Here is a 288,358-nt window from a genome sequence, read left to right as displayed (position 1 = left end):
GAGACCATTTTGTGTCAACTTCCACTGAGGTTCTCTTCTTTCACAACTTCTTACCATCCATTTTCTATGCAAAGCATTTCCAAATCTGGAGTTTCCCAGTGTTCATGTGGCCTCTTCTTATTAGATGTGTATGCAGATCTGCTAGGAGAATCATCAGGTGTTATACGATCTTCTGACAAATATATGCAGACGTTAGTTGGATGAATGCCTAGGTCAAGTATATGCTTAACGCAGCTGGCTGATTGACTGGGATCTACTTTGTATTTGATGTTTGCAGAATACTTAAGTGCTTTTCACCACTCTATGTTAGGACTGCTTAAATATAGAAATTCCTAGGGTTTTAGATACCCAATATAGTATACTTCAGAACAGGAAAAACAAAAGTGAGCTGTAGTTAAGATTCCACTAAAACCAGGGGATTTAGCAATTCTGACAGCCTGATTAATTTACCCATCTTCCCATTCCACATTTGTGTTCTCTTTCAGTGGATAGTACTGATTTACTTCTAGTAAACCCTAGGGAAAAACACTTTATAAATGAATTGATAGTTACATAAATAGAATATTTGTCAAGTCACTAAGTGCTAGGAGCATATGCTCTAATTTAAGTACCCTAAGTCACTGCATGAATATTGAAAAATCAAGGGGGAAGAATATTGTAGCCATGTATATATTCAGCAGAAATGTTTATGTTAATTGATCCCTTTTACTTTACTCCAACATCCAGTATTTCTCCAATATCTATTTATCTAACATCTCCAACATCATAATAGAAAATAATTGTGATTTTAATTTTTATGGCTACAGGGTTTTTATGTAGTGAGATGCATTCCCTTATCTATTTCTGTCAATGGGTACCATTGCAAGTGAATTGTTTTAAAATGTTTACGACTAAGTGCATGAATTCTGAAGCCAGGTGATTGGAGTTTGAATTCTTGTTTTCCCAAATATTGGCTGTGTGACTCTGAGCAAGTTGCTTAAACTCAATGCGCCTTTGTGTCTTTATCTATAGATGGGAATAATAATGACTTCAACTCCCTAGTGTTGTTTTGAGATAAATGATTTCAAATATATAAATCACTTAGTACGATATCTGGAACATAAAAAATGCTATATAATGGCTGGTCATTATTATAATTCAATGAGTATTTATTTGATTATTCAGCCAACTTACTTATTTCTGAATAACATCCTAATTTATAAACAATTACTTCCTGCTTATGGATATTAATTAGGTCAGTCTTTTACAAAATTACATATTCAACATTTATTCACTACAGTCGAATATTTCCTTTCCTCTCTCTTTTTATATTGAACAAGATAATTCCATTAATTTTTCTAATAAAAACTAAATGATTATATTGAGGCAACAACATACCTAAGATCATGAGAACTTACAAAGCTGGTCTAGTAATTTAATAGCTACCCAGACTTATCTGGAAGATATTTGCTTATAATTAGTTGGAATACCTGTGCATGGTCAATAATATTCTGTGACGGAACAGTAGTGCCTAAGTCTAGGTGTATCAGTTTCTATAAACAGACTATTTGATTTTAAGTTTTTATAGTCATCCATAGTAAAGGAAATCACACCAGATACCTGAGAAGATAGTTCTTTACATTTACATTTGAGAGTTATTGCGTTGTATCGTACCACTTAGAGAAGTGTTCTCTGTTAACGTCTTAGCTGAAGGAACTGCAATGCCTTGTAGAATATCGTATTAACGTACAGCAAGAGAGGAATTTAATTTTACCATTAGGAGAATAGTGCAGCTTTTCCCAGTTATCACTCTTCATTTTGCAACAGTGACTAACCTTAAGGCCACGTTTACATGGAAGTTGGTTCGCTTTGAACCTGTGTCTGCGTCACTTGCCATGATTTCTGGTCTACATCACATACAGCAATTTCAGTAAGTGCCTGCCTTACAGTGATTTACATTCACCCAGAGACCACAGGGATCCTACTTAAACATTCCATCACACAATAAGCTTTCATTAAGTTTTTCTCTGGAAAGTACGTTTAAGATATCTGCATCGGGTCATATTTTGGAATATGTTTAATTTTCTTCTCACCTCTTCCTTCTCTGGAGATTAGCAAGACAGTGTCGCCTTCCCCCACTGTATGAAGACGTTTCTATTTTTCTTTTTATGGTATTATTGAATTTGGTGGGGGATGGGGCAGGGAAAGCAAGTTTAGGAAGAATATTGAGAAATTCTGTAATAGAAAAGATAAAAAACCTTAAAGAAAGCAAATTATATTCTGAATCACATTAACTAAGTAAGAGTTGAAAACACTTTTGTTGGTTCTCCCCCCCGCCCAATATTTTATTTATTTATTTGAGGAAAAAGTGAGAGAGACAGAGAAAGCACTGGAGTGGGGGCAGGGGCTCAGAGGGAGAGGAAGAAGCAGGCTTTCCACCAAGCAGGGAGCCCGATGTCCTGAGTTGAAGGCAGATGCTTAACCCAATGAGCCACCCAGGCACCCTGAAAATAGTTTTGTTTTTAAATGAAAAAGTATGGGGCACCTGGGTGGCTCAGTGGGTTAAGCCTCTGCCTTTGGCTCCAGGTCATGATCCCAGAGTCCTGGAATCAAGCCCCCACATCGGGCTCTCTGCGGTGAGCTTGCTTCCTCCTCTCTCTCTCTGCCTGCCTCTCTGCCTACTTGTGATCTCTGCCTGTCAAATAAATAAATAAAATCTTAAAAAAAATAAAAATAGATGAAAAAGTATAACTTTGAACCTTTGAAAATAATCATTTGCAAGTCAATTATAAATGATATAATAACATATTATTAATGACTTTAAATTAAGTTATTGTTTACAAAAACAAAATCTTTATCTTGTTGGAACTCTCTTTTTTTTTTTTTATTTACTGCAATACATTTTGTGCACTAAGCGAAATTTTTTAGTTTGGTAAAGGAGAACACTTGTATAATGCTTTATTTAAAAGTAGAGGACAGGGACACCAGTTTGGCTTAGCCAGTAAGAGTCTGCCTTCAGTTCAGGTCATGATCCCAGGGTCCTGGGATTGAGTCCTGCATTGGATTCCTTGCTCAGCAGGGAGCCTGCTTCTTCCTCTGCCTGATCTGCCTGCTGCTCCCCCTGCTTATGCTCTCTTTCTGACAAATAAATAAAGAAAAATCTTTTAAAAAATAAAAGCAGAAGACAGTATGATGTTGAATTCATCTTAAGTCTGTACATGGAAAGATTGAGCGACAGACGTTCAAAAAGTGTTTTTTCTTGAAGTTTGTTTCTGTAGTGCAGAATAGAGAGGAACTCCTAGCAGGAGGCAATAAACTATTTCATTCGGAGTCGTTGTATTCAAGAAAGAAAGCCTGGGATTTTGCCAAGTTTTATGAAATATATCATTGTGTTTCTAAGACTTCATAAAGAGTCTCAGAAGCTCCCAGTTTGGAGCCTGAGAGTCTGGTGCAAGTGTGTTTATCGATCAAAGAGACCAGATGATGGCTAATTTTCCTTTCATTTTGTGATGGTTCCATGGCTTGAGAAAGATTTTTCCAGGCATGCACATGCAGACACACACATGTGCACTAACTCTTGTGTGCCTCTAACCCATTGCTCAGAGTTGTGTCTGAATGAGTCAAAGTGCCCATGCCTGTGGAGAAAGAATCCTGTGCCCATCAGGACGAGTTTTAAAATAGGAATGAAGTTACATTAGTGCGCTGTACCTACGCATAATTTGCTTATGCCTCTGATCTCTTTTGTACCAAGAAAGTCTTTTTCTTCTTATCCTCTTCTCTCAAATATTGTAAAGAAGAATGTTTTGGAATCCACTTGTTTTATTGTTTCCATCAAAATGATTTGCAGCTTGTTGGCTTTTTTAGCATTCTGACTAATATTATTTTGATCAGACCCAAAATGTCTACCTTCTTCCTCTCAAATTGCTAGTGTTTGGGGATCTTGGAAGAGGGAGAAAAGTGATCCATCATTTTTTCCAATCCTTTCAGCTTCACCTTCTTGGCTTTATGTACTCTCCTTGGCCAAGAGAAGGAGGCTTCATGTTCTGACCATTGGAAAACAGTTATAATATGTTTTAAATATGTACTGTCCTCTGAGGCTGTCTTGCTTGACAGGTTTTAATGTTTGTTTGAGTTCTACTCCTGCATTTGAGCTTAAAAAAATCACTTGGAACAGTAACTTCATTAGAGTAATGTTTTGGTTTGATTACGGGGGCACAGAGAACAGGCGTGATCTACTCTGCAGGGTCAACAAGCTATTTTCTCTGGAATGCTCATGATCATTTTGGAAATAAAAGTCTTCCACACCCTTCTCCTTTCCAAATATTAGTTGTCTGTCTTCATTCCTCTTCTTGCTCTTCCTTATTCCAAATGCATTCTAATTTTCTGTTAAATAATTAACAACTGGCTAAATCTGTTAAATAAAAATATAAGATTCTAAGGTAGTAAGTATTCATATGGGTGGCTTGTAGACATAATCTCAATTACTATCTTCTCATAATTTTAGTAGGGAGTTCTGGAACATTTTGGTCTTTGCCATGTAAATCATGGAAGACACTTGTTGATTGTTTCATGCCAGGGGTGGTAGCCTTTTTCTGCAAAGGGCCAGGGAGTAGATATAATAACTTTTGTAGAACATACAGTCTCTGTCACATCCACTCAACTGTACTGTTGTAACATGAAGGACACTTAGATTGAGCAAATGTAAAAGTGATGTGTAAATAATTGAGTGTAGCTAACGCCTGTCCTAGCTGATGGCTTCTCCCTTCATTCTTTCTTTCCGAAACCCAGTTTTGTGTGTGCCTGTGTGTGTGTGTGTGTGTGTGTGTGTGTGTGTGTGGTGTGTGTTTAACAGTATTAAGTTGGTCAGCACACGTTCTGGAAATTAGGCTCCTCTCTCAGCTTCAAATGATGTATCATAATCGATTTAATCCAGTAGAGATATTCTTTGGCCAAAGATTGGTTTATGGGTAGGCGTATATCCCACCAAAAGGGAAATCTGTTGGGGGACTTCTGCTAACTATTTTGTAGGAGAAGGCCACATAAGAAAAGCGGGTTCTGTAGTGATCCAAAGGGGCACCCGCACCCCAATGTTCATAACAGTAATGTCCACAATAGCCAAGCTATGGAAAGAGCCCAGGTGTCCACTGACAGATGAATGGATAAAGGAGATGGGGTATATATACACAATGAAATATTCTGCAACCATCAAAACCTGAAATCTTGCCATTTGCAGTGATGTGGATGGAACTAGAGGGTATTATGCTAAGCGAAATTAGTCAATCAGAGAAAGGCAGTTATCGTATGATCTCACTGATATGGAAAATTTGAGAAACAAGGCAGAGGAGCATAGGGGAAGAGAAGGGAAAAAATGAAACAAGATGAAACCAGAGAGGGAGACAAACCATAAGAGACTCCTAATCTCAGGAAACAAGCAGGGTTGTTGGAGGGGAAGGAGGTAGGGATGGGATAACTGGGTGATGGACATTGGGGAGGGTATGTGGTGTAATGAGCACTGGAATTTAATTTAAAATTAAGTAAATTAAAAAAAAAAGAAAAGGAAAGCAAGTTCCTTAGCTACATTATGAAGATCACATTTACTATCAATGGTGAGGATAGTGATGATTTGTGCTAACTTCAAGTAACTCACCATTTTGTCCCTAAATCTGTGATACACATTGGTGCTGCTTTTTTTGGTAGATTTTTGAAAAATATTTAAGAATGGATATTTTAATTTGCTTCATAACCAACCAAACTCATGGCAAAGATAAATTTTTGTCTCCAGAAACCTAATTAAAAATTGCATGAAAAGCATAAGTACCTTAAAAAGCTATCTTTTTAAAAAATGGCATTGCAAAATAATGAAATACTTCTTTCAAGATCCCTTAGAGAATGTAGCAGTGTCTCTTATTTTATACATGTAGAAGAATACTTTCCTAAGATTTAAGAGAAATGATAGAATAAAATTTAATTAAAAAGTTGGGGAATTTTGCAGAGAATTTATAGGTTTTACAGAAGTTTCTTGTATGTATGCACATGCATATGATATTCTTTAATTGGAAAATGGATACAGTACAACTCATATTGAGTCATTTATGAGGTGTGAGGCCATATAAGCTAGCTTCCAAATATTCATATTTATGTAAATTTCCTTCTCTGATGATTCCCTCTTTGTCCAAGAGGTATTACTTACATTTACAATGTACACATGTCATTTTATCTTAAAACTCCATACAGTTAAGCGGTTTAGTTGCTGACAGAAGAAAACTTTCTACAAACCCCCCCAAATCTTTGTTTTTATATTCATTATCAATGTTGAAATAGGAATTTATTTCACATGTACCCCAGGTTTAAATCTTACTTCAAAATCTTGGCTGTCAAAGGGGAAAAGGTCAGATGGAGCCCCCTTGCCCACTTGTTAACCATGGGATAAAGTCACCAATTAATTTTAAAAGAAGGCTCCTTTGCTGGGAATGAGTAGTTGTGCTCTTAATAACTGGCTTTCCTGCTTTCTAATTAGAGGATTTATTTGCTCCTTGCTGAACATTCTGTTTGAATTTGTTTCCCTGTCCTATTTAATTTCTTACTGGTTTGTAAAAGTAAAACATAACCATGAGAGTCAGATTTTGGATTCAGCTTTAATGAGATTTGAAGAGAAAAACAAGAAAAGGAAAGCTGCTTTTCAGAGGAATTGTTCTCTTGCCTTCTTTAATTGTTATTCCATCTGGCAATAAAATTGGCAGTCATGGTCAGTCTCAGGAAAAAGGGTCTTACACTGAATGGACCATCTTATACATATACTCCTGACACCAAAGTTCTGATGGAAGAAGACTGGGCTTGGGATGTATGCACAGTTACTCTTGTGCATACCATACCATACCATATGCATTAAACATTTACAGGAAATTGAAACGTTTTTTGGCTTTTTTTTCTTTAAGAGAAAGAATCTCATGGACTTCTCTACCTAAAGATTCTCCTTTAACTTACAAACCACACATAAGGTCTAGTCTTTCAACTATTCAGAGCCGTTTTAATGCTATGAAGTTCAAATAGGCAAGGGGAGTCTAAGCTTCTATGAATACATCTCCATGAAAATATCAACTCAGTTACACATTTTCAAAAATTCGAAGTTCCTTGAGTAGAACTGCACTATTTGTGAAACTTAACACTTCCAAGGATCCTACGTGACTCTTCAATAGGTTAGGCTATTCTGTGGTAGTGAGCTGGGATGACCGGCTACCTGGGATGAGATGATACGTATGTAATAGTGTCTTGAAGATGGAGTCTCTCTGTGTGCATGTAAATGTGTGTGTATAACTCATTAGTATCATAGTAAATAGTTTTACGGAGTTTGATAAAATAGATTCTAGGGTGGTTTGGAATAGATTAATAATCCATTCAGCAGATAACAGCTGTGTAAAGCATGGAAGCACAAAACCTGGCTTTTAGTTACAATGCTACAACTTAACAGTGGTTTTGCCTCTGAAGGGTGTTTACTCTCTGTATCATCATCTATAAAATGATAGCATTGGACTACATGAACAAATCCATATGAGATTTTTGCTATTGGATAACAGAGTACCACCATAAATTTCATGACTTAAAACACACCTACCTATTATCACACAGGACTGAGTTCTAGAGTGTGCGCACTGCTCGACTGAGTCCTCTCCTCAGGGTCTTACTAGACTGAAATCAATGTGTAGGCCAGGGCAAGTTTCTCATCTGGAGGTCAGGGTCTCTTCACGAGCTCATCAAGACGGTTAGCAAGATTCTGTTCCTTGCAGTTGTAGAACAGAAGTCCCTATTTAATTGTTGGCCATAGAACAGGGAAGGGTTGCTGTCAGTTCCTAGAGGTCTCCTTCAGATGCTAGCCACACTGCCTTCTCAAAACATGACAGCTTATTTCTTCAAAGCCAGCAGGAAAACCCCACTCCAGCCTGCTATGAAGAATCTTCCATAATGTAACATAATCAAGACCATCTGTCCCATCATATTCATAGTTTTCACCAACATTCCAGAGGAAGGGCATGTACATTGGCATCATTGGTGATTTCTGTATTTATTTTATTAAGTGTCCCCTTGAATATAGCAGCCTACCCATGTTATAATTGTTAGTCTGGCTAATATCCTCTGTACAAGTATTCTGTCACTGCCACAACAAATTACCACAGATTTAGGAGTTAAACAAAACAAAACAAAACAAAAAACCCATCCATTTATTATCTAACAGTTCAGTAGGCTGAAATTCCAGGTCCAGCTTGGCTTAACTGATTCTCTACTCTGAGATTCATAAGGCTAAAATCAAGGTGCTGGCGGGGCTGATTTCTTTTCTGGAGGCTGTGGGGATAAATCCACTTCTGGACTCATTTAGAATATTGGCAAAACTCTGTTCTGCATAACTTCAGGACTGAGGTCCCAGTTTCCTCGTTGGCTCTTTGCTGGGGGTCATTTTCAGTTTCTAATAATTGCCAAATTCCTTGGCGCCTGGCCACCTTCCTCCATCTTCAATTCACAATGGCGTATTGAATAATTTTCATGCTTTAATTCTCTTTGATGTCCCTTCCTGCCTCCAATCTCCTCTGTCCCTGTATGTCTGTATTATATCTCTGATCGCCTCTTCTGCTTTTGTGTGTGTGTGTGTGTATGTGTGTGTGTGTGTGTGTGTGTGTGGCTTTTAGGGACTCACATGACTATACTGGGTCCATCTAGGTAAATCCAAGATAATTTCCCTATTTTAAAGTTAGCTGATTAGTAACCTTAATTCCATCTACAAAGTTCCTTCATAACAGTAGTTAGAACAGCATTTGACTGAATAACCAGGGGACAGGGAACTTGGGGGATATCTTGAGAATTTATCCTTCATACCTAAAATTAATTAACAAATGTTTATGGTGTTCCTTTTACATTTAATATTCTGCATTAAATATAGGAGACAAAAAATGAGAATGATGTATTTACTGTCCTCTATGAGGTTGGAGTTGATGGTAGAAAAGTCAAATCTATATAAGAGATGGTGTGATGAAGATATGCAGACACTGGATTTGGGAAGGATGTGAGAAGCAGACTGGGATGATCATGGTGGGCAGGCACATGGACTTCAGTATATCAGTAGGATCTGGTTATAATCTAAAGGCCAACCTCAAATTAGTGCTGGGGAATGAGAGCATCGAGGGGAGCATCTAGCAAATCTGTACTGTGAATTATCCTGTAATAGAGAATTAGTCTGACATCTAAGGTCATCCTGTTGACCCTAGAGAGACTATTTATAACGTGCCTATTCTCCATCAGAATTTAGAACCAAATGAGAGACAGGATAAAAGTCAGGTTGAAAAGATCAAAATGTCCTTAACAGAATGATAAATCAGATACACGAGAACAAATTAATATATTGGACTTATCCAGTCACAGTCCCCCAGTTTGCAAAGTCTTCAGTCTTCCTTCGGGAGAATTTGTGCTTATAAAACCAATGATAAGGAGGAACCTAGAATTTATGTACCTTGTGGATACACTGAGCTGCTACTTCCTTTCCTGCCCAATAATGTTTCCTACATATTCCCCTCCAGAGAGAAGGGTGTATGACAGGATGAGGCAAGAAGCCAGGAGTCTTACTCCTCTATTGTGAAACATAAACCAGGGGAGAGGAGGTTCTTTCCCTCAATGGGAGGTCATCCTAACTGCTCTCAACATATTCTCCAGGAATAATTTAAATTTAAACATGATAAACACAAGGGATGCACTTTGGAGTGTTTAGAGAAACATGGTGGTGTGGTGGTATACATGGTGGTGTACATGGTGGTATACATAGAAGGCCATTGAGTTTTGCTAAATCGGGTTCCTCATGGAACCCCAGAGTCAGGAAGTTAGTTATTAAGCCATGTTCTGGAGTTGAATCTCTTCAGGTTATGGGCAATAGGAAGGCAGCCATGGAAACAGTGATCTGGACTAGAATTGCTCTTCCAAACTAGGCCTTTAGGCTTCAGTATTTCAGTGTTGGCAGGAGGCTACTGGTTCATTCTAGTCCTTCTGAAATTGCTCAAATTGCTAAAGAATGTCAGACTCAGGACACATACTAAATAGCTTTGGAGTCTCAGGGTCATCAGTCCACTAAAAGGAAATCCTGGAACTAAGTAATTTAAAGGCATTATGAACACGGGGTATTTTTACAGAGGCCAAGTGCTACTATTGATGAACTGTCTGTAGTGTTAGATACTCAGAGAGTGACTGGGAGATTCTCTGCTGAAATATGGCCTAATTTATTTCTTTTGACTTTGGACTTTGGGAGGGAAACCAAAGTGACTCACTTTACCTAGAGATCTGATGAAAACTTTGTATGGGTAAAAAGACAATCTGAAAGGCAATTTATTTTCAATTAATTTATCTTTAAGAGGAAAAACTAGCTGCAATTAAAAATTGGCATGATTTCCAAATTCAGGCTTTAAAATGTTTATCATGTATTAAAAATAATTTAAAGAAAAATAAAAATCACCACTCACATAATTGGTTAAGCAAAATTTGTAGAGATCTGATTTTAATGTTTACTTCTTGCGTCAATGTAGAATCAATGAAGTTTAGTACCACCCGTGGATTTATTGTTGTTCTTGTGAAATTTTTATGTGAGCATCATATTAAAATGTTTTCTTTTGGTTGGCCCATTTGTTCTAGTTGCTATTGCTGAAACAAACCAGCTCAAACTTGGTAATTTGGCATAAAACAAGCTTTATTGTGCTCAAGGCTTCTGTGGGTCATGAAACTCTAAAGGACGTAGTGGGGAGGACCTGTCTTTTTTTCTTTTTTTTAAGATTTTATTTATTTATCTATTTGACACAGAGAGAGAGAGAGAGAGATCACAAGCAGGCCGAGAAGCAGGCAGAGAGAGAGAGGGGGAAGCAGGCTCCCTGCTGAGCTGGGAGCCCGACGTGGGGCTCGATCCCAGAATCCTGAGATCATGACCTGAGCTGAAGGCAGAGGCTTAACCCACTGAGCCACCCAGGCGCCCCCGTGGGGAGGACCTGTCTTAATCCACAAGGTCTGGGGCCTCAGCTGGAAGACTAACGAGCTGGGAGGGAGGGTTTAAGTTGATGGTGAGGCCAGCTCTTCGATGGCTTGTTCAAGTCACCTGTTGCTCCTGAACAGGAGGACCATAAGTCTAGGTGTGCCCATCTTTGGCCTCTCTGAGTGGTTTGACTTCCTCAAACCACAGCAGCTTACATGAAAGTTCAAGGTTTCAAGTGCAACTGTTCCAAAGAACAAGATAGAAGCTGCCTTGGAAACCACATGGTGCCAGTCCCTTCACTGCCACTACTGCTGTTGGTTACAAGAGAGTCACATACCTGCTCTCATTCAAGGGGAGTGGAGATAGGCACCATAGCTCAGTTGGAAGAGTACCAAGGTCATATTGTAGAAGCAAGGGTATGTGGGTTGGAAGCTCTGTTTTTGCTATTTTTGAAAGTGCAATCTGTCACAATGTTTATGTTATGCATATTTATTATTCAATCGAGAGTATCTTTGTAGCTACAGTCTGTCTTGCTTATCTGCCACTATGCATTTGGGAACTATACAGAAAAATCTTTATTTGTGGTCATAAAATAAATGAAATTACATATTCTAATAGTTGTGATGAGAAGAACGAATGTTAAATTGAAAAATGCAATGATATTTTTATTATTCAGTTTACTAGTAACATTAGAGATATATTTCATTAAAAAATCCGTTTGTACATATATCCATGAGAACTTTAATTCTCTTTATTCAAGCAGGTTGTGTCAGCCAAAGAGCAGATGGCTTGCCCATAATGCCTTTGGGCAGATGTTCTCATTTGGGCCATAATATGTGAATAAAAAAATGTCATATCGCAAGCTATCTCATCATCTGCAGTAATTACTGGATAAAGTCCAATGTTTACACAGGTCTTTTATAACTGTGTGCTATATTGGCCAGGGGTAGTACTGGAAGCTTGGTGTATAGTAACATTATTTTGCTAAGTTTCAGAATAGATTATTTTGTACTATTCAATTTGATATTTACTAAATGGTCATAACCCTATATACTTTTATTTATATAGAATTTAGGCATTAGTTTAATAACATTATTTCATTAATTCCAACATTCTGGTATTACCATTTTGAAAACTTATATTGAAAATAAAGGCATATAATTATTGTATGATGATGATAGATTAGAAAACTGAAAATAAGTTTATTTCAGAAAAGGAGTGGAAAAAGAAAAAGAAAAGCCAATGATTATTGGGAAACACTAGAAACAAACAGTAAGATGGTTTTACCATGTGTTTTATTTGAGGATTCACTTCTTCAATCACATAAGACTCCACGAGGTTTTTTTTTTGTTTTTTTTTTTTTTTTTTTTGGTAGTTTTTTTGTTTTTGTTTTGTTTTGTTTTTAATTCAGGTGTTTGTCATTAGTGGAACTTCTGGAGATACTAGAAAGAAGTAAGCCATTTTGAGTGGTGGGAAAGAAAATGGAAGACAATTACTCCATTTCCTGAAAGAGGAAAACATGCTGAGACTGACGTACAATAGATTTTGTGTAGATCATTTTCTTTCTTTCAATCTCGAATTCTATTCAATCACTTGTACTTTCTTTATCCAACATCAGCATCTGTCTGAAACTTTAAAAGGGGAAACAGAAGGTGCTGCACATAAAAAGTCCTTATTGATGTTGCTTTGCTAGATATAAGACTGAAGTACAGCTTCTTCAAAAGACTGAATTAGAAGACAGACTAACACTACTTTGCACCTGCATCTCCATTTACATTTTTCTATTCACTTCACCTACATGCTCAGGCAATATTGTTGAGAAAAATGACATTTCACAAAAAGGAAGCATCAGAATATGTATTTACTCTTGAATTTTATTAGTGTATTCTGCATCTAGACACATGGAATGTAGCCTGTATCACAAGTAGGTTCATTTTTAATAAACGTTTTGGCAGTGTGCTCTGGCTTTTGTTTTCTGTGCTGTTTCTTAAATGGGACTCCATTAACCAGAGAGTTTATATATATCAGTTCAGAGGAATGGTTCTTAATGGCAAGCAGTTTTGAGCCCCCAGTGGACATTTGGCAGTATATGGAGATATTTTTGTTGTCACAGCTGGGGGGTGGGCACCTATTTTGTTGGAATAATGAAGGCTTCTATCCTACTCATATATACCAGTTAATTCTTGGCCAAGCACTTATCTTTGAATATTCTCCATAAGTATTCCTCCCTGTACCAGGGTTTTTCAACCTTGGCAATACTGACATTTTGTGTTGGATAATTTTTTATTGGGGATGGGGGCAGCTTTCCTGTCTCTTGTAGGATTAGCATATAAGGTTGGCAATGTGGTGATTTAATACGAGAATTGTTTTGTTTCCCTCCACCACTATTTGAAGTTGTCTGAGGCGTTGAGATTTTTTTTTCTCAAAAAAGACCTTATCAGATATCGAAAACCTTAGATTTATAGGCTAATTTCAAATATCACTTGAGTGAATTTTCCATGCCAGTGACTTGTTTGTTAACCTCAACTTGATTGTTTAAAAAAAAACAAAAACAAAAACAAAAAAAAGCTTACACAGTATTGTATGTCAGCTATATCTCCATAAAGCTGGAGAAAAAATTTAGAAAATACTTTAAAAATAAAATGAACATTTTTCAGAGTTCCTATATATGGGCATTGTTTTTAGTATTGTGGTAGGTGGAATAATACCACCACCACCATTGCCCCAACATCGATGTCCTAATTCCCAGAATCTGTTGAGTTAAATTGTAAAAGGCGTTTTGCCCATGTGATGGAGATTAAGGACCTTGAGCTGGGGGTTATTCAGGTGGGCCCACTCTAATCACATGAATACCTATAGGTGGAACATGTGTTCCCAGTTGTAGTCAGAGGGTCAGATGGATGGTGATGTGAGAGGAATTCAATTGTTGAGGCTGGCTTTGAAGATGGAGGACAGAGGCCTTGAGCCAAGCAATACAGACAGCTTCTAGAAGCTGGAAGAGGTCAGATTCTTTCCTAGAGTCTCCAGATAGGTACACAGCCCTGATAATACCCTGCCTTCAGCCCCCTGAGTCCTTTATCAGACCTTTTTATCGAGAGAAGTGCAAGATAAAAAAATTTGAGTTTAAGCCGTTAAAAAAAGTTAGAAAATATTAGATTTAACAAAGTCAGATTTTTTGTCTGTTCTTTTTAGTTTTAATTCAAGACTTTCTTTCAGAGCTTTAAAATGCTAATGTGAATTGTCTTTCTCCTAGAGAGTGACTATGAAAACCAGTATTTCTCAAATTTGTTTGACAGGGAAGCTTTTTTTTTTTTTTTTTTTCCTTTTCTTTTGTGTGTTTTGGGCAATTATAGCTAGGAAACAAAATTCCGTTAGGCTCTATAGTTACTGAACAGATACTGGATTTTATTTTATTTTTTTCAAATGTGATATGAGCTCATTTGATAAATTACTTAAACCTAAGACTCTCAGGGGGCGCCTGGGTGGCTCAGTGGGTTAAAGCCTCTGCCTTCGGCTCAGGTCATGATCCCAGGGTCCTGGGATCGAGCCCCGCATCGGGCTCTCTCCTCAGCGGGAAGCCTGCTTCTCCCTCTCTCTCTCTGCCTGCCTCTCGGCCTACTTGTGATTTCTGTCTGTCAAATAAATAAATAAAATCTTTAAAAAAAAAAAAAACACCTAAGACTCTCAGGAGGATGAAAATATGGTTTGCAACATAGTCTATCTATTAACTTAAATCCTGACGCTGAAGTTTTTGTTTTTGTTTTTGTTTTCATGTTTGAAGACTAACAGATTTCTTGAAGTAATGTTTGTATTACAAAGATAAACCATTATTTCTGTAAGGTCTTCTCTGCATACACAGTGTTTCTGTGACCAAAGAGCTGTCTCTTAAAACAGAAGCCTCAAAATTCAGCAAGAATAGTGATCGATCAGTCAGGGCTAAGCACATGCTATCGTTTTACTGATCTGGGATCGTTTTACTGATCTGGGTGTGATTAATGACTAAAAAGGAGGAACAACCCCATTTCAATTCCCTTTACAACTTTATTCTTAGCAGCACAATGGATTAAATGCTTGCAAAAGGAGTTGTTTCTATTGTACATCTTAAAAGAATTAAATTTTAATTAACAAATGCATTAAACCTGTATATTAATTAAGTGGTTTCGGGATGCAGTGCGCCTGGGGCATCAGCATTTTTCCTGATGTCTCATTTTGCTGACTGCAGTCTGAAGGGAAGCTTGTCCCAGATAGAGGCAGCAGGACCAGCACTGCCAAACAGCACTATGTCCAAACAAAAGGGCTTGCACCCCAATTAAGTTAAAAGTCTCTGAGATGCTCTTGCATTCCAGATGGCAAGTAAATTCAAATTTACAGAGGGATTTAATTAAGATACTTTGATGGCAAGCACAAAGCCAGCAATACAATCTCAAGCATACACACACACACACACACACACACACACACACACACACACACGCTGTGGGACTTAAAAATGACTGCCATATAAGTAGCATCTAGACCACAGTCATCAAAAGTAACACTTCTCATTCTGTATTTTTTGCTATTTAGACAAATTAGAAACCTCTTTGTTGTGGTCAGTGTAGTGAACAAAATTTCAGGTTTTTTTGTTGGTTAAAAACAAAGGCTTTGTTATTAGACACATCTGGTTTCAGAAGCTAGACTTGGCAATATTAACTTTATGATTTAATTTCTCCCTGAGCTGCCGTTTCTTCAACTGTTGGAAGAAAGTAACATCCACCTTGTAAGATTATGGGGATTGAATAAAGAAAAACATTCTAATGATTCTGAGGGTCGGTCATTAGTCCTGGTCTTTCTATAGCTCCCCACTTGTCCCTCCAACTGCTTAATTGCCATCTCTACTCAAATTTATAATAGGTATTTTGAGCTTACATTGGCTTAAACAAAATGGTTGGTTATCGTAAGCACAGGAATCTGTCTGTCCCCCAGTTCTCCCCTTCTCAGCTCTGGTTCCATCATCCATTTGACTACTCAAGCCAAAGAGCCAGGAGTGAATCATTGTTCCCCTAATCCCATCATCTCCTACAGGCAATTCTGTTAACTCTCCCTCTGATCTGTATCTTGGGCATGCCCATTTCTTTCCATTGCCATGACTAGTCTGGTGTTTCTCAAGCTCGTGGCTATTGATTTTTGGGGCTGGGTAGTTCCTTACTGTAGTATGTTGTCCTGTAACATTGCAAGATATCCTTAACATTGTAAGATGTTTAGCCATATTCCTGGCTCTTACCTACTAGATGCCAGTAGTATTCCCCCAGTTGTGAACACAAAATGTCTCTAGACATCGACAAATGTCCTCTGGAGTGAGAAAGTCAATCTCTGTTGAGAACGGCTGCACTTGTACAACTCATTATTACCTCTTGACACCTAAAATTAACTACCACAACCACCACTTGAAATATTCTGTGTTTAATTTTTTTAAATCTATTTAGAGTTTTGTTATATAATACTGTAATTCATCATTTCAAATAAAGATAATTTTGCCACCTTCCAATCTTTATCTTCACTTTATCCTTGTAGTTATTGCTGTATGTGTGTTTTTTTTAAGAAACCATAAAACTTAATGGCTTAAAAGGACAATAACATTTATTTTGCTTGCAAATCTGCAATTGGGCAGTAGTTGGCGAAGACAGCTCATCTCTGCTCTACTCATGGCAACAGAAGTGTCTGGAAGTTTGGACAACGTGTTTTTTTGCAACATGGTGGCTGGCTTCCAAGAATGAGTATTGCAAGAGGAAAAAACTAGGTGAAAGCCAAATTGCCTCTTAAGACCTAAGCTTAGAATTCTTATAGTGTCACTTCTGTAGTGTTTTATTCATCAAGAGAGTCCCAGAAATCTACCAAGTTTCAAGGGGAGAAACAATAATCTCTACCTCTTGATGAAGGAAAGGCAAAGTCCTAGTAGAGTGTGTGGGGATTAAAATTACTACGGTGGCACTTTTTTTTTTTTTTTTTTTGGTGTGTGTGGAGGAAGATTACTACCTGCCACACTACTTCAAGATGAATATTAAGTTGGGAGCTAAGTTAAAAGTTTTTGTTCTTTAATGAGAATGTATGTTGGTTTTCTGTTCTGTACTACAAGTTATCACAGATTTAGGGCTTAAAAACAGCAAAAACTCATTTTATGTTTCTGTAGATGAGTGATCTTGGCTCAGTTTATCTGGATTCTCTGCTCAGTTTCACAAAGCTTAAATATCAGACTGCATTTTTTCTGGAGCTTGAATTGCTCTTTTAAGCTCACATGATTGTTGCTGGAAATCAGTTCTTGGTGGGAACAGAAATCTTAAGGTCTGTCATAGAATTCTACTCACCACAGAATGTTTATAATATTTTTCCATGAAACATGATACTGATTCTGCTTTTGAGATATATGTGTATATGTCTGTTTACTGGAAATCTAGATCTATTTCTATTGCATAATAGACATTTTACTTGAATTATTATGCTAAATTATAGTAATAGATTTTCAAGCACTATCATCCTGCTCTTCCTGAAATTGATGTAGTTTTGAATGTAGGTGAGGTCCAGAGCTGACAGCCAAGAAAGAATTCTTGAAGCATCTTTGGTGCAAACAGGTGATTCTATTAAAGCACAAGGGCAGGACCTGTGGGCAAAAAGATCTGCACTGGCATTGTGAGGAGCAATTCATTACATATGTGGAGTTTGGAGAGGTAAGGGAAAAGGGAAGTTTTCAAAAGAACTTTCATATGCTAAAAAGGACCTACAAGATACCCAAGGTCTTGCCATTGTCAAGTTAAGGTTGTTTTTCCCTCTAGTAAAGCATTAATATTAAGACAGTTGGGAGCTTCCTGGAAGAATTTCATACTCTGCCTGCCTCAGGTATTGGTCAATAACTGCAGGTTATAAGGACATTTCATTTTATCTACATTTCCTTCTGGAAGTTAGGTTATTGATAAGAATGTTCTTTTCTTGTAAGTCACTAAGACATTTGTGAACTGAGGGAGACTCCTCTCTCACAGGACTGTGATCTCTATAAATTAACCATTTGTTTTTCCTTCTCTTAGCTTTGGGGCAGCCAGGAGTGTCTGAGGAATGTCACCTAGATCCCACCTGGGGGGAAGAGGGAGGTTTAGGGGGTGTGTGTGTGCCGGAGTGTTTGAGGAGTGTCAGCTTGTGCTTTGTCCTCAGCTTGCCTTCTGCTCCTTCATCACAATGAACTTCCTTGGTGTTACTGAATCTTGTTTACATTTTTATTTAGGAGGGTTTTTTTGCATCATTATTAGATTGATCTTATGGAACCTTTTTATTGTGCTGTTAGGGTCAATTTTATGCTGGTACTGTAAGGAATTTCCCATCTTACATTCTGAGTGGTTTAAATAGCAATGGAGTTTTCTCACCCATGAAGATTTGCTAATGTGTTCCTATGCAAATATTTCAGTCTAGTAATTTTTAAAATTCTTGTGTTTTGTGTGTGTGATGGTGGTGGGGAGTTGGGATAGATTTTTTTTTCCTTCAGTTTCTTCTTTAGTAAAACAACTTGCTTAGTTTTTCTGTTCTGGGGTCACTTTGGTCATATTTTTAAAAATATTTTATCAGGTTTTCAAGTGTAGCTGTATACAGGTGGGAAAAGATCAATATTAGAATTAACTTTTTTTTTTAATGGCGTTACTTTACCATTCTCATTTCTCTCCCTCTTTTTTTAAAAGATTTTTTTTTTTTTTAATTTATGTGAGGGAGAGAGAAAGTGAGAGAGCATGAGAGGGGATAAAGTCAGAGGGAGAAGCAGATTCCCCATGGAGTTTGGAGCCCAATATGGGACTCCAACCTAGGACTCCAGGGATCATGACCTGAGCCAAAGGTAGTCACTCAACCAACTGAGCCACCTAGGCGCCCACCATTCTCATTTCCGATTCCATGCTTTTATGAGTTTTTTTGGGCAGGGGTTGTTGAAGATTTTTTGTGTGTGTGAGGTATGCTAAGATTTTTAAAGAATTGGCCCTTTAAGTTCTGCCTTTAAAACTCACTACTTTTTTGGTTATCTCTGTTTATTCTTTTTGTACTTATTGTTTAAATTATTCTTAAACTAGCCTCTGAGGTAAGTACATTATTGGAACCATTTTGCCAGTGAAAAACACTGAGGCCTAGGTAAACTAACTGACTAGTCTGTGGTCTTAGTAGGATGTCAATGCTAGCACTGAATTCAAGCGTTCTGGCTCAAGAGTTTGAGTTGCCTACACTAGTAATTATCTGTCTTTTAGCTATTCCAGTGGGTGTGTGAATTTGTATTTGTGATTTCTGTTTCCCTAATGGTGATAATATTAAACATCTTTTCATGTGCTTATTGGCTGTTTGTATACCTTATTTGGAGAAACGTCTATTCAAATTATTTGCCCATTTTAAACTTTGGCTGTCTTTTGATTGTTGAATTTTAAGAGTTCTTTTTTTTTTTTTTTTAAAGATTTTATTTATTTGTTTGACAGACAGATAGAACACAAGTAGGCAGAGAGGCAGGCAGAGGGAGAGGGAGAACAGGCTCTCTGATGACCAGAGTACTGGATGTGGGACTCCATCCCAGGATGCTGGGATCATGACTGTTGGGTCAGTTATCTGTTAGGGTCCATGATCAAAGGAACGAGACTGACACAAAGCAAAAATCAAACAAAGCTTTATTTCGTGCCAAGCATCGAAAATCAAACCGACCAGTCGGGGCCATCTCTTACGAAGAGGCGACGACAATGAGGATGCCACTCCCGACAATGAAGAGACGATGATGACGAGGACGATAATGCTGCTCCAGCGAGGTCGCTCCCCGGATGAGGCCGCTCCCGAGGACAAATAGGCGATGACAGCGACGACGACAACAAGGACGACAACCCTGATGACACAGACTCTGCTCTCCATGATGCCACTCTGACAAGGCCACTCCCCAGAGGAGGCCACCACTCCGGAGGAGGCCACTGCTCCAGACGAGGCTGCTTGATGACGAGGCCTCTCCCAAGACGAGGCCACTCCCGATGAAGCGCCTCCACGATGAGGCCACTCGGTGATGAGGCCGCACGCTGAAGAGGCTGCTCCCCAGAATGACGCTGCTCCAGCGAGGCCAGTCCCAGTGGGGCCGCAGCTCGGGGCAGTGAGGCCCCTCACAGCGGGGCCGCGGTTCCAGGCAGTGAGGCTGCTGTGGCAGGGCTGCAGCTTGGGGCGTTGAGGCCGTTCGCGGTGGGGGCCGTGGCTCAGTGTTGGCGAGGCAGCTCCCTGGCTGGGGCGGCGAGGTTCCTAACAACTATCACTACCACAGCTATCCTGACGGCTATCCTAAGGGCTTTCCCAACTAACGGCTCTAACGGCTCTCCCTAACGACTCTAATGGCTCTCCCTAACAGCTCTAACCCCTCCTACTACTCCTACTACTCTCCCCGGCCCAGCCTCGCAGACTAACCTTTATAGAGGTGGTTGAGCCTGGTCCACACACAGGTGGCCAATGGGATTTCAACTCACCCCTATATCCGGGGTTTACAAGTAAGTTCCTCTGGGAGGGGCAGGCCCTTGGGATCCTGGGATCATGACTATTGGGTCTGTTATCAAAAGGACGAGACTGAGACAAAGTGAAAGTTACGCAGTCTTATTCTACGCCAAGCATTAGAAGTTAGACTGACCAGCCAGGGGAATGAGACTGAGACAAAGTGAAAGTTATGTAAAGCTTTATTCTATGCCAAGCATTAGAAGTCAGAGTGACCGGCCAGGGCCGCCTCTGAAGAGAGCGATCCCCCCCTTGGTCTTACAGGCTAGTTTTTATAGGGCACAACCTCAGACCTCTACGTATGTGGCTTTGGCTGATTGGATGTCTTTTACCTGCCTGGCCTTATTTTAGGTGTGTGTTTTAGCAACAGTACTCGGAACCGATATCACTAACTGCTGAGGTGTTAATTAAACAACAAAATGGCTACCTAGGCAACATGGCAACAACAAAATGACTACGTAGGCAACAAAATGGCTACCTAGGCAACTTGGAGTCACTCTGGCTAAGCAGGCCCAGGCAGGCCCTAGGGGTTTAAAAGGTTTTAACATGCAATCAGCCTCAACAGTGACCTGAGCTGAAGGCAGCCACTTAACCGACTGAGCCACCCAGGTGCCCTGAATTGTAAGAGTTCTTGATGTATTCTGAATGCCAGTTCCTTTTTTTTTTTTTAAGATTTTATTTATTTATTTGACAGAGAGCGAGATCACAAGTAGGCAGAGAGACAAGCAGAGAGAAAGGGGGCAGCAGGCTCCCTGCTGAACAGAGAGCCCAATGTGGGGCTCAATCCCAGGACTCTGAGATCATGACCTGAGCCAAAGTCAGAGGCTTAACCTGCTGAGCCACCCAGGCACCCCATCTGCATACTAATTCTTAGAAATTTTATTTAAATTCAACTAATTAGCATATAGTATATTATTAGTTTCACAAGTAGAGTTCAGTGATTCATCAGTTGCATGTAACACCCAGTGCTCATTACATCAAGTGTCCTCCTTACTGCCCATCAACCAGTTACCCCATCCTCCACCCAACTCCTTTCTGGCAACCCTCGGTTTGCTTCCCATAGTTAAGAGTCTCTTATAGTTTTGTCTCCTTCTCTGATTTTCTTATTTTATTTTTCCTCCCTTCCCCTACGATCCTCTGTTTTGTTTAATTTCCATTTATCAGTGAGATCATATGATAATTTCTTTCTTTGAGTGACTTATTTCGCTTAGCATAATACCCTCTAGTTCCATCCATGTCATTGTAAATGGTAAGATTTTTTTTTTTTAAATGGCCAAGTAATATTCTGTTGCATATATGAGTGAGGGACAGGCAGGACTAGGTAAGGAGAGAGAGGTAGGGGGGGGCTACAGGATCAGTTTCATAAGAATTCCAAAAATGTATGGTGAAAGGAAACCAGATATATGGAAACAAATCAGACGATCCTGTCCTAGGTGTCAGAGGTGGGTTCTTGTTATAAGAGCTACTTGTGACCAACAAAAAATTATCAGACCTTGAAAAGGAAGTAAGCCATTAAAGGCGGTATCATTAATCCTTGCTCAATGTTGCTATCAATAGAGATATTAAAAGGATTTAAGTTCCCTGGTTAGCTTTCAATAAAAGATCAACCCTCAAAGCCCCCAGTGGCAACCCTGTTGGGACCCCTCTTTCCTGAGAACTTTCTCAGTATCTTTGTCAGTGTCTCGATTACTAATTTAATCTCTTTGTTATAGGTAGATATAGATGTTTTCTTTACTCAGTTTTGGTTCTTTGTGCCTTCCTAGAAATATTTCCAGTTATGTACTTTGTTGGTATGACTGTGAATAATATTCCCTTAAACTTTATTTCTGTAAGGTAGGTGGAAGTATCCTCTCCTTTCTCTCTCATTTTAGTAATTTGAGTCTTCTCACTTTCCTCATTAGTTTAGCTAAATTTTTCCCCTTTCTTAATCTTTCTCTTACAGTGATATATATGGATATATATGGATATATATATATATATATATATATATATATATATATATACCCTTATGCTGGGACCACACTGTCTTGATTACTCTAGTTTTATAGTAACTTTTCAAGTCAGTAAGTGTGAGTCCTTGGAGCCATGTGTGTCCAAGGACAACTTTAGGTTTGTTGATTTTTTTTCCCTCTATTTTTCTTTTCTTTATTTCTGTTATTTACATACTGTTGCTTACTTTTGGTTTTATCTCTTTTTTTAAAATCTGTAGAACTCCTATTTGGTTCACTTTTTAGAATTTCTACTTATTGGTATTCTCTATTTCATGCGACATCATTCTCTACTTGTTCTGTAGACATGGTTTCCTTTAGTTCTTTTGACATATTTATAATAGCTATTTTAGGAACACCTGGGTGGCTTAGTTAGTTGTGTGTCCTACTCTTGCTTTTGTCTGGGTTCATTCTCTCTGGGTTGTGGGATCAAGCCTATCATCAGGCTCCATGCATGGACACTGCTTGGGATTCTCTGCCTCCCTCTGTCCCTCACTTGTGCTCTCTCCCTCTGTCTCTATCTCAAAATAATAATAATAAAAGCTGTTATAAAACTTTTTAGTAACTCAAATGTCTGGGTTCCTTCAGGATGATTTCTACTGATTTTTCTACCCCAGCTCCCCACCAATGGATAGCCATACACCTATTTCTTTGCATGTTTTGATTTTTTTTTTAAGAAATTGGGATTTTGAATGTGAGCTCCCTGAAAACCAGGCATGTCTCCTTGTGATCTCCCCATTGTTTTCTTGGTTTTGCTGGTGATTGTTGCTGCTGGTCTGTATTCTTTGGCATGTATGGCCATTGATTTTACCTCATAGTTAGCTTAGTGGTCAGCCAATATTAGACAGTTTTTCTTAAATTCCTTGAAAAGGATGGCTACCCCCGCCCCCCCCGTCTTTTTCTAAGTGGTACTCTGTGTGAGTATTAAGCCACACTTTCAACTGTCCCAACAGTTCACAACTCTACTTTAGCCTTCACTTCCTACTTGGGCAGATTCTTGAGATTAGCTATAGATGAGAAATTAGGGGCTTCTCAGGCCTTTACTAGGTGTGACCACATATTCGTGACCTTCTAATTCCCAAGAATGTCAGTTTTTGAAATTCCCCTATAGTCTTCTCACCCCATAACTTTTCCTTTAAAGTTTTCCTCTCATTTCGTTTTAAGATCCCCACCCCTCGTGTGCTTTTGTATTGTTATTTCTGCCTTATGCAGGTGTGTTAGACAACTGAAACTGTTTTTGTTGTTGTTTTTGACAAAAAAACGAAGACAAAAGCTTTTTGCACTGAATGAGCTCTGAATCAGGTCAAATTAAGACAAGTCCTATGAGTATAGTTTTCTAGGAAGTAACCAGATAATCAAATAACACTAGTTCTCTGGAATAGTGGGGCTTTTGGCTCAAAACTGGTGCTAAATCTGTTTTGTCCCATCTAGTGGTTGCTACACAGTTTATAGCTATCTTGCTTTTAAGGCTGTTGATTTTTGAAGGCTACTGCAAAGCTGGGGAGAAGGTGATGGGATAGGATGGGATAATGCAAGTTAACATACAACAAGGCCAGCTTTTCTTACCAAGATTCAGCTGTTTTACTTAAATAAACACTTCTCAGCCTGGCAACCGATGTCTTTGTTTTCTTCCAGAGTTCTGAAAGTTAATTTTGAGAATTTGTTAGCATTCTTACTACTTTTATGGAAGAGTGGATTTTTCGATGTCCTAACTACCCCATTACAGAAGTCCTACCTAGAAGATGGGGCTGAAATATATTAATATCCTATATGATTAGCAACTACAAATTTCATGACTTAAAAGATACCTATTTATAATGTCACTGTTTTGTAGGTCTGAGCACTATTCAACAAGGTCCTCTGCTTGGTCTCACAGGACTGAAATCCAGACATCTTTGGCCAGCTTCTCATTTACAGCTTGTGGTCCTCTCCCAAGCTCATTCAGACTATCCACAAAATTTGGCTCCTTGTACTTATAACATGGAGGTTCTGAGCTCCTATGTAGTTCACAACATGGCAATTTGCTGCTTTGACATCAGCAAGAGAGTAGATCTCTGATTACTTATGACATATAGACTTATGACATATACTATTACTTATGACATATAGACCCAATATTAAAGAATTGAATTGCTTGTGCAGTCCCATCCAGGATAACTTCCCCTTTGATAACTTAAATTGATTAGAGGCCTTAATTAATCTACCAGATCCCTTCATCTTTGCCATATAAGAAACCAAAATTTCAGGAATGATATCCCATCACATTTGCCATATTCTACTCTTTAGAGGCAAGTTACAGGTCTTGTCCACACTCACAAGGGGATATTATTCAAGGATCATCCTAAAAATCTGTTACCACATATGATGAATCCTAAAAAGTTCTCATTCTACTAATTGATTTGGTTATTTTTAGTTCATAATTTTATCTTTTTAATGTAACAATGATGTCAAGCATTAAAGTTCTTGTACTCTTCTTACAAAGCTTGTTTATGCTGGGGACTAGCTCTAACTTATAGATAGGTGCTGCCACTCTTATTCTACCCTCAACACCCTAGTCTATACTCCTCATTCTATACTGCTTATACTGGCATTCTCCCAGTGGATATGCTTTGCTTTGTAAGAGAAGATGGGAAAATGCAAGCATACCTAACATCAGGCTTCTCATGAGTGGGCAACTTTCTCTGGATGTATTATGTAGGGAATAACACTGAATTCCACAGCAGGATGGTATCCTTTTTAGACCTAGTAAAGGCTTTGATTTAAATTTATAGAGCTAAATGAAAATTGAAATGTCCATTCTTGGCCCCCCACTTTGACTTGATTATAAGGTACTTATAACATTGCTATATGTCCCAGACTAAAAATTTAAAAGGAAAAAAACAGTAACCTATAAAATTGAATACCCAAATAACTTTACCCAGAAAAATTGAAATAACCATCAGTAGTGTTCCTAGGCATCTTTTTAAAAACCCAACTGTAGGGACGCCTGGGTGGCTCAGTTGCTTAAGCAGCTGCCTTCGGCTCAGGTCATGATCCCAGTGTCCTGGGATCGAGTCCCACATCGGGCTCCTTGCTCATCAGGGAGCCTGCTTCTCCCTCTGCCTCTGCCTGCCATTCTGTCTGCCTGTGCTTGCTCTCTCTCCCTCTCTCTCTCTGACAAATAAATAAATAAAATCTTAAAAAAAAAAAAAACCCGACTGTATGTACCAAGCCTTTCAAAATAGTGATGCTTAGTTTTTTATTCACATTTATCAGGGAATCTTTTTTTTTTAATATAATGCAACACTAGATATGGAGATTATATTTGAAAATCATAGTTAACCCACAAAGGAATTATTTCTTGCAATTAAGTTTTTTTTTCTTTTAATACTAGGTAAAGTGCTATTCCAAGAATTGGATTCAATATCTACTAGTTTTCCTTGAATCTTAATGCTAAAGTTCTAATTAAGTTAAATTTTTATGGCATCAATAATTTTAAAATTCCTTAAGGACCACATTAGATTATGAAACACAGTTGCTCTTAGCCATTAACTTTCATATTTAAGACCAAGTTTATAAGCTTTTCTTAGTCTCTTTTTTTTTTTTTGAAGATACAATTTTTGCTGACAGAGCTTTTGGAGATAACTAATGGTTGCATATATGATTCCACACATAAAAAAATGTTGAAAATGATGAAATGACTTTTTCTAATTAGAAAGGATTGACCAAACAGGTTCCACTTAAGTCAGTGAGGGAAAAAGTATGCCTATATCTAGCCTGGCAGAACTTGCTACTCAGGCCTGGACAAAGATATGATCCTATTTTGTTTTATACCACAGATGTTATCCTGAGGGCTTACCTGCACGTTACACTATCTGCCCCTCGCCCACAGCTCCAAGTCAAACTACACTTAAAATACCCAAAGAGATGCCTGGATATAGAGACATTTTGGTATGATTATTGCTTTAGCATGCAGACTCTGAAGCCAGGTGGTGCTCAAATCCTGGATTTTCCCATTTTAACAGTGTTACTTTGGGTAAGACCCGAATTTACCTGTCAGTGTATTCATAAAATGACCATCATACTGCTACCCATAAGTTTGCAGAGTGGAATAAGTGGTGATATCTGTAAAGCACTTAAACCAAAGGAGTACTGTATGAAATAATTGTCATCTTTCATTAAAACAATTATTTTAGAATGTAACTTTTTATATATTGAGGTTTTCTAAATTTATAATACAGATGTAGTTGAAAAGCAGCTAGTAAGGGAATTTTCATTTACAGTGAGTGATAACTTACATAGTCATTCAGTGCTTTATTTTCTTTTGCATCTAGATATTCATTTAGCATATGTTTTCAGGATATACTCCATACCAGGTACTGTGCAAGATATTAGGTCCGTATTACTGAACAGGAAAGATGGCCCTTGTCCTCATGGAATTTATAATCAGATAAAAGAGACAGAAGGAAAAATTAAATGACATATTTAAAATGTCACAAATTCTATGAGCTAGAATACCAAGAGAGAATATCAGAAGAAGCTTTTGGTTTTAGGGAGAAATCATAAATGGCCTCTTTGAGGAGATCACATTCAAACCAAACTTGAATTTTAAAAAACTGGAGTGACTGGCAGAGCATTTCTAAACATGTGAAATATTTATTAAGGCATAGAAGGCCTCGGCTGATTAAAGAAAAAAAAAAGACTAAAGATATTATAATGGTAGTGAGGAGAACATACTTTTTGGTGGTGGAGAAGGAAAAAAAAGTATGGTTTTGGACAATTCAATTTTTGTGAAATTAAAGACCTCCATAGAGGGATGTCTAGTAGGTAGTTGAATACATATATCTGGAACTTGGAAGAGTCTAAGCATAGAGAGAATTGGGAAATAACAGTATATAGGTTATATGTAAGCCTGTACGAATGGATGAGATCACCTAAGAAGAGCTTAGGTAAGAAAAGTTTGAAGGACTGAAACAGGAGGGACAGAAACCTTTAGAGATCAGTCACAAGAGGAAGAGCTGGCAAAGGAATATAAAAAGAAGCTGGTGAAATGAAGAAAACCTGGAGGTTGTGAGGTCAGCTACTCTAGGCCCATTCTTAGGGGTAATGCTCAGACCATTGTACAGTCTATCAGTTCTGTCCTCACAAAATCAAATACTAGAGCTCTTAAGGGAGTATAGTGGAATTTCATTGTCATTGTTTGCTTGTAGATGATGGCTCAAAACTACAATAGTTACTAGCAACAGGAGAGAAAAAATATGAACATATGAACTTCCATTTTCAATTATTCTTATGAATGTCAGCATACCCTTTGCCCTTCATACGTATCCAAGGCATGCATAATAGAATGGACCATTGCCTCCTTTGCATTGGCAAATATAATTCTATCAGTGTGACTTTAGCAAGTTTGTGTTTAAGGTTTCTTTATCTGATGCTATCTGTGGTCCTTAAGATCAAGCAAAATTATTCGTTCTAAAGCTTAATAAGTATTGTAGAAAAGTGTGCTTGAAACAAATGTGTTTTTAAAGTAAGACTAAATAGATTAAACTTCATTGGCAATTAGGAGCCTGAAAGGATTTACTGAAACAGAAGAATATTATAAGAGTTGTGATGGGAGAAAATTACACTTGGGACAGGACAAAGGAGGGAAAAGAGAAGGGAGATTAGAGGCACGCAAAAGGAGGGAAATAGATGCGGCATTTGTTGCAGAAAGAAAATAAAACCTTTTTAGTTATAGGTTGTGAGGGGGTAAAGGATTAGAAGGAATCCATTATTTCCAGAGTCTTGAGCTAGGAGATGGGTAATAACCCACAAACACAGTGTGGGAAATAGGTTCCAAGAGTGGAGTTAGAAGTTCTAAGTCAGGTAAGATTTGTGTTCATTGTAGGTGCTGGCCACTATTAACAGAAGGGGCATTGAGTTCCCAGCAGAAAGCCAGACTCCGTCCTTACCACCCTAATATCTGTGAATAAGCCATGGAGTGGCACCCAGCAAGTGCATGTTGGATCACCACCTCTTCATTGTTTTTGGTTTATTCTTTTGAGCTTATTCTTTCACAATGAACAGACTGTAGAATTTTGCCATTCTTTATGGAATCTATTATGATTTCTGCTTTATCTGCCTAATTAGTTACCAGAACAATCCTTTTTCTGTTCCCAGTAATTTTGTTTTCATTTGTCACATGCTTAGTATTAGCTTTTATATAATTTCTTGGCATCCTGAGTTTCTCCACAGCACATCAATTGAACATTGGTGTCCCACACTGGGCTATAAACCCCAAAGTATAGATGTTTCCTTTGTCTGCACTGAGCCCAATACAATGTTTGGGCCACACTACCAAGCTTATATTCTAGTTAATGAGGGAAAATGACATTTTACTCATTAATAAATATGAAAGTATTTGATACTAAAATGTGCTTATGGTACTATTACTAGATACTTATGACAAAAGGATATTGTATGTAGTGTAAAAAAGGGCTTCTTTAATGCAAGCTCAGAAGAAAGAGTTGGAATTGGAAAAAGATTCACTACCTGCTTACCAGAGAGAATGAAAGATTTAGATGTTAATAACATACAATATTATTAAATTTTAGATTAAGAAAATTCAAATGACAAGTGCAACATAATTTCTGATATATCAAGAGTCCACAGCGAGGTAATAATGGTGCAAATATTAGCAAGAGGAGAAATTTCTATAGATTTCATTGTGTGCTTAAGTGACTTGCTAAGGGATTTACATAAATTATTGTCAATCCTTCTAACAACTCTGCAAAGCAGGCATTATTAAACCTATTTTTCAGTTGAATAAACTGAATTTCAGTTTATATAAAATTATGTAAATTGTTAAAATTCTGAAGCAGCAAAAATGTTGAAGAGCTGAGATTTAAATCTCTATCTTCTTACCTCTCAGTCTAGTTCTTTCTACCATAAAGATATTTATTATTTGGTACTTTTATTTTTACTTTACAAAGGGAATTTTAATTTTTTTTACTCAAAACTGAAATGCTCAGATACCTCAAAATGCCAGAAACTGTGGAACATTCATAACAAAATGATGCCAGTATAGTCAATAAGTTGACTTTCTAGTTAACTAATTACCAAAATTTTGCTGATTTTAAACATATAAAATTAAATCAATTATCTATCTTACAATATTAGTTTTAAAATTGTGTTTATTCAACTGATTTAGAGTGCTCCATCAACAGTAAATTATTTATAATAATTCATGAATAAACTTTGAATTTATTCAGTAAGTTTAGAATGTTACTTTATAAACAAATTTGCTAATCTTTGAAAAAGCTACTGACTTGGTCCAAATGAAAATATTTATTTTTCAACAAGAACACTGCAATTTTGTTTTTTTAACACTTAGGTCCTCTATTCAATTTCCAGAATACATATGAACTTTGAGAATTTGGCTAGGAGTAAATCTCAGCCATCAAGCTTATGACTGGTAGTAATTTTCTTAGAGATCTTCTAGCTAATAGTTTACTCAAAGCTACATTTTGTATAATATACTTAAAATTATACTTTGTGATATGTTTCATAATTATGTACACTGGATGTAGTTATTTTCACAAGGCTACTGGATAATATATATTTTACAGTATACCTTTAAGATTATCTGTGTGTTTTAACATGAGAAAGTGGTGATAGTAAATACAGATACTATGTTATGCTTTGCAGTGTTTTTATTTTTTTTACCTTTTTAATCTTTTTCCCCTTTCATGTCCAAAAATAACTTGCATGAGCTTTAATTTCAGATTATCACCAATTCATATCATACTCATAAAACTATAGTTTCATAAAGACATGTTGAAGAAGTATTGTAATTATCTTAATTTTGTTACTGTTGAGTTTCATCTTTAAGATACAGAGTATATTAGGGCCACCAGGGTGGCTCAGTCAGTTGAGCATCTGACTCTTGGTTTCAGCTCAGGTCATGATCCCAGAACCCTGGGATCCACCTTGTGTTGGGCTCTGCATGCAGTGGGGAGTCTGAGATTCTCTTCCTTTCCTCCTCCCTGCACTAGGACTCTCTCTCTCTTTCTCTCTCAAATAAATAAATAAACCTTTTTTCAAAAAAGTGTATTGGTTTACTGAGAAGTTATACCATTTGGGGGACAATAAAGTAATATCTTCTAAAAGTTTCTCATTTCTTGCAAATCTTCCCAAATCCTGTGTTCTGTGGATAAGAATTTGATATTGTTAAAAAGAAAGCTTATCACCACCAAACACAAAGATCCATCCTTAGAAACCTTTTATGAGTAATTGAAACCTCAAAAAACTCAAGGTCTCAAGTTGAAAATCTCCATTTGTGGAGTTTTGAGGTGATGGAAAAATCTCAGCCAGGTTTCTGCTTTGCCTTTTATTTGTTCTACTTGCCCTTTCACCCATTTCTGGCCCATTTCTACCGTTAATCCCAACTCTTGGATTTTTCCTCATTCATTGATTCCTGTCTTTGTTTGGTTTTCAAACTATGACCTTGAAATTATTGCTGCCATTATACTCACCATTCTGAATTGATTAGTTTTGCCGTTAATAATGGTTTCAGGTTTTTTTGACTCTTCAAAATTTCTCAGCAGCATACCCCAGACTTCTAGAAACTTGTCTTTGCTCCCTTAAACTTACCAGTTTAAAGTTGGGGCAATTTTATCCTTAAGTTTAACCTAGGAATAGATTTTTGGGATTAATAAGTTGATGGGCTTTCATTTTACCTTGATTCTTCTGTTCTTATTACTGTGGGAGGAATCGATTAGGTGTGATAATAGCATTTCTTTTCCCTCTAATTTCCTTTTTTAGTTCACAAAGGACTTATGAGATTCCTAAAAGCAAGCTCTTTCAGAAAATATTTAGGTATAGGGTGCCTGGGTGGCTCAGTCAGTTAAGCATCTGCCTTCAGCTCAGGTCATGATCCTGGAGTCCCAGGATTGAGCCCCACATCAGGACTCCCTGCTCTGTGGGAAGTCTGCTTGTCTTTATGTCCATTACCTTCCCCAATCCATCCCCTCTACTCATTGGCTCTTTCTCTCTCTCTTGAAAAAAATAAAACCTTTTAAAAATTTTAGATATACATTTTGCAAATGAATCAAGATATCTAAAAATTCCATTTATTTTTAGGAATGTCTGTCTCAACACTGAAATTTTTGTTTTCTTATTTATTATAGACCTTCTTATACAGGGATTTTTTATAATTTTTAATGATTTTTATTAACATTTAATGATTTTTATTAATTAACTAAAGCATTTGCAGTCACTGTAGAATAGTGTTTGAGTATGGGCTGTCAGCTAAATTGTCTGATATGTTGGCTCTGCTACTTCCCTCTGCTCCATAGTCCATATCTATAAAAAGAGGTAATAATAGTACATAGTTTATACTATCATTTGTATAGCATTTAGTGCGATAATACATGTAAAGCAAAAATTCCTAGGTTGTAGTTAACATTTTGATGAATGTTAACTTCTATTTTTATTGGCCACATTTTAAGAGTTTTAATTGAAATTCCAGTTAACATACAATTTAATGTTTCAGGTGTACAATATAAGTGATTCAGTACATCCATACAATACCCAGTGCTCATCACAGCAAGTGCCCTTCTTAATCCCCATCACCTATTTCAACCACCCCCTCATCCACCTCTCCTCTCGTAACCATCAGTGTGTTCTCTCTAGTTAAGTATCCTTTTTTTTTTTTAAGATTTTATTCATTCATTTGACAGAGAGAGAGAGATCACAAGTAGGCAGAGAGGCAGGCAGAGAGAGGGGAAGCAGACTCCCCGCTGAGGAGAGAGCCCGACACGGGGCTCAATCCCAGGACCCCGGGATCATGACCTGAGCTGAAGGCAGAGGCTTTAACCCACTGAGCCACCAGGCGCCCCTCTAGTTAAGTATCTTTCTTGGCTTGCCTCCCTCTCTCTCTCTTTCTCTCTCTCTGTCTCTCTTTTTATTCCCTTTGCTCATTTGGTTTGTTTCCTAAATACCACACAAGAGTGAAATCATATGGTATTTGTTTTTCTCTGACTTACTTTGTTTAGCATTATATTCTCTAGCACCATCCATGTTATTGCAATTGGTAAGATTTCATTCTTTTTTATGGCTGAGTTAAATTTCCTTGTGTATAAGTACCACATCTTTACCCTTTCATCAGTCAATGGACACTTGGGCTGCTTCCATAGTTTGGCTATTGAAAATAATGCTGTTATATAAACATAGGTGTACATGTAATACTTTGAATTAGTGTTTTTGTATTCTTTGGGTAAATACCCAGTAGTGTGATGTAGGGTAGTTCTATTTTTTACTTTTTGAGGAACTTCTGTACCATTGTCCACCAGTGGCTGCACCGATTCACATTTCCACCAACAGTGTAAAAGAGTGTTTCTTTTTCTCCACTTTCTCACCAACACCTCTTTCATGTGTTGATTTTTAGCCATTCTGACAGGTGTGAGGTGATAGTTAATTGTAGTTTTGATTTATATAACTCAATATTTGTATATAACTCAAAAGACATTTCAATGTGGTCTCAATTTATCTCCAGGGGACTGAAAAATCAAAAGAAATGGTATTGTTATATGATGAATTCACCTAAAATATTGGAGAAAGTTAAGATGAGATCAAGTAAAGTGTCCTAAAACCAGGTGCACACACCAGTCAAGCTAAGGCAAGGGAGACTGTATATCATTTGCGTTTGGCCTATGGAACCAGCTAGAATTCGGTTTATCTGTTCTGTAATTTATCAGATCTTATTAATTAGGGTGGTTAATCAAAGCTAGTTGAGCTCCTACTTCTTCATATGTAAAATGGATGATAGCACTTACCTCTTAGGAGTATTAGGAATATAAATGAAAACAATGTTTAGCAGGGTGCCTGGTGCAAAGTAAATGTTAAAGAAGTCATAATTAATGGCAATACAGTTATATTAGTATCACTACTAGTCACTATTAATATTTAGAATATATAAATAGCCCTTACACTATTCGTTTTATTCCTATTCCTGTTTATGTAAGGTGAAGTGATATAAGTAAAACATAAAAGGAAGGTTTATGTATAAAACTAAGCCTGCTGCAAATGAGTTATGAATTATTATATGTATGTTCATACCTTCACTTTTAAAAGAATTTTACTGGGATGCCTGGGTGGTTTAGCCTGTAAAGCGTCTGCCTTCAGCTCAGATCATGATCCCAGAGTCCTGGGATCAAGCCTCACATTAGGCTCCTTTCTCAATGGGGAGCCTGTTTCTCCCTCTGCCTGCTGCTTCCCCTGCTTGTGTGCACACTTGCTCTTGTGTGCTCTCTCTCTCTCACACACACACATAAATTTAAAAAAAATATTTAAATAAAAAGATAAAAATTTTACTGAGGGGCACCTGGGTGCCTCAGTTGGTTAAATGTCGTGTTCTTGGTTTCAGCTCCAGTCATTATGTCAGGGTCATGAGATTTAGCCCCATATCAGGTTCTACACTGGGCATGGAGTCTGCTTAAGATTCTCTCCATCCCTCTGTGTCTGCCGCATCACCTTCCCACACTTGCTCATAGTGTCTCTTGAAAAAAAATTTTTTTACTGAAATTTACATGCCATAAAACCTCATTTATTTTATTTTTTAATTTTTTAAAAGATTTTATTTATTTATTTGACAGACAGAGATCACAAGTAGGCAGAGAGGCAGGCAGAGAGAGAGAAAGGGGGGAAGCAGGCTCCCTGCTGAGCAGGGAGCCCGATGCGGGGCTCGATGCGGGGCTCAATCCCATGACTCTGAGATCATGACCTGAGCCGAAGGCAGCGGCTTAACCCACTGAGCCACCCAGGCGCCCCAAACCTCATTTAAAATATACAATTTAATGTTTTTTAGCATAGAGTTGTACAACTATCACCACAGTGTAATTTTAGGACATTTCATCCACATCAGAAAGAAATCCTGTACCTATTAACTGTCACTTCCCATTCTCCCTAAGCCCTGTGCAACCACTAATCTACATTCTGTTCCTATAGATTTTCCCATGTAGACATTTCATTTCAATACAGTCATACAGCATACGGTCTTTTGTGACTGTTTTTTTTTTCACTGAGGATAGTCTCTTCACGGCTCAGCCAAGTCTCAGTATTTCATGCCTTTTTATTGATGAATACTATTCCACTGTTTGACTATCACCTCTTGTTTATCCATTCATCAGCTGGTGGATAGGAGTTTTTACTTTCTGGCTATCATTAATAGTACTGTGATGAATATTCATGCATATGTTTTTGTGTGGAAGTGTGGAAGTATGCTTTCTGTTCTCTTGGTTATATCCCTAGGAGTGGAATTGCTTAAGTGCAATGTCAACTCTGTTTAACTCTTTTGAGGAAGTACCAGCCTATTTTTCTAAAGCAGCTATACCATTTTATGTTCCTGTTAGCAATATAAGGTATCAATATAAGTGTTCACATGAACACTACTTTGAACACTACTTCTGAAATTTCTTTTTTTTTTAATTTCATTTATTTATTTGACAGATCACAAGTAGGCAGAGAGGCAGGCAGAGAGAGAGGGGGATGAGGAAGCAGACTCTCTGCTAAGCAGAGAGCCCGACGCTGGGCTCAATCCCAAGACCCTGAAATCATGACCTGAGCCAAAGGCTTTAACCCACTGAGCCACCCAGGTACCCTACTTCTGAAATTTCTAATGAATAAAGAACGTGACACTTAGCCATGGGTGATACCCTTAAAACTGCCTATCTCAAAGGATAAAGTGAATGCAGAGGTCAGGAGCCCAGATCTAGCTGGGTCCAAGGACTGTGTTTTTCACGGCTATAGCACGTGCTCCAGGGACATTTGGAGTGGTTGAGTTTCATTACAAATTTGTTGGTCCTGAGTATTCTATTTCAAATACATCTTGTTTTTCATGATTTATATTCCACATCCTAATGGAACCTAATGAAAAATATACTTATGGGAAGACCTAAAATCTTATTTCAATTTTGCATCTAAGTGGAAAAAGAAAATTCACACCCTTCCAGTCATTTTACGTAAACTGCTTCCAAAGTAAAAGCAAGTGTATTAGTCTTTCCTAGTGCTGCATCATTTCATTTCTTTTCTTTTCCTTTTTTCTTTCTCTCCCTTCCCTTTTAAATGCAAAGCAGAATTTCCTGGTCACACTCTTGTCATTTTCTTCTAAGGACTTATATCTGAGGAAGTACTCTGGGCACTGCTCTGCTTCCTACCCACTCTCTCTGCATTTGTATTAAAAGACTTTGTTTTAGCCAAGGTATATGGAGGTAGGCCAAGAGCGTAACTTCCTGATACTGTAATTCTGAGGCCACAAAACCTCTATCATACATAGTCTCTAGTACAGAAAAGATAAAATTATGTCATATTGATTAAACACAAAAATCAGTCTCCAAAAGCTTTTGAAAAGAGCCATTAAAACGTCTCATCTTTTTAAGTACATTTAAGGTAATGGGGTAGATAAATTATGGGACCCCTTTGATTTAAGATTTATTTATTTGAGAGTGAGAGATAATGAGTGGTGAATAGGAGCAGTGTGGAGAGAGTATCCAAGCAGACTCTGCTAAGAGCAGAGACTGACATGGGGCTCAGGCTTATGGGCCATGAGATCAGGACTGAGCTGAATCCAAGACTTGGATGCTTAATTGACTGAGCCACCCAGGCACTCCTGGTGTCCCTTTCTGAAAGAATGCACTCTGCCCTTCTCCACACCTGTCCATAAGATTTTTTTGGCGGGGGGAGTGCCTCCTAAGATAAGTATTCAAATTATATCTATGTTGTCCTAATACCTTGCAGTAATAAGAGATTAGACATTGGATCAGGGGTTGGCCCAGGCTGTGCCAAATTATGCCCCTTCTCAGGAATTTAAAATTAGACCCAAGGGATCCCAGCTGTAATTTGTGATATGTTGTAACAATTAGAAATTGTGGCATAAACACCTTTGCCACATTGTCTAAGTGCAGAAAGAAAATAATAAAAAGATACATAAAAGACTGGGAAGGTAGAAGGGAGGGAGATTCAGATTCTAGTGCTTCTTGAGAAGCCAACTCTTATACCTGCCTTTGTTCATGAGACATTTCTAATTTTTCTTCATTTCCTCCCTGTTTCCACCCCATAAGCTAGTTTGAGTTTTATTACTTGCAGTCAAAAAGCAGTGATGATTCAAGGTCCTTAGAACTACAAAAAGAAGGAAGCAGTACTTTTTCCCTTCTTCCCTGCATTTGCTGATAGTAATATTTATATACTTGAGATGTCATAATTCTGTGCACACTAATGGAACCAAGAGAAAACCTTCAGTCAGGATACATCTTTGACAGCTTATTTATTCCGATGAAGGGAAGTGGTTACAGAATAAGCAAGGGACCCTGTATTCAACATTAGAAATTAAAAAAATAATAATTTGGATGTTGTGATAATTTGTCATCTGAATGTGAATTTTCTTTTGTAATGGAGTCCTAGCTTTTGAAAGTCTGTTACTTTTTTTTTCCTGACAGAAACATATTTCCTGTGTCTTAAGAAAGTCTTATTAAAAGCATAACAGTAAAGGTTTACTTTTCCAAAGCCATTTTTTTTTCTCTTTGGATTCATGAGATTTAGGTACGTGAATTATTCACATTTGGAATTTATACTTTCTACTAAGGTACTCTATATTCTACATGATTTTCTAAATTTTTTGTCAAAATTACCACGAAATGAAATCTCAGCTTTAATTTGATTTCAAGAAAATGGGTTTAGAGTTAAAAAGCAACTGGAAGAGAGATTTCTCCAGACATAATTTCAGTGATTGAAAGTTCTTTAAATAAATATATATCTGGTAACATTGAAATTTGAATGATTTGCCTCTTATTTACAAAACACAGAATATATGTAAAGACTGTTAGTATACTAAGTGAAATTCAGACTAAGATATTTAACTCAGAAAAAATCAAGCTGGAATACTTATTATTAGAAGTGCATTTTTGAAGAACAAAATGAAGATATTAGGAATAAACACATTCACCATTTTTATTACAGATTCTCAAGCAAACATTGGCTTAAAAATGTGTATTTGTTATGAAAAATTTCCTTAATACCAAGTGTATAAACTAAGAAAACTATTTAAGTTGATCTGACTCTGACTTCAAGTTTGTGCACTGCTCCATATCAAATACTATGGGAAGGGAGAAACATTTGCAAAGTTATTATTGTTTTAATTTTTATTTAAATTCCAGTTAACACACAGTGTGATATTAGTTTTGGGTGTACAACTTAGTGATTCAACACTTCCATACAACATCCAGTGCTAATCACAAGTGCATTCCCCACTCCCTATTGGCCATTTAACCTACCCCCCACTCATCTCCCCTCTGGTAATCATCAGTTTATTCTCTGTATTTAAGAGTCCATTTTTTGGTTTCTATTTTTCTTCTTGTTTTCTTTCTTAAATTCCACAGATGAGTGAAATCATATGGTATTTGTCTTTCTCTGACTTATTTCACTTTGCATAATATTCTCTAGATCTATCCCTGTTGTTGCAAATGGCAAGATTTCATTCTCCTTATGGTTGAGTAATATTCCATTGTAGATATATATCACATCTTTATCAATTCATCAGCCAATGGACATCTGGGCTCTTTCGATAATTTGGCTATTGCAGATAATGCTGCTCTAAACATCAGGGTGCATGTATCCTTTCTAATTAGTATTTTTGTATTCTTTGGGTAAATACCTAGTAGTGTAATTGCTGGATCATAGGGTGGCTCTACTTTTAACTTTTTGAGGAACCTCCCTACTGTTTCCCAGAGAGGCTGCACCAGTTTGCATTCCCACCAATAGTGCAAGAAAGTTCCTTTTTCTATGTATTCTCACCAATACCTGTTGTTTCTTGTGTTAAGTTTAGACATTCTGGCAAATATGAGGTGATGTCTCATTGTGGTTTTGATTTGTATTTCCCTAACAATGAGTAATGTTGAGTATTTTCTCATGTGTCTGTTGGTCATCTATACATTGTCTTTGGAAAAATGTCTATCCATATTTTCTGCCCATTTTCAAGTTGGATTATTTTTGGGTAAGTTTGATAAGTTCTTTATATATTTTGCATACTAACCCTTTATCTGATATGTCATTTGCAAATATCTTCTCCCATTCAGTAGGTTGCCTTTTAGTTCTATTGATTTCTTCACTGATCAGAGGTTTTTATTTTTGATGAAGTCTCTTGCGTTTGAAGGACTCTGATTTTCCATTATAATGGGGATAGGGTGAGCCACCTTCTTTCTGAGCCAACTGGGGACAAGGGCTCTTACTAAAAATTTTAGAGCCCAGTGTCTAGTATCCAGACTTCCTAGGTATACCTTTCAAGCTACTTCCTATACCTACTTCCTAGGTATACCTTCCTATCTAGAGAGCTGTGGACAAATCTTTGTTACTTATGAAAACAGTGAAACCTCCATGTGCTCCTGCCCTCCACACACACCCTGATTTGCTAATAAATACAAGAGCTCTCCTTGTCTCAGTTACTTTTTCCTTTTTCCAGAAACTGTCAGCAATTGCTTCTCTCTTTTCCCAGTGAATCCCCAACCTCCAAATATTCTTGGATGGTAGCTTGTTATCAGTCAGGCTCATTCAGTTGCAAGATATAGAAATCAAATTCATTAAGCAACTAAAAGGAGTTTATTGGCTTAAAGAAATGGGAACTCCCTAGGTACCACTGACTTCAAATGTGGCTGACCTGGAGATTAAAACTCTATCCTTTCTTCTCTGTTCTTTGCTCTGATCTTCTTGTTGGTTTTTAAAGCTTTTATCTATACTGGTAGATCACCTCTAGAAAGACTTGGGTTCTAATAACTGATAATTATTTGATTTTGCAAAAGTCTCAGAATGCTGAGTATAGGCTCAGAAATGAACTGAAATGATCATTGTGGCCAGGGAAAATAATATTTGAATTGGTCAGGCCAGGAGACAGGGAGTATGATAAATTCTATCTCAATTGTAGGAATGAGAAGGAACATGAATCCTTAGAGAGTAACAGTAGAGTGTGGGGGTGGGGAGGAACCATGTTCACTATAGGACTCTCTTTAGTAGGACCCTGATATAAGGAATCTATTTTTCCTTGCCTTGTCAAGGGCCTTAAGCTCAGAACACAAATGTTTGCCAATGTACTTAGGGTACGGAAGGGCAAAATGCCTCCATTCTTATCTCAGTAGTAAAATCAAAATACATATTTATATCTCAATTGGTTAGCCTATTTTATTTTTAAGTCAATTGCGTATTTTAAGAGTCTCAATACAAAACATTAAAAGCATTCTATTTGTTAGCATTTTCTTAGTCATATTAAATACACACAATATATTTGGTTAGATTATACCTCAAATCTCCCTGGGATTCAGGAAATCCCCTTCTAACCAATGGTTTTTCCCCTAGTCACTCTTTCAAATACTTTTAACAGATTGCTGCTAGATAAACCCTCAATGTCCAATTTTTGATTATTTATAAAGTGAAATTCATACATTTATTTTCCAGAAGGCAAACAAGGTTCTAAGGCTACAGGGATACTACACGGTGCTTTTGCTGAGCTTTCAATCTGTTGAAAAATAACAGATTTATGATCAGACAACTGACAGAGAAAGTGGCAAGTGCTGTAACCAAGGCATAAATGCAAAGTTCAGGTGAAATGGAGTGAGGATTACTGGTTTCTAATTTTCAGTGCAATAAAGTCAAAACTTTTTAAGTGACATTTGGAGACTTAGTGTTGTAGTCTTCCTTCAAGCCAGATCCTCCTTGCTAGGTGCCCAGTACTCCATCCAGATGGAGTAAATTGCTGCTGGCCTGCCATCCCTGTTGCCTGCTCCCACCTTCATTTCTTTTCATTTTGTCCTTTCAGCCTGGACCACCCTTCCCAGGTTATGCCTGCCTCTGATGGTCCTACTTCCTCTAATACTCAGCTCAAACGCTCTCTCCTCTTTCAAAGTCTTCCACTTTACTTTTTTTGGATTTGAACTTTCTCTTGGATAACACTGTAGCATTTGATGTTAGAGAAGCATTTGTCAGGTTATTTTGTGTGAGAATTGTTGTATGATTATAGTTTACCACTTCCTCTCTTCCTCTCCTACCCATTCAGATCTCCTGCAGGAATCCTTCTCTTAGCTTACAAGCTTGTCCTAATTTTTATTGAGGAAATAGAAGTCAATGGCAGTTCCCATTTATTCTCAGCACAAAATAACTATCTCTACTCTCTACCTTTTCTTCTATTACTTGATGTGAAGTTATTTCTGCTCTGTTTTAAATCTCATTCTTCCATGATTTATTAAATAACCTGATCATGAACTCCTTTCTGCTGTCTTTACACCATTGGTTTCTTATCTGTTTTGCCTAATTTCCACCAGCCTATAAACATTCCTTACTGTTCTATATCTTTGACACCTCTTTGACTTGAAATATAATTTTCTTTATTTAATATAAAACTCAAATCAGGAAATGACCCCAACACTAACAGATTTGCTCTTGTTAAGATTGCCTATCCTCCTAAGTCCCACACACCCCTCTCCTTCTCTTTCCTGATGGTTAGCAATTTTAGTTAAAATTGACCACTATCTCATTTTGGAACATAATTTTCTCTTGGATTTTAGGAAAATACCCTAATTGTCTTTCTCACTGGCCACCCCATCTAAGCCTACTTTGATTGTTTCTTGTTCTCATTTCATCCTTAAAATACCATAGTATCATGGGCTTAATTCTTGGACTTGGCCTTTTCCCTATATTTCATTTATCCTCTTGTTCATAAATACACACAGTTCTGACTTATACTGTGACTCCAGGCTTTAGTTCATTTTTAAATTGGGTTACTAGATTTTTTTTTTTTTTTTGCTATTGAATTCTAAGAGTTCCTAAGTGAAATAAATCAGTCACAACAGAACAAATACTGCATGATTCTGCTTATGAGATTTCTAAAATGGTTAAATTTACAGAATTAGGGAGTAGAATTATGGTTGGGAAGGACTGGAGGGAGAGGGAAATGGGGGAGGTGTTAATTAGCTGTCATAATATCTCAATTGTGCAAGATGAGTAAATTCTAGAGATGTGCTGTATAACACTGGCCTTATAGTTAACAATATTGTATTGCACACTTACAAATTTGTTTAAGAGAGTTAAAAAAAAGAAATTGAAACTAAAAATCATATTGCAAATGAAAATCTTATTTCCATTGCAACTTAGGTGCGAGAGGAAGGCAAAAATTGAAAAAAAGTAAGTGTCAAATGTCAGGACTTATTAAAACCATCTGGGAGAACTGATGATATTGAACTTATCACTACCTTTCAGCAGAAGTGTATGAAAGGGGAGGATCCTTTCTCTGACTCATCGGCTTAGCTTGGAAACTTGACTTTGAAAGCAGAGGAAGAACTGCAATTTGATCATACATTCAATATGAGATTTGCTGATCTGCCTCCAGACAAGTTACGTTTTTCTTTGAGAGGTATCCAGCCATTTACAGAACAGCAAGGAACATCTTGCTACAGTTTCTAACTTGTTGCGTATGTGAGCAAGAGTTTTCATATTTTATAAGTTTCATGAACAAGGAAGAAAATAATCTCACTTCAGTTAGAAAAAAATGTGTGTACTTACCTGATGTTTGCTATAAACTAATTTTGGGTCAAAAACCTCCCATAAATTTCATATTAAAAATGTAAATTTTTATTTTTGTTTTTGGTTTAAAACCTACCCCTCATGGTTTTATAGCCTAATTTTGAAAACATCAGGAAACCAGTAAATTTTGTATAATTTTGCTAGTCTTATATTTGAACCTGAAAGTACGCTTTACCAAATTGTTTTCAATTTTATATGAAAAGAGAAATTAGGTCTATTTTTGTTTGTATTACTTGAGCTTATGGTTTCAGTAGTTTTTTGCTACTTTCAAAAGTTTTCCTTTCTTTTTTTTATGTGGTAAGATTTTATATACGTAAATAAAATTATTTAAAATCCATCTGCTACCTTTATTATAGCTACCGAGCCTACATTCAGAAAAGTTAATCCTGTTTCCATTTAGACATTTATTATGTTGTCCTTATGAGTTTTAAAAATGTATGAAAAGATTAATTTCAAAAATCATAAAATGTATTCAATTATTTACTTTTTTTTTTATGATTGAAAAATTTGTTTAGAGAGAGAAAGAGAATGGGGGAAGAGGCAGAGGGAGAGAGAATCTCTAGTAGGCTCCACACTCAGTTGAGAATGATTTTGGGCTTGATCTCAAGACCCTGAGATCATGACCTGAACCAAAATCAAGAGTCAGACACTTAACCAAGTCACCCAGGCGCCCCTCAACTCTAGTTTTAATAGAGGTTAATGTTAAAGTAATTTTAATCTGAAATTGGAGAGAACATTACTCCTGTAGGAAATGCTATAGCTCAGTAACATTTTGTATAGTAGAAATTTGTAGTAAGACTTTTAGGCCTACTTGAATAAAGAATTAAAAAAAATTAAGTATGAGTTAAAGAAAAGCTGAAGAAAAATCCAAGTACTGATTTGTATTATAACTGATATCCTTGCAGAGGAGAAATCACATAAAAAATTGACCAGACCCAACACATTCAATTATTATTGGACTATTAGATCTTCTACTTACTGATTATGTTAATACATGAGATACTGACATGATAGTATTTATGCAAGCATTCCCTGAGATATGAATTTTTTTTTCAGGTTGCTCCAGGATAAGAATCTTAAGAAAGGCTGATCTAGACAGAGCAGATTTATCCTGCTCAACACATGTTGTAGTAATCAGTACCTGGCAAATTTGATAAGACTCTTATTTATCTTCCATCGAGTAAATTTGTGGTCAAAATTTACAACGGTCCTAAATTTCTTCAGTTTTATGAGAGAGGAATTTGATGTTCAGACCTACTGATGCAGCTTTCTAGAGTAACAAAGAAAAGCTTTTTCTTATATTTCCCCTTTTGGTAAATCCATCCATCCAAATTTCATCCAGGCTACCCAATTTCCAAGTGGAAATCTCTTTTCTTTCAACTCTTGGTGCTGTTCAGCAAAGCAGATCCAATCCATCTGATTCAAAAGGATATCCTGCATCCACACATCCTTCTCTTCCTCTCCACCACTACCACCCTGTGCAAACCACAGCTCTCTTCCTGCAATTATCCAAATAGCTGCTGAACTAGTCTCTGCTTTCACGGTTGCCCTCTGCCTGTCCATTCTTCTCACTAAAGAAACCAGAAAGTGTCAAAATCTCAAATCAGATTACACTTTTGGTTTCTCTAATATCTTCCCTAAATTAAGATTATTCAGTGGTTTCCCCTCATATTTAAAATAAAATAGATTTCTTATCTGCAAGTCCTGTATGATCCGTCTCCTACCCCCATCTATGATTTCATTCCCCATAGTTCCCCAGACCCTTGTCTCCAGTCTTCAGCAAACCTCCGTTTTTTTTTTTAACGATTTTATTTATTTATTTATTTATAGCATGTGCACACATGCACATGTGAGCAGAAAGAGGGACAGAGGGAGAGGCAGAGAGAGAATCAAGTCGACTCTGAGCTGAGTGCAGAGCTGGATGGGGCTTGAACCCATGATCCACAATCATGACCTGAGCCCAAACCAAGAGTCAGATGCTCAACCTACTGAGCCACCTAGGCACCCCAACCTTGGCCTTCTTTATCTTCCCTAAAAAAACTAAGTTCATCCCTAGCTTAGGATCTTTGCACCATTTTCTTGGAAATATCTCTTTCCTGATATTCTTATGGCTGGCTGCTTCTTTTCTCTCAAGAGAGGCTTTCCCTGAATCCTAATTTAAAGTAGTCACTGAGCTACTTTTTGTTATATCTATTTCAATTCTCTGCATGGCACTGACATTCATAGTTTATTATTATATTATACATTATTTAATTATATCCAACACATATAACATATAACATATATTATAGGGTTCTGATTTACATATGGATTATTTAGTTTTGGTTTCTCCCTAAGAGAACACAAACTTAATGAAGATAGAGATTTTGTCAGTTATCTGTGTTCACTACTGTACCTACAGCCAATAGTAGTGTCTTGAACAGAAATGTACTTAAAGAATAAATAAACTTTTTTATTAATGGCCACACAAAAAAAGCTGATAGCACTGATTGGCATATCCTCTCTCCTCCAAGTAGATTCTGAGGTTAGAAGTGCATGTGATCCTTTTGAGCATGGCCAATGTGATGTGACCTGTACCACTTATAAGTATATCTTTATCACCTATTTTCTTGTGTGTGATATGAATATGAGGGAGTTGGATCGGAATGATATTCAAGGCCTTTCTCAGCTCAGCAAATACACATTTTTTGGCCTTTTTTTTTTTTTTTTTTGAGGTTTTATTTGAGATACACACAGAGAGAGAGAACATTAGTGGGGTGAGGGGCAGAGGGAGAAGCAGACTTCCTGCTGAGCTGGAAGCCTGATGTGGGGTTTGATCCTGGGACTCTGGGATCATGACCTGAGCTGAAAGAAGATGCTTAACTGACTGAACCACCCTGGCATCTTTCTGCAAATATACACCTTATAATTAAATGGTTAACGCTATTTTAGGCTGCCAGTAGCTTTAATTACTAAATATCTACATCAATTTCAACTTTAAACTTGGTGTTAAAAAAATTGTATGGTAACAGCACGAGTATCCCATTACTAATATTAATCCTTGGTGTCAGAGATTTTTTAATCAGCTCCAATTATATTTCCTTATATGGTTTCTTACAAACTATATCTCAATCAGCTATTGCTATTGTGAAATTTTCAACATGAAACTTCTATTAAGATGAAGTAAAAAGAATAATGACATTTTTAAATCTTAGGAAATTTTTTCTCCTTTATTTGTGGGAGTCTTTTCAAAAGGTATTTTATCTCAACTGGAAATGTTTATTCCTACAGCATTCCTATGTTACAATGAACGAGTGGTGACTGTTGGGTATAATTGACAGGAACACATTTTTGGGAGGGGAGAAGCATTCATAAAATCAATATGAATCCATTTGGGAAAGTAGAATTGTTTAGAGAAATAAAAATATCTTCACTCAGTTTTTGTCCATTTACTGAAAGCAGTTTGAAATTGAACAAGCAATGTTCTTCTACATATCTTCACATTAAATATTTCACCACATTAAAACATGGTTTAATGTCTATTATCACAACTATTTTCTTCCTATTCGGTAATTTCCTCATTCCTTGGTGGCTAATTACATCAGGGTTAGCAAGGATTCCTTAAAGGGAATTGTCTAGAATCTTTAGATATTATTTTGATGTGTTAAATATACTGTTACCTGTTCCTTTGTATCAAAATAGATATTAAATTTTTTATCAATCAGAATATCTTTGTTTTTTTTTTTTTTTTTGTACTTTAATATCAGCCATTTTCCTTGGAATATAAACAGTATTTTCCTTGGAATAATAAACAATAATTCTTTGTAACAACTGATTTATGAAGCTAGTCAATAAAGCAAACTCTCAGGATGCCTGGTTGGCTCAGTCATTAAGCATCTGCCTTCGGCTCAGGTCATGATCCCAGAGTCTTGGGATCCAGCCCCACATTGGTCTCTCTGCTCAGCAGGGAGCTGCTTCTCCCTCTCCCTCTGCTGCTCCCCCTGCTTGTGTTCCCTCTATTTCTGTGTCTCTCTGTCAGATAAATAAATAAAATCTTAAAAAAAAAATGAAGCTCTCACCATATTAGCAGAAAGCCAAATCAAATGTCAGTTTTCTTCAAGACCGTAAATACTGATCATTGTATGCTAAGAAACACCTTCATTATTTCTTTCAAAGGTTTGTGTCCTTGTTTTTTTCTTATGTTAAGGACCCAGTTTGCTTTTGCCACTTTATCACCAACATTCATGTAGCTAAAACCTATGCCAGTAATCAAAAGTTCAATCCCATATTTTCAGAGCTCTACAAAATATTCCCTTGGAAATTCTAGTACTATTTCAATCTCAATACATTTCTGAACTGAAATAATCCTTCTCAATACCCAGGTCAGTTTCCATTGTCAGTATTATTGATTGAGATATCCTAGTCTTCATGAATATTTTTAGGAAATACAGTTTGAACACTTACAGTGTCTTAGGACCTGTACCAAACACTGGGAGTAACAGACAAAATCCCTGTAGTGATGATGATCATAGTTTAGGAGGCTTTGCACCAATGTTAGTGCATTACAGTTTAGAGTAGTAGTAGGAAAAGAAGCCTAAGAGTCAGATGTTATGGACCACATGAGAAGAAACAGTAAGCCTGGTGTTTAGATGTTAGAGAAGTCTTCGTGAAGAAAATGTATCTAAATGGAGCTGTAAAAGATTAATAGGAGTAAGCAGGTGAAGGAAGAGGTGGGGGTGCAGAAATGATATTCCAGCTTGCATATTCTTGTGCAAAGTTTAGATGCAAACACTCGCATATGTAGGAAACTAACATTTAGTATGGTTGAACAGAATGAGAGGACATGTGGTGGAAGGTGTATCTGGAAAGGTTTTTTAGGTATTGAATAATTCTAAGGGGATTGGCCTGAGTAGATTTATATTGTAGAAATATTCTCAATGAATTGTGAATAGCACATTTAAGATCAGCAAGAAATGAGGCAGGTAGGCCATTTATATGGTGGTAGTATAGAGGAAGATGATGACAACCTTCCCAAGACTAGGAATAGCAAAGAGAGGATTGAGTGGATTTTATTAATTGCTGTTATGGATCTGATGTCAATACAATTTGGTGATCTAATAGATGTGAGTTTTGATGAGATATGAGTAAAATTCTTGTTGGGTATTGTGAGGGACAACAGCACATTCTGTGAGCTAGAGAATGCTTGGAGGCTTCTTAGAAAACACTGACTTGTTGGACATACTGAACATTTAAGTGGAAACGTTCATCAGAAGTAGAATATGTAGGTTGATATCCAGAAATGATAATGGCTACAGATTCTAGATTTGGAGTAATCAGAATATTTAAGGTAGTTAAGGACCTCACGTTGGGGAGGTAACCAGGAAGGATGCATAAAATGAGAAGAAAAGTGGCTTAATGAGAATACTGAGCTTAGGGAATGAGCAGAAGGAGATTTAAGAGTGACTGATTAAAGGGTCTAGAAAAGTAGGAGGAAAACCATAAAGCATAGTAGCATCATGAAGATCAGAGAAAGCAAGTGCTTCAGAAATTCTCAAGATAGCTCATTTTCTTCACTAAAATTCCTTTGTATAAGGTATAACATATGACCCACTTTCCCAATACTTAATTTTAATTTTTAACAGTTCTTGGCATATGTATTTCTTTGTATTTTTAATATTTAAATCCTATCATAAACTTGTTAATTTCCTTTAAAATTTAGAAACAAGATAATTTTTTAAAAGATTTTATCTTAAGGAAAGTGTGAGTAGGGGGAGGAACAGAGTGTGAGAAAGAGAGAGGGAAAGAGAATCCCAAGCAGACTCTATGCTGAGTGCAGAGCTCAATGCAGAGCTGGATCTCACCACCCTAAGATCATGACCTGAGCCAAAACCAAGAGTTGGAGGCTTAACTGAGCCACCCAGGTGCCCCAAAACAGAATAAAATCTTGATATTATAGTGTATATGTTTGGTAAATGTCATTTTTCTAATGCTGAGATGAAGGTAATGGTAACACTTTTTTTTCCTAAATGGAATTTTGTAATTAAATCCCTGATAGGTTTTCCTATCATCATTAAAGTCTGCAACTTGCTTGCATCTCCTACTAATAATTCAATTTTACCAATAATTTAATTTTACCAATAATCATAAAGATTTTTTTGTTTAAATCCTATAATCTGTTCTAAAGCAATTTTATTAGAAACTGAAAGGAAGTGAGAATTTATGAATGCAAGTCAATTAGACATATATATAGGTGTTTGTGTGTGTATATACATATACATATACACACACAGATACAATGCTACCTTTCTTAAAATGAGAAATGAGTTTCTTATGTGAATATGTGTATATATATAATGTATATACAGCATATGCATATATTTTAATATTGTACAATTTGGGAAGTAGTTCCTAAAAGGTAAAGCATCTTAATTATCAATCAGCAATCTGTTTCTGAAAATCTGATGCTTTGGATGAAGATCCTAAGCGCTTATTCCTGGTTCCCATTATTTTAAATGGGCAAACCTATATCAACCCAAAAATCCAAACAAATTTCTTAGAACATAACTTTATAAAGATGGTATGGTCGCTTATGTATGCAGATGTGAAATGCTTAGAGCACCAATTCCTGTTTATCAGATACCTAATATTTTAAAAATTGCTTTGTGTGTATTAACTTATGCACAGTTTGTATATGAAGTCAAAAACACATTTATAATTAAGTAAATTAAGTATAAAGCAAACTTATTTTTCAAAGCAGACAAAAATATATCATAAAACATCTGTGAGGTTTTCTATAATGAAAGTCTACCGAGTGAAGTTGAAACTTGAAGCTTGAATGAAGTTAAGAAGCAAGTTAAGGAGGGGGCTGAGGATGTCATTGTCATTTTTATGGTAGAAGAACGTGATGATGTGGATGACTGGGGATAAAAAGGGACATGACTAAGCAAACTATCAAAAGCAGGAGAACTGATAGAAATTAACTGCTTTATAAAGCACTTTAGAGCAGGTGGTCAGTGATTCAAAATGAAAACCTTTCAGGATTGGTTCTCCCCTTTCCTGGCAATTCTGTTTCATAAAACAAGAGGCTCTTCTTTTAGGAGTAGATCTTCATCATGTCCCAGTCACTTCCAAGGATGTCTACCTCACATCCATTGGCATCAATGCCTCCTTCAGCTCCAGCGATATCTCAGACATACTTGCCCTGGGACGATAGTTGGAATTCTTTCAAAAATGTCTATATATAATTCTTAGGTCATCTTAATTATACCCAGATTGTAATTAAAGAATTTTCCCACCCACCACTTTGTTGAGATTGAGATCACTTCTATATGAACACTAGCTGATCAACACTGTATTAGGGGAAAAAAAATGTACTTCCTGTGAATTTGGATGTTAAAGTCTAAAAGACAATCATCAGGAAAACTTTACTGAGGCGGGTGATCTGTGAAGTGTGCCTCATTGCTGTGCTGTTTGATGTTGTTGGTCAGTATTAGTCCTACATTTTGTGTAAATAAATTTATGACTACAATTAAAACTATTACTAAATATGTTTCAAGATATTAGACTGGGCACAATGTTCCTTAGGGTCTTTGAGGGCACCAAACAATTTGTGTCTTTTTCTACCTCACTAGGTTCTTAAAAATTAATAAACACAACAGAAGAGTAAGGAAAACGTAAAACAGAAAAATCAGGTTTATTGTTACTAAAGTCTGAGATATATTATATAGCTTAATGTGAGAGTCAAGTGGACATGGAAAATAAAATTTAGAATTATACAGAAGCACCTGTTAAATTATGGTAAAACAGGGCCAGAAGAAGGTTCCCACCATGAAAGCCAAATCTTGTTATCTAAGAGCAGAGGAGAAAGCTTCCAGCCTACAGGTAAGGCAGCTTCTAAGAGAAAAAAGGGAGATTATCATTCTCCTTTCTAATTTACCAATTAGAAAAGTCACTGCATCTCCTTGTGGTCAGAGTAAGTAAAGGATATGGAGAGAGACTAGGAATATTAAACTCTCTGATCAACTTCTATGTGGGAGGAAACAGCAATTTTCTTTTAATAGTTTCCAAAATTTTATTCTGTTAAACTTTCCAAAAAGACAGCATCGTGTTTCTCTAAATGGCCTCCTCTTGAAGGAGATTGTATTCACAGGTGGGTTATTATCCAGAGATGGTAGAGCTGCTAGGCGAAAATTATCTTGTCCATCCTGTGTGGCTTTACCCCTCAGTAGAGGAGATTGCTGAATCTTCATCTCCAGCGGCTGCCTTCATGAAGCCATTCCCCTGCTTCCAGCCATGGCTCCTTTGGGTATCTTTCTGGGAATAAAGGACTCTGAAATGGGTCAGAATAGGACAGTAATGAGATTCACTCCATTGTCTCATGCCACTGACACTGAACACTCATCTTTTGTTTGTCATCTAAAACTTCAGTAACATCAAATGTTCTTTATTGAAATGAAATTATTGCATAAAGAGGTTTCAAGAAAAATGCTTCTCATTCGGTGATGCTAACAACTCAGAAATATAACAAATTTAAATATAAATCTATTTGTTAATTTAATGGACAAAATTAACAACCAATTAATTCCCTCTGCAAATTAAAATCCAGTGGCCAAAAGGTTGAAATCTAAAATTGAATTCTCTTTTATGAGTGAAAAGTCCAGAGTCTTCTCCAGTCTTTCTCTGTTGAGTCTCAACTAGAGATGTTGCTGATACAGAGAGAGCTGGGTTTCTTCAACAGTCATCGTGGTAGCTGTGTCTGCCTGGAATGGGTTTGGTTCCTCACCGTCTCCCACATTCCCAAAAACCAACTTTGGCATAATAAGACCCACAATTATCACAGCACTTGCTTCAATCACACTAGGTTTAGAAAGCAAATTATCATCTTAAAAAAAAAAACAAAACAAACAAACAAACAAAAAAACATCTTTTATTTAAATTCCAGTTAACATCCAGTATAGTATTAGTTTCAGGCATACAATTTAGCAGTTCCACACTTCCATACAACACCTGGTGCTCCTCACAGCAAGGGCACTCCTTATTCCCCATCACCTGTTTAACCCTTGCCTACCCAAACTCCCCTCCTCTCTGGTAACCATACAAATTACCATCTTCTTGAGCAGTTACCTCAGGCCAATTTATGCTTTCAGAACACAGTATCTTTTGCCAAGGATCATAAGAGGGACTCCTTGGTATCTGAGGGTGTCTTCTTAGTGTTATTTCAGCCAGGATGCAAATTGCTATCAACTGTCCATAATCCAGAGCTTGAAAATAAACCAGAACTTTACTGTAAGAGGTCGATTTTGACACAGTGGACCTACCACATCTGGATGATGGCCTGCCTGTGCATACCATCTCCTCTGAGAAGAACATTTGGAAACGATGGTGTCCTCTTGAGAAGTTTAAAATATGCAGTGTTGGAAACCCCTATCACAGGTCTTATTTGCAGTTTCTTTGTTTTCCATTAAGCATATTTAAAAAAAATCTTTTAACTTAAAATTCTGCTTAAACCCTTGTTTCTGGCACGCCAGGACTGAACTGAATATAGGTTGTATCTAATTAATAAAACTTTGATCATGTCTCATGAGCAGACATTTTTAGTCCTGGGACACACTAGCTGTTTCTGCTACCTGTTTCCAAGGAGTCACGTAAGGTTGGCAAAGCTACATCCTTGGGAAGCTTACTTTCTCATATCTCCTGAAAGTACTTAGAGACAAAGTGACATCTTGTGATGGAGTGATCTTTGAGCCTGTGGACAAGCAAACAGAATCCAAATTTAGCTTTCCCAAAGTTCATTCCTTGGCCTTAAGACAGATGGTTCAAGACAACATAAGGGAGTAACAGAGCCAGTAGTCAGAGGATCATCAGTAGGTGGGGAGATGGGAGTGGAGGGAGGAAAGCAAATGCAAGTGCAGGGAGGAAAGCAAATGCAAGTGCTGAAAGGGAAGCTTTGTCTCACGGTTATTCACATGAGCATATAATTTGCAAATGCAACCAAATAAATATTTCATGATAGTTTAAACTTACCTAAGCACTTTGGGTCACCATTAAGGAGAGAAACCTACAATTGAGTTGATGATCACAGGGCATTTAGGTAATGAAAAGACATTGTTATTAGTGGACTTTATTATTTATTTCAAAATAGCAAGCTGAAAGTTATCTACAGGTCAGCAAATAACACAGACAATTGAAAGCACATAGGTTTCTTTAGCATCTCCAGTTCTATTTAATTAGATTTTTCAGTTAGATGCAATGCAGTACATTATACAAAGAACTCCCATATTCCCTAGGTAGATATAATAGGTTATAGAGGTTTTATATTCTATTAATCTTAGGGTACTGGGAACTCAGTGAGATATGCTTCATTTCACAGAAGATCATGTAAATGTTGCAACAATGTTAAAATAGTACAAATAGTTGACCAAATAGCCTATTCCCTGCTTTACATCTCAAATGCTAACATAATCTCATAAACCTTTGGTGCTATAAAATGCTTAAAACAGTATTATAGTTATTTAAAAGAAATAATATAGTTTCACGTGAAACCATAATAGATTTAGGCCATATGATTTGACATTGTTTGGCAGAATATATCCTCATATAAAAGTAAATCTCCAAACTCCCAAAGAGAAGGATTTCTCAATATCTCACATTTTGAAAATTTTGTTGTTTGTGGTAGCATTGTCAAAGGGTAAAAAACAATCTTGAGGAGAGAAAACTAATTGTATTGGGGCACCTGGGTGGCTCAGTTGGTTGAGCCTTTGCCTTCAGCTCAGGTCATGATCCCAGGGTCCTGGGATTGAGTCCCACATTGGGCTCCCTGTTCAGTGGGGAGTCTACTTCTCCTTCTGCCTGTAGTTCTCCTTCCCTCTTTGTATTCCCATCCATCTCATTTCTCACATATTTTGGACATTTGATACATTTAGCAAAATCTTTACATTTCTTAGAATAGGGATTGAATCAGTCCAATTTTTTATTCTAATCACTTAAATCCCTCCCTATGTGCTCTCTCTCTCTCTCTTTCTGACAAAATCCTTTAAAAAAAAAGAAAACTAATTGTATTTACTTTTTGTGTGAATCCAAGATGTGCTCTCAATATTAATATCATGTGTTACTACACAAATATAGAAAACTTCAACAAAAAACTGTGGTAATAATGTCACTAAAAGGGAAAAGGTACATTCTATGGAATTGGACAGCTCTGTCCCCAAAAGATAGGAAACAAACAATTGAGCACATGTGAGAGTACTGATACTGTCTCTTAACATGTACAATTGTTCTTGAAGATAAAATATTATAAAACTAGTGGAATGGCATTTTTTAAAAAATTTCAGCCTCTTGTCTAATATCATTTTCAAGATATTGAGAGAGATCTCACAGGCCAAGGAATTAAATTAAGTAATTTCCTGTAGGATAGAAAACTTAAAATGTTAATAAGTTTATATTCCGAGATTTAGTTCTCAAATAACAGATTTGATTTATTTGCTGGCTTTCAGAAATCATTGTAACAGAGCTCCAGAAAATATGGAAAAGAGGAAAATGGAATGAAAGCTCATAAATCAGGCATCACGGGTCAGGAGGGTAATCCCAGATGACTCTCGAGGGCTGCATTGTTTCAGTCAAACTTGATTTAGGATAAGAAGAAGTACAGCTTTATTAATAGACTTTAATTTTAAGAACAATTTTGGATATGCATGTACAGATTTTTGTGTGAAAGTAGAGGCAAATCCTCAACTCCTTTGGATAAATATGTAGGAGTGGAATTGCTGAATCTTATGGTACAACTCTGTTTACTTTTGTAAGAAACTGCCAAACTGTCTTGCAAAGCCTCTGTATCATTTTGCATTTCCACAAGAAAGAATGAGCAATTCCTGTTGTTGTGCACCCTTGCTAGTATATAGCATTGCCAGCATTTTGAATTTTAACCATTAGAGAGTGTGGCTTTGTGTTGATTCTCAGACTATTTAAAAAAAAAAAAAAACTTTTCCATTTGCATAGTCATAATACCATTAAAACAATAAAAAATCTATTGACTCAAGTAACACAAATGGTATATATAATTATATTTAAAGAATTACACTGACAAAATGTATAAAATTAAGAATAAAAAAAGAATGTATTTGAATCCAGTAATCTCCCAAATTGAACTTCCAAGTAAGCTGTTTGCCTCAAGATCATAACCTTAGCACAGAATATTTCCACTTGTTCTTTTTGTTTCTTTCACAAAGAGTGCACTTAGATATTTTTCCTTCTCCTTATCCTATTAAAAATATAATTTCAGAAAGAATAAAATGAACATAAAAGTAATTATAAACAAAGATAACTAGTTTTCCTCTTTATATTCCCATCCATCTCATTTCTCACATATTTTGGACATTTGATACATTTAGCAAAATCTTTACATTTCTTAGAATAGGGATTGAATCAGTCCAATTTAGAGCCCGTAGTCCATTGAATTGTGTATCTCCTTCCAATCCCATATGTTCAAATCCTAACTCTCACAGTACCTGTGAACATGATCTCATTTGAAGATAGCATAGATTTGTATATTTGTATAAATTTATAGATTTAATTAGGCAAGGATTTAATTAGTTTTTATAAGAAGAGGAAAAGAGACACACAGGGAAGGGGAGAAGGTTGTGTGAAGCCAAAGACAAAGCGTGCAGTAATGAAACCAGGAGCCACCAGAAGCTTAGGAAGAAGCAAGAAAGAATTCTCTAGAGCCTTCAGAAGGAATGTGGCCCTGTCAACACTTTGATTTCAGACTTTGTTTCCAGAATAGCAAGAGAATAAATTTCTATTGTTTTAGTTACTAAGTATGTAGTAATTTGTTATTGGAACACTAAAAGCAGATACAGAGCATTTTTAATATCTGAATAATATCTGGTTAATATTTCACTCCTAATAACACAATGATGTAAAAAACCAGGCTATGAGTTCAATGAAGCTGTTATATCTTAAAATAAGGTTACTGATCTTTCTGTTATTGATAATTATTCCTTATTTCACTACTGTAAGCATGTTATTGCTTAAACATTACAACACTTGGATTTTAATAAACAGGAAAACGTTAAAATGTTCATACAAATTTTAATAAACTCTTAGGGTACAAAGTCTTTGATTTGGGAAAGGTAATAAAAATGTAGCCATATTGCATTTGAACTCAGCTTCCAGAAGGGTAATTTGCTTATTAATTTGGTGCTAATTTGATAACGGAAAAGTCTTCTAGTTTGAAGGCCAGAAGGTATACTGATTTAGTCAACTTCCTTGGCCAAGGAAATGAACAACCAAACATTTTGCTGATACTTTTTGAAAAGTATTTTCTTTCCTTGGCATATTAAATGGGGACAGGAACCATTTCTAATTTGACAGTTAACAACTGACATAAATCGACTTAACTCATATGTATTCTAAAATTCCATCCTTTAAATGTAGAGAATCATTTGAATTTTAGAGATTGTGCCCATTCCCAAATTTTTCACTTAAGGGTGTTCTTTTTTTTTTTTAACTTTCCTTAATTATATGTTGTGACTCTTTGCTTATATACCAAAAGAAGGCAGAAGCACGTTTTGACTAAGTTTACATTTTTTAAACAATTTTTATTAAAGTTCATAAAGCTGTTATGACAACTTCTTTTGTTAAAGAGTTCTATTTTTATTCTAATAATTTCTGAGAAAATGGAAGGTTAGCAAAAGTCTGAAATTATTTAATACATTTTAAGTTGATTCACTGATAATGTAGATAAAAAATAGAAAATATGCAACCACAAAATTGGTCCTTAATAGAATGTTCTATGTTTCTTAGTAGTTTTATTGAAATCTAACTTTTAACTGAATGATGCTGATAGAAAAGATACTTGGTTTTCAACAAAGCATAAGCAGATTTTCATCTTTATCCCTCCTGGTCCTTAAAAGTATCACATCCTATACAATTTAACATGGGTGGTAAATATTCTGCATGTGTCTACATCTTCCAAAACTAGGTTATCATTCAATGTCAGTGATTAACTTGAATAATTTAAAAGGAAAGTTCATCTTGAAAAATCATTGTTAGAGACTGGCATCTGATATAAATCAAAAATAATACTTTAAATGGTAAGCATTAATCCAGTCATTAAATGAAAGTCTTAGTTTTAAGTTCAGTGGGTTTTAGCTTTGTAATTGAAATTAATTTTGAAACTACCAAAATTATTCGTTTATATTATTTAGTGATCCTTTGATTTGGAAGAAGTTTGTTTTGATTAAGTCTGAGAGAATCCTGGGTCAGATGTAATTTCTGTGATCAAGAGGGGAAGCTGGGATGGAAGCAAATTCTTTGAGAGCCATTTGAATATCTAGTGGCTTTTGACACATGAGGGAAAAGTCAGCTGAGAGAGCTGAATTATCTTTCTTTTCAATCAAATTTTGGATGAAGTTCTGCAATAGTATTAAGTGATTGCCAAAAAGTGTACAAGTAAAAGTGTACACGTGCATAAAAAGTAAACATACTATTTGCTTAAAATTTCAAATACTCTTCTTAAGCTGCACTTAAATTGCCATGAAAAACATCATTATGGATTTAGAATTCATCAGTTATACTTAAAGGTCTTTAATTTGGCTCCTTAAAATGTTGTCATTCCCAAGTTTTTCATTTAAGGGCCTTTTTAAATCACTTTCTCTCATCGACCACATATTTTAGAAGGTTTTGATCACCAACTCAATAGTATTTTAGAAAATAACATATAATAAATTTTATATTAATTGAAAGCATGTATTACTTTGCTTAGCCACGTTGATGTAATTTTAGTTAAAAGGAAGGCCATCTAGTATCTTAGACATCTGGGTAGCTTGATCCATAGCAGAGGTAAGTAAATGTATGACTTTGACTGATACTGTGAAATATTTATTGTGTACTCCATTCTTCATAGAGGCTTTCATGGAAAAATAGTATTTTGAAGACGCGTGATACAAATCTTAGATTCTGTTTGCATGTCAAAAAACCTGACATCATGATGTTTTTTAACATCTCATTTTTACTCAAAAGCTGTGATGGTATTGGAGAAATGGACCCAGAAAACACATTGCAATTAAAAGTAACTAATTAAAGTCTACAATTACATGTCTTTAATACTCTTAAAAGCAATAGCTTAGGGAGCAGTCAGTGACTAAAAAAAAAAAATCTTAATATGTCAGCTCACTGAAAAAAATGAAACTTGGCATCTTTTTTGTGTGTTTTGTAAGAAATTAATTTTTAAAACTTTAAAAAATAAAAATCTCAAGGCATCTCTGTAGTTTATCAGATTCTGTATACTTCAAAAATATGTCATAACTATTGAAATGGAGAAGAAATTCATAAAATCTGGCATCTTACCAGAAATTATTGAGACATCACTATGGATGTTTGACTGGAAATCTTACCATAGTCCTATAAGATTGTTTTAAAATGAGTATTACAATTATCTGGAGAATAGCTAAATAAATGATGGTAATACTCATATATTCACAAACATGTTACAACTATATTAAATGCCATAGTCACCATTAAGATATTTAGCTTATCTATAATAGAAAACAAGGCATTTTTCCCATTACAGTTTCTTATTTCCACTAAGACACTGTACCTGGAAAAATATTCAGCACCCCTGATTGAATTTCAAAACATGAACACTGGAGTTTGAACTGCTTTATATAATAGCACAGATAGCATTCCCTTTTAATAAAATATATAGAACTATTTTTTTCCTTCCCCCTCCTTTCTTAATGGTACCAACAAAGAAAACAACTCCTGGAAACTATTTTTCTTCAGATTCAAGGAGATTAACTTCTAGAAAGAAAACAACCTGGTCACCCCTGTTTATGTTTCCACAAAAGACCGCTGGGTAAGATCTCTGTTGAGAAAATCACATTGCTTTGTTCGAGTGAGACTTATATTTTCAAGAAAAGATTTAGTTTACTTAGTGGGTGTCACTTGGACTTTTTCTTTTTAAAATAAACTTCCAAAAAAAAATAATTTCTTCAGGCTACAGATGATAGGATCAAATAGTAGATGTAGGGTCTATTACTTTTATATAATTCTGAACTTTTCAGAAGTTTAGTAAGCATATGGGGAATGGAGCATAATAAAGGACAAGGAACAAGTTTCTGTACTCTCTAAGAGTTTGTCCAGACCCAAACCCCAGTTTTATTGAGATATAACATTTTGTTAATTTGAGGTATACACACATGATTTAATTTATGCATACATAGCAAAATGATTACCATAATTATTTAGTTAATATTACTACAATAAGTTTAGTTAAAATGAGGTGTCACATAGTTACAAATTTTTTCTTGGGATCAGAACTTTTAAGATCTAGTCTTTTAGCAATTTACAAATCTATAATGCGGTATCATTCAATTATCCTATGTATTTCAGGTAAATATAGTAGTTATATCTGTTTTGGGAATAGCAAGGAATATGTCCCAGAATAGATCTTTAAAGTTACTGAAAGTTAAACTTTTCATTAATAAAACGTTTACATGCACACTTTTACAGTAAACACTTTCTAAAATGTAATTCAGAATTTTCTGTTTGATGAGCCTATATTTTGAGCATTACACAGTGTTTTTCTTCTTTGAGGAATTCAGTGTTATACTTGGGATATTGTAGGGTCATACTCTCAGGTGTCATTAAACAACAATAATTTCTTTTGTCTGACCCTAGAAACATAGCTTTTCTAGACAATACTTTTCACCTCACCTTCATCATGGGTACCTCTGCACCTGTTATGCCCATTTGTGCCCCTCTGTCTCTGGTAGTCTTCCCTAATATCTGGGTTTCATGTAGAGTTTAGATGTTGATGACTCCCAAATTCATATCTGTAGTTCCAACTTCTTTTTGAACTTTACAATTTTTATAATCAATGATAGCACACTGTTATCTAAGAAACATCTCAAATCAAACAAATTCAAAATTTAGCTAATTTTCCCTCCCAAAAGCACTGTTTTCCCTCCCAAAAGCACTATTTTCCAGTTGCCTCCATATTAGTAAATATACTCTGTTCGTTCAGTTGTTCAGATTGAAAACTTGACTTCTTTTCCTTGTATCTATTATAGAGCTATCCAGTCCATCCAGTGCCTTAATTGTTCCTTTAAAAATCATGTCTAGAAATTGATCAGTTCTCTCCACCTCCACAGATGCCACTTGGTTCAAGCTACCATCGTTTCTTACTTGGGCTACTGTAAAGTCTCATAATCCTCCTAAACTGGATCTCTTTGTTTTTTGCTTCTCGACATCATGTAATCTCAGGTCAGCATGGTAGTCTGAGTGGTAGAGTGACTATCAAAGGTTGTGTTACTTCACATTTTCCCATATGATTCAGAATAAAAGTTAGACTTTGAAATAGCCTTCAAAGTCTACACTATTTGGCCCCTATTGTGTCTCTGATGTGCTAGGAGACTCTGCTCCTGTTGCACTCTTGTTCCAACTACACAGTTTTTTTTTTTTTTGCTTTGCCTAAAAATAACGTATGCTTCTGCCTCAGAGAATTGCATCTCTCACGCCCAGCCCGATGTAGGGCTTAAACTCACCACTGTGAGTAAGACCTGAGCCAAGATCAAATCAGATGCTGAACTGACAGAGCCACCCAGGAATGCCTCCCACCCTTTTTCTAACCCCTGCCTGATATGTTCCTCCCCCACATCTTCCTATTGATGCCCTTATGATGTTCCTTTGCATTCTAAGCGTGTGCGTGTGTGCGCACGCGCACGCACGCCCTCCCCCCCCCCCCCCGCCCTATTCTTTATTTTGTTCCTTAGCACTTGACATTCACTGGCGTATGATGCATTTCAATTATGTAGGTTGTTCATTTTCTGCATTTCCCTCCCTTTAAGTTTTGGGAACAGAGATTTTGGTCTGTCTTGCTGAGACCTATATCTCAGTACATAGAACACTGAACAGCATATACATGATACTTAGTGACTATTAAATGGATTACTTAAACTAGAGGAGAGTAAGTCAAATTAAAGCAGTCAGTGGCCAAACAATGAGTCTAAATGGAAAAAGTTAGTATCAGAGTTTAAACAGGTCAGGGGGAGGTTTGGTGGCATGGTAGATGATCTTGGAGCATTGTGAGTTACGTTCTGGAAATTCATGCTGGAAACCTGCAGGGTTCAAGATTGGATGCTGATGTTAGTTATCGCTTTCTAATGGTTAGTTCTGTTGGCCATCTCTCTTTGGCATTTAATTTTCTTTTTCTGAAGGGGATCACATCTGTCTGCTTAATTTGAGTTTTGCTCTGGGGTTCAGTAATTAATTTTTGCTTCTACTTCAGGTGATTTTTGCTGTCTAGCTCAGTAATTGTGAGAGGTAATTGTGAGAGGTAAAAGCCTCAACTACAGGGTCTTTAGATATGGTTATTAAATATCTTCTCTTTATTTAGAAGTTTGGTGTTTTTTGGTCTTCATCAATAAAAACTTGATTATGACATGTGTTTCATAGCTGTAGAGTGACTTTGGTTGAAATCCCACTTTATACTTCTGACTTATAACATCTGTACTTTTGAAAGATTGCCAAAATGTACTTCTTAATCTCCAGAAATATCCTGTTCAATACAGTAGTCACTAACTAGATATAACTTTATATTTCCATTTAACTTTTTTAAAAACTAAATAAGAGTTAAAATTCAGTGGCAGTGACCACCCATCAAATGTGTAATAATCACATAAGATTAGTTGTTCCTACATTGGACAGCATTGATCTAGAACAATTCAATGTCCACAAAGTTTTATTGTACATGGCTCTCTAGACTTGTTTTTGCTGGTTAAATTTTTCCATCCTAAATTTATTCATTTGAAATTATTTGTTCCATGATGAATATTTGAGAGCTTTTCTGTTAAGTATGCCACTGGCATTTAAAGAACATAGAATATTCATGTACAAAAATAAATCATAATATTAGGTAGTAAGAGTTACATTAGAGGCATATATAGAGTATTCTTTGGACATAAATAAAGCAGTAATTAATTTTGCTTCAGATATGGGTAGGTTGTACAACACATGGTTTGAATCTCTCTTTTTGCTACTACTATAACTGTCAGAAAAGAAACAGTTGAACACTGGGTCTAGTAAGCTTCTATTTATTGTTGAAAAAGCCAATCAATATCAGCTTGAACATTAACTAATAGCATGGCTTTGCCACTGCCCAAACAATATCGTAGTTAATAGCAATTTTAACGTCTGAAACCACTGTAATTGCCCTCAGAAATCAATGGATCAATAAGAGACTCTTTTTGGTTTTAGAAATGTATTGAACCGTACATCACATTTTGAAAAGGTTACTTTTGATCATGGCAGCTCAGACAAATTCAAAATTAGTTTCAAAACTAAATAGAAATAAGAGAATTCTTATTTTTAAAGTCTGTAACTTTAGATTTAAAACAATACAAACATCCATTTACACTTTTGTTACATACTATTTAAATTTAATGAGACTTCACATGTTTTCACTAGAAATATTAAAAAAAATAATAAAGCCACAGCTAAAGAAGTTATCTAAATAAATTTAAAACTTAAATAAATTATAGTTAAAATAGTAAATTGTCAAAGTCTACCAAGATATTTTGAACTTTAGTAAGAAATTTGATCATGAAACCAATTCATAGGTTTCTTTAAATATTCTCTTGTAATGGGGATAGTTTTTATTTAATTCTTTATTCTTTACATATAAGTTATATATTGAAGATTCTTCTATGATGAAATCACATTTTAGAATATTTGTCTCTGAAGGGACATTGCTAGTGATCCTGCAGTGAAAACTGTGCAAACACCATGCTTATTTTAGCTAGATATACAAACTAAGATGAAAGCAGAAAGCCGAAGACCATCGTGTTATTTGGAAGAAGTGCTGGCATTATCATTTAAAAAGCAATTATTTATATTGATTGCATTCAGCATTCAGGAAACACTAACAGGGATGCAAAGGTTTGTTTGTTTTCTAAGTTGTTAGGCGATGTCAAGCAAATTATTTGGATCCAATCTCTAATACATGAAAATTTTTACTTTGGGCTTGTGTTACTTGAATTGTAATGTCCTCATTGAAGGTACATCTTTTGAGACACTCTCACAATTTAGCTAACCTCGCTGCTTTAGATTGCTATTTGGACATTTTCAGGCTTTGGTATCTGTAAGGCTTTTACCAGTACAGACAATTTATTGTTTACTAAATGGTTATTAGCATGATCAAAATGCCTATAGTATCAAAGGAAGCAGAAAACAATCTTTTCTGATTTAGTGTCCAAACAAAATGTCCCAAAGGGACTGATCATTTTGTTTTATTTAGTATATACTAACAAAACAACAGAATGCTATTATTGCCCAGTTCTCCTTTTAGTATGTGTTGGGACACAAAGAACGTTTCTCTGCTATGCAGCCAACAGGGATTGGCTGTCTTAGTGTGGTACCAGTCATTTGGTGGGCTGAACTTAGAGGAAAATAGTAAGAAGATAAAAGAAATAAAACTGATGGGGTACTTTGGATGGGAAGGGAGCCCAACAGAGATTAAGTATAAATTTGAAGAGGGGTGGGATAAGTAAGATCAGAGGCTATGGACCCTGGGGCATCTGATCTAATATGGATATCCATCTTAAAAGCCATCTGGCATAAGTCATGGAAATATCACTGGGATTTTTTAAAAATTATTTAATTTCTTTACAGTGTAACAGAACTCATTGTTTATGCACCACACCCAGTGCTCCATGCAATACGCCCTCCATAAAACCCACCACCTGGCTCCCCAAACCTTCCACCCCACCCCTTCAAAACCCTCAGATCATTTTTCAGAGTCCATAGTCTCTCATGGTTCATCTCCCCTTCCAATTTCCCTCAACTCCCTTCTCCTCTCCATCTCACCATGTCCTCTGTGTTATTTGTTATGCTCCACAAATAAGTGAAACCATATGATAATTGACTCTGCTTGACTTATTTCACTCAGCATAATCTCCAACAGTCCCAATCATGTTGATACAAAAGTTGGGTATTCATCCTTTCTGATGGAGGCGTCCATAGTGTATATGGACCACATCTTCTTTATCCATTCATCCATTGAAGGGCATCTTGGTTCTTTCCACAGTTTGGCAACAGTGGCCATTGCTGCTTTGAACATTGGGGTACAGATGGTCCTTTTTTTTTTTTCGCTACATCTGTATCATTGGGGTAAATACCCAGTAGTGCAATTGCAGGGTCAGAGGGAAGCTCTATTTTTAATTTCTTAAGGAATCTCCACACTGTTCTCCAAATTGTTGCACCAACTTGTATCCCCACCAACAGTGTTAGAAGGTTCTTCTTTCTCCACATCCTCTCCAACACACATTGTTTCCTGTCTTGTTAATTTTGGCCATTCTAACTGGAATAAGGTGGTATCTCAATGTGTTTTTGATTTGAATCTCCCTGATGGCTGGTGATGATGAACATTTTTTCATGTGTCTGATAGCCATTTGTATGTCTTCATTGGAGAAGTGTCTGTTCGTGTCTTCTGCCCATTTATTGACATGAGTATCTGTTTTGTGTGTGTTGAGTTTGAGAAGTTCTTTACAGATCCTGGATATCAGCCTTTGGTCTGTACTGTCATTTGCAAATATCTTAACCCATTCCATGGGTTGCCTCTTTGTATTGTTGACTGTTTCCTTTGCTGTGAGGAAGCTTTTGATCTTGATGATATCCCAAAAGTTCATTTTTCCTTTTGTTTCCTTTGTCTTTGGAGACATATCTTGAAAGAAGTTGCTGTGGCTGATATCAAAGAGGTTACTGCCCAAGTTCTCCTCTACGATTCTGATGGATTCCTGTCTCACGTTGAGGTATTTTATCCATTTTGAGTTTATCTTTGTGTACGAGTGTAAAAGAATGGTTGAGTTTCATTCTTCTACATATAGCTGTCCAATTTTCTGAGCACCATTTATTGAAGAAACTATTTTTTTTTTACCACTGTATATTTTTTCCTGCTTTGTCGAAGATTATTTGCCCATAGAGTTGAGGGTCCATATCTGGGCTCTCTACTCTGTTCCACTGGTCTATGTGTCTGTTTTTATGCCAGTACCATGCTGTCTTGGTGATCACAGCTTTGTAGTAAAGCTTGAAATCAGGTAATGCAATGCCGCCAGTTTTGTTTTTCTTTTTCAGCATTTCCTTAGCAATTCGGGGTCTCTTCTGATTCCATACAAATTTTAGGATTATTTGCTCTAGCTCTTTGAAAAATACCAGTGGAATTTTGATCGGAATGGCATTAAATGTATAGATTGCTCTAGGCAGTAGAGACACTTTAACAATGTTTATTCTTCTGATCCATGAGCATAGAATGCTCTTCCATCTTTTTGTATCTTCTTCGATTTCTTTCATGAGTGTTCTGCAGTTCCTCAAGTACAGATCCTTTACCTCTTTGGTTAGGTTTATTCCCAGGTATCTTATGGTTCTTGGTGCTATAGTAAATGGAATCGATTCTCTAATTTCCCTTTCTGTGTTTTCATTGTTAGTGTTTAAGAAAACAACTGATTTCTGTACATTGACTTTGTATCCTGCCACGTTACTGAATTGCTGTATGAGTTCTAGTAGTTTGGGGATGGAGTCTTTTGGGTTTTCCATGTAAAGTATCATGTCATCTGTGAAGAGAGAGAGTTTGACTTCTTCATTGCCAATTTGGATACCTTTTATTTCTCTTTGTTGTCTGATTGCTGTTGCTAGGACTTCTAATACTATGTTGAACAAGAGTGGTGAGAGTGGGCGTCCTTGTCATGTTCCTGATCTCAGTGGGAAGGCTGTGAGCTTTTTCCCATTGAGGTTGATATTTGCTGTGGGTCTTTCATAGATAGATTTTATGGAGTTCAGGAATGTTCCCTCTATCCCTATACTTTGAAGGCTTTTAATCAGGAACGGATGCTGGATTTTGTCAAATGCTTTTTCTGCATCAATTGAGAGGACCATGTGGTTCTTCTCTCTTTTCTTATTGATTTGTTCTATCACATTGATTGATTTGCGAATGTTGAACCATTCTTGCAACCCAGGAATGAATCCCACCTGGTCATGGTGGATAATCTTTTCAATGTGCTGTTGGATCCTATTTGCTAGGATCTTGTTGAGAATCTTAGCATCCATATTCATCAGTGATATTGGTCTGAAATTCTCCTTTATAGTGTGGTCTTGCCTGGTTTGGGGATCAGGGTAATGCTGGCTTCATAAAAAGAGTCTGGAAGTTTTCCTTCTGCTTCAATTTTTTGAAACGGCTTCAGGAGAATAGGTGTTATTTCTTCTTTGAAAGTTTGGTATAATTCTCCAGGGAATCCATCAGGTCCGGGCTCTGTTTTTTTTGGGAGGTTTTTGATCACTGCTTCAATCTTGTTACTAGATATTGGTCTATTCTGGTTGTCAGTTTCTTCCTGGTTCAATTTTGGGAGTTTAGTTTTCCAAGAATGCATCCATTTCATCTAGGTTGCTTAACTTGTTGGCAAATAACTGTTGATAATAACTTGTGATGATTGTTTCTATTTCCTTGGTGTTAGTTGTGATCTCTCCCTTTTCATTCTAATTTTAATAATTTGGGCCTTCTCTCTTTTCTTTTGGATTAGTGTGGCCAATGGTTTATGGATCTTATTGATTCTTTCAAAAAAACAGCTTCTAGTTTCATTGATGTGCTGCTCTGCTGTATCTGTAGTTTCTATCTCATTGATCTCTGCTCTAATCTTGATTATTTCCCTTCTTGTGTGTGGAGTTGGCTTAATTTGTTGTTGATTCTTGATATTTAAGGTGTAGAGACAGCTGGTGTGTTCTGGATTTTTCAGTTTTTTTTTGAGGGAGGCTTGGATGGTCAGTATTTCCCCCTTAGGACTGCCTTTGCTGTATCCCATAAGTTTTGGGCTGAAGTGTCTTCATTCTCATTGGTTTCCATGAATTGTTTTAGTTCTTCTTTCTTCTCCTGGTTGATCCAAGCATTCTTCAGCAAGTTGGTCTTTAGCTTCCAGGTGTTTGAGTTCCTTCCAAACTTTTCCTTGTGGTTGAGCTCCAGTTTCAAAGCATTGTGATCTGAGAATATGCAGGGAATAATCTCAGTCTTTTGGTATCAGTTTAGCCCTGATTTGTGACCCAGTATGTTGTCTATTCTGGAGAAGGTTCCATGTGCACTTGAGAAGAATGAGTATTCTGTTGTTTTAGGGTGGAATGTTCTGTATATACCTATGAGGTCCATCTGGTCCAATGTGTCATTCAATGCTCTTGTTTCTTTATTGATATTCTCCTTGGATGATCTGTCTATTAAAGAGAGTGGCATGTTAAGATCTCCTACTATTAAGGTATTCATATCAATATGACTCTTTATCTTGATTAACAGTTTTCTTATGTAATTGGCTGCTCCCATATTGAGGGCATAAATATTTACAATTGTTAGATCTTCTTGGTGGATAGTCCCTTTAAGAATTATGTAGTGTCCTTCTGTATCTCTGACTACAGTCTTTCATTTAAAATCTAATTTATCTGATATGAGAATCGCTACCCTGGCCTTCTTTTGAGGCCCATTGTCATGAAAGATGCTTTTCCATCCCTTCATTTTCAGTCTGGGTGTATCCTTAGGTTCTAAATGGGTCTCTTGTAGACACATATGGATGGGTCCTGTCGTTTTATCCAGTCTGCAACCCTGTGTCATTTTATGGGTGTATTTAGGCCATTCACATTGAGAGTGATTATTGAGAGATACGTTTTTATTGACATCATGTTACCTTTGAAGTCTTTCTTTCTGTAGATTGTCTCCATATATTTCTGTTCAGTGATATTCTTGGGATTTTTCCTCTTTTATAGAACCCCCCTTAATATTTCCTGCAGTGTTGGCTTGGTGGTCGCATACTCTTTTAAACCTTGCTGGTCTTGGAAACTCTTTATCTCTCCATCCATTTTGAATGTCAGTCTTGCTGGATAAAATATTCTTGGCTGCATGTTCTTCTCATTTAGTGCCCTGAATACATCTTGCCAGCCCTTTCTGGCTTGCCATGTTTCTGTGGACATGTCTGAAGTTATTCTGATGGGCTTTCTTCTGTATGTAAGGAACTTCTTTGTCCTAGCTGCTTTCAAGAGGTCTTGTATACAATTATGATTCATCATTCTCACTATCAGGTTTCTTGTGGTCTTTCTAGATTCTATAATCTTGGGGGGAGACCATTCTGCCTCTAGTACATGAATGCTGGTTACATTCGCGAGATTGGGAAAATTTTCATGGAGAATTTGTTCAACTATATCTTCTAGTCTTCTTTGTTTCTCCTCCCCCTTAAGTATTCCAATAATTCTGACATTGGAATGTTTCATGGCGTCATTTATTTCCCTAATTTTGTTTCTGTGGCTTCTAAGCTGTTTGTTCCAGGCTTCTTCCTCATCCTTTCTCTCTATCTGTTTGTCCTCCAGATCACTAATTCTCTCTTCTGTCTCAGTTACCCTAGCTTTTAGAGAATTTAGATTAGATTGGAACCCATTGAGAACCCTGTGAACATCATCCCTGGTGGCTTTCACTTTTGCCCTAATCAATTCCATTTTGTCATCCATGGCTTCTCCAATCTAGCTATTGCCTGGATAATTGTTAGCCTGAATTCCCTTTCCGACACATTGTCTATGTCCATGGCCATTAGCTCTGTTGCAGAAGGCCCAGACTCTGAATTTTTCTTCTGTTGGGCATTCCTCCTCCTAGTCATTTTGGTGAGAGATGGCCGAATGGATGCAGCTGGATGTATTGACCGTGGTGCAGTCAAGGTGCACCCTGGAATGCTTCTGGGCAACCAAGAGTCCCCTCCCAAATGAAAGAAAAAAGAAAGTAATAAATAAATAAATAAAATAAAAAGAGAGAGAGAGAGAGACAGGAATAAAAAGAAAGATAAAATAAAAGTGAAGGCACGGCCCAAATGGGCCCCAAGGTAAGATTTATTATGTATACAAAGAAAAACAGACAAACGAAAAGACTGATAAAAGTAGATGACAAGAGAAAATAAATAGATAGAAACAAAACAAAACAACAAAAAAGAACCTTGTCAAAAAGAACCCCAGATATAAGATTTATATCCTACCAGGACAAAAACAAATACACAGAAACACTGGTGGGAGAAAAAGATGGGAGAGAGGTTATAACTTCTCAGTGTGGGCAAGGAAAGTTATTTAGATTCTTCCTGGATGTATCTTGATATCTTTGTTAAAGGACTCAACTTTCCTAAGATAAAGGGGGATTAAAAACTGGTTTACCTATAGGGGTAGCATAGATCGGGGAAAGGGAATTACCTTGAAGTTTAACTCTATATGAATATTAAAAAAATAAAAATAAAAAAAGAATAAACTCAACTAAAATTAAATTAAATTAAAAAAATAGAAAAGCAAAAGAAAAGCACAGGTATATGTCTCAAAAATTTCATAATAAAATGTTATTATGGAATTTGATGTACTGGACATCTCACTGTGATGGTAAATAGGTTAAAAAATGATCTATTAAAAAAATGAACCAGAATAGTGGGAACGAATTAAAAATAAAAGTTTTATCTATGAAGTAGTGGTGGTTGTTCTCTTGTCTTTTTGTTGTTGTTGTTGTTTGTGGTGATGGTTTTCTGCGGGAAGGGCCTGCCATGTGGTTTTTCAGGCACTGTTTCCTGAGTTAAGTCCTACTGCCCCCATCAAGGGGTTGGGCTTTGAGGAAACCAGTTTTTCAGGCTTTTGTTCTCTGGAGGGTTTTTTGTTTGTTTGTTCATTTGTTTTCTCTTGCCTTGGCAGCTTTTGATGGTTTTTGGAGGTTTAGAGGAAAGCAAACTGCCCCCAGACCTCCTTCTCAGAGAGAAGCCTCAGTCTGTTCCCCTCTGGGTGTTCCAGAGCACATAAATTCCCCCTCAGCTGCTGACAGAGCATGTTCCCAGTCAGGGTTTCTGGGGACACAAGGAACTTCTGCTTGTACCCAAACCATGATAGCCCTGGCTGTCTGGGCAGCTCCAGACTGTCAGAGAGGTTCCAAGCAGTGATAGCACACTGAGATTTTCCCTCTGGCCCAGGCTGGGAGTGCTCAGACTCTCGGGTCTAAGGGAGCATGGCTGGTGCCTGAACGCATCTCTCTCAGGGAGGGATGAGGGGTGGGACTCAGACTCTGGTAACACGGCACATGTAGGGTGCAAAAGGCTGTGGTTCTGCCTGATGGCACCTGCACACACCTCTCTTAAGGGGGCGTGTGGGGCGTGACTCAGACCCTGGTTTGAGAGAGAGCAAGTGAACAAGGAGGAAGAGGGAGAGAATCCGAAGCAGACTCTATGTTGAAGGCAGAGCCCTATGCAGGGCTCCATCCCACAACTGTGAGATCATGACATGAGCCAAAACCAAGAGTTGGATCCTTACCGCACTGAGCCACCCAAGTGCTTCTCATCTGGGATCTTTTTAAAATGAAGACACTGGAACAAGAACTGAGCCCAGGCAGTGGGAAATGGGTCAGGTCAAAATGAACATATTCATCTTGGCAGGGTTCAGGCAGGGCAGTATTCCCACCCTGTAAATGGTTCACTGGACTGAGAAAGTTGGGAGGATAGAGAGACCCACCATAACTGAGTCATTCCTTCTCCACTGGGAAGGTTTCAAGCTAGAAATTCTCAATTTTATGGAGAGCTATGGCAAGTATCTCCTCAAAAAGGTCAAAGAGACTACTATTACTGAAATATTTTTTCTGTCTGTGGAATCTAATAAATTTGTGATGCCAACTTTTTCATCACTTATTTTCTCTGCATATCCAATTTCTTAAAACTTTCACTGGTTTGAATTATGAGTTGTATTATTACATTAGCCCAGCATTCTCCCTTCTTTGTCTCTGAAAGTCATATTTATCCATTAAGGGGATATTAAAAATCATCTCATTTTTAAAGGATTTTATGAGGTGTGTTTATCATAATGAATCACATCTTCTTCTGAACTTCCTGTTACTTTACCTCTGAGTAGTACTTTACTTCATACTCTGTTTCAGTTTGTTTCCACACTTTTCCAATTAGGTTGAATGCCTAGGGTGAATAGGAAAAGTGTATTATCTATCTCCATGGGTTCTAGAAGAATGGTTTGCAAATAGTAAGCTTCTATAAATGTATATTCAATCAAGTTACATGATATTAATTCAAACTCTAAGCCTGACCTAATGAATCAACTATTATTCTCCAGTAGGTTACTTAGCCTGTCATGCTCTTTGTTCTTTCATTTGTAAATGGAGGGGGACAATCTGCTCACTGAATTTGTAGATTAGTTTTATAGTGAAGGAATTCCTATAAGAATCAGGAAAGACCATCATTGACTCAATACATATTTGCTGAATATCTAAGTTTGCCTTGCACTCTTCTAGGCATCATTAATCTCTAGAGAAATCTCTGTAGGGCCAATGCAGTGCAGACAGCATTTGAACTTTGTCCTGTATCACACCTGAAACATGTACTATCTCTGATTTACAGAATAATACTCTGGTTTCTCTTCAGATCTCATAAATCTTTCGCCTTTTACAGAATAGACCAACCTCACTGTTTTGTTTCACAGATATTTTATTTATTTTTTATTTTTTATTTTACTTTATTTTTTATTTTACTTTGCTGTAAAGTGTTTTTATTTTTTTATTTTGTTATGTTAGTCACCATACAGTACATCATTAATTTTTAATGTAGTGTTCCATGATTCATTGTTTGCATATAAAAACATGGAAATAGCCAAAATGTAAAATTATCAACCTATGTAACATAAGAGGTAAAAAGTAAAATCCAAAAGGATAAAGAAGGTAAATTGAAGTTATATTAAATAGGAGTGCCAGTTTTTTTAAGCATCTGACTCTTGGTTTTAGTTCAGGTCATGATCTTAGGGCTGTGAGATCAAGCCCTGCATTGGGCTCTGTGCTGGGCGTGAGCATGTTAAAGTTTCTCTCTCTGCCCCTCTCTCTGCAACCTCCCCCCGCAGCCCCTCACACTTTCTTTTTCTCTCTCTTTCTTTCTTTCTCTCTCTCTCAAAAAAAAAAAAAAATAATAATATTTGGGCACCTGGGTGGCTCAGTTGGTTAAGCGACTGCCTTCGGCTCAGGTCATGATCCCAGAGTCCTAGGATCGAGTTCCACATCCCAGCTCCATGGGGAGTATGCTTTTCCCTCTGACCTCCCCTCTCATGCTTTCTCACTCTGTCTCTCTCTCTCAAATAAATAAATAAAATCTTTTTAAAAAATCATATTAAATAGGAACATATAAGCAAAGATAGTCATGATTAAACAACCACAATAAGCCCAAGAAAAATTAAACATAATTTTGACAAAGAAGGTGCTGTGTTCAGTCATTCTACAATAATTTTGCTCAGTTTAGGTAGGGCTAACCCTCCTACCTACCAACCTCCACCTTGGGGCAATTGGTCTTCACCAGCTTGTTTGCAGTAATAATCAGGATTTCAAGCACTTGTTGCATGTGAAGAGAAATGTCTGAGAACAAGGATGAGAAGAGAGGTATATAGAGTGGCATGGTCTTGATACACTTTGAATCCCTTCATCCAGCTGTGCTCTGAGTTAGTTCAATTCCTTGACTTGTCAGTTATATTGTCTCTTGCCTTAAGCTAGTCTGAGTTGATATATATGTGTATACAATGTATAAGTATATATGTGTATTTTATTTACAGCTGAAATAATCCAGTTTAATATATTCTTTTTAGTGTAATATTTAGGATATTTGGTTTAGCCCCAAGTCACCTGCAATTCAGAGGCCAATTTAATTCTTGAATTTGCCACCTGGTTTGGGTTTCTTCCTACAGGATTTGATTGGTTCTGGAATCTTGGAGTCCTTACTATTTTTTTTTAAGATTTTATTTATTTGAGAAAGAGAGAGTGTATGCATGTGCATACAAGTGGGGGAGGGGCAGGGGTAGAGGGAGAGGGAGAAGCAGCCTCCCCACTGTGCAAGGATATCAATCACTGAGGCTCAATCCCAGTACCCTGGGATCATGACCTGAGCCAAAGGCAGAAGCTTAGTGAATGAGCCACCCTGGTGCCCCATGGACCTCCTACTATTGTCAAACACTTGTTTATCAGGAATCCTCTGGATCAACACTGAAACAGAGCACAGTAAGGTACCCTGTGGAATGTCTGAAAGAGAAAAATCCCGAAGAAGCATACATCTAAAAAACTCACTATTTCTAGTCTACATGTATATACCCTCAAACATCTCTTGGAGTCTCAACTAAAGTAGTCTCTGCACAAGGAGGTAAGAGTAATATTCTCATCTGGGGAAATTATTATTAAATTCCACTTAAGTAACTAACAATGAGATATTTTTAGGATTATTCAGCTTTGGAAATACAGTTAAATAATGAGTTTTGAATGCAACCATGTAAGATGAAACTTTTGGGGACACAATAAATACAGGGACATAAGGAGACTCAGTGCCATTAAAATTCTGTATTAGTGGTTTGGAACTATTATAATATTTTATTTGAAGAGGAATTAAAAAGAAAAAAATATTAAAAAGGAAAAAAAAACAGTGACTAGAAGGTATATAAACCACATAAGAGGGAGAAAATGATCAGAAAAGACAGAATATTAATCAGTAATAACATGGAAATTTAGAATCAAAGTTGTTGGTTAGAAGAGCTCAATCAGCATATTTTCTGGACTGTTCTATCTCCAGCACCTATAAAGTTCTATCACTGTCACCAGAAGAAAATCATAGGAAATTTTTTTTCTTGCATTATGAATTAATTCAAATTGAAGTATGTTAATTTTTTTAGAATGTTTTTTGAAAAAATTAAAACATGGTGTTTGTTTCATTTTGTTTTGTTTTAGAACAGAGGGTTATGTCCACACTGGGATATCAACAACATTCCCCACCAGAAATACAACTTGTAAAAGGGCTTAGACACTTCCCAGGAGAAATAGCCAATGAAATTTGAGACTCAGAGTTGAACAACAGAACGTGAAGAACAATACTCCAGAACAAGGAAAGGTAACAGGAATTTCAATAATTTCTGAAAAGTAAGCTGCATCTGGTGAGCAAATATGATTCAACAAATATCCATGTGTAGCATTATAGTTCTCAGCTTCCTTTGCAATTAGGATATCAGCAGTTGAAGTTCAGCCTAAGTCAGCCTAGCTCCTAGGCTGAAGCAGTTCTCAGTAGATGTGCTTCTTCCATTTCTCTGTCAGTATTCCAGGGTAACCACCAATGTCAGATGACATAACTAAACATTAAAGTCTACCCACATTAGAGTTTATGATCATAAAATAAACTTATTGTCTAAAGCCATTGAAATATACATATTAATATATTTGTACATTATTATTAATATAGTGATACAAGAAGGCAAGGAACTCTTTTCTCAGATGGGAGACAATATATCTCCTGAGACTTGTGGGAATAATACCTCACTGGCAAGGCCAGTGGAACTAAAAGAAGCCTATCATTACCAAGAGGCCAGCGTTAGAGATTGGCTGAGAGAATACTCATTGCTGGAAGAAAATGGCCTCAAATTTGGAGATTCTCTAAACTGTCCATGTTACTATGTTAGAGGGGATCACAGTCAAGGAGCTGAGGAAAGACCAAACACTAGCATGCTAAATCTCCTTGGACTTTGAATGATGACTGGACTCCAGGTCCTGAGTGATTGTGTCTGGAGTCCTACTATAACCTGCTGCCTAATTGGCTGCAGTTCCTCATATGCTCCATTACTTCTTGACAAGCTGATTCCTAGACTCTTTCAGAGACTCATTCTGAGTCATTGTGATGCTAGACATAGACTGACTGGCTTTGACCCTGTCTCTGATACTTCCAAGCTGGATGACCCACTCTAAATTATTGTGATCACACTAGCTCCTCTCTAGTTTGCCCAACTTTAAAATGGGGACAGTTATATTTACCTCTTGAGTTGTTATGAAGATTCAGTGAGATATTCATGTAAGGTGTTTAGAATAGTTTATATCACACTGAAACACTCAGTAATGGTTATCTTTCCACATTGTTATTATCACTGCTTGGATGACTAAAAGATGCTTAAAGCTGGTATGTACTAGAAACCCTCCATTTTGGATTTAATCTTTGAAATTTCAATTTTAGACACAAATTCATATAGAGTTTATTATATTCTCTTGGGATTGGGAACTTGGACTTTTGTAACTTTTTCAGTATGAAGCACTCTTTAAACCTGCATGTTTCTGTGATTTCAAACATGAATTATTTTTATAGCATTTGGTAAGAAACGTGGGACGGTAAGAGGGTATGGACAATGATGGAGTTATTATTTTCAGAAGCTTAATAATTTTTCTTCAACTTCTTCTTCTTCTTTTTTTTCTTTCTTTCTTTTTCTTTTTTCTTTCTTTTTTCTTTAAAGAGGAAGAAGGGGCAGAGGAAGAGAGAGAACCTTAAGCAGGCTCCACATGTAGGGTGGAGCCTGACTTGGGGTTCCATCTCACGACCCTGAGTTCATGACCTGAGCTGAAACCAAGAGTCAGTCACAACCAAATGGGCCACCCAGGTGCCCTTTTCTTCAGCTTCCCATAAGAGGTATCTGTTCTTCTGTTTTCAGTCTGGATAATAAGTCTCTATGCTCTTTTCATGGATGGTGGCTTCAAGGATTCTAGTAAATATTCCATTTCTTTATTAGGATACTGGTTATTTAGGGGTGTTCACTTTGTGAAAATACATAGACTGGACATTTATGATCTGTGCATGTCTTAAATTTTACATTTAAAAATTCTTGATTAGAAGTGCAGTCTAGTGTTTTTTACATTCTGTTAGATGGAAAATTCTTACACACATGCTCATTTTATGATTTGTGGCATTGCATAAAATAGTTAATTCCATAATAATCCTAAACACAGTTATTAAGAAATGATATATTTCATTTGAGTCAAACACATATGTTCACTAAAAACATACTATTCTTTAAAAGATGGCTCTTTTGTTTACTTCTAAATGTGTATCTAATGTGTTTTATCTTGTATTGAAGGATAATTGCTTATTACCCTTTAGATGTTACCTTATAGACTCATAGTTGCCCACCAGTGGAAAAAAATCTGGTGACTAATTATGTAACTTGATTATGTATTATGATTCTCTTTAATTAAGTTACACTTAGAACCATACATTCTTATATTAGTATAAATCATATTTTAACAATTTAAAAGATGAATTTCCTGTGTAGTTGAATGAATGCAAAATTGTCAAAATACATTGTGAACTTTAAAAATAGGCAACATAAAAAGCATGTGTTTGTAATTTTACTATCTGAGTAGAAAACAATGAGGAAGAAGAGAGACTGTAATTATTTTTCTTATATATGCTTAAAATATACCTGAAAGAACACAGGAGACTAATAAAAGTGACATTTTTGGTAAGATATGGGGCAACCAGGAAAATTTGCAAAAAAAAAAAAATGGAAATGAGAAGACACTTCATAGTAAATACCTTTATGATTTTTAAGTTAATGAAAAATATAGATTGCCTACTCAAAATTAAATAAATGATATACAAGCATACAACTTTCCTAAGATGGTAATTATTTAGGTTTTAGGGCATTTATCCTCAAGACCCATATAAAACACACAGACATACACAGGCAATACACTCCATCTGGAGGGATGATACTCTTAACAAGAGATTCTAGCACATTCTGTAAAAGAGGCAGGAAGAGAGGAGAGGTAGGAAGAGTCTTGAGATATGGGACAGGAGCCAAAGGTAAAGTTTGCTGCCTTGTAAGGTAGGTCTTTTTAATGACTAGGAGGGCTGCCAACTTTCAGGGAAAATTGAAGTACATCATTTTCACAAAGATTCTTCCCCTTCATGCTTGGAAAGATAAATTGCTTGTTACTCCCAGACTTTCATTAGATGAATTCATTATTTTAAGTTGAAATGAGTAGAGATTGAAAGAAAATGTTCTGCATTTTATATACTAAATAGATGACACTGTTCCTGTCTCTTAGCAATACTCATTGAAGTGTTGCTATAATATCTTTTTTTTAATATAAGTTGATTTTTTTATTACAGTCTTCTTGAATGTCTTATGTTTCCTGCCATTTATAATGAAACACATACATGGATTCACATATTTAAAGTCATTGTTCAAAGTTTATTTTAAAGCAGTAAAACTTTTCTTGCTGGAGAGAGAGGGAGAGAAAGTAGGTGAGAGAAAAAGAAATTATGGTTACTGACTCCATGAAAAAAGTTCAAACCTTTTATACCTAAAACCTTTTAAAAATTCTTGGGTTAAAAAAAAAAATTCTTGGGTTAGTCAGTTTTGCTTATCTGCATCTTCCTGACAAACAGATTTCATGAAAAATAATTGATCTAAATAATGTGTTTTTTTAAGTATTTAAATTCAATTAGTTAACATAATGGTGTATCATTACTTTCAGATGTAGAGTTCAATTATTCATTCGTTGCATATAACACCCAGTTCTCATTATATCATGTGCCTTCCTTAATGCCCATCACCCAGTTACCCCATCTGCCACGCACCTCCCCTCCAACAACCCTTAGTTTGTTTCTTATAGTTAAGAGTTCCTTGTGGTTTGTCTCCCTCTCTAATTTTGTCTTATTTTATTTTTCCCTCCCTTCCCCTATGATCCTGTTTTGTTTCTAAATTCCTCATATGAGTGAAACCATATGATAACTGTATTTCTCTGATTGACTTATTTCCCTTAGCAAAATACCCTCCAGTTCCAACCATGTCATTACAAATAGTAAGATTTCATCTGTTTTGATGGTTGAGTAATATTCCATTTTAAATACACACACACACACATGCACACACATCATGTCTTCCTTTTTCATTCATCTGCTGATCGACAACTGAGTTCTTTCTATAGTTTGGCTATTGTGGACATTGCTGCTATAAAAACTGGGGTCCAGTGCCCCTGTGGATCACAACATTTGTATCCTTTGGGTAAATACCTAGTAGTGTAATTGTTAGGCTGTCAGGTAACTCTATTTTTAACTTCTTGAGGAACCTCCATACTGTTTTCCAGAGTTGCTGCACCAGCTTGGATTCCCACCAACAGTGTAAGAGGGTTTCCCTTTCTCTGCATCCTCACCAACATTTGTTGTTTCCTGACTTAATTTTAGCCATTCTGACCCATGTGAGGTCGTATCTCCTGGTGGTTTTGATTTGTATTTCCCTGATGCCAAGTGATCTTGAGGATTTTTTCATGTGTCTGTTAGCCATTTGTATGTTTTCTTTGGAGAAATATCTGTTCATGTCTTCTTCCCATTTCTTGACTGGATTATTTGTTCTTTGGGTGTTGAGTTTGATAAGTTCTTAATAGATCTTGAATATTAGACCTTTATTTGATAAGACATTTGCAGATATCTTCTTCCATTCTGTCATTTATATATTGGTTTTGTTGACTGTTTCCTTTGCTTTGTGAAAGCTTTTTATCTTGATGAAAGCCCAATAGTTCATTTTTGCTTTTGTTTCCCTTGAACAGTATGGTACTGTTCAAGGGAAACAAAAGTGTTTCCCTTACTAGACACACTAGATGTGTCTAGCAAGAAGTTACTACAGCTGAGGTCACAGAGGTTTCTCCTTGTGTTCTCCTCTAGGATTTTGATGGATTCTTGTCTCACATTTAGGTCTTTCATCATTTGTGAGTTATCTTTGTGTATGGCATAAGAAAATGTTCCAGTTTCGTTGTTGTACATGTGGCTGTCCAATTTTCCCAACACCATTTGTTGGAAGACATTATTTTTTTAAGATTTTATTTATTTTATTTGACAGACAGAGATCACAAGTAGGCAGAGAGGCAGGCAGATAGAGAGGGGAAGCAGGCTCCCTGCTGAGCAGAGAGCCCGATGCGGGGCTCAATGTGGTGCTTGATCCCAGGACCCTGCCGTCATGACCTGAGCTGGGATCATGACCTAAAGCTGAAGAGGCTTTAACCCACTGAGCCAACCAGGCACCCCAAATTGTCTTTTTTTCTATTGGATATTGTTTCCTGCTTTGTCAAAGATTAGTTGACCATAGAGTTGAGGGTCAGTTTCTGGGTTCACTGTTCTGTTCCACTGATCATCACTGATCTATGTGTCTGTTTTTGTGCCAGTACCATACTGTCTTGATGATTATAGTTTTGTAATAGAACTTGAAGTCTGGCATTGTGATGCCACCAGTTTGGTTTTCTTTTTCAACATTCCTCTTGCTATTCAGGGTCTTTTCTGGCATACAAATTTTAAGATTATTTGTTATAACTCTGTGGAAAATGCCAATGGTATTTTCTTTTAATTTAATTTAATTTTTCAGTGTTCCAAGTTCATTGTTTATGCACCACACCCAGTGCTCCATGCAATACATGCTCTCCTTAGTACCCACCACCAGGCTCACCCAACTCCTACCCCCTCCTCTCCAAAACCCTCAGTTTGTTTCTCAGAGACCACAGTCTCTCATGGTTCGTCTCCCCCTCTGTTCTCCCCCAACTCACTTCTCTCCCACTCCCAATGTCCTCCGTGTTATTCCTTATGCTCTACAAGTAAGTGAAACCATATGATAATTGACTCTCTCTGCTTGATTTATTTCACTCAGCATAATCTCTTACAGTCCCACCCATGTTGATACAAGAGTTGGGTATTCATCCTTTCTGATGGAGGTATAATATTTCATTGTATATATGGACCATATCTTCTTTATCCATTCATCTGCTGAAGGGCATCTTGGCTCTTTCCACAGTTTGGCAATTGTGGCCATTGCTGCTATGAACAGTGGGGTATAAAAAACGTGGCCCTTTTTTTCACTAAATCTGTACACTGTTGGTGGAAATGCAAGTTGGTGCAGCCACTTTGGGAAATAGTATGGAGATTCCTTAAGAAATTAAAAGTAGAGCTACCCTGTGACCCTGCAATTGCGCTACTGGTCATTTACCTCAATGGTGTTTTAATAGGGATTGCTCTGGGTAGCATAGACCTAAATATAAAATTTTCAAGTTGTGATAAATGTCATAATAATTTTGCTATGAAATCAAGATTCTTCAAATGAAAATTGTCAGGATTTTCAGTGTCTGATATTTACTTTTAAAAATATTGTTAAAAATTATACAAGGGCACCTAGGTGGCAGAGTTGGTTAAGTGTCCAACTCTTGATTTTGACTTAGGTCATGATCTCAGGCATTGTGAGATCAAGTCCTGCTTTGGAGTCTTCATGAGATTCTCTCTTCCTCTCCCTCTGGCCCTCCCACTTGTGCTGACTCATTCTCTCTCTCTAAAATAAATAAATCTTTAAAAAAATAAAATCATATAGCATAATTGTACTTTTGTCCTGTCAATGTGGAATGATTACACAAAGAGGGAAAACAATAATTTAACTAGTATATAAAATCACTTTTTATGGCAAAGTCAATTTGATTTGGATTGAGAAAATCTAGTTTCAAGTCTAGACTCTTCTGATTATCAGCTATGAAGGCAGGACATACTTCATTCCATGTCTTAAGTGTCTCATGGTTAAATGCAGATGGTAGTATATGATACATTGGGTGGCAAATAGAATCAAATATGAAATTGTATAAAAATATTTTCTAAATTTTGGTGACCTATAAAACATTGTTAATTCACTTATTCGAGAGAGAGCAAAAGAGAGAGAATGAGGTTGGGGAGGGTCAGAGGAAGAAGCAGACTCTCCGTTGAGCAGAGAGCCTGATGTCAGGCTCTATCCTGGAACTCCTGGAGCTGAGTGCAGACTATTAACCATCTGAACCACCCAGGTGTCTCTACACTTACAGAGTAACTGGAAAATTTATAAATGTCCACAATCCATCACTGCAGAGATAGATCTAAAAACCAAAAGATGGTAACAACACCATATGATAATATTGCCTTGTTATAAAAGCAGATATTTTATCCAAGTTCTAACTTTCTAGAACTTTTCTGTTGAAGTCATTATTATAAGTATTGCTATTATAGAAACACTCAGAATGATAAGTTGGCTGTGGCTGGTTTGCGCTATTTTTTAGTTGTGTATCTTTTCATTTGCTAGAAACAAATTTAGCCATTCTGTATGGTAGTGCCATTTGTTCATGATTTTTGAAAACTATTGCTATTAATCCTTCTTCAAGCCTTCTTACACCTCAGATCAACATTTCACACTAGTAAGTTAATTTGATAGCTTCCTGCTCCCAATAGTTTAATTTCTCAAACTGTTGGGGTCACATACAGAATGTGTGGCTGTTGCAACATAAGATAACATTATGATAGTTTCAAATTTATGGAAGTGTACTCATTAGGGTGTGTCTGCTCATCAAAAACACCCTCATGTAAATTTCTTTCTGTGCCATGTTTTTTTCTTAATGCACATCTATAGTACAAAATGGTGGATGGATAAGCCAACAGATGGTTTATCTCAATGGCTGCATCATGGGATGCATCATTAGTTTCATGTCTGTGCTACACTAGGAATGCTGGCTTTACTGTGGGCATCTGGCTGGCAGTTCCTACGGGGGTTGTCACAAACACATAACCCAAGCATCCCAGCTGTGTTTTCAGCTCCCTGGTGTTTAGTCTGGCATGAAAAGGTGTTCATGAGCCAAACTAATCCCCTTGTTAATTCTGTGAGCAGCTAAAGGAGAGCTCTTAAATCCTAAACCCCTAATAGTTATCCTGACTTCCTTCATTAAAAATGGTTGATTTGTCAAAGTTTTTTTTTTAATTTTTTCCTTTAGCTTTGATTAATGAGATCAGGATTATTGCAAAACAGGTATTTCATTTCAACAAAAAACATTGATATAATGAAATAAACGTATAGGGCAATTAAACAATGAGGCCACCACTAGATAAATTACAAAGGTCTTGTTATTTTGTGTTTAGCTCGCCAAATAAAAGTAATGGTTAATGCAGTTTTTAGCAGTGCCTTTCTAATTTACCATACAAAAACCAACCCTCTCAAATTAAATGTCTATAAAATATATTTAGGAAAATAACAAGGTTGAATTCATGAGCTCAACAGTTTATTTATGAATCTCCTGAAGCTTCTTGAATGTCCTAGAAAAGTATGGCTAAAAAACAGACATCAATGAAAAAGTGTCTTTGTAATATGATGGAGCAGAACTGTAATTAAATAATATAAATTACACATATAAAATATATAAAAATGGGAGAAAGGGAGAGGGCAAGCAGGTGAAATATCACTTTTGCTTTCTCAGGAATATAGATTGCTGGTTTGACCCACATTGTTAGGAAATTTTATATTGGGTTTTTGGTGATAATACTTCAATGGCTTCCATTAGAAAGCATTTTCTCCCTACCCACAGGTCTACAAGATAGCTGAGGGATCTCTTTTCCAGGCTCTGGGTGCATTTAAATATTTTCATTATAAGGGCACCTGTGTGGCACAGTCAGTTGGGCATCCAACTCTTGGTTTCAACTCAGATCATGATCTCAGGGTTATGATCTCAGGGTCATGAGATAGAGCCTACATCGTGCTCCATGCTGAGCATGGAGTCTGTTTGGGATTCTTTCTCCCTCTCCCTCTGCCCCTCCTGCTCATGCTCTCTCTCTCTTTCTCTCTCTAAAAATAAATAAATATTTTTGAAAAAGAAATAAATGTGTTCATTTTAGCTGTCATTCAGAGATGTAGGCTGAGGAACATTAGCTTATGAGGGCATGTTCTTCTTATGACAGAAGGGTATAGGTAAGAGGCCAAACCAAAACACAAAAGTGTGTTTAAAGCCTCTGTCTCAATAACTTGTGTGTCATACCCCATCATATTTTGTTGATCAAGGGAAAACAATTTAGGAATCCCAACATCGATAGAGTAAAAACATATTATATTTGTGGTGTAATTATACAATCTACACATAATTTATAATTTGGATCACAAATATTAAATTTCACTCACAGAATGTATCCACCATGATGCAAGTGAGGATTCCTTCCTTCCCTCAAAATTTTATGCTTTTATGGCATCAGATTTGAAGTTTAAAATCTTGCGATAATCTTTACATCATACCTGCCCCTCCCCTCAACCACCCCTCAGTGGTGGAGTTGGAGTAGAATAATCTCCAAAAATGTGTCTTGGCCACCCACATCTGGCTCCAAAGACAATGGCATGAATTTAATGTTTTTCTTCAGGCTTATTCCTGGTATCAGTTTCTGTATTACATTGCTTTTGCTGTATTGATGATGTATAACAAGGGATCCAGCACGACAGTAATTTGTAAGAACACACAATTTCCACAAATGGTCCTATAGGTTAGCTGTGGGAGCTCTGCTCCAGACTGTTGATGAAGATTGCATTGGTCCATATGTCTGTTATCTTATGAACAAGGCCAAAGAAGTATTGCCAAATGGAGGAGATCTTTCCTTGTGGAAAGAGCTAAAGTAAGAGAGACCAAAACAAGGAACTCATGAGCATTTTAAGTTTTTCCTTGGTATGTGGCTGATGTCCCATTCTCGCCCATTCTGTTGGTCAAAGTAAGTCACATGGACAAAATCATTATCCACGAAGTGGGGAATTTTACTCTTCCCCAAGAAGATGTAAAGGGAGAGTAAATATTTGTGAAAGTAGTACAATCTACCTCAAATAGTTAAGAAGGTTGTAGCCAAATAAAATGTAGTTGTGGATTTCAGGGGGAAAAAGTTTCAGAACTTATCTAAGAGGAAAGTCTTAATAACCTTTAAAATAATCCTTCTTTGTTTCCTTGAATAATTTTCTCCATGCCATTCAGGGTCCTCACAGTTCTGGTTGCACACAAAATTTGCTTTGCTAGAACATTCCTTGTAGAGAAAAGAGCTAGGAAGAAGTAGAACAATGTAAATCACTGAAATTGTAGGCCACAGGTAGTTATTCTTTTACGACTTTGAAAAGATTATTTTCAATGAGGCAATCATGCATTTTGGGATTATAAAATAAGCATTATTAGTTCCTTGGGAGATTGTGACCTTTTAAATAGCTTTATATTTCTGTGATTACTAGAAAAGGGAAAGGAAACAAAAAATAAAATCTCAAGTATTTAGGCTTATGATTTCATTGAATCCACATAATACGGCTTTATGATTTATTATGAAATATTAAAAGACAAAGCAGGGGAAATACTCAAGTCCAAAGAAACTGACAAAGTTTGTCTAATATCATTTCATATATAAAAAGCTTGGTTAAAGAGAATTGTCTGGAGTTTAAATGTGGGTTAATATGCCTCTCAATAGCATCATTATACATTAAAATACTGTTCAAGAAGGTAAAATATATGAATCATTGAATAAGCAGGGTTATAATTTTGGTGCAATTGTTGTCATTATTGACCAAACATTTTTATGAAAATAACTTTCTCAAAAGAAGATACATACAAATTGCTAGAAATACAAATGCCCTTTTATTTTATGATTTTTCTTTCAGGTATCCTAAGAAGAGTCGCATTTACTCCTACCCAGGTGTTTCAACCTTTATAATGAGTTTAATTCAATTCAGCAAACATCTATATAGTCTTACCCATGGGCAAGACATCATGGAAATATAAAGACAAAAATGACCTTTTAATTGGTGATATTAATATTCATTGGGGAGAATATGCCTATTGCAGTTTGTTTCTGAAGAAACAACTTCACCCAGCTTCTAACACTTAAAAAAGTGCTAATCAGTGTTACCATAAAGTAGCAGTGCTTCTAATAGAAATTCTGACATGGTAACTGTCAGCTGCTTTCCCTGCCTGCCTCTGAAAGTGCTCAATATTTTTGGTTCCAACATCATCAGATGATGGTGCTTGGAGAGTTCCCTGCTTATTTTATAACCTATTCAGCAGAAATTATTTCCATGGCAGCCAGCCATTGGGCGTGTACTAACTCTGCCACTTGGCACAGAGGTGCTTCCTTCCATTTGACTTAATTTAAGCATCTTTTCCAGCTATACCTTCCAGTGAATGCCCGCACCTTTCTGAAAAGGGTGCTAGAAAGTGCATCAAACTGACCATTTGAATAGCCCTGTTGTAGCCCCAGGTGCGTGACCATGTGACTCTACTTTACTGTTTAATCTATTACAATCTATAGATTTGATCTATATCTTTTCAAGGTCTCTTTCAACGTTATTTCTCCTCTGCATTTTGCTTCCCTCTTCAGTCTCTTCTGCACAGTACACAAGTCCTCCAGCTTCAGAATGAAGGAAGTCTGGCCACACACTCTGCATACTTTGGGGTTTTGGTTTTCTTCTCTATTAAAAAGAAACAATGATACTCATCTTAGTTATTAGGAAAAGTGAACAAGCTAAAACCATTGCAGTGCTTAAGATGCTGCTTCGCACAGAGCAGGGACTTTCCCTGTCTAATTCCCAAGGGGTGCAGTTTCCTGTTCCTTTCCATCTGTATGCGCATTTACCTGTTTGCTCCTGGGGTCTTTATGAAAGAACCTGGCTAGGGGTGGTGAGGATTGAAGAGACGTGAGACCCACTGGGCTCCACATGGGCTTTTGGTTGGAAAGGCCACAGCGGAACAATGGGTATGACTGCCTTGGTGCTTCTGCATTGTTGTGATGGAAGAAAAGCTGAGATTTTATATAAGAAAATGTTGGGGAAGTCTAGCTACACTGGCACGGCTCAAATAACTCTGCCTTAGTTTTGCTGAGACATTCCAGGGCTGGTCTACTGGGATATTTAGCTCTCTGAGATGAGTACTACTTAGGTTAATTTCAGCAAATTTCCATTGGTCACCTGCTGTCTTCAGTTTTTGCCCCATTTGTTTACCATCAGTCTTATAATTTTTTCACTTTAAAATGACCTAAATTTTCACTCTTTTATTCAGTCTTATTCAAGCAGTACTATCTGTTTTGTTTTTGATGTGGTAATTATGTTTAACCTTTTGATTCCCCCTTCACTCATTCCCCCACCCATGTCTGGCAACCATCAATCTGTTCTCTACATGTATGAGCATTTTCTTCCAATTTTTTTTTTTAGATTCTACATATAATTGAGATCATATGGTATTTGTCCTTCTCTCACTCATTTCACTTGGCATTATGCTCTTGATGTATATTATCTATGTTTTAGCAATGGCAAGAGTTCATTGTTTTTAGAAAAAAAATTTTTAAAAAGTTGCATTCTTTTTATGGTGAATATTCATATATATATATATGCACACACACACACACACACATATATATATACACATACATATATACATACAGATGTATGTACGCAATTTCTTCATCCATTCATCCATCAATGGACACTCAGGTTGTTTGCGTATCTTAGCTATTGTAAATAATGCTGCAGTGAAGATGGAGATGCAGATATCTTTTCAAGCTACTGTTTTCATTTTATTCTAATATATACCCAGAAGTAGAATTCCTAGATTATATGGTAGTTCTGTTTTTAATATTTTGACAAACTTCCATACTATTTCCATAGTGGCTGCACTAATTTCTGTTCCCATCAACAGTGTATAAGTGTCCCTATGTTAATTTCTTAATACACATACAAGTAAATATGTAACTATTAAAATCTATATTTCACTTAACATCCTCCCAAAGGGCCTTGGGAAACATTGGCTTAGTTTTGCATGGAGTTGGCCAATGGGTGGGAGTGATGGATAAAGAAATAGGTATGTGAAGCAGGAGGAAAAAAATCTACTTTTTTAGGAAATACTAGTTAGTGGAGGCTCTGTGTTTTCTACTTGAATAGCACAGGAGAGCATACTGAAGTGGCTTGATACTGTGTTTAAGAGTACAGAGTCTAGAGCTTGACTTCAAATTCCAGCTGTTCTCTTCTAGCCATGTGTGACCGTGGCAAGTCACTTAGCATCTCTGTGCTGTAGTTTCCTTATCTTTAAGAAAGGGGATAACAAGAGTGTCATAAGACTTTTGTGAGAATGAAAGGAGTTACGTATATAAACCTTTCAGAAGGTAGTGGTATGTAGTAATTATAAACTAATACTATTATTGTACTAGGAAAGAGAAGAGCAAATCAATCTCAGAATTTCCAATAACATCTAGTGGGAAGACCTGAGTTTACCTTCTAACAACCCAACTAATATTTTACCCAAGCACCAGACCAAATATCTTAGATCTTTTCTTTTTTCAGTAATAATTTGGTGTTAATTCATAATGGTTAGGCTGCTTCTGGTAAGATTTTATGCATTCCCTTTTCTCCTCCTTAATGTGCCAGTGTAAAGATTTCATATTCAAAATTGTGTTATTTATTATATATATTATGACTTAAAACAATCTTTCAAGGTTTAAAAGTTCAAGTCAATAAAATGCTGTCTATATTCCAACCACAACTTTTAAATAACTTGTTATGCCAAAAGCATGAAATTTTAATTCTTTGGCGATATATTGAAGAATGATATTCCAAATTATATTATTCATACAATGAACCAAAGAGCTTAATTTTTTTAAATGTTGGAATGAAGAAAGAAATTTACTATGCTCAAAGCTCTTGGTTAATTGTGCACTTTAGGGGCACCTGGGTGGCTCAGTGGGTTAAGCCGCTGCCTTCGGCTCAGGTCATGTTCTCCGAGTTCTGGGATCGAGCCCCGCATCGGGCTCTCTGCTCAGCGGGGAGCCTGCTTCCTCCTCTCTCTGCCTGCCTCTCTGCCTGCTTGTGATCTCTCTGTCAAATAAATAAATAAAATCTTAAAAAAAAAAACAACTGTGAGTGAACATCTTTTTAAAAAAAATTGTGCACTTTAATATAAGGGCAGGAGAGCAAATCACAACTTAGTTTTTTAAACTTTAAAGGCAATGAATAAGCCACTTTGTGTGAAAACTGATGTATATCCTTACTGAAATGCTCTACTTTACTTCGTGATTGTTTCAGAATTGTGAGGGGAGAGTAGATGTCGGCCAGATAAATGCAGACTCTTCTCCACAGCAGGTTACCTGCTTAGGTACTCCTGTTCCTGGAAGGATATCAGGTGATTTCCTTAGGTGTGTAGGGGGGAAACAATGGAGTGTAGAGTATTTTCTTTTCTTTGCCTGGTCATGAAACTTCAAGACAGAGTAGCTGTTGGTTAAACAGGGAAGAAACACCTGTTTCTGGTGTTGCTTCCTGATTTTTTACCCCCTTTGCACAGCTATCCTTATGTGCGCATTGTGAGCGTAGGCTAAAGTCTCCTTTGATGGGCAATTCATGAAGTAACTGGTTTTTGTAGTATTTATGCAATAACATTTATACAACATTATACAACATTGATGTGATATGCAAAATTATGCTATATGCAATTAGAGATGATAATACAATTAAAAGAAGAGGTAGGGAACAATACACTTCTTCATCCTTGATTCTCAAAAGTATTTGCATCTATGTTATATGGATATAAAATGAACGTGTCATTTGTCAACGTGTCACTGGAAGGCGGGAAGGGTCCAGAATATGACTTCTGCTCTGAAGGCTTTTTTTAATTAAATGAAATCCATAACATTAATGTTGGGTAAAAAAAGATATACCAGATGTACTGTTTATGAATGAACTTACCTTCCACCTGAGAAGGTAAAATACATGCATGTAAACAGCTAAGTAATTTGGGGAAATTGATAGTATGAGACATTTTATAAGTTAGATTTTATTCAAGGGCCAAATGAGTAAGTTTTATCCATTTGGGAAAGGAAAAAGGGTGGTTCAAGATTTTTTTTTCTTTATTTGTTTGTTTGTTTTGTTTTTGAGGAAAGGCGAGCCAATGTTCATGACAGATATAGTGAAAGAAGCATTGAAAGGTGGAGAAAATTGTGGAAGTGTATAGGAAGGTGAGAAAGCGTAGAGGCTGTCAGTCACCTGGTTGGTTGGTTGTGCTGGCTGATTGATGAAAACAGAAGTGGAAATGAAGCTAGAAAGATAAAGAGGAGCAATTTTGGAGGGTCTAGAATGCTCAACAAAGAAGTTCAAACTTTATTCTATGGTCAAAATATAATTGATAGCTTTTGAGTAGAAGAATGTGTAAAAAAAAACACAAAACTTTTGTTTTTTCTGAATAGAAGTTTTTGAGGGTGGCATGCACAAATTTTTCTTCTAATTTTTGTATTATATTTTCTAGAAGTATATTTATGTAAACAGTGGAAGCAAATTAAGAAAATAATAAACATATGAGAAAGCTATATTTTAGGCAAAACAGAGTGGTGATGGTATATGGGATAATTGGATATACTGACACCGGGGAAAGTAAAGCCTAAATCCCAGTTCTTTGGATTAACTACAGGCGTGTCTGCATATTCTTGTTATTGCCTGTGAACCTTAAGAGTTATTTCATGTTATAAAAGGGTTAAGAAGCAGTAGTCATCAGAAATAATATGATCACATAATTTTTAAAAAATTGAACAATCTGTCATACATGCAACCAACTGACTGTATTCCACTTATAATAAATTAGGTGTTCTGAACAGGTTTTCTACCAAACTTATTGAAAATGGCATTTTGTTGCTATGACAACTGAGAGCAGCAATTGAAAACTAGAACATTAAAGGTGAGACAGAAAAGACAGACAAATAGTTCATACTCAGCTAGGTGGTATTCCTTTTGAGTTTTTGTAAATCCAGAGAAGAATTTGAAATTCTCAAATGTTCAAAAATGAATAGTATTTCTCCTTAAAATCATGTAGATTTAGAATGTCCAGTTATATTTGCATCATATGTTGGTTATTAAATGAAATGAGTCAACTCTCCTTCATTTCTTCTGAATCTCAAAAGCCTTCATCTATTTGAGCTATGATTGATTACTTTTAGTAGATTCTGTATGTTTCCACCCTTTGCTAGGACATACAACTACTTATTGATTGAAATTCTGATTTTCAAAGTGTATTTTATGAATCCTAAGGGTTTCATAAAATATCTCTAGAGTTTCTTTTGGAAAGAAATATGATCGTTATGGCCACTTGATTTGGGTATTTTCTATTTCTTTAAGGTTTCACCTCAACACAGCAATGTAGAGCTCAGGAAAGGAGCAGGTAGCTTCATATTTCAGAAGGTTTGCAGCAATTTGACATAAAAATTACAAGATTTTCTTTTTAAAGTTCATTTATTTGAGAGAGAGAGAGAGAGAGAGAAAGTGCATATGAGCAGGGGAGGGGCAGAGGGAGAGAGAGAATCCTCAAGCAGACTCCACACTGTGCAGGGGGCCTGCTGAGGACTCAATCCCAGGACGCTGAGATCACGACCTGAGCTGAAATCAAAAGTTGGCTTCTTAACCATTGGAGCCACCCAGGCACTTATTCTGCAATTACTATTTGTAGACTTTTGAAAGATCTTAATTGATATCAGCATTTATTGAATTCCTAATATTAGGTCCTGGGATACGATATCATGGTAACATGGTATCTGCCCTAAAGGAGTTTAATGTGTGTATGTAAAGAGACATAAAATACCTAACTAGTGGAGGAGAAGTATAATGTAATATTTTGAAAAATTAAAAATTTTTAAAATTAAAAAAAATTTTAGCTTCATAAAAAAATAAAGCATGAAAAAAATAAAAAAAAATTCTGGTCACTAAATAAATTTCATTAAGGAGGTGATAGTTGACCATGTGGAAAACATCAAGGTGTGGATGGGCACTGTTTTGAGCAAATTGAAACTTTCCCCGGCACATCAGGAAGTGTTTGTTGTATTCACAGAAGATGCTATTGACAGAAGTATATAGCTGTGTGGAAGTAAAAAAAACAAAATTTAGAATCTCTAACATTATCATCTGTGAATGTACATCTGAATTTTGGGCTCGTGCATGTCTTCTCATAAAAAAATGAAGCTATTGTGAAGATGGTTCCATATTTCTGCAGAGTAGGAAGATACATTTAAACTAAACTAAGATTCTTAAATACAATTGACATGGATTACACTTGAAAATCTCCCGCCTTCCAAGTCTTTAGTATTAATAAAGGAAAGGGAGGTTTGGAGGGTAGGAAGCCTTCTTTTATCTCTGCCACAGGAGTAAGAAACTATGGAGGAGAGGAGGCTGTCCTTCTGTCCTTCTGTGCTGGATGAAGTTATCCAAGGTCCCTCCCCACCCGCCACCCTCATTCATGTAAGCCGGAAAAGAAAAGGGAGACGTTCCAAAACCTGGCTTCAGGTGAAGATTAAAAACTTAATTCAGAGGGCGCCTGGGTGGCTCAGTGGGTTAAGCCGCTGCCTTCGGCTCAGGTCATGATCTCGGAGTCCTGGGATCGAGCCCCGCATCGGGCTCTCTGCTCGGCGGGGAGCCTGCTTCCTCCTCTCTCTCTGCCTGCCTCTCTGCCTGCTTGTGATCTCTCTGTCAAATAAATAAATAAAATCTTAAAAAAAAAAAAAACTTAATTCAGAGATACATTCATTCTTTCATTTATTTATTTGGTAAATATTTATCAGGAACCTACTGGTGGGGAATAAAACCAGCCCAAAACTCATGATATAGTGGGAAAAGACAAACATTAAACAAGTAAACAAGTGTACAACCAGTTGCAGCATTAAGTGTGATATGTGCTCACTAAATGCTTGTTGAATGAGTAACAGATGCTATCATAAATATAAACGGGGAGTGGGATAAGCAGGGGAGGATTTGAATTATGTAGTCAGGGAAGGCCATTCTGCAGATCTAGGCAAAGGCCGAAGGATGGTGCCCTCTCTTCCATTCTGATCATCCACCTGAATTATTAACTTGAGTTAGGGAAAACAATGCAGAGTCTGGGAGAAGATTCTAGGGTCCTAGTGGCCCTCAATAGGTTAGAATAAGCCATGTGGAGTAACATGTTTAGGGAGAGGTTGATATCTATGCGTGGGGGGGGTTGATAAAGGGATTGAGATATTGAGGGTTCCATTTTATTTCTAGGATTTTTTCAAAAGTCATTAGAATTACATGCTGAGCCCCAGTGGAGATGAACCTGAATTTACAATGTTTCTCCCAACCTCGTTTGAAGAACTTGCTGTCATTTTGTAACTGTTATATTATTTGACTTCATAAATATTTGAAAATCTAATCCATTCTTCATTTTTTTTCATTTCGGATTAAATGACTCCTACCTGTTAGAGAAGATAGGAAGTACTTAGCTAATACATTCATGATTCTTTTCTCTTATCTTGAAAGCTCTTGAAAATTAAAGCTGCCTTATGAATCTTTGTGGCCATTCTCTAGAGAGCAATTGTAAAGCATCATTGTTTTATGGACCATGGTTAGTTTATTTATTGTTGGTATAAGGGATTTGATAATAGAAATGTACTTACTTTTATTTTTATTTTCCCCCCTTTCTGTTCAGATTTATTTGAAAAGAGTTTCTTTGGAATGCAGAATATGTAGCCTTTATTACAAACAAATGATAACTTTTCTATATAAAAAAAGTAAGCCCAGAGGATAAAGAGACTTTTATGGATGCGGATATCTAGCAGTTATCTGACAGTGTGTTCCTTGCTATTCCCCAAATTTATTTTGCTGTGCTGCAGTATACACATACATTTGGCATGAAAGTCATTTACCCTGAGAAACAGTGTATGAATAAATAGCATGGTAACAGATGTACCTCCAGAAGGATATTTAAATTGATTTTTGTCCTAATACCTTTGTTTTCTTCCCCAAATTCCCTCTAACTTGGTATGTCATTCCACACACCCCACTTTATTGCTATTATGGTTGCTTTGACACCACTGTTTTTCAGTCGTTTGATATTTGTGGAGAAACACTGAATATTTGTGAATGCGTAAGGACATAGTTTATGTTTTCTAGGTCTTTAGTGATTCCTCTTTCTGACACCCTTTCCTTTTTAATAAAATAAACACTTTTATGGAAAAAAAATCTTGGTTCATCAAACATTCATTCATGGTTTTATGGACTCTTAGTTGGATTTTCTTTCACTCGACACTCAGGTTTATTTTGCTTTGTTTGAATTTTCCATTTATGTGACATTTGTGATATGTTGGTCTGTTACTCAGAGGACTAAAGCAGATTTTCCAGGACTCCTAATTTCTGATCTATTTGGAAATCAAAGAAGAGAGTGTCCCCATTTGTTATAAATTGGCATAGTCTTTTTTTAAAAAAAGATTTTATTTATTTATTTTTATTTTAGAGAGAGAGAATGCAAGTGAGGGAAGGAGCAGAGAGAGAGGGAGAGAGAATCTCAAGCAGACTCCCCGTGGAGCGTGGAGCCCAACACTGGGCTCCATCCCAGGACCCTGAGATCATGATCTGAGCTGAAATCAAGAGTCTGATGCTCAACAAACTGAGCCACCCAGACACCCCTATAGTCTTTTTTATAAAAAGAAAGGAAGGAAGGGTGGGAAGGAGGGAGGTGGTAAAGGGAAAGAAGAAAGAAAAGAAGGAGGGAAAGAAGGAAGGAGGGAAGAGTAAGAGGGAAAAAGAGGTAGAAAATTGTTAGTCTTTCTCAACTTTAAAGAAATAGGACTTTATATAAAACTGAAAAGGACTTTAGAAAAAATAGTTTAGTGATTCCCAACTTCTTTGAGTATAAAGCCCTATTTTTAACATAACGTATTTTTCCAGGAATCCACATAAAAACAATTATTCTTTCAACAAAATGTTAATAAATATGTGAACAAAAGTTTTATGAATTTAGTGACATTTAAAAATTCAGTTTTCATCTATATACATTTGAAAAATAAGTGCATATATGCAGATAAGACTTATTCTGGCTGGAGATAATTTAGTACACAAGAAGATTAAGATTTGAAAAATTTGTGAAATAAGAGCATTTCTGGAGCAGAATGTCATCCGATCAGGAAGCACAAACTTCTCCAGCTCATTCTTTTTATATTTTGAAAGTGAAAACTAAAAAAATGAAGAAACTTGCTCAAAATTAGATTAACTGAAAATTTAAGTTTATGATTCTGCCAGATAAACCATTTTTCTGTATCACAATACTCAATGAGGACTTTGACTACTAAGTACCTAGATAATTCAGGCCAGACCCTTGAAGTAAAGATGACTTTAGTATATTATTTTTTTTCCTTTTGGTTTAATTATCTCTCTTTTGTTTATATATAAACAAAATAGTTTTGTTTATATATATATATATATATATATATGTTATTTATATAAGTTGTGTTAATATATATTAAGACAAGATTCAGTAATTGAGCCAAGATTAAGAAGTATCGGTTCATGCTCGAATGACAGCCGTGGTACCCAATTGCATTGCTTTAAATTAATACAGAAGCATTAAAAGGAAATTTTAACTTATGGAGTTGGTATTTAGCTAGACATTCACATAAATTCATATGATTTTTCAGATCTGTTAAGATATACTTCTAGTAACTTAATTTTACAAATATTTTAACTCCTCACCTGAATGGTCAGAGCATGTAACAGACTCAGTGGTTCTTAAATTTAAACTTCAAATGACAGGAAAGCATGTTTTTGTAGCGTTTGTAATTCTTTATTATATTTCTAAGAGCACTGTGAACATTGACACTTTCTTAGATAGCCCTGTCAAGGCTAAGACTTCTACTGGAATTATGAAGAAGAGTCGAACGGGCTCCTGAATGAGGTAGGTCATGCACTCTATAGCACAAACGTGTTTTGAAAAGAACAAATAAATCACGGGGGAGTTTGTCCAACTGCTCATTCTTGCCTTTGAGCCAATTACATGTGTGCACAGATGTCAAGGTGTCATTTCTGAAGAATAGGGAGGATAAGCCTTGGATTCAATGCTCTTTTCCTGGAAATGACAACTAACTGTTAATTTAGTGCTAAAATGGTTACATTGTAAAGGTTTCATTAGTTCATTTTCAAATATTTGTTTTATGACATCATGGCAATATTGTTGGTAGTGTGCAGGAGACTTATCAACCATCATTAAATAAAGCATAGTAGAATGAATAAATGGGTTAATATTGGACTTCAATAATATTTCAAATATATTAATTATAATAATTTTAAACATTGTAACAAATTCCCTTTGTAGACCATTGCAATGCACTGAATGTTTGTGTCTCTCCTCCCCCAAATTCATATGTTGAAATCCTAACACCCAATATGTGATGGTATTGGGAGATGGTGTCATTGGGAGGCATTACATTCTGAAAGTGGAGCGGAGCCCTAGTAAATGGGACTGTGCCCCCAGAGAGCTCTGTATTTCCCTTTTCATCATGTAAGAATCTAACCAGAAGTTGGCAGTTGCAACCCAGAAGAGGGCCCTCCCTGGAGCCCTACTGCACTGGCACCCCAATCTCTGATTTCCAGCCTCAAGAACTTTAAGAAATAAAGTACTGTTGTTGGTAAGTCACCTGGTGTATGATATTTTATTATAGGAGCCTGCACTAAGACAACCCTATTTGTCATTTTTTGCTCTGGAACTCATCTGAATGAACCCAGCTAGAGGCTAGAGCCACTGTAGAGAGCTGCCCCAGTGAGGAGTCACTGGAATTCAGACTGTCTGGTCCTTGAGGCTTATTAATGGACACAAGAAACAGGTGCTTATGGGGGACTGCAGACATTTTCAAGGGAGTAGAGACAATGAAGGAGTAAGTTGTATATTTGGGACAGACAGATTCCATAGCCCCCTATTAAGGGGGCTGATGTCACTTTTCAAAACTTTGGATTCCAAATATTGTGATGTTTCAGAGCCTCAGGAGACTCGGTGGTTGAATCATGCTTGAGATTTCTTTGGGACCACTCTGAGATTACCTTTCTATTTTGGGTAGAGAAGAGCTACATTTTGGGGTTGTTGAGTCTGTGTTGAACTTTTTAGCTTAATCAGTCTGAAGTTCTGGTTTGATTTTTTTTTTTTTTAAACTGGGAAAAGAATCTTAACTTGCAACAGCCCTCTCCTGATGGCCAGTCATGTGGTTTTATCACAACTTGGTTTCAGGGAATCTGGAGGCCAGACTCTATACATGTGCAAACATTCCTCACATAACCTCCAGTTCTCTAGGTTGCCCTTCAGGGAACTCTTATCTCCTGATTGATTTGAAAGCAGTTCTTAAAATCTGGGATGGAAATATGTTTGCTATAAGAAGGTCCCTTGTCTTTTATGATACCTTATGCATACTGACAAGGAAAAACGAAGTCATTTCTTTAAAAAAAAATGAGTATTTGTTGCTTTCCCCTAAATTCCAATAACTTCATAATATTTTTTAAAATGGAATTTTGTTAAAAACCTTTAATTTGTAACTCCCATTTTGTCATATAAAAAAAATTATTGAAGGGAGATCTACCTCCCTCCCCCAGGCTCTCCAAAGAGATTATCAAATACCACTAAAATTTTATATTTATGACTACCCAAAATGTGCTCTCTGAATTTAATGATGATCCATCCAGATGTTTTGGGGTGATGGAGAAACAAAAAAAGAAAAAAAAAAGCGGGTCTTGTTAGCCAATCCCTTTTAAAAACATCACATGTAAAAAGAACCCTTAATAATTTGTTGTGTTGGTAAGTCAGACAACTACTAGATTAACTGTTAAATTGCCTTAATTAATGGGAGCAGCCACCCTGAACTGATGTAATCCTAGCCTGAAGAGAAGAAACTATATTTTAGAAGTCTGTGCAACCATATTGATTACTGTTATTTGGATTTTCCGGAGTACTAAAACCATGGAGCTCCCCCTTGCCGATAGTGGCTTCGAGGACTGGCTGGCTTTTTAGGTATCTGAGCCATTTGGGATGTTGGGGTATACTAATACGTAGGAAATTATATCCAGTGCTTAGATTATAATCCTCTGGTATTCCTTCCCCAATAGGGAACTTGTCATGACAGCTATGGACCCATGTGTATCTGGAAATAAGATGGCCACAAAAGAGAGAGGAGCTCCCATTAAGAATCCCAGTTCTGCAGGCATCTGAGCACTTAGGTAATCAACTGTTGAGGATTATCATCCTCAAAATGGATTAAAGCTAGAGACTTCCTGCAAAAATACATAATTGCCCATTCCTCTATGCTAACCATGACACTGCATGCAGACTTACCCTGTAACATTCAGATATTTAGTATTGACACACAATAAGTATTATATTTGTTTTTTCTTTTACATTTTTTTTTTTTCTTTATAGTGGACTATGAGCCCCTGGAACAACTCTCTGACGACAGCCACACCCACTGACCCTGGACATGATTTTCAGGGCTAGCTGTAGATACCTTCATTGCTTTGAGGATTTATATTTTCCTTCCATTCAAAAGCCCAGCAGTGACTGTTTCTTTAGGATGTCGAGCTAGTGATGAAACTCACAAGATCCATACCCTCTATAAAATGTATTAATTGCTCATTGCCCTGAAATAAATTAGTAATTTAATGGTAATACAGGGAAAAAGTGATAGACATCATCATAATTATTGTGGAATTTTACTTCCCTGAGTAGGCTGGACTCTGTAATCCTTCAAGTCTAAGTACTAGAATTCTTATTCTGCAAGACTTGTTCTTACTGTAGCAGGATTTACCTTCTTTTTCCCCAAGAAAACAGCCCAATAAATGTTCAGTGCAAACTTGTGGCTTGTGAAAACCAAAGACAGGGAGGTGTTCTAGGAAAATGTACCACCCATTAAAACCAAGTCAAGTTATGGAAAAGCATCTTTGTAGGTTTTAGAATGCTTTATTTCTAATAGAAACTATAGGTCACACATAGATGATTGCAAAGAAATACATATATTTACATCCAGGAAATTCCCAAGTATTCAGAATATTTGTGTTGATGGTTTTCTCTGGAGCTGCATTCTGAGATTGAAATCAGTTGGGAAAACCGTGCCTCAAATATTCTCTTCAATTTGCTTCTGTGGCAATTTAGTCAAACAACCTGCTTGGAAGTAATCTATTTGCAGAACCTAGGTGGGGAAAAACCTGCCACATCCTATAATTCACTGAGCAGGTTTTGGCTCCCACTTTGCCAATCCATCTTGAATAGCGGCTAGCGCCCTGCATCTAGCAATACATATGATCAAGCAATTTAGCGCAAAAAGAGAAAGGCCCCACAACTTGGCATCCCCGTGGACATTAATCTTTGAGAAAACCAAATGGATCCAACTTTTGCCAGAGTTTAATAGCAAAGCTGTCACATTTTACACAAATGAGCATCAGGTCTGTTAGCGAATGGAAAGAGAGACCAGGAGAAGCGGAGGGGAGGAGGTGGGGCTGCTGACTGCAGTCTTTTCAACGCGGCTCCAGTTTTTAGGGGAGGGGCCGGGATGCGTCCCATGGCAGGAGAGAAGTAGTTAAAAATTAGTGCTAGCAAGGGGCCGGAACCTCGGGATGTGGGTATATAAGACCGCGCCTCCGGGCAGAGCTGCTGTTGCTGCTGCCGCCGCTGTGAGAGCCAGGACTAGCCACACGGGCTTAGCCCCTCACTAGCCAGAGGCCGGGGAAAGGAGCAAAGGGGTCGGGTGGGGTCCAACCCGGGTTTCCTGCTTCACCTCTGGGGCAGACACGGACCCTCTAACTTCTGTTTCCTCTCCTTAAACGCGCACCGGCGGGGTGGTGCGCTCTAGCTCAGCACACAAGCGCGCGGCAAGGGCGCGCCCGGCTCCAGGCCCTGCAGAAGGCGATGAGTGCCGGGCCCTGGCCAGCTGGGCTCCAGCGGTGGGAGTAGGGTCCGGCGGGGAGGCAGGGAGGCTAAGAGGTTAGAGCTCCCGCTGCGCGGCGGGCAGTGGTCGTCTTCGCTCCACGCACACCTGCTGCTGTCGCCGCGCCGCGATGAGCCGCGTGGTCTCACTGCTGCTGGGCGCTGCGCTGCTCTGCGGCCACGGAGTTCTCTGCCGCCGGGTGGTCAGCGGTGAGTCAGGGGGCTGCCCGCCGAGCGGACAAGCAGGGAGAGGGGACCGCGGGGTGCGGGGACAAGGGCGGTGCGTGGCCGTCTGTTCTGGGGTCAAGGCTCTCCAGGAGCTTGGAAACCTGTGAGGAGTAGGGGGTCGGGAGGAGCGGGAGAGGCGTGGCAGGGAAGGGACTAGATTGTGGTCAGCTTTCTTCCCGGCCCCGCAAAAACACACGCAGAGAAAAGTTTAAATTTGCGGGGAGTGCCTGGTTCAGTAACTGCAAAGTGAGCTACAGCGTTTTTCAAGACTAATTTTCACTCTCTTTTTAAGAGAGTAGGCCACGGGGCAGGGCTTGGCACCTGCAAAAGGGGTGGGGTACCATGGAACAGGAAGAGGAAAGAAACCCAGAGCTTCAAGAACCGCTGCAGAAATGCCAACCCCTGTTGGCTTGTCTTGACTTCGGTCTGCGCACTGTGTTCAGTCGGATGGTTTCTGAGACCAGACCTACTCTTTGTGGGTGGTTCTCAGACTCCTGGGCATACATGCGGCCTTTGTTCTCAGGGAGGGCTGACAAAGAACAGGGGACTTACTGGTCATTGTGTGTAGACGCCTTTCCTTTGCACACCTTATTCCAAGTTGGCTACTTGAAAAGGAAGTCCGGTCGAGTTGGGCTGAAGTGTACATGGTAATGGCCACAGGTTCGTGCACACAGTAGGTACCCAATTAGGTGGACCGAGTCCGTGCCAGGGAAGTGGATCAGAATTGGCAAGCTTCCAAGCATTTGCTCTGATTTTTCTTTTTCTTCGACTTTCATTGTTCTATTGTTAAGCAATTTATGTCTCATTCACCATCCCTTACTTTGGGGGAAGGTCTCTAAAAAAAAAAAAAAAAAAAAAAAAAAGATTCTCAAAAGCTTAGGATGAATGAATTGTGCCTTACATGAAAATTGAGTATAACAATCCCTACTGAAATTTCTTGCAATGTTAATTAAAGTGTTTCAATGAATATTTGTTGAATGTATGTGGGAAAGTGTTTTAAGTGTGGACTTTTTTTTTTTCTTTTAATGTAAAAAGCACAAATTCCTTTTCACATTCCGTTCATCAGTATAACAGGTGTCACTAGAGGTAAGGATAGGTGAGAGATGACATCAACTTAATCCATAGTGAAGCCAGACCTTTAGAAACTGGCATATTAAGCTTAATTGTTGCTGATCTTCCCCTCAGCAATATGTGATGTTCTACATCTTGAGACTATAATTCTTCAGTGTCTAGTTATCAATCACTCACCGCTGACTTTTTGGCCCTCTGGAGACACTGGAATTAAATACATGGTGAACTGTCATTTGGACATGCATGCTGCTTACATTTGGGGAGCAGGGAGAGAAAATCAGGCTCATTATATTGATAAATTGAAAACTTTACAGTACCAAGTTAGGATGTTACAGGAATCATATATTAGAACCCTTTCCCCTTAATATAGCTTTGAATAAAAAGTTCACTATATAGACCTGAGTGTTTGAATTACATATTTGACTGCTTTTGTGTTTATGAGAATTACTCTTACAAATGATTGAGCAGCAGAGACCAAGCTTTTAGCATATGGTGTGTTTTTAGAAACACTTCATTGACTTGAGTAGTATCCTTTTGGTATATTCTTATTTGTATGCCATAAACTTTGCAAAAGAGAAGAAAAATATGTAAAATAAAAACAGAACTTAAAAAATTGTCAATGAAAAGTTTTTTTTTCTGTATTCTATTATTGCATAAATTGTTGCAAACCTTTTGTTGTGTTTTCCTGTGAAGTATTTATAGGCATCTTGTAGATGACATCTGGAAAATTTCTAATTAACTGAACATGATCTATTTGATTTAGCATAAATGATGATGTTTACTTGATATCAAAACAATTACTTAGTTATGTTTTTCTTATGGATAATTTAATTACCCTTGGCCATAAAAATTTGCATTAAAATTTAACCATTATAAGTTTGTGATTTTATCCTTTGAAGACAATTAAAAAATATTTTAGCCACAATAGCATGAGTATAGAGAGTCTAAAACATGACATGTTGGAAGTAGTAGGTCTAATGTCTGATGCATCAATGTTAAGTTCTATGTGGTGCATCAGCTTTTTCCTGCCACTGGGGACCAAAATTCTACTCAAGTATCTGTCAAATGAAATCAGCTCTTTGAGGCTGTTATTAGGAACATACTTGTAACATATGGAACATATCAGTATAGCTATTTGTAATTTATATTTAGTGTACCAAAATAATTACTTTCTCCAGAAAAAAGACAGGAACCCACAAAATAATTCTTTATAGAAATTTTCTTTATTTTAGTACTTTAAAACATGGGATATTTCCCATACTTTTAAATACATCACTATTTTAAAAGTTGAGAAACAAAATAAAAGTATTTTCACAAGAAATAGGAACGTATTTTTATAGATTAGCAGTCATGTTTATTTTGATGCATAAATACATAGTAAAATAAATAACCATGAGAGTAATTTAATGTATTAGAGTATTTAATGAAAGAGTATTTAATGAATTTATGAGTTAATTTTGGAATTACTTTTAGGATCTCAGATTTGTATTGATTTGTTACTGACCACAGATATGTAGAGAATATTTGTGGGGAGTAAAATCATTTAATTCCATGACTTGACTGGTAGATTATGAGAGACTTAGGACAAAGATAAGAGGATTTTACTGATGGGGACATGGATACATATGAGAAAGAAGTGTTCAGGAGTGCCAGGTAGGTTTCCAACTTGGTTTAGGCTCAGGTTTCTTAGAGTCATGGCGTCCATGCTAGGCATGAAGCTGACTTGAGATTCTCTCCCTCTGTTCCCTTGACCCCTGCCCTGCCACCTCTCTCCCTCTCTCTCTTAATAAATAAATAAATCTTTAAAAAAAAAAAAAAACAAAGAAACAAAACAGAACTGTTCAAAATTTAGGTTTTTAAGGTAGAAAGATATGTCTGAAGAACATGTGGGTATATTTAAATATTTGAGGTGTTTTTAAAGTAATGTGTGTGTATGTTTTTTACTCTTGCTTTTTCTTTATAGTGGGCGCAGCAGTGATCCCCAACCTGTTACACAGTAAAGGGCACTAAGTGTTTTGCATGGTACCTCCATATTTCTGCAGAAAATGTTAATATGTATTAATTTGAACTCATTGGAATTGGCCTGCATGTTCTTTAGGATCCTGGGGGATTTAGACACATCTCTTCTGTTGTGTAGCTGCCGCAGAATTATGCAAATCTATGGGTCGTGACCAGTAGCTGTAGGTTATTGTAATAGCAAACAAGATAGAAAAAAATCTGCTGAGCATATCCCATCCTGTGGTACTATTCCATGACATCATCAAAAGCATAAAGTGATGACAGTGCAATTTTCAAAGATGCAATTACTTTAAGTATCTCTTGGGCAGGAAAGGAACAAATTAATCTTATTACTAGTCATTTAATAAATTACACATCTATCATGGCCATTACTCCTTAACTGCTATTTTTCATCATTTTATAGATTTGTTTTGAGAACTCTTCTTCCCGAGGATGGCAATAACTATTTCAATAATGTTAAAAATGAGGTGGTATTGTGTAAAGGGGTCCGAGTGGAAATCCAGCTGATGTTCACACTAACAATTTTTACTTTTTATAACAGCATTCTGTGCTGGGCACTTGGTGTACAGGTGGATGAATATACACAATTGGCAGGCGCTCTTGTAACATATTACTGGTAATAGAAAAGACCCGATGACTTGAATCCTGTTGCACTCCTTGTAATTGGGAAAAATTCATTTGGGGTTTGCTTTATGTAGAAGATGTAAGGGCTGGATGAAAAAAAAATACTTAAGACTAGATATGGTTTGAAAATCTGATATAGATGTTGCAATATTAATCCTGTGTCTAAATGTTTAGTAATAGAAAAACCAAAATCTGCTTAGAAAAACAAACTCTCAATGCGTAAGCCCTTGCACATATCAGCAATGGTAATCAATAACAGATCAATGCTAATAATTAAGATAGAAAACATGAATAAGGTATATGTTCATCAATCTCTTTATTTCATGAAATATTTTGCTTTCGAAAAAATATTACATTTGTCTACGGAGGCAGCATAGACATCTGGGTGAAGGTGTGGACTATGGGGCCAGAGAGACAGTCTGGTTCTAAATCCTGACTACTGTGTTGTGTGAATCTGCAAAATATCTAACTTTTTAAAATAGGATGGGAGCTACATGATGTGACCTACAGCACAGGACTGTTGGAGGGTGAAGGGGTTTGAACAGATTTGTGCAGACTGGGTCGTGCACAGAGAGTTTGTGCCAAGAAGCTGAGAGGGAGCTCAGCGTGCAGGTCCTGTGCCTGGAGCTAAGGCCACCTAGAAGAAAACAACTTTTTCTAGCTGAGCAGCCTATATCGCCAGGAGAACACATCTTTTCCTAATTTACCCAAAGATGTGGCTGGTGCTACAGTGAGACCCTCCATACTTAACTATTCATAAATGTCTGACTATTATTATTACAATACTTCTTTAAAACTCCTTTTTAGGTGAGAAAACTCCATTTTAGGTGAGAAAACCAGGAAAGTTTTAAGTAATGCCCCCAAGCATACCCACAATTCAAGTATAGCTCTGGAATTCTCAGCAGCTCTTTTTGATTGAATGTTTTAACTTTTGAGTCACACAGTCACTTGGTTTACCATTTGCTATTTAGATCCCAATTTTTAAATATGCAAATTTAAAAATATGAGTTCCATTCCCTTCTCAAAGCTTGTGGTATTTCTCAGTGGGAGAAGTAGGACTTGCAACTGCCACCACTGTCCACAACATGACCCAGTACTACAGTTTTGAGTTTATCAATGCAAGAAAATATATTCTAACACCCTTGTACTAGCACGTTATACATTTAATTGCACTATAAAATCTCTGTTACAAAAATTAAAACTTATAACAAAACTTTTTTATTTTTTTTAAATAAAAAATCATCCTTAAGTTGGTGTACTATTGAACACTTTAAGGAGCACACTGTTTGAAAGCATTTCATTTTAGTTTAGAAGTGCTGGCATTGTATCAGAAATCATGGCACAGTGTATAATGTTGGATCCAACCTATTTAGTTATGTGATTTGGGAGAGAGAAAGAGTGATGAAAAACCAATTATTTTGTGGGATTTTGGTAAAATATCCAAAGTTCAGTCAGTCAGGTTTGGGGAAGACTTATCATGTAGATTCTCTTTTGTACAATTTTTTTTTCCTTTTTGTAACTAAAAGTGGATCATGATTGAACCATAGAAATTCATATCTTCTATGCTTTTATTGAAAATTATGATATAAATTCAATACTCAATATTAATAATATATGCTTAGAACATAAGGTATAAGAAAAATGTTATTACTTTGCTCACAGAGGACTCAGCTGTCAGAAAGTTAATAAATATAAGCAAAATAAAACTGAATCATAGATCCTTTCTATTCGGGAAGAAAAAAGTAAACTGCCATAATACTATGAGTTCGGCCCCACTTTTATATCAATGCCAAAAGCATTTACTGCCAATATTTAGTTCTAACAGACAAAACCATCTATTCATGGGAATAGTAGAATAGCAGAATCTTAGCAGTGACAGTGATAGGAATGTTTATGCTGTATGCATGTGTGTATAATATTAATAGGTATAGAATCCTAGGTGGAAATCCTAGGTGACATTTAGTAAATTGTTAGTATGAAGTTTGCCTTAGTGTAATAAACACTGTTGCATGGTTATCTGAATATTTATCTAAATATGTTATGGTTAGTAGAGGGTGGATGGAAGTAGATATAGTAGGTGAAGTTTAGAATTCCTATCATTCAAAATAGTCAATGGAAGATTTTATCTGAATGAAACATTTAAAGATCAGAGAAAAGGGAGTTCCCCATGTGATCTCACAGAAGGAGAAGAGAGATAGTTGTAATGGTTCTCTAGGAAATTAGCCTTTACAGAAGTGGGAAAAGTGGCTTCCAGAAGATCTGTATTAATGGAACTTTTCTGGGAATTAGGGCAACATTTGTTTCCCAGCTGTTGGAGTTCCCCTGCCATGACGGCCAAATTTCCATCAGCTGAAATGGTGGGGAGCGTTCAGCAGCTCCTTTTGCTTGATTTTGCTACTGCTTGGACTACATTTGTACAATAAGGCGGTAGTTGGGAGTGAAATAGAAATGCATGTCAAGAAATCCACAGTGTCAGCTTTAACTGATTGTATATGAATGGTAATAAAACTGGGCCAGGTATCTGTAATTTTCAAACAGCCTTGCTAGATCTGAACTGCTAGTGACCTTTCAGTTCAGAATCTGAGGACACAACTGATATTCAGCAGATACTTTGGAGTTAATATCTACCTGTTCTAGTGGTAGTTGGCCCCTATTTGGATCCCTTGACTGTACCTCTGCTTTGCAGCCACTTCAGTCTCTACCCCCTCCCCCATGACCCTGGACCACTCCATCACCCACAGCCAAGGTGAGAATGCCTGTCACAGACAGTGCCATGGTCAGCTAGCATCTAGGACTCATGCACACTTTTTAACTACTTTAAATAGAATCCCTGCCATAGGTTTTCCTCTTATTAATATTATGTCTCTGTAGACTCACATAACAGTGTTAGGAATTTCCACATTGCATTAAAATTCTCTTAAACATTTCATTCAAAATGCTACCCTTAATTTTATAAATTAAACTGTAATTTCAGTGTAACTATTTCAGTGTCCTCACTGTAAAGAAATTTGTGTAGTGTTTTTTTTTTTAACTTATCAAAGAGAATGAGCAGAGACTTTTAGCATCTAAATTATATGTAGGCACCCTCTGAATGAGTGCTGGCCTTGGTATATAAATAATTTTTACTCATTCAAGTTTCTGGTTAATTTATTTTTTAAATGGGCTCCTTTTTGACATCTTGCAAAACAATCTTGTTGGACAAGTTTAATATTTCAGAAGTGTTGGAGGCAAATCCAAGTCTGAGAGTTCTTGGAGTGAAAAACTGAGCCCATTGAAGACTCAAGGGAATGCAGTTGAGATATATTTCGAGACAGAAATATGTAAAGACTGTAGAAGACAGTGGAAATAGCTTGCTTTAAAAATACAGGCACAGAACTCACTGGGCTTAATGGCATTTTTAGAATATTATCAGGAGCAGCCATTTTAAACAATGAAGTCATCACAATATCTAATAATAAATTAGGAGAAATTAAAATAAATAATTGTATTAGAATCAGCCCCTGGGACTTTCATGATTATTTCTCAAGGATGATTTATTTCAGACTGATTTGTCCTCTTGAAATCTCTTTAATCCCATTTTCCTGCAGTCATTCATACTAACGTTTTATTTTTCATTAACAATTAGTTGGGGCTGTCCATTCATTTGTTTATGTTATTCAGTGTGGTGCTCCTGGGTCCAGATCACAGTTAATGAGACAGAGAGGACAACTGGCTGGCTGGCTTGCATTGCTACATCTACTTTATTAGATGGCAGTTCTCAGCTTGGACCATGATATTGAATGCCTATCACTCAAACACTGTGGTGAGGTTAATGGCCTCCTGATTTCGGCACCCTCCAGACTCTGAGTGTCATCATAGGTCATTAATTGCTGATTCTGGGGGAGAATGGATGTGATACCGATGTTGACTCAGTGTGATGTACTGTAATTAAGAGTACAAATCTTGAATGCAGTATTTTTTAGCCAGTGTTTAAGTACAGTAACACTCCACTCTCTCCACTACTGACAAATTTTCTTGATCAACTCCAAAATTAAATACCTGCTGAGAAAACCCTTCAATCCCAACAAGAATAATGTTCATGCAGACAAAACTTAAGAAAGCTGTAGAGCTCTGCCTTAATTTCTTCGCATAAAGTAATTTGACTTTATTTTACATAAAATACTTGGTAGTCTGTTTTCCGAGGCCAAACCTAAGCTGAAATTGGAAGAAGGTGAAGAAACTAATAGAGGTTCTGGGCAGCAGATCGGGAAAAAGAAATAGTGACAGAGAGGGATGCATGATTTTTAATGTTGACAGAAGAGAACAGAAGTGAAACAAAGAAGCTAATCTGGAGATTATCTCTATAATTTGGCATACTTGCCTGGTGGTACAAGGGAGCAGAAGTAAATCAAGAGTCTATGCGTTGAACCACCCAGGTGGCCCTAAATTAGGGAAAGTTGAAAAGAAATGCAGTGTTACCACTTTCAAACTCACAAAGGAAGTAATTGCAACTAGTCTAATAGGGCATCTTTTAGGTTAAATTTGAAGAAGTCATTTTATTTAATATGTCTCCATTTAATACATAAATGGAGATTCTAATGCTGAAAAACAATTTGTTCTCACATACATCACCTAAGTTGTTTTTAATTTAACGGTCTTTGAAAGACACGTTTGGCCAAATTTCAGTTTACCCAGATCTCTATCCGAGTTATCAGAGATTGACAATAATTAGCAATAGATGAGATTTTAAAAGCACCTTTATTACGTGATGTGTTTGTTTCATATTTAAAATGCCTTTCTTTTTTGTTTATTTGTTTGTTTTTAGTATTTGAGTCTCTGAGTTCAGGGGAGCCTGAGTGGCTCAGTCTGTTGAACGTCCAACTCTTGGTTTCAGCTGGGATTGTGATCTCGGTGCTGTGAGATCCAGTGTGATCTCTGCACATGGTTTCTGGAGTCTGCTTGAGATTCTTTCCCCTCCTCCCTTCCCCTTGCCCTCTACTGCCCCCCCTCACACCCCTCATGTGCACTCGCTTTCTTCCATTCTCTCTCTCTCTCTCTCTCTCTCTGAAATAGATAAAATCTTGATTCTCTAAGTTCAAATTTGGGAAATTCTATTTGGAGTTTATAACTCATTTGAGATGTCTGTGTAGAAACAGAGAAGTCATTGGCTGAGCGATTGGAGATCACACATGGAGATCACCTATGAAACCAGAAAATATTCAGAGAATTGAGAATGAGAATTTTCTCAAAGATTACTCTATAGTACTCTAGAAATCTATCCTGTCACTTTTAATGCTGTATTTTATTAATAAATTATTACTAGAGTTACTTTAATTTTGACCTCTATTAACTTTCAATGTAATGTATTTAATGTATATACAATAAAAGCAAATATTTATGCCTCAAATTTTCCACCTTAAAGGTTTTTCATGATACCTTCTAAACATCGCTTTTTAAAATTTTATTTGTTTTTTTAAATAAAATTATTTTATGAATTGTTTTTCTTTCATAGTTTTGGCCTTTTAGCTCTCCATATACCTGAAATTTCTTTAGCTACTTTCATATGCTGTGATAATTAGTTTATATCTAAGCCAGAAGAATCATGAGTTCCCTTTACAGAAATTTTCTTTTTTTTTTTTTAAAGATTTTATTTATTTATTTGAGAGAGAGACAGTGAGAGAGAGCATGAGCGAGGAGAAGGTCAGAGAGAGAAGCAGACTCCCCATGGAGCTGGGAGCCCGATGCGGAACTCGATCCCGGGACTCCCAGGATCATGACCTGAGCTGAAGGCAGTTGTCCAACCAACTGAGCCACCCAGGCGTCACCAGAAATTTTCTTTAAGTGTTTTGAAGTTTGTGTTAGAAGTTTACCTAGGGAATCAATTTGCTTTTATAAATCGAAAGTAATAATTTAAAAAATAAACCTTATAAAATGATTCAATGGAATAATCATTCTTGGGAGAGTGCATCCTGTGTTGATTGGCTCTTTAACCTTAATTCATAATAGCTTATGAATATAGCTCGAGTAATCAATACATAGCATCTTTTTTTTCAGGCCAGAAGGTGTGTTTTGCTGACCTCAAGCATCCCTGCTACAAAATGGCCTACTTCCATGAACTGTCGAGCCGAGTGAGCTTCCAGGAGGCACGCCTGGCTTGTGAGAGTGAGGGGGGAGTCCTTCTCAGCCTGGAGAATGAGGCAGAACAGAAGTTAATAGAAAGTATGTTGCAAAACCTGACAAAACCAGGAACGGGAATTTCTGATGGTGATTTCTGGATAGGGCTTTGGCGAAACGGAGAGGGGCAGACATCTGGTGCCTGCCCAGATCTCTACCAGTGGTCTGATGGAAGTGCTTCCCAGTACCGGTGAGTAGGGGTGCTGAAAAGTTGGATGTTCTCTGGGGAACTCAAAAGGGAGAAGGGAGATTTCTGTTCACCTGTAGAGGATGTCAGAATGGAAGAGGCCAAGTGGGTGTTGGGTATTAAGGAGGACACTTGTTGTGATGAGTACTGGGTGTTGTATGTAAGTGATGAATCACTAAATTCTACTTCTGAAACTAATATTTCACTCAATGTTCACTAACTGGAATTTAAATAAAAACTCAAAACAAAAAGCAAGACAAAAAGAATAGAATGGGTGAAATCACTTCGAGGTGTTCCTGTTGCTCTGTTTACAGAAACTGGTATACTGATGAACCTTCCTGTGGAAGTGAGAAATGTGTTGTGATGTATCATCAACCAACGGCCAATCCAGGCCTTGGGGGTCCCTACCTTTACCAGTGGAACGATGACAGGTGCAACATGAAGCACAATTATATCTGCAAGTATGAACCAGGTAGGAAATAACCATAAATAGGGATAATGGATTTTGTGCATATTTGGTTATATTTTGATCTTCACTATTTATATTTAGGTTTCACTGCCTTTGACTCTTTGTGTTTCTCTGCTGTGAAACCCAGACTTTCTCTGCAGCTTGTCATAGAGCTCAGTGTCCTGAAAAATACTTTATGCTATAGAACAAATTGCCCAGTCAGTTAAGCAGAAGGGGTAACTGAACACATTTGGAGACCTGTATTTAAGGGAAAATAACATTTCTTTTTCTTTTTTTTTTTTTCTTTATTAACATATAACGTATTAGCCCCAGGGGTACAGGTCTGTGAATTGCCAGGTTTGCACACTTCACAGCACTCACCATAACACATACCCTCCCCAATGTCCATAAGCCCACCACCCTCTCCCTACCCACCTCCCCCTGGCAACCCTAAGTTTGTTTTGTGAGATTAAGAGTCTCTTATGGTTTGTCTCCCTCCTGATCCCATCTTGTTTCATTTATTCTTTTCCTACCCCCCAAGGCCCCCCAACGTTGCATCTCCACTTCCTTATATCAGGGAGATCATATGATAGTTGTCTTTCTCCAATTGACTTACTTTGCTAAGCATAATACCCTCTAATTCTATCCACGTCATCACAAATGGCAAGATTTCATTTCTTTGGATGGCTGCATAGTATTCCATTGTGTATATATACCACATCTCTTTATCCATTCATCTGTTGATGGACATCTAGTTTCTTTCTATAGTTTGGCTACTGTGGACATTGCTGCTATAAACATTGGGGTGTACATGCCCTTTCAGATCACTACATTTGTATCTTTAGGGTAAAGAGCCAGTAGTGCAATTGCTGGGTCATAGGGTAGCTCTATTTTCAACTTTTTGAGGAACCTCCATGCTGTTTTCCAGAGTGGTTGCACCAGCTTGCATTCCCACCAACAGTGTAGGAGGGTTCCCCTTTCTCCGCATCCTCGCCCGCATCTGTCATTTCCTGACTTGTTAATTTTAGCCATTCTGACTGGTGTGAGGTGATATCTCATTGTGGTTTTGATTTGTCTTTCCCTGATGCCAAGTGATGTGCTGCACTTTTTCATGTGTCTGTTGGCCATCTGGGTGTCTTCTTTGCAGAAATGTCTGTTCATGTCCTCTGCCCATTTCTTGATTGGATTATTTGTTCTTTGGGTTTTGAGTTTGCTGAGCCCTTTGTGGATTTTGGATACTAACCCTTCATCTGATATGTCATTTGCAAATATCTTCTCCCATTCTGTCAGTTGTCTTTTGGTTTTGTTAACTCTTTCCTTTGCTGTGCAAAAGCTTTTGATCTTGACGAAGTCCCAATAGTTCATTTTTGCCCTTGCTTCCCTTGCCTTTGGCATGTTCCTAGGAAGAAGTTGCTGCGGCTGAGGTCAAAGAGGTTGCTGCCTGTGTTCTCCTCAAGGATTTTGATGGATTACTTTCTCACATTGAGGTCCTTCATCCATTTTGAGTCTATTTTCATGTGTGGTGTAAGGAAATGGTCCAGTTTCATTATTATGCATGTGGCTGTCCAATTTTCCCAACACCATTTGTTGAAGAGACTATCTTTATTCCATTGTACATTCTTTCCTGCTTTGTTGAAGATTAGTTGACCATAGAGTTGAGGGTCTATTTCTGGGCTCTCTATTCTATTCCATTGATCTATGTGTCTGTTTTTGTGGCAGTACCATACTGTCTTGATGATGACAGCTTTGAAATAGAGCTTGAAGTCTGGAATTGTGATGCACCAACTTTGGTTTTCTTTTTCAATATTCCTCTGGCTATTCGAGTTCTTTTCTGGTTCCATATAAATTTTAGGATTATTTGTTCCATTTCTTTGAAATAAATTGATGGGATTTTGATACGGATAGCATTAAACATGTGGAATGCTTTAGGTAGCATAGACATTTTCACAATATCTGTTCTTCCAATCCAGGAGCATGGAACATTTTTCCATTTCTTTGTGTCTTCCTCAATTTCTTTCATGAGTACTTTATAGTTTTCTGAGTATAGATTCTTTGCCTCTTTGGTTAGGTTTATTCCTAGGTATCTTATGGATTTGGGTGCAATTGTAAATGGGATTGACTCCTTAATTTCTCTTTCTTCTGTCTTGTTGGTGTAAAGAAATGTAACTGATTTCTGTGTATTGATTTTATATCCTGACACTTTACTGAATTCCTGTATAAGTTCTAGCAGATTTGGAGTGGAGTCTTTTGGGCTTTCCACATATAGTATCATATCATCTGCAAAGACTGAGAGTTTCACTTCTTCTTTGCCAATTTGGATGCCTTTAATTTCTTTTTTTTTTCTGATTGCTGAGGCTAGGACTTCTAGTACTATGCTGAATAGCAGTGGTGATCATGGACAATCCTGCCGTGTTCCTGACCTTAGTGGAAAAGCTCTCAGTTTTTCTCCATTGAGAATTATATTTGTAGTGGGTTTTTCATAGATGGCTTTGATGATATTGAGGTATGTACCCTCCATCCCTACACTCTGCAGAGTTTGGATCAGGAAAGGATACTGTACTTTGTCAAATGCTTTTTCAGCATCTATTGAGAGTATCATATGGTTCTTGTTCTTTCTTTTTTTAATGTATTGTATCACATTGATTGATGTGCAGATGTTGAACCAATCTTGCAGCCTTGGAATAAATTCCACTTGGTCGTGGTGAATAATCCTTTTGATGTACTGTTGGATTCTATTGGCTAATATTTGGTGAGAATTTTTGCATCTGTGTTCATCAAGGATATTTGTCTGTAATTCTCTTTTTTGATGGGATCTGTGTCTCATTTTGGGATCAAGGTAATGCTGACCTCATAAAATGAGTTTGGAAGTTTTCCTTCCATATCTATTTTTTGGAACAGTTTCAGGAGAATAGGAATTAATTTTTTTTTCTTTAAAAGTTTGATAGAATTCCCCTGGGAAGCCATCTGGCTCTAGGCTCTTGTTTGTTGGGAGATTTTTGATGACTGCTTCAATCTCCTTACTGGTTATGGGTCTGTTCAGGTTTTCTATTTCTTCCTGGTTCAGTTGTGGTAGTTTATATGTCTCTAGGAATGCATCCATTTCTTCCAGATTGTCAAATTTGCTGACATATAGTTGCTCATAATATGTTCTTATAATTGTTTGTATTTCTTTAGTGTTGGTTGTGATCTCTCCTCTTTCATTCATGATTTTATTAATTTGGGTCCTTTCTCATTTCTTTTTGATAAGGCTGGCCAGGGGTTTATCACTTTTATTAATTCTTTCAAAGAACCAACTCCTAGTTTCGTTGATTTGTTCTATTTTTTTTTGTTGTTGTTGTTTCTATTTCATTGATTTCTGCTCTGATCTTTATGATTTCTCTTCTGCTGGGTTTAGGCTTTCTTTGTTGTTCTTTCTCCAGCTCCTTTAAGTGTAGGGCTAGGTTGTGTATTTGAGACCTTTCTTGTTTCTTGAGAAAGGCTTGTATCACTATATATTTTCCTCTCAGGACTGCCTTTGCTGTGTCCCACAGATTTTGAACCGTTGTGTTTTCATTATCATTTGTTTCCATGAATTTTTTCAATTCTTCTATAATTTCTTGGTTGACCCATTCATTCATTAGAAGGATGCTCTTTAGTCTTCATGTATTTGGATTCTTTCCAAATTTCATCTTGTGATTGAGTTCTAACTTCAGAGCATTGTGGTCTGAAAATATGCAGGGAATGATCCAAGTCTTTTGATACCAGTTGAGTCCTGATTTAGGACCGAGGATGTGATCTATTCTGGAGAATGTTCCATGTACACTAGGGAAATATATATATATTCTGTTGCTTTGGGATAGAATGTTCTGAATATATTTGTGATGCCCATCTGGTCCAGTGTGCCATTTAAGGCCTTTATTTCCTTGATGATTTTTGCTTAGATAATCTGTCCATTTCGGTGAGGGGAGTGTTAAAGTCCCCTACTATTATTGTATTACTGTCGATGTGTTTCTTTGATTTTATTATTAATTGGTTTATATAGTTGGCTGCTCCCACGTTAGGGGCATGATATTTAAAATTTTTAGATCTTCTTGCTGGACAGACCCTTTGAGTATGATATAGTGTCCTTCCTCATCTCTTATTATAGTCTTTGGCTTAAAGTCTAATTGATCTGATATAAGGATTGCCACCCCAGCTTTCTTTTGATGTCCATTATCATGGTAAATTGTTTCCCACCCCCTCACTTTAAATCTGGAGGTGTCTTTGGGTCTAAAATAACTTTCTTGTAGGCAGCATATTGATGGGTTTTATTTTTTTATCCATTCTGATACCCTGTGTCTTTTGATTGGGGCATTTAGCCCATTTACATTCAGGGTAACTATTGAGAGATATGAATTTAGTGCCATTGTATTGCCTATAAGGTGACTGTTACTGTATATTGTCTCTGTTCCTTTCTGATCTACTATTTTTAGGGTCTTTCTTTGCTTAGAGGACCCCTTTCAATATTTCCTGTAGAGCTGGTTTAGTGTTTGCCAATTCTTTCAGTTTTTGTTTGTCCTGAAGCTTTTTAATCTCTCCTCCTATTTTCAATGATAGCCTAGCTGGGTATAGTATTCTTGGCTGCATGTTTTTTCTTGTTTAGTGCTCTGAATATATCATACCAGTTCTTTCTGGCCTGCCAGGTGTCTGTGGATAAGTCTGTTGCCAATATAATACTTTTACCATTGTATGTTACAGACTTCTTGTCCCAGGCTGCTTTCAGGATTTTCTCTTTGTTGCTAAGACTTGTAAATTTTACTATTAGGTGACGGGGTGTGGACCTATTCTTATTGATTTTGAGGGGGGTTCTCTGCACCTCCTGGATTTTGATGCTTGTTCCCTTTGCCATATTAGGGAAATTCTCTACAATAATTCTTTCCAATATACCTTCTGCTCCCCTCTCTCTTTCTTTTTCTTCTGGGATCCCAATTATTCTAATGTTGTTTTGTCTTATGGTATCACTTATCTCTTGAAATCTCCCCTCATGATCCAGTGGTTGTTTGTTTCTCTTTTGTTCTGCTTCTTTATTCTCTGTCATTTGGTCTTCTATATCACTAATTCTCTCTTCTGCCTCATTTATCCTAGCAGTAAGAGCCTCCATTTTTTATTGCATTTCATTGATAGCTTTTTTTATTTCAACTTGGTTAGACTTTAGTTATTTTATTTCTCCAGAAATAAAATTTTTAAATTTCTCCAGACAGTGTTTCTCTAATATCTTCCATGCCTTTTTTTGAGCCCAGCTAGCACCTTGAGAATTGTCATTCTGAACTCTAGCTCTGACATATTATCAATGTCCATATTGATTAGGTCCTGGTCTTCGGTACTGTCTCTTTTTCTTCTTGTGTGTGTGTGTGGTGAGTTTTTCCGCCTTGTCATTTTATTCAGATAAGAATATATGAAGGAGCAAATAAAATACTAAAAGGGTTGCAAAGACCCCAGGAAAATGTGCTTTAACCCAATCAGAAGACACCCCAAATTGTGGGGGGAAGAAAGGGAGTAAAAAGAAGTTCAGGAAAAGTAAATAAAAGAAGAAAAAATAAATAAGGAAAAAAATATAAAAAAAAGAAAAAATATATATATTAGACTGGTGAATAGAACAGGATCACCCACTTTATTTTGGAGTATTTTGGTCTTTTAGAAGAAACTACCTCCCAATATTTTAAAGAATGAAAAACATATATAAGGGTAAACATGATGAAGGGATGGAATGTGAGTATAAAGATGAATTTTTTTTTTAAATTTCTAAAAAAGGAGTTGATAAGATAAGTTGGTTGGGAGAATAAAGAAAAAGAAAGTGGAGAGTATTCCTCAGGCTGGAGACTAGAACAAACCCCTGTGCTAGATTTAGGGTATATTTTGATCTATTAGAAGAAGTTGTATCCCAAATTTTTTTAGAAGAAAAAACCCTATGTGTATACAAAAAATAAAGTTAGATATAATGAAGGATAAAATATGACTATAATAATGATTTTTTTAAAGGTATTGTTTAGATAAACTAGTTAAAGAATGCTAAAAGAGGAAAGGGTAAAAGTTAAAAAAATAGCAGAAGAAAAACATAAAATTTAAAAAAATTAATTAACTTTGCAAGACTGAAGCATCGTGGGGAGAAAGCCATAAATTCCATGCTTTGCTTTCTCCTCCTCTGGAATTCAGCTTTTCTCCTTGGTAAGTGAACTTGGTCATGGATGGATTTCTTGCTGATCTCCTTGGGGAGGGGCCTGTTGTAGTGATTCTCAAGTGTCTTTGCCCCAGGCAGAATTGCACAGCCCTTACCAGGGGCCAGGCTAAGTAATCCGCTCGGGTTTGCTTTCAGGAGCTTTTGTTCCCTGAACACTTTCCGCAGAGTTCTGGAGGACAGGAATGAAAATGGCGGCCTCCCAATCTCTGGCCTGGAGGAGCCTAGAGCTCAGGGCCCCATTCCTCAGTGCGCCCTCAGAGAAAAGCGCTCAATCACTCCCATCTCCCTGGCCTCCAGCAGTGCTCCGAGCTCACCCAGCCTGTGACCAAGCTTCTCTGTCTCTGCACACAGCCCTGCCTGGTGTCTCTGAACCCTGCATATTCCTGAGCTCTTCCAGGGGGGATCTCCCTGATCTTGTGGGGTCCTTGCTCACAGACCAGTGGTCTGTGCCATGGATCACAATGTAAGGTAACCCTGAGTTGAGAGCTCACAGCTTGGCTCTGTCTCTGTAGCCGGCTTCCCTGCTTTAATACCTGTGAGCTCTGCGACACTCAGACATCCTCGATCCTTCTGTGACCCCATGGGACCTGAGACCACACTATCCCCACGTGGGCTTCACCCTGGTTTAGCCTCTGGAGTGATGTCCCTCAGTGGAGCAGACTTTTAAAAGTTCTGATTTTGTGCTCCATTGCTCCGCCGCTTGCCGGGAGCCAGCCTCTCCCCCGGCAGTCTATCATCCCATTGCTTTGGATTCACTTATCGCCGGTCCTACCTTTCAGAAAGTGGTCATTTCTGTTTCTAGAATTGCTGCTCTTCTTCTCTTCGATCTCCTGTTGGATTTGTAGGTGTTCAGAATGGTTTGATAAGCTATCTAGCTGATCTCCTGCTACCTGATGTCATCTCAGCCTGCTACTTCTCTGCCATCTTGACTCAAGGCCGGGATAATAACATTTCCAATGTCCAGGTCAAATTGTGTTTTTGTAAACAGACCTTTATGAAGAATAAATGTCTACTTTAAAATATTTTAAATATGTAGTGTAAAGTTTTTGAAGTCGGTATAAGTCATCAATGCAATCAAAGCACCTAGGGATTTACACATGTGAGTGACAGATCATTGGATGATTATCCAATGCATTTAAGGGAACAAAATGACTTTCCTCTTGGAACATTAGCATCTCTTTTGTTGACATTGCCACTTCACATGTGCTCCTCATTGGAAGTCAGATTGATTCTGAGTAGGCGCTTGTGCCATGGTCTTCCTTTTTGTCATTCTTTGGAATCTGCCCCTTTGATAGCTTTGGTTTGAAGTCTCCAACTCCTTGTCATGGGCAGCATGGGAAGATTGTCTTGTTCTGAGCTACACTGGTGGGGTTTCCTGTGGACATAGTAAATTTAAATTACTTTGAAGAGGGCAGTTCCACTAAATTAATATTTGACCAAAAATAGAGACTAACCAAAATTACATAAACTAATTTTTTTAATCACCTGAGAAAGTCAAACTAGACACCTAGGCTTTGAGAGTTTTTTGATGTTTTTCTCCTTCTCAGTGCTGGGAAGTGCCATTTCAAGTCTCCTGAGGGGCTGTCTACTTGACCTCAAAATGTGTTCATGGAAGGCAATTAGAATCAAGTACTGCTATTTCTATTATTCTCTTGAAATTACATGATTCCTTTCCAATAAGACCTTAAAGCACCAGAGATTATTTGGATTAGATTCACCCTTCTCTTTATATTTATCCTGCTCTTCAGTGTATTAGCCAGCTTTCTTTATCCCTGGTGAGTTTATTCTTTAAAGCCCTAAATCCATCATTACCCTCTTAGAAGCCTTTGCAAAGCCAAATCTGTTATGCACTTATGTTCTTTGTCTTTATTTTTTTTCCTTAGAAAAATATAAAGTTAAAATTCTCTGATATTTTCCATTGGTGATACTGTGTACTATTGAATGAAACAAAGTATGTTATACGTATCTTTACTATTTCTTTCTCCTTTCTTTGGGCTTTTAGGTAAACTATTTGACCCTTCATACATTTATTTTATTTTTATTTTGCATTCCTACTTACCAAATTATTGAGGACACTGCCAAGCCCAGAATCTTCTTTACTTGTTTTGTGTAGCTAATCTAGGTTCATATTACTCATGGAAGAGCACTTAAGATAAAAAATATATGTATATATTTTTTCTCTATCTTCTATATTCTACCTAAATCTTCAAATAATTTATACTTTGTGAATAAGATTCCTTTATGTATTTTTTTGGTTTTGGTGCACATGTGCAGTTTTATTGTTATAAATGTATAGCTATATTTACAGTCTTATTAATATAGTTAGAATTTTTATTCTTTATTTAAATTAAATATTTATTTTCTTTATTTTTTCTTTATTCTAATAGTCTAAATACGTATTTCTTTATTTTATTTTAAATATTTGTCTTCTATTTGTTAACCTTCCTTAGGCTGAGTGTTTTATTTATGGAGGAGGCTAATTTGATTAAATTTCTTGCTTCTATAGTCAATGCTCTTTTAGTGGAGAATGATTAATTTTTAATGGTGAGGGGGTTGGAGGAGTAAGCAGTGGGATTTATTAAAATTCATGGATTAGGACACCAATTATTTTGAACTTTATTCTCCAGCTACCAGAAGCACTGTGTGGTTTGAACTTAGTCTCCTCTTTCTGCCCCCTACACACCATCTAAAATATGACTAATGATATCTGAAGTAGTAAATAATTAACCTAGTTATGAAGACATGGAATAACTCACTAATTGATTCTCTTACTCTCTTCTCCATTTTTTGTTATTGCCTTGTGAGTTACATATCTATTTTCTGTGTCTATCAGTGTTATCTTAAGACATTTTCATGGGGATCCTTCTGAATCTAATGTTTATACTTATTAAAATTGCATTATGCCCTCTTTTTCTTAGACATTAAAAGTAGTGTTTATGGGTTAAGTTTCTAAAATATTGTTAATCAGAAATTGTATTGATTTAAAGATTATTAAGATTATTTTTAAAAAATAACCAGTTCTATATTGATAAATTGTATTATCTGTATATTTGTGCAGCAAACCCCAGTGGAGCAGCAACTGGCATAGAGGGCCCAAGTTCTGTAGAAAAATGAGTGTAGGGTAGAACTGTATCTAAAACGTATAGGAGGATATTGAAGTGTTAGGGTGAAATATGTGTGGAAGAATAATAAATGTTATTATAGGACAGTGTATGATAAATGTCCAATAAAGAAAGACTATGTGGCCAAATTAGAATATCCAATCTAATATTAAAAATGATTTAACATGCTGAACTAATAGAGAATGCTGCCTGTGTTTTATTTTTTTCTTTTCCATCAGTTATCAAACATAAACAGAATTATATTTTTGAAACAAATGAAGACAAGTTACAGGTTTTTTTGTTCTCATTAATTCAACTTACTTTCACTGAACTATTAATTTACCAAATAGTGCCTTACGTAAAAAAAAATAGCAGAACAATAGCAGACCATGTAAGAAATTTTGACATTTTTAAATTGTATAACCATTAAAGAGATCTTATCTTATAAAACAGGGAAAGAAATAACTTGCAAGCCTTAATTTATTATTATTAATATTTTTTAAAGAAATAGATGCTACTGAAAGCACATCTAAGTATGGCATTGTTTTTCTAGGACAGAAATGTGCTTTAGAACATCGTTATTTGAATCACCTATTCCAAATGCATCCATGTACAGTCGTCCGCTGATTTTATTGCAAGGAGAAACCTAGATATTGCACTGATATTAATGAAGAAGCCATCTAGGCTTGTCTTGGAATGGCACTTAGTGTCTCACATTCTTAGACTCCCAATTCCTGCTTCTCTTTGCCTTTCTTTCTACCTGCTGGGTCATGATTGGCGGTAGCAGGCTGTTGTCAGTGTAGACACGGTATTGATTGCTAAAGGCAGTTTGGAGGTTGCAAGGACCAAGTCGATCGGAGTCACAAAGATTTATCAACTGGTTACTTTATTCAAAGGTAATGAAATGATGACTTCACAGTTGAATAATTTCATGTAAATTTAAATTCAAGATATAATTTTTATCCGTAAAGTATTCAGAAATCGAAACTCTGGTGTTTACATTGTTTTATTATAAAGTTTTATTTTCATCTGTGTTTGTATTTCTCTTCTTTATCATTATATATGATGCCTGTACCAATTATTTACAGAGATTAATCCAACTTCTCCTGTAGAAAAGACTTATTTTACAAATCAACCAGGAGACACCCATCAAAATGTGGTCGTTACTGAAGCAGGTAATGAATTCACCTGTTTTTAACCCCCCCTAACAAGAGCAGAAACTATAATTTTAAACTCTGCTTCATGCTGGCCCTAAATTTTCTTGTTGCTTGGTGATATGGTTCACTGAATTTGGCCTATGGGAGTTTACTTTTTTTTTTTTTTTAAGATTTTATTTCTTTATTTGACAGACAGAGTTCACAAGTAGGCAGAGAGAGAGGAAGGGAAGCAGGCTCCCTGATGAGCAGAGAGCCTGATGTGGGGCTCAATCCCAGGACCCAGGGATCATGACCTGAACTGAAGGCAGAGGCTTTAACCCACTGAGCCACCCAGGCACCCCTGGGAGTTTACTTTTGAACTAATAATGCTGAGCTAGTTTTTGAACAGAAGAATCTATTTGTTTCCTTCCTATTTTTTCACTTCAAGTCAACATATCTAGTAATAAACTAAGTAATCCACATGGAAACCTGGACTCACAACCTTTCACATAACACATAGGCATTATGATGTAAATAGGCACATTCAGCAGATTGCAAACCATGGTGTGCTGGTAAATGTTTAGTGAGTGGCTGATGTGGGAGTGGGTATAAAAGCAAAAGCCTGATGTGTATCCTTTGCAGATTCCCGTGGTAAGTGTACTCCTACCTTGGCTGGTTTCAGGATATGGAGGGGATATCACTGGTGAACAGGGTGGACAGAATGCGTATAAGGAGCTCTCAACCCAGAAGCCCCTGGTACAACCTTCTCTGCCAAAGAAACAATGAAATCCCAGTGCAAATTGCACATTCCCCGATTGAAATTATAAATCCCAATCAGAAACTTCTCCTAGGATTAGTTAGTTAGGCGCTCTTTTAGCATGGGCCTGTGACGACCGGACAGAAATCTTGATTTATCCTAGTTGCTTTGTGAAGATTGAGCCAAAGACCCAAAGTCTCAGCGTCTTTCCCCAGGTGATCCAAAATCCATGAAAGAGTAGGAAATAGTTTCTTCTTGACTGTTACAGATAAGGGTTCATGATGGTATTTGGAAAAAGAACAAAAATGTTTCCTGAATCCTTAAAGTCCTTAAAGTCGTGTGTTGGGAGCTCAAGATTAAGGGAAAGCATAGCAAGTTACCCCCAAAATACCCCATCACTAGACCTCAGTTAATACATCTTTTGTTAACAAAGGACATGATGTACAGTTATGTGGATAGTTTGATCTAAGTCTGGTTTACTTTGACTAGAATTATTTAGATTGCTAATGCTGACAGCTTTCGATTTACTAACAAAATGCATAGTTTTTCAATTTTCTTTTCTTACATGGACATGATATTAAACCTTAGTGCTTTTTATTTTTCAGGTGCCTGATTTTAAAGCCAGTCAGAACATCTAGACCTAATTAAAAATGCTAATAAATAATTACATGAGGAATATTTTCCCTCTTATGACCTTGAAGAAATGTTTAATGAAGTGATTTTAATTTATATGGGGCTTAAGTGTGGCAGTGTTTTATTTTACCAAGGATACCTAACATTATCAAGTGTGATGGAACAGGATTAAAAAATGATTCATTTTAGAATTTAATTAAGATCAAGTCCTATGCGTCTGGAATCTTGCATCTCTGGGTTATGCCTGTGTCATTAGTTAATATTTATTAATATTTAGTATTTTGATTTAATCCCAGAGAGTCTTGCATATCATCGTGGCATTGACCTTACTGGTTAAGATGATTATATAACCAATAAATCAACAATTATTTTAAATCAGTGCTTGTTTCTCAAAGTAATAACAGAGAAGGATTAATGAAGTGAGATATTAGTATGTCATGAAAACTAGTCCCTATCTAAATGGCAGATTTAATAATAGTTTTAGAATTATGGACATTGAACTGAAGAATGGCAACCAAACAAATATATTTAACTAGATTATTCAATATTGGAGAAGAAACTTTCTCAGAATTCATTTATTTATAATAAATCTATTTTATCTTAAAGTTTTGGAAAATGTTTATATAGTTTTAGTGTTAGAATTCTGCCTCAGCCATCTTTTTATACTAAGACTGTTTTGCTTTTGTAGGGATAATTCCCAATTTAATTTATGTTGTTATACCAACAATCCCACTGCTTTTATTGATACTGGTCGCTTTTGGAACCTGCTGTTTCCAGATGCTGCATAAAAGGTAAATAATTCATATATGTAGAGACAACTTGAAAAGTTTTCTATAGGTTTTCCAGAACTCATTTAAAAAGTATAGAATTATATTTTTAATTTGCCTTAAGAAAGTTCTGAATTTGCTATCTGTCAGTACAAATCCAGTATATACAATCTAATTAAGATAGGCCTTGATTATAGGATCCATGAATTATTTCACTTAATATTCACAAGTCATAGGAAGTAGGTACTCTTTTTCTGTTTTTTGGTTGAGGATATGGTGGCTTACATGAGTTATACAGTTTGCCTTGGGTCTCTTAGCTAGTGTGTGTAGCAGATTTGAAATTTGAATCTTTGCAAGCTGACGACATACACAACTATACTATACTGTCTCTTGTTTATTACATATAAGCATTAATGCTAAACCTTTCCATCTTGACCCCAAGTTGTATGTAAGACTTGGTTTTAGATACACTCTGTAGTACCTTTTTTAAAATTTTAAGTCATAGGTTGTTGTTTATTTCCAAAGGATTTTTTGAATATAGGAAATAAAGTACAATGGTAAAAATAGGTCGCTTTTAGGAGGCAGTTTCCATCAAAATGATATGTCTTAACAGCAACATTCTTGGAGGTATTCTTTTATATCTATTTAATCATACCCTTGAGTTAAAGATGAAATTTTTTCATATGTGTCAATTTATCAGTTAAAAAATTAATATATGAAATATAGATACAGGTTAAAAGAAAAAGGAAAAGGTGTTGCGTTTAAATGAGAGCATATTTGCTAGAATATACTTGCCATCTTTGTCAGTATTTTATTTTATTTTATTTTACTTTAATTTAGTTTAATTTTTTTTTCTTATTTTACATTTTGTTTCCTTAAAACGAACCTTTATCAGTATTTTAAACAAAAACTGAGTGCCTTCATCAGAGAAGGACCTGCAAATGAAATCATTATTTTTCTTTTGATTTGAGTTCATCTTCATCTGTTTCTGAAATAAGCCATAAAGATCCACTAAGTTAAAAAAAAAAAGCCCCAGAAAAACAAAACAAAAATGTTAAATAGATGTAAACTCTAAATGGTTCACATAAATTGTTTTAAAGGACACAAAGTGTGATGTACGGGTTCCTTAAATAAGATATTTTGAATAATGATAAGTAAAGTCTGGCAAATAAATACTATATTGTGCCTTTGGGTTTTCCAACATATCTGGGAAACACAGTTAAAATTTTTGGGTAATATTTTGTACAGAAAAAAGACAGTAGTAAATATCTCATTTATTCCCTTAATACCTAAGGCTATAGATGGAAAGATGATTAGTCATTTTGAAAACCAGAGAAGTAGAGATAGGATGTGACATAAATTTCCCCTTAATCCAGCAAACTGTTAAGGAAGAGCTGTAAATAACCAAATAAGATTGAAAAACAAATTTTTAAAATATTATACAGACATTGTTATTTCTAAAATAAAAATTACTCAAGTGCCAGTAACTGAGATTTCTCTAAAGTTTGTTTTTCTTCTTCCAAATAGTATATTATTGTGGAGATTCTATTCATATAAAAGTCTTCCACGTTTTTATACCTTTGAAGATCTGAGGAGTTTTCACTTGTTTCAAATTCTCGGAGTGAGAAAATCAAAATTGAGTACCTCCAGATGCCGGAATTAGCTGTAGTGCTTATTTCATTCGTGCTTAGATCCTCCCCTTTTCCTTTCTTCCAGGAAAGCAAGGAGAAACTTCACCAAAGACTCAACTCCATTATCATCTGAGTGCCTTGCAGAAAGTTTAAATTCCAATCTGGTACACATAATGGTTTATATCATTCCATGTCATATTCAAAGCAATAACTCGTTTCCTTAACTGGTAGTAACTCTTAAATGAAATACTAATGCTACACAAAAATTTAAGACATTAATAACTTAACCATCTTTTATTTACTATTTGAAAAAATTTCTTGTTTTTCATAAACTTTGCTTGGTTTATTTTTCATTCATGTCAGGTGACTTCATAGATAAAAGATGTGTTGTTCGTACTTTTTTGGAAGCAAATCTCCAAAACGTATAATTTGGTCACAGTATTTTATTAGTAACAAATTCAGTTACATTGAAGTCAATCAAGTAGTATTATAGAATTGTATTGATCAGGCTTGTTAGGAAGAATTCTTTTCTGGATGGAGTTCTGCCATGTCTGGTAGACTGAGAGTAGATGGAATGGGTTACCTGTGGGCTGTGGAGCAGATGTCTGTGAAGGGACTGTCTGTGGGAGGCAGGAAGTGCAGGACCCAAGTTACAGGAACCAGAAGTGGTTAAGTGATCCAGGTGAGGGTTCTTTCTCAGGAAATGAGAGCCAGGAGCCTAGGTTTTGGTAAGTAGCCTGGTAAAGGACAATTTTCAGAGCTAAACTCAGGAACAAGCAATTACGCAGGAAACTGAGAAGTGGCCATTTTATGAAAAAGAGAGTGAGAAGATAGCCAGCTCTCTATGGGGGGATGGAAGTGTGGGCTCAGATTCTATATCTGACAGGAGGGAAGTTCAGTCTCAGATCTTAAGGAAGTAAGTTATTAAGGCCTGAATCTACTTTGAACTGCTTGGTTGCAGTCACTGAAGCAAAGCCAAACTTTCGGGGATTAAGTGACTTAACTATAAAACAGGAAAACAGAGGGGAAGAGTGGTTTAGGAAGGTACTTACACTTAGGACAAAAACACTATTTTGATGATTTGGCATCAGATACAGCTTATGTGAACAGAAGAATATCCAAAAAGCAAAATTTCAAAAATAGTGATCAAATAAATTGAAGATTTATGAGTGATTATAATGAAACTTTTTGGTATTATGTCAGACACATTTGTGTGTGTGTGTGTGTGTGTGTGTGTGTGTGTGTTTGAATGTGTCTGAATTCTAAACTAAGAAGGGTCAAACAGAGATCAATTTTGTTTTTTTCATCATTTCACATGACCTGTTTACCATCTTCAAATACTGGAATAATCTAGAATCTTTTGTAGATATGCTGGTGAGAGAAGAAAGACCATTTTATAAGGGTCTGAAATATCTCCATTTGGACCAAAACATGCCTATTTCAATAAAAAGTCCCAGACATTGAGCTTACGTCTTCTTATGTTTTTCAGTAAAGGAAGAACAAAAACTAGCCCAACTCAGTCCACACTGTGGATTTCAAAAAGCACCAGAAAAGAAAGTGGCATGGAAGTATAATAATTCACTGACTTGGCTCCAAAAGAGAAAATAAAATTGTCTAATTCTGGATCGGCATCAGGAATGGCATCAGAACATTAGCTTGGAATGGCTTGAAATCTCAAAGGACCTGCAAGATGAACTGTAAGCTCCCTCTTGAGGCAAATATTAAAATAATTTTTATATGTCTATTATTTCATTTACAAAATACGCTGTGCTAATAATGGAGTGAGACATGCTTATTTCGCTAAAGGATGCACCCAAACGTCAAGTAAATGGAATGGACCGTGCAGATAAAATTGCTGTCAACACATCAGAGAAGTGTATGTGTTGGAAGCAAGTATTTTTGTTTCTGTCACTTTTCATAAGTTATAACCTAGTTAATGTAACGTAAATTGTACTAAAATTTACAGTGTGCAAAAATATTTTACCTTTACATAAGTGTTTGATAAAAATGAACTGTTCTAGTATTTATTTTTATGGTGTTTCATTTTTCAATACGTGCTGTTTTGATCAAAGAAATGTATCACTGTTTTCAACTGACTCCACACACACATAGATCTATTACCATAGAAAAAGTTTCTTTTATAGAAGTGGTTCATCTCCTTTCAGTTTCTCTGTTCTGGGGTCTGACAATGTTTAGGAAATCTCTTCAGAAATAAGAAGCTATTTCAGTAACTGTGGTGTAAATTTACTCCAATATTTTACTTAGAGGCAAGGATTGTCTAATTTCAATTGTGCAAGACATGTGCCTTACAGTTGTTTTTAGTTTAAAATTCAACAGATTTTGTAATAACTTTGTTAATAGCCGTATCAACAATATTACACTCAGTCTAGAGCAAAACAAAAGTGGCATACACAATATAAATCATGTCTTCACATGTTGCCTATACAACCACAAGTAGCTCTCTGAGGGTTCTAGAATCAGTTTGGTGCCTCCCTTGCCAACAAAACAAAGATGGTTGTTGGAGGCTGGGGATCAACACCGGAAGCAGATGGGTGTGGCGTATGCTTAAGGTTTTCCCATAGCTCTGCTCAGCCTCTATCAGCCGTAAAATAGTCTCAACCAGGTGCATCATCACCGTCAGTGTGGAGGTAAGCACAGCACACAGATATTTCACCAAGGAGAGAAACTATGAATTACTGTGAACATGGGTTGAGGGCATTGGCGATCCTGGGTTCGTGTTGAGGATTTGCCTGAGAGAGTGAACTGTGGTTTCTCTTGTCTTATCTTCTCTAGTTTCTTCAACGCTTGTGGCTTCTTCTCAAGAGACTTGTAACTCTCGGGTCTTCAAATGTTCCTGTGTTCCTTTTAAGTAAATAAAAAGTTCTTGTTTCTGAAGAATGGCCATGGATATTGTCTAAATCTTTTAAGTGAACAAAATACAGGTTTTGCATCTGTACATGAAGAGGGAGACAACTATTGAAGAAGGGTATGAATGGAAGTTGGGGTTATAGAGCGTTTTAAACCTCAACTTTTCCCTGGTTAATCATTTAAACTGGAAAATAAAGAGCTTTTATTAAGGCAATTCACAACTAAAGTTGGTTGGCAAAACTTAGAGACAAATAGAAATGAGTGGGTGCTGGCACCCTTTCACCTGCTTAGAGACTGAGAGAGGCAGCAGCTGCATTCTAAGCTCCAATCTGACACATTTTGCACTTCCTTTCCCTACTTGGTTTCCCATCTTTGCTGGGATCTACATCTTCCCTCCAAGGTCCTACCATGTGTTTCTTCCTTCAGTTGGGTCTTGAGGGACAGGAGACAGTGCTTTCCCCATAGTCTGGCCACCCATGACTATACCACAACAGCTGCATGGCGAGAGAGGCAAGGCAATGGGGGAGGACCGTGGTTTTGCCTATTGTCTTGATCCATGCCTGCAAAAACTCTTCTGGTATCAGTTTCTAAACCCATACAGTCAACTTCCCTTTTATGAGACGGTGACAGTGAGACTGTCCTTAGGGTTTCTTAAACTTTTTGCTGACCTCTGAAAAATGAAAAGAAGTACTTGGTACCGTGTGTATCTGGTGTGTTTGTATTTTCACATATGTGTGTCTTGAAATGCAGGTGAGTTGTGGACAATATCCAGGTAGTAAAATCAAACAACACACCCTACCCCTGTTCGTTCATCCTTTCTAACTGCTCCTAAGATAAAATCATTGGAAAGGTCTTAAAAAGAGTAGTGCGTTTGAGGATTCTTAATTTTTGTCTAAGACTAAATACCACAAATGTTTACCAGGATTTTGTAGTGCCCAATTATCTGGCCACACTTTCTTATATGATATTGTTTTCCCTTTCTCTGTTCCCCAGAGAGAGAGAGACTTTTGGTACAGCAGCATGTGATTATCTACTATCCTCAATCCCTGAACTTCTCTGAACCCCTACTCCTGGTCCTAATGCCTCTTCAATACATCAATCATAGCCATTCCTTTCAGATGTAACCCAAATTAAGTGGCTTCTTCCATAGGCCCAGTCTATACTCCTTTAAACCTTACTCTTTCTTATATTACTTTGGACCATATAGACCCATACAATTATATATGTGTGTGTGTGTGTGTGTGTGTGTGTGTTAAGTAGGTGTAAATTTTGTCTTCCCAAATAAATCAATAGATTTTTGTGCGGTAAGCTAAACTGAAGTTTGCACTTACTCTGGAAATGACCCAAGAGATTAAAGCAGTGAGGCAAATTCATTTATTCCACATTTTTGGCCTTCTAATGGGTGATTCAGCTGTGTCTAAGTAACTTTTGCACATGTTAAAAACATTCACTGTAAAACATAGATTAAAAAAAACCCATTTGAGATAGTTGCATTTTTTTGATATGTCTGATTACTTTTTGGAAAGTTAAAAAATATTAACTCGAAATAAATGGATGGTATTATTAATGCAGATAAAAAATGATCAAATAACAGAATGACAATAACAGTTAATTTACTCTTCATTTTGATACAGGGTTGATACAGAGACTTGAGCTTTTTGCTATTTAATTAGCTTGAGAGCACTGTGCAATCAATTTAGTTCACGTCTGTGACATGAACTTAAAATACGTATTTTTAATGAGTGGGAAAAATATTAAGGATATGCTCAAGATGAAAATGCAAATGATAGAAAAGTGGAAAGAATACTGAGATTCTGAAACTAGATAATTTATAGCAGTTTACTTCAAATAACAACACACTGTGCAAAACGGTTTACTTCACCTCTCTTCCTAATTTTGCCGAAGTTTAAGTATATGGTATATGTTTTACAATAGCATTCCTTTGAATGAGAGAATTTGATAAAAATGATCAAAAACAAGGAAAATGACCTCTGTGAGAGATTAGCTGATCACAATGAAATCAAAGTGTATTAGTTTAAAGTTATTTTGTATGGTATTATTTTTTTGTGTTCACCCTCACCCTTTAGCATGCAGTGACTTAGGTAAGAATAAAGTCTCTTAGAAGTCATTTTGATAAAAGTCTCAACTTCCATGCTCCTTAGAGTGAAATGGGAAAATAGCATGATTTTCATGTTGGTTTAGGAAGCACTTCACTGTAGAAAACTTTGTATCCATTCTGTGAACCTCAGGACCCGGGTATACACCCCTGGACGATTAGGCAGTCCACACTGGTATCCAAATGATGTCACACCAGCCAGGAACCACCTGTTGTTTTCTTGGCACATTAATGGTCCTCCTGAATCCCCCTAAAGAGAAAATTGCAAAAGAAAATTGTAGATGTGTTGTCAATTGGCATAAACATCTAAGGTTATTTTTTAGCAAATCAATTCAAAACTAAAGAGCAAAATATGATTTAATTGCAAGTCATCTGTATATCTCTTCACCAACACTCTCCATTAAGAATGAGAACTTTTGGCTGCTCAGAAAGGACACGGAGAAATTCTTGACAACTAAAACATAATTTGCATGTAAGTCTTCGTAAAGCACTTTTATAGCAAAATTTTCCTTAACTTTCATTATGGCATTTTGATAGGCACTAAGAAATTCTCTAAGGTACAACTAAGAGAAGAATCCCAACCAAAATATATACTAAAAGCTGATCATTTTATTAAAAGAGGTATGATATGGTTTCACTCTTATGTGGAATTTAATAAACAAGAGATGAACATAGGGGAGAAAAAAAAGAGAGGCACACCGTAAAACAGACTCTTAACTACAGAGAACTGAGGGTTGCTGGAAGGGAGCTGAGTGGGGGCATGGGGATTAAGGGGGATGGGGATTAAGGAGGGCATTTTTTTGTGATGAGCACTGGGTGTTGTATGGAAGTGATGAATCACTAGATTCTAATCCTGAACTAATATCACACTATATGTTAACCAAATGGAGTTTAAATAAAAACTTGAAACAAAAAATGGAACAAAAAGAAGTATGTTCTAAGAACTGGGAGAGGCTTTGCAGAAAAGACACTTATTCCACGTTGTGTGTTAGAGAAATTAAAAACTCCCACAGAAAGTTGATTTTAGTTCTTTCAGGTAGCATTAACTTTTTGTCATTAGACAATCAGATTTGAAAAAACCTTAACATTTCAATGGGAATAGGTATGTCAATGATATAATTTATGGTAAGCACACATATTTTCATAAATTTTAACTGATGAATAATTATTTAATTTTTGAAGATATTAATAATAACAGCTTCTGCTGGAGTTAATTTCATATATTTCATTTGCACATGAGTATTTTTATGTAATGCAAAAGAACATAATGCAAACTTATCATACCATTACTTAATGATGGCATTGACAGATATTTCTCTTACATTTATTGTGCAAAATTTTTAACCTTTTTTTTATATTTATGAAGGAATTTAAAGTCTTGTGTACTTTGGTTGCAATCCCTGGTACAATAGAATATTTCAACCCGAGTTTGTGTTAAAAAATATCCTGAGAGACTTTTTGTCTTGATTCTTTATTATCTTTGGGACCATGTTTAAGGGGAAAAAATGTGGTGTATAAAAGTACCTTTTCTTGCTTGGGTACAGAGGAACATAAATTGCACTGGCAACATAGGTTACCTCTTTTCTAAATGTAACAAATGTGTTTGAAGGCAGGGACTGTGATTTTTATTTCTATATCCTAAACCCTTAATTTATAATTTGGGTCCAGAACTATTTATGGGATAGTTAAGGATAACATCCTTAATATCCTTAATACAGACTCAGAGATTATTAAAAAATAAACCTCAACTGTTTCGGTATTTTGAAAAGAAGTCCTTTGGTTTAAAAAAAACAAAAAACAAAAAACAAAAAAACCAATAGAATTTAGACATTGACTCCATGAACAGGTTGTTAAGTTACCCAACATGTGCTGGATCATTTGCAGATATTCAAACAATCCACAGGGAGGCTTGATGCCCAACAGTTGGGTTGTCTGTATGGCTGGAGACCTATTGCGCATGGGACTGTCACTTCACTCATCTAACTACCATTTCAGTTCTGTTACATAACTTCATGCCTTAATTTGCTGATTTGTTCAAGGAAGCCATGCTCTTCTTCCACCATCTCAGAGATGGTGGAAGTGTGGACTTCAAAAATATAAGTGAATGTCCAGACCACGAAGTATCAACCTAAAATTTATGTTGTCATACCAGTGGTTTTAGTATCCTAAAACACACATTACTGGGTCCCAGGATTAGAGGTGCTGACTCATCAGGTCTGTGCTAGGGCCTGAGAATTTGTTCCTTGAATAGGTTCTCAGGTGCTGCTGAGCGGCTGGGCTGGAGGCCATCTTGGAACACCACTGGAATAGAACAAAGGTCTACATAGCTAGCAAAATGAGTTTGTTTTTTGTGTAGTTCACTTTGTCCTATATATAGAGGGGACTTCTACAGTCACTTGTGAGGCCTTGAAATCTAGACAACCACCCCACACACGCAAGTTTTTGGCAAGCCAGAAGATATTTAAGAATGTATGAATGCTGGGGCGCCTGGGTGGCTCAGTGTGTTAAGCCTCTGCCTTCGGCTCAGGTCATGATCCCAGGGTCCTGGGATGGAGCCCTGCATCGGGCTCTCTGCTCAGCAGGGAGCCTGCTTCCTCTCTCTCTCTGCCTGCCTCTCTGCCTACTTGTGATCTCTGTCTGTCAAATAAATAAATAAAATCTTAAAAAAAAAAAAAAAGAATGTATGAATGACTAATAAGAACAATCCTTTGCCACTGTAGAGGGGAAATAATGTTTCAAAAGAGCTCATTCAACTGATGTATCAGTTGTAGCATATCCATAATTTTAAAGATATTCTTATTTAATCAGTTAATCCTTTTGTATAAAATAGTATTAAAGTTGAACAAAGATCATGTGACCCTCTATACTATGGATTACTCAATCACAATAACATATTACATAAGATCCTGCCCTGTGTGGAGATGTTCCCACTTGCGAATGAATAACATACTTAGTCTCTCTAGAAATTAGACCCAAACATAAGATTTGAGAGATCTGGCACGAGTGACTGGCTTAATGTAACTCTAATATCAGTAGCATTCATGGTCATATTTTCTACCTCGTGCATGAGGCACCTGCCACACAATCCCCATTAACTGTAACTGAAGTTGTACAGCTGATTTCCCTTCTGAACAATAATTCTATAACTCTCCCTCTAAGTGGCAATATATCTTACCTTTAGCATGCTTTTCATTTTAAAAGGAATGTTTAAGATCCAGAGATAAATTTTAAGCAAGAAGAAAACTGTCTTATTTGTCTTGAATTTGAAAGTGTTCAACAATGCAGAATAAATGTAAAACTAGGCTGAAAGTTTCACATGATTTGAGACACTGATTTAACTAGAACATACATACAAAGATTCATCTGCTTAAGCGTCTGTTAAAAAAATTCTTGTATGAAGTCGAATTACGTTGACATAGATGTTAGTATATATAACAAGTTATTTGCATTTTAACAGTGAAAGATTTTCCCATGGTACAAATGGCTGTGTCCACATTTGTAAATTATTACTTTGTTCATTACTGCTATCAGGTTTAATCTAATCCAGCAGATGTTAAGGCATCAACATCTTATTAATTTTCAAATACAGAAAACATGCTAGAAGATTTATTTCTAAAGTCTCATAGGGAAAACTGTTAATATTTTCAGTGCTTATTTAAATGCCTTCTACATATTACCTGATTTTTAAACCTCTAAATAAAACTTAAGTGACTTGCCCAAAGTCTCACCCATAAGTATTTAGGCAAGGGTAACATTAAGAGTAGTCTGAGAGGGGCGCCTAGGTGGCTCAGTCGTTAAGCGTCTGCCTTAGGCTCAGGTCACCATCCCAGGGTCCTGGTATGGAGCCCTGCATCGGGATCTCTGGTTGGCGGGATGTCTGCTTCTCCCTTTCCCACTCCCCCTACTTGTGTTCCTGCTCTCTCTGGCTTTCTCTGTCAAATAAATAAAATCTTAAAAAATAATAAATAAATAAGACTAGTCTGAGCCCAGAGTCTATGCTTTCGTGACTACTCCACACTGCACCTAAAAATGAACAATAATTCTAAAATTGGGCAGAATTTATTTTTTATTTGTTGAGTGCATGTGGATTTCATGGCACTAATAGATGGCTACATTATTTCAAGTGATAACATGTTCTTGTCTTCAGTGAGGGTAATTTGTGAGTAGGAGTTTTCTCTGGTGATCATGTAAGTCAAAAGCTCCTGATACATCAGATATATTGCCATGTTGACATTCAGTGAGATCATGTGATTACATCTCTAAAATGAAATATAAATGATAAGATGAAAATTCTAGTGTAGGAGTTCCAGGTCCAGATTTATGCCAGGCTGTTGAGTAAGTTCTAGTTTTTAACCTTCCTACAAGTGGTTAGTTGCAAACTGGTTCTAACCAAGGTATCCAGGTTGGTTTTATGCAGAAAATTATTTCTTGTCCCTGGACCCATGCCCCAGACTCAAAACCAGGGTTGAAAATTAGAAGCCAATAGGTGAAATTGGCCTCGCGACTCCCTTTTTGTGTTTTGTTTGAAGTCTGTATAGGGTTTTAAAGAATTAGAATTAGATTTAGCTAAGGTCAGCAGTGGGTCAGCACTACATAACTTACCTGACTCTCTCACACAGTCATATTTTATGCCTCAGCTCTAAAGCTATCCGATCTTAGTATTTCTCCTTAAAAATGAGTTTTCTTTCTAATGCTCACATCCACCCTAGGAATACTATGCAAGTAGGCCACAAATTTTTTAAAAAGTCACAGTTTGGTAAAAGAAGAAATGAAGTTAAAAGCCTGATGATATTTTTACTCCCTAATCATTGTGAAGCCATAAAATCATTATAGGGCAATGCTTTCTGGAGATGTAGAGTCAACAGTTTTACATACTTACCTGACAAGAATCTATTCCTCCTTCTTCATAACCTGCACAGACCATGTTTTCTGTAATGTTATATTCTGGCATCTGTTGTTGGCATTTCTCATTTGATAGAAGAGGGACATTGGCTTCTTGCAATATGTTTGCAGTAGGGCCTGTTCAAAATGGAAACATGGCCCGCCAGTCAGAGGGGATCAACGTGCGTCCCTGAATGAGCCGCCATCGGTCTTATTTATTTCAACAGTTCAGTCTCATTATCGAGTACTGTGTGTATAGATAGTGAAACTAAATGCTAAACCTTAGTATTTTTAAAGCACATAATAAAGCCCATCTGTGAATTTTGCCAAGTGGATAACAGTAAAGCACTCCTTTTGTTTCCAAGGGCTAACAGGAATGGGGGATTGGACTAGACAGGCTTTAGGAATTTGCAGTAATTTTAAATGGTTACGGTTTTGCTCATGGGGGAAAAGATAGCCCACCAACACGGAGAGTTTCATTTATGGAAATTAGCAATGACTCTGAAATCCAGGAGGCTTTTCATCTGACACCTGAAGAGGTGCTCTCTGATAATGGCATTCAGCAACTTTGTGAGGTTCTGTGAATGAGCAGGTGCACACGGAACAGAAGACAAAGCTCAGCTGAACTGTGCCCTGGTCTAAGGGCAATCAGCTTGTCATCCACACCCAGGTGAAGAGAAAGGAGGCATTCTGTAACAGAGTGTACTCCCACGCTTTTCACAAAATGACTCATCTATTGCAAGCATGACTCTCTGTTTACTGAAATACTAATTCCAAGGGGGATGTGAAGCCCGCAGGTGTCTAGTGCCTCAGAAAAGGCACCTGAGAAGCACTTTCTAATAATTAGCAATTCTATGTGATTCCACAAGAGAGGCAGAAAGTTGATGATAACTTAGTGCATATGACAGCCAGTGTTATTGCAAAAATGTAGTGACTTCATTTCCACCCAAGTTTAATCCACACACTAAACAGGAAAAGTGTGCGTGTGTGTGTGCATGTGTGTGTGTGTGTGTACATGGACATGTGTGTATGTATATAAGGTGCAAAGCAAGATATGTAAGATTCAGTGCTGTGTTGGTCAATGTTTAACATAGGTTTTCAAGGAAAAAATCCCTAATACATATCATTTGCATGATGTAAACACTCAAGGTACCAGCATGACAGTGAACAGGAGTTGGGAGATGTGCACAAGTGGCAACTTCTGGCTGGTGCCTCCAGCCATTAATCACTGGATGACTTTGAAAGTTTGACATTGGACTTTAAGACGTGAAGATGGAGGAGGGAATTCAGCATCTCACTGTTACTCATTCTATGAAGACCAATGATGGGCTGGTAGACTCTAGTTTTTATTATAAGCTATTATAAAATCAAAGCCCATTTTACTGCTCGTCAAGGAATAAAAAAGATTGGATGGGTATATGATACAACTCTTTGGTAAAGAAAAATTTGTGCAGTGTTCTTATATTTAATATTTATTTGTCCACAATTTCCATAAGGATAATTGAGAATACACACATTAAAAATACATAAAAATATCAAAGTTCTTTTAGGTTTCCTAATTGCCTTAACTTAACGGACTAATATCACTTCACTTCTTCCTAGTAAACGATGTGTTCATGGTTTTCCTAGTTAATTATGATAATATACTCAACAGTGGGGGCAGGGGGAATCTGGGTTTTACACAGTTAAGTAGCTGGAAATCATAAGACAAAGTTCATAAAATTCGTTAAAATTTCCATCACCCAGGAAGTATGTAAACATGATATGACCATTTATTCCTAAATGAAATTGATCTCAGATACCTATTTTCCTTGGCTCCATGCCACTCTTAGAGACCCTTCTTAAGTCAATTAAATGCATATCTTTAGTACCAATAAGTAATGTGAGCCAAGTTTACTGAGCTCCAAAAGAAATACCCATTTCCTATGGAATAAAGAGCCTTAAATTTTGTTAGGGGATAATTTGTTTTTGAAGAGTCTACATTGTGGCCATAAATATCTTTTAGTTGAAGTCAGATAGAGAAAATATCTATCTAGGAATCATTTTTTACTCTTTAGATTTCAAATTTAATAAATCATGGCATCTTTCAAGCAGAGGATATAAAAGAAGATACTGCCTTTGACTTCAATGCATTTAATGGACAGCAGACATGAGTATTTCAGTGACATAATGCAATTGCCATGGAGAAACCCTGTTAAAATCATCAGGCAAAGACTAGACTTAGAATGTCACCCTTTCTTTTACAAGGGAGATGGTTATTATTCTTGTTGGTTTTTAAAAAATATTGATTGATTGATTTTTAAGAATATTTTAAATATTTATGTATTTTAACTTAATATTTTAAAATATTTTAGTATTTTTAACTTATTTTTAATATTTACATATTTTTTTAAATTTTATTATGTTCAATTAGTAAGAAGGGTGTTTTAATTGTGAATGCTTTGCTTCTGGTAGCTGACCTTTCCACAAAATTCTGTGGCTTTTCATCTTATGTAATAAGGATTTTTTAAATATCTTGGCCATGATCTATTGCCACTCTAGAGGCTGGGTTCTCCCACCAGACTATATAGTGCCTTTCCTTTTTGCTTAATTTTTAATGGGTAGTCAAAATTCTGCCCTAGATGGAATAACTTCTATCAGGAATTCTGAAGCCAATGTGCCTTTTAGTTACATTAAGAGAGAACAGAGTACTAGAATTTTGTAAAAAAATTACATTTGGTTAGTTTTAATATGCATCTTTTATGTGTTTGGAAAACATCCTGTTAAATAATGCTAACCAGTGAGTTTATAGTCTTTACTGTAAGATTTGTGCCACATCTGAGTAGGCTGACTCAGCATGGTGAAGTTAAAGGGGATTCCCTTCTCATTTTTTAGGGAATAGGAGTGTAAGGACTTCATGTGATAAATAAAGATAGTTTTATTGATTTGAAAAATGTAACAGGTAATAATTTGGCTTTTGATCAGACTTTATCCAGGTGCTTTACAAAAATAAATTTTGTAATGTTTGTAATATTCACTTAAACAGACCTATCTTTTCTCTTTATCATAGTAATTTTCATAATACCAAAATTAGGTGCTAAGTTTGGGGGATGCTTGAACTCTCCTCCTATAAGGAGTATAGCATATGAATTTAAGTCAGACAGTGCTTTTAAAAGCTATTGCAAAAGATGTTGAAAATATTCACAGGATAGTGCAATAGCATCCTTCTTATTAGTAGGCATTTTCCTTTTATTGAGTCTAATGATTTACCTTGATGTATAATCCTCCCCCAGCCAGCAATGGAACAAATTCTTCCTGGAGGAAAAACTTGATTTTCTTCTGGTAAACAAATAGGTTGTATATAATCTGGAAAAACAAAACACAAACAGAGAAACACGCATTTCTAACAAGTTTTAAAAATCAATTTTTGTCAACATTTTATCTAAAACACTTGTATTTTTGTTTTATGCTGCTTGAACATTTTTTAGACATCAGTCTCAGAGGAAAGAAGCATCTCAGGGTACTTTTTGACAATGGACTAGGTATCCCCGGTGGTCTTTTGGGATCCTTTTCTACATTGTCTCCTAATTACACTTTAAGAATGTAAACAATGTCTTAGTTCTAGAGTTGATCATTTTTATTTGATTTTAAGTAATCATGCTATTTACTGTGTCAGCTGTGTGAAAATCTTGGGAAGGCTTTTCTTCAGGGCCAATTAAAAGACACTCGGACAAATGTTCTGAAGCTTTTTTGATTTTCCTCAATTATCTCCACATTAAAAAAGCTTTTAGGTGATTGTTTTACAGTGCACTTATGGAAGCATCAGCATTGGTCACTGACTTTTAAAGTCTTTCTCCAACAATTTACAAGCTGCCTGCCATTTATGAAGCGCCCACTATACTTCAGACCCAGGGCAGACACAAAAATGAGTAAGATATGGTGCTTACCCTCAAGGACAGGGCTACCTAATTAATCCAGTAATAGTCTGCCTTTGATAAGTGCTCTAAGACATGTGTACACCAAATTCCATGAGAACCCAGAAATGGCAGCATTTTATCCTCACCAGGGGTTGGAAAAGTCTTCAGAGTAAAGGATGGAGTTGGGCAGAGCCCTTCAGGATAAAGTTCACTCCATCAGGTGATTTCTTGCACATCATCTAGGTATTTGGAGGAAGTCTTCCAGCTGCCATTCTATTAATATTATTGAATCGCCTTTAAAAACTTCATTCTAGAGTATATGCTCTTCTCTCAGTTTGTCCTATTCTGCCCTTTGTGGTAGATGGACCTGCCTTTCTTCCACATGAGAAATACAGAAGGCATGCATTGGAACATGACCTATTTTCTCTATGCTGCTCCTTTGAGTTCACTATTTACAGGGGTCTCAGAATATTTTATTCTGCTCCAACTTTCTAGAATGTTGTATTCAAACACTTGATGAAGATAATTGAGTACGTTTTGCTCCATTCCCCAATTCCACTTAAATTATAATGATTTCTATAACAAATTATCCAACCTTTATGGATTATTAATTCATTGGTACTGATAATATTTCAAATCTAATTTTGAATTGATTTCACTAGATAAGATGACTAAAACTGATGTCTTTTACCTGTGTAATTCACTTTAAAGTCAAGGTGCATCATGGCGAGGTCACTGTCCTTTGTCCGTTTATTGTAATGAGGGTTTATGACGATTTGATCTATAAACCGAGTTACTATTTGAGGAGAAGTCAGATTTGATGTCATATGCAGGCCTAGGACTGCTTTCCACTCGGATGGCTCTAAATTTCTCCTGAAGATAAAGAAAAAGACGTGTAAGAAACCCTCCACCCACCATTGTTACTTTCTAAAGATGCTGCTCATAGTAGATATTTCAGAACTATGTGTGCCCATCCTAAAATATTCTTGAATTTCTCTGAATGATTCTTCTTTAAAAACATTTCCTTTATTTTTTTATTCTTCTGGTTCGATCACAGAAAGAACCTTAAGTAGTGCTCATTTCTATCACTTCCCTTAGATCATCTCTTGATCTCTAGTTCTAGATTGAGGTTCAAAACTTCAGTTTCACATTAGAATCACCTGGAGTTCTTGTAAATAACACTGTAACCTGCTTCCCCTTCTCTATCTCTGATTTAATGAGTCTGGAATGGAGAGAGGGGACTTCAAAAACATAGGTTTTTTAAATTTTTAAATTAAATCTCCATTTTTAAATTAAATCTCCAAGTTTATCCTACTGTACGGCCTAGCTAAAGAACCACTGCCTGAGATCCCTTTCCACTGTGGAGATTGTATCTTGGTCCAGGGTTTCTGCAGAAAGCCCCAGCCAGCAGTAAGGAGGTTCAGGGGGTTACTGAATTCACACAAAGTTAAGACAAGCAATAAAACCTATTATGATATTTACAATCTAACATACCAACTCCAGTAATTTTCATATCCAATGAACTTGAATAATTTTCCACACATAATGTTGGTCCTTGATAAAGAATTGGTAAAGGATAACATTTGTGTTCTAGGAAGACTAAATGACAATTTGAAAGTATGCAGGCACTTCCAGCTGTGCTTTTGGCCTGAAACAACATCACACCAAGAAACTACTAGTGGACAGCTGGAATTAAGCCAATTAAGCCATATTCACAATGCAGTCAAAATTCAATAACTGCTATTTTAAAAGAGCTAGTGATCTAATTCTTAATCATTACAAATGCCTCATTTAATGGGGTCTTTCAACTTGTTAGAATCCAAGTCACCTACAAATACACAAAGGGCATGAAGTTATTTCAAGTCCATTTGTTTATCTTTTTACCTATCCATTACTTTGTTGAAATTAAACAAAGGATCGTGTTTGATCAAGTCGCCAGCATCAATAAAGCCAGGGAATGCCTAAGCATCCAGGAGACATCCACCGAAAACCACACTGCATTAAAATCAGAGGACACTTATTGACATGCTTTATAGAAGAGAGTAAGACCCATTTATGGAGAACCTATTTTGTGGCAAGGGCAGTACTTTGCATCAACTCTTCATTTTTGCCACTGTGCTATGGATTTTATATTGAGAACAACCTGGATGCTGGTAGTTTAAGTGGTGGGGCAGAGACTTGAACTAGGACCATTTGACTTCAGAGACTATACTCGCACCAGCATAGTGGGGTCCCTCCAGTGGCTCTGGGCAGGGTTCTGTGGGCAGGGTTGAGAGCATGAAGTGAGGGTTGGGAGGAGAGACATGCTAGGTCGCTGGATTATCTGGGCTCTGGAAGGGGAGAATGTCCCTGCTCCTAGCGGTTGGTGGGCCAGGAGGGCATTATGTTGCTGTGAAGGTTCTGTTTGCTTGTCAAGAGACCTTTTCACTTCCCCCTTTCCAGGTCAGAGGAATCAGTACTTCAGCCAAACTGGACTCACTGATAAATTCGGACATTCTGACTATATCCTCTCCCACTGTACCCTGGGACTCCCCTGCCCGCATTGGCTTCCTCAAAGTGAGGGGATGTAATGAAATCTCTTTCCTAGTGTCCTATATCTGAATTTCTTTCCACATCACACATTTACGTATGTTTCCTAAAGCTCGGCTGGTCATGGTTTTCACTTGATTAGTAAGAATACCTGTTACGGCTGACAGGTAATAGGGAGTTACTCTTTTTTAAAGAATTGTATTTTTTCTTAAACGTTTAATATATAGTAACTCAATATTTGCAAAAAGTGAATTCTACAAGTATTACACCATGTTTCTTATTTTGCATTTAATTATGTTTATACACACTATATTTTGTATTATAATTATATGTAACCAAGGCATTATATTAATATTCATATTATAAATAATAGTAATTATATTAATGGTATAAAATTTGCTCAAAAGGAATATGAGCCCATTATAGAGGTTCTCTTTTGAAGTTAATAGAGTGCATTTCTTTAAAAAAATGATAGGATTGTCTTCTTAAATACTTTCTACATATTTTATCTTTAGGAAAACATACATTAAAAATTCAGAGAGAAATATGCAGCTATTTGTTGGAGATTTAACTCAATGACAAAATAATGAAGTTCAGGGGCACCTCGGTGGCTCAGTCAGTTGAGTGTCTAACTCTTGGTTTTGGCCCAGGTCTTGCCCTCAGGGTCCTGGGAGGGAGCCCCATCAGAACTCTGTGCTCAGCAGGGAGTCTGCTTGAGATTCTTTCTCTCTCCTCCATTCTCTCTTCCCCTCCCTCTGCTCACGCACTATCTAAATCAGTAAATAAAATCTTCAAAAAAATTGCAGTTAAGAAAAAATAATGCAGTTTAGTAGCTAATCTCCCAAATTCTTTTGTAAGTACTGTACACCTTGTGAGAACAATAAATATTAGGTACTGATATGAGAGAGCTTACAGGCAGCACAAAGTTTAGTAATCACCATTTTGTCTTGTTATTTCAAGGTTTGGAGTAGAAAATCTATCCATGAACCATGGACTGTGAAAATTAAGCATACATGCTTCAAGCTACTGGTCTAATTAAATACAAGTTATAGCAGTATTAATCTGACACATTCTTAATGAGTTCCAAAGTTGTTATAGTGCTACATGGAGAAATAGCCTCTTCTCATTTTTTTTTTCTCCTGCATCTATCTGTAAGTCATACATTAAGAAGGAGATACTCCTCCAACATGTGTCAATTGCATTTCTCTCTCAGGTTCTGCTCCACATAACTTTTCCTGTCTATGTGCTTAGCTTCTCCACCACAAGCTCACATTAGCACAAGCACCACTAGAACAACTACATCCTATTGCAATCTTAGTGCCTTCTCTCAGAAGAAAGACTTGAGAACCCCTGGCCAGTTGTACTCAATTTCATGAATCACCTGAAGAATTTGCTAAAGATCTGGATTCCTAATTTCCATCCCCAGAGATTCTAATTTGGAATGTTCGAGTGGGACACAAGAATCTGCACTTTGTAATTACTATTGGGATATTGAGTAATACAGAATCCTCCCTGGCTTTTCCATTCACTCAAAGCCAAGAGGAAGAAGAAAGCCTTCAGAAAAATCAGTGCAGCTGAGGAGGGGATAATTTTTAAAAATATATTTGTCTCAAAGCATCTGCACTCTAGTAAAACAAGGAAAAACTATAGAGATGGGAACAGGAGATAGGCCCACTGGGTAGGTGAGCCCCAGTCTGACACAGGCTAAAGATGCAGAAGTAGGGTACCTTGAGATAAGGGAGGTTGGCCAAATTTCTGCTGCATTTCACCTGTTCAAACAAAATGTTTTTCCTAGTAGTAGAATAAAGAAAAGTCATAAGTTGGGAGGCAACAGAAAGACATGTATTCCTGAATTCTGTAACCTCAGAGACTAGCACAATTCTTGGTGCACAAGAGGTGCACCAAATGGAAGGAACTAGTGCTAGGCCACTCTAGGTTGCTATGTGCTGTCGTGTAAAGAAATTCTCTACTCAGAGTATGAGGATGTCCATTTTTAAATAGGATTTTCATTGTGGTAAAAAATAAATTTGATAAAGAAGATATGGTCCATATATACAATGGAGTATTATGCCTCCATCAGAAAGGATGAATACCCAGCTTTTGTATCAACATGGACGGGACTGGAAGAAATGATGCTGAGTGAAGTAAGTCAAGCAGAGAGAGTCAATTATCATATGGTTTCACTTACTTGTGAAACAAAAGGAATAACACGGAGGTCATTGGGAGATGGAGAGGAGTAGTGAGATGGGGGAAATCGGAGAGGGAGACAAACCATGAGAGACTGTGGACTCTGAGAAACAAACTGAGGGTTGAGGGGAGGGGGCTGGGGGGATGGGGGAGCCTAGTGGTGGTGGGTATTAAGGAGGGCACATATTGCATGGAGCACTGGGCGTGGTGCATAAACAATGAATTTTGGAACACTGAAAAGAAATAAAATAAAATAAATAAAATAAAATAAAATGGGAATAAAGTAAATATGGTAAGATATTTATGATGAAGTGGCACACTGTGCTGAAAGGAAGAAAAATCAGTGGGAACCCATAATTCTACATTGAAAAATTTTTCTGTTCTACCATTAACAAAGATGGTACCTTAGCCAAGTCTGCCCACTGCCAACCCCAATGTTTGCCCCAAACACATTTCAGGTCTCTATTATTATTCTCCACCATTAGAATAAGGATTCCTACGAGGACAACTAATTCCATTTTTTAAGGCATATAAAAATTAGGATGCTTCTGAAATATGGTGGTGTTAGAGAATAAGAAATTTTTCAAGACTAGAGCCCAAATGTCCATTGACTGATGAATGGATAGAGATGTGATGCACGCGCGCGCACACATACATACACACACACACACACAAAATGGAATATAACTCAGCCATTAAAGAAAGAGAATGAATTCTTACCAGTTTCAATGACATGGATGGATCTAGAAGGGATAATGCTGAGTGAAGTAAGTAAGTCAGAGAAAGACAAATACCATATGACTTCACTCATTTGTGGAATTTTAGAAACAAAACAGATGAATATGGGTGGGGGAAGGAGAGAGGCAAACTAGGAAACAGACTCAACTATAGAGAACAAACTGAAAATTCCTGGAGAGAAGGTGGGCAGGAGGGATGAATTAATGGGTAATGAGGATTAAGGAGAGCACTTGTGATAAGCACGGGGTGTTTGTTGTATGTAAGTGATGAATCACTAAATCCTACACCTGAAACTAAGTTACACTCAGTGTTAATTAACCAGAATTTAGATAAAAACTTGAAAGAAAAAGGAAAGTTTTCCAGAATATTAGTGGCAATTTTAAAAGAACAAAGGAGATAGATTAAATGGGATTATAGTGGCCAGTTTTAACAATATAATATCATATGGTAATCATAATAATTATCCTAATTAATAAAATAAATTGCTAATGAAGGGTCATGAACCCATAGTGAAACTCAAAGGAGAAAAATTAAAGTGTATAAAAGGCAGATGTATTGTAAAAGAAAAAGGGTGAATAGTGAGGATATGTTTAATTATTGTTCTTTTTTATGAATAAGGTCAAGAGTGTCACACATAAGGGTTCTTTTAGTTCAACTACTAAGTAGAAAACTGTCTTTAAACTAGAGGTATGCCTTTATTTGTTTAGGTGTTAGAAAAGGAAGTACAGGGAACACGGAGTAAGTGAAATAATCCTCAACACCATTTGATCTGGTGGGTTATGTCTACAAACTTTAGGAATAGTTTTTGAATGCCTGTCTTCACTTGACTTCCAGGACTCTCCTCATACTGTGATCTTCCTTTCATCTCATTCTCTGCTTTTCCTGGCTTTTCCCCCCAGCTCTTTTGTTCCTCTCAAAATTCAAATACTAGAGTACTCCTGAGTTGTGTTTTTTGCTTTCTTCTCTTTTCCATTAGCCCCCTAGATAATCATATCCAATGTCATGACTTCAAATATCAACAATGTGTGCAAATTTTTCAAATCTGTATTTCAATAATTGACTTCTTCTCTGAACTCTAGACTCACATGCCACATGCCAATTAGGCACTACCATTTGGATTTTATCAGAAAGTCCTAAATTCGATATAAAAAACTCAAAACTCTTGTTCTCTTTGCAGTACTGTTTCTTCTCATTATCCTCACTTCAGTAAATGATAGCGTATCAACACAGAACACACACCCTGTTTACTAGAGGCCTAACCCTTGACTCTGCCCTTGCCCTTTCTCTTTATCTGTTTATAAGTCTATCCACTTGAACTTACTCATGAATGAGATCCTGCCTTTTGTCCAGCTTCCTAAGCCACAATCCTAGGATGACTATTGTTTCTTTCTAATTGGTCTCCCTGGGTTCAATATTGGTCCTCCCAGCAGATTCTTCTCCAGCTCATGTCACTCTTTGCCTTCTAGATGGTCTCTCATCCCATTTGTCATGGCCTCCTTAGTCCTCACTAGGACCTAGAGTCTGGTCCTGCCTACATCTCCAATCTTGTTCCTTCCTGTCTGTCAGTCACTTCCTAGCCAGCAGCAATGGCAGGCTTCTTGAGGTTTCTAGAACAGGCTAATCTCATTCCTACCCCAGGGCATTTGAGTTGGTGTTACCTCTCCAGAAACTTGTGTTAAGTTCCTTCCTCATCTCTTTAGATCTTCCTTCAATTTTCATTTGTTGTGCAAGTTTCTCCATATACTGTATCCAAACAAAGTCCCCTGCTTCCATCATTTGCTTTCTGCTTATACCACTTTTATCTTCCTTTTTTGCACTTAATCATTCCCTAAAATAAAATATTTATTTGAATATTTTTCTAGGGCAAGGACTTTGTCTGTAGAGCATCATCTTCTCCAAAACTTAGAACACTTGTTCTAATCTCTTGATTCAAGGTAATGACCTAGTTCTCAAAGTAGAGATAACTTCAGGGATCTGGCACCAAGCTCCTAGGAAATACAGGAACTTCTGGGTGGAATTACAACTATAATGAGATACCTTTTAATAAAAAATATGTTATTAAAGTGCTTTGCCAGAGGCAGGGATGGTATGTGTGTGGAATTGTTGAAGGGAATAAAAACTAAAATAAAACTTAAAAAAACAAATGGAAAAAAAAAGGGGAAGTACATTATCAAAAATAGTGCTATAAGAGTAGCATCAAGCAAACAGGTTACACAATATGGGCCGAGGGAATTTTTACAAATACATAATTGTAAGGAAAAGACTTCACATTGGAAATTGATAAAGCCTATGAGAAAGGCATCAGTCTAAAAAGTCCTAATGATGGAAGAAGAGAATTTTAACTATCAAAAAGATGACTAGCAGCTCAAACTTGAAATGTCTTAAAAAAAGTACCCAAGGCCTACCCTATGACAAAAAAAGCAATAAGTCATTAACTTACTCTTGAAATCTTTATTGGCCTAAGAAAATGCACTTCTTTTAGATTTGCAAGTTACTATTATCTTGAAAAGGTATTAAAGTATTTCTGCAACCTGAAGGAGATAATATATTGAACCTCCTAAAGTCATCATTGAATAGGTAGATAAATAGAGAAATTAATTAAGTCTATGATGTTTATATGCTAGGATAAGTTTAAGTAGAAATGAAATAATTTTCTAGGTACTATATTTGTATATGTTCTATATTCTAGTCCTATATAAGGTGCTTGAGGTATTCAAAAGAATCCAGATTTTAAGTTGTAATAGAGGTATCAATTATGTTGTTTTATAGTCAATACTTAACTATTTAAAAAGTTTGCTTCAGGGCACCTGGGTGGCTCAGTGGGTTAAGCCGCTGCCTTCGGCTCAGGTCATGATCTCAGGGTCCTGGGATCGAGTCCCGCATCGGGCTCTCTGCTCAACGGAGAACCTGCTTCCTCCTCTCTCTCTCTCTCTCTCTCTCTCTGTCTGCCTCTCTGCCTATTTGTGATCTCTCTGTGTGAAATAAATAAATAAAATCTTAAAAAAAAAAAGTTTGCTTCAAAGCTTTATTAGCTACATCAGTTTAATTAATTTAACGCTGAAGTGTAAATAGTAGTATGGATTTTTTGCCATACCCCCAAGCACCTCATATAGGAAATAGTCTATTTCAGGAATATTAACACCTGTTTCAAGGAATTATTTCAATAAAGAATGAGACACATGTATTTTGTCTTCTCTAAAGGGCTAAATCAAAGAATGGAAGATGGGCAAGAGGCCTCTCTGTGGAAAATTTCATCACCAATATATGTCTGTAGAGTAGATGTGACCCAGGGGCACCTGGGTGGCTCAGTCAGTTAGGTGTCTGCCTTTGGCTCAGGTCATGATCCCAGGGTCCTGGTATGGAGCCTGGGATTGAGTCCCACATCGGGCTCCCTGCTTAGCAGGGAATCTGCTTCTCCCTCTCCTCTCTGCTTCTGCTCTATCTCACTATTTCTTTCTCTCTCTCAAATAAATAAATCTAAAATTTAATTAACAAAATAGTTGTGATCCAGACTTAAATCTATATATACCTGCCCACAGAAGAGGCTGAATAGTGGTTGCTTCTAGAAGTGGGGATGGTGACTGACAGGAAAAGGGGATAAGAGAGTTTTATATGTGATGTGAATATTTCATGTCCTGATAGGAGTGTGGGTTACACAGGTGCAGGCATTTTCAAAACCCATCAAATCATGCACTTAAGCTTATTCATTTGTTCTATGTTAGTGGGAAAAAGAGAAAAACAAATATTAAACTCTATGTGGTGAGTTTGCTTTACTGTGGTAGGCTTAGCAGTTCTCAAACTACTTGTTTTGTGAATCCATACATGTTTTGTGGATTGTAGGAACAGGTTTCTGATTATTGGAGATAAGTGTTGCAAATATGGAAGGAGAAAAGACTAGAATGTGCCTATGGTAATCTATTTTAATTAGAGCTGTTATTTTGAGTTCATATTTGTGGGGATGTAGCTAAATCTATTGAGAGGGTCTAGGAGTAGGACATATCAGCACTAGCAAGGAGCATGCAAGATTTTGTTTCTTAAAATGTAGGAGAAACTAAAATGAGCTAAATGGAGTTAGTGTTTCTTATAGAAAACTTGATTTGGGGACTAGAGTGGACAAAGCACAAGATGAACACAAACATCTTATTTTGCAGAAAGTAAAGGAGTTCTCAAAGAATGGAGATATATCAAGACCAACAAGGGGACACGCTTGAAGAGTTTCACCAAATAGAAGGGCTTTCTATAAAATGACTTGCTGTCCTTAGTAAAAAATATAGGGTAAAGGACACAATGTCTAATCCACTATCAAATGATTTGGAAAATAAGTATTTCTCCACACCAGAGAGAATGAAAGAATGAAAAGGTTTTCATAGCATAAGATGCAAACAATTGGTGAAACTCAGTGAAGGTATACAAGAGTTCTCTGTACTACTATTTGAAATTTGTGTGCAATATGTTTGAAATTGTAGCCATATAAAAAGTTTAGAAAATAAATACACTGAACGTCTCCTGAGCAAGAATTAGAATCTTCTTTCCTGCACAGGAGCAGCAGCACAATGAAAATTTTATTGTACATCTATGTAATTCACAGTATCCAAAAGCACTGCATCCTCTTACTTTTGTCCTGATAATCACTCTAGGAGGCAGATCTCCTTATGAACACCCTGTGGAGGAGGATATTGAAACAGAGACACCAAGTCACATGGGGTCAATAGCACAAGGAGAATCAAAATTCTGTCCTCGGGTTTACAGTCAGCCTTGCCTTAAAGCTACAGTAAAGTTGATCCATACACTCCCAATCTCTCTTTTAAGGTTCAAAAAGAAGACAAATCAGTGACCGAGAAAAAGAATAGGCAAAGGGAAATTTAGTGACATCCATAATGGCTGAGGTATGGGAATGAGAGTGTGGACAGTAAGAATGTAGACAGAGAAGAGCTGTCCAATTAAACCATTTAGTCACCTGCAGGTTAAAGCACCTCGACCAGATACATGTTTCTTGGGGAAGAAGAAATAATATCACTGAGTGGCTAACGAGAGCAAAATGCAAGGTTGGTGAGGATGAGTTTGAATTCATCACAATTCCATTCTATTACAGCTTACACTTGTTTGCTTGTGTTCAAATTGAAACTGTGAAAATACATTTTATGTCTTATATGACTGAACACGTGTGTGTATATTAGACGAAACAGCTTTTCTTTTTTTTTTTAAATTAATTATTTATTTATTTGACAGACAGAGATCACAAGCAGGAAGAGAGGCAGGCAGAGAGAGAGGAAGGGAAGCAGGCTCCCCACCGAGCAGAGAGCCCGATGTGGGACTCATTCCCAGGACCCTGGGATCATGACCTGACCTGAAGGCAGAAGCTTTAACCCACGGGGTGCCACCCAGGTGCCCCTGAAACAGCTTTTCTATTTCCTTTGGATATTTGTGGCTTAAAAAGATAGTATATTGGTAACATTGACCTACACTAAGTACATCTGTAAGGCAGATAAATGAAAGATATCATTAATATATTACTGTAAGCCTGGCTGACATTTAGAAAGTATATGTTCTGCAAGAACATCAAATGGACTAATTTACCAAATCCAAGGTTAATATAGGAGGTCACTAACTTACTAAGCTCTACCTTCGCACAATAGAAACACAATGAATCTGTAGCTAAAGCTACCTTTTACTTGTAAAATGGGGTTTAAGTTAACCACCAGTGGCATACCAAGACATAGAGCATGAATAGGCGAAATTAAGTCATGTTTAGCAGGGGATGAGAAAATTGACTGCGATAGACACTGGTTGTGGTGTGGCTGAAAACAGATCAAAATGTAATTATCAAGAGGTAGAGAAGTCACCAAGAAGCAGTTTAAGTACGGGAGAGGCTGTAGTTTACTCACCCAGATAGAGGGTATGATGCATAGAGTCAGAGAGCTTTGGGTTTGGACGGGCAGTATCGTGGGTAGCCCTTGTGGAGTCCAGGTGATAGCTGGGATCTGGCTATGGGTCCTCATTTCAGATTCTTCAGGTTCTGACTTTGGGTCTGCCCTCACTTTGGCGCGATGGGATCAATGCTTCAATGCTCATTCCTTCTGCCCCTCATCCCCACCTCCCAGACAACAGTTAACCTTCTGCATCTGACAGTTGGTCCCCATCCAACCAAAAACTTTCAATGTCTGTGTTGGTAGGGAGTTAACTTTTTGATCGGATAAACTACAGATATGTCTTCCATTCCTGAGCATGCGTGGGTCTTTCCTCAGCGATTCTGGGTGCCGGCCACGGGAAGGTTGATTCTAATCCTTATAGCTCAGATCATTCTCTGGACGCTTCACAGGGTAGGAAACTGCTCTAGGTCAGGGCTTACAAATCTTCTGTGAGGAAGCTCCTTTTTTTTCTGGCCCAATTTAGAAGTGTTAGGATGGGATTAGAAAGATGCCTTCTTTTAGGCAAAAGCAGAAAATTGACATGTTCTTGGGCCAATGAATATTTATTCCCCCCTAGCCTTTTCTCCCTGTCCCTCACCCGCTCTATTTTCTCCTGTGTCACTGCCTTGGGTATGTCTGCTTCTAGAAGGAGAAGATAAATCTTAGAATTCAGCATGTGTTTTGTCATATTATGTAATGAAAAAATAGTCAGATATGGTCTGATATCACTTCTAAATTTTACTTATGGGTAGCATCAAAGTAGATCTGACTTGAGAAAGAAGCATTTTTATCCTAATTAGTAATAAAGTCCTCACACATGAACTTCTGGAGCACAGTTTATTTATAACTTGAGGGCTACTTAAACACGCTTTTTTTTTTTTTTTAAAAGATTTTATTTATTTATTTGACAGAGAGAGATCACAAGTAGACGGTGAGGAAGGCAGAGAGAGAGAGAGAGAGGGAAGCAGGCTTCTTGCCGAGCAGAGAGCCCGATGTGGGACTCGATCCCAGGACCCTGAGATCATGACCTGAGCCGAAGGCAGCGGCTTAACCCACTGAGCCACCCAGGCGCCCTAAACACGCTTTTTTGATACGGACAATTTCTGACACTAAATATTGGCCTGATTGATATAACCAGTGCAACTTATATGTTAAATATGAATTTTACACCTATAAAAATGCTCACTTTGAGTAGGTAAGAATTTCAATTTTTATGTATGTAGGAAACACTATACTTGATGCAAGTATCTCATGAGGAATGATTTTGCATTTAACTTTCTCAGTTTTTATGTATGATTTTAATGGGAAAATGATTGATACTCTATGGTGTCAAAAAGAGCAGGAACATTTCCCCAAGAGGATGATTTCATGAGGTGGCATGAAACAGGACGCACGGTGTCTGCTGCTGTCCTCTCACTTGGGAGGGGACACTGTGAGGTCACACTTACCCATACACACAGTGGGCCGCAGACACTAGCCAGTCGTTGCTGAGGAGAGAAGCTCCACAGAGCAGTCGGCCATTATAGTAAAGGGCAACCACCCAGGGCCAGGCTCCTTCTTTGGAGTTATTTCCTCCAACAATCTTCGGGTTGACTTCTTGGGTCACCAGTTTGTTTCCACATACTATTAAAATAATTGAAGAAAGAGCATCTGTTTTATTTGGGTGGAGGTGGATGTCCATGGATCATGAAAACTGAGTGCATCGCTACAAAACAACTTCGAGTTATTCAGAATTTTAAAGGGAAGGCTTAAAGGAAAGAAAACATGACAAAATGGTGACTTACATTTACTGTTACACTGTAACAGGATCAATGAATCCTGGAAACACTGTTTACTGTAATAGAAGAGCAATTATATTTCAGAAATTGTGCACCTGGCATCTTAAAACAGAACATAGTGTACAATATCTTTTTTTTTTTTTTTTTAGTAGAATTAACCTTCAAATTTAAGTATCGTAAATGAAACGTGGGGAGGCTGATAGGCACAGCAGGAATATCGTCCTGGAGTTTAAGATCCAGTAGAACTGAATTTGAACCTAATCTCTACCATTTACATTTCAAGTGATTTTTGGATAAGTTGTTCAGTGTCCCTGAGATTCAGTTTTGTCATCCATGAAATGGGGGCAATAGTACTTACTTTACTGGGATTTGTGAGAAGTAAAAGAAATGTTTGCACTGGAGTTATTATTGTACCCTATGCTCAAGGAACATTCAATAGGTGATAGTTATTATTAGCTTGCTTGGACCAACCTTAGATTGCATCACTGAATAATACAGAATATGTCTCAGTATGGCTAATCAGATAAGAATTCAGTGCCCTGCACTGTGTGTGACGTTGTATACTCCACTCAGAAAATTCAACAATCGATCCCAGGCCCTGCCTTCAAGGAAAATAAACATATAAACATGAAAATATAAAGTGTAGGCATACATAATTTAAAAACTCACTACCTGTTCAAATATTGGGATACCAACTCTTTTTCAGAGCTAAGAATTCTATTTTAAACAAAGGAGAACAGTTTAAAAATGTGTTCTACTTTCTGACCACTAGAGATCAGTAGAATACAAGGAATTAAAGTATTTGCCCACACTTTCCTGACGTGGCTAGAGCAGATACTGGTCACATTGAAACAAACTCGTAATTGTAATGATTTCTATTTTTAAATTTAACTGCATCTGTTGTGCATATTATTTAGGTGTTTGAAATTTTAGGGAAAAACAAAACAAAAAATACGAAACAAGACCCAAAATCCATATGAGATCAAGTACTATCAAAACAATTCAGTGTTTCTGGAAGATACATGACAAGTTTACGTGAAAACACTTGCATTCATATTGTCCAACTGACATACCCTTTAAAATAGAAGTAATTTCAATTGAAATATAAGAAAATATATTTATGTCTTATTAATAAGCAATGTGAATGCATGTATATCTACCTCGATACGGGTGTATCGTTATATATTCATAATTCCCTAAAGAAGAAGCCTCAGTAGACTCCCCTTCTGTTTAAACTCACAGTTGGGAGAAAAGGAGTTTCTAGGATGCTTTCCAACATACTTTCAAGTTCATCCAAACTCCTTCTATATCTATACTACTCATCAATGAAAATCCATATTCAAATGGCTCAGCGTTCTTAGACAGTAAATGATGCCTAATACTCTGTGGTGTGTGCAAAACTGATGAAATTGTTTTTAGCAAGCATAGTTTAAAAGTTTAATAAATAATAAATAAAAAGTTCAATAAACTTTTAAAATTAAAGTAACTATTAAGTTAACTGGAAAACGGAACTGAACTTTGCATTCATTCTCCACGCATTTCCGTTAGTAGGACTTTTCATGCACAAACACAAATGCATTGTCTCAGTGTAGAGAACTAAATTGCTTAGTCTCTGGTCAGAAAGAGCAGTGAATCCACACTTTGTCCAGGTATATTTAGAGAGTTTGGACGGAAATAGAAGTCCCGTCCTGACCTTTGGCCCTGGAATCTGAGCTAACTTAGCCCTCTGGACATGAAGAAAGACAATGCCACGATCCTGTGTCTTTCTCTCAGCCCTGTGGGGCACTATTGTGATATAAATGGATGGGTTTATAGCCACAGTATTGACAAAATGAACTATTTTTTCTCCGAATACATGCCCAACAACATGGCCTTTTTTTGTTGTTTGAAAGGGTATGCTCTTTCTTTCTTTCTCCTTTCCAGAAGTGCTATTTAACCTGAGCTGTTGCCTTGGGGAATTTAGAAGATTGTGAGGTAGAGTGGAAAAGCAGAGGGATGGGGGGTTGCCCAGGCTTTGAAAACTTGTCCAAGTCGCTTACGGACAGCATGCTTCTGTTCCCTCTGCCTCAGAGTAGAGCAATACTCACTCATAGAACTCTTTTGAGTAACATAAGCATACAGACAATAGGGACATCAGTGATACTGGCATTTTGTTGATAAGCATGGCATAACGAACTTCTGCTCTGAAACATGCCCGTAACCGAGATAATACTAAAAAAATGTTTTCTTTTGTTCTTTTTCTTATTCTTAAATGTCTACAAGGTACAAATAAATTTTCAGTGTGCAAACTGCTCAAGATCTATAATGTTAATGAAAGTTTAGACATGCTTATAGAAGGAAATCTAGAAATCTGCTTTCTCACTTGAAAATGTTCTGCTTCACCCCCTATGAGACTAATAATATCAGTCAAGGCCCAGCAAACATTCATATGAAACATTCAATTGCAAAGTCCTTGGCACTAAAAATACTCCTTTATCAATTCTTTTTACTGGTTGAGTTCACAGATATGATAACTTTTCATGAATAGTTGAATAATTACATAATTTCATTTTCACCATTAAGTATGTTTTTCAAAGAACTGCAAGCTAATGCACCAGCAATGACGTCTTAAATCTTTGTCAGTAGTCACAGCGGCTTCTTGAAGTTACTCTCTCCCCGCTGCCCCCCTGCCACCACAGCTGGCCTTTAATAGAACTGTAAAATTCAAAAGCCCATTTCAGCAAAAAATATTGTTAATGGCCAAACAGGAGAAATGACATAATGTAAGTTAAAACCCATCTTTGAATACAGGAAGAATGTTCTTTTTAAACATTAGTAAACGCTATAAAAATGAACCTAATTTGAAAGAGCAAAAGAGAATACGCAGGCACAACTAGAAGCCTGGTCTCCTTCACTTTATGTTCATGTATTATTTGCTAAATACTATGACTTTTCCCTCCTTTCTCTTCTCTTCTGTTGATAGTTAATTTGTGTCACCCTCTTTAGTCAGACCAACAGTGGACTTACTTATCTCAACTCTTACAGTTATTTTCTTTGGGGGTTTACTTGTTTATGAATCTGAAGTTAAGGATAGAAAAGACATAGAAGTAAAATTTATTGACTCTCTATCAGTGAGCTGCCCAATTATATATATGCAATATTTCGTCTGACTGTATTACAATATACATGAGGGTTAGTCAATGTTATTGGATATGATCGATTAGGTTCTATTTGAGATTACCTGAATAATAAATATATAAATAACTTTCAAGCTTATATGGCTAATATGTGGTGACATTAAAATCTGACAAGTTTCAAAATCCATCTTCTTTCCAGCCCATGTACGATTAGTCCAAGACCAGATTTTGGGACTTACCTTGGTGTTAGTAGTAAGCTGCCATTAGGTGCTGTGCTTAATTTTACAAATGGTCCACTTCCAGTAGAGAAGACTGCCATTGATGAGTTTCCACTCCTAGGGAAAGACACGTAGAGACAAAACAAAAGCACAAACAAAGACCCAAAACATAAATTTCTAGTTCTTTAATGTTGTAGACATTGAAAAAAATTATGGGATTCCATACAAAAAGATTAACATTTTAATATAAAACTTCAAATGTTTTGCTATCTAAAAGATGGTACAAATCAGTGGAATTGTCCATAATGACATGAAATGTAATTTTAATTTGTGTGTAAATCTCTGGTTGTTTGCACACTCATATATTACTTAACAAAGTTAAAATCAGTGCATATATATTACTTGGGTATCTGATTTTTTTCATTTGACTCTTCTATGTTATTCAATAATTTCCATAATGATCAATTTTAATGACAACCTCACAGAATTTCTGCACCATAACTTATTAAACCTTTTTCCTGTCGAGTGTAATCATCTTTTAAAAAATGCATGTAGCCTAAGAACAAGCTAGAAAAATAATATCTTCAGTGTTTGCTTTTCCAAATGTTTCTTTGTTCTTGATATTTCATTCAATTCAAGGTCTAACTAGCCCTAATGTAAAGCCAGAAGCTTTGGGATTACTCTAAAAAGAGATTATGTAGCCTGGACTTCCAAGGGGCAACACAAGGGCCAGGGTGGGACGGAGAAACAGACAATCTCCATGTGACAAAAGACATTATTAAGTTACTGATCTTTCTTATCCCTGAAAACATGTTACACCCATGCTCTCAACTGTGAACCATAATTAAAGATTTTTCTCTGTTATCCTGACTCTCTTCCCTAGGCTTAGCTGGAAACTTTTAGCGTCTCAGTTCCTGATCTTGTTTCCAGCCTATCATTTATTTCAGATTTTAATCCTTACATATACAACTATGCTTTTAGGTTGGAAACATCCTGATTGCTGCAAACTTCTACTGTTTAGCAGGGAGATGATATTTTATCTTTTGCAATAATAGAAAGGGTCTACCCATTGCCTATTCAAAAGAAGCTCCAGTGTCTTCCCCACACTATACCCAACACTGACCCTTTTCCATCTGTGTATAGGGAATTTCCAAGGAACATTTATAGCTATTATGATCAATAAGAAGAAAAGAACTAAGTTGAGAGTATTTCCAGTCTCTTTCAGATGAGACAATATCCTAAAAACACTGGAAGGGTTTCTCTGATAACTTTTATTCACTGAACAGAGAACTGGAACAATGGAGCCTATATTTAATGCCCCAGAATTCAGCATCTTGCATTTTAACTTTATAAACAGATAAAAGTAAATCTAGCACACAAATCATTGACTATTCATTTAATAACACCTGAAATGAATTTGCCAAAGGGAGAATGAGTGCTGTTCCTGTTATTTTTAAAGATTAAGGCATTCCCTCCAGGTAAGCAGAAGCATCATCTTATTTAAGTATTTATCTAAAATATATTTGTTATAGTTCAGAAAACAAAATAGACATAAAACCCAAAAAGCAGTGGAGAGTGTAGAAAAAAGGAATGCTCTGGGTCAGGGCAACCCTCTGCCCTCGCAACAGACTTTGTATTATTGCTCAACAGACTCTGCTTTGCTGCCTGCTACCACTCTTGGGCTGGTCTACCTCTCAATTCTTCCAAGTGGTGTGACGAAGAACGATGGGCACTAAAGGCAGAAAATTCCTGCAACAATATTCTCAGCATACCAAAAAAAAAAAAAAAAAAAAAAATCTCAGTATCATTATTCTGCCGAATTCCTACCTGTGTTGGATATTCTTCTAGGTAATTTTCTATGTTCCTGACTCAAGGATTTCCACAGTATGTTCTTCAGGCAAGCAGCATGAGCCTCCAGAGAATATATTAGAAATGCAAATTGCCCAGCTGCACTCCAAACCCCCTCCCCATCTCCCTCACCCCCACATCAAAAGTCCTGGGGCTGGGGCCAGCCATCTGTCTGTTAACACATTCAGGGTGATTTTGATGGTTGCCAAGTCTGGCAACCCCTGTCAAAGCCAAATATAATGTCTATTTTTCCCTCATTCAGGGGTCTGCTTTTTGGCTTCCAACATGACTTGTAGTTATTTGATAGGGAATTTGGTTTAAGGCACTGATAAAGAGAATTCATATTTCAGGACCCACAAAATGGAGACCACAGCATTAGCCCAGCTCACTTCACAGATCTAAACCTGTCAGCCCACACAGGAAAGGCCTCCCTGTCAAGAAATCTTAATAGACAATCTTCCAACCCAGCTTTGGCTAGCTTACTTTACCCTGGAAAATAGGACCTGCTAAACTTAGAAGGAAATGCCTGACCTCCTAGCCAATCAGGCCCCGTCGCCTTTTCTAACAGTCTGTAAAACTCCCCCTTGAAACAAGTAAGGAACAATAATAAAAATCATTTTTCTCCTTAAAAACAAAACAAAAACCCTCCCCATTGCCAGAAATCATTCAGAAAGGCTACTCCGAGACTTGTGAGGCACTACTCTGATGGGTAGATTGTTTTCCCTTGAATAAAGGTCATCAAACTCAATACTAAATTGTTTTAGTTTGGTCATTTGACAATATTCATAGCGACATAGGGGGACATCAAGGGTAATTCATTAAAAATATATCTCAGAGGGGTGCCTGGGTGGCTCAGTTGGTTAAGCTTCAGTCTCTGGGTTTTGGCTCAGGTCATGATCTCCCTGTTGGGCTCCACACACAGCAGGGAAAATGCTTGAGATTCTCTCTCTCCCTCTGCCTCTGCCCCTCCTCCTTTTTTCTCCCCCTGATCTTTCCGCTCTGCTATCCCACTGCTGGGTCATACCTGCAGTTTCTCAAATAAATAAGTAAAAAGAAAATTCTTTTAAGGTTTTATTTATTTATTTGACAGACAGAGATCACAAGTAGGCAGAGAGGCAGGCAGAGAGAGAGGGGGAGGCAGGTTCCCTGGCAAGCAGAGAGCCCGATGTAGGGCTCGATCCCAGGACCCTGAGATCATGACCCGAGCTGAAGGCAGAAACTTTTAACCCACTGAGCCACCCAGGTGCCCCAATAAGTAAAATCTTAAAAAAATGTATTTATATATATCTCATACAGAGATGTGGATTTAACACTTTTCCATTATCTCTACCTGTTTTATATTCTATCCCTTGACTATCTCTCTCCCCCCCCCTTTTTTTAAGATTGTATTTGAGAGAGAGAGTGGGGGGAGGGAGAGGGAGAATCAGAGACCCCCCTGAGAGAGCAGAAGGCAGCAGCTCACCCGCTTACCTGACTGAGGCACCCAGGTTCCCCGCACCCCCGTTTTTTTTAAATGAGTAAGCTCTACACTTAAATCATGACCCCGAGATCAAGAGTTGTATGCTCTATTGACTGAGCCAGCCAGGCAGTCCCACTAGCTCTTTTAATACAAGTCATGAGAAGTTGCGTTAATATCTCTGGAAATTCAAAACAAAATTTGGACAAAATTAAATTGAAAAATATTGAAATGTTATTTATAAATACATTTAAAAAAATCTAGTATCTGCTTATTATACACTTACCACTGGCATACTATGATGGGATTGGCAGGTAAGTTTTTAACATAAGCCTATTCTAGGAGAAAAAAAAAAAAGACTAGAGGCAAAGCTTTAAAGATAAAAAATGTTTAGTAAATGTTAATACTTCTACCCTTGAATTGTCCAATGCTGTTCCATTGTGATGTTCTCATTATCTGGCAGTGGAAAAAAATAAAGATTATACATGCACATGGAAAAAAAAAAAGGACACGAAGTTTGTATTCTGAGATTGTCTTCTTTACATTTCCTCGTGTTAAGTCTCAAATTCACATGAGGAAACAGACTGCAGTTAATACTACAGATTTATTCTTTGGAATATAGAATACAGAACAGAGTAACTGAAACGTTCTTTTGGAAAGAAAATTATTAAGTATTCATGAAATTAATTTTGTGTTGTACATACTGATGTCAGTAGCCCAAGAATGATGTCTAGAGCCATCAGGTCATACAACATTTCCAAGTGTCAGTGCTGGATGCTAGAATTTGGAATTTAATTTGGGACCAACTACTTGCATTTAAAGTCCTGCCAAATTCAACACATCCTTTTCCTGACTGAACACAATTTATTCCAGTTTGTAGTCACAGTAAATAGAACATAAGCCGCAGAGAAAGTTTACAATCAACTATTTCTTATTTTGAAGAAAAGATGGAGACAATAAAATATGTTTAAGATGTTCTTGGCAACATGAAAGGTTAGCAACCTTTTATTATCACCATTTATTTTTGAAAAACAAAATCTCAGAATGACTGAAAAATTGAATTGAGAAAGAATAAGCTATATTAAGTTCTGCAGTTAAAGTGTGTCACTGAATTGCTCCCTGCCTCAGTTTCCTTTTCTTGCAACAAAATTCATTTTTAATGTTTATAGAGGCACTCTGTCAAGATTCTGGCTGAGAGTTTGCATTTTTTAAAGCTTAAAAAATTTAGCTCTGCAGATTTAGATAGCTCTACCACACATTAGCACAGCTGTTTGGAATCTGTAGAAATATGGTATCACATAGAAACATGCCCGTATGGCATTACCTTGTGACACACTAATGCCTCCCGACTACCTCTTTCTAAACCTTTATTACCATTTGTATAGGTTATGCCTCCTCAGAGGGCTCCCCTGGCTTCAGGAAAACCTTATTCTATGTGAGAAAAGAAGCCTATAAATGCAACCCACCATCAATCATTATTTTTAAGGTCCTATATGGAATATAAAAACACACGCAGAGATGGATACTAGGGAGCATAAGAAGGCTATCCTGGAGGGTCTTGTACAGTATTAAATCTGTGTCTTTTCTCAGGCCTGCTTGGGTTTCCTATTTTTGTCTTGCTCCTCAGACTGTATTTGCCCTGATAAGAATTCCTCCCGGAAGCAAGAGCTTAGGTAGGGACCTGTTAAGCTGTTGGACACACTAAAGCTGAACAGAATAATAACAAATGTTGCAAATGCTGCAGTCAGGCACTGCGGCTCATTTCACACCCCACAAGGCTTAAGTCATGAATGGGGCCAGGTGGGATTAGTCTGAAAAGGGTTTTAGAGAAGGATGGACCTTCTTTTACAGATTGGTGGGAAATCAAGGGATTGATTTGGCAAGGCAGAAGGTGGGGAGAGCGTTTTAATAGGCAGGGGAAAGGAGAATGAAAGGGATTTGAGGCAAAGGATGGCAAACCATCCTACTCAGAGTCAGGGCATGTGGGCAGTTGGGTAAACGGCATGACTATATTGGACACATTTCAGCTAAAATTGCTTATTCCTTGACCACATTTATCACAACACACCTAGCAGTACCAACACTACCATAGCTTAGCAAATAGGTAAGCTGAATTATTTTTAGATTTTCTGACCTCAACTCCTAAGATCTTGTGATACACAGAAGGGAAAAAATGCCAATAGAAAAAAATTATTTTCACCTAATCAATTTTCCTCGTTTGCGCAAGCTACTGTATTAAGAAGAAGAGAGAAATTAATGGGTCAGTCTGGTAGCTGTTCTGTGTTATCCCACAGATGGAACGGTATTAGGAAGGAAACAAATTCCTGTCATTTCCTACCTCAAATGTGGCTGAGAGAAATAATACTTAGGGAAGATTGTCAGAAACAGGATCCTTATGGTGAACATCTTGGAGAATGTGGTCTTAATCCCTTGTAATATATCCTGGACTCATTTGCAATTATATTTTCTTAGCTGCCGTTGGAGTTTATTTATTTTTAGATAAGAGGCATATGACATATACCTCTACATTTACTCTGAGGTTTTTTCAGTGCATATATTTCTTTTTTTCCAAGTTTTTATTTAAATTCCAGTTAGTTGGGACGCCTGGGTGGCTCAGTGCTTAGGCGTGGGCCTTCGGTTTAAATTATGGTCTCAGGATCCTGGGATTGAGCCCCACATCAGGATCCCTGCTCCATAGAGAAACTCCTTCTCCTCTCCCTCTACCTGCCACTCTGCCTACTTGTGATCTCTCTCTCTGTCAAAAAAATAAATAAAATAATAAATAAATAAATTCCAGTTAGTTAACATACAGTGTAATATTAGTTTCAGGTGTAGAACTTAGTGATTCATCACTTACATATAACACCCAGTGCTCATCAGAATAAGTGCCCTCCTTAATCCCCATCCCCCATTTAACCCATCTCTCCCACCTACGTCCCTCCCAGCCGCCCTCAGTTTGTTCTCTATAGTTAAGAGTCTGTTTCTTAAAAAAAAAAAAAAAAAAAAAAAGAGTCTGTTTCTTGGTTTGCCTGTCTTTTCCCTGGCCCACATTCATTTGTTTTGTTCCTTAAATTCCACACATAAGTGAAATCATATGGTATTTGTCTTTCTCTAATTGACTTATTTTGCTTAGCATAGTACTCTCTAGCTCCATCCACGTCATTGCAAATAGCAGGATTTTACTTTTTTTATGGCTGGGTAATGTTCCATTGTATATATATGCTACCTCTTCTTTATCCATTCATCAGTTGATGGACATTTGGGCTCTTTCCATAATTTGGCTATTGTCGATAATGCTGTTATAAACATTGGGATGCATCAGCGCACGTATTTGTTCAATGCATTACTACTTTATAAGGACATGCATGGAAAATTTCCTTTAGAATTTAGTGTCTCCGGGCACCCGGGAGGCTCAGTCAATTAAGCATCTGCCTTCAGCTCAGGTCATGATCCCAGGGTCCTGGGATTAAACCCCACTTCAGGCTCCCCGCTCAGTGGGGAGTTTGCTTCTCCTTCTCACTCTGTTTTCCTCCTGCTCATGAACTCAATCTCTCTGAAATAAATAAATAAAATCTTAAAAGAAAAAAAAAAAGAATTTAGTGTCTTTCTCTCTCCTATGGAACTGGGAGCACTTATCCTATCTCATTATTAAAGTGACTCAATTTTTAACATTTTCCTTTTTGCACAGGTTTCCAGGAACCTCAGGCACAAATACTAGTAATTGTTTTGTTCCTGTATGTCTTATAGATTTGCCTTTTTATTTCTTCAGACCTTATTTTCAGCAACTATTCTATTCATATTATTGTACAAACCCTTCGTTATTCACCTCAATTTCTTTTTGAAAAGGTAAGGTTATAAAGAAAGGAAGAAAATGAAAGGAAATGAGAAAAGAAGAAAGGGAATAGGAAAGGGAAGAAGGGAGCAAAAAATCAGGAAGAATAAGAATAAGGGAAAGAGGAAGAAGGAAAAATTAAAGAAAGGGACAGAGTATATTCTATTTGCTCTTATCAATTTTATTCAAAATGGCTCCTGATCTCATAGAATATACAGCATTATTTGCAGCTTGAGGGATTGGAAATAATTTTTAGACAGGAAATAAAATGAACAAGAAAACTTCAGTTATTCATTTCACAGGGCAAAAGTTTTCTCCTGTTCTCAACTAGTTCTGTTTTAGAATATAGAAAATTCCTCTCAAATAACATGATCTAAGGATTCTAGTCCTTTATCTGATATGTCATTGACAAATATCTTCTCCCATTCCATAGGTTCCCTTTCAGTTTCATTGATTGTCTCCTTTGCTGTGCAAAAGATTTTATCTTGATGAAGTCCCAGTAGTTCATTTTTGCCTTTGTTTCCCTTGCCTTTGGAGGCACATCTAGCAAGAATTTGCTGCGGCTGAGGTCGAAGAAGTTCTCCTCTAGGATTTTGATGGATTCCTGTCTCACATTTAGGTCGTTCATCTATTTTGACTTTATTTTTGTGCATGGTGTGAGAAAGTAGTCCAGTTTCATTCTTCTGCATTTGGCTGCCTGCACTTTTTGTTAATTAACTTGAATTTAAATAAAACAAACAAACAAACAAAAAAACTCCTCAAAAATCAGGATCCTAGGAAATGATAAAGGATATTGGCTTGTATGTAATGGATTGAGTAAAAAAAAGTTTTTGAGTTAAAAAAAAAGTCTGTACCAGACTTTTATAGACCAAATAGCTATATGTTGTAGAAAATTTATTGGTAGATGATTCACAGTAGTGCCAAACATAAAAGATATTTTCTTACTCCTTTATATGTATGATTATAGTCTCAACAGTTTCCTTGCCACATAAATCTCTCTGGGGTTACAAAATATCCATTAGAGTAGAAGTCAAAATAAGAATTAAAGACAGTGAGAATTCTCCCTTAATTGTATCAATATGAATATGATATTTCATATAAAAGAGTCTCTTAATTCCCAATAATTTGTTTTCAAATTCTTAGTGAGAGAAATCAGGAATGCATTTTTCAGAGAAAGCAATAATACCAGGGTGTGGTTGGTGAAAACCAAGCAACAGATTTTTTTTTTCCTTTTTAATGACATCCTTCCTATAGAGATTTCTTTAAGCTCTCTACATTTGTTTTGATCTACTGGACAAGAAAGTTTTTTTTTTTAGAGAAGCCAAAATAGACTGGTGTCAGAAAGACAAATTAAGGAGTCCCCTGGATTAAGTCAGAGATGGTCCTCAAGCTGGTTTCAATTAAAAAAGAAAAAAGAGGGGTGCCTGGGTGGCTCAGTGGGTTAAAGCCTCTGCCTTCGGCTCAGGTGATGATCCCAGGACCCGGATTGAGACTCTGGGATCAAGCCCCGAATGGAGCCCCTGTATCTGACTTTCTGCTAAGCGGGGAGCCTGCTTCCTCCTCCCTCTGCCTGCCTCTCCGCCTACTTGTGATCTCTGTCTGTCAAATAAATAAAATCTTTTAAAAAATTTAAAAAAAAAAGAAAGAAAAGTTTGATTTTTCTGTTTCATTTCACTTTATTTTGCTTTTGATACCAGATGAAATCAAACTGCCATACTTTACAGATGCTTTATACAAGTTCTCTGTTTTTTACTGAAACAAGTATACAAAAGTTCATGGGTTCCATTGAGATGACAAGATTATCCCACCAAAATCACCTGGGACTGCAAAGACCCAATATCTCTGGGCCTCACACTAGCCTAGGTCTGGGGTCTGTGAAGCTATTTGTCTGTGATAATAAGTAAGGGGTTTGTAATTAGATAAGAAATAGTTACATATTAACTTTTGCTAACTTTTAATTAAAATGTATCTTCCTTTCTTATACAAATGTAGGTGACTGATAGTCACTATGATCAGTCACACTGATCACCAAAGCAAACATTTTGTCACCAAAGCAAACATTGCAGTTGGTGCATACATCTAAAAATATAATTGATGCTGACTTTTGTCTTATATTAATCATTAGAACCACTAATGTATCTTATCCAAGACCTAAATAAATACATATCACTATATGATATTATAATATTTTGCTAGTTACTTTTTTAATAAATTTTTTTTTTTTTTGAAAGAGAGGCTGTCCGTGAGTTGCCGGGGTTGGGGGCAGAGGTAGAGAAAATCTCAAGCAGGCTCCATGCTCGGCATGGGGAGTCCCTTGCAGGGCTTGATCTCACGACCCTCAGCTGAAATCAAGAGTTCGATGCTTAACCAATTGGGCCATTAGGTGCCCGTTGATAGTTATTTTTTTAAGGAAGTTAATTTCCTTTGTATTTATGCATATTTTATTTTTTACTCTTAAATATACAAATCTAAGAAGAGGTTGGTAAGTTTCAGCAGACTGCCAAAAGCGTCCATGGCATGCAAAAGTAGGTTAAGAAAGCCTACCTTAGATCGCAGTTCTCACGCCTTTAGCATCAGAATCACCTGAAAGGCTCTTTCACAAACACAGTTTGCCAACTCTACCCTAGACTTGCCCAAGAATAGGTCTCCAGTGGAACTCCAGAATTTGCATTTCTGTACAAGCATTCCAGGCTTGCAGATGCTGCTAGTTTGGTCCTAAGAATCCAACGTCAAAAACCATGGACCACACTGAATCCAAATGTCTGGGTAAAAGACCAGGTGATTCTAACTATAACCAGGTTTAGGGGGTGCTGACCAAACTCTTTAATTACTAGTCAGTGGTACACTTGCTTTCACTCCCTTGCCCGTAGCAGACAGAATGTTCTAGCTACTGCACTTTTCATAATATGATGAATAATAAAGTTACTAAATACGAATCTTAGAAAGTTATAAAATTACTATGCTTTGCTGTAATTGTTTTCTCCTTATTTTTAGTTAATTCATTTCTAATTTTAAAATAGGAAAAATATCAGAGTTATAATTTGTATATTGGGTAAGTGATGAACATTTTTGCTTGGTCAATTAAACCAAGCAAAATACAATTTTTCCACCACCTTGCCCACAACCTGCCCCCACCCCATCTCACCCTAGGAAAGTAGCTAAAAATATGATAAAAATTTTCCTTTGGTGCTACACTTTCAAGTTAGAAATTAAAAATAATAGAAAATAGTATTTAATTATTTCTTTGTGAAGTTAGCAAATACCAAAACAAATTATTTAAAGTAGAAGTTAGTAGTTAAATTTTTTCTACTAATTCCTGTACCTTATCTTTGTTGTTGTTTTGTGTTAAAGCTTTTCCTACATAGTTGAAAATCTGGGGACAATGACAGGAAGTATGGACAAGAGCAGGAAAACTTCTTGTCTACCGATTTTTAAAACTACTATGGAACACAGGTTCTATTTTCAGTTTTCCAGGACCCAGTGTTTAATTGTGGATACAAATCTGTGGTGGTGCCTATAGAGGATATTACATCATTAATGCTCTGATTATTTGGAAGGCTAATAAAAATAACATTTTACCCCCAACTCCCCTGCAGTTTCAAAACACCTCTGAAATGGAAGAAGTAATTCCATTTCTTATTTTGGATTGGGAATGAGAGACTCAACCTGAGGCTTTTCATGTTTGAACTGAAGGTATCTTGCATAGTACTATTATAGGATTTAAAAATTAACAGCCACTCCTCATAAGCAGCCTAATAGGGGCATGTATACTCAACTCTATCTTTAAGACGTTAGTATTTCCCCAATTCTGTGAAGCTGTACAGACTTGATGACTTGTAGTTTTTAAATGGCTTAGCAAGGCAAGTCAACCACATAGTTCATTTATTGGGTTAGTAAGGAGGTAGGGTGCTTTCCTAGGAAATGTTTTAAAAATCGCTACCCTAAATTTCTTTAACATTTATTCTTGCACTGCTGTAAAATGTTTTCTTTCATACTTTGACCAGGGACATGAAAGTGTTATTTAAAGTACTTTTTTACTTATGCATGCTATAAATGGCAGAGAATGAAAATGTTTCATTTAAAAGAGGGAAGGCTGATGAAATCTGTCTCACATGATTTACTAGAGTCTTTGGGGAATTGCATTTTGTACCCTATCTGCATAAATAATCTTGAGAGACTACAGTGCCTTTTTAATAAATTGACTCCTAAATTACTTTCCACTGTACCAAACACATCATTTTAAACTCACTAAGTTTTCTTTCGGTTACCATGCGCCAGTCTAGACACATTCTCATTAAGGCTATAACTTTCTTTCAATTACTAGAGCACTACAGAGACTATTTAATAAGTGTAGGCCCAAAGATTAAAGTCTTTGCAGAGATTACCTGACTCATTTCTGAAGAAAGCAAGTGCCTGACCTTCATCAAAAATATTGTATCTAAGGCAGTGGGATTTGCTTGATACACACTAAAAAATCTAGTTCTTTGTCCCTGTCTCCTGCTGGAAGGACTGTGATTCATAGGAAATGAGGTCAGTGAACTAGAGAGTATAAAATCTGGCTGGGAGAAACATGTAAATAGATAGTACATGGTTGTGTGAGATTGCCTATCATTCACTCAGCTCAACCTGTTTTCTAGAATGCCTTCCCTGACATGCCCATAGTGAGTGGGTCTCCTTTAGGACATTGTGTTTATCATGTTACATTGTCATTATCCTTTTATGTGTCTGTTCCCACCATATTTAAGGCAAAACCATGTTTTACCCATCCATGGGACAGACACAATATCTTTGCTAATGCTTAAATTTCTGATCCAGAAGTCATCAAAATAATACATTTTATTAGCAACTGTTAAAAAGTAATAAAGATATTTTCCTTTTTAATACACTCTCTCATGCAATTGTAGGAATTGCCAACGTATTTTATTCAAATTTTAAAAACTTCTATCAGTGAAGATATTGATATTTTGGTCTCTATAAATGATTCATCTTGACCCCATATGTCCTCCAGGAAACTCTTCAGTTAAGATTCACAACCAGAATGAAAAAAAGAACCTCCTGTGTCTATACCTTACAATGATGCCTAGATAGACGGTGAATTGGAACACAAGCTCCATCATCCGGAGTATGTGGATTCATCACTTGTGGAAATACGCTCAAGTTACCAATTGCCTTAGCTTAATCTTTACTAAATTCCTGAGTCTATAAAACAATTCCTAAGAATTACTGACAAATTCAGTAGTGAAAGCAAATGACTTCCTAGGGGCTCACTTGTGTGAACTTACTATTGAACTAAAATCAACATTAAAGTAGGAATCTGGAATCAATGCCACTTATCCTGTGCTTTTCTTGAAGTGAGGATAAATAAACAACTTTCAGTTTCAACGTTTTGTTGACCCTTCATCAAAAAAACATTATTCCCTCTACAGCTTACCTTCCTCCAAACCTCTTTATGTCTCAAACTTTCCCATGCTGAAAGAATTTTTGTTAGAATGCAAGCTATAAAGTATTGTAGAAACTAATATATATAAAGTACAGGAAGTCTCCATTTAATGCATATAAATCAAATTGAGGATTATTTACATAAAGGGTGATAAAGCTCACATCCTCCCTTTGCTCTTTAAGGAATTTGATTTCCTGATGAGATTGACATCACTTGAATGAGGCTTAAAGCAGGAGAGTTCACATTCTGAATGAACAGCATTTTAGGAAGTAAAGGAAGTTGAGAACTCTCATTTCAAATTGCAAGAAATTATGGGGCATTTCTGACACTCTGAATGGGAACTCAGCATATTTTCCTATGGTAAAATACCTATATGTGGTGGTTAGGCACTAGATTGGTATTAATATACAATGTACCTCTCCCTGTCTACTAGAAATTAAATAGCCATTATAGATTACATCAAGACCTATGGTTATTTCTAGTGGGAAATATGTCTTGGGTTAAAAAATAAACATTTTGAAATAAATTTTGAAAATCTATTTATAGCATGAAGACTATATGATTATTAGCTAGAAAGAAGGGCCCCTTATAAAGAAAGCAATCAATTACCTTTGATTTTGATGAACTAGGAACAGTTGAGATAATTGTCAAATGCTGAGGGTATGTGTGGATGTTGAATTTTTCACTTTATACAAAATTTTTAGGATGGATTAGAAAATCACTCCCCATCAGGAGAGAAGGAAAATGATAATGATTTATAGTTGAACAACTTTGGCCATTTAAATAGCTAGATATTTCTATTTTATATGCACATATATTTATATGTAATGAATAATTTATTGCTTTAAATATGTTTTTTAATATCTATATATTGAGACAATCATAAGTCTGAATATTAGCATTCAGTAATGGATAAAATAGTCATAGTTTCTATATTTATAGATTTTATTGTTTAATATGACAGGACAGACTAGCAAATAATATAGTACTATAAGTGATAAAATAACCATCCATGATCTAATACGGTTAAATCTCCCAAATCATGAATACCAAAGGACCAGAATGCTAAATTAGAGTTGATTATAAAACTTAAAAGAAGATTATCACTAAGATTTCCTTCTATTTTAAAGCTCATTACTTTTGAGATTGGTGGGAAAGTAAAAAAAATGAAAATGGTGAACTTGTATTTTTGATGTAATATATTATGACAGACTGGAACTATAATAAATTTTAGGTGCATCATTAATATGGAATTATCACTTTCATTATGCAACTTCAAAAAATCTTGAAATTTTGTATACCTTTTCTCACAGTAATTATACTGCTACAGATTTTCCAAAGAAATTATTGTGGAAATGTTGCAAAGATATAGCAATTGCATGTTCTCTAAGGACCTGTGTGGTTAGTGATATATAATATATATGTATATGGTAGATATCTGGTGATATAGTATAACATAGAATATTTCATTTTCTTTGATAATCTATAGAAAATATGTAATGGCATGATAAATGCTGTGTAGTCAGCTATAAAACAGCATAATATAACATTTTGTATGATTTTATAAGACATTATTTTTATATACTTACATTTATATCATATTTATAAAAAGGTTATTAACAATGGTTGTTTTTGAAATGTTTTTTGAAAATGGTGTTACTCAAGATTTTTATTTTCTTCCTTTTGCTCACATGTATTTTCTAAATTCATAACTGCCATAAATTTTAAAATGTCTTAATAAGCCCAATTCAATACCGATAAAAAAGTTTGAGAATCTCTTAAAACAGAGCTGAGTAGAATTACTTACCCTAGTCCCAGCAGCTGACAGACATCATTTGAAATCTGGGTGGTCCAGTTGTCAGCACAAGCTACATGCCACGTACTCAGGATTCTGAACTGCACCAAACCATTATTGTTCAGTGTGCCGTTGATTAGACGCACTAAAGAGATTTGATCACACAGAAGGTCATTTTGACCTAAGTTGTTAAAAGTAAATCATGGGCTCTAAACAACATGTGTTGGGATGCCTGGGTGGCACAGTTGTTTAAGCATCTGACTCTTGATTTCAACTCAGGTCATGATCTCAGGGTCCTGGGATGGAACCTGCCAGGCTCTGCACTGGGGGTGGAGCCTGCTTAAGTTTCTCTCTCTCTCCCTCCCCTTGCCCCTCCTCCTTCCTTGCTGCTCTCTCTCTCAAAAGAAAAAAAAAATAGTAAAGTACATGTGTAATGTTCTTAACATTTAGAGTTTAGAGATTGATCATAATTTTTCTTAAGAGTATGTTAGAAGGCCTAAATCGAAAAATACAATACAAATACAAATACAAATACAAATTTGATAGACTTAACATTGCTCTTTCATATAACTATGAAAATGGAAAAGGCAGAGATATGGAAGTTTATTGCATATCAATACAGCAAATAAACAGAAAATAAAGTTATTGGTGAGGAGCATGTCTTACAAGCTTAATTTCTAAAAGAAGGAAAATTCAAGTTCAGAAACAATTCAAGCATTTTTTTTTCTCTACTTCCTTCCCTAGAAACTATTTTCTTTGGCTTTGTTCTTTTGTTGATTGGTTTCCATCTTCTTCCCTGCCATCTTATAAGCATGTTGGATAAAGTATAAAGGCTATGAGTGGCCAGGTAGAGACTGGGCCAAGTTGAGTGAGTTTATCAAACAGGTGAAATATGAGCAATGATAGCTTCACCACAAACACCATACTGTAATTCTGTAATTAATGTTATTGTTTACAGTTTTTTTTTCCTATTCTGAGCAAAATAAAAGCATTGACTTTAGAATCAGACAGACTTAAGTCGAAAAGGCAACTCTAGCCTTTACTAGGTATGTGATCTTTGGCAGCCACTTAACTTCTCCAAGCCTCAGGTTTCTCATGGCTAAAAAGAGCTAATTCTTATTATGTTAAGATTGCTTTACAGTGCTCAGTTATAGCGTGGGACACATAATAAGTAGCATTAAACATTTGCTTAGAAATAAAAGCAAGACATAGTAAAAGTAGCCATTGCTCATCCCGTTATAGAGATCTAGAAGTGGGCTAGATTACAGACTCAACAAAGCAGGAAGCAGGTACAGAAGAACCAAGAATGCAAAAGAGCAAGTCTAACATAGTTCCAAGTAAACATGAGGGTGTCTCCATAGGCTGGCAGTGGGCAGGGCATCATAGTCACTAAGGGCAGTGCTAGAGGGCCTGGTGCAGGCCACTGACTCTCTGTGGTGTTTTATGCTTTCTATGTGAATGTGGGTTGTCCTAGACTTAAAATAACTAAATGTAGTCAAATGTTAGTAGACAAATAAACAAAAACAGGGGTCTTCACGTTAACCTTTCTCCTAACCAGAATGGCGTTGGAGGAGCTGAAATCACTGGGGAATGATCATACCCAAAAGCACCAAAACACATCCTGATAAACACATTCCTAATCTTTCTTTTTACATTTGTAGACTCCAAATGTAAAGGCTAAAGTGACAAAAGTGTTCTCAAAATAGAACATACCGCAATGGGCTTCATCTGAACCATCCTTACAGTGTAGAAGACCATCACAGAGATTCACCAGTGGAACACACTCTCCATTCTTACACTGAAAATAGTCTTCCTTGCAGGGCTCTATGGAGAGAAAATATTTATCTATAGGGTGAAGAGAGACACATAAATAAACCTATAATATCCATCCCTTTTCTACCTCTTTACACATCAGCCTTCTACAGCAGTGCATGGTTGAGCTAGATTTAATATCAGGTAAGACTATATACACTTAGTTGCTCAGAATACCTCTGCAAAAGCAGTGTCAAAGCCAGAGACATCGCTTGAGAAAAGTGTGGAGAAAACCTTAGGCATCTTTGTAGCAGAGCACAGAGCAGTTCCAAGAGATGGCTGAGAGGTTTAGGATACACCTCTCCCTCAACATCTCTGTTAGTCTCTTCAATAAACTTGTCCACCCCAAATGAACATACAAACATACATTGGAATGTTACAGAAGCATAAAAATATTTATTGATTTCATCATCCAAATGATACATCCAAACCTATACTATGGAGAAATGTGGAAGTTGCCTCCGGGCAGGACCAAAGCTGGACCAGGCTGGAAACAGTGAGCTCATGGGTCGGGTGGGGAAAAGTAGTCACAAAGAAAAGGAAACTGCATCAGCAGTAATTTGTGAGGAGCTTAAAGATGGAGCTCCAAACAAGTAAATCAGGGTTGGAGTCAAGCATGTGATTGGCAAGTGAAGAATCAGAAGGCAAATGAAGGGGCTGGACAAGGAAGGAACTGAATGGATCTAGAGGCAGTTGGTGGTTTCCAGAATTTGAGTGGTGCAAAAATAGGCCTACAGGAAATACTCATTGTTGGAGGAAAGTGGATGCTGCTCTTTCCTTGAACTGTTTGATCTTACAGGGTTTTTTGCTCAGGGCAAGTGGGGTTTGCTCCCTCAACATGATTTCTAACTATGACTTGGGAGGGATAGCTACATGCCAGTACTAGGATCTCCGTTGAAGGCCACGTGGAATTTGGCTTCCCTGAGAAGGGAGATAGTGGTTGGGTATGGAGAAGCTTGGTGTTTCTTCCCCTACATTGTACAAGGATGATTATAATGGGGAAGCAAAAGCACTTGATAAAAATAAGGAAACCTATATTTTGAAAGCTATTATGGGTATTAATCATAAACTATTATATTGTTTTCAAGGAGATACAATTCATGTTGAAGTTGTTTCAGAACTGAACTGTATTAATCTCCATATGGATTTTCTCAATTTATAATGATCAAATGTAATGTCACTTGAAAGGAATTATTCTTGTAGTTTTAAAAATAGGTTGTAGCCCTGAATCTGAGAGTATTGATAAGTACCATTACACTCTAAAAAGAGATACCACATGTAGACATACAACACTTACTAAAAAAAGTATCAAAATTGGTGCAGTAATTACCAATACCCATCACCTATTTCCAGCAATATACATATGTATATATATATGTAAAGAGGATTAGTTTTTTTCTTAAAAAAATGCATAATGTCCTTGAGGAAGAGGATTTTCTGAGGATTTCAAGTGGGAGAGGGGACGACGGTGCCATCCAGCACACCAAGCAAGGGAAGTTCCAATACAGTAATTCATATGAGTTGCCTTAAAGGAGGAAGGCCACCATTTACTCCTCACCTGAAATTCTTTTACACTAAAGAATCACAAGGGGTAGTGCTTCCATGGGATTAATGCAAGAGCTTTCAGATTTTCTTTCAACTCGTGTGTGTGTGTAACTAAATTAAATACCCTTATTTGGTTCTGTTCTTTTCTATTCTAGTCAACTATGAATTTTTATCTATTCTATTTTATTCCATTTTATAATAAGAAATGGTGGTCAAAACCAGATAACTTGATTTCATGATCAGCTTTTTAAAAAATATCAGACAAAACCGGGGCGCCTGGGTGGCTCAGTGGGTTAAGCTGCTGCCTTCGGCTCAGGTCATGATCTCAGGGTCCTGGGATCGAGCCCTGCATCGGGCTCTCTGCTCAGCAGGGAGCCTGCTTCCTCCTCTCTCTCTACCTGCCTCTCTGCCTGCTTGTGATCTCTCTCTGTCAAATAAATAAATAAAATCTTTAAAAAAAAATAAAAAATAAAAATAAAAAATATCAGACAAAACTGAAATATAGTGAATAACTTCAAAGGAGGTGGTGACTTTAGTTTCTTAATGTTTGTGGGCATATAGCTGTACAAATAAAGATTTATGTTCACATCTGGTAAAATAGATTTAAAGTCAGAAGTTAGTCTAGAACTTCCCTTGATGGTAGTTAGGGGCCAGAAGAGAGGATGGCAGTAGAAATAACCTGCATTTTCTCCATGTGGTAAAAGTGCATGGTCTTCCTTTTGACCAATGGACACTGGAAAATTGAGTGACAACTGCTGTATAGGACAAGCAGCCTCCAACACAAAGTGAGATAGAAGCTAGGGTGGGGTTGGATTAGCTGCTGAGTAAGGCTAGAGGAGATAGTCTAGGAAGAGTACTACTACTCATGCCAACAGTGCAGTGGTCCTTGGGAAGCGAATAGGAGAGGAATGTTCCAAAGAAACCGCAGTTTTGTTCTACAAAAGGGCTAGCATTTGGCCAGGAGCCACTGCTAGCCAAAAGAAAAATACAGCAGTGATAGAATTTTCCTGTTTGCCCCTCCTTGGACACTATAGTTATAGCAAGATAGAAGGGAAATGGGTAGAAAATGAGTCAAAGGCAACATTTCTACTCTCCTCTACCTTAAACTGTTAGGCTAAGTTTTGTACCAGAACTGGGAGATAAAAGAAACTTTGAACTAGACTATATTGAAGTTTTGATGCTGTGTTTGACATTATATCTTAATATCTAGAAGTGAGTCTTAATTACCCAGTTAAGAAAATTTAATACTTAGGAGCGCCTGGGTGGCTCAATGGGTTAAAGCCTCTGTCTTCAGCTCAGGTCGTGATCCCAGGGTCCTGGGATCCAGCTCCACATCGGGCTCTCTGCTCAGCAGGGAGCCTGATTCCCCCTCTCCCTCTCTCTCTGCCTGCCTCTCTGCCTACTTGTGATCTCTCTCTATGTCAAATAAATAAATAAAAATCTTTTAAAAAAATTAATACCTAATGGAATTGGGAGAGTGAAGAGATCTGCCTGAAATATCCAGGGGCTAAAGGGAGATTTGAAATGAAGTAGGTGGAGAAAAAGAAAGCTTCTTCTATTTACACTCTTGTTGAGTCCGTTCTTTAAAATGAATATACAGGGGCGCCTGGGTGGCTCAGTGGGTTAAGCCTCTGCCTTCGGCTCAGGTCATGATTTCAGGGTCCTGTGATCGAGCCCAGATCGGGATCTCTGCTCAGCAGGGAGCCGGATTCCCCCTCTCCCTCTTTCTCTGCCTGCATCTCTGCCTGCTTGTGATCTCTCTTTGTCAAATAGATAAAATTTGGCATAAAGTGGGAATAAAGTCGGAAATCAGTAGTATCTGCTAAACATTAAGTGAATTAACTTATGTTAAATGAGCAATATACCTCAAAGATCAGAATGAACCCTAGTAACAGAGTTGACATAATATAAAGCAATCTCTAAAAGTATAATTTCAAAGAAATACTTTATTTTTTAAATTGGGCAATTGATTCGCTAATGGTGACTCTATTGATTTGCAAAACGGAAACTGATTCTACAAATTATGAAGATAAAATATGCTTGTTTATGTTTGAATGGTGGCTTAAACATAAGCTCTGGAATCTTATGACCTTGGTTTGATCTGGAATTTAGCCATTTTCTCTACGCTAATTTTCAACCTCAAGCAACTAAATTACTCTTTCTGAGCCTTAGTTTCTTTGACTGTCTAATGGGAATAAAGGCTATTATGTCTTAGTGTATACTGAGAGTCAGTTAAAAATAAAAAAAGAAATGTATTTGGGAGGCACTGGGTGACTAGGTTGGTTAAGCATCTGCCTTTGGCTCAGGTCATGATCCCAGAGTCCTGGGATCAAGCCCCACTTCAGGCTCACTGCTCAGTGGAGATCCTGTTTCTCCCTCTGCTCCTGGCTCCTCCTCTCTCTCTCAAATAAATAAATAAAATCTTAAAAAAAAAAGAAAGGTATTTTGTATACCAGTATGGATATATTGAATGTTCAATGAATAATATTCTGAACAGGAAAAAGTGTAACACTTTGAAGGCATCCCTTTCATTGATTTTTTAAAAAATATTTTATTTATTTATTTGACAGACAGAGATCACAAGTAGGCAGAAATACAGGCAGAGAGAGAGGAGGAAGCAGGCTCTCTGCTAAGCAGAGAGCCCGAGGCGGGGCTCCATCCCAGGACCTGGAGATCATGACCTGAGCCGAAGGCAGAGACTTTAACCCACTGAGCCACCCAGGTGCCCCTCATTGATATTTTAAATTAACACTCTCATTTCCATGTCCAGTTGTTCTACTTTCCTCCATATAACAGTATAAACAACAAGAAAGCATCCTTAATCTTTTCCTCTGGGTCTCTTAAAACAATAATTGGAGTTGTTTATACTTTATTTTAAACTTTGAAGCTTTGCAACCCAAATTTAAGTCACATTAATAAAAAAAATATATTTGAAGGGAGACATGACTGGCCTGGTTGTTTCTACAAATCTCTACCTCAATGAGAGAAGTAGGTTACATATGTCAACTATAATACTATTAGGGATGTTCTTGTAAATGTAATTATCGATTTGTTTCACAAACACATACATTTTAACCAGATTAGTGAGATGATAAATGGGTAAAGACAATTGCACATTCTACATGCAAACATTAATATTTTACTGATTTTATATTTTATTTCTCCACTATTAATTTTCCTTTAAAAAGCAAGAAGGCTCAAAATTAGGTACACATGTATTTGTATTTATATATTCTATTTTAAATCTATACTTCGATATATATTATGTTTATTTAAAAAGTTGACAGCCTAATTACATATCCATGATTAAATGTCTTACTAGAGAATATTACTTACCATGAGTTATTTTTAAATTATCTCATTACTTTGTTTTCATAGCTTGTTAAAATCATTATGTAAAAATGAGTTCTCAATGACAACAATTTGATCATAGATAAGTTTATTGAAAATTTTACTCTTTTACTAGTGTCATCAGGCTATATTTATTTAGTAAAGCACATATTTGCTGAATGGAAATTTAAATTTCTGAATAAAAATATGAATGAATACATGTATAAAGATCTGAAAATTGTGATTTATTTTTGCACTGTGGCCTGAAGCTGTTGAGGTTATACTCTACGAGTCTAGAAAAAAAAAAAAATAATAACTTGCTTCCATAAAATGGATTCATACAATGAAAAAAATGCTGAATGGGGCAAAATGATCTATTGTTCCTGCACTGAGTAGAAATTATAAAATGTGGAGAAAGTGTGAATAAACTCTTTCAAAATTTTCCTTACATGCATGAACTGGATTCTGATTCTTTGCAACATATAGCAGTTCAGCTTCATTAAGAAGTCTTTAATCCAAAGTGTAACTCTCTGTGGCCTCTGAAATCTTACTTCCAATCATTTTATGCCCATAGTGAGAGAGGGAAGAAGAAATATTGCTAAGAATTGAATTTTCCCATCTTCTTTTTATGAAGTCTCCGGTAGCCCTGCCTCATTTAGTCAACATATGCTTGGCTTTAAATGGAACTGAATTGATCTCTAAGGCACATGCCACACAATCTGGGGAGGGCTCTAAACCCCTCAATGTAATCAGCTACCACTTCCACAGTTGCCTGATAAGCACGATTGAATTCCAAATTAAGACCCTGAGTATCAGAAAAGAGCATTGAGGGGACGTTTATGGGAGAGAGATCTTAATAAATCTAAATTTCATATACTCTAGTTTAATTTACAAGGAAATGCTAAAAATAGGACAAGGAAAGGAGATACAAAAATATGCTATACAATTGTTTTATATTTCAGTTGAATGCATTTGAAGATGCCCTTAAAATATCTCAGAAGATAAACAAAGCGCATAAATGCTGAAAATTTGTGATATCCCTTTTATACTTCTTTCTAAAATGATCATCAAAGCAGGGAACCATATAAACTGATAAGTGTGCTCAACCTCTCTTTCCATTACCAGCTTGATTATCTTCCACTGCCAACTCCCTGTTTCTATAATTGCTTTTCAGTCTTTTGGTGTAAAAATCCCGCTGGGAGAAGATTGTGCTGATGACGATTCAGTCACTCCATTTTCTACTCTGCAGCAGCAACTGTCCTGTGTTCAGGAGTGTTGGGAAACCACATTCTCAGAATATTCACCACACAGTGTTGGTCATGGAATCCTCCATTCAAGCTTCAATCAGAAATTCTCTCTAAATGTTTTATTTCTTGAATAACATAATCATAGTAATTGCAATCTAGCACATGGGTAAACAAATATGAACAACCCCCTACACCAAAAACTTGGGATTTATTTCATATTAGAAGTAGTAGATTGTGCTCTTTAGGCTTTTTACTGTGAAGAGAATTGCTTGTGATATTTTTCAAAATCCTTGGGATTGTACTTATCTCATAAAAATCTACTAAAAACCAGAAACTGTAATATTTTTGTTGGAAGAAATTTATTGTTGTATTCCTTTTTGTGATCTATTCTTTCCACTTTTTTACTCTGTCCTCATCTAAGTTTTGTTTTGTTGTTGTTTTGTTTTGTTGTTGTTGTTGTTTTTAAAGACCTACCTTTCTCTAAAGTTTTGAATCAAAGTGATTTCTTTTTTGCAGATGGTGGGATGCCCAATAATTATTCCAATTGTTCAGATTTATGAAAAAAATCACTTTTGGTTAGAGTTAGTGTTTTTTTTTTTAATCTCATTAGTTTGATTGGTTTTATAGTTCATCTTCATTTCTTTAAAAATAAACTTCTTTCCTTATTTATTTATTTTCTTTCCATTGCTAAGAATTTGACGTTTTTAGATTCCACCTATGTGATATTATGTAGTATTTGTCTTCCTCTGACTTATTTCACTTAGCATAATGCCCTCAAGTTTTATCCACATTGTCACAAATGACAGGATTTCCTTCTTTCTCATGGATGAATAGTGTTCCACTGAATATAATATACCACATCACCTTTATCCATTTATCTATAGATTGACACTGAGGTTGTTTCTATATCTTGGCTATTGTAAATAACACGTCAATGAACATGGAAGTACAGGTATCTCTTCGAGATTCTGATTTCATGTCTTTTGGATTCATATCCAGAAGTAGGATTGCTGGATTATATGGTAGGCCAAATATTAAATTTTGTGGAACCTTCATAATGTTTTCCATAGTGGCAGTACCAGTCTGCATTCCCATCCTCACATCCTCACCAACACTTATTATTGATTACTTGTCTTTTCAACAATAGTCATTTTAATAGGTGTGAGTTGATATCTCATTGTGGTTTGGATTTGCATTGCCCTAATGATGAGTGATGTTGAGCATCTTTTCATGTACTTTTTGGTCATTTCTATATCTTTTTTGGAAGAAAATATTCAGTTCTTCTCCTCTTTTTTTAAAAATTCAGATTGTTTTTTAATTAAGCTTTTTATTTTAATTCCTGTATAGTTAACATACTTTGTTGTATTAGTTTCAGGTGTATAATATAATGTTTAAAAATATAATACTTTTTTTAAAAAGTTATTTCCATGACATCACTCTTTGAAAAAGTTTGGGAAGCCTTCTTCTCCAGCAGAATAGGTATTAGGTATTTTCTTACACTACTTTAAATACTTGAAAGAATTAATTCTTTTGTATTCAAATAATAGATGATAGACGCCAAATAGATGATATTGATGCCCATACATTAAATTCTCCACGAAATCTCAGAAATATCACTATATTGTCTATAAGTATTAATCATTAAATGGGTAATATATAAAGCTGATTTGATTTTTTAAGGATTCATTTATTTATTTGAGAGAGAGAGGTGAGAAAGGCAGAGGGAGAGGGAGAGAATCTCAAGCAGACTCCCATGACCCTGAGATCATGACCTGATCAGAAATCGACAGGTGTTTAACCTCCTGAGCCACCCAGGTGCCCCAAAGCTGATCTGATTTTTAACATATTTATTCTGTTTAGGAATTTGTCAAATGATTTTTCTGTTAAAATTTAAAAATTTCAATAAGAAATTTTATAACGCTGATTATTGCTTATTAATTTTTTACAGACAGCAGTAAGACTTTGTGATTTTTAGGCGTTAATTCAAATCCAGAAAATATATAATTCTTCTCCCTTTATACTTTTCATTGTCAGTTTTGACTGATTCTTTTCTTTTGGAAATGCTTATTATTTTCAAATTGCGGCTTGGTGTTTTTTTTTCCTGCATGCCCATTGCAGATTCTCACATTTTCCCACCTCTTTATCTATTGTTTTTACATTCTTAATCATGCTTATGTGCAGCAATTTTTTTTAAAGATTTTATTTATTTATTTGACAGAGAGAGACTGAGTGAGAGGGGGAACATAAGCAGGGGGAGCGGGAGAGTGAGAAGTAAGCTTCCTGCTAAGCAGGGAGCCCTGTGCAGGGTTACATCCCAGGACCCTGGGATCATGACCTAAGCCAAAGGCAGATGCTCAATGACTGAGCCACCCAGGTACCCCTGTGCAGCAATTTTTGTGGAAATGTGGATATTTTGGTGCAAAAGTATTTGAATAGGTATACTATCAACCAAAAATCTGTACTGTTAATGACCTCTAATCAAATCAGAAAGAATAATTAGGTTGTGATAGAGTTTCAGCTGGAAATTCCTCTGCCTGAAAATGGCCATGGTACTCTCAATATCTTAAGGGGCAACTGATTTGTAATATCATTTTTGGGGGACAGGTGTTCAGCAAGATACTAGAAGCTAAATTTAAATATTAATTTTTTACAAAAAATTAGAAGCTATAATTTTAGGTATAAAAATAATGCTGAAACCATCTTGTGTCTTCTATTATTGACTAAAATTCTTTATTATGTCATTTACTTTCTATGTAACAATAAGAATGAATTAGATTTATCAATAATACACATCCAAAGTCTTTTTTATCTTAGAAGAACTAAATATTACATATCAAATTTTTCTCATCCATGTCCAATACTGATCTACATTTTAAAAGTATCATCAGAAAACCAAATGATTAACAAGTTAAATCAAATGTTGAATGAAATTGAATTGTACACCACAAAGAGAAAAACTGGAATAAAATATAGGCAGACAAAACATGGTTGTCATAGTGCCATCAGTAGCAACAAAATTTTCAAGGAACAGAATCAGTAGCTTGATTCAAAAATGATAGTCTCTTTCCATAATTTGGCTATTGTTGAAATGCTGCTATAAATATCAGGCACAAATGTTCATTGACTGGTAAATGGATAAAGAAGTTGTGGCGCATGTGCGGGCGCAGACGCATACACACACACACACACACACACACACACAATATTACTCAGCCATAAAAAAGAGTGAAATCTTGCCATATACAGTGATGTGTATGGAGCTAGAGAATACTAGGTGAAGTGAAATAAGTCAGACAAAGACAAATACCATATGATTTTACTCATACGTGGAATTTAAGAAACAAAATAGTATGGGAAGGGGGAACAAAAGGAGACAGGGAAGCAAACCATAGAGAACAAACTGAGGGGTGATGGAGGGCCATGGGTGGGGGACGGGCTAAGGGAGGCACTTGTGATGAGCACTGGGTATAATATGTAAGTGATGAATCAATGAATTGTACACTTGAAACTAATATTACATTGTATGTTAACTGGAGTTTAAATGAAAACTTGAAATTAAAAACAAACAAAAGCAAAACAAAATGATAGTCTCAAAATTATCTTGATTAATAAATTTCAAAACAATGATATGGTTCTTTCCTAAGTTAGTTCCTGACTATATATATAGTCTCTCTCCATATACATATTATATATTGTCATATATTTATATATTTATAAACATAGTTATATAAATGTATAACATCTACTGCTACTTTCATGTCACTATATTTTTATTCCTTTGAAAAATAATTATAAATACGATTTTTAAAAGAAACAGTTTTAATTTGTAAAGTAAAAATAATTTTAAATTAAGTCATTTTCTACATTTTCTCCTTTTTATGTATGGTATTTTAAGATAAAAATCTAATTTTCGTAAATCTCAGTCTTTATTCCTATTTTTATACTATTTATTTGTCATAGTTTTTAATATTTTGTTTGTTTATTTCACTAGTTGAATATTTTGATTGATATATGTCACTATTGCTTATAAGTCACAAGTACCTGTTTCTAAAACTGATCACGAAACCCAGAAGGGCAGATTAGTTGATTGGGCTATCACTCACTTCTACCTAAGTAGATTGGATAATACTTGTTGTGGCTTATTTCCATGGCCAGAGGGTCGACAAGATAAGACCAACTTTGCAGTTAAGCAGAAAGCATACACCTTTCAGAGATGAAGTCAAAATTCTGGGCTAGTTGTGAGGGGAGGAGCAGATACTTGTACTGCTGGATCTGAGATTAGATAACAGGCCAGATGAAGATAAATGCTTTGACCCTACCACTTTTCTAGATAGTCTAGTCCAAGACAAACTGATCATAGTCTCCTATGGAAAGGGAAGATAGATAAAGGAAGTGACATGTATTCTGTCTTCCTGACATATTTGCACCAGGAGAGAACCAAAGTGGAGGGACAGTAGTATAAGAAAAATCATAGTCCAAGGGGAGCAGGAAGTAATCACAAATTCTCTCTAGATTGTCGGAAGCAGAGAGTTACATCATATCCTCTTTCTACAGGTATAGAGATACAGATATATCCATGATGAGCAGGCAGGCAATTTTGTTTTTTCCTGCTGATTATATTTTGGTATGATAAAAAATATGGAATAAGAAGGTTGTGCATACCAGTGTTATCAGAACCAAATTCCTGTATCCTTCATGGCAGCAGCTTTATAGTGGTTGTCTTTAAGAAGTTAATGATGTTAATTTTTTAACAGGATGTTGTTGGAATCCAAACAGCCCACTTGCCTGACTCCCTGCTGTTCTCTGAAAATGGTTTTGGCAAAGGGAACTTGACAGATCATCCTCCTTCTTCATAGTGCCAAGTAACCCGCTTTTTAACATTTAAAATGGCCCTCTTAAGTGAACAAAATTCACAACTTGACACCCCACCGAAGAACAAGTAAACCTGCTGAAAATGATGTGCATTCCTGCTTTGAACTGACCTAGGCAGTGGTTATGCAGATGTAAAGGAGGAAAGAAAATCTCTGATGTGATGACAGAGAATGAGTATATCCAAAGGCAGACACTGAAGTCACATTTAGGCTTTGAAACACTACATGCTTTTATGGTTTTGCTCTGAAAGTTACAATGCAACATGTAATCCGAAGTGCACATACCTGGAATCCCCAAGTAGTAGCCAGTAGTGAAGTTTGCTTTAAATCCCCCTTTTGCCAACAGCTTGTCAGTGATGAAAAGAACAGTCATTCTGTTGGTGGTCGAGAACACGTCCATTACTGGGCCAGGCCCTGTATACACAGCTGTTCCAATGGAAAACAAGAAAATCACTGAAATAGTCCTTTGCATCTAGAAGAAAGCATACCTGTTCTTTCAGTTCCATCTTCTAGAGATATGCAATATGCAACATGGCCGGTCAGGAAGTGACCACATGTGCATAATTGTGTACTTCCTTTTAGATTTTGGACACTGCTTCTAGGAAAGTCAACTTCTCTATTGATCTTTTCCAGGATTGTCTGAAGTTTCTGTGGCTCTATGCTTTAATGATAAATTCCTCCTAATATTTACTGGCTTAGCGCCACTACTCTTCAAACTCATGTGATTCCCAGAAAAAAAAATTATATGACTGCTTTTAAAGACCTTTATAAAACAGTGTGGATTATAACTTCCCTTAGTAAATTTTTGTCCAAATGTATTTGATATTTCTTGTGAGTTGAATCATTAACCTAAGCTGAAGGATTAGGTTAATTAGAGACAGATAATATAAACCTAAGTGGTGGTTTTCAAATGTTTTCCACTAAGTCCTGGGCTTTGGAGGTTTCATAAATAATGAAATATTCTCTACTACACAATAAAGCTTAGGCTAATTAAAAAAATGTGTTCACATACACACACACACACACACACACACACACACATATTTAGGGAGGGACCAGGAGAGGGGCCGAGGGAGAGATTTGTAAGCGTGCTCCCCATCCAGTGCAAAGCCCCATGCAGGGCTCCATCTCATAACCTTGAGATCATGACCTGAGCTCAAATCAAGAGTTTGATGCTTAACTGACTGAACCACCTAGGCACCCCTCATATTATTAGATATTTTATATATTACAATCCCGGAAAGTGATTATGTTTCAAAAGGACTTCTGGCCTAAAATTTTGAAAAATATAATTTTGAGATCCTCTGGAATTCTTGTTTATTTTTCAATAATTGATGTAATATTAAGAGGTGAAATGATGAAAATGAATTCTTAGATCCTGAGAAGCTGAATTTTCATTAGAAGGACAATATAAAGTAAAAATGGGAAAACAACTCAAAATATGTTCATAACTATGTATCTCAAAATAAAATTTGAATTTCATCAGTTCTTATTACTCTTAGGTTCCCAGCCCCACTGAGATTTTCATTGTTGATGTCTTCTGGGTGTGGCTCTCAAAATCCTCTTCTAGGAAGCCTGAATTTTAGAACTTTGTGGGATTTTGTGGAAGAACACCGTGTAAGCAGTAATCAGTTAGTATCACTGGGAACCCTCTCTACCACCTTGCCCCTGTACAGCTATGGAAAGTTCCTTCTGGTCTTCCTCCATTGGTTGCCATGTTCATGAGATTGCATTCTCATTGCATAGCTAGCTGGCCAGGTTTTGTAGGAAATGATTAATATGAGTCCCAAACACAGTTTGATAAAACACTTTTACTTGTGAAGTATGTTGCTTCATGCACTCCAGTTGACCCTATAAGCATTTTCATAATTTAATGTATTACTTATCAGGAGACATTTTCTTAAAAACTGGTAGTAGTTAAATAGAATATTAGCTATTACATTTGATTGATAGTTTTTATTGTGTTACTGTGTATTTTATGAACTACATACAAGAATTTCCTCTAGAATAGTACATTTTTCCCCCATCTGTATTTTGAAAAAATTAGTAATCAGTAGAAGATAGGGAAAAATCAACTTTGGTCAATATTTGAATCATTCTCAGGTACTTATATAGGAGCCGCTGGTCCTAGAGAAACAGGCAATCAGAGCAATAATGAAATGTAAATAAAAATCATAAAAAATTTGCGTAAAACACAATTTGTTCTTTTAGTTTTGAAGTGAAACAAAACTGGATTTAATAGCTATTTTTGGAAATATGATGTACACATAATGCATATTAAATTGAGTAATATTGTCTTTTAGCTTTTACTCTCCAATGGGTAATGCTTACTGTAGTATATTAATATAGCTGGTTGAAACCACTCATGCAAAAATATTAATTCTGGTTTGCCAAGGATGCTCAAGAAGAATATTACTCTGTCATAATTGTAAACACTCTCCTTTTGGAAGCTCCACATAAAATTTGACATGTTATTCTGCTGTTGTAATTTCATTTTGCTAGTTGCAAAAATGATTACAGTTATTGGGAAATGCTCTCTCCATCAATCCAATGTCTTGAGCCACACAACTTTCATAGTATTTAAAATCACAGACTTACCTAAGAGCAAAGAATCATCTTCTCTACCATCTCTGATTTCCACTACATCTGCAATATTTTCCAAGTCGAATTCTTGAAAATGAAGTTGTATATTTTTTCCCTTCTGTGCATTTAAATTCCAAACACCTTAAAAATAATACATGACAACACAGGTTAGAACACGCTTCTTTTGACTTCCCTCAAAAGCTTCTCTCTCGTGAGAATTTCAAATTTCTCTGAATTTTTCATGATCCTCTCAAGTCCCTCCTGCCTTTTCCCTTATTGTTACAATAGCTTGGGCATTTTGTAAAGCCTGACAACTTATCTATATCTTTATCTAGACTGTGTTACGTTTGTTTCTTCTTTTCTCATTTCAGTGCCTAACAAATAAAGTGTCCAATGAATACTTATTTCATAAATCAATAAATTCAATAAATTTCTTTAAATTGTTCTTTTAATATCCCACTGACTTTCAGAATGCTTAGATCGTTAGGTTGTGCAAATGATATGTTTAAAAGATGTCTTCAATGTAAAGTAAAGATGATAATCTCTGGTTCCCCATACAAGTCAAATGAGATTCATGGCTATTTATTTTTTTGGATCAGATAAGTCCCTGAAATTGTGGTTCTATTCCCCTATGAAACTGATACTTCCTTATCTCTGGGTCATTTGAAGGAAGGAAAGTTGACATTTTCTAAACAACACATTTTTCACTGTCATTAGGGGATTTCTTTCACTGGTAGATTTCCCCATTTAGATTGGTGTTGCTATCTTAGGTACGGCCATGAGAGGAACGTGTCTGTTTCCCAGACCTACTAAAGTGGCATATTTGTAGGCCGGGCTGGGGAACTGGCATTTTTAACACAATTTGTAGGCTATACTGCTCCTCCAGTTAGGAATATTGACCAAGAGATAGGCTCTGTGCAGTTTTATCAAACTATTCTCCCAGACTTAAGATTTTTAGTAAATCCTCATTATTTTATCTTAAAAAAAAAAAGATTTACTTATTTGTTTTAGAGAGAGAGAGAGTGTGTGCTAGTGAGAGGAGGGGCAGAGAGAATCCTCAAGCAGACTCCCCACTGAGCGTGCTACTTGACATGGGTGGGGTTCAGTCTCAAGACCCTGTGATCAGGACCTGAGCTGAAATCAGGAGTTGGCTGCTCAACCAACTGAGCCATCCAGGCACCCCATCTCATCTTTTATACATTACTCTAGCTGCATGCTTTATTGACACTAATTATATTTACAAAGGTGTGGATATTATGACTGGCCCTCTACTATACTTTCCACTGACTTTATGGAATTATGGACTTGTTATATGTAATATAGACATTATATGCATAATCAAGAAGAGTGATTAAGGCAGTAGTACCTGGAGTAAGATACTTTCACACTCTGGTTTTATTCAATTTTTAAATTTGAGATTATAATAATAGCACCTGCTTCAAAGAATTATTATAAAAATTGAACTGAAATAATATATTAATCACTAACAGAGTGGCTAGCATAAAATAAATGCAAATAAGTTAGTAATTATTACTGTTATTGTTGTTACTATATTATGCAGTCTTCTAGACGTGGTAGGTGTACTGAGGTTCGGCAAATTTATAGTCAACTTTGCTGTGTCAAAGAGGGGATCTAGCCTTGACAAATACATCTGTTTTTCATGGCCTGGGGAGAAAATAACTCACAGAAAGCCTGGTTAGGGTAGTTGTTTGGAAAGTTCATGGAAGTGAATGTTGTATTCGGCTCCCACAGTTCAAAAGGTCCTCCACAGTCCGCTGAAAAGGAGAAAAGGGAAACAATGAAAAATCACTAGTACCACAATGCTTATTTCAGGGAGATAAATGCCAGCAAATTCCCAATTATTTGGATATTCCCAAAATCCAATCTGGTTTTGACAGATAGAATTTATAGATTGTTAAAAGAAAACCTTGCAACCTAAGTAAGGGAAAACTATAGGTTAACAGGTCTCTTGAGAAGAACTTTGCAAAAGCTTAAATACCATTAAGTTCTTTGAATCTCTAAGGCGGCATAATCGTGGGGAGCATTTCCCAAAATTATTTCGGCAAGGAATAATTTTGCTGAACATCTGTTATAAATAGGCTTTATGAAATAAGATATCAACTCTCTGATAAAGGAAATAGAAATATAGAAATATAGAAAATGAATCTTGATAATGGAAAAAAATCTTATATTTTACATTCTCTTTGAGAAAGGTGAGTAAATCACTCCTTCTGCCATTTCTTTTTTTTTAATTTTTAAATTTTTTTATAAACATATAATGTATTTTTATCCCCAGGGGCACAGGTCTGTGAATCGCCAGGTTTACACATTTCACAGCACTCACCATACCGCATACCCTCCCCAATGCATTCTGCCATTTCTTATGTTTTCTCTTTCTTTTTGCTTTTCTACTTTTTTCTCCACTCCCCTCCTCCAGACTTTTTTTTTTTTTTCAGTAGAGAGGGAGCTTCACTGTCCTGTATACTAAGATGTCTTACTGTTAAGAAAGGGAGACAAACAGAATCTCCTCTTGTTAAATAATTGCTCAAGACTGGTCTGTTACTTAACATTGCCCAGAAGTCAGGTTAGGGAAAAATTTATTAGACAAAATTCTAGTTAAAACTAAGATTTTAAGTTGACAGATTAACTTTATGAAATTCTTAACCTACTTTATATTTTTCTCCCTGCTTACTCAATGAAAATTCTAAAGTAGTATAAAAAATCAACTACTTAAAGGATCCTAATTCTATCTTATTTGTATTGACATGTTACATTTAAAATCAAAAGAATAAAAGTAACCTAATTGTAAGAACACAGGGAACTGAGATAAGTGTATATTTTTTTCTATTTAAAGGCAGATGATGCTGAAGTTATTTACTCCCAGTAAGATAGAAATCAGATTATAGGAGAGAGAATTGAATGTCTTTACACCTGTAGCAATGCCTTCAGTCATACCCTCTTCTTCAGTCCCTCTTTACATGTCTTCTGCCTCACTTATGTAGCTCTTTTCAATTCATGTCCTCTTCCAAGTTTGTACGTAATAAGCATCTTTAATTTGGGTTTCATGATGTATATAACTGGACAGAGAGAAGGTGTTTGTTGTGGTTCAACAGTAGGCTGCCATCCCATCCTGTCCTGTACAGTGGTAGAGCCTGGTCTATCTCTAATGCCCCCCACCCCCACCAGCAGGCTGGTCCACACCCAGATGCATTTAGCAAGAATAACAAAACCTCTTGCAAAATCTTATCATTTGCAAATTGTTTCCATGAATTTTGTCTCATCTGAGGAGAGAACATGTTCTATAAAAGGAAGATGTGTTTGAGCTGGTGGATTAAAATTGTCATTCTGAGTTAGCTCCTCATCTTTTTGAGAGTTGGTTTTCTCATATGTGAAAGAGATATATTATTAGAGATTTTCAGGGTTGTTATAAAAGTCAGACATAATTATGAAAAGTGCCTATACATTACCTAGCATATTCTGTACTGATTTTCAATACGTACTTGTGGATTAAGTAATTATTTTTATTATTTCCATTTAAGTGGGCAATATGAGCATTGGAGGTATTCAGTTACTTGCTAATGTTGTGTACATTTATTTAGTGTCAAAGTCAAGACTCCAGTTATCTTAGCTTATCCCTCAATACGTCTTCTTATTAGGTTAATAAAGCTCTACATTATTTCCACCATCTCATCTAAGCCATAGGCAGTGTTTAGATTGTGTCTCAGTAAGTGCCACGGGATCGTATGTGACATATACTTGTTAGGTACAGACAAAGAGAAGGAGGGCAGAAGGGAACATGAATGAAAGTACTAACAAGTAAGGTAAATGATGGATAGATTTAGAAGGAAGAAGGCACTGTACATAGGGTGCTAAAGAAGGTATCGGAACCAAAGATAGAGTGATAAGGGGGAAGAAGGGCAGGTTCTCCGCCGGATAATTGTATGATCCGATCTCTGAGGTCAATACTCTGCTTGATTATGTGACTAATCACCTCACAAAGAGTTCTGAAGAAATATCTACTACAACCCCTCTCTTCCCACTTACACACAACTCATTTAATTTTAATAATTCTTAGTACCATGAAATTCTCTCTTCAGTTCTCTGTGGAATTAATGGGGAAGGGGGAAGTATAAAAATCCTGCAGGGGCAAAACTGACATTGCAGATTGCAGATTAGAGAAAGCCAGTTCTTGGATTTCATTAGTTTAGACACAGCCAGTGTGACCAGTGGATTTGTTTTTTGTTTTGTTGTCGCTGATTTTAAGCCATCATTCTTATTTATCCTCAACGGATGGGAAAATCTCAAAACTGTAGTCTCCTAATAGAGTAAATAGCTGACATTTTGGAGAAGGTATTGAATTTTCACATAATTGAACACAACAGTACGTTATATTAACACGTAGATGAGTAGGTAGGACTTCAATAAGTACATATATAGTATGAAAATGTTGTCAAGTGTAATTGTTATGCCTGTCAAGATAGTTCACTTAGCATTTCTCCACTAAATACAAGTCTTAGAAAATTCATTCTCTCTTGAAATACTTAAGAATTACTTTTTTATGGGATTGGGAAGGAGACAAACCACAAGACACTCTTAATCTCATAAAACAAACAGAGTTGCTGGGTGTTGAGGGGTAGGGATAGGGTGGTTGGTTGATGGACACTGGGTTGTGTATGTGATATGTGAGTGCTGTGAAATGTGTAAGCCTGACAATTCACAGACCTGTACCCCTGGGGCAAATAATACATTATATGTTAATAAAAATAATTTTAAAAGAATTACTTTTTTGAAATGAATCTCAGATATAATGTCACATCAAACAACTGACCAATAAGATATCTCTGATCCTTAGCTGTTAAGATATATCAGTTACTCTCTGTATATAATAACAGTAATAAGGAATTAGAAAAAGCACTTTCATCCATTCTAAATATGAACACACTGTTTAATTTAATGGTGGTGTTGCTATAGTAGAAATATAACATATGCTTCTTAATAGAGGGGCCAAAGACTCATAAAATGTACTTCTGGGTACCACAATCATACTGTAACATTAGATAAACTCTCTCCACCCAGAGAATGAGAGTTGAACTCTACTTACTTAGAGTTGTGAAACTCCTTCATTTTCCTTTTTTTTTTTTTTTTTTGAAGCTGTTTTCTCAAAGATTTGTATTCTGATTAATTCCTACCATGCCAGCAGGGATTTTCACTGCATACAGAATGTAAATAACATGCAGTATTTTGCAAAGTGGTTGTCAAGGATAGATATTTTCTTTGAGGCATGTCAATTTTAATCCAGGCTTAAGCCTCTGATGTTCATAAGATATGTGTCAATGAGAGGTGAAAAAGAGAAAAGCCAGCTCCCACTTACAATAGGAGGGTTCAAATGATAGGTATTTGTGGCAAAACAATAGCTGTACCTTGAGAAATAATCTTTCACTGATAATTGAATATTATTAAAATCAGTATTATTTTTCATTATCATAGTAATAGATAATAAGTCCTACACTATTACAGATAACATTTTAAAAATTTAGGTTGTAGTATAACATGGACTATCCCATGAAAATTTTTTGTTCAGTTTATCAAAATTTATGTTCCATTCACAGGTTCTAGTGACCAGCCATGATACTAATATTTACCTTAAATTTATGACAATGATGTTCAAATTTTCATTTCTTATAGTCTACATTTTATTTGTAATGAATAGCAATCTAGCCAACAAACAGGTTATTAGTTTTAAAGGTAAAAATATGAAAACAAAACAGAATAGACAAAACATACTGATATAGGAGCATATGAGTGCAGTTAATAGGAATTTGCTAGGGATTTAAATATCAAGTCACACTAATGATATATAAGACAAGCAACTCTGGGGTGCCTGGGTGGCTCAGTGGGCTAAAGCCTCTGCCTTCGGCTCAGGTCACGATCTCAGGGTCCTGGGATCGAGCCCTGCATTGGGCTCTCTGCTCAACGGAGAGCCTGCTTCCTCCTCTCTCTCTGCCTCTCTGCCTACTTGTAATCTCTGTCTGTCAAATAAATAATAAAATAAAATCTTAAAAAAAAAAAAAAAGACAAGCAGCTCTGCTAGAAAATGGCCATCACAAAATTATAAGACAAGTAGATAAGTACCGATTCTTTTCTATATGAAGAGCTAAAGTTAGATTATTTAGCTCAAAATATAATGTCCTATCTGTGAAACCTTCCAAATTAATGTTAATTTTTGTCTTTGGAAATGGAAAATGGCCTAAATAATGGCCAAATAGAGCAAAAGTGTGGAAATAAAGAGTGGCTTAAAATATCTAGAACTATATCTTGTAATTTTTTTTTTCTTGACTAGTTTTAACAGTCACAGAAATAAGTTAGAGCCTGAAATGTGGATTCCTTTTTATATATACCTGTTTTATCTAGTAGGTATCTTGTCATCAGTCACCCAAGTTGTGTTGCAAATTGACATAATATTTGTGTAATGGAATGTTTACTTTTTAAAAGTGTTCTCAATACAATCCCCACATTTAAATTATTTGTGTTGATGCCATAGGACAACAACTGTAGAGCTAATGCAGCAGCAAGAGATCAAAATCACAGAATGGAAAAATCCCTGTAGTTATGAAAACTGAAATTAACATTTCCCCAAACTAGGCACAACATAGATCCCTAGGAACAAGGGAGGACTTTTGCTAGTCAGCTACTGGTCTGGGATTATTTTCTTATTCAAATGCTCTGTAAGAGCCAAAGAAAGGCTATTAGCCAGTCAACCATGGCTTCTTTTATTTCTGCTTTAACAAATCAGTGATCTGGAACCAGAAAAGCTCTGCTCAAATAAGAATTTCACTGAACCAATTACAAATGGCATTAGAATGAAATTGTTCAGAATGCATTTGATGGTAATTAACATTTTCTGCTGTGCTAAATATTGCCCTGAAGTGAGCCATTTGGAAATTGGAACAAATATACTTTGGGCAAATTCTAAAGTTTATATTTTAAAATCAGGTAGGCTATTCTAGTGTTATAATTTCCCTATTGTTAAAATATGAGAGATGTCATGCTTCCTTAACCTTGAAGTGTTATTTTATCCCCCTTTCTGACCAGAATAGATATGAGGACTGTGTGGGTTATATAGTTAAAATTTTAATATGGGAAATTATATTAAAGTTTTATTTGTATGTATAATATTATGTACAGAAGTTATCTCACATCTTCTATTTCAGATAATGATGAAATCGTTATTTTAAAAATGTCAAGCCTATGTAGCTATTACTTCTATTAGAAAATCTTGCTTCTTGGCCACTTATTAATGCGTACTAGAACACACTGGCAGAAAAAATTATGAAAATTATTTTAAATGTTTGAAATGTCAAAACAGCAAGATGTTTCTAGTATTTAGTGTCCATAGGAATTTTTTATCAAACCATTTAATGACTTTAGTAATTAGAATATTTCCTAATGGTTTTTTGCATGAGAATGTTTTATATAATAGACAGGTAGGGTATGGGGCACCCACACAAAATGAAATGAAGCAATTAATTTTAAACAATGCCAGACGGCTCAAATTATTGCATTCCTGTTGGGTTTTGCTCCATCCCACCCCTTCCTTCATTTTCAAAACTTAGTTCTGCTAATAAAGTTTCATTTGACAAAAATATTTGTGTCACCCAAAGAAACACAGCCAACACAAAAAAGGAGAGAGAGAAACTTAGTTCATCTCTACTAATATTTTTTGACCATCTATTTCTGTGATGTTAAAATGCAGTCAGACATTGGTGAAGCAAAGATGAATGAGACCCAGAGTTTGGTGTCATGAAACTCACTTTTTTTTTTTTTTTTAAGATTTTATTTATTTATTTGACAGAGATCATCGGTAGGCAGAGAAGCAAGCAGAGAGAGGGGGGAAGCAGGCTCCCTGCTGAGCAGAGAGCCTGATGCAGGACTCGATCCCAGGACCCTTAGATCATGACTGAGCTGAAGGCCGAGGCTTAACACACTGACTCACCCAAGCATCCCATGAAACTCACTTCTTGCCACAGTTTTGTGCCATATATATATATATATATATATATATATATATATATATAAAGATAAGCTACTTTTCTGCTTTTGTTTCAATTTTATGAGTGTCCTACTGTCTCTTAATGATTCTTAAAACTTTCTCCAGTTCACACTTTCTTTAAAATCTATCACTTACTTTTCTACTTTTAGGGGCACATGATTATATATTGCCTTAATTATTTCTTTATGTGGATTATATTTTTTCATACATTGGTTATTACTACATATTATATTTCTTGTGCAGTACTTTGTACATAGTAGCTATTTTAAAATTTGAATAAATGTTTGAAATATTGAAGAATTTATGTATAGCCCATACAAGCATCTAAACATGTTAATACAAAAGATGGTTAAGTGTAAACTATCCTTTTGGTAAAATCTAAGTGCACATTCAATATGGTGGCATGGAACTAGTAGGGCAATGTAATTACTATCCTCATCTTAATGATAGCTTACTCGATATCCATTCTCAAATATCAGTCATTTATCTTTAGAGCTTCTGAATTGTTAAAAACCCTCATCTGAAAGTCTGCCTTCTTTCTTTTTAACTTGAAGATTGAGAGCAGAAAAATATATAGTTTTCGAAGTAAAGTCAAATTTGGATATGTTCTACATGTTGATTTGCTGATGGTATTATGGGAAGAGTTTCAAGTGCACTTGGAAGGAAATGAAAATGGAAAAAATGCTGTGTTTGTGGGCTGAGATCCATGGCAAAACAAAAACATCCATGAGGTTTGACATAAGCAAAGCTGTAGGACTAGATCAGTTTCCAACTGCCATAATCCAAAGATAAAAAGGATTTTTTTTTTACATCAATACTACAATGCAGTGAAGACATACCAGTAGAGGCAAAATACATGTTTGATACAATTTATCATTATATGCTTTTTTTTCCCCTCTGTCAAATCCCATAGTTGAAAAGTGATAAGAAGGTATTGTCTCCTTTGATATTATAAGATGGGTAATATGCCTCTTTTTCCTCTGAAATGTCAGTTCCCAATTTTAATTAAGAGTTTAGAAACAGACTCCATTTTGTTCTTTTGTGTTAAAAGACCCCATAGGAATGGGAAATCCTGGACACTGCTCAACTGTAACACATTAGTGGTTCCATGAGGGGAGACTATTGCAGGGCCTTACAAAGGCACCATTTCAGGATAAAATAAATAAATAAATAAATAAAAAAATTAAAAAAGTTGTGTGATCTTGGTTGGTCTAGTTAAAGTCCAGGCCCAATGGACTTTATTATTATTATTATTAAATGGACTTCATTATTATTCTTATTAAATTATTCAATTATTATTAAATTATTCTGGAAATAGGCTGGGTATGTTTCAAGCTCAACCAAACTTCTCTTTGATCTTAAAGTCACTCTTTAAGATGACCATGAGACTCTTAAGGCTTCTTCCCAAAAAATGATCCACCATGCCACATGGCCAATACAGAATACTTTGTATTCTACTGAAAACGAAATGGAAGTCAGCACCTTCTTTATTTTAAAAAATAAAAATATACTAAAATTATTATAAATATGATGCATAACAAAGTACTGAATGATTTCCTTGTGAGTGTATATATAAAGCATTATTTTGCTAACTTCCATTTTGTTTATATTTTGGAGTCTTCAACCTTTAGTGAAAAAATAACATTAGGCTGAGATAATTTGAAAAGCCAAAAGAATATCTACTTGAAGATAAAATGCTTTCATTGGTAAAATACATGTTATAGTTACTTACTAGGAAGTTCTGGTGGAGGAGTTGGGACCAAAGTTGGTTCTGGATAAAGACTCACATTGCAAATCCCATACGTTAGGCTAATGTCATCCAATGCTATATCACTCAGGATCTGGTTTTTAAAAGCATTAAAAGCAACCTGCAATTCAGAGAGGGATATGAAATCATTCTACTCTAATCTTTTCTGACTTGATTCTTCTTGTGGCCCAATATTTGCTGGAGAATCAGTATTACCAACTCCAAATATAAGAGGGCAAGTTTCTACATAGTGAAATATTGATAGATTCTGCTTTTTATAATCCTTCCACTGAGCCCACTTCCCTTCTTGTGGGTTCATACTAATCTAAATTTTCACTAGTGTTTTTCTTCAGATTTAGGCAATATTGCCACAGTTTCTCTATGTCTCTGTCTCTCTCGTGATTTGTCATACTCTACTGTACTCTGACATGGATCCACATTTTCTGGCAAGGGACAGCAATCTTCTCACAGATTCCTCCCCGCAACTATTTTAGAAATCTGGGTAGCTGTCTGCCTTCTTATAGCATATGAGCCCTAAAGAGAAGACACACCAACTAGATAATTTAATTGAGAAAAGAAAGGAACAAGAGAAAATACGAGTGTAATATGACCATTCGGGGCCAACTAGTACTGGTCATAGTTCACCCAGGAAACTGGTGTGGGATACTTTGTGAGGGTAATGTCCAGAGGAAACAGACCCAGACTTGGAAGAAAGTTTCAGCAGTCAGATGAAAACTATTAGGTTCTTAAAGACAGTGGGTATTTTAGCTGAACTTTCCTGGATCCTCTTTTGTGTAGGAAACACATAAACAGAATACAAACAATACATTAATTGTTGTCCTAGGCACATTGTATACATTATCTCATTTAATTTTTTCAATACTATTGTAGAGTCATCCATTCGCTCATTTGTTCATTCTTTTCACCTTCTTCACGCTAGACACAATTCCAAATAAGGATTATTTTCTCCCTTTCATGTACGTGCAAACTGAATTTCAAAGAGACTAAAGTAACTTAAGATTTAATGACAGAGTGACAAAGCCAAGGTGCAAGTATTTGTAGAACTCAATGCTCTCATTCTGCCTGATAAGCTAACCTTTAAAAAGTGGATCCAATTATATTATTAAAAAAAAAAAAAGCTCAGTGTGTTGAGCCAGATTAGCCACTGCAATATAGTAGCCCCCCACTATCTGAGGTTTCACTTTCTGTGATTTCAGAGCCTCATGATCAGCTGGGTTATGAATCAGAAGATCCTTGTTCAGGTATTATCAGAAGGTCAGTAGTAGCCTAATGCCATGTCACAGTGCCTATATCATTCACCTCACTTCATCTCATCATGTAGGAATTTTGTCATTTCACATCATCATAAGAAGAATGAATACAATACAATAAGATAATTTTGGGAGAGAGACCAGATTCACATAACTTTTGCTACAGTATATTACTCTAATTGCCCTATTTTCTTATTATTGTTGTTAATCTTTTACTGAATTTAATTGATAAGTTAAATGTTGCCATAGGTATATATGTATAGAAAAAAACCCATAGCATAAATAGGGTTTAGTATTATCTATGGTATCCATGGGAGTCTTGGAACATACACCCCATGGACAAGGGAGACTACTATACTTATTTCTATGTTCTGCCATTCCATTGTTCCCCTGATGTTCTGTTTTCCTTTATTCTTCTCTGAATTATCAGAAAACAAAGCTGGAGAAGAAAACTTCACAGAAAAAAAAAAAATTAGATAGACTCAGAAGAAAGAAAAGAAAGAAAAAGGGAAGGAAAGAAAGATGGAACGAATGCAGATGAAGGTGTTTGATTACTGCCTCCTTCTGCAAAGTCATGAGAAAAAAACAAAGCCTTCACTATGACTATGTCTGTCCAAATATACACCTTCTGAAAGTTATACTCTCTTGCCTGAAATGACCTGATTAAAACAATGTTAATTTGGTCAAACTATTAGCCTGTATTATCCTGTATTTTAATTGCAAACACCCTTAGGAAGAGAACACATTAAGCTGTTATCTGAAAAATTAATTCACCTTAATGTGAAATAAATGACCAGAGACATCCCAAGGATACAGCTCATGGAATTTATTTCTAAAGGAAATATATAGATTAAGTCAAATTTGGGCAGGGTAGATGGATACCGATGGGCATGGCTGTTCTAATAGAAAAAAATGGTTCCCTAGAAAAGTGCAGGGCTGATCTAGGTGATATCTGTGAAAAGCTGGAAGTCCTAGGTGAGCAGGGGACATAGGAAGACATGGTTGGCATCTGCTAGAAAGTTGCTGAAGAAAGCTGTAATATCTCCCAATGTTTCTATGGATCTTATGGACCATTATAAGTAGTACTTTCACGGAGTAAATTGTTCCTCAATAAGTGTTTTTTTTTTTTTAGGATTTTATTTATTTATTTATTTGAGAATGGGAGATAACAACAGAGAACACAAGAGTGGTGGAGGGGTACAGGGAATGGAAGAAGCAGGCTCCCTGCTAAGCAGAGAACCTGGTGTGGGGCTCTATCCCAGGACCCCAGGATCACACCCCCAGCTGACAGCAGACTACTCAATGACTGAGCCACCCAGATGCCCCTCAATAAATTGTTTTTAAATAAGTTAGTGAATAAATGAAAATAAGAGCACTCAGAAATTTTTTTTTTTCTTTTAGAGAGAGAGAGTACACATGCTCACGTGAGGATGGGGAATGAGAAGGGGCAAGAGGAGGTGGAGAATCTTTTTTTTTTTTTTTTAAGTATATGTGCTGCCAAAGCCAGCACAGAAAGGGAGAATCTTAAGCAGAATCCACACCCAGCATAGTACCCAACATGGGGCTTGATCTCATGGCTCTGAGATCATGACTTGAGCTGAAATCAAAAGTTGGGTGCTTAACCAACTGAGCCACCCAGGTCCTCCAAACTCAGATATTTTCATAAAAAGAGACTAAGAAAGTAGAGAAATGACTTGGCTGTATTCAGAAAATAATTTTTTTCATCATATTATCTTAAACTATAATTGTATAACCATTTTTAGAACACAAACACATAATTATAAACAACAAGGTATTTTGCCAACCTTAAATTCCACTGTTTCATTTAATGTTACTTGTCCATAATTCCAATTTTCTCCATAATTTCCTTCCTTTTGGAAAACTGTCTTCTCCATGTTTTGGTCACTGCTGATATTAATGCTTAATTTATAGACATTTTCACCATACATATAATACCTAATTTGGAAACAAGCACATATGATTAGATTTCTACAACATTAGAATAAGTGCAGTTTAGGTTCTTCTAAATCCTTTACTTTCTCTGGAATATGCCCTTTTTCCCTGAATGAAGGAATTGTTAGTAAAGTGTGTGTGTGGCGGGGAGGGGGTCTTCCAGAATTTTGCTATTTTATCAATTGAAAGAATAATGCAAATCCATTAAAACTTGGGATGTCTTAGTGAAATCACAAACCTGGCAATGTGACAAAGGCAATGGTACACATTAAATAAGAGTATGTAACACGAGTCTAGGACCTACCAGAAACTGAGGCAGACTGGTTCTAAAGTGGGGTCTAAAGGGAGACTTAAGAGTCCTACTCTTTCTCGTCTCCCTCCTGGTCCAGTTGGGGTGGAAATGTAAAATCCTGTAAAAACAACAAAAAAAGTTTTTACTTCATTTAACTGTCAGTAATTTCATTATGTGAGACATATGTTATAAGGAGAAAGAAACAACTTTAAGGTGAAAATATAAGGAGTGGGAAGGAAGGTAGATGCCATGATACATTATTATTTAGGAAAATCACTTCACAACTCTGGACCTCCCAATTTATAAAACAAAAGGCTTGAACTGGAGCATCTCTAAGGGTATATCACATTCTGACTTTTTATGAGTCCACATGATTATTTCATCATATTACTGTCACCAGATACCACTTTGATTCCCATTTACTAGATGTTTTTATCAATTCACTTCTTTAGAGATAATGATCACATAAGAGTATTTAGATATGCCGGTAGACTACTCATGATATATGCAAGTATTTAAGCACAAATTTGAAGGTGATGTTAAGAGTTTCAAAGACCATCAGTTTTTTATTCCATTGACTATACTGCATTTCTCTATATAAGAAGTTACCTGATTTTATAATGGTTTCATCTCCCATATTCCTTTGAATGATAACTAATCAGATCACAGAAGAGTAGGAAGCATGCTAATCTACATAAAAGCTTTCTATAGTACCTCAAGCCACTGCATAAAGTGCTTTTTGTTCTGGAATTCATTATCCCAACCAATGATTAGAGTCATTTGAAGTGTGGGAAGAGTTGCTAGAGTGAGAAAATTTTGAACATTTTCTTAGGGAAATTTAATTTTTTTATTCTTAGCTTGCTGCTCATATATTATGACAGAAAGCAGGAAACATGTAACAAAATATGCTATGAAGAAAAGGCAATATTGGGTAAATCTGATTTATAATTTCTAAATCTGATTTCTAATAAGTGTAGTTTTTTTATGAAATGCTGAAATTTAATGTTTATTTGAAATCAAGCATCTCCTCTCTTGTGTTTCCCAACAGAAATTTTTATAGACAATGCTGTATAAAATTCAAAGTTAGTCATTTACAACATGTAGCATAAGGATAAGATGTGAAGAAAATACTAGTAAAACTGCCAATAGGTATATCAGTTTATATTTAGATTGGTAAGGCAAAAAAAAATCCCTCAGAATGAATATTTCATCAAGGTGAAATCATGGTAAAATATATTAACAAATATACATCCACTGGATTTAAGTTATAAAATGTAAAATGGAAATGAATGCATCTTTAACATTTTATATCAACACATTATTTTATATAATGCTATGGCATTTCATGAGTACTTATTTTAGCTCTATAGTTAGCACTCAACCTAACAAAAACCGTAGCATAGATACAGAGGGGATGAGCCAGAATCTACACTTTAAATGCTGAAATCCAAATCCCTTTTGAGTTGACCTTAATTTTAGTTGATTAGAATATAGTTGGGGAGGGAATAATTAAAATGCCATTGAATTCCCTGAATAAATAATGAACTGGCTACCCTGTTAAGAAATATTTCTAGTTAGCAGCAATTATACAACATAAAAACTATTGTGCCTGTATTTATGTTTGTCCATGTTCAATCAATTAGTTACATTTGGAAATATTTTTAATCTATTGTTTACTCATTAAGCAGTAATATATATGAAATTTTTTTTTTAAGATTTTTTTTATTTATTTATTTGACAGAGAGAAATCACAAGTAGGCAGAGAGGCAGGCAGAGAGAGAAGGAAGCAGGCTCCCTGCTGAGCAGAAAGCCCGATGCGGGGCTCGAACCCAAGATCTGGGATCATGACCTGAGCCGAAGGCAGCGGCTTAACCCACTGAGCCACCCAGGCGCCCCGAAATTTTTGTTTTGATAAAGATATGATGCTATGAGTTTTGTTTCATTGTTCAGATAACATGTACTCATGTGGACTATAGTACCTTAAGAATTTTCCATAAATAAATTTTTCAGAGCACAATCTATTAAATATCACATAGAATTGGATATTTTGGAATATAAAATAAAATAACATAATAGTAAGTAATATAATAAAAATAATAAATAATAAATAATACATTAATTTCTGTGATACCTGTTAAATTCTTAATAAATTAGAAGATAAAGGAAATTCTTCATAAAATCATGAATTTTAAAAATAGAGTATTGCTTACATAAAAACTTACTTAGTCTACCTAATTGTCCTTAAATTTCATCTCCAACATTTGCCTGTGGGGGTCACTTGACCTCTGTTTAATATCTCTCAGATATAGAAGGAATCATTGTGTTCAAGGCAGGGCATTCCATTTCAACACAATTAGAGTCTCTTTTCTTTTTAAAAAGTAAGTTATTGTGTGATAAACTCTCAATTAGCTATACATGCAGTTGGTTCCACTCAGAGTATGGAAACCAGAAGTTCACACAACATAGCTGTTGGAATATCTTTTTTTTTCTTTCTTTCTTTCTTTCTTTTTTTTTTTTTCTTAGAGAGAGAGATCACAAGTAGGCAGAGAGGCAGGCAGAGAAAGAGAGGGGAGGAAGCAGGCTCCCTGCGGAGCAGAGAGCCCAATACGGGGCTCCATCCCAGGACTCTGGGATCATGACCTGAGCCGAAGGCAGAGGCTTTAACCCACTGAGTCACCCAGGCGCCCCAGCTGTTGGAATATCTTACCAGGTGTATAAGTAGGGACATCCTAACACTTGGGATTATGATTTAAGTTATAACATCATTGGCACTATTTACTTCCGAATGTATCTTATTCATAGTTCTCCAACTCTCTCTGAGAATTCTTCATCTCCAACATTCTTGCTCAATAATGCCTCCTTCTATGCAATCTAATCGGTCCCTTATTCAACATCTTTTACCATCTCCTTATTTCCTACCAAACATATATTACTCTAATGTTTGAGGCTTCTGTACTATGTATGACTTCAATATTATTTTCTAGCCATAGTTCTTATAATTCATCTATTTATACACAGCACTTCTGCAATATTAGATTATTTTAATTTGCTCAACACCCAGAAATATTATGATGTTTGATGTTTTTTTTCTTTCCTGTGTATTTATGTTACTCTACTTCTCCTTACAATTGCACATGTCAAAATCCTACTAATTTTTTGAGGTCATTAAATCAAACTGCCATCTCCTTTAGAAAGCTCCTCTTGGTGCTCCCAATTATATGGGACCACTCCTTGTGAATTCTCAGTTACATGTGTACTTCTCTGATGTTACTTAGTTTGTTCTATTTGTTTTATAGTCACTAACATACTTATATGTTCTATTATGTATGTTCTATTATATTTATGTTCACATGTGACTTTTAAAACTGCTAGACTTTGTGAAAAGAGTGACAGTTCATTTTTAAAATCTCAATATGGATTAGCTGAATGTTGCTTAATTTATTCTTATTATACCAATTTGACTTGCTTTTTTATTTTAAATTCATAAAGGAATATACAAAATGAATGATTAAATAGATATTTTTTATAACCACACAGGAATTGCTATGGTCAAATGATAGTTTCTTTTAAAGTCCTACAAATTTCTTGAAATGTCTTTGAGAACACCCGGAATTAACCTTAGAGTCAGCCTAAAACCCTGAAGATTGAATATCTTTTGTTAATTTAAGCATACAGTGAGTCCCTTTCTTGAGCCGTAGGTTTTTCTTACAACTTATTTCTATCCCTTTTTATGCTTATTTCTCCATGATACAAACCTAAGCTTTCACATCCAACACTTCAATTAAGGAGAAAAAGTGTTGAACATGTGCTGATATGGTATAGAGACAGCAGCAACTGGAGAGGCGGTAGAACTTTATGGAAAGTTGGAGATCCCTCTCAGGAAGAAAATTAGCTGTTATAAACCATTTTGTGGGTAATGCTTGCCTATGTAAATTAACGGAACCTAGCAGATAAATATTGAAAGTTTTAGATAATAGAATGGTTCAAATTCAAGTCAACCTATATTAGAAAGTAACATCATTTTCTAAAATTCGACATCACAGGAAAGATAAGGGAATAAAGACAACACTACTTTGAAAACACAAAAATCACACTTATTTTAGAAAAAAAATCCATGCTAAATGAAAGGCAAATATCTAAAAGGCTTAATATACTTTTGAAAATTGAGCAATGTAACTACTTTTCTCCAAGCCTACCACTTAAAACAACAGTACCACAGCCAATTTGTGTCTGTTGAATGATTTTGCATCACGACAAGAAAATAGTTATAATATCTAACATTTCTATAGCACTTGTCATGTGCCAGGCATTTTCTTTATCTTTCTTTCCTTCTTTTCCTTTTTTTTTTTTTTTTTTTTGGTAAGCATAGTAACCAACTTAATGATCAAAACGTGCCTCTAAAGTCAGGTCTGATTATCTTCAACCCATTTCCCAGATGACGGAACTAAGGCAGAGAGAGAGAACAGATAACTTGGAGCGCTGATTTAAATCTAGCTGACTTCAGAGTCTCTATTTTAATGATCTTTACTACTACACTATGCTAACCCCTACGCGTTAGAAACAATTATGATTTCATTCAGATAGGCCAACAAAGAAATGCTTTCTTTGGGTTGTCTACCCTCTTGTGACCCCTCCATTTCTAAAGTTTTCACATGTTACTGACCTCATTTTCTCTGAATGTTCTGAACAAATGAGCCAGTTCTGAGCACCCCAAGATGCTGCCCTGTATCATTGCTACCATCTCCACTGACTCCCTTTGCTTCTAAGAGGTACAGAGAAACTCGGAGCCTTGACAGTGGAGAGATTTAGGAGACCATAGCTCTCTGCTCTACCAGGAGAGAGTTCTTTAGAAGGAGCCAAAAGTTAAGGGGCTTAGATGTTCCTCCCTAAAGCAATGTTAATTCAAAGTTTATCTGTTTCATTTAGACGTTTCTGTCATTTAAAGTGAAGGCAAAGAACAAAAAGCCCTGCATGGATAAGAGGAACAGCAGGAGAGATTTAATTCTCTTCCATCTCAGAGGTAGGATGTTCTGACACACAAAAAAAGCAGATTGGAAGAAAAATGCCCCTGCGGGTGTGGGGGCGGAATGTCTGGTAGATTATGAAATCACTGGTATGAGAGTTGGAGAGAACCTATTAAATCCTATCATCCGTTCTCATTACACCACGGCCTCTGGTGGGCTCTGAACTGCTCTGACTTGTCTCATTTTAAATAACTCCAGCTACACGACTTTCTCCTGAGACTCCATTTCCGACCCAACTATTTAAAACCTCCACCTGACATTCAACCTGTTTCACTTTGGTCATTTTCAACCTATTTCTTCAGTTATTTAATATGTTGGCAAGCTGAAACCATTTTTTCTCCTGTAATGTACTTACATTCTTCAAATATCAGTGGAATTATTTTATCTCTTATTATGATGACATAAAAGTAGAAAAATGATCATTTGAACATCAAAGATTTCAACTACATAAAAGGTATCTGTCATAGTCAATAGATATAAACGCTTTCTGTACTTTCCTCTAACTACTCTTGTCCAACTGTGGCAGAGACTTTTTTTTTTTTTACAGTAAAGACAAAGATGTGGTCAAATTATTTGACTCTTAGGCCAGGCTTCTTCAGAGAGCTGGGGTGATTATCGCTTTGGAGTTAGTCTTTAGCTGTACAGATTACTAATTTATCCATAGAGATTCAGGCTCTGAAAAGTAATTTGTTCAAAGAAGATTAATACAAATGATAGTATGCATGTCATCATTTTCAATACTAAACATGTTTGGTCTAATGGGATTGGCCATCTACATAGAACACATTTTTGTACATAGCTCCATACTGCTAACTAATTTAGCAGAATCCTATTGCCTTTCCTTTCAGATTATTTCCAGAATCTGGCCTCTTCTCACTGCATCTGGTCCCATTGATCTGAAAGTCCTATGGCCTCTTCTCTCAGTTGGGTGATAACTCTCCACCGGTCTCCCTGACAACACTCTTGCCTTTCCATAAACTCTACCAGCCAGCGTGAATCCTATCACTTCTATGCTCAAGAAACTCCAATAGTTCTTCATTTCACTGAGGAAAAAGCCAAAGCCGTAGAAGACCCATTATTACCTGCACTCTACTGACCCTGTTTATTCCATGTCATTCATCTTGACCTCCTGGCTTTTCTTTAAATAGGTCAAGAATGGTCCTTTTAAAGCCTTTGTTCTGCTTGTCCCCTCTGTGTAGAAAAATCTATATGGCTGATTCCTTCAATTCTGTAAAGTTTTGATTTGAATGTCATCTTTCAATGGGACTCACCTGATCACCCTGTTGTAATCTGCAATAGCACCTCAGCATACTTGCCCTCACCACTGCCTTTACAAAGCTCTATATATTTTTCTCAGAACACTGATTCACATTTAGCATACCCACAATTTGTCATACCCATTGCTTAGTTTGTAATTTTAAGTTTCTCCTCCACCCCCAGAATATGTGTCCCATGATTGAAGAAAATCTGTTTTATTTTTGCTCAAAGTTAATATTTTGAGTACCTTGAGTAGGGACTAGGACTCAAAACAAAACAAAACAAAACAAAACAAACAAAAAAAACCCACAAAAAAAACCCAAACAAAAAACCAAACACTTCTTGAATAAAGGAATAGAAGAATTAATCAACTGAGGCTTTTGTTGATGACTATAGAAATAGATTAAAAATGGGTCCAAAATAGTCACTTTTTATTAAGCAATATTTTGATCAAGTTGAAGTAGTATGATGAACCAAATTTTGTTATCCCAGGGAGAGCATTGTCTAAAGGAACAGGATTAGTCAGATACATTTTTGCCTGAAAAAATGAATTATTTAATGTCCTCTTACCAGATATTATTCAAAATTGACTTTCAATCAGCTACTTTTCAGTTCATAAAAATAAGTGTATTGATCTCTGTGATAGAAATGGCCATTGAAAATAAATTATAATGAATTATAATGCATATGTGCTCAGGGTATTTTTAACCTGAGCAATTTTGTGAAATTATAAGAAATTTCATTAAGTCAATAACTCACTCAATCAGAAACTATTCATTGAGTCAAAATTGTAGATATTCATTCATATAAATTAAAAAACAATTTTACATGTTTATTAGATTCAGATAATGAGAATGTACTAGGAATTCAAAGATGAAAAAGGCAAGTTTCCTGTTTCTGAAAATAAACAAATAACTAAGAAAATATAATACCATGTGGCAGGAGAGGTAAAAGAAGTGTTTATAATTGTTTAACAGAAAGGAAAATTTCAACTTGGAAGTTCTAGACAGACTTTATGGAAGTGGTGATATGAGATCTGTGTGCTCAATCCCTATAGCCATGTCTGGTTAAAGATTGTAATGCTTTTTTTTTTTTTTTAATTGAACCATATTTTCACCAGTGACAAGTCATATTGTATGATGGATTTTGCCTAAGAAAATTATCTAAATGCAGAAATTTCTATTCTGTCCTTTTGTAATTTTTCTTATTTTTAAGATCCATATTACTTCTATATTTGGAAACTCTCTGTTCAGTGATTAATTTGGTATCGTAAGTCATGCTTTTGGGATTTTCACGAGTGGTCTTGCCACTATGACTTCCTTATCTCCTGATAATTCTCTGTGATTTCTGGTCTTTTCCATCAACTATTATTGTTTCCAATGCTATTTTTCTCCCTGAAATCTAAATCTGATATTCACACAAAAAGCTATTTACAACTTACAGCCCTTCCCTCAGGACCATGCTTTAGAATCAGCTCATTCATTGTCCTTTTGGTATGAACAGATGGCTGTGTCTCCACAATATTTATGTTGAAACTCTAATTCCAGATGATGGTGTTTAGAGGTAAGGCCTTTGGGAGACAATTAGGTCAAGAGAGTGAAACCCTCATGATGTGATTAGTGACCTTATGAGAAGATACAGGAGAGAGTGCTGTCTCTCTGTCTCTCTCTGACTCTGTCTTTCTGTCTCTCTCCCTCCGTTGTGTGAGAATACAGTGAGAAAGCCTGTGTCTATGAAGCAGAAGAGCTCTCATCAGAACCTGACCATGCTGGCACCCCAACCACAGACTTCCCCTCTCCAGAACTATGAGAACTAAATTATTATTTAGATGAAGCTGGCTGTGGTACCCTGCCACAGAAGCTTAAACAAAGACAGCTCCTCAGAAGCCAATCTATCCCTAGATCTTTATTCCAAGTTAACATGATCTTGTATATTGAGAATTCTAAAACTTTAAAAACTATCCCAGTTAATAAACAAGTTCAGCAAAGTTGTAGGGTGCAAGACCAATATACCAAAAAAAAAAAAAAAAAAAAAAAAAGTATTTCTCTACAGCAGCAATAAAAAATTTGGAAAATGAAATTAAGGCAAAGTAGACCAAAGTTCAGAAAAGCTAATTGCTTTCTCCAAGTCCAATTGGCCAATAGTGAGTGGCAAATCTAGGGCAATAATCCATCTTGTCTGTAATCAGCTCCATGTACTTTTTAATGTTTCATGAATATATAGGATAAAAGAATATATTTTTAAAATACTTACTTTTATAGCTTATTTGATTACCATTTTCATTTAAAAGTATTTATTACCCATGATTTTTTTAAAAAGAAAATCTGAAAAAAACATTTCAAATTTAATACTATTCACATTAAACTACAAATACATACCACTTTCCTTTTGACTTTTGAATTAAATATGAATTATACCTGATTCATTGCCAAAAGTATGATCAAAATTTGGTCCAGTAAAAGGAGGAAAGGTGTTTCCCTGGGTCCTTTCCCATTCATTATCATCATTTAGATCCTGGACCCAGAAACAAAAGCCATCTTCAAAATTACAGTTAATTTTCTCATAATCTGTGAATTAAAAAAAAAACACTTTAAATTTAGTCCACAGTGTAACTAATTTAATCAATTACATTGAAAATAATCTAGTCTTATACAGTCTTACACACTTATTTTTAAATTAAATTAGATTTAATTTAGATTCAATTAATTAACATATAGTATTATTAGTTTCAGAGGTAGAATTTAGTGATTCATCAGTTTCATATAACACTCAGTGCTCATTGATCAAGTGCCTTCCATAATGCCTATCATCCCATTCTCCCACCTGCCTCCCTTCCAACATCCCTCAGTTTGTTTCCTATGGTTAAGAGTCTCTTACGGTTTTTTCCCTCTCCTATTTCATCTTGTTTTATTTTTCCCTCCCTCCCTATACACTTATAATTGTCAAGCACACAATCTTTTTTTTATTCATCATAATTCTGTTTCATTCTATTTAGTTTAAAAAAAAAAAACAGCTTTTTGTTGACAACTGTCTTAAATTAATATGCTTCCTATACCCCAGTAGGACTTTACCAAAGACAAGCTTCTTGTTCTTACTGTTCTTTAAGTTTTACATCTTACCTATTTTTGGTTTACCCACATAAACTTTGTCTCATATTTTTCTCTCCTCTTTTTACTAAATTTAATACTTGGGTCAAAATCAAGTTGATGTGGAATATTCTCAGAATTAGTTTTATGCATATACATATATATGGAACTTTGTAATTTTTGTCAAATTGGTTATTTGATTCTTTTGAAGAACATGAACTATCTTCTAATTTCCCAATTTCTCCAGCTATCAAGTAGAGATAGCTACATATAAGAGATAATCATTAAAGAACTTGCATAATGAGACAAATTATGACCTCGTTCTAAAATTTCAGGTCCTGTCTGCTACTTTTAAAATTCCATTACAATATTGAAGGATCTGAAGATTCAAAGGCTGAAGAATGAACAATACTTACTATTAAGTTCTGTGCTGTTAAATGCGGTGTATGTTGCATTAAAACCAATATAATCATTTTCATCAGATCCTATAAGAAAAGTGGCAGTAACTTGGTTGGAAAAGATCCTAATTGTGCCAGGATTGGTTTCCCAGAGAGAAGCTACCAAAATAAATAAATAAATAAACAAATAAATAAATAATAAAATAAAGGGTAACTATTATATATACATTTCTATCTGTTTATCCATCTAACAATAGATCCATTCTTCTGTCCAACCATTTATCAATTTATTGTTTTATCAATTGATCTATTGAACAACTCTCCGGTTATTCTATTTTGATTTACCTCAATTCCCATAATTATTTGGAGAAGATCCTCTTGCAATTTATATCATTTTTCTTTATGTAATGAGCACCGTCTCTGACACTTTCTGCCAGTTAGAGAACTTTTACATCACTGTACATAAAAATGACTGAAAATGCCTTTGAACTTGTTTATATTCACTTATCCCTAATCAAGTACATAATCATTTTATGGTACTGGATACTTAAACTTTTTTATAATTTCTCTAGATAATCTTGTTCTTTCTAATTTAATTAAAATATCTACATATTTTCAATGTGATAAAATAATAACAGTATTTGAGGTATATATTCTGAATTGGAACTTATTAAAAGTAAATGTTTTATGTATCTCTTAGAGGAACTTGCTAAAATATTTAGAAAAAGATGGGAGTGTGAGTCAAGAATTAAAGTACTGGCGTTATTACAAAATAAAATAACTTTAGAGTTAAGGAATGATATTGATCTTCATGTATTACATGCTATAATACAATGACATATAAATCTGTTATTTTAAATTTAAATCAACAAATACTGAGTTTTTAATTTATCAGGCACTGTGCTAGATGCTGAAGGTAAGATTGCCTTCTTAAAAAAAGTATTATTTTTAACTTTAAGAATTTTAATTTTTAAATTTTAATAGGCAAATTTATTTCTCATATTTTTTCAAGTGAAAATTATAATGTTCATTTTCGAAACTTTAAAATGGATTTATATTTCAAAAGACCTTAAAATTTAAACAACTACCTATTTGTTATAATTTAAATACACTCTCATAGATTTTTGTCTATTTGGATATTTAATTTCTTTGCTGATTTTTTATGATAGTTATTTGTACATTATTCAATCACTATCCCTGGTGATTCTAAGATTTATTCATGAATCACTGATAATCTAAGCACATGAAGAGAAATGAGAATAGCATTTAGGCAAATCATGGTATTCAAGGGGTAAAGAAACATGAGGGTAACTTACACCTATCACTTTTGGGCAGTCAGCCTCTATGAATTTTGTTTTCATCATTTATAGAAGTAAACAAAATTATACTAGCACCTACATAATACGGTTTTGGTGAGCATTTATTGAGTTAACTTAAAATGTTTAGAATATTATTTTGCATATTACAAGTTATCAGTGTATGCTAAAACAAATTATTAATATCACATTAGCCCTTGGAGAAATTTATATGACTTGGTTTATTTGTTTATGTAAATACTTATGTTGATTATAATTTTAAGGAACTAGATTTATCAACCACAGAAATAAGCAGATTATCAAATGGCTGGCCCATCTATTTTAGTCAAATGTGACTTATTGGAGTTCATCTGTTTTATGTATATTCACTATTATATTTGTACTAGGGGGTTTTAAAACACAATGAGTAATTGCATTGTGTTTGAAGTTAGAGAGTCTTAAGTCTGATTTCGCCTCCAACACTCACTAGCTCCAGGGACTTGTGGTTGTTTAACCCATTAGGGCCCATTTTCCTCTCCTGTAATGCATACTTCACAGGTTTATTGAAAATATTAAATAAGAATATCCATACATAACACACAGTATGGTGAATGTTACGTTAATAGCACCCAATTCAAAGTACATATCATATGCTTAAATATTTCTCAAACTGATTAATCAAAAACACTTATTAGATAGGATTCACTTTTCATTACCACAAGTACAATTTGAAAGCCAAAATGGTTAAAATAAATGTCGCTATTATATAAACTTGAAAAACAGGTGTCACCTGTAACCTCATATCAGCTCTACACTTGACACTCCCTCCGAAGGGTGAGGAAAACTACTGATTCGCTGGGCTCCATTATTATATCTTCTTCTTCATCCTTATTTTATTTCCTCTTGGAATTTCACCCCTACTTTTGTTGGCTATTATGAGTAGGTAGTTCCATGCATTTTGAGACCAAACAGAAAAAAAGGGGAGTGGACATATATATATTCATTCATTTCCTGCCTTCTTTTCAGCTTCTAAGGGTGTCCACGTACATAATGACAAATGGTTATATAAGAGCAATACCACCTACACCTACCATTTACTGATCTTACATCCTGGGCTAGTCATTGTTTTACCCACTTTATTCAAAATAGTACAGCAAGAGACTGAGAAGTAGAGTGCGTGTTGAAAATAGGAAGACATTCTGTGAGTTGCAATGCTAGAGAAAATAAGAACAATGATTTTCAGGGTTTGTCTGAATTTTGCTTAATAGGGAGTAACAATTAAAGAAAGCATAGTAACCAAAGACATAATTACATTTCTTTGGAAAATTCCACATGATTTTCAAAACTGAAAGTAGAAGAGGATAATAATGGAAACCATAACCTTTTTATTACTAAGAAGATTGATGACATAGGGCACTAAATTACTAACTTTTATAATGAGAACCAGTTTTGCTTTTTCTTTCAGTAACTTGAAGTTCAAGTCCACATTCAGTTTAAAAATCAAAGAGAAAACACATTACTTCAAAGAGTTTACCACATATTTTCATTTTGATAATGGGTTATATATTTGTTTTAACTTACCTCTTAAAATCTTGTTTGTACCCACACCTTCATAAATATTTAATACATCTGTATAACATGTGTTAAGATAATTGAAGCTCAGTTTAATGAAGAGTCCTTGATTTACACTAAATTAAAGCAAAAAATAGATTACTACACTCTTAACAGGCTGTTACAACTCTTTATGCATTCTAGAATTTGAATGTATTTTCTAGTTGTGATTAAAAAAAGACATAACATGAGAATGATACTCAATAAATTTTTAAGTATATGATACAGAACTGTTAACTATAAGCACAATGTTCTACAGCAGATCTCTAGAACTTTTTCAACTTACATGACTGAAACACTGTTCCTACTGAACAGTAACTCCCCATTTCACCCTCTCCTTGTCCCTGGAAACCACCATTCTACTTTCTGTCTCTATGAGTTTGAATACTTTAGATGCTTCATGTAAATGGAATCATGCAGTATTTGCTCTTCAATGAAAAGCTTATTTCACTTGGCATGATGTCCTCAAATTTCACCCATGTTGTTGCACATGATAGGATTTCCTTCTTTTAATGGCTGAATAATATTCCATTGTATGTATGTACCATATTTTCTGTATCCATTCATTGAATGGACATTTAGGTTGTTTCCATCTCTTCTTTGTTTTTGTGAATAATGTTGCGATGCAGCTGAGCATGGGAGTGTAAATATCTCTTAGAGATTCTGATTTCAAGTCTTGGATAAATATCCAGAAATGAGATTGCTGGATTATATAGCAGTTCCTTTTAAAAATGTTTGAGGAATCGCCATACTGTTTTCCATAGTGACCACACCATTTTACATTCCATCAGTGGCGCACAGGGTTCCATTTTCTCCACATCCTCACCAACATTTATCATTTTCTGTTTTTTTAATCATAGCCACTGTGATTTTAAATTTGCATATCCTTGATGATTGTTGATGCTGAGCAACTTTTCAAATGCCTGTTCACCATCTGTATGTCTTGTTTGGAGAAATACTTATTTGAGATTTTTGCCCATTTTTTAATTGAATTATTTGTTCTTTTGCTATGCAGTTGTAAAAGTTACTTAAGTATTTTGGATATTAACCCTTTATCAGATATATGGCTTGCAAATATTATATTCCATTTCATAGGTTGCCTTTTCACTCTACTGATTGTTTCCTTTGCTCTATAGAAGGTTTTTTAATGTGATGTAATGCCTCTTGTCTATTTTTGCTTTAGCTGCGTATGCTTTTAATGTCATTGAAGAACAGTGTTATGAAGATTTCTTTCTATTTTTTTTTTTCTGTATGTGTGGTATGATTGTGTGGTGTATGTTTGATGTGGGTATGGTGGATTTGTGGTGTGTTAATTGTGTATGTGTTGTTATGTGTGGGGTGAATGTGGTGCTATTGCTATGTGAGTGTGTGTGTGTATGAGAAGGGACTGTTTCCTTAATTTCTTTTTTTGTGTGTGTTCATTATTAGTGTAAGGAAACATAACTGATTTTTTTTTACATGGATTTTGTGTTCTGTAACTTTGCTGAATTCTTTTATTAGTGGTGTGTTTGTGTGTGCATTTTGATAACTTTCTACATATAAGATCTTGTCATCTGTGGGCAGACCATGTATAAAAATTCTGCCTTTGTTAGGACTATTCAGGAATGGGCACTTGAGTGAGCTTTCTGGTGAGACTCAAGGGACTCCAGCATCAAAGCTTATGAAGACAGAGGAAGAAGAAATGAAGCAGCCTTCAGGGGTGATTTCTGTTTTTTAATTGAAGTTTTGGTGTCTTTAAGCAGGAATATAGTGTGTTTTTCTTCATGTGATATTTTTAAGCTAAGAAACCAAAGGATACAAGACAATCTCCTTCAAAACTTTTGTTTTCAGTATTCTTTTACCTTTTTAAAATATAACGTCAAAGGTAGAAGAGAGAAACTGGTGCATATTGTTTTCTATTTCTTTTTTCTGATTCAGAAAAGCTAGCTGAACTGCAATAAAAATGTGGTCATTTATAAATATAAGACTAATTAGAAAATACAATATATGTTTTTATAATATTAGACATGGTATTCTTATGATTATTTGAAGGGAATGGATTTTTTCTAAATATAATTTATGCATTTTGCATTTTTGTATCAATAGTTAATCTCTTAAGAGCCCATTTTTTTGATATATTGATATGGGGCTAAGCCCTTTACATTTAGTACTACATTTAATAGTGACTTTGGCCTCTGAATTTAGAGATTGTGAACTCTATGAATGCAGAAATTTTGGGTCAGAGAGATTTTATGATTTGCCTGAGATCACAAATTTTGAATCTGTAGGGCAGATTTGAACTCACAAAGACTGTCTGTAGTGCTCACATTCTTAATATCTGACACCCTGCTAAATGTAGTTTTAATATAATTCTAAGGATGGGATAGGCCCAAATATAGTTTAATTGCATTTTAAGCATTTCTCCACTCTTTAAACGGTCTTCAAATCCTGTAGGAAACATCATTGTCTTTAACCCCACTTTGATCACCATTAGGAGAAACAAACTATCAAGGACAATGCATCACTATTGCAGAAATCAAGTTGAGAAGAAAACATATTTAGGTTTATGATTAATTAAATCATAATCTCATCTTGAAGTACAGTGTTTAGGGTAATATTTTGGATTCCTTGGGTTTTCAAAATCATTGCTTCACTAATGGTGGATTTCTTTCTTTTTTCTTTCTTTCTTTTTTTTAAGATTTTATTTATTTGAGAGAGAGCGTGTACATAAGAGAGCATGGGCAAAGGTGGAGTCAGAGGGAAAGGGAAAAGCAGACTCTCTGTTGAGCAGGAAGCCCAGTGGGGCTCAATCCCAGGGATCATGACATAAGCCTAAAGAAGCCGCTTAACCAACTGAGCCACCCAGGTGCCCCAATGGTGGATTTCTTTTTCTTTCTTTCTTTTTTTTTTTTATTATGTTATGTTGGTCACTATACGGTACATCATTGTTTTTGATGTAATGTTCCATGACTCATTGTTTGTATATAACACCCAGTGCTCCATGCAATATGCGCCCTCTTTAATACCCATCACTGGGCTAACCAACTCCCACCCTTCCCGCCTCTAAAACTAATGATGGATTTCTTAAAAATGGTTTTAAAAATTAAGTAACAGAGAAGAAAGAAAAAAGAATCAAACCATACAAATCCTTAATTAACATAGTGTGATTATTACATAAATGGTATATTATTATGGCAAAAGTTCTGCTTATAAACTCTCATATAAATTTGACTGAGCTTTATTAAGCAGTGGATTTAACAATTAAATTATTTTTATTTGGTTTAAAAAAATTCCAAAGATTGCATGAAGAAGTAATTAAGGATTCATATTCTTTCCATTTTCAAAGGAAGTAACTTAAGATTTTTCTATAGCTTTCTGTTGACATTTTAAATAAGGAATAGAATATTTTTCATTTTACTTATGAACATTGTTAATAGTCATATAAATGTTTCTTTTAAAATTTGATGGGATTATATTGGAAGCAGTATCCTCCAAATTGGTTATTTCTTCACTTAACAAGTGAGCTGCCATTTTTAATACAAAATCTTGTCTTTGGCACACAAGTAACCTGTTATCTGGAGCATGAAAACATAATGTACATGTGGTTGAGCTCCAAAATAGAAATTATTTAAAGAGAATAGGATGTTCTTCTTTCCCTGAATAATGCCAAGTAAATGTATTTAGGACAATCTTCCCTTCATATGCATCTCGTGTCTGGGATATATATACACAAGTAAACAATACTGTGCATCTTTATGGGGCCATTTCTATGATTTGGTTGGAAAGAACTTGTTTGGTACTGACTTGTAACCTTTCATCAGCTATTATGTTTTCTAGTGAATCATCTGGTTTTCTAGTGCATCATCACAATGATTAAAACTATTAAACAGTAAGGAGATGAACCATGAGAGACTGTGGACTCTGAGAAACAAATTGAGGGTTTTGGAGGGGCATGGGGTAGGGACTGGGTGAACCTGGTGGTGGGTATTAAAGAGGGCACATATTGCATGGAGCACTGGGTGTGATGCATAAACAATGAATCTTGGAACACTGAAAAAATAAAGTTAAAAAAACTATTATACAGTAGGTTGGATTGGGAAACCATAATCCCATTCAGCTGTTAAGAGAGATGAACTTACAGAATGAATGTCATTTATCAAAGTATATCCCATAGAATATTTATTCTGCATGCTCTGTGGAGGAAAATGATTAGTGGCTTAAGATTATTATTTTTTTAAGATTTTATTTGTTTATTTGACAGACAGAGATCACAAGTAGGCAGAGAGGCAGGTGGGGAGAGAGAGGAAGCAGGCACCCTGCTGAGCAGAGAGCCTGATGTGGGGCTCGATCCCAGGACCCTGAGATCATGACCTGAGCCGAAGGCAGAGGCTTAACCCACTGAGCCACTCAGGCGCCCCTATTTTTTTCTTTTTTTGAGATATTTACCACTTGTTAACTTATTTGAAACTGTGAGAAGTCCTGGACTTAAAAAAAAAAAAGTTGCAATGAGTTTATTCAGTGTTACTTTTATTTATTTGGGTACAAATTATTTTCCTTTGGAATATTGGGAAAGAAAATCAGATACTAGTCCTGTGTGAAAAATGCTTAGATAAATATTGAGGTGGATCAGCCTTCAGCCTGATTATTTGGATCATCACAATGATTGGATTAGTGGGTTGAAGTAGCTTGGAGGGCAAATACATAGTCACTGATCCCAGTGTTTTTCAAGATCTAGCGAACAGGATGTGTATAGAAGGTGTCTCCAGCTCTTAATCTGCCATGACTAACTCACATCAGAGAAGATTTTCAAACAGATGCTAGCCTAATGAGAAAGGAACTCTTCAGAGACCAGGATGCATGTGATGGGAAATATTATGTATTGCAATATACAGATATACATGTGTGCTCTTCACCTTGCCAGTCCTTGATCTGTGCCAATCATGGTGGGGGGACTTACTGCAAAGTCCAGTGATGGCCCTATTTATTAGACAGTATGATCCATAGCACAGAACACCTTTTTGAAGGTGAAGAATGAGTGAGAAACTACTTGGACAAGTTATCAGTTGGGAAGACTTTGCTTCATAGCTAGTGAAAATGATTGTTCAAAAATAGACTACTGAAGGTGGTAGGACCTACTGTATCAGAGAAAGACTTAATGGCTTAACAGGGAATAGAAGATGATCTATTACCGTATAATCCACCGGCAAACAACACTCAATTTAGAAGGCTTCGGGTAATGAGCAGCCTGGAAGGACCCAGAAGATCCAGTCAACAAAAACCTTCCATCACAAGCTGTGGCTGTGGAAACAAGTGGGAATTCATGTCAGACAAAAAATAGTCCTGGAAAGTTTTCTCATATGAAATGGGATTCAAATCATCTAGTGAACACCTCCTAGAACATCGATGACTGAAATCTGTATGAGGACATTTTACAAAACTGAAATGATCAAGGGGGAGTAGATGAGATCTCATGTTTAAAATCTATTGCCCATTTTCAAATACGTGTACAGAACTCACCATAGATTCTTTTAGAAAAGCATTCTATTTCTAAATACTCATACTTAAGCTTCATTTTCAGTACTTCTTTTTTTCATATTTATATTTTTAAATTTATTTCAAATTTATTTCATATTTATATTTTAAATATTTTTAAATATAAATACATATATTTAAATTATAAACTTCTAATTTAGACAAATAGCTACTAACTGTTTTGGTCTTACTTTCCCCATTAAATTGGAGCTAGGGTGAATTTCAAGTATGTGCATTACATACTGTGTTCTCCTAAAAATGATCAGAATATGGCCAGGCAAATGATATGTGAGTTTCCGGTGGCCTGTGGTGAATTCTATCCATCCACTCTATTCCACCTTCTTTTAAACCTCTTGCTTCTTTTGTATGAATTCGCTAGCTCAGTATTTTCACATATTCCTGAATATGTCTCTTGCTTTTTATGATTCCTCATTTTCCTCTTTTTTTTTTATTGTTTTTTTTTTTAAAGACTTTATTTATTTGACAGACAGAGATCATAGTAGGCAGAGGGGCAGGCAGAGAGAGAGAGGGAAGCAGGCTCCCCGCTGAACAGAGAGTCCGATGCAGGGCTCGATCCCAGGACCCTGAGCCGAAGGCAGAGGCTTAACCCTCTGAGCCACCCAGGCGACCCCCTCATTTTCCTCTTTTAATTCTTATAGCAAATTTACTTCATATACTTCTCTTTGATGTCATGTATTATCAGTTGTCTTTAACTTATATCTGAGTCATTTCCAACTAGTTTAGAATCATACTGAGAGCATGAACCAGGAGCCATGCCTCACTACTTTTTGTGTTCCCTTTACAGTTATTATGTATACTATGTGTTTAAAAAAATAATAAAACACATTTTATTTTCACAATCATTAATTTTTCTTAGATCATTTTCTATACACTTACTTGATTCTGTTGACACCTCTAGTTATTATTCTAAAATAATGAAATAAAATAGTAGTTATTCTAAAATAACTACTCCTAGAGTGTGTCCTTTTCCTCTTGGCAGGTTGATAATTCCTCATAGGCCAGAAGCATTGATGGAGGGTAGGGAGATTAAAGAAATTTATGAAAATTAAATTGGTGCTCTTGGAATCCGAGAGCTAGAATAAGTTAATCCAAAATGGATGGATGGAAAATCCCATGTAACAGTATACAATATTTCTATCAAGTTATAAAATGCAAGCTATTATATGACATCAAATGTTTTATATGACAAAAGAAAAAGCTGAAAAGTGAACAGTTTTTGGTTGGCTCTTTGCTAGTTTCGGTATTTTTAAAAAAGCATAAGAATTCACTTTGTGATTATAAGACTGTAAGATTGTAAATTGTAAGACATAAAGTCTATTTAAAAAATAACGGCCTAAGAATTCATTGCATTGGATTATGACTTGGTAGCCTGACTCCCAACAAAAGACAAAAAGCAAAATAAATAACAAACAAATAAACAAATAAACAACAACACAAATAAACAACAACACAAACTGAGAACAGAAAAGATATTCTAAAATAAAAGGATTAAGCACTGAAAAATCCATGACAAATTTGGTTGAGGGGGCAGAGAATATCCAAGCTTGTTGAGAGAACTGAATCTCCTTATGTGTAATACTTCCCGGAGCTGAAGGGGACGGTTAAGGAGAATTGGTACAATTCTCAGATAAACAGTAAAACATGTGATTTTTAATGCAAATTAAAGTAATTTAATTTAGTTTTTTCTAGTTGTTAAGTTATTTAAGTAATTTTCTAGTTATAAAATTAAGTTATTTTCTAGTTGTAAAAGGAAATCTTTTTCAAAGTCAATTCGCTGCCCACTGCAGACCATGCTGAGAAGATGGGACAGTCAGTCCTTCCCTGTCGATGACTGTGGCGTCTGCTTATATTTTAGGTGATATGTGAAGCCTTTTAATCTGTTTGCCAGAAAAAAAATATATATGGACTTCAAGATTACAGGCAGTTCAAGAAAGTCCACTGCTTTTGTAAATAGTTTGTATGTAATAACGTAGAGCAATCAATCCACCAGGTATATTTGAATATAACTGCTAGCACTGATGGGGTGTTTACTGTGTGCCAGCTCCTGTTCTGAAGTTATTACAGATGTATTAGTGTAATGTTCACAACCATCTGATAAAGTTACAGGTGGCAAAAGTGAGGCACAGAGGGGTTAGGTAACCAGCAAACGTTCTCCCAGCTTGTTAGGGACAATTCAAAACCAGGCAGTCTTACTACTGAGCATAGAAGGCTATCCTGCCTTATACCTCGATATACAGAGCTATCATGATGTTATAATCTCCTCTTTGAACTGAAAAGCGGGGGAGGGAGGAGGGTATGTGTGTGCAGGATTGTAAATAAAAGAAGGAACGGGAAATTTTAAAGAATTCCATCATTTTCATTGTACTTGCAATAACATTCTACAACGAGTAGGAGGAAGCAAAAAAGAGTGAAAAGGGCACAAAACAGGACTAGTGTAAGAATTTATAAAACCAATTTGCAAATCTGATAACATTTCAGTGATTCCTCCCTTCTTCACACCCATTCACTGCATCTTTGGGGGGAATTATCAACAGGTCTGTGTCATACAACAAGATTCATAGTTTTCCAAAAATGTGAGTTGTGTCCCCAGTGGCAGGATTATTGTAGGTTTGCTATACCCTTTTTCAGACCCTTCGGGGCACATCACTAGACTACACTTTTTTAAAACATGGAGCCATGTGTGGCGTCTGGGTGGCTCAGTTGGTTAAGCAACTGCTTTCAGCTCAGGTCGTGATCTTAGAGTCCCAGGATCAAGTCTCGCATCAGTCCCTGCTCAGCAGGGAGTCTGCTTCTCCCCTGACCTCTCTTCTCTTATGCTCTCTCATTCTCTCGCTCTCTCTCTCTCTCAAATAAATAAATAAAATCTTAGGGGAAAAAAATAGAGCCATGTGACTGATCCTGGCCATTAAACTATTGTGGAGGTAATTGTATTTATTTCCAGATTTGATTTCTAAAAAGGCCTTCTAGGACATTCTTCCTTTGTCAGTGGGTTGCAAAGGATCCAGGGGACAGATGGGATACTGAAGGAGCTGACATCCCAGATACCTACACAGAGTACAGCCCCTTGCCGTCTAACTTGGACCATGACTTGATAAGCAAACTGTTTTTGTCTTAAATTGCTAAGATTGCTTATCATAGTATTTAGCCTATCCTAAAAAATATGATCAATTTTTCCAGTTGTCTATGAAGTTGCTGAGTTTCAGTGGGAATGGATAATCTACATTTCAAGTTCTGGGGAATTCTTATATGTGAGGATAAAAGTATTCTTAAGAAGAATATTCCTGGGGCACCTGGGTGGCTCAGTCATTAAGCATCTGTCTTTGGCTGGGGTCATGGTCCCAGGGTCCTAGGATCAAGCTCCACACTGGGCTTCCTGCTCAGCAGAGAGCCTGCTTCTCTCTCTTGCCCCCCACTTTGTGTTCCCTCTCTAGCTGTCTATCTGTCAAGTAAATAAATAAAATCTTAAAAAGAAGAAGAAGAAGAATATTCCTGAAGGCATTTAAAATAAAGTTACAATAGTATTGAGCTACTTATAATAGCAAAATTCAGAATGCCAAAATATTATTATTTCAAGAGATAGGCTTGTTCTAGGGGCTTTCTCATATATTCTTTCATTTAATTTCAGGATATTTCTGGAGGACTGAATTTTACACAAGACAATGAAGTGGGCTAGGCTTTCAGATAGATCTAACCCAGTCACGGATAAGTAGGATTACTGACTGTTCAGGATTATAACTTTTTAGACTGCATAGTGCTTTATAGTGTAGCATGAGAAAAAAATCCTGAGTGGGAGATAAACGAGCCTGTCAAATAATATCAGGTATTTACTGAGCTCTCTGAACCGTTGCCTGTAACAGGAGGGGATTCCTAAAAGTCATGCGTTTAAAACCTAATGAGAGCTCCCTCTGCTGGCTGAATATTTACTAGTTGTATGCTTGCTTAGGTCCTCAAATTCTTCTCCAAGATAGATAGATAAACATGATCTATGCCCACCCACCAAGGTCTATCTTGCACATACATAGAGGCATGCAAACAATCTATAGAGACAGTTGACAACTTCCAAATAGGTCTGAACATCGGTCTAAAGTCTGTGAGTCAGCATCTTTCCTTTTCATAGGTCAGCTAAAAAGTGAACTTTCCTGCTGACACCATTCTAATCAGAAGAGAAAAACAATTTAAAGAAGTCTTGGTTCAGCTATAGTCAGCTATAAGTTGTGTAAAACCTAAATAACTAAAGGCTAAAAAAGGAAGCTATGTGAGGAAGTCAACATTAATGTGACTCTATTAATAACACAAACTAGAATTAGAGCTCACAGCTGGAGAAGAAAGAGAGAGCGTGTGTGTGTGCTCACAAGGGTCATTTCATATAGAAAGAATACTCTTTAATTTTTTTGTGAATGTAGATTAATGGACACAAGCTTTCATGTAGAAATTATGCTATTAAAAGTTCAAGTTGGTGCTGAGGTGAAGTGCGCTGGGCTTTTGGGCTCACCATCCCTAATGATGAGTGATGACTAAAACTACTTATAGGCCTGAATCCTAGATGGATAAGGACAGATTAAGTGATTGATTCGTCCACATTTTTTCCACAAAGGCTTTACATTTATTTTTCAAGTTAGATGCAATGCCAATTTTAAACTATAAATAATGAAGAGAGCCAAGAAAACTGAAAAATGAGAATCTAGAGACTTAAGAAAGTTAGTGACATGGAAGGTTAGTTGAGACTAAGGTTCAATTAACACAAACCTCCATGATATTGAAAAGTAAATATGCAGTTTGATTGTGTGTCTTTCAGGCAAATTTAAAGAATTAAATCAGTTCTAATACAGAGGCTCATGCCATGCCTCTAATACTAAGGCATCATCCATATTGACTCAGAAAAAGAATTCATGGCCTTATAACTTATTTTAGGACAAACTTTGTCACACTTACATGATATTTCTATGGTTATTTTTGGAAATGCTCTGCTATTATTTTACCATGAACATTATTAACTCCATGACAGTAAAGACATTTTCTGATTATTCAACTCATCTTACATATTCTTCTCCACTAAAGTTTATCGATCATCGTTAAATAGGCATAAAGCTATGTGCCTAAATTTGGCATTCATTATTCTTTTTGAAATATTAAGCAAAATCACCCTTATTACCTCATGATGGCACACTTGTATCATATTCTCCCTGAAAAGGTTTTGAAAACTGTCTGAAAGCCATAGCAAAAAAGAATTTTGCTTTCTTCTTCTTTGAGTAACTTAGTTATATAAAATAGATTAAAAAATATTCTGTAGCCTGCACTTTCTTCCAATATGCACTGAGTGCACTTCAAAGTATGTAGTTAAACTTTGAAGGTTTGAATTTTATCAAAGAACATTTGAATTGGGATTGCTTAGTAGAAGCCTCTTTAGTCAAGTTGCCTTTTTTCTGACCTGGTCCTGGAAAACAGGCCAACTGCCTTTTAAAGTAAGTACCAAGTGGTTAGGTAACTTTTCAAGCTTTGTTGTTATTGGAGCGTTCATCTTCAATTAATAGCAAGCAAGAAGAGCAAAGTGTAGCAAATTGTAACTATAACCTTTATACATTTCAGGAACTATAATTGTGTTCATGGTCTGTTTTGATAATGATCACAAACAGCACCAAAAATTGTTCAATTCATGCCTTCTATTTAATTCTTTAAGAATTAATTATAAGTTAGAGTTATTCAAATAGTTCACCTTGCTTATCAATATATCTTTACAGTTATGTGATAGTCTTTCATATATGTTACCCAGCTATAAAATGAAGTCAAAGAATGAATATATATAAATCACTTTGAGTCATGCTTGGCATAGAGTAAGTACTACTTAAGTGTGAAATAATAATAATAACAATAGTTGATAATAATAATATTAACACTTAAACAGATGGCAAAATTTACAAATCATGAATATTTTATTCCTAAGACAGGAATTTATTCATAACTGATTTCTATTATTCACAGAACTATAACTCCAGCACGTTTTTTTTGTCTATTTGTTGCTTCTACGTCAAAGGCAAACAAAAGGAACAATCAAAATTAAGGAGTGACAATTACTAAGTGAGGGACCATTGAAATGGCCAAAAAGAGTAAGATTGATAATATGGTATAATGGTGAAAAAACATGAAAGAGCATTCAAATTCATAATAGTTTGGAGTAGTTTAATAAAGGATGAAAAACAATGACATTCTCTTCCCTCACTTATGACTGACATTAATCACAGCATTCTTTCCATAGTCATCAAATAGAATTCCACTTAATTAATATTTAATATTGCATAATATAGTTTAAGAAAACATTAATGTAATTATTTATTAGGTTCCATATTAAATTATAATCATGAGTATCAGGATATCTCATTCTCCAGTAGTTTCTGTTATCTCAGAGATGTGTATGTGTGTGTGTGTGTGTGTGTGTGTGTGTGTGTAGACAGGGACGGAGGATGAAAAGGCAGTGGTGAGAGAAAATGTGGACGGCCTTACTTACCACAAGTGTTATTGTCTTCATCAGAACCATCTGGACAGTTTAATTCTCCATCACAAAATAAATCAATTGCTACACACTTTAGAGCATCAGCACAAGGACTAGAACCAGGTGGACATTCTACGGAGATATTTCCTTTAAAATAAAAAAAAAGATTGATTTTATAAGTTTTTTGCATAGTAAATTTAATTTCCAAACATATGTATAATTTTGGATACTTATTATGTATTTTTCATCATTTAAATCTTTACTCATAAGTATATATTTCAGTTTCCAATGTAAATGTTTATTTCATTTAGTCATTTGTAAATGTTTAAAATATTAAATTTTGAAAAGAAGATATGTATTTCTTCATCGATGTTAAATATAAATGTTTAGTTTGTTGGTTTTAACCTTAATAAATCAATACTACTGTTTGGACATTTAGCTACTAATGTTTACACCTCCTAGAACTGTTTATACGTGTTTAGTGGGGAAATTTATTGGAATGATTTTTATATTATCTGGAGTATCTAGTAACCACTGCCTTTACTTATAAACTTATTATTTGAAAATATGGGGGCTGAAGTCAAAGTTTGCATTCTGCAGAGCAAAATTTGTCAGCAAAAGCATTTTATAATAGAATAAAACACTTAAAATTCCCACTGCCTGGCTACATTGAGCAGTGGAGAAACCCAATCGCTATTTCCATTCAATATTTCTTTGCTTCTTGGGTCAGAGATTCTTCGTGGGAAAGATGCAGACATTCCCCTGGAGAATTCTATGCCATACTCTGACCGGAATCTGATCAATTTGCTGTTCTCAGTCTGTCTTGTCACCTGCCTTCTACAAGCCTACATATAGAGATGCACAAAGAAACACATTTTACTTCTAGAAATTAACTTGGGAAATTTAACTGTGAGTCTTAAAAATGTCATATTCTGCACTGCACTGCCATCTGCTGGGTTTTAAAAATATATTTGATTCTGAAATTTCTCCTTGAGTTCCATGAAATTAATTTGGAAGATAAAAGTGCTTGTGTCAATTAATCTACCAAGGTAATACCTAATTAGGAACATTTATGGACAGGGCTGATGGGCATATATTCATCTAAATTAGATTTTTATAACTGGCTCTAATTAAAATGGATATAAACCACTGGGAAATTCATGGATCACCTAATGTCTAAAATAGGACATGATAAAGATCAGAGCCATTCCCAAAGGACAAACTACCCCCATTTTAAAATAATAAAAAAGAGTGATAAAACTGATATTGAATAAACCTAAAGCATATTATAGCTGTTGATATAGATGAGATACTTATTGAGAGTCCTTAATCATTGAGTCCCTAATCTATTAAAGGCATAGTGTTGATAGTATTCCATAAATGCTTGCTAAATAAATAACAAAAAGTATTATTCTAGAAAATCTATATCTCATTTTAACAACAGTTAATAAAATTCTACATATTCAGCATTTAAAAGAAGAGATTTGGGGTTATAGCCAGGAAGATGTATAATTTTGTCTGTCCTACCATTCTCACAGGAACTGTGCTTCAAGATGGTCACCCGTCTGTCTGTGGTTTACTGAACTCTACAGATTGAACCTCCAAAACCACACTTGCACGTGGTACCCAGTGGGATCTTTTGATCTCATTAATGATCATTCATTCACTCCACAAGTGTTTATCATCCATTTACTTGTGTCAAACATTTTTGAGGAATGGAGATAAAAGGGTGAATAACAGAGCTTCTATTCTCACGAAGCTTAGAGTTTAGTGAAAGTCTGGTTCATTAACTATTTTTTTAAAAGAGGTATAAAAAAGTGCTATGGGAACACCAAAAATTAGTCAAGGAGTCTTTTTCTGAGGCAGAAATTGAAAACGTCTTCATACTAGGTTTTGAAGGATGGTTAGAAATGTACCAGGAAGAGAGATGTATGCAATGCATATGACAAGACCACAACGATGTACAGAGAACAGATGAATATAACCTATCTGGATGGTAGGATGTTTGCGAAGACCATGGCAGGAAGGGAGTTTGGTTTCAAGTGTAGGAGACCTTTTTTTTATTTTTGTAAAATGTGAGAAATATTTTTTCTGTAGGTGATGGCATTGAAAGTTTTTATTTGTGTGTGGTATGATCAGTCCATGTTTTGTTAAGGCAACTCTGGGACCAAGCAGTGAATCATGCAGAATAAGGAGACAAGCTAAGGAGTTGTTTTTATGGTCAAAGTGAAAGTGGTAACAATTGGAACTCTGACTGGCTCTTATTAGTGGATAAGAGTTGGAACTTCACACTAGTAGAGGAGATGGGGCATGGACTCAATTGCTATTTTACGAGTAGAATAGATGAGTTTTAGTGACCAGATGTGTCCCTGACTAAAGGGAGTGGAAAGGGGGATGCTAAGAATGATACCTACACTTTTGGAGTGGCTAGTTGAATTATTTTATGGTAATTAGTCATGATGGTAATTGTAAGAGGAACCCCTGGTGGGATTAGAAAATGACTCTAATTGGAAGTATTTTGAAACGAAGATAGAAATATGAGGTGCTTCACTTTGGGTTGTACTCTATTTTTCCAGACTCTGTTTCCTAAACAGTTTTCAGCTGCCTTAGTCCATGAAGAAAGAGGAGTTTTTCATATTGAAACCAATATGGAAAATATAATTGTTACATTAGCACAGTACATCTGGGGATTTTATCAGGTTGTGTTTTTACCTTGTCTTCTGTCTTCCTTTCATCTCATTACATAATATATGATGACCATTTCCAACAAAACCATTCATTGAAACATTACTTGTTACAGAAACTAGCCAGATGCTGGTTTTTAACAATGGCCTTCCATTCTTAAAGCTAGAGTTCTTCAACTTGTATATTATTTTCTTTGCCATTTCATTCCTTAATTCTTACTCTGGTGTTTCTCCTTCTCTAAGAAGTCTGTACTGTACTTCTCAATAGAAAATTTCTAGGAAAGGTGTTAAGTAATTGTATTTAAAGCAATGTACACAGACAACATAATAATTGATTTTGTTTATCAGAAGCTGAACAGATTGCCTGAATATTAATTACATTATCTTGAGTGGTGGGGAAAAATTGTGCATGTATTTTTCTATCTATCTGGTATTTTATCTTTGGGAAATTAATTCTTTGGCATTTTGTGAAAACTACTATTATTTGGGATTCTGCAAATGCAAGGTTTTAATTGTCCAATTATATTTATACCATAAATGATTCAGTATAAACTCAATGTGATTGCTCCAGAATGACCCAAAGTCACAACAATTTTCAGTGATTTGCAGTGAGGAAGCTCCTGTGTTTGCCCTGTGCGTGGCATTGGAGAGGATAAAAAGACAGAAATCTATCATTTTTTTTTTCTTCCAGACCAGTTAGGAAGAGCATTACCTACAAGATAATAATTTGCAAATCACGTTTTGGAAATCTTACATTTTTATTTTTCCTATTATTCAAATGGGGAATAGAATGCTGGGTGGACAAAACTGTTTGAGATACATTCAGCAACAAATCCTTATAACCCTCAGCAGTGAACGTGGAGTCTCAACCCACGAATACCAGCCTTTACAGATGAACTTAACTTCTCTACACTGTATTGGAAAAATAAATATCACCTTGCAGAAATTCTTATCAATTTTGATATAACTAATTTCATCTTTTTTTAGTTGGCTGGCCAATCCAAATGCAATTACAGTGGAAAGATACTTGAACAGTTCGGAAGCCACGCGCATAGGGATGTTTTCAAGTAGAGGAGTGTGCTTAGCAATATACATGCTGTTCTCTCCAATGGAGAGAAAGAAAAATAAAGTTACATTGTCTTAGTCCTTGGGCAATTCAGCTGAAGAGTATAATTCTACCTTAGCTTCTCTTGACCCAATTTCATGTTCTTCACTCAATCAGCCGATTCTTTTTCTTTAATCCCCAAGCCCCCCCACATAGTAATATTGGAGCAAGATTGCATTTTGTATGAAATCGAGAAAGCCCACAATAGTGAAACTTTTGTTTTTCTGCAATCACTGCCTGCATAGGAAGCAACAAAAGACTGGAACAAGCTATATTCTAGAAATCCTTCAAGCATTTGAATGATTGCCCAAAACAGCCCCTCTTGGCACTCTGTAGCAGCCAAGAAATCAATCAGCGTAATTCGACCCTGGTTCCCATCTCCCTCCTCTAGTGTTCCAAACGGGTTAATAAAACTTTACAGTAATTGGTAACAAAGGCAGTTGAACAAAAGAACATAATCCTCATGGACTTTGTACCTGCTATCATACAAAAATTCTCTTTGGCAGAATTTATAATAGTACTAATGCCAGGTATATGATGCATGCATTTGTTGATTTTTCTCAAACTCTGTCTTCTAGGCATATAGATGAAAATAAATTTAACATCCCTGAAAGGCATATTCATAATAAGTTACTGCTTGGAAACTGTGGTTTTCAAGTTTAATTGCCTTGTTCCCCTCTGTAAATCTATAGTATCTCGCTGTAGGAGAGGGAAAACTGGGAAGGATGACTGGGGACTCATGGATCCAGTAAGAGGAAGTACGAGATGTTGCCACTTCCTTACCTTATTATAATTCTTTGAGGTTTGATTAAGGTTCAATAGTCTCCAATAAATGGAGTGTTTTTGGTCAAAGGAATGATCAGATTTAAATAAGCATTACCAAACACAATTATCTTGTTTTAACACTAGTCTTATTTTTTAAATATTTCTTTTTTTAAAATTAACATATATTATTTGCCCCAGGGGTACAGGTTTGTGAGTCATTAGGCTTACACATTTCACAGCACTCACCATAGCACATACCTTCCCCAGTGTCCATAACCCAGCCACCCTATCCCTCCTCCTGACCCCGTAACAACCCTCAGTTTGTTTAGTGAGATTAAAGTCTCTTATGCTTTGTCTTCCTCCTGATCCAATCTTGTTTTATTTTTTCCCTTCCTAGCCCCCACGACCTCTTGCTCTGCCTCTCAAATTCTTCATATCAGAGAGATCATATGATGATTGTCTTTCTCTGATTGACTTTAAATATTTCTTTAAAAAAAAAAAAAAGCATCCAAATGCTTTTTTTTCCCCCTAAGTCAGAAGGGAGAAGGAAGGAATCTAACTTTGTGCCAGTCACGAATTCAGACAATACTATTATCTCTCTTTTAATTCTCTCTATTATTCTCTCTCTATTATCTCTCTCTTAATTTTCATGATCATTCCCTAAGATCTATAATTTAATCTAAAGTTAAAAAAGAGGAAATAGCTTGCCAAACACCACATATAAAGTAATCGGTGGAATTAGTTAATGATGGATTTGCCTATGCCTTTTCAATGATAGAGAACTGAATGTTGTGTTTTGGTTTTCAATTTACATATCAAATGCTTACAGTGTGAATAGGGCTGACTCTGGACTGATCCCATCCCTGTAGCTCACATGTAAGAAAGGAGATTTTTGCTTCACCTCCCATGAGAGCAAAGTATGGGTGAACTAACACTCTCATGCTCTTTGACCCCCATTCAACATCTCCTTTGGCCAGAGGAAACTGGCATAAAGTTCAGCCACTTCTTCCATTTTTGACAAGTTCGTCCTCAGGATAGTAAGGGAGGAACACTTACTTTTTAAGTAAGTGTTTAAGAAACTAAGACTTTCTTGCTTTAACACTGATTCCTGTCCCTCCCCACCCCACCCCCACCCCCAACCAGTCATTCCATGTATTTCTCTTAGGACACTGTATACACCTGAGATGTCTTCAGTATTGTGGTTCGTGTGAATCACTCAATGAATCAATAGACAATTGAAAACAGACACTAATTTGGATATTGGTTGCTGACTTTCAAAGTTTGAGAAAGATACTTCTCAAAATATGCTCCAATTATTTTTTTCAGCTTATTTTTAGACTGAGGGAATTAGCCATTATCAATCCTCAAAACATTTTTTTTTTTTGAAGTATGTTGTAAGGTGGTTTTAAATACTGTTAAGTAGGGGTGCCTGGGTGGCTCAGTGGGTTAAACCTCTGCCTTTGGCTCAGGTCATGATGCCAGGGTCCTGGGATCGAGCCCTGCATCAGGCTCTCTGCTCAGCAGGGAACCTGTTTTCCCTTCTCTCTCTACCTGCCTCTCTGCCTACTTCTGATCTCTGTCTGTCAAATAAATACATAAAATCTTCAAAAAAAAATAAATACTGTTAAGTAATTTTCCACATTGGAGAGGAGACTCTGGGATCAAGAAGAGTTTTATTTTTTACTATGCTGGATTACTATATGAGTTAACACCCAAACACAACTCCAAGCAGCCTTTTCCTACCTTAACAGTATCTGGATTTGGAGGTGTGATGGATTGGTTCATAAAGGATTTTGATTAATGATTTACATATCCCTTTGGTTTTCAAACACCAGGCCAACCATTTATTCAAGAATTATTAAGTCTTACACAGAAGGGCATTTATAGTTTTATAAATGTAAAACTTGTACACATATAACATTTTGTATGATTCTAATAACATAAAAATGGCAGTGTTAATTTAGGAGCTGAAGATCTATACAATATTAACTTTGTGGAGTTTATCTGAAGAAGTGAGGAACACACCCAGGTCATTCAACATGAAGACTAAGTTAGGACCAGAAAAGGCAATTTAGTTGACAAGCAGATAGACAAAAGCACAGTAAACAACTAGTAGGAATCCAGAGAAACTGACACATCAAAGATATGTCTGGAAGTTAGCACAAAGTAGCCACTTAATGAGAACTTGTTGCTTGAGTGAATTCAAGGCTATTTTGCTGGGTTAGCAAGGCATATTGTGTTGAGACAGCAAGCTTTTCTACCTTGCATGCAGACAGAATAATCAAAGAAAAAAAAAAAAAAAAACCTTCACATCTGATGAAACCTATATCTCTTCTGGCAAACATTTTGATCCTATTGGTGGCATTCTTAGCAACAGATAATAACCAGGGTTCTAACAGCGGACTGGAGTGAGGTCAGCTAATCCAGGCATTAGCCTTAAATACTTCTGCTCACTTTTGGTGAAATCTTAGGCTTAAGCTGCAATCTTTTATGCTCCAATTTTCTTATCCATAAAATAGGAGTAATATTAACTGCTGTGTTAGCAGAGAACTCTTAAGAGCCTAAAATAAAACATAAGTAAAAACTTTTTAAAAGGTATAAATAAAATTAATACTGACCTGGAGTTGACAGAGGACTGTGGGTTGTTAGCTTGCTTGTGAAAATAAATGGAATTAAGACAATTATTATCTTTTTAAACTGATTATTAGAACTTCATTGTATATTTTCTCTGTTTAATACTTAACCTGAGAGTTTTTATAGTTACTGTGAATTATGATTATCTATTAGCTTAAGGATATGTCATTTGTATCTGGATCTAAGAATAAATCTTTTATGTTTTCATTGATTTTTAGAATTGTAGAGCAGAGATTTTTAGATTTTAAGTCACCTTTTATTTTCTAAGTAAAGAAGCTCATGTTATTCAATTATGAATAACTAAACACAAGGATTCATTAATTTCTCAATGGCTTTGGACTTAAATGTTCTAGGTTAATCTGATGTTATTCGAAATAGAAGGTTGGGGGACGCCTGGGTGGCTCAGTTGGTTGGACGACTGCCTTCAGCTCAGGTCATGATCCCGGAGTCCCGGGATCGAGTCCCACATCGGGCTCCCAGCTCCATGGGGAGTCTGCTTCTCTCTCTGACCTTCTCCTCTCTCATGCTCTCTCTCACTGTCTCTCTCTCAAATAAATAAATAAAATCTTTAAAAAAAAAAAAAGAAATAGAAGGTTGGGATATGCTTAGACCATGGGCTTTGGACTCCAGGGGAATTGCTTTTAATTCCCAAGTTTGACACCTAATAGCTGTGTGACTCAGGGCACGTTGCTTATTACTTATTTCTTTTTAAGTGGAAAAAATATTACATCTCCACAGCATCATTCTGAGAATTAAATGAGGCAATGCTGGTAAAATGTACTACCTGGCCCAAGTAGATACTTTAAAAAAATGTAGATCTTTCCAATATTATAAAATTGCTCATGATACTAGATCGTACCAAAAGTAATATCTTTATAGTATTATAACAATCTATACTTTTAGAAAGCATTTATGTATAAGTTTGATATTTAGAATGAGTCTGAAATATTTGGAAACAATTTATTATTTGCATTTTATGGGAAGCAGATTTTCAGAGGAATAAAAAGATGTGCCCAGTGTTTCTGGTAGTTGGAAAAGCCTGGATTGATATTTAGGGTTCCTGACTTTAAATTATTTTTCTACAACATAATAATTTTACACTTGGAGATAGATTAGGATAATTTGAAAATTTTTGATAATTTCCCAAAGCAAACTCTTTTCATAGTGGTGTGATCTTGGTGAGACAAAGTGAAGTTCTAAGTTTCATGAGCAATGATAACCAATTGTAGTTAGAAAGATGGGATAACGGAATGCTGGAACAGAACAAAGTTAACATTCAGTTTTGGATTGTCCTTTCTCAAGAATACAGTACGTTCTGAAGTCATTGTTTGATTATCTTTTTTTTTTTTTTAAAGATTTTTATTTATTTGACAGACAGATCACAAGTAGGCAGAGAGTCAGGCAGAGAGAGAGAGGAGGAGGAGGCAGGATCCCTGCTGAGCAGAGAGCCCGATGGGAGGCTCGATCCCAGGACCCTGGGATCATGACCTGAGTCAAAGGCAGAGGCTTTAACCACTGAGCCACCCAGGCGACCCATCATTTGATTATCTTTTAAATGTTTTTTCTTTCTTCATTCCTAGTAACCTTAGAAATATTATGGATTCATCTCCAAAGCTTCAGGATTTGAGCCACATTTTAGGATGCTACACACTCACACATACACGCATACATAGGCTTACACACACCATACATGCATACAAATGTATATAGAGTTTAAAATATGAAAGGAACATTGAAATTGGAAATGTATGTCTTTGGCATGTGTAACTAGGCATTATAAAATCTGCAAGATTATGAATTACATTGTTCTTAACCAAATGTAAACTTTTATTTTAATATGAAGAATAAATGTCTCCTCTAGGGCTATTAAAAAAATCCTTTTATAATGTCATGCAGTTTGATGATCACCAAGTTATATTTTTTAAAATGCCATAAGTTCTGACCTGAAGTTGTTGCAGGACTTACTGTAGAGAAATTCCCCAAAGAGACTGGAATAAAGTAAAGTTGATTTCAAGTTTGGTATTATAATATAAAAATATTATGAAACAGTGAGTGCAGTTTTAATATAATTAAAGGGCATCTGTTCTTTTAGAGTTCCCATTTTATCCTAACTCATGCTGGATGTTTCTATAATTATTTGATTGCAATACATTTGATGATTTCCAGAATCTCTATGTTCTCTCAATAAAATTTACCTATGCAAAAAACTTGCTTTCTTTTGCTCATTTAAGAAAGATACCTATTCATCATAGTTATATAGGATAATTTATATTTAAGACATGTACTATAACATTGCACACCACATCATGTTAAACTTAGAATCAATGGTTTTGCACTGAAATATATGGAAGATATCAAAATAATATTGCACATAATAATAGCTACTGAGAACAGAGTCCTATTTAATCATGAAGTCAGCTTTTCACATAAAAGGTAAAAACTAGCTGTTTTCCTTTAAAATGTTTAATAGTTTTAAAGATATAATGACAACTATGAAAGATATAAAGGAAATCAAATCATACCTTATGAAAAATCCTCATCTAGTCAGTTTGTTTTTATTCAAAACTGTATTTATGGTAAGTATGTGAAGAGTTATAGCCTCTTCTACTAACTAGGTTGTTTGTATTTCTTAATTTCTGCATTGTCTTGTTCTTACAAGATCTATAGAAGCTTCATAAATAATATATTGTAGATAATTGATGAAAAAGATAACAAAATAACATAAGAGTTTTTCATAAAGATTTTCATATTTTACTTTCTTACTCTGATTTGCTGTAAGCTATACAAAAATTCATGGTATTCATAAACATGTCATCCAATTTTAAATGTAATAAATTTAAAAAGCCACACATGACAAGTAAATATTAAACTTATATATCTAAAATTAAGCTTGGTATCATGTTTATGAGTATGTCCTAACATAGTTCAACAAATTAAATGTAACTTCAATGTGTGGAGCATATTCTTGAGTTGATGTTGTGATCTGGTTTACAGCACCCATGGTATTTATTCTAAGTTAACTCGAGGATATGCTTTTATTGAGTAAATAAATATTTTTCAAGACCACCCCCAAAGAGCCCATCTATAGGGAGTCATGAAAATAAGTTTCAGCATATCTGTTAATTCATTTGCCATTAAAGACCTCTAGAAACTGATGCATGTTCAACTAAAGATAGTAAGAAACCAAGTTTCTGGAAGAAAATGACTATTGAGAAAGTATGGATCCAGACCGTTCAGAGATAAAACCACTGTAAGCAAATGAGTGTAATGGATAAGAGCACAGACATTGGGGTTAGACTACCTGGGTCAGAATCTTCGATCTAAATAACTGTACGATGTAAGGCTATTTATCAACGTTATCTGTGCTTTGGTCTTCTCATCCCTAAAATGGGGGGGAGCGTGGCAGTAAAGACACCATGTAATACAATTAGCATAAGGGTTAAACGCGTCAAGAAGTAAAGCACTTATTCTAACTTAGAGTAGTAGCTTTTAGCTCATCTGAATCAAAGATCTCAAACAGTCTTCACTTCAGCAGTTGTGCCAGAGGGAACTAAGTCATCACTAGAGGAGGCTTTTAAGAGCATTGGTTGCCTTCTCATTACACAGTGCAACAGGATACAACAGGAGGCTCAATGAAAGAGAAAACTGTGCTTGATGAAACGATACTGTAAGGAAAAGCACCAGAGGTCTGCAGCTTCAGATCTACTATCACAAAATCAAAAACAAATCAAAAAACGTCAGCATGGTTTTTATACATTTGCTTTAAAGAGAAACCTATACTGACTGATCTCATTCTGTAGTAAAAAAAATAAATAAATGATAATAATAAAATAAAATATTTAAAGACAAAACTGCTTAAAAGTTTGTCTTTATTCCATTTGATGTGGATATCTATATATTGATTCATTTTCTAAAGCCCAACAATTTCTAAATTCCAAAACAAACTGGACTCCAAGGTTTACAGATAAGGAATGATGGGCCTGGCAAATCAGTAGTATTGTTCTCAACCAAAATGGAGACATAATGTAAATGTTGAACTAAATTGAATGGAGGACAACTAGAATGGAAAATTTAGAACAACCTAAGCATTGATAGATGTTATTGTTCTGCTATTATTTTTGATGCCTCTCTCTCCCTTTGATTGATTCTTATTTTAAAATTACTTATTTTAAAAATGAAGTTTTATTTTTTATTGATAAATATCCAGGATGAATCAAACCCGTTAACCTCTCTATTTTTCCCTATCCTTCTTTTAAGTTCCTAATTAGAGAGTGGACTTGACATTTGACTTTGTAATTTAATAATGCCCATGACTCTATCAGAAAGTAATGAGGAGTCACTTACTGTTGGATGGTTCCTGCAAAGTCAGGGTGTGCTTGACAAACACCAAGAATGTGATGAGACCCACAAACATGTATGTATACCAATATTTTCATGATCTTTTTTGATATTTTACAAACTTTTCCTGACTGATATTTTCCTTCAAATATGGTTTCTCCATATTTCACATTTCTCATGTAAATGTGCCACCTCAGGCAATAAGACATGTTCCTAAAGTCAAGGACGATCCCACTGCTTCCCTAGTGTATAGCTAGAATTTTAATTTCATAGCTTAATGATTCAAAGAAATCAAATAATGTTCACAGATACCTGTGATATCTATGCTGTTCAAATCAATATGGAAAGTGACCAGTTGGCTGGATTTATTTGCTTCGATGCCTTGAATCAGTTCTTCTTTTACATTTTCATCTGACACCCACTGGGCAAAGAAAAGGTCAAATATAACTATAATGCTGCCATTTCTGCAAAGCAAAAGATGATATAAGAGGGAAAAGTCAGCCTTCATCAAATGATTTGTGCTTAATTTGTGTAAGGTGTCTTTGAAAATCTCTATAGTTCTCACCTTATTACACCGTGTAGTAAAACTTGATAGGTTATGTCAAATATTATCTTTATTTTATAGGTGGAAGAAAAAGAAATTGAAAGACTAAATATTTCTCTAATAACACAGACATATCCAGAATTAGAATCTTGAGTTTTCTGCATTAGAACCCTAATCCTCAGGCCATGTTATTCCCAGGGTTATCTGTGTCAAATAAAACACAATCACATGGTATCATGATGTTTACTCTTAATTTACTGTTTTAAGGAAAGAAAAGTGCAGATCTGTAATTTTTCACAGGTGATTTTTAAGTAAGGAGAAGTCTAAGAGAGTTTTACTGATTTCAGAGAAGTTTCCTATATATATGTTTATATATATATATAAAGGTCTGATAGCAAGCTTAGAGCAACAAATCTATATCTACCCTTTCTTCTTTGTTCTTAATATAAAATATCAAAATATTTCAAGGGATAAAAAGAAAGAAGACATATACACTTGGGATTTGGGGTCTATTCAGTCAGTCTCATGGTCAAAAGCTGGGATTATTTTGCCTACATTATTTCTGACCAGAACATTAGAATTCAGTTATATGGCCCAAATCATATTCCTTTTTATTTGCTCCCTGTTTTGAAACATACATTTAAAAAGTTTTCTTCTTGGGGCGCCTGGGTGGTGCAGTGGGTTAAGCCGCTGCTTTCAGCTCAGGTCATGATCTCAGAGTCCTGGGATCGAGCCCCGCATCGGGCTCTCTGCTCAGCAGGGAGCCTGCTTCCTCCTCTTTCTCTGCCTGCCTCTCTGCCTGCTTGTGATCTCTCTGTCAAATAAAAAAATAAAAAATCTTAAAAAAAAAATAAAAATAAAAAGTTTTCTTCTTTAGGGATTTGTTTACAGTTTAAAGAAACATAAAAATGAACAAATTTTTGGCCCAAAAGGGCTACTTGAAAGACTTTTGCTCTCCTGCCCACACATGTGCTTGGCTTACAGTATTCTTTTAGGGTAAAACACTTAGGAAACAAACTCTAATCCTGATCTTCATTGTATGCCCTTCAGAAAGCTGGGGGCTACTCAGAGCACACTCAGATCCTAAAGAGGAAGACTAGGGACAGTGAAATTGTGGATTGTATGTTTGCTGATTCTGAAATTTGGGCAGTTACATTCATATCCTTGTGGTGTCTGTAAGTTAATGAGGTTCTTCAAGGACTTCATCAATTCTAAAAACCCTCTTTATCTATTTGTCCATACCACTACCTTAGAGTGTAGAATATATATATATATATTTTTTTTTTTTTCGCCAGAACTATATATAGGATCAGAACATTCCTTGAATATCATGGTAGATGGCATCGCCTCTAGGTGTGATAGTCCTCCTTTAAGTCTATGCTACTATCCAGGTTCATAGTTTAGCAGAAGTGATTCCTTTCTACACAGCTGGTTTTTCATTTTTGAAATGAACTGGCTTACTCTGATATAATAATTTCACATTTCACCTTTATTAAATAGATTAGGGTAAAAAGTTAGGATGTTTAACTTTGCTTAAATCATAGTAACCAAATCTTATAAATGAGAAGGTTCCTTAGTAATGGTTTAGTTCAGGGTTCTCCAAACTTACCCATACATACATGGAACCACTTGCTTTGTATGTATCATTACTTTGATAATGATACATGTTGTCACACACTATTTTTTAATCTACTTTTCCACTTTCACTAATTTTTCCATGCTGGCTGATCCCTAATTTTATTTGAGAATAATCCTCTATTTTCTCAGGAAAGGTGATTTCTCCAACAATTCCTTATGTCAATAACAGTTTTATTCATGGGCATATGACTGAGACTTGAATAGAATCTGAGGCGACAACCATGAGAAACTTCAGGAAAGTTTGTCCATATCTAACTGGGAAAGGCTCATAGCAGACTACTCTTCTTTGCTGAACATTATCATATTTATATATGATTGCCGGAACTGCCATTTCCACCTTAGGACCATGAGACAAGCTATGATTGACAAGCTAAAGATGGCATAGTAAAAGAAGGAACTAAATTCTTGATTATATGATTGTCATTGTACCATTGAATTAACCTCTGCTGAAACCTTCAGTTTTCTTGTGATGTCAGATGATAAGCATTTGCTGGCTGTGGCATTTTTAGTCATGTGTTCTGTTAATTGCAGTTTTAAAAATCCTAAGTGTCATACAACTTCCAGGCTTTATTCCATATTTATTTAAAGAGAAGCTCCAGGAAATGAAGATTACTCTATTTTTTGCACCTGATATTGGACAACAATGTTATTTTAGCAATAAGGAGATTGAGACTCAGACTAATGTAGGTAACTTTGCCCAGAGTTATATGCTTATTACTGTTAGTGATAGGAATGAAATACAGAGACTCCATTTCCCCAGATGCATTTCTACATAGTTCCTATTTCCATACCACCAACACTGCCACTATCAACACCATGGGAACTATTTGTCAAGAGGAAAGACAATACAACACATTTACTTAGATGCATGTCCAGGTTTTTAATCTTACAATGGTACCAGATTTTTATATCCAAAATAGATAGGGACAACAGCTAGTTGAGCTTTGGGGGAAGAAGGGATAGGTATTTTTTCCTTCCATAATTTTGAGAGATAAAATCTTCTCTTTTCTTTTCCTCTCTTTCTCCCTCTGCCTCTCTCCTTTCTCCTCTCTGACATTCTTCCCCCTCTCCTAGTTCTCTCTCACCCTTTCCCCTTTTCTCCTCTTTCCTCTTCTTTTAATTATGTCTCCTTAACCACCCTTTGCCCCCAAATATTTAAATCTACTATGGACCAAGATTAAATACATTTCTCTATCTTCATAACTACATTTTAATTTTACCGTTGGTTACACAGCAGATAGTTTAAATTCTGATAAAAATCTCAGTTCTTTCTCTCTCTCTCTCTCTTTTTTTTTTAAGATTTACTTATTTATTTGAGAGAGAGTATGAGTGTGCAAGCAGGGATAGACGCAGTGGGAGAGAGAGAGAAATCTTTAAGAGATTCCCCACTGTGTGCCCAGCCCTACAGAGGCTCCATCCCAGATCGTGGGATCATGACCTGAGCTGAAATAGAGTTGGCCACTTAACTGACTGAGGCACCCAGGTGCCCCTCAGTTATTTCTTTATGTAATTTCCTCATGTTTAATTTGACTGAACACTTGCCTTTATTTTGTTAGAGTTAGGGAGTAAAGAGGTAAGGCATCTTTGATAGAGAAAGTACAAGTCTGGAATTTTCCTTCCCTGAATTGAAAGTAACTAGACTAGTTCATTCTCAGGCACAAAACATTTTGTATAAAAGATGTATCTTCTTGGTTGCAAATTATACATTGCAGTCAATTATGTATACTTTGGAAGGACAAGAGTTTCATATTCTATATCCACATACAGTTTTATTTGTTTTTTTATTTTTACAATAACTTTTTGTTTTTTTTGTTTTTATTTTAATTCCAGTAAATTAATGTATATCACATAGAGTTTTATTTTTTTGAATTTCTTTTCTCATTCACTGTAAAGGCTGAGATAAGAGACATATATGTAGAAATCAGGAAAAGCATAATAAATATTTGTGTTTTACCTAATGAGAACTCAAAAGCTGTTATTTGATTAGTTGGATACTGATCCTGATCACTGCTGTGAGATTGATTTTATTTATTAAAGTAAATGAGAATTCTTCCTTTAGGAAAACAACAACAACCACCTAAGAATGGCTATTTTCATTTCAAAGTACTTATTTCAGCGGAATATCTGTTTTCTTTTTTCTTAAAGCAGATAAATTCTATCATTGCACAGAAAGCCTGTGTGCAATAAATCAAAATGTTTCTTATCTCTTATTTTCTTAATGATATTGATAACCTCTAGGGTTGCTGAGTAAACAAAAGTCTCGTTTCCTAACTTTGTGACTCGTCTGTGCTCAAAGGGCAAAATAAGTCACATATTGCCACAAAGGGTGAACAGCATTTTATTAAAAGAATCAACTGCTAAATTGCCCAAACATTTGGGCTAAATGCCCAAAACACTTTCCGTAAAGCATATTGTTCCCAGAGGAGAGAGCAAACTCACAGAGTGGCCACACACACACACACACACACACACACACACACACACACAATTTAACACACAAACATCAAGTAATGTTTTTATTTTTATTTTTTTATTTTATTTTTAATTTTTTTAATTTTTAATTTTTAACTTTTTAGAGTGTTTTTTTCATTATTTTATGTTAGACACCATACAGTAATGTTTTTAAAAGGAAGAAAGGATACCTTGATGACTCAGTTTAGTTTTCTGACTACTCTAATTTGACCATATACCCATGAATATAGGATGAGTTGAATTGAAATCAGTAACCAAAAGGAAAATAGGTATTTTAAAGGATTTTTGATATACTTTTCATAGTTGACGTGGTAGTTAGTTGAGAACTTACTTTTTTCTGTTGCCTGATTTTATCAATTGGAGTTTAAAATAATTTGTAAATAATTCACTGGGTGGCTCAGTGAATTAAAGCCTCTGCCTTCAGCTCAGGTCAGGATCCCAGGGTCATGGGATCTTGCCCTGCATCATGCTCTCTGCTCAGCAGGGAGCCTGCTTTCCCCCCCTCTCTCTCTGTCTGCCTCTCTGCCTACTTGTGATCTCTGTCTGTCAAATAAATAAATAAAATCTTAAAAAAATAATTTGTAAAGCTAATTAGGAGTCTGCCACTTTATTCTGAATATGTCATTTTATAAATGATTATTTAAATAAACCTAATTGTTTGCTTGTTGCTTTCTTTCTTGCTTCTGAATTTTTTTTCTATCCTTCTCTTCTCAGTCTCCCAGAGAGCTGAGACTTATAATTTATCTTACAGACATTTTCATCAAATTCCTTTGCATGCAATGCAAAAGAGTTCAAAAACTGACTTCTGATTTAAAAATAGTTTAGCTACATCCGGGTATGAGTATGTCTTCAATGATAAAGTGAATTATTTGTAAATCATTATAAAATATATACCAAGGTTTAGCTACTACATTGCTTTTCTAGGTAGCTATAAAGGAGGATAAAGAAATAATTCTCAGCCCGAATAATTTATAGTTTCCAATATAGTGATTTTTACCATCTAGAGAAATAAAAGAGTACTTATTAAACATCAGAGAAAATGCTGGGGTTTTGATAACCCACCAAGACTGTGTATAAAATTCTATATTCAGCAATTTTTCCCAATCTAGTGAAAATAAAGTTATCCAGATTGTTGTAAGCATGTGGATAGGAAGAATTCCATTAGCACAACTATCCTAATAAATTCTGCAATAGACTCCAGGCTTTGTATGGATGTCACTGGGCAGAGCCTGATATAAGGAGAGGCAAGTACCTGGGATACCTCTTCTTCAGAAATGCAAAAACCTTTGAGAAATCTGAATTAATGATTTAATGCTGAGCTTCACACTCGATCCTCTACAAAACTGGAAAAGGGAAATTGGATCCACACACTCCAAAATAGACAAATTGCTTAAAGTGGCCAAAAAAAAAAAAAAAAAAGTCTTGTATGCGCGTTTTTATCCTCATGGAGTATTGAATAAATATGTTAAAAATACCCCTTTGAGAAAGACAAAAAACAACAACAAAATATACAAAAACAAGCAAGTATATGGATAAAAATCTTTCCTAAGAGTTCACATGTCTCCTTCCAGTCCTGATATTGAGCCTATGAAAGAGATTTTCAGAGATAATAAGCCCTGGAAAACAAGAGTAGAAGCCTCTGTACAATAGGTAGGAATGAAGGCAGTCGGTGGGTGTAGGGCTGTCTGGCCATGGGAACCAAGATGTCATGAATATGCAATGAGATTAAAGAATGATGAGTTGTAGGTAGATAAATAGATGAGAAAGAAGAAAAAAGGAAAGAAAGAAAGAGAGGAGAGAGAGAGATTTATTATCTTTTTGTTCTTGGTGTTTTCATTGTGACTCCGCTGATAGAATTAGTTTTGTGACAAGAAATGGTGAGGCCCTGAGTTTCCTTCTGCTCATGAAATAATCCTCATTTGACTTGTTACTGTTTTTCTAAGCATGATCTCTGACTTTGACTTGAACTTCCTTCCTCTATTTGGCCACTAAGAAGGAAGGATTCTTTCATTAATGTCTGTACTATTGTCAAGAATGGGTATCCACTATCTTTGTCGTCAGGCGGTCTGACTCAGTCGTCTGTGATCCGAGGTAGGAGATTAGTCTTTCTGCGTAGTTAGACTCCTTGCATTTATCCAATGACCTAGAGTTCCTTATAGCTTCCATTTGAGAAAAGGTTAAACGTCAGGCTCCTGGACTTTACATTGCACACCCTCCTGATGTCTCAACATCTTGGTGGACACTCATGGACAGCTAGAAATATAATTAATACGCTTCTCCCTTTCTATGCATTGCATGCATGTTTACAACCCATCCTTAGAAGCCAGGAAACACCAGTCCAGGTCACCTCCTGCAGGGGTTCTTACCTGACACTCTAGCCCCAGTAAGGTTTGTCCCCAGTCTGCTCACTCAGTGTCTTGTACCAACATATAAAGTAACAATTGTCATACCATCATATAATTGTCAATTTGTCTCTCTTGTTAGACTATGAGCTCCCTTGGAGTAAAGAACATGTCTTTGATATCTGTATTTCCACAGCCTAGTTAATGTCTATCTCAGTGTATGTGCTCTTTATATAAAGTTCTAGAAAATAAATAAACCTTTCCCTTGATACCAGTTGTTGACATATTGAGTACTATGTTAGGTGCTACATGTTTTCTTTAACTTGTCCTACAGATATAAAAATAAGTATACTCTTACAAGGGCATTAACTTTCGTTAGAATAGAATTTTAATTAAAAAAAAAAAAACTAAACAAGCTCTCTGGAAGCATAGGAGTGTTATGAATTCAAGAGTCCCTTAGGTTGGAAAGGCGGGTGGTGGAAGGCTTTGTGAAAGATCCAAGACACAGTTTGAGAAGCAGGAGACAAGACTACCTACAGAGAGGAGAAAGGGATGCTATTTCTAGTACAGGAAGAAGAACTGATGCAGCATACAAAGGTGGAAATTCATTTATTCTGTAAAAAATGAAGAACTACAAAGAGGATCAGTGGGTGAGAGCCAAAGAAATAGACATGGTTGGAAATAAGAAATAATTTTCTAGCAACTGAAGTTAGAAACAAACAAACAAAAAAAACCAACAGTAACAGTGATGCTCACAGCAATGTTGAAAATGGATTACTAATTCTTATCAGATATCCTTGTATGAGGGAATCAATTCTAAATTGTATGCATCTCTTTCTTTTGTTGGATGACAATGAATTTCCAACCAAGGCTGTGGGCATTCCAGTCTGAAGCAGGGAAGCAAGGGCTAGATGACATCATTTAAAATCTCCTTCTCTCTCCTATGACTTACAGTGTAAATGGAATGTAATGAGTGAATGTCTTCCACATGTTCAGAGCACATCAAACTCTATCGTCATTTGCATACATTCAACCTCAACCCCCTCCATGGGTCTCTGCAAGATTTTACTCAGGAGAGAGAAACATGTTAACATAAGATAAATTACCCAGAGTAATTATTTGCACTAATATGAAAGTTTATGCTGTGCCATTTTTCTCACAAAATCCTCAGGAAAATGTTGAAAATTTTAAATGTTCCCTTTTCTTCTAACTGTAGGACTCTAGCAAATGTTAGTAAATATTAGCAAAAAGTCCCTATTTTATTATTCTGTGTTCTTTTTATCAATAGAAAATTTTTGAGCTATACTTACTCAAATTGTAAAATTCTTGAGTTTTTATATTCATTTTTCAGATTACTTGTTTGAAAGATCTCATCCATCTAAAAAATAAGTTTTAAAAAAGCATATTATATTTAAGACAAACTTTTGTTAAACACTTCAAACAAACTGACCTTTCTGTTCTGATTAGAATTGAATTACAGACATTTTTTCCTTCTCTGTGGGGATGGGACTCAAACATTTAAGCTTCCTGGGCATATTACATTTATTTACTAATTTTCTCAAAGTAAGAAAATGGATCTACATATCTTATGGTAGTAGTTAGTGAAACTATGTTTTGAAATTTTAAATAAGCTGAAAAAAGACAGTCTCCTACCATTTGCTGAAGGTCAAAAGCAAGAATTTTGAAATCCGCTGAGAGTTTGTCTTGTAAATTAGGATTGTATGTTGCTCCAGATGTTATTTTCAATGTCCCTCTGGTTTTGTGACTTTCTCCAAACACTGCATCTACATGAATGAATTAATAAGAAATAAAACACTAGAAATGTGAGTTATGAATAAGAGAGAATATGCACATTCCAGCTAATACTCAGAAGTAATGTTCTTGCTTCATGTATTGATGTGGTAGTTCCTGTTTTTTCTTTACAGACTTCATGTTCCATTATTAGGTGCATGTGTGTGTGTGTGTGTGTGTGTGTGTGTGTGGTTATGTGGTTGTTTTACAGAATTAAAAATAATCTTCTTTGTCCTACTAATTTGTTTTTCTTTCTTTGAAATCTACCCCACAGTCCAAGCTTCCAAGTGTGTGTGTGTGTGTGTGTGTGTGTGTGTGTGTGTGTGTGTGTATAACTACTGAGATTCCTGTTGGAAGATAAGGGATAAACATTCACCAATTTTGGGAAATGATTCAGGGATTCATGGTGAGAAATGGACCATTAAAAGTTTTAAAGGTTCTGTAGTTGCTTTCAGATACTTCTTGAACACCTAGCATCCAGGGACACTGTTGGTTTTCTACAATGGATTGCTGTGAAGGTTTCAGTGTGTGTGTTACTTTGAAACATAGACTTGAAATTACTTCCTTTATTCTAATAATGATAAAGTTGGCATGTATGACATTTTGCCTTAGTGACCGTTATTATTGGAGAAGATACTGAGAATGTCGCAGAAAGTGTATTAACTCAATATAAGAAAATGTAAGGGAAAGGTAACAAATTGAATATAAATGTGGGTGATAAGTTGTGCCATCAAGTCTCGTGTAATCCCTTTAGCAGAATATCTTTTTAATGGAAAAAAGATAGCCTCTTCAATAAATGGTGTTGGGAAAATTGGACAGCCACATGCAGAAAAATGAAATTGGATCATTTCCTTACACCACACACGAAAATAGACTCAAATGGATGAAGGATCTCAATGTGAGAAAGGAATCCATCAAAATCCTTGAAGAGAACACAGGCAGCAACCTCTTCGACCTCAGCCGCAGCAACATCTTCCTAGGAACATCACCAAAGGCAAGGGAAGCAAGGGCAAAAATGAACTATTGGGATTTTATCAAGATCAAAAGCTTTTGCACAGCAAAGGAAACAGTGAACAAAACCAAAAGACAACGGACAAAATGGGAGAAGATATTTGCAAACGACACATCAGATAAAGGGCTAGTGTCCAAAATCTATAAAGAACTTAGCAAACTCAACACCCAAAGAACAAATAATCCAATCAAGAAATGGGCAGAGGACATGAACAGACATTTCTGCAAAGAAGACATCCAGATGGCCAACAGACACATGAAAAAGTGCTCCATATCACTCAGCATCAGGGAAATACAAATCAAAACCACAATGAACTATCACCTCACACCAGTCAGAATGGCTAAAATTAACAAGTCAGGAAATGACAGATGCTGGCGAGGATGCGGAGAAAGGGGAACCCTCCTACACTGTTGGTGGGAATGCAAGCTGGTGCAACCACTCTGGAAAACAGCATGGAGGTTCCTCAAAATGTTGAAAATAGAACTACCCTATGACCCAGCAATTGCACTGCTGGGTATTTACCCTAAAGATACAAACATAGTGATCCGAAGGGGCACATGCACCCGAATGTTTATAGCAGCAATGTCTACAATAGCCAAACTATGGAAAGAACCTAGATGTCCATCTACAGACGAATGGATAAAGAAGATGTGGTATATATACACAATGGAATACTATGCAGCCATCAAAAGAAATGAAATCTTGCCATTTGCGACGACGTGGATGGAACTAGAGGGTATCATGCTTAGCGAAATAAGTCAATCGGAGAAAGACAACTATCATATGATCTCCCTGATATGAGGGAGAGGAGATGCAACATGGGGGGTTAAGGGGGTAGGAGAAGAATAAATGAAACAAGATGGGATTGGGAGGGAGACAAACCATAAGTGACTCTTAATCTCACAAAACAAACTGAGGGTTGATGGGGGGAGGGGGTTTGGGGGGGTGGGGTTATGGATATTGGGGAGTGTATGTGCTATGTTGAGTGCTGTGAAGTGTGTAAACCTGGTGATTCGCAGACCTGTACCCCTGGGGATAAAAATATATGTTTATAAAAAAAAAAATTTAAAGAAAAAAAAATATCTTTTTTGATATATATTTAAATTTAAAATGAGACTCTTCAACTGAGGCACAATGATGAAATCCTTTGCAAATGTATTAATAGTGATACATAATTCTCACATTGTAATATAAGAAAATGTTATTTTTTTCTTTTCCCAGGTGGGGAAATTGGAACTAAGATTCGCTATGAAAATTTCCCAAGGTGATAAAATTAGTAAGTGACAGGTTTGGAATCTGGATATAGGATTGACACGATTTAGAACCCAGGATCTGTCATATATTGATGTCAAACTTCTGAGTCCAGAAGGAACATTAGAAATAATATTTTAAGTAATAAACTGGCATTCAGTCTAAACAGCTATCATTGCATAATTGATTAACTACTATAATTTATGTCATTTTATTTTTTAAATACTCAAAATTACATTTAGATTTGCATGTTTAAATGTGAAAGACAAGGAAAGACTGAAGAACTGTCCTGCATTGGAGGAGGCTGAGGAAATAGGATAACTAAATCCTGCATAGGAATCTGCTTTGGATCCCAAACAGGTAAAGAGCATTAGTAGGAAAACTGGTAAAACGTGATTAAAATGTGTGATCCTGTTAATAATACTGTAACAATGTTAATTTCTTGGTTGTGCCAACTGTACTATGGATATATAAGATACTGACATTAGGGGAAGCTGGGAAAAGGTTATGTAAGAACTCTACAATTTTCGCAACTTTTTTGTAAGTCTAAAATGATTATCAATAAAAAGTAACACAGTGTATGGAAGGTAGCATGTCTTATGTCTTCCGGAGCTCTATTACAGATTTAACTCAATTCTTTTTGTATTTAGTTGTTCATTATTAAATCATGTTAACATTTATAAATATTTATTTTAATTTTACTTATAAAATAGCTTTTGTAGCTTCATTGAGCATCAAAGATTCCAATGGACTTTAAAATGATTACATATCCTTCTGGTTATTTACAGCATTTAAGTAAAGCAGCCGCTGTTCTAAAAGTCTAAGTGAACCTCTGCATAAAATACCCCAAATCTTCTTTCTCCTAAAATACATCCCTTGTAGATAGCTATAGCATTTAAATGAGATTGTATTGGAATTATTTTATAAAACTATTAAGTACCAATGCACATTTAAGAAGTTACTTAAATTAGCCTCTGATTCTTCACCTCTAAGGCGATGGTAACTATGGGGCACCTGAGTGGTACAGTTGGTTAGGCGTCCAACTCTTGGTTTTGGCTCATGTCATGATCTCATGGTCATGAGATTGAGCCCCAAGTAGGGCTCAGGGCTCATCAGGAAGCAAGTCTGTTTGGGATTCTCTCTCTCCCTCTTCCTTTGCCCTTCCCACTTGTGCTCTCTTTATCCTTCTTTCTTTCTCTCTGAAATAAATACATCTTTAAAAACAAACAAACAAGTAGATAAATAAATAAAATGAGGGTAACTATAACAACTAACTCATAAGTTTGTTGTAAGAAAAGAATACATTTGAAGATGATTGAAAATCTCCTAGTATAGATAATTTAACTCTAAATAAGAATCACTTTTCCCTATTTCTATTCATTACAAATTGCTATTCAGGCATCTTGAGATCTTTCTAAGTCTACAATTACATCCAGGCTCCCTTATATTGTTGCAATCCAAATCGTTGGACTAATAAGAACATGAAAGTATTGTTCTCTAGAAATAAGCAATGTATTTTCTTTAACCTTACCTATTTATTGACTTGACCAGTCAACAATATTTTAATATATTTATGATTTAAATCATATCAGAAGGAATCCAGGGGCTGTGAAATCTACTTTGTTATATGTTCAAGTCAAAAACTTAACACTTTTCATTTTAAAAGCTTAGTCTCATGCTTGAATTCTGAATTAAATTTCAAATTATACATGAGCTAATTTTCTAATATTCTATGAAGTGAACTACCGAAAGTATCTGAATGGAACAAAGATATCCTGTCATGAAAGTATAGCAATGAATAAAACATATTGGCGGGAGAACTGAGATTAAAATGGGCACATTCATCTGGGAACTGCTTCAGCAACCAAGCCAAGGGACTTACCTCTTTCTGATTCCTTGATTGCCAGCCAGGACACTGCAAATAATCCAGCAGAGACGACCACCAATAAGACAAAGAGAGCTGCAAACAGGACTTCATAGGTGCTGAGAGAAAGGTGCCTTGAAGGTTTATTTCTTTTTGACACCATTTTTGGTTTTTGGAAGTATGCTAATCTAAGACCTGGAAAAGAATATAGAGCCTTCAGCCAACCAGAGCTCGAAAGCTCTCAAGTTGTCTAGGATTTATAAAGTGACCACATGAGTCTACCTTAGTGTTACTAATCAACATAAATGAGTTGTTTGTAGGTCTCTTTAGCAACATTATGTCTCTATATGTTAAATAGTTTAAAAAGGGTGGTTAATCTTTAAGAAGATATTAATGAGTAAAGATAAAGATATCCGGAGTTATAAATGTTAATCACCTGAACCATTTGTTGAGGTGAATGAAATTAAATTCATGTTGTAAACAAAAATGACACTATCATTTCAAGAACTGGTAAGAAAAATGTGAAATTCATGGCAAACAAATTAGTCATTAGGCAGATGTACTTGATATTTGAAGAGACTCTAACAGATCAACCTTCTACCCTCTGACTCAGGTCATTATTAAGGCATTTCTCCTGTTCTAGGTAGGTGTAGACATTCTAAAAATAACCTTTATGTACAGGTATGTATTAAGCCCAACATATATATTAATAGATCTGGCTCTCCCTCTCCCCTGCCCTCCTCCTCCTTCCCTTCCTCCATCCCTCTTCCTCTCTGTGTGCGTGTGTGTGGATATATGTTTATTTGTATACACATATATGTATCTCCTACTGAAATAATTACAGATTTTGTAATCTTCATTATATCACCCATGTGAAGTCATGCAATGTAAGGTAGTATTGATTTAACTTAAAGGAAAGTCTACTTTAACAAGGCATCACATGTCTACTCTTTATGGCCTTGTATGGTGACCAGTGAATGGGAGTAGCTGCTGAGAGAGGGAAAAAAAAAAATTGTTTCTATTTTAAGAAAGTATTCTTGGTGGGGAAGACATTGCTCACTTGTCCTGAACTTTATCTTTTTAAACACGCTAATTGTAATAAGAGAACAGGTTAGAGAACAGGTCAATGGTAAACCTACACTTTATGGGAAAATCAAGACTGTTTTCTAATAATTAAAGAACAGTTTATCATGGGATGGGAACTTCCATGTTTTGAGTAAGCAATGACTCTAGAATTGAAAATTAATAGGTAAAACCAAACCTATTCTGAAATAAACCAGTTTGCCTCTTGTCTGGGTAAGTGAAATTGGCCAGAGAAAGGAAGGCCTTGATCAGAGGGCTTTAATACACTGAAATTGTGGCATTTATAATAGGCTGCAATACACATTAATCATTTCTACTTTTCTTTCTTCTTGAAAGAAGAGAATTGTATGTTGTACTCTGAAATCCTTGCTGATAAAAGCTAGGATATAAAAATTAAGTGCATTTCATGGAATACACTTATATTTTTTATTTAACTGAATTAATGCCATTTATATTGTTCCACCCTTTAAAATCTGCATGGAGTGAGAGATACTAGTGATGGTGTAGGGACAGGTTCATTTTACTTATATTCTAGGAGATGATTCTAATAATACGCCAGACTCTTCACTAAAGTTGGAGACTGAAGAGTGACCCGTGAATTGGCGGAGCCAAGAAATTGGAAGTAAAATTGTTGTTTTCTGCATTACAGCTGATGCAGATGAAATTGCTTTTCAGAAAATGAAGTAGAACTTTGTTATATTTCTTTGGACTTTATTATAGAAGGGAAGGAGAAGTGAGCACAATGAGTTCACACATTCTACTCTAAGCACAGAGTAAAAATACATTAAGTATAAGATTGAAAACCAAAAATTATATACTTTGGTTCAGAAATGAAATCAGCATTCATATTATACATTCTCCTCAAATTATATGCTTTCAGTAATCATACTTAAAATGAGTGAGCAAATAGCTTTCTTTAAAAGAGACAATAATTTGTGAAGGATAGACTAAAATAAGACAAACAGGTCAATGTGAAAAACAACAAATCACATGTCTTAAAATTTTAAAAAAATTAGTAAAAGAAAATAGAACTTGCTCTACCAGATAATAAAGCTCATCACAGAGTTATTTGAGAGAGAATGAGTAGGGGGGAGGGACAGAAGGACAAGCCAGACTCCCCACTGAGCAAGGAGCCTGACCTGGGGCTCAATCCCAGGACCCTGAGATCATGACCTGATGCTTAACTGACTGAGCCACCCAGGCACCCCAACAACACCCTTTATTTTGAAGCAAAGGTTATCAAAAACAAAGTAAGAATCAAGACACATACTAGAAGAGGTTTTCTTTTTTCTTTTATATTTCTTTCTTTCTTTCAACTATGGTTGTTTTATTTTGGCTACAACAGAACAGAATTGAGGGAAAGATTTTGGGTTTCTTAAATTTATTTGGGGCACCTAAGGAAAGTCCATGAGAGGAGTTGGGAAGTAAAAGGGGGGGGGGAATAAAGCCAATAAAGGCTTTTATGTATAACCAAGCCATTTACCCCCATGGGCTCAGGAACATAATATTGCTGGGGATTGTGTGAGACAGTGAGGAAAATTCTCCAAGTTATTCCAACTAAGGAAAAGTAACTTTTAAGCAGGAAGGGGGGAAGATAGTGCTGGAATGGTGTACCAACCCAGGGGGCTTCAACTGTATTTGTATTGTGCTAGTTTTCTTAAAATTTTGAAATAAATTAGTGAACCATTAATGACAGAGCTAGATGATTAGGACATATGAGTTAATCCTATTCTGCATTTTGCCATTTTACATATATAGAAAAGGAAAGCATGTGATTGAAGTTCTTGTGATATTTTCTTCTTTATTAAATGCTTATTAAATTTTTGGAACTTTATGCATAGAATTTCCTACTTCAGAAATGTAGAAATTACAGAAAAGCTCCCCCCCCCCATCTTGATAGAAGTCTTTGAATATCTACAGGAGAGTAAAACATTTATTTTAAACATATGTTTAAAATATTTAACCATAAAAGCTAAGATGATCTAGAAGGAGTGTAGGTATAATACGTTTGGGATGGTGAATAAGAGAATATGTAGTTCTGGGTAGGTAAGCATCATTAATAGTCATAATGAAGCTTTCAGTGGGGAAATAACTATGGCCATTTCAGTGATGGGAAAAATAGTTTCTGGTTTGGTGAAGAATGAAGGAGGAAGAGACTTGAAGATAGTGAGAGATGGAATAGGTAGAGCCAATGCTAAAGTTTTGGGGGCTCTTATGAGAGGGTTATAAATATCTTTTTTTTTAAGATTTTATTTATTTATTTGACAGAGATCACAAGTAGGCAGAGAAACAGGCAGAGAGAGAGGAGGAAACAGGCTCCTCGATGAGCAGAGAGCCCCATGCGGGGCTCGATCCCAGGATCCTGGGATCATGACCTGAGCCGATGGCAGAGGCTTTAACCCACTGAGCCACCCAGGTGCCCCGAGGGTTATAAATATCTTTGCCTGAAATGAATGAAAGGATAAAAATAGCACAGCTAAGAAAATGAAGTTCTTGTTAATGTTATAGAAGCAAAAGAAGCAGAGGTTAAGTTTCATGGTGTCTATCATAATCTATGTATTTGCTCAATAACTAGGTGATTTTTAAAAAATATTTATTTATTTGAGAGAGAGAGCTGGAAGGGGAGGGGGCAGAGTAAGAGGGAGAAAGAAAATCTCAAGCAGACTCCATGCTGAGCGTGGTGCTCCACTTGGGGTTCGGTTCAAGAATCTTGAGATCACCAAGAGTTAAGTGCTTAACCAGCGGTGCCACTCAGAATCCCCAACAAGTATGTGATTTTATACTCTGACTGTCCAAGGGTCAGTAGTAGTAATTGCAGAGGGCTCTAGATTAAAGCTATCAGCATTTATAGAAAATTTCTTTCACTACTCAGCACAATGTGATAAATTCCAGCAGCTTTCACTGTTAAATAATTTCCCATAACTGGATTGTTATCAAACACATTTCTTGAATAAGGTTAAACTAAAAAATAATATAAAACAAAAAAATCTATATTGTTCAGCAAGAATACTTTTGGAGTTTCTGCAGATTTTTTTTTTCCCTTTCTGAAAATACGCCCACATCCCCAGTATAATAAGTCAATTAACACTTAGCTCGCTTAAGTGATTCATGGTTCAAAGGTGACAGAGCATTAAGAAATTCACATTTGCTTATCTCCAAGACTGGTATATTTCTTTTCCTTGACTTCCCATATAATATTAACATATTATTCTAATATCTAGTTGGTAAGCCTTTTCATATTTTAGGCATTGTAATAAGAGAGTGATCTTTCTTTGTACAAAGTCTGAGGAATATTTGGTAAATACCTTGGGTTAAAAAAAAAGGATGGGGGCACCTGGGGAGCTCAGTTGGCTAAACATCTGTCTTCGGCCCAGGTCATGATCTGAGTCCTACGATGGAGCCTTGCATTTTGCTCCCTGCTTCTATAAATGCTGATGTGGCTTTAATCTAGAGCGGGGAGCCTGCTTCTCCCTCTCCCTCTGCAGCTTGTGCTCATCTCTCTAACACTCTCTTTCAAATAAATCAATAAATAAAATCTTTAAAAAAGAAAAAAAAAAGGATGGGGGGTAGGCCTTTAAATATTATTCGATATCTTTTCAATGAGGATCCTTAGGTACTATAATCCCAGAGATTTGCCTACTGGATATTGCTTTCTATTGTTTTGCCCCTTGAAGAAAAATTAGTCTCTGTATAAAAATTCGGTGCCATCTTGTCTTTCCCTAAGAAGCTGGTTGCTATTCATCTGCTCTTCTCTGCCCTGAGACTGAACTAGTCCTCTTTTATGACTGTTCCATTCGTCATTCATCATTCATCCTTGCATGTGTATCATCATCAACCAGCTGTTTGCTTGTTTTTGTCTTCAGATTACTTTTAGAAAGGCTGGCTGATGGAGTCTATGTTCCCTGAGTTCGTTTGCATGTGAGAAACCTTCCTCTTTCATACTTGAAAAAGAAAGTATCCTTTTCTAGGGATTGTATGTGTGGGCAAATGACAAGTTTATTTTTGTCTTGGAATTCTGAAGATATTTTTCCGATACTGTTTTTCTGACACAGGACGTAATGGTGGAAATGTCTAAAGCTAACCCTGGATCTTACTTCTGTATGTGATGTGTTTTATATCTGCCTGAATACTTAGAGAATTATTTTTTCTCGTATTTGATGTTCAATAGAGAATAAATGGGCAATGATTAATCTGAATGGAGTTTTCTTGGAATGTGGCGAAACTTTTCCAGTTTCCCTTTCACCTAAAAATTAACTTTCCTTTATTGAAGTTTTGATTTTTTTTTTTTTAACTTCAATTTACCAGATGTCTTACTGGGGTCGGAGTCCAATTTTCTTTGTATTGAATTCTCTTGTCATTCCTTTATATCTATACTTTTGTCCTAATTGCTATAGTGTCTATAACTGCCTTATACGTTTTAATTATATGCCATGTTCAACTCTGTGTTTTCTGTTCTCTGCTGCTACTAATTTTTTTGTGTAATGCTGTTGATTTCAGATTGCTATTGGTTTTCTTAATTATAATCTTTTTCTCTCTTAATCTAATGATGTGTTTTATTATCATATTATTGAGTTCTTATTGTCATGACCTCATTTTCTTATTAACTTATTCTAGAATAAATCATGCTATAGGAAACTTCCCTTTGGTTGAACTTGCTTCCAGGTTTAGTTTTTTGGCACTATTTTAATACTGTCATCTCTCTTTCTCCCTTTCCTCTTTCTGAGTTATATTCACACGGCTGTTATGCGATTTCCTTTTATCAGGTTCACGCTTCACTTAGACAGCCCTGCTTAGGCTCTTTCCCATAGTTTCCCCATAGAGTGGGCAAATTCTGCTTATATTCACATGAGCTAGAGTCTGAGATATGCATACTATATGCCTTCTCTTGTTTTGAAAACTAAGGGGTCAGGGGAAGTTGGTGAGGGAGGAGAGCAGCTATATACAAGCTAAATTCCTTTCTCTCCCTGAAATTTTTTTGAGTACTCTGTACCGAGGTCCCTATGTAGTCATGTGGGGTTTATTTTGTGTGTGAATGTGTGGGGGTTGCCTCTGTGCTGCACACTATTCTCTGCAAGGAGGTGAGTAGCTTTGAGAAATTACAAGTGCTTATGGTTTCATCTCCACTGAGATCCACGGACAATCACTGGCCATTAAGAGTTGCTACTCTTGGGGGACGCCTGGGTGGGTCAGTTGGTTAAGCAGCTGCCTTCGGCAGGTCATGATTCCAGCGTCCTGGGATCGAGTCCCGCATCGGGCTCCTTGCTCAGCAGGAGCCTGCTTCTCCCTCTGCCTCTGCCTGCCATTCTGTCTGCCTGTGCTTGCTCTCTCTCCCTCTCTCTCTGACAAATAAATAAAATCTTTAAAAAAAAAAAAAAAGAGTTGCTACTCTTGAGATATTTTCTCTTCCTTTCTCTCAAGTTGTCTACTCACCAGATTCACCTGCTTTTCTACAAACTGCAAGGTATTAATAAAAATTAGAAACTTTTTGAGTTTTCTTTTTCTTTTCCTTTTTTTATCAATACTGATGGGGAGGAGAGGCTTTGTAGGTGAATGATAGTAAAAAAAAAAAAAAAGCCATGTTGAGCATCTTAATATTCTTGTGATAGGACAAAGTTTATGCTATGTACTTTTACATTTCAAGCTTCAGTATTAATTCAGACTTGATGCAAAAATCCATCTCATGTAATTTTTTTTAAATTGGCACAGAATTGACACACAATATGTTACCAGTTTCAGGTTTACAACATAGTGATTCCCACATCGGTGTAATTTCTGGTTTAAAGACTACATCGATTTTATGTCAGCTAACACTATACGTAAAACATTCATTTATTTTTATGTATTTATTTTTTTTAAAGATCTTATTTATTTGACAGAGAGAAAGAGAGAGAGCACAAGTAAGCAAAGTGGCAGGCAGAGAGAGAGGGAGACGCAGACTCTCTAGTGAGCAGGGAGCCTGATGTGGGGCTCGATCCCAGGACCCTGGAATCATGACCTGAGCCAAAGGCAGCTGCTTAACCAACTGAGCCACCCAGGTGTCCCTAAAACATTCATTTACATGTCATATCACAGCTTCCTGGCTCTGAAGAATCTGATATAACTGCATATACGTATAGTATTTTCAGCTGAATACTGTTTTATGGAAGGATACATTAAAACCAAACATAAACAGACTATACATCTGTTTAATTAATAGGAATCTCTCGCATCAATTAACAGGAGTTAATTAGGAGTCGGAATCCTCTACTACTTTCGGCTGGAGGGTAGGAAAACTCTTAACGTCACACACTAGAACAGTCCGTCTAAAATTGCAAAACTCTACTCATTGAATTGGAAAAAATGTGTTTGCCATTCAAAGGTGGTGATGTGAAGTGGAAAAAGCACTAGACAGGTAGACGGTAGACCCACCTTTACGTATGGATCTTGGCCCCTACCATGCAACCGTGGGCATTTACTAAACTTCTTGCCGAGTTTCAGTTTTCTAATCTGGAGCATGAAATTGCTGATCTTAAAATCACTTTCATTTCTAAAATTTCATGACTTTATGATTTTTTTATGATCCCTTCCAACCGGTACGATTTATGTGTCTTCACATTAAAAAAGCCTTTCTTTCCCAGATTTCTTTCTGAGATTCACCTAAAAATCAGCTCTGTGAGATAACGTCCTTTAAAACATTTTCCTAAGCTCTTTTCTTTCTTATCTCCCATTGACCTTCCATTTTCATTGCAGCTTCTTTTTATCCTTCTCTCAGCCGACTACAGGGAGACCTTATTTACTTCCTTTTTGCTGATGCAAATTCTGCTTCACAGCTCTTCAGTCTTTGTTCCTGCTCCACCGGAGGGGAGCTTCTTCCCTTGTCATAGGAAAGTCCCTCTTACCAAGCCTATCTCCCTAATCTACTTTTGTCTGTAAAGTGGATTATGAAACTTTTGAATAAAAGGTATTATACCAGAACAGGCTGAACTGCATAGCACTTAACTGTTCCAAAAGAGAGAACTCTATTGATGGCAGTATTCAAAAATAGACCTGTATTTCAGGAAAGAAAAATGAACTAGGCTGTGAGAGATTGGTTTTTCCTAGTAGGGGTTACCTCACTTTTTATAGCATCTTAGTCTGTTAGTAGGGAGCTTTGAAAAAATATCAGCAGGCTCTTGCCTATCAGCTGCTAGTTTAGGTCATTTTCAAAGAAACCCCCTATACATCCAGGATCCTAACCAGTTCACAGCCCCATGATTTTACATTGTTGTGCCAGCTACAGTGGCAACTGAAGCAGGATTAATCTCGCCGTGTTACTTTTTAACTTTAATCATTTTAGTGCCTGGAGGTCAAAAGACTTTTTGATATTGAAAGAGAGTCAGCCTCAAATTTTCTCAGTGGTTTTTAATCTAATTGCCCTGTCATCACCAAAGTGTTGTATCAGGCTTTACTTTTTTCACAGAGTAAGTTTTCCACATCAACTGGCTCAGTTTTCACTGTCTTGTTGTTAAAATAGTTCCAGAAGCTCATCTCCCTTTCCTTCCTAAATGAAAGGATAAAGATAAATCCAATTAGGACATCACTGAGTACAGGAAACTGAAGTTTCCTGGCCTGATCTAGGCTTCAAAGTTCTCAAGTAAAAATTTGCATTTCATTTTTATGACTCTGCCTTTTTAGCTATCACCCAAATAAATCCTTTGGGTAATATTTTTTTACTAAGTAGATGCATAGCTTCTTCATATGAATATTATTTGCTTCTCCTTTATTATTAAGACTGTCATTTTCTAGATGAAAATAACCAGGTATATAGGGAGCTTTTGCTAAAGTAATGCACTGTATCTACAATTATGTGTTTGATGAATGTTTCTTGCCGCTGCTGCTAAGAGTTAGGACTATTAACAGTAAAAATAAAAGAGCTCACAGTAACCAGAAATACAGCTTTATTGTTAAGTTATTAGTTAAGGATGATAAAGTCAATGACAGAGGCATGAGTTTGGTGAAGTTGAGGTTGGTTAGACATAAGGAATTACACAGGCCAAGTATATGGTAAGTTAAATTTTTTTACATTAGATCCTTGGAGAGATTGTGTAAAACTAAGAGGAGTTTTATATAAACACGATCCTTCCCTGTTTTCATTTTCCCCTTCCCTAGTGATGAAACTCACCGAGTTTTATCTTGGGCCACCAGCAACAGCCCCTGGTTTTCACTCTTCTTTCAACTCATGTGATTACAATCAGGAGGATGGGCTATGGGAGAAAGCGATATGTGTGACATCTGCATCCTCTCCCTGAGGAGTCTTGCTGGAATTTTATTTTTCCCTCCTGAAGGCTATAAAATGGGGGTAAGCCTTGGAAGCTCTTTCCTTATCATTGCTGTTTTTTTCCTTAGGCACAGAGATATAAAACTAGCCTACATTCTCATCCTGTGCTTGATTGACCATCTGCCCCATCCTATAGGCTTTCCTTATTTGAAGGACGAAAAAGGTGATTTACTGCCCCTCCCATACCCTCACCTTTCTCATCAAAGAATAGTAGAGAGTGGGTAAGGGCTCTTGAGTTCAGCGTCATCTTCAGTGATTGATTGTCTGCTGTAGGGTGTCCCCTCTGCCCGTTTGGACCCCATTGTTGAGTACGGTTGTGCCGTCTGTCATCTCACATCATAAGCGAGCGATGCGGGAACAGAACCAGGAAAGCGGATCTCTGCGCTTTGCTTTTTTTTTTTTTTTTTTTTAAAGATTTTTTTTTTTTTTTTTAATTTATTTGACAGAGAGAGAGAGAGATCACAAGTAAGCTGAGAGGCAGGCAGAGGGAGAGGGGGGAAGCAGCACCACCCCCGCCCCCCCGCAAAGAGCCCGATGTTGGGCTCCATCCCAGGACCCTGAGATCATGACCTGAACTGAAGGCAGACACTTAACCCACTGAGCCACCCAGGCACCCCTGCGCTTCGCTTTTGACCTCTGTGTGCTGCCAGCTGGGCTCAGGCTTCACAATTTGGAAAGAAAACCACCTTCTGCTCCAGTCACATAGACTGGTTTCTCTTTTTTGTGAATGGTGCAACCAAGCCACCAGTCAGTCCTGACTCTTCATATCTGGGCTCTTATGTCAGAGGAAAACAAACATCTGTTGTATTTAACCAACTTACTATTTTCTTACCTTGTTTTTATAGTAAACGCTAACTATGGGTTTTGATGAGGAATTCCAACAGAATCCATGATGCACTTTTAAAAAAAATTAGAAATAATTTGGGGGTGGGGAGGGAAAAAATGAAACAAATGGGATATGGAAGGAGATAAACCTAAGAGATTCTTAATCTAATGAAACAAACTGAGGGTTGCTGTGGGGTGTGGGGGGAGGGATAGGGTGGCTGGGTTATGGACATTGGGGAGGGTATGTGCTATGGTGAGTGCTGTGAATTGTGTAAGCCTGATGATTCACAGACCTGTACCACTGGGGCAAATAATACATTATATGTTAATAAGAATAAAAAAAGAAAGTATTTATTAATTTGAAAGTAGAAATCCTTTCATTATGATAGTGTACTGATGTTTTTCTTTTCCGTGAGTAAGCATTCTAGTGTAGGAATGTATTAGTTTTGAACTTAATAGATTGTCACTAGAATGTTAAGATGTCAATGTTAAATGTCAATTTTGTTAGTTTCTTTTAAAATTCTCATAATTCTTATAACTTTAAAGTATTTACAGTCCTTTTTAACCTTTAATTTTTCAGAATATTCTAGGTTAGAATTTAGTCATCCTAAATAACTTTTGGACACTGGAAATGTGTGTATTTACAGGTAATAAAAAAACATTCGTTTTGAGAGGCCAGTGTGCCACTTCCCTGGTTTGCAATAGTATCTTAAGGACACTGGCTCTCTGTGATTTGTCTGTATCATTGACAAAGTAGAGATAATACTGTTTGGTCCACTAAGTTCTAATATTTAGCCAAAATGTGAAATCCTTTGCTAAAGTCAGAAACTACTTGTAGCATATTCTAAAGCATTGAAAACATGTCTTTCTATTGCTTTTGGCTTTAAAATATCTGGAGCTTTTGACTTTCTTTATCTCTTGCTACTGAACATGATAAGTTTATTCATTCAAGAATATATACCTTTCGGGACGCCTGGGTGGCTCAGTTGGTTAAGCTGCTGCCTTCGGCTCAGGTCATGATCCCAGCGTCCTGGGATCGAGTCCCACATCGGGCTCCTTGTTCTGTGGGGAGCCTGCTTCTCCCTCTGCTTCTGCCTGCCACTCTGTCTGCCTGTGCTCACTCTCTCTCTCTCTCTCTGACAAATAAATAAATAAAATCTTTAAAAAAAAAAAAGAATATATACCTTTCATGTTGTAGAAGTGCTGACAGTACTGACTCCAACTTCGTTCTCCATCTTATTCAACATTGGCTTGATGACCTCTCTTGGGGCTATGTGTTCTGAGCCCCTTGGAGATTAACATATACATATACTCAGAAATGCCTGCCAAGGCTGGGAGAGGGGGAGGCTTGCTTTGGCCTCTCAGGAATCTGTTAGAGATAACAGTCTTTCCCCTTCCTGACACAGTTTGTGCCATAAGATCTAATTAACGGTTAGCTGTCAATTAAGTGCATGCAAACCCTTCAAGGTGCATGTGAATCCCTTGATCTCACTAAGATGCCCTTCTGCCTGTGTTCCTCCTCCCCCACTCAATAAGAAATCTGTGGACTGAGGTCCAAACTTTGCGGTGAATAATTAGGCAGCTGCTGGGATCATCACCTGCCTGATCCCTCTTCGCACTAAATTACCCTCAATAAAAAAAATTTGTTACCTGTATGGAGTCACCTGCTTTGGTCTTGAAGTGCCTTCTCAGTTTAGGGCATACTGTACTGTTCCTGAGCCCACCTTCTAACACATACTCTGTTAATGCACAACTTAACTATTGTGAACACATTTTCTGTAAACATTATGTTGTTTTTTTTTTTTTTTTTTTTTGGTAACGAAATATTTTTATTTTCATTTTTTTTTTATTTTTTTTTCAGCATAACTGTATTCATTATTTTTGCACCACACCCAGTGCTCCATGCAATCCGTGCCCTCTACAATACCCACCACCTGGTGCCCCCAACCTCCCACCCCCCACCCCTTCAAAATTCTCAGATCGTTTTTCAGAGTCCATAGTCTCTCATGGTTCACCTCCCCTTCCAATTTCCCTCAACTCCCTTCTCCTCTCCATCTCCCCTTGTCCTCCATGCTATTTGTTATGCTCCACAAATAAGTGAAACCATATGATAATTGACTCTCTCTGCTTGACTTATTTCACTCAGCATAATCTCTTCCAGTCTCGTCCATGTTGCTACAAAACTTGGGGATTCATCCTTTCTTTCTTTTTTTTTTTTTTTTTTTTACAGCTTTATAAACCTATATTTTTATCCCCAGGGGTACAGGTCTGCGAATCGCCAGGTTTACACACTTCACAACACTCACCATAGCACATACCCTCCCCGATATCCATAACCCCACCCCCTCTCCCAACCCCCTCCCCCCATCAACCCTCAGTTTGTTTTGTGAGATTAAGAGTCACTTATGGTTTGTCTCCCTCTCAATCCCATCTTGTTTCATTTATGCTTCTCCTACCCCCTCGATCCCCCATGTTGCATCTCCTCTCCCTCATATCAGGGAGATCATATGATAGTTGTCTTTCTCCGATTGACTTATTTCGCTAAGCATGATACCCTCTAGTTCCATCCACGTCGTCGCAAATGGCAAGATTTCATTTCTTTTGATGGCTGCATAGTATTCCATTGTGTATATATACCACATCTTCTTTATCCATTCGTCTGTAGATGGACATCTAGGTTCTTTCCATAGTTTGGCTATTGTAGACATTGCTGCTATAAACATTCGGGTGCATGTGCCCCTTCGGATCACTATGTTTGTATCTTTAGGGTAAATACCCAGCAGTGCAATTGCAGGGTCATAGGGTAGTTCTATTTTCAACATTTTGAGGAACCTCCATGCTGTTTTCCAGAGTGGTTGCACCAGCTTGCATTCCCACCAACAGTGTAGGAGGGTTCCCCTTTCTCCGCATCCTCGCCAGCATCTGTCATTTCCTGACTTGTTAATTTTAGCCATTCTGACTGGTGTGAGGTGATAGTTCATTGTGGTTTTGATTTGTATTTCCCTGATGCCGAGTGATATGGAGCACTTTTTCATGTGTCTGTTGGCCATCTGGATGTCTTCTTTGCAGAAATGTCTGTTCATGTCCTCTGCCCATTTCTTGATTGGATTATTTGTTCTTTGGGTGTTGAATTTGCTAAGTTCTTTATAGATTTTGGACACTAGCCCTTTATCTGATATGTCATTTGCAAATATCTTCTCCCATTCTGTCAGTTGTCTTTTGGTTTTTTTAACTGTTTCCTTTGCTGTGCAAAAGCTTTTGATCTTGATAAAATCCCAAAAGTTCATTTTTGCCCTTGCTTCCCTTGCCTTTGGTGATGTTCCTAGGAAGATGTTGCTGCGGCTGACGTCGAAGAGGTTGCTGCCTGTGTTCTCCTCGAGGATTTTGATGGATTCCTTTCTCACATTGAGATCCTTCATCCATTTTGAGTCTATTTTCGTGTGTGGTGTAAGGAAATGATCCAATTTCATTTTTCTGCATGTGGCTGTCCAATTTTCCCAACACCATTTATTGAAGAGGCTGTCTTTGTTCCATTGGACATTCTTTCCTGCTTTGTCGAAGATGAGTTGACCATAGAGTTGAGGGTCCATTTCTGGGCTCTCTATTCTGTTCCATTGATCTATGTGTCTGTTTTTGTGCCAGTACCATGCTGTCTTGATGATGACAGCTTAACATTATGTTGTTTTAATGAGGTTTAAAGAAATTCATTCTGAAGACAAAACCCACTCATACCAGGTTGATTTGAAAGAAGGTTGTCAGTCAACTCTCTATGAAGATAATGGCAAAATGACCATATCAGTTTACATTTTAATTAATTATAAAATTAATTAATTATAAAATAAATGTTTATGTGTGAGGTAGCAATTTTAACTTAGAGCAAACTGTAATAAAAAAGAAGTCATGTCAATTGTAACATTTCAGCCAAATTTTACAGAAACACTTAAAAAAAACAATTTCAAGATTTTGGACATGTAAACCTAACCACCATTTATTTGATACTTTGGTTTAAATTTTTTACCCCTTTTCACCAAAAATATGTTGTTAAAAATTCAACCCAAGAGTCTCCGCTTTGTGAAGGTAAGAAGGCAACAGTAAACCATTCCAGCATTTTGTGTAATCCTGCTCTTGTCCTCCTTATATAAAAATGTTCTGCCAAAGAAAAACAGCAGGTTCAATGAAAGCCAAACTGAGATCTCTGGAGATAAAGAATAAACAGAGATATTATAGAGAGATCCCAAAACATAGTTATATAATTTAAATGTGAAATTAAAGCATGCAATTAAAGTAGCTAATGTGTTTCCTTTCAATAGAAGGACATTATAAAAAAAGCTATTTTTTGAAACATTTTAAGATTATTTCTACATAAGCTAGTATCTATGCTGACCAAGGTTTGGTATGTTCATAATTCGATTACATTCAAACTCAATAACCTTGCAATAAAAATAGAGCTTAAACCCTTCAGACATCTGTATCCTTTAGATGTTTCTTATCCAGAAAATAAAATGAACTCTTCAGTGAAATGATCCAGATATATTGTCAGAAACAATTCTTGCTCAATGTGAAGTGATCCAAATTAGGGAAATAATTAGGACAGTGCTGTTATCATAAGCAGCTCTATGTGTCAGAACTTCAGCCTATGTGCATACAAACACACACATGTACACACATTCACATGCACAAGAACACACATAGGCATATACACACATGCCTACACAAATACATATGCACATACATATGCATTTTCACAATTACATACACATTCATACAAAAACAAATACACATATATTTACACACACACACACACACGGAATATAACTGCCAAAAATGCTATATTAATTTCACGTGGAGTTTGTTAGAAAAATTTCAGGAACCTGCTTGTCTTTAGCAGAGTAATTGAGAGAAGGTGAGCTTACCTAGTAATTTTGGTAAAACAGCCACTTTGCATCTTGGTCTCCTTCTTCAGCGCTGGAAGGTAACTAAATGTGTTACTTATTTGTTCTCCAGCTCATGACCAATCAACATGATAGAACTCTCCATCTCTCCCAAACATACCTTCCCATCTGGTTTCATTTTATCCATTAATTTAACTTGATACTAGCTGGCAGTCCATATCCAAAACAGAGGATCTAAGGGATCCCCTGCTTCTATGGATTACACATAAGGAAGCAAGGACCTTATTCTGAAAGTGTCCTGTGGCCTTTTCTGCGTCTCTTATCATTTTAATCTGCTGTAGCTGTAGGGACCTAAAATGAGAATATCATTCTTCAGCCAGTGCTATAAAATCCTAATGATTTTATTGTCACATACGTAGAGGTGACAGTGGTCACATCTTTGCAAGAGTGGAATTATCCACCTGTGTCCATCAGCTGTCAGGGCTATAACTTAATCTGAGTCAATCTTCTAGTACTTGGGGGTTCCTACATACGTCTTGTTGACACAGAGAACATGGTGCCTCTCCAATCATCTGTCATCCCTGCTCTCCTGCCCATTCATCTTTTTGATGTGATTTATGTATCATTTTGCTCCATAATCTATCAACTATAAAATGGTATAGCTGCTACTTATAGTTGTTTTCTTAGGTCATGGGGGGGGGGTGTTCTCATTTAAATACTTCAAAATAACCTTGACCAACCTCTGCTAGAAAACCCTGTTGCAGTTGGAACCACCAGGGATGGAAGATGGACTGAATATGGGCTGTTTAGAGCATATGCTATAAGTGCTAGATCGATGCAAAAGCACCAGAGTTCTGCCATTTGTACTTGGAGAGGATTGTATCATTTAAAAATAGTATTTATACCTACCTTCTCTGCTCCATTGACATCAAGGTTGTCCCTGACCCTTAACGTGCTCCTCCCTGTAGGTGAATAATATATTCTGACATATTGCATGATTTTCATGATTAATGACATGTGAGTAAAAGTAATTTATTTTTCTTCCCTTTACAATGGGAACAGCAATCTCCCAGATAGGGTTGTTCTGTCAACCGGGATCACAAAATGAAGATAAGGTGAAGCAGAATCACAGCTGAGCAACAGTGGGTATGCCACATGGGCATGAAATAGATGTTTATTGTTGTGTGCCCCTGAGGCCTGAGAGTCATTTTCTAACGCAGCATAAAGTAGCCTATCCTGACTTATACCGTAACTATTGAAGGTATGTAAATGCAAATGAAGGGATGCTCTTTTCTGAACACCAGAAGTCAAAAATCCAATGTTCTCTTCTTGCTTTTGCCATCTTTACCTTAAATAACTTACTGAATTCTTCAAGTGTTAGCTTCTGCATGCATACAACGAATGGTTTGGACAAGACAATGTGAGCCAGCTTTACATTGCTGAGTTATGATTAGACTAACACTAAAGAGCATTTCTAAAGTCATTATTTGTCTAATTTCAGGCAACTTCAACAGAATCCCAGAGAGTGGGTGGTTTATAAACAACAGAAATTTATTTCTCACAGTTCTGGAGTCTGAAGTCTGAGATCAGGGTGTCAGCACGATTAGGTAATGGTTAGGGCTCTTTCAGGTTGCAGACAGCCACTTTCTCATTGTATCTTCACTTGCCTGAAGAGTAAGAAGAGGTCTCTGCAGTCTCTTTGATTTTTTTTTTTTAAGATTTATTTATTTGTTTAAGAGAGAGAGAGAGGATGCATGAGCGGGAGGGAGAATCTCAAGCAGGCTCTATAGGGCTCGATTTTATGACCCCGAGATCACAACCTGAGCGGAAAACAAGAGTCATGCTTAATGGGCTGCAGAACCCAGGCACCCCTCTGGAGTCTCTTTTTTAAGAGCACTAATCCCATTCCTGAGGGCTTTACCAAATCAATGACTAATCATCCCCCGAAGGCCCGACTTCCAAATACCATCACACTGCGAGTTAGGATTTCAATACAAGAATTTTGGAGGGAGGTAAATATTCAGTCCTTAACAACACTACCCAGCTTTACTGGGATCTCTTTCTTTTCCTTATTTCCCTTCTTAGGTCACTGGGAAATACTTTGCGTTTGGATAGAAATTCAATTGAATTTGCTATTTCTGTGTGGTTAAAAAAAAGATCTTTGGGGCGCCTGGGTGGCTCAGTGGGTTAAGCCGCTGTCTTCGGCTCAGGTCATGGTCTCAGGGTCCTGGGATCAAGTCCCGCATCAAGCTCTCTGCTCAGCAGGGAGCCTGCTTCCCCCTCTCTCTCTGCCTGCCTCTCTGTCTACTTGTGATCTCTGTCTGTCAAATAAATAAAATCTTAAAAAAAAAAATCTTCAACATTTGGAAGATATAGTAAAAAATTACTGGTTTTGGTGGGGGTCAAATTAACCACTAGAAGTAAGTACTTTGCACATGGTAAAAACCTATATATTACCTAAAACAATTTGCAATTTGATTTAGTGATAATTGTTATTCTTAATGATATCCTACTATATCAAGACTTCTAACGTAAAACAAGCACGTTTGATCTTGCTAGATATGAAATGAGCTTTTGATCTTTGACTTCCTAAGTACAAACAGCATGGCCAGGCTTGGGCATCGAGGAGAATACTGCCAGCAGGCTTCGCCATGTAGATAACACTTAGTCCCATTAGAGACATCACAGCAGTGAGTCCTGGCAATATAACCAAAGCATTTCCGGGTGCATGTACTTTCTCCCTCTCACACCCAAGAAGTATATGGGAAGAATTTGGAGAGCTTCTATCTTCAGCACTAAGAGTTTAGTCTCTAAACATCATCTGGAAGCTTGTTAGAAACACTGAATCACTCCCAGAATTATTGACCAAGAGTCTTCATCTTAAGAAGATACCCAGAGACTTATGTGCACATTAAAGTTATAAAAGAACAGAATTATCAAAGAGTAGGCTTGGGAAGAAACTCAGAAATTCTTTTTTTGTGACTGTTACTTTAAATATCTGATGCAGGGGGCACCTGGGTGGTTCAGTGGGTTAAAGCCTTTGTCTTCTGCTCAGGTCATGATCCCAGGATCCTGAGATCCAGCCCGGAATAAAAATTGAAATCAGGCTCTCTGCTCAGCAGGGAGCCTGCTTCCTCCTCTCTCTCTCTCTGCCTGCCTCTCTGCCTACTTGTGATCTCTGTCTGTCAAATAAATAAATAAAATCTTTAAAAAAAAAAAATCTGATGCAGGGCCACTACCTGGCTACAGACTATACTGCTAATATGGAGAAACACTACATACTAATAAATGCTAATATTGAAGATATTAATAGTAACATTAATACTAATAAATATTAGTGTTGAAACAGCACTAATATAGGATTAATGTGACCTGCCATGGTATAAAAACATGCAATATATTAAACATTTTAAATGGGCACTCGGTCTTTGCACAGAGGAATCTGGAATTTGATGTTTCAAGACCGTGGTCACTGTTTTCAGTGCTCCATCCTGATGGTAAAGGGAAAACAGTTTACATAGAGGTTGAAAACACTGGCTTTGAGTCTTACTTCTTTGGTTCAGATCTTGGCCTCTTGTTAGTAATGGTGAAACTGTGGATACTTCTTACATCATTTCTCTGAACATCAGTTTCCTCATCAGTATCAGGGGGATAATAATTACCTAACCGTTAAGGGAAATCCTCAAAAAAGTTCTTCTTTGAGATAAGATTTTCTCATCCCTGGTCAGATAACCACCTTTTGTCTTTCTTAGGATTCACTGATACAATCATACCCAGTGCTCTTAATTTAGGCATGCCAAAGGTCAGTGGGTTTTTTGTAGATAACTCCACAATTTCATTAGAGAAAAATAGACAACATATGCAATTTTCATACCTTTGTTTAAGGACTCTACTTGTAGTCTATCGAACGCACTTCTCCTTAATCTAGTTATAGAATGGATTGCTCCTTTGCTTAAGGTCTGAACAGGATTTTTCTGACATAACATTTTGCCAGGGAAGATAATGGATTAAGTCCTGTGGAGACTGTAAGTAGATTTCATCACAGGCTTTAACTTTAACCTTCATTGCCCTCAGGAAATTATTGTTGACACATCCCTTCAATTATGTCCACCGAAAATTACAATGCCAGCTTTGGGCAAAAGACTTCTCAGACTATTGGTGTTTTGGCCTTCAGGCAGAGGGCTGAAAGCAATGTATTATCCTTAATAGATAATAAAGGGAAGGTGATACTCTTGACATCTTGATGTTTTATCATACATGTGTTTGATTTTTAAAAGATCAACTCAGGGGGCGCCTGGGTGGCTCAGTGGGTTAAAGCCTCTGCCTTCGGCTCAGGTCAGGATCCCGGGGTCCTGGGATCGAGCCCCACATCGGGCTCTCTGCTCGGCAGGGAGCCTGCTTCCTCCTCTCTCTCTGTCTGCCTCTCTGCCTACTTGTGATCTTGTCTGTCAAATAAATAAGTTAAAAAAAAAAAAAAGATCAACTCAGAGAGGCAGCATGTAGTTTGGGAGCAGATTCCCAAGACATTACTTCATAAGATTATTTGGAAAATAGGGTAACACGAGGCAAAACATATTAAGATAATTATTTACATATAAGGGCATTTACTATGTTATGTGTAATTCTAGGAACTTTACATGTATCTACTTATTTAACTTTCACAATAATCCTCCGGGTTAAGTATTAATATTGTTTCCATTTTAGAGATGTGGAAACTGAGGCACAGAACATTAAAGTAACTAGCCTAAGGTCTCAGAGCTAATAAGCACCAGTTTCAGGATACAGATTCAAGTAGTCTGGATCTAAACCATAAATTCAATGGTTTCATATGTGTCAGTTTAGCTAAACTTTATTTTCCAAATTCTTTTTTTCTGTATAGGTCCAGGCTAGGCAGGCCACAAGAAAAATTTGTGAGTTTTGTTTTGTTTTGTTTTTGTTTTTGGTTTTTTTTTTAGAGAGAGAGTAAGAGAGAGAGAGAGAGAGAGCTTGCATGTGTGGTATAAGAGAGGGAGGGGGCAAGGGCAGAGGGAGAGGGAGAGAGAGAATCTTAAGCAAGCTCCATGCCCAGCATGGAGCCCCAGTTGTAGCTCAGTCTCACAACTCTAAGATCATGACCTGAGCCCAAATCAGGAGTCAGGTGCTTAACTGACTGAGCCACCTGCATGCCCCAAATTTGTGAGAGTTGGAAGATAGATGCGAAATATCAGCGAGCAAGCTAGGAGGTTGGTGCCAGGCCTCCAGGCCTCACTGCAGCTCTCCTGATTTGCTGATGTGCAGGCTCATGTCACTGGTATGGGGCCACAGCGAGCCTAGAGCTCTTTCAGGTTCTTTAAACTATGGGCCGGGCTTATATGCAGTGCCAAGGGGGAAGAGCCCCTTCTTCCTCTGTGGGTCACCCAAGGCAGGTCCCGCAAGACCACATGAAGGTTTAGAAACAATAAGAAAGGAGTTAATGACAGGTGTGGATTTCAGTGTATCCTCCTGCATTCGGGTTTGCCCTCACATGTTTTTATTTGGTTTTCTTTCTCTCATTTTAGGTTCGGATTTTATTCACAACAATCCCTGCCCAGCTGATCTACAGCCTGGCCATTCCCAAATGCAGAGGCAACAACGCTCTACAGAATTCACCTGCTCTTGTCTGAGATTCCTTGTTAGTGACCTTTCTCTGATTTTCCAACCCCATCTTTCCTGATCATTCTTGATCTTTCCTTCTATGGGTTCTCTCATAATTGTGGAGGGCCTAATCCCTAATATATATTCCTTATTCTATAACGCTCACTGGTTGTGGTTGCCCTTCCCTGATAGGACCCTCACTGATACATATCTTTATGAAACAAAGATACTGATTCTTTATAAAAGGAAGTCTTCCTTGATATTGACAGATTAGAGCTTGAGGTGTTTGGCGTAATGCCAGGACATTATGATCACTTAGTCATGTTCGGTTATCATCCTCATCTTCATCGTCGTCCTCTTCCCTCTTGAAAAATTCAGTGAAGTATCATCATATAGGAAAGCAAGAAGGGGGGCGCCTGGGTGGCTCAGTGGGTTAAGCCGCTGCCTTCGGCTCAGGTCATGATCTCAGGGTCCTGGGATCGAGTCCCACATCGGGCTCTCTGCTCAGCAGGGAGCCTGCTTCCCTCTCTCTCTCTGCCTGCCTCTCTGTCTGCTTGTGATCTCTGTCTGTCAGATAAATAAATAAAATCTTAAAAAAAAAAAAAAAGGAAAGCAAAAAGGAGAGGTTCGAGTGTGCTTTAGTTAAAGTAGAAATAGTTTCAGCCTAGTGTCAGTAGTTTGACTAGATGTTTTAGTGGAAAGAGAATTCCTTCACAAGTTCTCAGATGGAAAGCCACTAAGTTTTCTTTTCTTTCTTTCTTTCTTTCTTTCTTTCTTTCTTTCTTTCTTTCTTTCTTTCTTTCTTTCTTTCTTTCTTTCTTTCTTTCTTTCCTTCCTTCCTTCCTTCCTTCCTTCCTTCTTTCTTTCTTTCTTTCTTTTTTTTTTAAGATTTTATTTATTTTATTACCAGAGAGAGAAAGACAACAAGCAGGAGAAGCGGCAAACGGAGGGAGAAGCAGACTCATTGCTCAGCAAGGAGCCCGATGCAGGACTCAATCCTAGGACCTTGGGATCGTGACCTGAGTTGAAGGCAACCACTTAACCAACTGAGTCACCCAGGTATCCCACTAAATTTTCTACCTCTAAAGCAACTATTTTAAAAGTTCTTCCCCAGGGCACCTGGCTGACTCAGTAAGTAGACCATGTGACTCCTGATCGCCGGGCTATGAGTTCAAATCCACGTTTGGTGCAGAGGTTTCTTAAAGTTTTTAAAAAATGAAAGTTCTTTTTTTTTTTAAAGATTTTATTTATTTATTGGACAGAAAGAAATCACAAGTAGGCAGAGAGGCAGGCAGAGAGAGAGGAGGAAGCAGGCTCTCTGCTGACCAGAGAGCCCGACACGGGGCTCGATCCCAGGACCCTGGGATCATGACCTGAGCCGAAGGCAGAGGCTTTAGCCCTCTGAGCCACCCAGGCGCCCCTAAAAAATGAAAGTTCTTAACAATAAGTTTCTAGTATTATCTGAGGCCTGGATTTATTCTTTTTTCTTAAGATTTTATTTATTTATTTGACACAGAGAGAGGGAGCACAAGCAGGTGGAATGGTGGGCAGAGGGAGAGGGAGAAGCAGGTTCCCTACTGAACAAGGAGCCCAATGTGGGGCTTGATCCCAGCACCCTGGGATCATGACCTGAGCAGAAGGCAGATGACTAACCAACCGAGCCACCCAGGCAGTATGTATTACATTTATTCTTTAGGCTCCTATTTACCTCAGCAATAATTTCCAAACATCATAACCTCTGCTAACTTGAGAGAAGTTCCTATTTTTCTGGCTATTTCATGTTCCTCTTCACCTCCTTCAAATCCAAGACATCTTGCTTAAACCCTGATGCTCAAACTTCTCCCAATTGTCTCATAAACTCTAAGCCTAGCTAAACATTGTGGAGAAAGTCCTTTATGCAGCACTCTTGTTTTGACATTTCGGTGAGTCTATTTACATGTAGTAATTTCCCAGTGCCAGTTAAAGTCAGAAAAGTGATTCACTGTGGCATTCTTGCAAAATATGACAGATGGGCTCATTAGTCTTTTGATTCATAAAAACCTCGATGCTTTTTTTGCTTAAAATAAGAAGCAAAAAATAAGCAAGTCCCTGATAGGTTTAATTCAGAGTCAGAGCTAAGTAATGCCGGCTCTGCAGATTTGTGTGAAGAGCTGACAAAAGGATCAGGGAGGGAAAAAAGGACTATACAAACGAGTGCGTTACGCTTTGTGAAAAGTTGTGAACTATGAGCTGATCCAACAGCTAGACAAAGGAAGTAAAGAACACGTCACTACTAAGTTACATGCCATTTATGTGTTCTTGATAAAAATGCAACAGTAGAAACAATGAAGAAATTAAACAAATGAACCTTAATAGAATGTAAAGAAAATAAGATGCCAGAGATTTTTAGGGAAAGGAAATCCCTATCAGTGATGACTGATACTATACAAACAGTATCTGTTCACAAATTAGCCAAAATTCATGGAAGATGTCTTTGGAATGTCAATACTAAATCTTTTTAAACTGTAGTAGACTAGCTGTATGCCAGCAGGAAAGTATTCTTACTGAAATTTTCATTCATACTGATTGGCCATCCACGTTTTGTTGCAATCAGCAAATCTGCCTGGTAGAAGGACTCCGCAGTCAAATCTGAATTTAAAATTATAGATAGTAGGTTTTCAAATCTTATCTGCTGTCTTGCGTTTCAGTGCTTAAAGACTGCATAGATTGCAATATTTCTTACACCCCCAAAGAATAATTAAAGTTAAAGAATTAAGAGGTTAGTAAAAAAACAAAACAAAATAAAACAACCCACAATATAAATTTCATTGAGCAAAGCTAAACTAAACTAAACTAAACTAAAACATTCTTTATGCTGAAGAAGCAACCATTCTTTGGCTCCTCATGGGTTGTATCCATTTCTATCAATAGCTTCCATGATATGTGAATCATAAATTATTTCTTAATCTTTAAAATTACTTATGTAGTAACATAGATAAATAATTTAAAACTTTTAAATATATGCACAGATAAGAAGTTCTCAAAATTTCAAATGTTGTAACAATATTACCTTCAAGGAAAATGTTTAGCCTTACTCCACATTTAGAGAAAAATGTTTAAAAATGTCTTGGAAATATACTTGAACATTTCTCTTGGATATTTTGAGGATTCAGGTGCATCAATATGGTGAGCTTCAAGCAGGCTTCATGTCAAAAGCCGTTAATAACCTGAATGAAACATAAGAAGAATACATCATTTGGTGATAAAAGAGAAAGAGAAAGACATTCACATTTATTTTGGGCTCTTAACATGTTCTATGTTATGAATACAACAAATATTAACACAGTATCTCTTTTTACTCATGTATTTATCCCCTTTCTAAAAATCTGCATGAAACCTTTTTTATTCTGCATACCTTTTTCTGTAATGAAGTCTATGTTTTCCTTTCCTGCCTCAAAAACAGATAACTAGTTTAATTTACAGACTGATTGAGCAGCTACACTTACATATGGATATATGGATATATGCATGCACACATGTGGGTATGTAACAAGTACCATTAAGTAGCTACATTTTATGGATATTACCTCATTTCCTCCTCCTGTGTATTCTGTGAGGTAGGAATGAGTCTTATTCCCCCCTCTTTTATGGAGAAGGATACCGAGCAATAGAGAAGTTAACTTGTCCATTGTCACTTGGGAAGTGGGTGGCAGATTCAGAATTCAAGCTCAGGAAGAGGGTCTGGCCACAGGTCACGTTTCTCCCATACAACATGGTGATGTGCAGAGTAAGAGGTTTCTCTGAGAAGCCCACTGGAAGGTTGAATTCAATGACTTCCATTTTCTGATTAGAAAACTTAATTCTAGGTTTTATCAAAACCTCCTTTCAGATAAATTGGCAATCTCAAAAGCATTTGCTCCATTATTAGTTTCCGTTAACTCGGTTTATGTTATTTTCTGGCTTACCGAAGATTTCGGTCATTAAAAAATTGGACATTGTCATTGATCACAATTTGAAAAATAAAGAGGCAGGCAGATGTGTTGCCAAATGGATTACCAATTAATAGCATAATGATTATATATTTCAGTTCCTTCTAGCCTACTTGCATGTCATAATGAGATCTCTCACCACAGGTATTAAAAGGAAAAAGAATAAATTGGAAGTTATGAAACAGAAGCACCTGGGTGGCTCAGTCATTAAACATCTGCCTTCAGTTCAGGTCATGATCCCAGGGTCCTAGGATGGAATCCCACATCAGGCTCCGTGCTTGGCAGAAAGCCTCCTTCTTCCTCTCCCACTCCCCCTGCTTGTGTTTCCTCTCTCATTGTGTCTCTTTCTGGCAAATAAATAAATAAAATTTTTTTTTTATTTTTATTTATTTATTTATTTATTTATTATTTATTTTTTTTTAAAGATTTTATTTATTTATTTGACAGAGAGAAATCACAAGTAGGCAGAGAGGCAGGCAGAGAGAGAGGAGGAAGCAGGCTCCCTGCTGAGCAGAAAGCCCGACGTGGGGCTCGAACCCAGGACCTGGGATCATGACCTGAGCCGAAGGCAGCGGCTTAACCCACTGAGCCACCCAGGCGCCCCATAAATAAAATATTTTTTAAAATTATGAAACAAAACAATGTTTAAAAAGAAAAGAAAAGAAAATTATCCTCACCACATTCCCACCCTCCACCATCCCTGGTTTAAAGTGATTAATCCCTTTTGGAGTATGTTTGTGATAGAGCATATAATGTTATTGGAGACCTTTTCATTGTAACATGCTTTGCTGGCTGGTTAGTGGTTCTTAGGGAGGAAGTGATTGGCTTGGAGTATGAAATGAACAGGTGAGTAGTACAGGGCAGCAGCCGTCTGAGAACAGATTCAACTCTCTGCCCACTGCTCACTCACTTGTGTTTGTCTGTGGCTGACAGTGTTAGTTACAGAGCCAAAATTCTGTCCCCCTTCTTTGCTAACAGAACCCCGATTTTGATCAGGGTGCCAAAGTGCACAGCCCCTGACAAAGAATCAGGGTTAGTCTAACCCCCTAAGCAAGTCATGACCTATTTATTTTCCACTTTCCCCACCTCACATGTTACTATATTTCAGAGAATAAAGTCAATTCACTAAATATGAGGAAAGAAAATCCTTACCTATCTAAGGAGCTGTTCTGATGCAGGTAGACCCTCCATTTGGACTATGCAAAATGAATAAAAAGCTATTGTTTTTAGTTAAGCTGGTAGAGGACAATAGTTGCATCTAAAATTATTTATTGCTTGTTCATCATTGGAGGCAGATCTGCTCAAGAAATCTCCATTTGTCCATAGGTTGTCCCGAGGATAGGGTGTTTTCACTCATTGGTGTGTTTCCTTCAACAACACTGTCATAGATGTAGGGTTTCAACTGCTCTTGATTTAACAGCTTTGTCTTATAGAAGAGCAGATTTTGGCAACATTCAAGATAAAAGCACTTTACAGCACATTTGCCTTTCTTTTACTATTGTTCTTTTGTGACATCTTTTTCTCCCAGATCCTTAAAATTCAAAAAAGTTTCACTAAGGGGTGCCTGGCTGGCTCAGTTAGTAGAGCATGGAGCTCTTGATGTCAGGGTCATGAGTTCAAGCCCCACATTGGGCACAGAGCTTATTTAAAAAAGAAAAAAAAAGGTTTCACTGAAATGTGTTAGGGATTTATATTTTATCATGAGTTTGTCTAATGTGGTTGCTCAAATCTTTCTTCAAATCAGGAGCATGTTCTTCTATTATGTATTTAATTATTCCTTTTTCTTCCATATAATTCCTTTTAGAATTCCCAATTTGCATGTAGGGAGATTCCTGGATTTATTATACATACCTCTTAAATTTCAATGTATTATCATATGCACAATATTTAATAAGTATTCATACATAAGCATACATAAATATTTATATGTACACACACACACACACACACACACACACATAAGCATTTGTCTCTGAATTCTCAATGTCTTCTGTTGGCTGTACTACGTCCTTGATTTATATTTCTTCAGTGTTCAATAAACTTTGAATTTTCCAATTCAGGACTCATATTACCCATCTGACAACAATTTTTAATTGTCTCAAAGTTTTCTCTTTCATTTAATCCAGCTGAATATAATAATGAACTATTTCTGTGGAAAGAAAGATTACCATTTCATCTGTGATATTTTCTCTGGTCAAATGCCTCTTACGACATTGAAAGGGAAGGTTTACAGGATCAAAATAAACTGTGGGAAAAACCCTGCAGAATATACTTTGAGCCAATTCAGTGTCTGTACTGTGTTATCAAAATTCGCATTAAGAAATTTACAAGCAATGAGTAGCTGGAAGTTGATGAGGTGCAGCCCTGCTAGAGAGTAGTACCAGAAAGCCCAAGGAAGCTCTGTAACTAGGTAAAAAGACTGAAGGGGTTCCAGAGCTGACAATCTCTTTGTGAGGCTCTGGCGCCCAGTCAGTCAGTCTTTTCTCTTACTAGCGTCCTCATGTCCTGGATGCAGAGTGATTTAGAGATATATTACTCTGTGCCTGGGAATCACACAACCTCCCCTAACTGTCACTGTACATGCCGTGTGGACTGCCCTGTATCCATTCTTAAAGGTCAGTCAACTTGGTACCAGGTGACATTTCTTGTGTTTCATGAGTCTTGTCAATATGAATCCAAGACCACTGTCACTAGTGAAGGAGAGTGGGCATTTCATTTTTTAAATCTATTGAGAATATTTTCTCCTTGTATCTCATACAAGAGGTGAACATGCAATTTGTATTTGTGGGGAAATTTGTATTGATTCTTCAGCTCTAACAGTCTTCTGTTTGCTTTTGAATAACTGGCATGTAGTTAAAGTCCTTAACTTAGATGTCCTACTTAAAGTCCTACTTCGATGAACTATGTGTCCACCTCTAGTTTTGATAAGTTGAGGTTACTTGGATGGTACTTATAGCTTCACTAGTTTTGTTCCTAAAATCAAATATACCTTACTATCATTAAACACATTGAGATCTCTCACATTCATTAAGAATTTTAAAGAGAATTTTTTGGTCAAATCATTTATTGACCTAGATGGGGTTTTAGTTCATCAGAGTGTGCATTCAAGTAATTAAAAGTATGTCTGTATGGAGGTACGTATTTCCAGCATAGACATCATCGCATTATGTTTACTGTCAGTGATTGATGTGTCTTAACACCTATCAACTTCATACAGCATTAGTATTAGTCACTGTAAAACTGCAGTGCTTAATAAATTAAAAGAAAAAAGAAGCAAGAAAATTTGGGGTCACAAGAAAAGGCACCTGTTAGATATATATTCATGCTAGTGAATAATATCATATGCCCCAATTAGTGACTCTTTTTTTCTATTTGCTTGAAAGGTTATTATTATTCTGATATTGATAGTTGTTGAAATAGTTTCTTTCAGAGAAGGTGTTGGTCTTTGTTCAAAATATTTAGTTCCAGATAAAACAGAAAAAGAAATTCTTTTTTTTTTTTTTTTTTTTTTGGGTAATTCTATGTTCTTTGGTCATGGGTCTAGTTACAACTAGGGTAGCAGGAAAGATACCGGCGAAGCCTAGAAGGAAGATTCAGTTCTAAGGGATAGACTCATCCTCTGCTCTGGTAGTTCGATCACACCTGGGTATTTTTCAGCTTGTCCAACTGGTGTGTCTTCATTAGGAGCCATCTTGAGCAGTATCTTCAGCACTTAATGCCATACATAGCAAATGAAAGATGGTCACAATTGTCACAAATTGCTGCTCTGTGTGCTGGTGAGACCACATAAATCATTGGACTGTCAAAATCAGCCCCACATGCATTTGCAGTCTTACCTAGTTTTAAGGTTTCCTAATAATTTCAAGGACGCACGGTAACCAGGAGGCACAGGCAAAGCAGGAAGAGGTCCTGGGCCACCGATGTAGCTCCATTTTGGTCTCATAAGTTATGTTTTATGTGACATTTTCTAAGCACCTGTGCCCCATATATCCATAGATAGACAGTTTTGTTTTCCATATAGTCCTACAACAGACCAATCCATCTAAAAGCAGTCCATTGGATGGGAACTTCAGATGCAAGACCACTGGTTGATTTATTATTAACATGTTTACAAGAAAATTGTTCAGGTGGCTTCCTTTCTTTGCTGAGGAAATTCCCAGTAAACAGAGACAAAGAACTGCATACCTGCTGCTGCACCAGTTTATAGAGCAGAAATTTGTGCTCCAATGGTGCTGCAAATGCCCCAAGAGCTGACCTAGACTTGGATCTTATTGCTTTATCCTGACATGTTTTAGGTTATGATAGCACTCCTGTGAACTGACTTCCCAGAGAAATTTCTTTTCCACACACGCTGAATTTCAGTCAACTTGACCTCTCCTCCATATAATCTCATACTGACAATATCATGTAAACTTTTTTTTTTTATGGTTCTCTCCCTTGACTCTATCTTTTTCAAGGGAAGTTTTCAGAATTTTCCCTATTTCTTTTTTCTTTTCTTTTAATTTAATTATTATCATTATTATTTTTTTGTCTTTTCCAAGACAATAAACATATTGACTGAGACCGCCATCCTGAATGGCAATTAAAATTTTATTTTTAATTATTGTTTATGTCTTCTTGTTTTTTATTTAATAAGAGATTTTCCCAAAATATACCTAAGTGTTTATCTTATGAATTAACTTAAGCCATTCTTGGATAACTTGAAAATTTATTTAAAAATTAATCCCTCAAATATAGAAAATATTTCTTACAGTGTTTCCCATATATTTTTATAAGTCCTTCCTCTTGAGAAATTTAGAATTTATCTATGTAATTAATAATATGTACTGGATGCCTACAATGTTTTCATAGTACACTTTCTGGATATTTTATCAAGTTGCTTTCTAGTTATCCCTTGGTATTTCCACAAGATTGAACACAAAAGTAATCTACATTTCCACCATTTAAACTGTGTTAATACCTCTCCTTTGCTTTTAGGAAAACACATTAAAATGTGGAATATGATTCAAAGAATTTCAATAAAGTGTTCTTATATTGATCTTAAGCTTTATCTTCTTCCACTTACCTGAAAACTTTAATTCTGAATCATCTTCAGTTTCCTGAACACATTTTGCTTTCTTATGACCTTACTCCTTAGTAAAAAATGTTCTTTGTCTAGAGTTATCTTCATACTCTTATTTCCACCTGGGACCCTCCTATTTATTTTCTAAGATACATTCTAAGAATTTTCTCCTCAGATATGACTTCTGTGAACTCGGGGCACCTGGGTGGCTCAGTGGGTTAAAGCCTCTGCCTTCGGCTCAGGTCATGATTCCAGGGTCCTGGGATCGAGCCCCACATCGGGCTCTCTGCTTGGTGGGGAGCCTGCTTCCTCCTCTCTCTCTCTCTGCCTGCCTCTCTGCCTACTTGTGATCGGTCTGTCAAATAAATAAATAAAAATCTTAAAAAAAAAAAAAGACTTCTGTGAACTCTTTCACTAGTTGAAAACACTACACCTTTAGCAATCTTCTAAGTATCTAATATTTAGTGACCTCATAAAAATGCTGTAAACTTAGTTTTGTGTCATGTTATGGGTTGAATTATGTCACCCCAAAACATAAAAAACATAAGCCCCGGACCCTCAGAATACGACTGGTTTGGAAATAAATAGAGTCCTAGCAGACGTAATTAATGAAATTAAGATGAGATCATTTTGGAATAGGGCGGTACTCTAATCCAGTGTAACTAGTCCTTCTAAGAAAGATGAAGTCACCAAAACACAGGGAGAATGTGATGTGAAGACAGAGAAGACTAGAGGTTTGCTGTCACAAGTCAGGGCACACCCGTTGCTCCCCGAAGCTGGAAGAAGCAAGAAAGGATCCTCCCTAGAGGCTTCCCAGAGAGCACAGCCTGGCTGATGCTTTGATTTTGAACTTCTAGCCTCCATAAGAGGGAGAGAAGACATTCCTGTTGTTTTAAACCACCTAGACTATGGTACTTTGTTATGGCATGTGATCTCAGGTATTGTGGGAAATACCTAAATTCTCTTTCATGGTTGTATACTCATCAATCATCAAATAATTGTTTACTCTCAGAAGAAAGTTGAGAGGAATTATGACTGTTAACTATTTTTATCAAGTAAGTGACACAAATATTTCTGTGTATCTTTCTTATAAAGATGAAGATCTTATTATGGCAAGAAATTGAACATGTCAAACTTAAAATAACCTGGTGAAAAATCTCAGTTCAGAAAGGGTACACATTTGCTCTTTTAATGTTAATATTAAAGAGCACCAAGTGCCCTACCCACCAGAGTGCCTTTAGCGGACAAAGGAGTCATGGCTGGACCTTTCCACAGCTCAGAGTATTTGTCCTGTGAAGTGTTAAATCAGTCCAATGCCCCAAAGTGTAGGGCTGTGGGGCCTCGGTCACCCTGACTGATGAAACAAGAAGAGGTTTTGGCAACAGTGGAATAAAGCCAGCTGGAAGCAATCCACATGTGGGGCACTCTTGTGTGAAAAATAAAGCCATAGGAGGAATTCTTTGATTCATGTTCTGGAATTTTTGCCCCATGGTGTATCTTAAAAATAACAAAGCTCAGGCCCATCCAAAAAAGAAAAAAAAAAAAAAAAAAAAAAAAAAAGAAAGAAAAAAAAAGAAAAAAAAAAAGGGGGAATAGTCACTTCAGCTTTTGGTAAGGGCCAAATAGATTCAGATGTACCCTTTGGTCATTGGGGTTAAAGATATACATAAAGTTAACTTTATTCATAAAGCCCTATGATTAATATGAGTAATAATTTGTTTTGGAGTTCTTTAGAGATTTTATTATTAGCTTTTCTCTTCTTCCTTTTTTTTTTAAAGATTTTATTCATTTATTTGAGAGAGATAGAGAGAGCATGAGAGGAGAGAGGTCAGTGGGAGAAGCAAACTCCCTGCCAAGCAGGGAGCCTGATGTGGGACTCGATCCCAGGACTCCAGGATCATGACCTGAGCTGAAGGCAGTTGCTTAACAAACTGAGCCACCCAGGTGCCCGCTTTTCTCTTATTCTGAATAGTGGTGAAACACCAGCCCATCATCTTCTTCTACTTCTCTCATATCAAATCCAAAAATTACAATTATTAAAGGAAAGTTCCTAATTTCTCTCCAGAGTGTCCCCTGTCCCAGCAAATGGTAAAATAAAAGACATATACAAAAGTGGTTAAGGAACAACCATAACTGTTGCTTCACTTTTTTGTGGTGCTTTATACCTTCTCAAGGACCTTCCAATCACTGCACACTATAAATTACATCAACACTATAAACCACACCCGTTTCTGAGTCATGGTAGGGACAGTAACAGAAACAAGAAATATTTAATGACAAATCACACTGTGATCATATGCAAAACACGTGTGCATACATATATGCATTTGCTTATTGTTGGGGAAATCTGGGTGGTGAAGTAAGGAAAACCGACACACTGGGAGCAATCCACTCTTCTGGGAGTTGAAAACAGAAAATGTCTGTGTCAGGCTTGGCTGCACATCAGCTTGGTGCCTCCTTTAGTGGAAGCTGAAATTTCACTCTGAAGAGAACACTCAAGTAGATTTAATTAACGACTTCAAATAACCTTCGCAAAAGAATGCTTTCACGCAGAATGTTGTAGAACATTCATTCATTCTTGCTTAAAGTCACGAAGCCCTTAATCCATATGGTTTTCTTTGAAATCTTTTAATTAATCTGTGCTCTGCATTCTTTCTTATAAGTCTTCTTTCTTACGGTTAAACAATGCTGAAAACAATCTGCTCTAAAAGTCAATTCACCCTTTCTGTCCAATTCCAGATAAAAATCTCTCATGTGATCCTCAGGAATTACTCCTGCCCATTGGAGGTTTACACATATTCATCACCGCATTTGCTTTTACAAATTCACCCATGGCAAATGGCCTTTTTTGCCATAATGCTTTGCATTTAAATAGTTCATTACATTATGAAATTTCAATTAATTCTGCTAATACCTCCATGTAAAGGAAGCAATAATTTCTGTGATCATATTACTGATGGAGAAACTATAGTTAGGAGAATTTATTTATTTATTTATTTATTTAAAAGATTTTATTTATTCACTTGACAGACAGAGATCACAAGAAAGCAGAGAGGCAGGCAGAGAGAAAGAGGAGGAAACAGGCTCCCTGCCGAGCAAAGAGGCCGATTCGGGGCTCGAACCCAGGACCCTGAGATCATGACCTGAGCCGAAGGCAGAGGCCTAACCCACTGAGCTACCCAGGTGCCCCGGTTTGGAGAATTTAAAAGATGTAGCCAGCGGTAGTCAGCGAGGGAAGTTCAGTTGATGATAACAAGTCAGGATAATCTACTGTTGAGCAGTCTTCATTCTGTCCTTGAAGCAGGCTTTTCCAGTGTGTATAATGAAGTCCGGGAAGAATCTCAGAAAAAAACTGTGAACGACTTTTTTATTTTAATATAAAGCATTTAAGTGTTGGAGTCATCAGAGTATAAAGTATATAGCTAAGAACTTTCACACCTACCACATTTTCCCAATTCAAATTGTACTCATTATCTTTCCTCGGAGAAAAGGGTTTTGAAAGGAGGGGAGTTATTTCTAGACACTAGAACTTACAAAAGCATTATGAGCAAAGTAGCAACAATCAATAATGGGAAAGCAGGTTAAGGAGAGGTATATATTAAACTAAATTTATGCATGAACAAGAGCAGACTAGTTAGAGGCAGAAAATTCTGGCATGAAGAGACACGGTATCGTCTTAAAATCTTCTCTTAAAGTGTAGAATATTCTGATTAGATAGCAGTGTAACAAACCACTTCAGAGAGGTTTATCTGAAGGTAGAAATCATCTGATAATCGAGAGCAGAGGTCTGAGATACTGACTTAAAGAACATACAATATTTTCAGGTGGGACAGCTGTGAAGGGGGCAAGCACTATTGTCCAGTCCTGTGGTTAAAGAAAGCCGGGAGTCACTGGATTCCCCGGTAAAGTGCTCAGGGAAAGTTACAGGCAGATTTTACCTATATGAAACTCCGCTTTGAGAAAATGGCAGTGATGATCTTTTTGCAGGGGTCAAAACAAAGACTGCATGTAAACTGAAAGGAGGAAGCATTGAGACCATGAGTGCTGGGTCCTTTGTTTTCATGCAGTTTTATAGATCTGGGATAGATATTTATCCATCTCAGAATCCTGGACGTACATTTTTAGATTTGATTTTTTTAAGTTTGTAATTAAGTATTAAAAGCACCTCAATTTTTTAGACAATTAGACAGTATTCATGCATTTTGAGTAATTATGTGTTTTAAATTTCAAATAATGCTTTGTTAAATTACTTGTCATGACCTATTCATATGAGTGTTAGTTAGGCATTCATTGTAATATCTTACATTCTTTAAAGATCTGATTAGAAGGGAGATCAGTGCAATATAGTGATTGCTAATAATACAGCTTCTTTCTGCTTAAAAGATAATTATTTCAGTGTTGCAAAAATGATCAATGAGCTACTTAAAAGCAATAGTTAGGATGATTGTTTGAACAAGGGAACATTCAAGAAATTCTTGCAAAAGAGTTGGATTATAAAATTGTCAACTTTGGGGCACTTTAATTTTCTTCAATCCACTCTTCTGGCAAGCATAATTCTTCTTTAGCTAATATAATCTCCTACTCATTTTATCCTTTTCCTGCATTCTTACTTCACTATAATTTTGTTTTCTGTTATTAAGATTCCTGTGTAATGATATGGTTTAAATTTTAATATCAATGAACTGTTCTTTCTTAGTTATCTTGAGTATTATTTTGACTTCATTAAAAAAAAAAAAAAGCATGTTCTTGCAGCTTCTCTGCTCTCTCCATCAAATATGGCTCTTTCCCAAGAATGATGCTTATCCTACTTTGCTCCTCATTAGCTCTTGGCATGGATGCACTTGATGTATTTGCTAGCAGATTATCTACCATAAGTAATAAAACATTCTGGCACCACATGACTATTTATGTGAATCAAACAAATGCTTTCTGTGCTTTTTCCTTCTTACATACATTTTTCATTCACTCATGCAAACTTTTACTCCAAAAGGGAATTAAGCTATAAAATAGTTCTTTATATTTTTAAATAAATTATTCAAAGTAATCAATGCTAGGTTTTCTTTAAGGACATACAACTTCCCTAGATATCCTTGGGAGAGGAAACTCACTTCCATTACACAAGACCAAAGTACCACTACCTCAAAAATCCCATTTATTAGGGGGAGTTTGAGGCAGCTTACGTAGTTCTCTTGGTTATTTGGCTAGTTGAGTGAGAGTTCAAAATATTGCTATTTATTCCTCACTTCAGGTTGTCAATAGTAATTTCTCCCAGGCTAAAATAAAACTATTTATTGCAATGTTTATCATGGCTATTTCATTCTGTGGTTCACATAGTGTTCTGAGTGAATAAAATGTGCAAATATAGAATATATTTTAGCCATATTTCTCATTTATGAATTCTGTTTAGCCTGAAAAAAATTAACTCAGGAGATGATATATAGTTAGGCAGTACAGGAATTATGAAAAAAAATTACTGAACATGTTGGAGAAACAGGTGGCTCCATGTACATAGATAAGAATTAAATTCAAATATACTGGACTTGTAGATTCCTCCCATAATCCCCCAAGGCTATCCATAGACATTTTGTTTCTGTATTTTTTCAAATTACAGATAAATTGGCAAGCTAAGCCAATTAAATAAGTGTGGAGAAATAAGAAATGAGGAAACAGAACAGGAAAACAGATGAAAAGAAGAAATTGAGCTAGGTGGAAAATTAATACAGGACTGGATACAAGACAACTGCTGCCATCTTTCTCAAATACAGTTCAGAGGCTTTTGGTGGAAATGGAAGGAAGATTCTCAACCTGTCCTGGGTCCCCTTTTGCCCTGGGATAATTTCCTCTTTATGTTACTTGCCACTCTAAACCATCAAATCTGCTCTTCCTTCAATACTATATTCCACAACTTAAGGCTAAAAACATTTACAGAATAGTTCATAGCTGCTGAAGGATAGCAGGTTGACATAAAATTTCAAAAGAGAATTATCTGGTTTAAAGAACTTACTACAGATTGAATGTTTGCATCTGCCCCAAATTCTGTGTTGCCCAGTATGGTAGTATTTGGAGGTGTGGTCTTTGGGAAGAGATTAGGTCATGACGGTGAAGCCCTCCCCAGTAGGACGGGAAAGGACTCCAGAGAGCCTCCTCACCTCTTCTGCAATGTGAGGACACAGGGAGAAGACAGCAATCTGTGAACCAGGAACCAGCTCTCACCAGACACGGAGTCTGCAGGTTCCTTGATCTTTGACTTCCCAACCTCCAGAGTTGTGAAAAGTAACATGAGAGAACATAAGCAGGGGGAACAGCAGGGATAGAGAGAAGCAGATTCCCTGCTGAGCAGGGAGCCTATGCTGGGCTTGATCCCCGGATTCTGAGATCATGACCTGAGCCCAAGGCAGACCCTTAACTGACTGAGCCACCCAGGGACCCCCAAGTTTTTGTTGTTTATAAGCCATCCAGACTATGGTGTTTGCTATCGCAGTCCAAACAGTGAAGGATACCTATTTCAAGCTTATACTCCAATGAATGAAAGCTTTGAGTTCTGGTCTGCCTAGGGAGGGCAGAGACCATCATTAATCAATACCATCTGGACACAATGAGAATCATCTTTGATGTTCAAGCCCATTGTCCATAGAAATGTCTTGTGCATGATTGGCTTTCCAAATTTGAGTTTCCTACTAGAAGATCTGTCTCATCATCACACTATGTCTAAGACACAATTAATGCAATCACTTTTAGGGAAAGCTAGTTATATGGCCTTCTCTAATGATCATTTCAATACAACATAAAAAAAAAACAAACAAACATAAAGAAAACATAAATATCTAGTGTTGTGGCAAGGGAAGCAATTCTTTTGTTGCAGAGGGCTAGAGATGTCACCCAGGGTCATGTTAAATTTTTATATTGGGATTTGCAGTCATATATGGAAATGCAACTTTGGGAATTACTAGAGAAATTAAAAAGACAATGAGAAATGCAATTGTTCAAAAAAGCTGGCGGTGAAAATTGCAGTATTTTCATCTTTAAAAATGAGAGAATTTCTATTTTCTTCTCTATATTTAAATTTAAAAACACCAGATACGGAGATTTTGATAGAAGTCCATAGGGAATTTTTATTTTGTTCTTCAAAGTAGCTAACTATGTATTTAAAAGTTCCAAACTCACATCTTTGTTTCATAAATCGTGGAACTGTGTAAAGGTGATTTTCACTGTGGTTGAATAGGTGAAGCAAAATGAGAGGGGAAAGAAACAAAGAAAGTTGGTTTGATTTAATGTATATGTATGGAGTATCTACTACGGCAACTATTTTTGCTTTTACTTATTACTAATTTATGGAAAATGGTTGTTGACATACTAATTCATTCTTTGTAATTTATTTCATTTAACATATTTACTGAGCTTGCCTACTCTATGTTGAGAGTGCTGAGAACACAGTCATGATCCTATTTTAAAAGCATATGGTGTGTTTCAAATTTCATATGTTTGAGAATCATCTGGATATTTTGTTGAAGTTAGAGTTTTGTTTTTTTTTTTTTTTTTTTTAAATAATGTAGATTTCCAGACCCATCACTGAATTCTGATTTACTTGTCCTTGGATGATCCAAGAAGGTACTTTTTTTTTTTTTTTAAAGATTATTTATTTGACAGAGAGAGATTACAAGTAGACGGAGAGGCAGGCAGAGAGAGAGAGAGAGAGGGAAGCAGGCTCCCCGCTGAGCAGAGAGCCCGATGCGGGACTCCATCCCAGGACCCTGAGATCATGACCTGAGCTGAAGGCAGTGGCTTAACCCACTGAGCCACCCAGGCGCCCCAAGAAGGTGCTTTTTGATACAATGCCCTAACATCGTCCATAGGCATCTTGTTCTCTGAGCGTACTTTGAAAATATTGGCCTATGCATCAGAAAATGGATTACAGGGTGCCTGGGTGGCTCAGTCAGTTAAGTGACTGCCTTCTGCTTGGGTCATGATCCTGGGGTTCTGGGATCGAGTCCCCTGTTGGGCTCTGCTTGACAGGGGCGGGGAACTGCTTCTCCTTCTCCCTCTGCCTGCTGCTCCCTTGCTTGTGCTCTCTCTCTCTCAAATGAAGAAATAAAATCTTAAAAAAAAAAAAAAAGAGAAGAAAATGGATTATGGCACTGTCTAATTGATTTTAGAGATCAATACCCTTTACTAAAGGAAGGCCAATAAGAATCCTGAGTCTGGAGCCAGATTTTCTTATTGCATAGCCCAGTTTACTTAACACTCACAAGCTTGGGGAACTTGGACAAGTTAAGTAAACTTTCTGTTACATTTTCACCACCTTCAAAGTAGTGTTATTAAAAGTACCTTGTTCATAGGGCTGTTTGATGATTAAATGAGGCAATGGTGGAACACACTAAGAAGATATATGCTGCATTTTGAAGAATCTGAATTTGTTTTTTTTTGTTTATTGAATTTTGAAAAAAAATATCAAAATTCTAAGCATAGAATATGATCAAACTTGAACCTATTAGTATATGACTTATAATGGTAACAGTTATTGCATGATGCATTTATATAATTTTAAATATCATGTTATACTGCGGTCCCATTCTAATATTCAGAAGCCCAGAACCCATTATATTTGCATTTGTTTCATGTTTATTTATGTATATCAAAATACTGCTTTCATTGCTATTTTATACTGTTTCTATTAGGTTCAGTAACACCTTCCCCAATTAACTACCACATATTAACATAAATAAAATATTTCTATCAATGATTTGAAAGTTGCCTAATATTTTAAAATCTATTCCAGAGGCAAGGGGTGGGGGATGGGCAAAGAGGAGTAACGGAAGCAGGAGATATAAGCTTCCAGTTATGGAATGAGTAAGTCATGGAGCTAAAGGTACAGAATAGGGAATATAGTTAGTGATATTGTTAGAGTGTTGTGTGGTGACAGATGGTAGCTATATTTGGGATGAACATAGCATAATGTATAGACAAGTTGAATCACTATGTTGTACACCTGAAACTGATGTAATGTATTTCAACTATATTCAAATGAAAGAGTAAAAAAAGAAAAAAAATACGTTCCAGCATGTCTTATTCTTTTTTTTTTTTTTTTTTTTGGAAATAAAACTGGCTTTCAAAACATACTTGATAATTATACTGTTTATATGGATGAGCTATATGAACCTAGCCGGTAAATGAAGGACAGATGTCTACTAATAAAAATATATACACTTGGGGCACCTGGGTGGCTCAGTGGGTTAAGCATCTACCTTCAGCTCAGGTCATGATCTCGGGGCTCTGGGATCAAGCCCCACATCGGGCTTTCTTCTCAGCCGGGAGCCTACTTCCCTGCGCCTCACCCCTCCCCCGCCTGCTTGTGATCTCTGTCTGTCAAATAAATAAATAAAATCTTAAAAATATATATATATATACACTTTTCTGATCTAAGGGCCACCTCCAAGAAGCATGGTTGTTCTTTTTGTTCCTTCACTTGAGAAAAGGAATGAAGGAGGGTAATATTTATCAAATGAATTATGACCTTGTTCCAGGAGCTTTAGAAAATATAGTTTTATAGAAAACATAGACTGTCTATATATATAAAATATAAAATGTAACAGGTCACAAAAACAACCATTATACATAGTCAGTCTTATTTAAAGTATTTAGTGATACCATGAGATGGGGACTGTTAGTCCATTTCATAGATGGGAAGGAGCTCATAGTTGGGACCACTTATCACAGTACTACTTTCCCCTATGTCTTCTGACTTTGAGACCATGACAAGTTCTACCAACATTCTCTTTTTTTCTTGTATAAATAAGAATTAACATTCTTAAGTTTAATTTCTGACATTACCACTTACTATATGACTTTGGTCAAATTATTGAACTTATATGTACTTCAGTTCCTTCCTATATAAGATGGGGGTACTCAGTGAACCTCCTTCCATAGGTGTTTGTGACTGTTACTGAGTTAATTTGTGGAAAGTGTTTAAAAGAGTCCTTGGCACATAATTATCAGTCGATACCTACTAGTTCTTATCATTGTCATTTCTTTATTGAAACCAAATTTTCAAAATTGTGAGTATCTTAGCAATGGGAAATTTTCATCTCTTCAGTGTAATCTTTGAGTGACTCTCAAATCATTTCACACAGGCTCTAAAGCCTGTCTTCCTTCTGAGGTAACCCAGGAAATTTACCACTTTCCCTCAAAAATGAACCCTAATCAACATAAAATGAAAGAATAATCCTTTAATTAGAAAAGACAAGAGAGGGATTCCTGGGAGGCTAAATCGGTTAGGTGGCTAACTCCTGATCTCAGGGTCATGGATTCAAGCCCTCTGATGGGCTCTGGGCTAGGCCTGGAGCCTACTTAAAAAAGGGAAAAAAAAAAAAAAAGACAAGAGCAAAATATGTATCATTTATAAAAGGTCATTCCCCACCCCCCTCAAATTATTTACTCTCCAGGTTTCCATCACTTGAGTTTCATGTATGTATTTCATTTTCAACTTGTGGAAACAATTAATTGAATGAAGCTCCAAAGGAATGAACAGTCACAGAATGTAGCTTATTCAATATACATTTTTTGCATTCTTTTCTATGCAATGCACAGGTTAATAAAAATAATCTCAACTTCCTATTTTTGTTACTTGGATGAATTATTACTTCAACTTAAATGAAATGCACCTTTAATTTAATGGAAGTACTATTTTCTTCTGATACTCTTTGTCATAATTTGAAAAGATCAATGACTATTCCCCGTGATTCAGTTTCACATAGCTATTTCCTATGAGCCCTTAAAACTTAGAATCTCAGTGCATTTTTCTTCTGCTTAAGAATATTAAATCTTCTTACTCCATTCTGTGATTATGCCATCCCTTGACAATGGTTTCACTAAAAGATTTTCAAAAGCTGAGTCCTGGGAGTAGAGACAGGTTTCAACTTTGAATGCTATTTTCTGATCAATTGGAGTTCCTTAATCCTCTTCTTCCTTTACTCGACTGTGTTCTGGTAAATAGCTGTCAGCAAGGGAAGAAGTTCAATACCTTTGGGCCATGACCCACTTAAATGCTCTTCTGCTGGGGAAAAAAATCCACAGTAGCCTTAAATGTCAGTATTCTCTTGGTACGCTCTGTTGTCAGCCTCCGGGCTTTGATTGCCATGTGTATGTATACTTTCCAGCCTTTTCAAATAAAATACTGGAAGTTATTACATCTTGTCATATGAAGCAAAGGTAAATATGAGCCTAGAATATAAAGATTCAGTCCATTCACACATTATAAACAATAACAAAGCCAGGGAGACATTCTAGTATTTGAACCTGGATAAAACATTCTATAGTTATGTGTGATATTCACTACAAATTGGCTGGTTATTTTTATCCTGCTCATTTCAAGATAATCCAAGATTAAGCACTGTCACAACATCAAAATGCAATGTTTTATCAAACTTATGCAAAAAACGGACCATTTTTTTTTTTAACACTGAATGCTTTTTCACTTTGGATATAATGATCTTGCTAGAGCTCTTATAATAATAAAGTTCTTCAGTTTCCTGGGAGTTTGGAATTAAGTAAGAAGGCATTTCTTAATAAAAAGTCCACATGAACATGAAAAGAGTAAAAGGAAATAATGTGCCAAATACTATTATCAATTTATCAGTTGTTAGGGAGTTATTTTGATTGTAAGCAGTTCACAGAAAACCTACTGGATGAAATGTCCATTTTTATTTTAATAAATTGGTCATAGATTTGTCTGCCACATCTTTGTTATAAGACGACAAGTCATGATATTGTGCAGAACTGCAAATGTATACATTTTTAAAATGAAAAGACCCCAAAGATAAAAACCACCATTCTTCTCGGGGTGGGGGTGGGGAATGGGATATATCTTGGCTTCCTGATATGCAGCATCGAGGTCTTCGAGCTAACTTGGGATAGTATTACAGAATAGTCTTGCATGCTTACCTGAGCCCTGATTTGTCTGTCTTTCAACAATTTTCTGCACTTACAAAAAATATTTAGAGCAGAAATACTGTGTTTTGTTGGGCACTTAACATTTTTTACTTATTATTAAATTGACTTTTGTTTTCCTTTCACTGTTTTCTTTACCTCCCTGGTGGAAGAGGTTCACTTTTTATATGACAATTCAAGATGAAAACAGAATAATAGGCTATGAGTTTTGGGTCAGGTAAGTTTAGAGCCAATAATTACTGTCAAGGTTCACACCCATGGCATGCACAAGGCAGTCATTGTCTTAGTCATGATTTTAGTCTATCTTTGCCATTTTTGCTCCCACCTGAAGCAGCTCAATTAAAAAAAAGATATGTTGTAATTTTACTGGTGTCCAAAAGCTACCCCTGAATATTCTGGAAGCCAGTGCAAGATTAAGTGACTACCTCCTACTTTTTTGGCTCTAGGAGAGAGATCAGCATTATCTCAGCAAGGGATGAGTTAATATAAATGTGATGGCACCATCAAGTACATAGAAGTTGAGGGGCACCTGGGTGGCTCAGTAGTTAAGTGTCTGCCTTTGGCTCAGGTCATGATTCCAGGATCCTGGGATCGAGCCCCATATCGGGCTCCTGGTTCAGCGGGAAGCCTGCTTCTCCCTCTTCTACTCTCCCAGCTTGTGTTCTCTCTCTCATGGTCTCTCTGTCAAATAAATAAATAAATCTTAAGAAAAAAAGTACATAGAAGTTGAATGGGTTAGTGAGATACTTAATCAGGATTCTTTGGATTTATAATTTCTTAGGCATGCTTTCATGAAATGAGCATACATAGGTAAAGGAGTAGAAGTAACTTAAGTTATTCTTCACTTACAGCCCCAAGTATGCAAACACACGCACACACACAGAAACAGAAAGCACATACAATGCAACATTAACATTTAGTAGAATATTTTGATTTTGAATGCTGCATTATTGAATAGAAATATAAAGAATGTCAAACTTACTGACAAAATTTTCAGCACAGAACTGATACCATAAGCCAGTAGAAAGTATTTTCATACTTCAGTCCTTTGAAATCTAGAGAACGTAGAGATGTGAGTATTCGAAATTTAATATTGGAATATTTAAAATGTTTTATCCTCCAGTGGAGACAATATCTTATAAAGATTTAATTTACAAAATTCCAAAGAGGATACTCATACTTGTAATATAAATTCCCATCCAAGTACTAACCAGGCCCGACCCTGTTTAGCTTCCGAGATCAGACGAGATCGGGCGCATTCAGGGTGGTATGGCTGTAGACTGTAATATAAATTCCAATTTGAAATTGGGGCATTCTGTAGATCATTTTCTAGAAAAACTGGGTAGATGTTGAATGCACCATGTTTTAATTCTTTGTTAATGTGATACTTTTGTACTCTGATAGGATCTTTCCTTCCTTCAGAATTCTAAGTAATTAAATTCTTCCAAGAAAATACAGTTATAAGGAAATGTTTCTTTTGCCCCCAAAGCCATTTTAATATGAAAATACATAGCTCTTCTTAGGAGCACATGAAAATAATTTTAATATCTTGTTAACGCTTCAATTGTCAATTGGGTCATATAATTGTAGTTCTTTATGGAAATTGTTAGATGGGTTCTTGATATTTTCTCATCAATATTGGAATTACATGAAAAATATATCTTTAGTCAGGAAATATCTGGGCTGGTGAAGTCATGGCCTCCACTTGCCAGAAATATCAGAACTTCAGTTTCTAAATCCCTATTAAATTCTCAGACCTTGGAATCATTCATTTGTCAAAATCCACTTCTGAACATTTGCTCTTTGCAAGGGAAATGTCTGTTCACCCGCTAGTCCTATGCTCTGAGAGGGCCCACTTTACATTCCACAGCTAGAGACTCTGGCTTTATGTCACATATCCATTGAAAATCAGCAACTTGTG

The 288,358-nt window shown here is 36.3% G+C and overlaps 2 protein-coding genes and 1 long non-coding RNA gene across 6 annotated transcripts; 2 read left to right on the top strand and 1 right to left on the bottom strand.

The window, feature by feature from the left end:
* The first annotated feature begins 96,971 nt into the window (after positions 1–96,971).
* On the top strand, positions 96,972–126,632 carry CHODL (chondrolectin). 2 transcript variants are annotated; one of them, XM_047721700.1, is made up of 7 exons: positions 96,972–97,576; positions 107,342–107,651; positions 107,963–108,120; positions 118,482–118,568; positions 120,608–120,710; positions 122,403–122,481; positions 123,807–126,632. In XM_047721700.1, the coding sequence occupies exons 1-7, from the start codon at positions 97,498–97,500 to the stop codon at positions 123,807–123,809; spliced, it is 819 nt and encodes a 272-aa protein (XP_047577656.1). In that variant the 5' UTR covers positions 96,972–97,497; the 3' UTR covers positions 123,810–126,632. The 2 variants fall into 2 exon arrangements, with proteins under 2 accessions (XP_047577656.1, XP_047577651.1); XM_047721695.1 differs by lacking the exon at positions 122,403–122,481 and having other exon boundaries at positions 96,973–97,576.
* A 411-nt stretch (positions 126,633–127,043) lies between these two features.
* TMPRSS15 (transmembrane serine protease 15) lies at positions 127,044–245,078 on the bottom strand. Of its 2 annotated transcripts, XM_047721679.1 has the most exons (27): positions 244,774–245,076; positions 240,491–240,621; positions 240,148–240,215; positions 232,154–232,305; positions 229,447–229,491; positions 227,488–227,523; positions 220,331–220,462; positions 213,465–213,573; positions 208,267–208,373; positions 205,409–205,549; positions 204,324–204,473; positions 195,638–195,743; positions 195,186–195,336; positions 192,095–192,230; positions 183,998–184,087; positions 182,328–182,453; positions 180,015–180,155; positions 168,638–168,748; positions 166,937–167,069; positions 152,575–152,670; positions 149,226–149,275; positions 148,890–149,064; positions 136,770–136,951; positions 135,432–135,527; positions 132,181–132,320; positions 127,282–127,551; positions 127,044–127,240 (listed from the first exon to the last, which is right to left on the bottom strand). In XM_047721679.1, the coding sequence occupies exons 1-26, from the start codon at positions 244,916–244,918 to the stop codon at positions 127,396–127,398; spliced, it is 3,105 nt and encodes a 1,034-aa protein (XP_047577635.1). In that variant the 5' UTR covers positions 244,919–245,076; the 3' UTR covers positions 127,044–127,240; positions 127,282–127,395. The 2 variants fall into 2 exon arrangements, with proteins under 2 accessions (XP_047577635.1, XP_047577643.1); XM_047721687.1 differs by lacking the exons at positions 127,044–127,240; positions 132,181–132,320 and having other exon boundaries at positions 127,297–127,551; positions 244,774–245,078.
* LOC125095380 (uncharacterized) lies at positions 243,033–265,841 on the top strand. 2 transcript variants are annotated; one of them, XR_007125861.1, is made up of 4 exons: positions 243,033–243,251; positions 260,914–261,112; positions 263,604–263,653; positions 265,389–265,841. It is a non-coding gene; the product is annotated as an uncharacterized LOC125095380 (long non-coding RNA). The 2 variants fall into 2 exon arrangements; XR_007125862.1 differs by lacking the exon at positions 263,604–263,653.
* The last annotated feature ends 22,517 nt before the right edge of the window (positions 265,842–288,358 follow it).

The sequence above is a fragment of the Lutra lutra genome, chromosome 1 (genome assembly GCF_902655055.1).
Source record: "Lutra lutra chromosome 1, mLutLut1.2, whole genome shotgun sequence".
NCBI classification, from domain to species: Eukaryota; Metazoa; Chordata; class Mammalia; order Carnivora; family Mustelidae; genus Lutra; species Lutra lutra.
The sequence above is the reverse complement of the archived record's forward strand: the minus strand, read 5'-3'. Positions and strand labels throughout refer to the sequence as shown.

Coding starts and splice junctions, on each gene's coding strand:
- CHODL (XM_047721695.1), top strand. CDS start 97,498: ATGAGCCGCGTGGTCTCACTGCTGCTGGGCGCTGCGCTGCTCTGCGGC. Junction 107,652..107,962: donor GGAAGTGCTTCCCAGTACCG/GTGAGTAGGGGT, acceptor CTCTGTTTACAG/AAACTGGTATACTGATGAAC. Junction 108,121..118,481: donor TATCTGCAAGTATGAACCAG/GTAGGAAATAAC, acceptor AATTATTTACAG/AGATTAATCCAACTTCTCCT.
- TMPRSS15 (XM_047721679.1), bottom strand. CDS start 244,918: ATGGTGTCAAAAAGAAATAAACCTTCAAGGCACCTTTCTCTCAGCACC. Junction 232,306..240,147: donor TCAAGAATTTTACAATTTGA/GTAAGTATAGCT, acceptor TTTGCTTTGCAG/AAATGGCAGCATTATAGTTA. Junction 136,952..148,889: donor GCGGCCCACTGTGTGTATGG/GTAAGTGTGACC, acceptor CTTTATCTTCAG/GAGAAATTTAGAGCCATCCG.